The sequence below is a fragment of the Globicephala melas genome, chromosome 2 (genome assembly GCF_963455315.2).
Source record: "Globicephala melas chromosome 2, mGloMel1.2, whole genome shotgun sequence".
In the NCBI taxonomy this organism is placed as follows: domain Eukaryota; kingdom Metazoa; phylum Chordata; class Mammalia; order Artiodactyla; family Delphinidae; genus Globicephala; species Globicephala melas.
The window spans coordinates 145,386,967-145,675,324 of record NC_083315.2 but is presented as its reverse complement, the minus strand read 5'-3'; the positions used below and the strand labels follow the sequence as shown (position 1 = coordinate 145,675,324).

At 46.2% G+C, this 288,358-nt stretch overlaps 2 protein-coding genes and 2 pseudogenes across 9 annotated transcripts in view; 2 read left to right on the top strand and 2 right to left on the bottom strand.

The window, feature by feature from the left end:
- The window catches only part of SLC8A3 (solute carrier family 8 member A3), a 155,770-nt gene extending 42,523 nt beyond the window's left edge, over positions 1 to 113,247 (top strand). Inside the window, exons 2-8 of one of the 6 annotated variants that reach the window (XM_060294957.1) lie at positions 88,507 to 88,613; positions 91,108 to 91,211; positions 96,012 to 96,029; positions 100,042 to 100,166; positions 100,715 to 100,814; positions 102,460 to 102,735; positions 105,281 to 113,247. In XM_060294957.1, the coding sequence (XP_060150940.1) occupies positions 91,193 to 91,211; positions 96,012 to 96,029; positions 100,042 to 100,166; positions 100,715 to 100,814; positions 102,460 to 102,735; positions 105,281 to 105,657 (915 nt within the window). In that variant the 5' untranslated portion in view covers positions 88,507 to 88,613; positions 91,108 to 91,192 and the 3' untranslated portion in view covers positions 105,658 to 113,247. Of the gene's footprint in view, positions 1 to 88,506; positions 88,614 to 91,107; positions 91,212 to 96,011; positions 96,030 to 100,041; positions 100,167 to 100,714; positions 100,815 to 102,459; positions 102,736 to 105,280 lie in introns of those variants that run through there. The other 5 variants (XM_030854466.2, XM_060294956.1, XM_030854467.2 and 2 more) reach the window with 5 other exon arrangements.
- Positions 113,248 to 121,075: 7,828 nt separating this feature from the next.
- SMOC1 (SPARC related modular calcium binding 1) lies at positions 121,076 to 277,842 on the bottom strand. Of its 3 annotated transcripts, none has more exons than XM_030855368.2 (12): positions 277,481 to 277,842; positions 211,533 to 211,698; positions 210,299 to 210,411; positions 176,352 to 176,451; positions 174,198 to 174,245; positions 159,972 to 160,061; positions 157,887 to 157,967; positions 140,508 to 140,700; positions 139,870 to 139,952; positions 138,002 to 138,107; positions 128,194 to 128,438; positions 121,076 to 122,976 (listed from the first exon to the last, which is right to left on the bottom strand). In XM_030855368.2, exons 1-12 carry the CDS (start codon positions 277,745 to 277,747, stop codon positions 122,960 to 122,962), a joined length of 1,509 nt encoding a protein of 502 aa, XP_030711228.1. In that variant the 5' UTR covers positions 277,748 to 277,842; the 3' UTR covers positions 121,076 to 122,959. The 3 variants fall into 3 exon arrangements, with proteins under 3 accessions (XP_030711228.1, XP_030711229.1, XP_030711230.1); XM_030855369.2 differs by having other exon boundaries at positions 121,076 to 122,973; XM_030855370.2 differs by having other exon boundaries at positions 159,972 to 160,028.
- On the top strand, positions 187,320 to 187,987 carry LOC115852055 (coiled-coil domain-containing protein 115 pseudogene; annotated as a pseudogene).
- LOC115852494 (U6 spliceosomal RNA) lies at positions 208,037 to 208,136 on the bottom strand (annotated as a pseudogene).
- Positions 277,843 to 288,358: the final 10,516 nt, after the last annotated feature.

Here is a 288,358-nt window from a genome sequence, read left to right as displayed (position 1 = left end):
GGCATTATATTTCAAAGAACGCTGAAGGGCTGATGCCCCAGTGGCTAGAGCTGGGTGTGAGTTGGCCAAACGAGATGCCTCTTCCTTTCTCTCTTCTGCCTGTGGTGACAGATTGCAACCAACTCCAGCGGGTGGTGGCTTTGAGACACACTCTCAACGTTCCAGAAGACACCTTAACACCGAGTCTCTAATTCTGATGCTGTCGTACAGGCTGTCTTCCAGCTCTACCTTCCTTCCTTAGACTCATCTGCTTTAAAACCGGCTTCGCTGAGCTCTTGTCTTCGTGACTCCTCATTAGTGACATCAGAACCCTTCCCTTCCTACCCTACTAACTGCAACTCATTAGAACTCAGTAGCAACAGCTGTGTGTGCTGGGCAGCAGCAGCTGTGAGGCCAAAAATGGGGCTGGGGATTTGGTGTTGGGCAACAGGGTGGTGCAGTGATTTTCTGGGGCAGGTGAGCTTATTTGTTTCTTTTGTCCCCTTTCTCTCCCTTCCCCACCCACCTCCCCCAACACACACTTTTACTGCACCAAAAGAAAACAGAAAGCAATGATCTGGCAACGTGGCTGTCATGGATACCAAGCCTGCCATCTGCGGGGAACACTTCTGCATCATCAGTCAGCAAAACAGAGCAGAACCCTGTGTTTTGTGGCTGGTGAAGCAGGGCAACCTCTCCACTGAGGGGGCCGGGGCATCTGTTTGCTTCATTAAGAATGAAATAGCAGACCTGATTCCATATTTAGAAATCGCACTTAGGTGCAAGTGTGGCATACGGGCACCAGTCGACACAGCTGGTACCACTGTCTTTTCTCTGCAGTGACTTGTTGAATTTAATAATGGAGATGTACGATATCCAGAGTGATTTGAACTGAAGGTTTAGGGGCTTTGTATAAAATTGATATGTAAGGGGTTTGGAAGGGGATGAGGGCTTCCTCCTGATACTTCTCATTCAGTTTTGGGGCTAAACAACAAGGCATTTACAAAAAGTAAAAGAGAAATTGAAATAGGATGAATCTGGGAATTTCTGTGCCTCATACGTACCACATCTTATATAATAAGAATTATGTGTTTTTTCATTTCACGCCCAGTCAGCAAATATGATTAGTGGGTATGTAGCGAGTTCAGGGCACTGGGCTAAGAGGGGTTACCAGATGTCTTCACTTAACAAAGTCCTGCTGAGCTCCTAAGTTGTGCCAGCACTGTGCCTCGTGCTGCCATGTAAAGAGTAATGTCAGGGAGTGTCAGGCCTCAAGGAGCTGACAGTTTGTCAGGGGACATCAAACAAGTGAGCCAACAGAATGATCTACCATCTTAGAGATAGTCCCCAAATTCATAGAGTTTACACTTTTACAAGGAAAGTAAAACATAAACGTGTGAGCATTCAAAAAACAACCACTGGGTTTCCCTGGTGGAGCAGTGGTTGAGGGTCCGCCTGCCAATGCAGGGGACACGGGTTCGTGCCCCGGTCCGGGAGGATCCCGCGTGCCGTGGAGCGGCTGGGCCTGCACGTCCGGAGCCTGTGCTCCGCGGCAGGAGAGGCCGCAGCAGTGAGAGGCCCGCGTACCGCAAAAAAAAAAAAAAAAAAAACAACCACTGGAGACAGTAACAGAAGAATGCAATTGACAACTGAATTATACAGACTGTAATGACTATAGAAATTCACTGAAAGAGGTCATCATGAGCTGGGGAAAATCCAAGAGACTTCCTTTGGAGGCAAGTTTTGAGCCAAATCTTGAAGGGTCAATTACTTTTGTTTTTTGCTTCCTATAAAAAAAAGTCTTTGTGTCAAATGGAGGTGAATGGAAGGAGAGGTTGTGACAACAGAAGGAAAAAGATTTCTCTAAAGAGTTTGCTGATACCAGGATCTAGCTCTTCGGGTCTGAATGTATTCTTTCAACCAGTGTTGTTTGAATCCATCCTCTGTGCCAAGTGCTGCGTCACACAGTGGGAATACGGGGCGTGAGATTCTAGAACAGCAGTAGCAAAACTGTTATTGAAGCTGTTAGAGCTCAGCTCGGCTCTGGGATCTGGAATCCAAGCACTCTTTTGGGCATGAGTTCAGTTCCTTCCTGTGGATGAGTGGTTCTCAGCCTGGCTTCTTGTTAAGAGTTACCCAGGGAGCTTAAAAAATACCGATGCCTGGGTCCTACCTTCAGAGATTCTGATTTCATTGGGCTCGGGTGGGGCCTGGGCATCAGTATATTTTAAAAGCATCCCAGATGATTCTAATACACAGCTAGGGTTTGAGCCTCTGCTCTAGATTAGCTATCTGCACTCCAGAGGTGCTCCCAGGCCCATATCTCCGTGAGTTAACAGGCTTTTTGTCGCAGCAAATGGAGAGAGTTCTGGCCAAGGCTCTGGAACCAAGCGCACGTGGGTGTAAGACTTGACGCCACCACTTAGTGACCTTAGGCAAGTCACTAAACAGCCTAAGCTTCACAAATTCTTAATTTGTAAAATGGGAACCATGCTAGTTCCTCCTCCTAGGATTATTGTGAGGTTTACATGGAATAATTCCCAGCTCATAAATAAGCACTCACAGAGGTCCCACGGGCTAGACCCTCAACACTTAATGTTTCAAACCACGGGGACTTATGCCACCAAATCAAAAATCTGTGACCGCTGTTCCGAAGTAAAAACCTGTCTCCAACAGCTTGCATTCAGGGGACGTGTGGATTGTAGAGGGAGGAATGAGCCCCACGGGGTGACCTGGGAGTGGCTGGGAACAGGATGAAGCTCAGGAAATGAGTGGCACTTGAATGCCACTCTTAACGATGCTCAACGATGACATAATGAAACGAGGACAGCTAAAACGGGACTAAAACTTTGCTGGTGAAGCAAAGGCAATGAGTTAATTTTGCATCCATTGAGGAACAATTCTAGAACTGTGACTTCTTTGAAGGGAGGAGAAGAATCTAGATTATATTTAATCCAAGTCAATGCATAGGACAGAGTGTTGCCCTCTCGACTTGATGGGAAAAAAGTCAAGTGAGAGAAAACAAAAGGACCCTCCACCGAAATGCTAACAGATAACTGCTTTTGAGTGAGGTCTCCTGGAGTGAAGTTTCCACTCATAAAAGAATGGATTTCTATCTAGTTCAATCATCAGAAGGCAATACTGGACTTAAGTATGATTCCCAAGAGAATATCTAATGTCATTCCTGTGTTTGTCTTTGAGAGAAATCAACCACCCTATGCAAGATTGAGTCCAAGAATGCAGCCTTATACTAATTCTAGCAGAGAACTACTTGACGCCTTATTTTATGCATATCTGTGAATATTTGTATGGAAGCTCAATCATATTTTGAGGAGCCCTGTGGTCAAATAAAGAATCTTTCAGATAAACTAATGATCAGATGCACCACTGCCCTCATCTGCCCCATCCTACTTTTACGCCAATCTGAATGGTCAGTCAGTCCAAGTTTCTGAAGGTTACTAGCTTCTTCTCTGGGCTCTGCAAGAACAGGGTACAACATCTCCTATAGCAAGCCCAGGGTTGAGAGATTGGAAGGCTATCTGATCATGGTAATGTGAATCAGTTGAAATATCACCCTACATATCAGACCTTCTTTGAGTCAGCCCAACCCTGGTGACTAGTGCTTCCGATTTTTCTCTCCTGGCTCATGAGGGGCTGCGTCGATCATTAGGTGCTGAGCTGGACTCTGTGGAGCTGGGTTCTATGGCAGGACTCTTGGCATTGTTGAGGCAGAGGCCATTGGGGCCATTGGGATGGATCTCCAAGCCGCAGGGGTAGCAGCTAGGTGGGCACCTTTTCAGAGCAAAGAATGGATTACAGGGTGAAAGAAGTCACACTGTGAGGTAAGCCAGGGAGTAAGAGAGCTGATCTGAGAAAGGTACCAAGTCCTTGGGGGTATAAAAGGAGGGTATCAGGGATGGGTCTCTACAAGGTAATACCTCTAAAATTACAGCATCTAGCTTCTGGTGGTATATATTAATTGATTTATGACCCATTGAAACTAGGGGGTTTTTTCCTTGTCTCACCCCAAGCCTCATTATTTAAGTCTGAGGAGAGCTTGTTCTGTTGACAAGTACAAGTGGTTAGAAGAGGGACCCATGAACTTTTTTGTCCTGTGGAGGAGGGCCACAGATTGAAACAAACAAATGCTGCATTTATGAACTGCTGCTTCGGAGTGTTGCTTCTGCTACCTTACTTTGAACTCACTGAGTTCTAGAACCAGGGGGTTCACATCTCCAGACTCTCCTTTATTACCTGCATATACTTTGGCAAGTCACCTATCCTATTAGCACGATAGCACAGGGGTTAAGTCTGTGCTTTGGAGACACGTTTCAAGGACTTGAATCTTAAATCTTTCGTTTTCTAGCTACGTGACTTTGAGCAATCTATTTAACCTGTCTGTACCTCTATTTTTCTACCTATAAAATGGGCATACTAGTATCTATCATACAGCTTTTCAGTAAGATCTAAGTGGGATAATACACTTTGAACAGTGTCTATGCATATGGTAAGCTCTTGATAAGTGTTAGCTAAAGCCAACCAACTGACCTACCAATAAGTAAAACCTTGTAGCCAGGGTTGGTGGAAGGAGTCCATAAGACATTCAAAGCACCCTTGTACCGTGCCTGACACAGGATCAGTGCTCAATAAATTAATCGTTCTTATTGTCAGTATTGTCATCATCCTCTTTCTCTTCCATAGGCCTCAGATTTTCCCAGCTTTTTCACAGAGTAATAGTTCAGCCGAAGCATGGATTTAACTGAGCCCCTGCTGTGTGTGTGCCTAGATGCCCTAAAAAAGAGGTGCGGACAGAGAAGTGTGAATTTGGTCCCCTCCCCCACCTTAAGTAGCTTATGGTGTAATTAGGAAGAGATGTAATCAGATGGAAAGGAAATAAGTCATATGCAAAGGAGTTTATAGGAAGTGCCGAGTGCTGCAGGTAAAGGGTTCAGTGAGAAGATCTAACTGATGCTATAAGACATCAAGGGAGAAGGGTGCACCTTAAACTAGGCTTTCAGGAAAAGGGCTGAAAGCAATGTTCATAGCAGCATTATGTACAGTTGCCAAGATGTGGAAGCAACCTAAGGGTCCATCAGCAGATGAGTGGATAAAGAAGATCTATCTATCTATCTATACTACATCTATTATATATATATATATATGTATATATATATATATATATATATATATATAATGGAATACTACTCAGCCATAAAGAAGACTGAGATTTTGCCATTTGCAGAAACATGCATGGACTTGCAGGGCATTATGCTAAGTGAAATAAAATCATGCAGAGAAAGACAAATACTATATTGATATCACCTATAAGGGGAACCTAAAAAATGTAACAAACTAGTGAATATAACAAGAAAGAAGCAGACTCAGATATAGAGAACAAACCAGTCGTTACCAGTGGGGAGAGGGAAGGGGGGAGGGGAAACGTAAGGGTAGGGGGTTAAGAGGTACAAACTATTAGGTACAAATTAAGCTACAAGGATATATTGTACAACACAGGGAATATAGCCAATATTTTATAATAACTGTAAATGGAATATAACCTTTAAAAATTGTGAATCACTATATTGTACACCTATAACTTATATAACATTGTATATCAACTATACTTCAATTCTTTAAAAAAGGGGAAGAAAAGGGCTGAAAGAATTAGTTGTTAATGTACATCTGTATTACCTGCCAGGCCCTATGCAAAAGTGTCCTGATCAAATCCTCACAATATCTTGATGGTAGGTACTATACCCATTTTATAGAGGAGGAAGGTAAGGTTCAGACTCCTTTAGTCATTTCCCCAGAATGCCAAGGTGTGAGGTGGCAGCGCCATGACACAAATCCATTGGGACCTTGCCCCTAATCCATGTTCTAGATCCCCCATAGCATCTGCCTGTGAACAGATCTGGAGCTCAGTCCACAGGGAGGAATCAGGGAGGCAATGTCCTGTGAAAGTTCAGAGAACCGATACCTACTTTTGGCAAATTTTTTTTTTTACCTCCGTAACCCTCAGTTCCTCATCCATTCCATGAGGATTGTATGATCGATCACACCTTACATGGCTGCTGTAAGTATGCAGTGGTATCATGTATGTGTAACTAGTTTATTAGACAGTCTGAACTCAGCACGTGTAACATGGGCCAGTTTCATTTTCCCCCAGTCATGGTCTCCAAAAGCCTTACGTTGAATTGCCCTCCGTCTCTGGGCAGGTACCTTAAGCTCATACCTGACTGATGTCTTGGACAGCATCCACGATTTCCTGGCAACTCCTGTTGTTAAAATTATTCCGTCCATCTTGTTTAAAGCAATCTCAAATCTAACGTGAAGCTCCCTCCCCCAGGTTCGTGACTCGAGGGGGACTTCAAGTGTGATCCACCACAAGATTCCTCCCTCTCCCCTGGTCCTTGGAGTGGTACTGGGGCTGTGTGGTGTGCCGCTGGGAAGCCTCCACCCTGGCCCCCTTCTAGGCTCGAGCTCCTCTCTTGTCTTGAATCAGGGACGGGGAGTAAGAGAAATATCTTGGGTTGTCACTCACTCTTGCTTCTGCCCTCTATTGACATAGAGGCTATTTGAGGACAGAGTTCAGCTTCACTTTAGCCCCAAGTCACCGTGGACTCTCTAAGAGTGGGACAACTATACTTCCCTTAGGTCAGGCCCTTTCCCCAACCCCTCTCGTGTGGCGGCACCCCCTGGCTTGATCCAGCAGCTGCCGGGGCAGCCTCACAGCTCCTCTTGACCTTCTAGCCTTTACACTCTGCTTTGTGGAGGCATGGGAACCTCTAGCCTCCTCTTTCATACCCTCTGAGACCAGAGGGAACTGGAGGAAGAGGAGGGACATTAGGACATTACAGTGGCTCCACTGGTCCAGCAGGCCTCCTGCGGGGCAAGAAGCAGCAGGCGTGAATCTCTGCAACCTCTTGGGATCTCACCCCAGCTCTCTGAAGAACTCTCAGTACTCTGCTTTGCTCATTTTAATGGCAGCACCGAAGAGGGCATGCAGATAGATTATCAGCTGGGAGTGAAATAGCAGTGTCACCTCCCAGAGGCATCTCGAATATTCTGGACACTTTTCTTTGTGCTGCCTTCACTTGGCTTGGTGGGAGTGAGAGAAAGCACTTCTCTCCTTTCCTTCCCAAAAGGAGAGGAAGGAGCCCAAAATCTCCCCATTAGTCAGCAACTCAGGCACCCCCTCCTTTTCTCCTTCTCTGTTTCATAGGCTGGGAAGAGGGCTGCTAGAGTGATAGTAGGGGGACAGGGCGAGCAGAGCCAGTTCAGCGGCCTTTTACAGAGTCCTGAGGAAGGTGTCTGGCCTCAAGTGTTGGCTGCTGTCTTTAAGACTGGGGAGACTTAAGACCTCTTTGCCTCATCTCTGTACTCCAGCTGCCAACACTGGGACAGTGAGTCTGACATCCTGTTAAATATTTAATGCATATTAGCACAGTACCTGGCACCGGGCAGGTGTTTTCTAAGTGAGGGCCAGCGGGAGACCTACTATATTATTTTCCTCTTTGCTTAACCTCCGAGGTAGCTAAGACCATTTGTTTGTCCACACGTAGCCAGATACACAGAGCACTGAGACCATGGTACTCTTTGCTGTGTGTCCTCATCCCACCTGGGAGTCTGGAACACGCTCATTTCACAAATGTTTATTGGAAACTGCTCTATGCAAAGCACTGGACTGGGCCAGAAAGACCATCTTTTCTGAGCTCCACATCGGGGCCAGTTGGCAAGTTGGATAACTTCAAGCATGGAGAGCGAGGGAGGAGATGGTTATTGTAAGTCCCCTGCCTTCCAGGAGCTTACAGCTGGTGCAGTGATGGGAGAGGTTTGAGCCAGAATTCGATCTGCTGGATCTAGATGGGTGGTACAGTGGGCAGAGCTATGGGCTTAGAGCAGAAGGACACCACTGGTTCAAAGAAGGGTCTGTCACATCTAAGCTGCTTTATATGGCTGGTGGAAGCATACATGGTCATTCATCCTTTCTTTCCTTCAGTCGACAAAGATGTCTGAGTCCCTACTATGTGCCAGGCAGTAGTCTAGGTACTGAAGATGCTGCAGTGAACAAAATAGGTAAGATCCCTGCCCCTTGGAACTCACAGTGTAGAGATGAAAGCCTCTTTTTCAGTGGCCTCTCTCTTTATTTGAGAAGGCACAGCCTGGGCTCCTGCAGTCCTGAGGCTGATAGCTCCCTAGAGTCACGTAGGCCCTCAGGAAGTTCTGCCATCCACCTACCCCCTCAAGGGCAGGGGCTGCAACCGCTGGCAGTGTGAGCAGGGCCACCCCCTACCCTGCTGCCTCCCCTCTCCTGAAGGCAAGATCTCGGGGAACATGCCATCCTTTCTCCTTCCTGAAGAGCGCCAGGAAAGGTGTATGAAGGAACTGAGAGGGGTGAGGGACCGAGGCACGGTGTACGTGAATCATTGCCCAGCATGGAGGGTGAGGAGACTTGCTTAAAGGACAGGTCATGCCAAGTCATCCATCCTTCTCCCCCACAGAGGTGAACTGAAGATCCCATTTTCCCCAGAGAGTCAAATTAACAAGGTTCTGGGAGATTTCCAAATTAGCAAAAAAATAAAAAAGTCACCACCAGCTCTCAAATCAGATAGACTGGTGGGTGGTTTCGTCGACTAGCTCGTTGTACTTGGCATCCGACGCTGCAATGGGGCTGAAGGCAAGGAGTTTGTAGTGAAAAGTCATCCACTTCAGTAGATCTAGAGACTGTCACACAGAGTGAAGTAAGACAGAAAGAGAAAAACAAATATCGCATATTAACGCATATATGTGGAACCTAGGAAAATGGTACAGATGAACCAGTTTGCAGAAATTGAGACACAGATGTAGAGAACAAACGTATGGACACCAAGCGGGGAAAGCGGCGGGGGGGTGGGGGGGTGTGATGAATTGGGCGATTGGGATTGACATGTATACACTGATGTGTATAAAATGGATGACTAATAAGAACCTGCTGTATAAAAAAATAAATAAAATTCAAAAAAAAAATCCTGCAAAGTTTTTAGTGGCCTCTCTCCCCTGGAAAAAAATGAATTATTAACGAGGTAAGAAAAAAAAAGTCATACACCTCAGAGCAGGTGGTACAAATCAGCATCATTGTGTTTTCAGAGGCAGGAATCGCAGTCGTGCCTCGATACCAACTACCTCAGTAACCACAAAGATGAATTTTCACAAGTTAGGAGTTAGGAAATTGTCACTCATTTTACAAATTGGTTTACCTCAGGATTCCTTTTAGGTGACCAGCTCCCTCACTGCTTTAAAATATGACTTAATTTCTAAAAATTTGAAATAGAAACAGATTTTCATGATATTCTCAGCACGAGCTGGTAGAAAAAGCTTGAGTTACAGGTCTTGGAGGCCTGGTTTCCATTTTATTTCTGACTCCAACAAAAGCATGCTATTACCTCCATTGATCAGCCCTTCCATGCTTCATGGCAGGTGTTCCTTCCTTCAATAGAGACATAGCAGGATGAGCCTTAAATGTAGTATTCATTTATTCATTCAGAAAATTCACTGAGTGCTTTATGTGTGCTGAGCCCTGTGCAGAATGCCAAGGCTATATTAATGAACAAACTCTTTCGAGACACTGACCGTGAAACTCAGCTTAGAACAGCAGCTCCATTAATGGTCCATGCCCTCACGCGGCTTGTAGTCCAGTGGCAGAATAAAGGAAACAAATGGCTAGAAAAATTAAGCAGTCTTAGGTTGAGATGGGTGCTGTGAAGGAAAGAAGCAGGGCGCTTCACACCTATGTAGATAGGGTGGTCTGGGAAGGTTCCTCTGAAGTGATGACATCTAAAGCGAAACCAAAAAGTTAAGGAGATGCCAATTACATGAAGAGCTGGAGGAACAAAGTTAAATGGAAAAGGCCTTAAAGGCAATAACAGCTGACTGTGTTCTAGAACGTGTGTTCTGGAACATGAAGAAAATGCCTTACCGGAGTACGGGTGAGATGGCATAAAAGGAGTTTAGTGAAGTAGGCAGAAACCTCACCATACAGGTTCTTAGAAGCTATGTGTATTAGCATCTTGGGACTGCTGTAACACAGTACCATAAACCAGATGGCTTCGAGCAGCCAAAATTTCTTGTTTCACAGTGGCAGAGGCTAGCGGTCTAAAATGAAGGTGTCAGCAGAGCCACGATCCCACTGTAGGGGAATCCTTCTTTGCCTCTTTCTAGCTTCTGGTGGGTTGCTGGCAGTCTTTGGCATCCCTTGACTTGCAGCTGCGTCACTCCAACCTCCCTGCATCACCACATGGCATTCTCCCTGTGTGTCTGTGTCTTCACTTGGCCATCTTCTAAGGACACCAATCACATTGGATTCGGGGCCCATCCTACTCCACTGTGACCTCATCTTAGCCTAACTAATTACATCTGCAGCAACCCTACTTCCAAATAAGGTCACATGCAGTGGTACTAAGGGGTTAGGACTACAACACGTAAATTTTAGTGGCACACAATTGAACTCATAACCCCATGGTGAGGAGGTTACCATGATTCTGCATACAAATCCAGAGAGATCTTAAGCAGGTGGATGGCATGATGTGATATATGTTCTAAAGGCTGCTATATAAGGATGGACTGGTGGTGTTTGAAGAAGCGTGGTGAGGATAGAAGTAGATGACTAGTAAATCACTTGTAAAGGGCTGGTCCAGGTGAGAGGTGATGGTGGCATGGATTAAGATGATTGTGGAAGTTGGAGAACTGAGTGGAGTTTAAATACCAAAGGACAGGACGAATGACAAAACGTGTATGGACTGGATGTGGGATGAGGGAAAGGAAGGACTTGGGGATAGTATCCAGTCTTTTACTTTAATTGTGAGGGGATGATGGTACCATTTACCATGGTACCATTTACAGACTTGGAGAAGACCAGATTTGGGGCTGGAAGTGGTTTAGGTGGAGATCAAGGAATGGTAAAAATGCAGGGGATGAAATTAGAAAGCCCACTCTTTTCTAATCACCGCTATCTTGCTTTTGTCTGAAATATCATAAACAAAAAAAATTGTCAGAAAGCTCAGTCCCCTGTGAAAATGAAACATCCCTGGAGAGGAAACACGATCCGTCAGAGGACTTTTCCCAAAAGCAGTTGTTGATTGGGAGATCAGACAAAGCAGCAAACAAGACACCAGAAGAAAGCGTCAGGAAAGGAAGAGCCATGACACTCCAAGGCAAAGTGCCTGGTGTCACAGTTTTTCCTTAGACTGGCTGTAAGTGTGTGCGCTGAATTTACTTCTATCGCACTGCTCAAGCTGGACCAGGACCCAAAAGCAAAGAGCCAAAAGTGCTAGCAAAATGGGATTGGGGAATAACAAGTTCCCTCCACAGGGACCAGCTGGAAGAAAGGAAGATAGAGGGGAATTTTAGGGGTAGGTTGGGGCATGAAGTAAGAGAAGCACAGAAAACAGAAACAGGGCTTGAAGTAAAAAGTGGGCTAAAATCCAGGCTTTTAAAAGAGAACTGTTCCCTGAGCTTGACTCACCATCACCATGGCTTTCTCTTGACTCAGTCATTTCTGATACCCCATCTTCTTCTGCATTCCCAGCAATAGCTCGTCCAAACCCCAGAGTTTTGCTTCTACCAGAGCCGGGTTTTCATCACAGCGTCCACTTAAGCTTGTATCTCCATTACCTTTTTTGTTTGAATTCCTGTCAGATCAGTTGAATGTGGGCATTTGGAATGATCACCATCAAGAGTGGCATTCTGGCTTTGGTACTTGACATAGTGTGACCTCATTGGTCCCTACCAATTGTGTACTGTCACCCTGTCCTGAGTTCTCCCCACTGTGCATGGCTTTTGCCAAAAACGTGCTCAGTGTGAGCTCCTCTCCAGCGTCACTGCACCTTGCTCTGAAGAGGAGAGTATTAGTTGCCTATGCTGGAAGGGGTCCCTGGCCCTCTTGTAGCTTTTTCTAGGAGACAGTGAAGAAAGGAGTGGCCACAGATCTACCATCTTTGGACAGACCACCTCCCAGCTTGGCATCAGGACCACTCATCCAACCTGTTGAGTGGAGGTTATTCTGCCCGAGCTGGGAACACAGAGAGTTTAATCTTCACTTATATCCTATTGTCTCTTTTGTCTTCCTTCAAGACCTCACTTTTTGGCTTAAACAAATGGCAAAGGCTATTCCACTGCAGGTACCAGATGAACCTTGCCTTGGTTTTATTGCCGTGCTAGTGGGGAAGGAGGCTCCCCTTTATGTTGTATAACTTCAGAAGACATCTGTTTGGTTTGGGAGATGGGAGGAGGGGCTGCTTCTGGAGGAAGGAAAGATTTTCATCCTCGTGTTTTCTCGGCTTTTCCTGAGTGTCAACCTTGGCAGTAAGTTAGAAGCAGAAGATAGCAGTCAGTGATAAGCAGAGGGGCCAAGGGTGATACAAGAGGCAGGCAGTGGAGAGAGGTGCATTGCTGGCTGGCCCCAAGAAAGGGATGTGAAGGGCTCATTCTGTTGTGTGGTGAATCCCCAGATGCCTGAGGAAGGACTGTGGTTACCTGAGCTCCTGCCTGCACTGTCTCGTCCCGCCTCCCCTGGGACTGACAAGCAACACACGTTTGCTCACAGAGTCAGGTATTCAGCATCAAAGCAGAGAGCTGAATTTATCCGGTCCATCTAGATGGCCCACTCTGTACACCACATTGCTAGAATCACTGCTTCCAACGGCTGCCCTGAGATGCAGTTGGAGGATAGGACAAAGGGCCTCCTGTTTCCTCCACATTTGCCTCCTGAGCTACTTATAGCAGCAAGGCAAAGCCACCAGAGCCCCACTTGCTTGCCCACACGGCACACATACAAGAGTGTTCCTGTGGCTGGAAGTCTGAACACCTCAGTTCCAGTCTCAGCTCGGCCTCAGTTCCCTGTGTGCTTGGCAAACTCTTTCCTTCATCTGTAAAACGAGTCGGCTCTTCCATAACTGTGTTTTTTGTTGTTTTGTTTTGTTTTAGCACAACCATACTAGGATTTTCACTAATCAACTCAAATAGTATATAAGGCAAGGGGCCGAGCCCCTACGTATTACAGTGAAGCCTGCAGCATTTCCTGAATTTGCTACTTTCTTGGATGGAGGGTTTTCTTAGTTTCTTAGCTTGGTTTCCTCCTTCCCATCCCAATCCAACAAGAAGTGATCACCAAAACAAGGCAAGCTAACTGTTTCATTTTAATTCCTTTCAAGCAAACAAATGCCACGGCAAGAGCCAGGGCATCCAGGTTCTAGCCCCGAATCTGCTGTTAACTGTGTGTGTAACTTCTGTAACCCAGCTGGTCTGGCTCCAGCTCTGCCGTTGCCTGACGAACGGGCAATCTGGATGATTGCTAACTGCTCCTTCCCCCGCCAGGATGAGAATTTGCGCTCTTGGAAACTTTCCCCTGAGGCCTCCTGTCCCTCCTTCTATTTAAAGACAGCCCTTTTTCTATTTTGTAAATAAGTCCGTTTGTATCATTTTTTTTCAGATTCTGCATATAAGCGATGTCATATGATATTTATCTTTCTCTGTTTGACTTACTTCACGTGGTAGGATAATCTCCAGGACCATCCATGTTGCCACAAATGGCATCATTTCATTCTTTTTAATGGCTGAGAAATATTCCATTGTATATATGTACCACAGCCAGGGGGGACGTGTGCGGGGGAAGGATAGATTGGGAACCACAGCCAGGGGGGACATGTTCAGAGGAAGGATAGATTGGGAATTTGGGATTGGCACGTACACACTGCTGTATTTAAACTAGATAACCAACAAGGACCTACTATGTAGCACAGGGAACGCTGCTCAATATTCTGGGAAAAGAATTTGAAGAAGAATAGATACTTGTATATGTATAACTGAATCACTTTGCTGTGTCCCTGAAACTAGCACAACATTGTTAATCAACTGTGTTCCAATATAAAATAAAATTTTTTTAAAAAAGACAGCCCTTGACCACCCCCCTCCTTCCTTCTCTGTGACCTTGTTTCCTCTGCAACCTCATTTCCATTTCTTTGCTTGTTCTCTCACTGTACTTATCACTTCTGAACTGTCACTGTGATCTTTACCTTCGACTGTCCCTGAACTTCAACCTGATTTTCACACAGACACAGTGCCTTCCTAAACTATCACAGGCTTTGTCACATTCGGTAACTGACACATTTCCCAGCATCAAGGGCAATGATCTCGGAAACCCATAATTTCTCCCAGTTTCAGCAAGAAAAATCAGCAGCGCTTGAATTACAATTTGCCATTATGAGGGCCAATGTCTGAATGTGCCTGTCTTTACCTAGCACATCTGTTCTACCTGTCTTTTTTTTTTTTGCGGTACGCGGGCCTCTCACTGTTGTGGCCTCTCCCGTTGTGGAGCACAGGATCCGGACGCGCAGGCTCAGCGGCCATGGCTCACGGGCCCAGCCGCTCCGCGGCATGTGGGATCTTCCCGGACCGGGGCACGAACCCGTATCCCCTGCATCGGCAGGCGGACTCTCACCCACTGCGCCGCCAGGGAAGCCCTACCTGTCTTCTAAAAACCTCTCCTATGACCCTGTGTCATCCTCCAGCTCCACCGATTGAATAAGGTGGTCTCCAGGAGCAGATGGACCCACCCAGGGTAGCCCTGCAGCTAGATTGCTGCCTGGATCCCTATCCCCCTGTGAACCCTGTGGTCTAGCTTTTATTATGTTCACCTTACTGATGAAGAAACGGGCTTGTTATATCCACTCCAGGCCACACAGTTGTATGGAAGCTGAGTGTCTCACTAAGCCCTGGTGGACCCCAAAACATTGCAGAAGCTCCCCCGCCAACATCGTTTCAACTCCTTCCCTCTCCCACCTTCACTTCCCATCCAGACTTCTCAAACATCTCCCTGTCTCTGTGTCCCACTTCCTGCCACTGCTCTGCCCCCTGCAATCTGACTTCTCTGAGGTCATCAGGGCTTCTCTGCTGTGTTTGCCAGGCTGATCACTGGCCTTTGGAAGCTCCTCACTCCCATGTACTCCAGAACAGAGCATCCTCCTAGCTCTTCTCTTTCTGTCTCTGTCTCTTTCACTGGTAGCTTTTTCTCCATCATACATCAATATTGATGTTCCTCAGGGTTTCACTTTGCTTGTCAGTCTACTTGATCTATTCATCCACTCAAGTATTGTCCACAACTTCTGTACTGACGTGACCCAAATCTCCACCTTTAGCCATATATTCCATTGCCTGTGGGACATCTCTCCCTGTGAAGGTCTCACAGAAGTTCATCACAGCTACGATCCCCACAGGACTGCCTCTTCCTCAGTTGGTAGCATCATCCTTCACCTCGTCACTGGAGCTAGAGCAACCTGGGATTCTTGCAAGCCACCCTTGATTTGCTCTGCATCCAATTAAATACCACGTCCTTCTCCCTAACAACTGTTTCTCACAGACATATCTCAGGATGGACTCATCTCCTTTCCATCTACCATCTACCTCTCTATCAAGCCTTCATCATCTCCATCTTTTTATAGTGCAATAGTATAAATGGTCTCTGTGTCTTTTTGCTTCAAATACCCTCATCCCAGTTTTTGCCCATAAACCCCTACCTACCCTATAAAACTCAGATGTAGGTCACCTCCTCTGGGAAGTCTTCACACACACACACACACACACACACACACACACACACACTCCACATACCCCAGGCTGCTTTGGGTATCCTTTCTTAGTTTTCCCTAAACTACTTTGTACAGACCTTCATCCTCCCACCCATACTATGTCAGAACTATCTGTTCATGTGTTTGTCATCCCCATCAGAGTGTGAGGACAATGGCTGATTCACCTACAGTGGCTGACCTGATGCCTGGAACACAGCAGACACTAGGTGAATGTTTAGAGGATCAATGAGTGGGTGCATCAAGTGCAGAGCAAATCTTAAGCTTAGATATCTGGACATAGTTTCCTTTTCCTCTCTCTTCCAAATATTTAGTCTCTCATTCTAATTAACCAAAACACTTGACTGGACCATACAATCTAGAGATGAAGAGTGTTTCAAAACACATTAGGGCATGGGAAAATATGTCACCTGATTTCCGGACTATGCGAGTGACATTTCTGAATTTTAGGTTTTCTCCAGTTCATGTATAAACAGATGAGACACTCCCCGGGATACAACTTTTTCAAAGTGAGATTAGCCCAGGGTCAGAGAATAGTAACAATAGGAGATAACCTTTATATCTAGTGTGGTTACATGTGCCAGGCACTGTTCCAAGCATGTTATATAGTTAATATCATTTGTTTAATCCCCACAACAACCAGATGAGTGAGGTCCCTTTACTCCCCCATTTTGCAGCTGAGGAAACTGAGATACAGAGAGATTATGTAGCTTTCCCAAGGAAACATAACCAGTAAGTGGCACACATAGATATTCAAAAGTTTAAATAGCATTAAGTGTTGATGAGACCAATTCTGCAGGCCACGTTCTCATGGGCCAGTTAGCCTCACTTCATTCAGAACCACATTGTATCTTGAGTGGGAAGAAAGGGAAAGAGAGGGTCAGAATTGCTATTTTTGAGCACCTGTTAAGTGTCAAGAACCGCATCAGGGGTTTTGCAAAGATTGCCTGACTTGTCACAACAGCCTGACAAGGTAGATACTCCTGTTTCACAGATGGAGAAAATGAGACTCAGAAAGACTAAGCAACCTGTGTGAAATTGCCTAGTGAGTGGCAGAGCTGGCCTGGAGTGCAGGCCTGTCTCATTGCATCGACCTTGCTCCACAGTCAGCCCTCAAGGCAGACAGGGCCAATGCATGGGAGCAGAATGGCGACGTGCTACCCAGTACCAGGAAACACAAGTACGAGGAAGTGGTTTCATTGGTCAGGATAGGCTTGAGTGTACTGCGGTAACAAAGAGACCCTGAAATCTCTCTAGCTTAATATAACAGTTTTATTTCTTGTTCACTAGAACACGGAGCCCAGTGTAGAACACACTGCCTGCCTTCATCTCATGGCTACTCCACCAGGAATGGATGGCCTCCAAGAACACCATGGAGGGGTAGAGAGGGAAAGAGATGGGGGGAGGCACACAGGCTCTTAACTTGCCTTGACCTTGACGTGATACATTTCACTTTCAACTATAGTCTTTTGGCCCAAACTGGTCACATGGCCCCATCCAATGGCAAGGGAGGCTGGGAAATTCAGTGGAGGGCGTGGAATTGAGTGAGCGCCAGCTCTGCCGTAGCGCTTCAGTGGCATCTACTTCTTATCCCCAATGGCTGATAAAAGATGTGGAAGGTACGAGCTTGGAGGTCTCCTGGCATGCCTCTCAATCTTTCCAACACAGTTCTCAGGGCTCCTTCCTCCTGTGTAGAAGAGAGACCAGAAAGTTCTCAACAGGACAAGTTAGCCGATGCCTTTTGAACCCTGTGCCCTCTGGCTCTGGGTCTTGTGAAATTCAACTTGATCTTTCTCACTCCCAGGAGAGAAAATGCAGTACTGTGAAACTCACCTCTGAAAGGTACTGCCTTGTCTTCATTGACCGAGAGTCAGGAGAGAGTAGACCTGGAGATGGATCAGGGAAGCTTTGGGAGGGGAGTGGAAGTGAGGATGGGGGACTCCAGCTGCCCTCACTCCACAGCTGAGTCCAGACTCTGCAGCAGAGAGCGATCCTCTTATTATTAAGGCATAGTGCCTCTTTCAAAATAATTTACAGGGCTTCCCTGGTGGCGCAGTGGTTGAGAATCTGCCTGCCAATGCAGGGGACACAGGTTTGAGCCCTGGTCTGGGAAGATCCCCCATGCCGTGGAGCAACTAGGCCCGTGAGCCACAACTACTGAGCCTGCGCATCTGGAGCCTGTGCTCCACAACATGAGAGGCCACAACAGTGAGAGGCCTGCACACCGCCATGAAGAGTGGCCCCCGCTCGCCGCAACTAGAGAAAGCCCTTGCATGGAAACGAAGACCCAACACAGCCAAAAATAAATAAATTAGTTAAAAATAATAATAATAATTTACAGCACACAACGAAACCTGCTGTGTGACATTACAATTTGTCATTAAAACTCCATTCGTCTTGCCAGAGTAAATGAGCCATTTACAGCCAGGGCGCCAAGATGGACTGTTGTTATTTTTTCTCCCTTTGTTTTTATGAATGTTTACAGCTCTTCTCAGACAAGCTCTTAGAGATTCCCAGAGGATGTGCCCTGACATTCAGGTCAATTAGCCAGGCTTGGTGTGGTTTCCTGGATATAGGTAACATCCTTGCAGAGGACTGCAGGAAACCAGATGTGGGTTCCTCCAATGTGGTTGGTGATCCTGAGAAGTATCACTTGTTCTTACATGTGCTAACGCACACACACACACGAGCTCTCACACGTGTATACACAGGACACAAGCAAACACGGGGAACCCAGCATCTCTGTTGTACCTCCATTAAGGGTGAGAACGTGTGGATCAGCAGATGAACTTTAAGTGAGTTATTAAGGAAGGTTAGCAAACCTCATCTGAAATATGTTCATAGATGGGCTCAGAGAGTGACCTGCAGATGTCTTAGGGTGTGAAACTCTTTCCCATGGTCTTGCAGTCCCAGAATCCCAGCCCTAGCTGCTGTTCTTGACAGCAGGTCAAACTCTGACCTAGATGAATCAGGGGGCAGTCAAGTCAACGAGTCCATCAAGTATTCATTGAGGGAGAGAGATGAGGCGCTTCCTTGGGCGGCTGGAGGAGGGGATACTGCTAGTGACTGAGGAAGGAGTTTGTCCAGAGGCCTGAGGGCAACAACTCTGTCTTGTTTATCTTTATACCCCACCCCTCCTCATACGCACAGTACCCTGGCAGGTACATAGAAGATGCTTGATGAAAACCTCTTGCATCTATTGAGATGATCATATGATTTTTATACTTCAATTTGTTAATGTGGTGTATCACTCTGATTGATTTGCAGATATTGAAAAATCCTTGCATCCCTGGGAGAAATCCCGCTTCATCGCGGTGTATGATACTTTTAATGTGTTGTTGGATTTGGTTTGCTAGTATTTTGTTGAGGATTTTTACATCTATGTTTGTCAGTGATTGGCCTGTAATTTTTTGTGTTATCTTTGTTTGGTTTTGGTATCAGGGTGATGCTGGCCTCACAGAATAAGTTCGGAAGTGTTCCCTCCTCTCCAGTTTTTTGGAATAGTTTCAGAATGATAGGTGTTAAGTCTCCTCTAAATGTTTGGTAGAATTCACCTGTGAAGCCCTCTATCTGGTCCTGGACTTTTGTTTGTTGGGAGTTTGTTTGATTCAATTTCAGTACTTGTAATTGGTCTGTTCATATTTTCTATTTCTTCCTGGTTCAGTTCTGGGAGATTGCACCTTTCTAAGAATTTTTCCATTTCTTCTATGCATAAAGGATTTGATTCTGCCCTAAAGGGGTTTCCAGTTTAGTTTCCCAGAAAACACATGCCTTCCTAACTCTGCCTTTGGAAGTCTGGTTTACCTTGCAGTGCCACTGGCCCAAATCCTTTTCTTTAAGTAAGACCACTGAGTCAATACCACCCTCTCTCTTTCTATAACAAAATCCAGCTTACTCGAATACTTAACTGTCTCCTCCACTGGCCCGGGGCATCCTGGGTCAGGGAGCATATCTGATTGATCCTTGAATCTCCCACAATGTCTAGCACAGTAGCTGGAGTAAAATGCTCAATAAATGCATTAAAACATTAATAAAGCTCACTAAATTCTCTGTTTTATGAGTCACAAAATCCAAAACTCTCTAAACTTTTTCTTCTCTTTAAAATAAGCATAATAATATTAATACCCACACAGAATTGCTAGGAGGGTGAGATGATGTGTATAAGCCTCTTAGCACGGTAATATTAGTCACTATGTAATGGTAGCTTCTAGGACAAGTCTTCTCAGCATTACTTACCGCTCCTTTACATCCAGAAATCCAGATCACAGTGGCCAAATTCCAGGACCCCACGTTTTCTGTAGGTTCTTCCCTAGGAGTATAAATAAGGTGATCTGGGTTCACGCTATGCTCTGTTGAACTCTCTTTCCCCACTCACAAGCCCTGAGTGTGGCCTTTCCAAGCTTGATCTGCGAAGGGCTTGAGTGTGGAGGGAATTTATATTTAGATCTACCCCATATAGGAAAATGTGCCTTCCCTAGGTTTGTCTGGCCTAATGCAGTTATAAGTAGGTATTTTGGCCCAGAGCCCAAGCCAATAATGGGAACCACTTCATACGTGCAGCCACCCCCCACTCTCACGACCATCACCTCCTGCTTGTACTCATAACTACAACAGAGGCTAATTAACCTTGTGATAACATTGACAAATGTCAAGGCACCATCGTTTCAGACTCCCCTGGTGTTCTACATGAGCTTTTAAACCAGTAAGGAAGCAAAACTTTTATACGTACACCTATCATGAAAGGCAGGTGGTAAGAGCTAAAATAAAGGTACAAAGTACAGTGGCAGGGTAGGAGAATTTTAACAGCCTGAGGCCTGACCCATTAATCGGGAGAAAGAGAACACATTAAAAGAGGCCACAGTATGGCCACCTTCTCTGGGTTTCTCATGGTTTTGCTTTTGTACTACTTCTTCTAACATATTCTTATCACAGTCTCAATAACCAGCATGTCACCAAATTAACTTTAAAATGCTAAAAGTCACCACTCTGGGACCATGTGTAGGATGGGAGATGACTTCATTAAAGAAGTGAGTCTTAAAGAAGAAATAGGGCTTTGTCAAAGTAATATGGAAGGAAGGACATCTCTGGTCAAGAGAAGGAATTGCAGGGCCTATTGAAGAAACAATGAGTAGTGAAACGTGGCTAGATCAGGTGCAGAGTGAAAGAACTTCAGAGCATGACCACATTGTAGATAGTCTTGACAACAACTGGAGAGTTTGGACAATACTCTATAGAAAGCAAAGCAACCACAGGAGCTCATTTTGAGTAAGAGAATGACATAACAGATCTGTGTTTTAGAAAAGCTAATCTGGCAGCAATATTGAGGATGAATAAGGGGCAGATGGGGAGAATCCAGAAAGAGGGCCACCGATTAAGGAAATATCACAGAAACGCAGGTGAGGGATGATGGCGGGCCTAGGTTATGTCTCTTGAAATAGACAGGAAATGGGTAAGAAGGCACTCTATGATGAGAATCAGTAGACCTGGGGCCTGAGTGGCACTGAGTGGAAGGAAATAAGAGGGCAGGGTCAAAGCTGACGACCTAGTTTAATCTAGCAGAGCAGAATGGATAGAATTGCCTTTAAATAAGATGGAGAATCTAAAAGTGGGGATCAAGTTTGTAAGGTATTTGGGGGCCAGTGATGAGTCCTATTTGGGGCATGTTGGTTTTGAGACAGTAATGGGGCACCCATGGAAAAACTTTTTGGTCCAGTAGAAATATGGACCTGGCATTCAGGATAGTTTCAGAGAGAAGGTCATGAGAATGGAGGTGAGATTGAAGTCATGGGGGTAGATGAGATCACTGAATGGGGAGAATTTAGAATGATAAGAGGCCAAAGGCTAACTCTGCCTTTTCTTTTCATGTACCCTTCGGACCATCAGAGGATCACGATGCTCACACCGCCTCGTGGGTGACCATGGGCAAGTCCCTTCTCTAGAAGGGATCGATTTCCTCATCTGTAAAATCAGGGGTTGGATTAGATGATTCACATTCTGTGAAGCCAAATTTAAAGAGAATGTAGCAAACTGGCTGCTACCAGAGAAGGCCATTCTGAGGCCGAACTGAGCCAAGGAAGTCTAGCACAGGGAAGACAGTTTCTGGTGCTGGTCCCAGGAAGTCGGGACTCAGTTGAACCCATTGCCATCACTGTCAGAAGCCTTCAGCTACCACTGATCACACTCACAAGGAGAGAAACTGTTAGAATTGAGAGTTAACCCCCGGGAGATGACCAGAGAACACTGGTCTGCAAGACCTGTTGATAAAGTGCTATGATGCCTGGGTAGGTTCAGAAAGTCTGCTTGCTCAGTACACAGTGCCCAGGTGTCTGACCTTTACCGAGTGCACACTCACCACGTTCTCTGGATGAACCTGGTCTCGGCACCATCCGGACTGTTTCCAAGGAACAGAACATTTGGTTCTCAATTGTAGGTGTTTGGGATTCACTTTACTTTCTCTCCCCACCCCCATCCTTTCAGCCTCTTTCTAGTCTAAATTGCTTGTAAATTACTTGGGTATGAATTTGGGAGCCATTACTAGGGGAATAGAAGGCAGGGATGATGGGAAGTGTGGAAGATGTTTCTTGCTACTTCCTGCTATGCTCAGCAATTATATGGCATCCTGGGAGCCCCTCCCCATGGCCAGGAATTGGTCATGGCGTGAATAAGGCTGAAAGTAGGGTCAGGATGATACCAGCACTTTAAGGTTAAAAAGACCTAGCTGGAACTGATGGGAAGAATACGGATCTTTCCCTTCCCTGAGTGCTACCTGAACACTTACTGTCAGGGTCCTGTATTTAGTTCTAAATTGTGCGTGTGTGTGTGTGTGTGTGTGTGTGTGTGTGTGTGTGTGAGTGAATTTTCTTTCCTCAGTTATAGTCTAAGGTTCCCAGCACAAGATTTTGTGTTTCTTTGTATTCTCCACACAGTCCCTTGCATCGTTCTAAACAACAATAAGGACTCATTCAAGTCCTGATTTTAGGCAGCTCCAAATTTTCTACATAAGAGGTGGCTTAGAGGCAACAACCTGGTTGCAACAGAGGTTTAGGAACTCTTCTTAAAGCTCATTTTGCATGTGAGAAAGTGTCAATTGTGCATATCTAAGAATGGGTGGGGCTTAATGACCCCTAAATTACCCTTACCATCATCAGTCGATTGATTGGTTGATTGACTGATTTAAGGAGTAATGTTTCCAATGGCTAGAGCAGGCTGTAATAAAAAGAAGACAAAAGAAGAATGTACATTGGAAGAATGTAAATTGGAAGCTTTTCATTTCTTCCAATTCTGGGATCGTCTGATGAAGGCCTTTAGATCCCTCAATGTAAGAGCCAGACTCTGCTGGTAGAGAAACTCTTTAGGAAATAGAAGAGAAAATTGTTAGAACTTAATGCACCTTGGATCTAATGCAGCAAAACACTATTTTCTAACAGGTAAGATGGAGCCCCAGTGAAGTAAAGTGATTTGTTCATGATCACACAGCTATTCAGTAAAATCAGGACTTCTGAGATCCACTGCCCTTCTCTTAAACCAGCGGTTCTTGACCATAGAGTGCTTTAAAAAACTGCTAGTGCTGGATCCTTCCCAGACTAATTAAATCAGAACCCATGGGGATGAGGCCCAGACATCAGCATTTTTTTTAAGTTCCCCAGGGTTGAGAGCCAGTGCTCTATACTATGGGCTTCTGCTTTATTGTAGCTCAAAATGAGTTTAGAAAAAGTTATGGATTGGGCTTCCCTGGTGGCGCAGTGGTTGAGAGTCTGCCTGCCGATGCAGGGGACACGGGTTCGTGCCCCGGTCTGGGAGGATCCCACATGCCACGGAGCGGCTGGGCCCGTGAGCCATGGCCGCTGAGCCTGCGCGTCCGGAGCCTGTGCTCCGCAACGGGAGAGGCCACAATAGTGAGAGGCCCACGTACCACAAAACAAACAAACAAAAAAGCTACGGATCAATATAAAAATATTTACTGAGTATCTACTGAGTGCGAGGCACTGTGTTAAATGGCTATAGAGAAATTCTCCTGGGGAAGAAAAGCAAGATCATGGACTAGATGAGCTTTACACTAATAGAAAAGACAAGTGATCATGAAGTGCCCGCTTCTCCCGCCCCTCCTCCCCATCATTTTGACAATGGAAGATGCAGCTAATTGATTTTGGCACCCTTTATCTCTGACCCGAATATGGCCTCATCAGCCTTTCAGACCTGGGCTCTAGGCAGGCATCACCTTTTGATCTCTCGGCACCTGGGAAGAGACTCATTTACTCTTCTTGGACAGGTCATATATGGCTAGAGCTGAGTGACTAAGTAGAGGAGTAATAAGCATTAAAGCAAGGATTAAAGGTTCAGGAGATAAGGGAAGGGTTTTGACTGTCAGGCAGTGATCTTGAACTTTATTAGTAGGAAATCAAAAGCTATTGCACAAGAGACTATAAATGAGATTAACCTGGTTACCTTGAAGGACAAAGGGGTTGGAGTTAGTGAGTCTAATTGGAAGGCAATTGCATAGTTGAGTCATCAGTATATATAGGAGGCAACAAGGGCCTGAACATTAGGGGTCATTGTGGAAACTGAGAAAAAGGGGCGATAGAAAGACATTGAAAAAGAAGAGTTGACAGGACTTCATGATTGATAAAGTGGTGGAGAAGAGAGTGAGAGAAGTCAGATTCCTGCCAGGTCTGGGCACTGGTTGAGGGAGGAGATGATCATGCCATTACTGAAAAGAGAGAGGCTGGAAGAGTCACTAGATTCAGTGGAGGGATAATCAACGTGGGGTGTCCAGACATTTTACCCTTGGGGAAGCCTGCTCTGAAGTGGCATCAGCATACTGGGTTCAAATTCCTAGTTCCACCATTTATCTACTGACTGAAGTGTACATGGAATAGGTAATGCCTTTTAATGTGCCTCAGTTGTTTCTTCTGTAAAATGGGGGTGATGATATTCATAATCATATCACAGGGTTATTTTGCAGATTAAGTAAGACAAGTGTGGCAGGGCTGTGTAAACAGTAATAAACCCTGAGCAATTGAATAATGATGGATTCTTTTGGCTCATCCACATGGATGTATGCTGGCCCAGAGGGACCAGAGTCTGGGAGGGAGGCCAGGCCCAGAGATGGAGATTTGGAAGTACCCTCTGTGGAAAAGACAATTAGGCAATGTTTAAGACCCATTAAATAGATGTCAAAAAGAGAATAGAGATCACACAGAATGTTGGATAATACCACTTTTTAAAATATTCTATTTTATTTCTATCGTAAGAGAGAAAAAATCACTCCACATGGTCTCCTGCCACCACACACGTTGTTCACATTTTATTGTATTTCTTTCTTCCATGTTCTTTGTGTTTAGCATAAACAATTATTTATAAAGGAGAATAAGAAAAGGAGAGAGTGAATATGACATTAAAAATGGTTGAAATAATTCTAACCATGGAGAATAGTCATAATAAATTTTTTTTTGAGAAGTGGGGATAAAAATCACATACTCTTATAATTGGGAAAACTGTAAAAGTCATTTAATCTAAACTATGTTTGTTGTTGTTGTTAAGTCTTCATCCATTAAATACACATTAGGATCCAGGTCCTTAGCTAAATGGTATTCATGCACTATATCACATAATGTTCCCAGTAATCCTATGAGGCAGATAGTATTACTATCCATTTTACAGATGAGGAAACTGAGACTGAGCCCTAGTATCCTGATCGAGGTCACAGAGCCAGACCTGTCTGGTGTTGGAGGGCATGCTTTTAACTGCTGTGCCAGCAGAGCCCTCCTCACTGTCCTTAGCCTGGTAAAGCTGGAGCTCTTCATAAGGGATGAGTGTGCGACATGGCCCCCGGGGGCGTGTCTGAGTCAGAAACAGCTGGGAGTGGGCTGAGAAATGAGTCTTCTGTGAAACAGAGTAAAAGACAAAACAGGTCAGGAGACAGTAATCGTTGTCAGTCTTTGTGGGAACATGTGGTGTGGGAGTGGGGGCCGTAAAGGTTTCCAGCGTCACTTAGAGGTGACGTGTGGCCACTCACTCTCTCCATTCACACACCTGCCCCCTGCCAAATCTCTGCTGTGGCTCTCTCCTGGCTATCTCTGGCTTCTTTAGACAAGGGATGCCCAGTCATACTGTCCTCATGGGGCAGGGATGTGGCTGTACCAGTGGAGATGAGGAAAGCTCTCCTCCTCAGTGAGTCTGAATCTTTAAACAGAGAACCCTACTCCATCGTCATTTGGAGTGAGCCTTGGGCCATAGCCTCTTTCCTTGCCAGCTGGGCAGTGCTATGAAAAAAGATGCCTTAGGGCTAGAGGCCGGGGAATCACTCCCAGCCCCCTCCGGAATCAGAAGGGCTGACTGGATTGTTTTTCCACAAACAGCCTTCCTGCCTTATTGGAAAGAAAGCCCTCTCCCCAGTTCTGCTCTAAGGCAGCCTCCTGCAGAGCAACCATAGCAGTGCTGAGCTGTTCCCATGGCAACAGAGGAAGGGGCTTTTTGTTTCCTGCAGAAGGTCGAATCCTTTCAAACAGAAGGTTGGCTGTTGACTCTTCCCCACAATCCACACTCCACCCTCTACCCATTTTTGGCTGCATGACTAGTTTTGCAGTTATGGAGTTTTAAACATAATTAAAACAGGTATAACATGTGGAAACTGAGGCTGAAAGGCTTAAGGAGGCAACTAGTCTAGAAGTTTCTCAGCAACTGAATGTTAGAGCTGTGGATGTTAGACCTGATTAGAGCAACACTCACCAGAATCTGCAGGCGTGTCACAAAGAGACTTCAGTTACTTCAAAAGCATCTGCTAAAGAAATCTAGAAGTTTCAAAGCAAGGAATCTAGGTGGCGTTGCAGTGGGAAACACTGACCTGGCCACTCTTTGAGGCATAGAATGGGAGGATTTTTCAAATTTCCCTTCCTTTCCAAGGCCGTGAGTCAAGATGACTGGCATAGAGGACCTGGGCCTGACCTGGGTCACTTCAGGTAAGTGACCTCAGATGAGCTATCTAGTCTCTCTGGACCTTAGTTTCACTTGTAAAATGAGGGCATGTGAGATAACAGGCTCCTTTTGGGTCCAAAATGCAGTGATTTGAGTTGCTGGGAGGGAAAATAAGAGACTTTTCTGAATTGCTGCCATGTATTCTGGAGTGTTCCAGAATGAACACCTTGCTTAGGGTATTTGCCTTTGTAAAGTAGTCCTTACCTCCTTGGTCCTATATTATGCATCAAGGTATACGAGGCCTATAAGTGGCCATGTAGGAAGAGAACACTGCGTGCAGACCGCCTCCATCATGCCTGAGTCCAGGACACGCAAATCCCCTCTAGACTGTGAGCACCTTAAGGCCAGAGACCATATCTTTTTTTTTTTTTTTTTTTTGCGGTACGCGGGCCTCTCACTGTTGTGGCCTCTCCCGTTGCGGAGCACAGGCTCCGGATGCGCAGGCTCAGCGGCCATGGCTCACGGGCCCAGCCGCTCCGCGGCATGTGGGATCCTCCCGGATGCAGTGTCCCCTGCATCGGCAGGTGGACTCTCAACCACTGTGCCACCAGGGAAGCCCAGAGAGACCATAACTTAAAGATCTTTGTCCCTCCAGCACCCAGCACAGTGCTCAATAAATGCCTGTTGAATGGAAGAACTTGTAAAAAGCCCAGATCATTAGAGCTGGAAGGACCCTTTAAGCTCCTTCAGTTCCTCATTTCATAGATGAGGGAACTAAGGTTTAAGACGTTATTTGGCTTGGCCAAGGTTATGCAGCAAGCTAAAGGCGGAGGGAAGACCAGGCCCAGGCTGTCTCAACACCGCACTGCCACCCTTCCTGCAACGTTTCTAATTCTTTTACCATTCTTGCAAGGGATTTTAGGGCCAGGGCTGAAATCGTTTAGAATCCTCTTACCATTCATCAGGAAAGCTATGTCAGCCTCTAGGGAGGACAGAGCTAGCCCGGGCTCTGCCTCTTTGCCCTCTGCTCTTTAATAGCAGGACAATGTAGGCTTTTGAGCATGAGGATTAGTTTAAGTAGGGATGCTGCAAATACATACCTTTCCTACCTTCAAACCCAGAAGTTGTAGCTAAAGGTCATACCAGCTAAACACTCCAATTTTCCCTTTCATTTTCTCAACATACTTCCTACTTTAGTAATAACAGAAATAGCATATTAGTTAGGGTACTTCATGCTAGCTCTCCTAACAACCCCCAGATGTCATTGGGTTCTGCGATAAAAGTTTACTTCTTACTCTTGCAAAGTCTAATGTCCTGGACAGGCAGTTCTCCTCCAAGCCATTACTCGAGGATGCAGGCTGCTTCCACCTTGCAGCTCCACCAGTTTGGGGCTGCAGCGTTGCTCTGGCAAAATCCGATCAACAGAAGAGGGCAAATTTTGTACCTGTTACTTAACCACCGTGGTCCAGCAGCAGCACACATCACTGTACTTGCACTTCCCTGGTGGGCACTCACTCATGTGACCCTACCTAGATGCAAGGGGGACTGAGAAATGTAGCCCCAGTCTGGTCAGCCATGTCCCAGTGACAACTCAACTCTACATTGTGGAAGAGGAGCCCAGATCTGTATTGGTCTCCACCACAAGGAGCTAGCATTTAAGCAACACTAATTATTTGTCAGGCAGTGTGCTAGGTATTATTTCATTTAATCTTCACAACACCCCTACAAGGTTATTATCCCTCAGTGTACAGATGAAAAAACTGCTTGTACTTTTGACAAAATTCAACACCGATTTATGATAAAAACCCTCCAGAAAGTAGGCATAGAGGGAATTTACCTCAACATAATAATGGCCATATATGACAAACCCATAGCCAACATCATTCTCAATGGTGTAAAACTGAAACCATTTCAGCTAAGATCAGGAGCAAGACAAGATTGTCCACTCTCACCACTCTTATTCAACATAGTGTCAGAAGATTTAGCCACAGCAATCAGAGAAGAAAAAGAAATAAAAGAAATCCAAACAGGAAAAGAAAAAGTAAAACTGTCACTGTTTGCAGATGACATACTATACATAGAGAATCCTAAAGATGGTACCAGAAAACTACTAGAGCTAATCAGTGAATTTGGTAAAGTAGCAGGATACAAAAATAATGCACAGAAATCTCTTGCATTCCTATACACTAATGATCAAAAATCTGTAAGAGAAATTAAGGAAACACTCCCATTTACCATTGCAACAAAAAGAATAAAATACCTAGGAATAAACCTACCTAGGGAGACAAAAGACCTGTATGCAGAAAACTATAAGACACTGATGAAAGAAATTAAAGATGATACAAACAGATGGAGAGATATACCATGTTCTTGGATTGGAAGAATCAATATTGTGAAAATGACTATACTACCCAAAGAAAACTACAGATCCAATGCAATCCCTATCAAATTACCAATGGCATTTTTTTACAGAACTAGAACAAAAAATCTTAAAATTTGTATGGAAACACAAAAGACCCCGAATAGCCAATGTGGTCTTGAGGGAAAAAACGGAGCTGGAGGAATCAGGCTCCCTGACTTCAGACTATACTACAAAGCTACAGTAATCAAGACAGTATGGTACTGGCACAAAAACAGAAATATAGATCAATGGAACAGGATAGAAAGTCCAGAGATAAACCCACACACCTATGGTCAACTAATCTATGACAAAGGAGACAAGGATATACAATGGAGAAAAGACAGTCTCTTCAATAAGTGGTGCTGGGAAAACTGGACAGTTACATGTAAAAGAATGAAATTAGAACACTCCCTGACACCACACACAAAAATAAACTCAAAATGGATGAAAGACCTAAATGTAAGGCCAGAAACTATCAAACTCTTAGAGGAAAACATAGGCAGAACACTCCATGACATAAATCACAGCAAGATCCTTTTTGACCCACCTCCTAGAGAAATGGAAATAAAAACAAAAATAAACAAATGGGACCTAATGAAACTTAAAAGCTTTTGCACAGCAAAGGAAACCATAAACAAGACCAAAAGACAACCCTCAGAATGGGAGAAAATATTTGCAAATGAAGCAACTGACAAAGGATTAACTTCCAAAATTTACAAGCAGTTCATGCAACTCAATATCAAAAAAACAAACAACCCAATCCAAAAATGGGCAGAAGACCTAAATAGACATTTCTCCAAAGAAGATATACAGATTGCCAACAAACACATGAAAGACTGCCAAACATCACTAATTATTAGAGAAATGCAAATCAAAAGTGCAATGAGGTATCACCTCACACTGATCAGAATGGCCATCATCAAAAAATCTACAAATAATAAATGCTGGAGTGGGTGTGGAGAAAAGGGAACACTCTTGCACTGCTGGTGGGAATGTGAATTGGTACAGCCACTATGGAGAACAGTATGGAGGTTCCTTAGAAAACTAAAAATAGAACTACCATATGACCCAGCAATCCCACTACTGGGCACATACCCTGAGAAAACCATAATTCAAAAAGAGTCATGTACCACAATGTTCATTGCAGCTCTATTTACAATAGCCAGGACTTGGAAGCAACCTAAGTGTCCATTGACAGATGAATGGATAAAGAAGATGTGGCACATATATACAGTGGAATATTACTCAAGAAACGAAACTGAGTTATTTGTAGTGAGGTGGATGAACCTAGAGCCTGTCATACAGAGTGAAGTAAGTCAGAAAGAGAAAAACAAATACCATATGCTAACACATATATATGAAATCTTAAAAAAAAAAAAAAAGGTTCTGAAGAACCTAAGGGCAGGACAGGAATAAAGACGCAGATGTAGAGAATAGACTTGAGGACACGGGGAGGGGGAAGGGTAAGCTGGGACTAAGTGAGAGAGTGGCATGGACTTATAAATACTACCAAGTGTAAAATAGATAGCTAGTGGGAAGCAGCCGCATAGCACAAGGAGATCAGCTCCGTCCTTTGTGACCACCTAGAGGGGTGGGATAGGGAGGGTGGGGTAGGGAGGGTGGGAGGGAGATGCAAGAGGGAGGAGATATGGGGATATATGTATATATATATGTATAGCTGATTCACTTTGTTATAAAGCAGAAACTAACACACCAATGTAAAGCAATTATACTCCAATAAAGGTGTTAAAAAAAAAAAGTAACTGCTTGTAGAGATGTAACATAACTAATATAAGGTTAAGTAGTTGGTGGCAAATCCAAAATTCAAGCCTTAACTCCAGAGCCCAGGGTCATAACTGCTCCATTACCTCCTCTTGAGACTCTGGGCTGAGAAACTACATCAGCCACTAAATAGCCTATGTAGGCTTCAGCAGTTTACTTTTCCCCTCTGTACCTTGGGTTCATTCTCTGTAAACTGAGAATGTTAAGCTGGATGAGATCTGAGCTAGCATGACAGCTGGGACATTATATGGTTCTTGGGGTGAACAGATCAGATGTGTGTGTCTCAGTGATCTTGGGCTGATATAACAAAATACCATAGGCTCGATGCTTAAACAACAGACATTTATTTTTCACATTTCTGGAGGCTGGGAAGTCCAAGATCAAGGTGCTAACAGATGTGTATCTGGAGACGGTCTGTTTCCCAAGTTGCAGACAGCTATCTTCTCACTATACCCTCACTTGGTAGAGAGAGAAAACTCTGGTGTTTCCTCCTTTTCTTATAAGGGCACTAATCCCATCATGCGGGCTCCACCCTCATGACCTCATATAAACCTGTTTACCAACCTCTCACTTACTAATACCATCACGTTTGGAGTTAGGGCTTCAACATATGAATTTTGAGAGGGGACATAATTCATTCCATTACAATAAGATCCCCATGGTTGCTTGACTATAGCAAGGCCCTTCTAAAGGTTTCCTAATTCCCTTTAGAAACATGAAACATTACAGTGTCCACATAGGGGAAAACAGGTCAAATTATTCCCCTTTCTCTAGTAAAAATAATTAATATACTGAAAAAGGAGTGCTTTTTCCCACAAGGTCTCAGAGTGACTTATGGTTATCCTTGGAAATAGGACTTTTTATCTACTCCTCTTGTCATTAGAGTGAGGGAAAAAACACTACTTCTGCACCCAAAATGCTGATTTCCTGAAATTAAAAGATGTCACATGGGCACAAATCATTCTCAACAAAAAAATACTTGCACTTAAATGCAATTGTGAAACTGCAGGACTTTATTGAGCAGGGTCCTGTAGGACCCCTGCATTGGCATGCTCTTGAAGGGCTCGAGATGGATGAATTATTCAGAATGGCTTCTCCTTAGAGATCTCATATAGTCGTGGAGTGAATTCCAAACTCATTCCAGTTCCAAATATTTAAGGAAAGGACCATCTTTGAATGGCTGTGTACAGCAAAGCTATATTTCACTGTGTATGGAGGAGACCAATTTTATGCTTGTGTGTGTGGTTCTGTTTGTGTACACCTTCATGTGTCTTTTCTACCTCCATCCTCTGATGCTCCCAGCCACAGCATCCTAAGCTTCTGGAGATTCCCAAACTTGGAGGTAGGAGAAGCTCCAAAGGCCTCTTACAATGTCTTTTGAAGGCTTTTTTTGGTGACATGTTGGACAGGTTGTTAAGGAGCAAAGAGATGCCCAACAGGATTTCTATTTTTATGTGGGGATGTATGTGAGGAAGTTGAATGTGGACAGCTCTAAGGCTCCATACTTGTGGAGGATGTGAAGGGAGCATAACTGAGCAGAGGAGAAATTGGGCTGTGATGCCAGTCACACAAAGACCTTGGCGATCCTGGTCCATGGGGAGCTCTGGAGCTCAGAGGGCCCTACAGAGATGTCCTGAATTGGGACAAGGGGTCAGACCAGTCACTGGGTGCAGGCTCCGCATCATGCCCTCAGAGGGGTGTGGTCTTAAATGAGTGAGCTTTCTGTATACAGGTCACTCTAGTGGGGGTTCAGCCACCAACACCCCAGCAGCCAGAGGAGGGAATACCTTGGTCCTGAAGGGGAATCTGGGTGGCACACCTGGGCATCCATTAGAGTTAGGATAGAGAATCCATCTCAAAAACAGGCTAGGGGTTTCTGGGCAGGAATCCCCTGGAAGATGGAGGTCATATTTTATTTTAAAACAAGCTGTGTGTCTGAAGCTATGTGGTGAGACATCTCAATTTGCTGCTGAGGGGAAGTCACCAAACTAAACTGGCTATTCATGTTGAAAAAGCTGAGAATAATCCTTAGATTTTGCTGATGATACCACTCAGGTAAAACTTACCTATTGGTAAGCTTGCGGTATAGTGGTACCATTGCTAAAAATCCCATAAGGAGAATCTAACCCAAGGCATTTTCTTCCTCATGGATTTTTTTTTCAAACTTGTTAATAATAATTTATTTCTCCAAGACTTTCGTATTTTATTTCTCCAAGAGACCTTTTCCCCATAGGAAATATTTCAGTATTTCAAACCCTTCACTTCTCACAAGCAAATGACATCAGAATGTTTCTGAACACTGGCATAGGGACTTCCCCGGCGGTCCAGTGGTTAAGACTTTGCACTTCCACTGCAGTGGGCATGGGTTCAAACCCTGGTCAGGGAACTAAGATCCCACATGCCACACAGCACAGCCAAAACAACAAAATAAAGTAAAACACTGGCATCATAATAATAATGAGTAGAAAATGATATTCTCTTTATGAAACATAAGATTTAAAACTATAAAGAATACTCAATAATTTCTTTCTTCAATTAGATCTATAACCAGCTATTCTAGAATTTGTGTATCAGAACTCAACTGCCTACTTTTTGTTAGCTATCACTTAAAATCAGTTTATATCATTCACTTATTCAGTTTTTCATTCACCAAATATTTATGAGCACCTGCCATGTGCATAGATTTGTTTTTAAAGATGGAAGTTTACCTGGTGCCCCTCTGGGTCTTACATGGAAGTGCTAGCTTTCTCTTTGAAGTGGGGAAGAACCAACCCTGCCGGTAAGCATGACTGGAGTGCCCTTTGGGAAGAGGAAGAGTTAGTGGAAATTATTTGTTTTGAGAGCCACAGATGAAGGCAAACCATGGCTTTTTCTTTTACCTTCCAGTCCCTGTAGATCACAGACTTACCAGTGTACCTGAGAATCAGGGATGAAGTGGGTACTGTGCCTGTCTACCTTAAAGGCCTGGAGCTGTCAGGTAGCACAGCCCCACCGTAGTCACCTGGGTTTTGCTTGGTATGATGATGCGTTCAGTTGAGGGCTTATATAATTGCAGAGGCAATGATGATCTCCAGACCAATTTCAAGTCAAAGCTATTTTTAATGGAATTGCCAAAGGGCCCAGCTGCTCTGCGGCACGTGGGATCTTCCCGGACCGGGGCACGAACCCGTGTCCCCTGCATCGGCAGGCGGACTCTCAACCACTGCGCCACCAGGGAAGCCCTACAGAATGCTTTTGAAAGCTAATACATCTCCCCAAATTTTAGCCTTTGCATTTCTGAACCTGAATTTTCGGGGTGGAAGGGATTGGGGAGTGTAGATTAGATCATAGCAGATGTATGTGAGAGCAGGGTTCACTTTCCTGCACCTACATTTTTCTTTTGAATGCTGTTGCATGTAGTGGGAAGATACTGGGCTGAGAGTCAAGAGACCTGAGTCCATTCCCAGATGAGTTAAAAGCCCTTCATGTGTCCTTGAGCTGGTTACTTCTCCTATCAGTTGCTTCATCTGCAAAACGAGAAGGCTGAACTGAAAAGATTCTCATGTCCCTTCCAACTCTAAAATCCTAGATGATCCACAGACGTCAGCAGTGCTAAAGCCCCAGAGCTGTGAGATGTCATGTGATCCACGAGGGGTTAGATTCTTTCTGCTTAAATTCTTTCCTCCACCCAAGACTTCTCACTTACCTTTATTGATACAACCTTGCCTGTCCTCCTAAGTAGCCAAGGACCCAGGGCTTTATTTTATAAGCTTTCTTGGAGAAGAAGGTAAAAGGCTTCTCTGGGTTCTGAACACCATCTAGGAAGAGCATAATTTGAGTTATTTATTCCAGCGCTGGAAGTTCATGAGGCTTAGTATCAAATCAGAGAAGAAATTTCCACCAACACCTAGCAATGTCAGTAAAAACATAAAAGTCCCCTCTGCCACAGTCAGGTTAGGCTGCTGAATTCTGATTTGACCTTGAACTTGAACTGAACTTAACTGAACAATATAGACAAGTGACCTAATGGAATGCTTTAGCATTCTTTTAGCACAGAGGTGGATTTCTGAACCAATTTTAAGCAATCCTGGCTCAATCTGTGCCTGTTGATTTAGCTGTGGTTGTATTCCTAAGTTTAGTAATTCACCTCATTTTTAATCTCCCTTTCCCTTTAGCAGGATCATTTTCTCTGTCTTAAGGGATTAACATTGAGGTAAGAATGGCTAAATAACCCTTTCTGGAATACAAATGACTTTATAAATAAAGGAATATAAAAGGAAGACATAGGAAGAGTTCTTAGTGCTATTGCAGTTGGCAAACGCTGTAGGCCTCCTCCTGTGTGCACTAGCCAGGCCAGGCCCGGCATTGAGTTCAGTTCTAGACACTCTCTTTCAAGACCATCCCCATGCTCGAGTCTTCACTGGGCACAAAGACCAGTGTACTTAGTTGAATCATGTGTTCCCCAAAATTTCATGTCCGCCTCCCAATGTAACCTTATTTAGAAATAGGGTTTTTGCCGATGTAATAAGATGAGATCATACTGGAGTGGGGTGGTTCCTAATCCAATATGACTTATGTCCTTACAAGAAGAAGAGAACAGACCCAGATACGCAGACAGATGGGGAGAAGCTCAAGTGATGACAGAGGGAGAGATTGGAGTGATGCTTCTGCAAGCCAGGGAAAATCAAGGATTGCTGGCAACCGTCAGAAACTGGGAGGAGCTAAGGAAGTGTCCTTCCCTAGAGCCAACAGAGACAGGGAGCATCAGAGGAGCATGGCCCTGCTGGTACCTTTATTTCACACCTGTAGCCTCTCGAACTGTCAGGCAATACGTTTCTGTTGTTTCAATCCACCCCGTGTGTAGTACTTTATTATGGCAGCCCTAGGAAACTAACGCGACCAGGCTGGAGGGGCGTCTGGGAGCCATAGGAGAACAAATTGTAAGAGCCAGAAACCCCCCAGCCTTGTCCACTGCCCGTTGCCTTCATTCCTGTTTCCAGGCTTTGAGATGGCAGGAAGTTGTGAGACTTGCTGATGGTCTCCCTGTGGGTCCTGCTCTCTTGTCCCATCCAGACCACCATGGCCGCGTAGCCAGCCTTTCTTCCCTCTCTTGCCGGCTGCCTGTCCCATCCCCTCAGTGACCAGTCCAAACCTTTCTTGTGTTTCTCAAGTCTCCAAACCCACCCCACCTGCCTCACCCTCAATGGATGATTTACCCTGAGACAGTGATGAGAACACTCTTCACTTCACGCCTCACCTCAGAACCCCTCTCTGCGTCCTACATCTGAAGGGAGGTGTGTACTTCTTGCTTGCTAAGGAGACTCTCTTCACCTGTGCTCTTTTTTCTTTTTTAGATATTAAAAGTATTAGCATTTTATTTATTCATATATTTTATTTGTAAACACAACGAACACTCTAATTTTTCTCAGATTCGTTGCTTAATGTGTTGAATCATCAAACTTCTGCAAGAACAACTTACTGTTCATGACAAATGCAGGTTTGGGAAAGAGATTCTTTTAAAGTCTGCCCCTGTACAGACTCAAAGCAAATAAAATATGTAAAGTTCAAAATAGGGTATATGTATTTAACATTATATGTAGAAATTTTATGTTCAATATAAAAATATATATATAAATAAATGCTTCAAATGCATATGACAGTCAAGAATCATAAGTTAACCAGTTTGGTTTTCTTTTTTAAAAAAATTAATTTATTTATATTTGGCTGCATTGGGTCTTTCTTGCTGTGCACGGGCTTTACTCTAGTTGTGGCGAGTGGGGGTTACTCTTCATTGCAGTGCGCGGGCTTCTCATTGTGTTGGCTCCTCTTGTTGCAGAGCATGGGCTCTAGGCATGTGGGCTTCAGTAGTTGTGGCTCACAGGCTCTAGAGCACAGGCTCAGTAGTTGTGGCACACAGGCTTAGTTGCTCCGCGGCATGTGGGATCTTCCCCGACCAGGGTTCGAACTTGTGTCCCCTGCATTGGCGGCTGCATTCTTAACCACTGCGCCACCAGGGAAGTCCAGTTTGGTTTTCATGTGGTGCTTTCATATGCCTAGGGTGGAATGATCTTGGGGAAACCACACCCAACTGACCTGTGGAAAATAGCATGCCTAAGCATTTTATAGAACAGAGATGACCTTCTGGGGGTGGATAAAGGGCTCCTGGGATGTTGGGAGAGATCACTGTGTTAGGATAATTAGGGTACACATAGACATAAGTGTATTGGACAGCCAGGGGTCCACAGAGACAGTCAGTATGCCTTTGTACAGTTCCATTCTTTTTTTTTTTTTTTTTAGTTTTTAGTTTATATTGGAGTATCATTGATTAACAGTGTTGTGTTAGTTTCAGGTGTACAGCAAAGTGATTCAGTTATACATATATATGTATTTTTCAAATTCTTTTCCCATTTAGGTTATTACAGAATATTGAGCAGAGTTCCCTGAGCTATACAGTAGTTCCTTGCTGGTTATCTAGTTTGTTTTTTTTGGGGGGGGGGGTGATGTGGACCATTTTAAAAATCTTTATTGAATTTGTTACAATATTGCTTCTGTTTTATGTTTTGGTTTTTTGGCTGCAAGGCACGTGGGATCTTAGATCCCTGACGAGAGATCGAATCCACACCCCCTGCATTGGAAGGCGAAGTCTTAACCACTGGACCGCCAGGGAAGTCCCTGGTTATCTATTTTAAATATAGCAGTGTTGTACAGTTCCATCTTTACAGGTTTTATTGGACTGAGGTTGGGGCTCAAGAGCAGCCAAAACCACGGTAGCAGTGTGAGTCACCTGTGCTCTTGACCCCAGCCCTCTCTGGCAACGTCAGGGTCTGTACTCCAGCATCCAAGCCTAGCTGCTGGTTTCAATCTCTCCCTCTCTGGTGCTCCGCTCCTTCCCCATGCTCAATGCTTTTCTACAAACAGGACTAGGTCTCTCTCTCTTTTTTTTTTTTTTGCAGTACGCGGGCCTCTCACTGTTGTGGCCTCTCCCGTTGCGGAGCACAGGCTCCGGACGCGCAGGCTCAGTGGCCATGGCTCACGGGCCCAGCCGCTCCGCGGCATGTGGGATCTTCCCTGACCGGGGCACGAACCCGTGTCCCCTGCATCGGCAGGCGGACTCTCAACCACTGCGCCACCAGGGAAGCGCCCTAGGTCTCTCTTAATAAAACCAAACCAAACCAACAAACAAATACATTCCTCAGACGACTACTTGATCTTTTCCTTCAAGTTCCTTTATGGAGGTATTAATAGTCACCCCTTCCATTTCATCAAACTCTTGTAGACAGACTCCTGGCCTCACCCTCTAACATGAAGCCACTAGGGACTTTCCAAATCAATAAATCAAATGGTCATCTCTCTGTTAACATTAAAGTCATCTCAACTATTCATTTTTAAAGCATCACACATAGTCTCACACTGAAACAAAATGTTTTGTTTTTGCAGTTTTCCTTTCACACACATATATTTTTATGTGTTAACGTGGTTTGTATGCCCTCTGCAGCATTTCTCACTGTGGCCACTCTCTTCTTGAAGCTCACAACTCACTTGGTCCCTGGTCTCTTCCTACCTCTCCAACTGGTCCTTCTCAGTATTTTTTTCTGGGTCCTCTTCCTCTACCCACTTTCGTTCCTCAGTCTACAAGCTTTCCATGAATAATCTCATTACTCCTATAATTTCAATGGCCACCTGCATGCAAAGGGTTCACAATTTCCTATCCTCAGCCCAGACCTCTCACTGATCTCCAGACCTTTCTTCAACTTCCTGCAAGGCAGCTCTGTCTTGATGTCTCACAGACACCTCATTTTCAACACATCTAAAGCTGAACTCATTAACTTTTCCCAAACGCTGATTTCTGTGCTTTTTCTCTCTGCACATGGCATCTTCATCCACGCCACCACTCTCCTGAGCAGCTGGGAGCTATCTCAGGGCTCCCCCTCTTCCATCTCCACTGCTACCCTACTCCTTCTGTGCCCCCTGCTTCTGTCCATGGTACCACTACTTTCTCTGAAGTCATTACGGAGTCTATCATCTCCAGTTGCTTCTCAAATCTAATCAGTGGTCTAATCCTCTGGGTTGTCCCGCAAAATTTGCTGCTTCTTGTTTTTTTCCCTCCATCCCTAATACCCCCAATGAGGCTCTCATTACATTTCATCTGGACCATTGCAGTGGATTACTGACTAGTCCTCATGACTCAGGTTTCTCCATGAGCCAACGCCAACTTAAATACTGAAAGAAAAAAAATGCCCAAAGTATTGTTTGAGGTCTGAGTTGGAGGGAGCCTGACTCCACCCTACTACAAAAAATTCTTCCGTGGCAGAAGACTTAAGCTGACCTCCAGATACCTGCGCCATGTGGTTTTGTTTATATCTCTCACCACTTACTCTCTTGCTTGGGATTCTCTGGTGCTTTTAAGTCTCTGTGTCCTGGCTCTGAGTGCCACACCCTCCATCGAAATGATTCCGTTCCACCCCACCCTCGCACCGTCAAGCACTACCCATCAAAATCCAGGACACGCTTTAACATCTATCCCAAATCATCATTGCCATCATCATCACCGTCACCTTATGTTTGAATAGGATCTCACAGTTTACAAAATGTCTTCACCTGCGTTTTCTCAATTGAGCCTCACAAAATCCTGATAGCTCAGGAGGGTAAATATTTATTATTCTTTTGACCAGTGTGGAAACAGATCAGAAAAGGTAAATTGCTAGCTAATATGTCACTGTTTGGAGGCTTCTCTTGTCTCGCATCATATTTTTCCTCCTATTAGGATTATTTCTACTCTAATCATACCTTTCATTCTATGTTTTAAATCATTTATGATAGCAAACAGTAGTAAGAATGGTTTACTTTTTTTTTTTTTTTTGCTGTACGCGGGCCTCTCACTGCTGTGGCTTCTCCCGTTGCGGAGCACAGGCTCCGGACACGCAGGCTCAGCGGTCATGGCTCACGGGCCCAGCCGCTCCGCGGCATGTGGGATCTTCCCGGACCGGGGCACGAACCCGTGTCCCCTGCATCGGGAGGCGGACTCTCAACCACTGCGCCACCAGGGCAGCCCAGAATGGTTTACTTTTATATTACACTTGATGGTTTGCAAAATGCTGCTTTCAAATTAAGCATGGTCCTTAATCCTCAAAATATTCATCAGTTAAGAATGATTACCCCCATTTTAACATACAAGTTTGTTACTTGGGCCAGATTTCCTTTTTATAATAGTTGGTACAGGTCCTCATCCGTAGGATGAATGCAGTATTTGTGGATTGCCATGACAGCTTGAAAGTCTAGTACTCAAAAATCTGACCATGGAAGAGCAAGAGGTGACAATATATGTGTCCTCATATTATAAAATTAAAACTGGTCAGTAGACTTTAGAGGAAGGGCATCATGGGCTTGATGTAAAAGCAATTTTATAACACCTGGAGCAGCCTAACACTGAAACTGTCACAAGATGTAGTGAGCTCTTTATCTCTGTGTCAGGCATATTACCGAGGTCATTTCTGCATTGAGAAGAAGGAGGGGAGATGGCCAGGTAGGATAGATTCTTTCTTTCTTTAGTAAGAAATTTTTTTTTTTTCGGTACGCGGGCCTCTCACTGTTGAGCCCTCTCCTGTTGCGGAGCACAGGCTCCGGACACGCAGGCTCAGCGGCCATGGCTCACGGGCCTAGCCGCTCCACGGCATGTGGGATCTTCCCGGACCGGGGGACGAACCCGTGTCCCCTGCATCGGCAGGCGGACTCTCAACCACTGCACCACCAGGGAAGCCCTATTAAGAAATTATTTTAAAAATTGAAGAATAATTGATTTACAATGTTTTTTTAGTTTCTGCTGTACAGCAAAGTGATTCAGTTATATATATATATATGTATATATATACTTTTTCAGTTTCTTCCATTAGAATTTATTGCAAGATATTGAATATAGTTCCCTGTGCTATACAGTAGGACCTTGTTGTTTATCTATTTTATATACAGTACTTTGTATCTGCTAATCCGAAATTCTTAATTTATCCCTCCCCTGCCCCTATCCCCTGTGGTAATCATAAGTTTGCTTTTTATGTCTGTGAGTCTGTTTCTGTTTTGTATATAAGTTCATTTGCATCATTTTTTAGATTCCACATATAAGTGATAAGATAGATTCTTTATATAAAAAATATTTATTAAGAATCATCTATGTGCCAGTAGCTGTGCTTGGTGATGAGGGTGCAGTCGTAATTCAAAACAAAATCCTTTCCCTTGAGGAATTTTCAGCCCACTGGGAAAGACTAGTTTAAGTAATAAATAAATAAATATAAAAATTACAGGGCTTCCCTGGTGGCACAGTGGTTAAGAATCCGCCTGCCAGTGCAGGGGACACGGTTCGATCCCTGGTCCAGGAAGATCCCACATGCCACAGATCAACTAAGCCCGTGTGCCACAACTACTAAGCCTGTGCTCTAGAGCCCGTGAGCCACAACTACTGAGTCCGTGTGCCACAGCTACTAAAGCCCGCGTGCCTAGAGCCCGTGCTCTGCAACAAGAGAAGCCACCGCAATGAGAAGCCCACGCACCTCAATGAAGAGTAGCTCCCACTCACCGCAACTAGAGAAAGTCCACACACAGCAACGAAGACCCAACACAGCCATAAATAAATAAAAATCAAAATAAATAATTTTTTAAAAAATTACAACTTGTGACAGTGCTATAAAGAAAGTAAAAAGTGCTAAGATGAAAATAAGCTAAGATGAAAATAATGTGTATACTTTGTATTGAGAAGACCCCTTGAAAGCAGCATTTAAGGTGCAGAAGTAAAACAGGCACATATTGAGGAAAGAGCAATCCAGGCAGAGGAAGCATCAACCGCAAAGGCCCTGAGGTGGAGAAGAGCCTGGAGAAGAAATGAAAATCAAGGAAGGCCAGTATGGCACGACCACGGTTACGGTACAGAGCTAGACAGGGCCCCACAGGCCACAGTAAGTAAGTAGTTTCGATTTTCTTCTCAATGCACTAGGAAACTGTGGGAAGTTAGAAGGTACTTTTGCATTCTAAAATAATACGATTGCTGTTTAAGAGGTAATTTATCTAAGGATGGCCGCTTCTTCAATAAACTCTCATATACTTGGACTACACCACCAGGAGTGACAGCTGTTCTAATTCAGGGTAGGTCCTCCTGCCAAACACTGTGTGGGACAGGGCTGTGATTCACAAAGGTGACATTTTTCTCTGGGAGGAACTTAGCAATCTGCCTAGGGAAGTACCTGAGTCTCAGAGAAGACGAGTCAGCAAGGGAAGACAATCTGTTGGGATAGAGATTTGTAAGGATGAGAAGAGAAGTGGAGACCCTGAGCCCTTTTCCCTAATCCACAGCCTTCAGTTGGATACACAGAGGAGCCTGTCTTCAGTGTTTTCATTCAATAGCTGGAGAGAACCTGGAAGAGAATCTCAGAAATAACGCAGGTTGCTCATCCAGTTGCTCAATGAATTGTTTTGAGCCTCTATTATGTGCCAGGCTGTACCAGCAACTGTGGATATGACAATAAACTGGACAGGCAAAGCTCTTGCCATCAGAGGGCCTATACAGCAGTGGATACAATGGGGTGGGAAGCAACCCTTTAGGAAGTCATTGTAAGCACATCCAAGAGAAGGAAGGCGAAGGGCAAACACATCCATTCATGCCAAACATCTATCAGAGGCAAGAGAGAAAGGAATTTTAAGACCTGACCTGAATGATAAAAGGAGGTTTTTGGAAAGGAAAATAGAGAGGAAGGACAAGGGAAATTCCCCGGGTGGCAGAATTTGTCTGCTGTACTGCCTCACCCTCTCTCTAATTCTTTTCTACCCCAGTCCCAAGCTTGAAAAGATGGCCAGGAGCTCCTGCTGGAGTCATTTCTTGGTTAAGTAAATGTGCAGAAATGAAGACTTCTGGACTGACTTTGCAGACTTCCCCATGTTTCATCCCTATCGTAGAAAGAAGCTTATATAAAAGGATGCGCTATGGTCCTTTGGACTGCTGTGATAATGTTAGGACCCCACTGAACGGCATTGGTATGAATTAATCTACTGCAATATCTCTACAAATCAAGTTGTGACTTTTGGAAATGTTTCAAGGCACAGGGCAAGCCAAACGTCTCCCCATACTGAGACTGAAAATGTCTTGGGTACCCTTGCTGATAAGATCTGATGTACAGACGCGTGTCTACAAGCACCCAGTGGCTGCTGGCCACATTTATTACAACTCGGGTGTGACATGTGCTATCCTATTCATGGATTCTGATAAAAGTTATCCGTCATGGTAGATGTATAAGGAACCTGGCTTCACTGTGGCTGATTAGTTACCTTATTTCCTATTTCCATACGATTTTTAGTCTGAGAATTGAGCAGAAAGTTGCTCCCGAACGCTCTCCCTTAGTTATGAAGGTGTGGTTATTTGGTTTTCTGTAGTAAGAGACATAAACCAATCACATTAAAGCATATTCTACTGACGTCAGAACAATCGGTCCTAACCAACCTTTCCAGTCTCAGCTCCTACCTATTCTTTGTTACTCTTGCTCCTCCAAACTAAACTACTTGTGGGATCCTGAACTTGTCACCTTTATTCAGTCTGGTCATTTTGCCAGGAAAGCTTCAGGGGAGTTTTCTCTCATCCTTCGTGACCCAACTGAAATCTGTGTCTCTGAAAATTCTTCCTGCCCTGCTGGAGAGCTCCTTTCCTCTGCGTTCCCATAGGTCAGGTCCTGTGTTTAGCATGGGAGATACAAAGTCAAGTAATGTATGTCTGTGCCCTCAAGTCCTCATAACCTGGTGGGGAGGCAAACACCAATAAATACACCATGTGTAAACTTCCTGTAACAAAGACATAAAAAGAGACCCAATTAAATCAAATCAGATGGAACATGGGCCCCAATTCTGAGCTCTTCTGTCATCATGAAATTACCAGTTTGCTCTAGCGATGTCACAATCTCATCTTGGCACTCTTCTGAGTACATTAGCCTCCTTCCTATAGAGGTGATCACCATTCTCATCACAATCAGCAGCAACCTGATAAACATAAAATTATAAAAACAGAGTTAACAATATGTGAACTTTCCAAATCAACAATGTATGGGATGATTCTTCATATTATAAGGATGATTCTTCATTTTCTTTTTTTAAATACATTTATTTATTTTATTTATTTATTTTTGGCTGCGTTGGGTCTTCGTTGCTGCGCGCAGGCTTTCTCTAGTTGCGGCGAGCGGGGGCTACTCTTCGTTGCGGTGCTTGGGATTCTCATTGCGGTGGCCTCTCGTTGCAGAGTATGGGCTCTAGGTGCGTGAGCCTCAATAGTTGTGGCATGCGGGCTCAGTAGTTGTGGCACACAGGCTTACTCGTTCTGTGGTCTGTGGGATCTTCCCGGGCCAGGGATCGAACCAGTGTCCCCTGCACTGGCAGGTGGATTCCCAACCACTGTGCCACCAGGGAAGTCCCTCTTCATTTTCTGAAGGCAGCTCTAAATACCAAGATTCCTGCTACAATAAAACTTACATTCAATTTACAGGTATTGAACATAGTCCATTTTTAAAAGCATATTTATTTCATAAAATAAAATAAAAATGCATGTGAGAGTATTAGCACAAAGGAGTTGCAAAATAAATTTTTAGTCAGATATAAAATAAGACGCACATGCTTTGAGAATGGGAACAGTGATGATCATTGTCATATTCATAACATTGATATATCTCTAATCAACGTGCCTGTTCTTTGTAGTACTTAGAGTTGCAATTATTGGACAGAGTACCAGTTGCTCAAATACCCTGTATTAGAGGTTTTCTTCTTGTACTTAGGTAACCTAATTTTCTTTAAAAATTTGTAGGCATAATTTCTTATCTATCAATTTATCTTCCATGGAAATTAGAAACTCACTGTTCTGTTACATTGTCAATGCCATACTGGCTTAATTATTGTGGCACTTTGGTAAGTAGTGTGAGTTCCCCAACCTTGTTCTTCTTGTTCAAATATTATTCTAGTTCCTTTGTATCTCCATATACATGTTAGAATCAGCTTATTAATTATAAAAAACTAGTTGTGATTATAATTAGAAATGTAGTGTTGAATGTATAGGTCAATTTGGAGAGAGTTGAAATCCATATACTATTGAGGCTTCCAATCCATGAACAATCCATGAACATGATATATCTTTCCATTTGTTTAATCTTTAACTTTTCTCAGGAATGTTTTATAGTGTTCAGTGTAGATGTCTTCCATATAATTCCTTAAATTTATCTCAAAGTATCTTTTTGTTTTTGATGCTAAGTGAATTTTTAAAATATTTTTCAAAATTTCATTTCCAATTGTTTGCTGCTAGTGTACAGAAATGCAGTTGAGTTTTGTATATTAGCCTCTGTCCTATGACCTTGCTAAATTAACTTATTAGCAACTAATCGTTGATTTATGTTTTTCTTAGGGTTTTTAATAAAAACAATCTTGTTATCTACAGTTTTTACTTCTTTCTCTATGCTTGTTATTTCTTTTTTCTTGTTTATTGCACTGGTTAGTGTAATGTTGAATAGGAATGGAAAGAATGGGCATTCTTACTTTGTTCCCAGTCTTCTTCAATATTATATCTGTAACTTTTTCATTGATGCCATTTATTAAATTGAAGAATTTCCTTCTATTTCTGTTCCCTGTTAATTTTTTATTTGTTTTTTACCATGAATGGGTTTTGAATTTTGTCAGTTTTTTTCCTGTGTCTCTTTAGATAATCATATGGTTTTACTTTTAAAGCTGTTAATATGGTTTAATTACATTGATCAATTTTCAAATGTAAATCAGCCTTATATTACTGGCATAAATTGTACTAGGTCCCTTTTATATACTGAAGGATTCAAACTAATAATATTCTGTTAAGAATTTTTGTGCATGTGTCTACTTTCATGATGGAAATTAGTCTGCAGTTTTTTCTTGTAAAGTTTTTGCAAGAGTTTAGGGTATCAAGGTTATGAGGTCTCACAAAATGAGTTGTGAAGTACTCTCTCCTTCTTAATTTTTCTGAAAGAATTTGTGTGGCATTTGAATTATTTCTTCCTTAGATGGTCAGTAGAATATACCAGTGAAACCATTTGGACTTAACAGTTTCCTGTGGGAAACTTTTTGATAAAGAATGCAATTTCTCTAAAATATAGCACTTATATTTTCTGTATCATCTTGTGACAGTTTTGGCGAACTGTGTTTTTCAAGGAATTTTTCCATGTCATCTATGTTGTAAATTTATTACTATAAAATTGTCCATAATAGTCTTTGAATGTCTGTAGGATCTGTAATGTTGTCCCTTCATTTTTTTTCAAGAATGCTTGCTAGAGGTTTATCAGTTTTATGAATCTTTTCAAAGAACTACCTTTTGGTTTTGTTTATTTTCCCTCTTGTTTGTCTATTTTACATTAGACTGATTTCTGTTCTTATCTTTATTATTTTCTTTCTTCTACTTACTTTGGGTTTTAATTTGTTCAATTTTTTCTGGCTTCTTGAGATGGAAGCTAACATTATTGATTTTGAAACTTTCTCCTTTTCTAATATGTGCATTTAAACTTACGTTACCTTTTAAGCACTGCTTTAGCCATGTCTTACAGATTTTGATATTGTGTTTTTATAATCATTAAATTCAAAATATTCTAATTTTCCTTAGGATTTCTTGTTTGACCCATGGGCTATTTAGAAATATGCTGTAATTTCCAACTATTTGGGGTCTTTCAAATATATCTTATTATTGTTGATTTCTAATTTAATTCTGTGGGGTCAGAGTACATACTCTATAAGGTTTTAGCCTTCTGAAATGTATTGAGAATTGGTTTTTGACCTAGCAGATGGTTTATCTTGGTGAACATTTTATGTGCACTTGAAAAGAAAGTATATTCTGTAATTATTGGGTGTAGAATGGGGTGATTGATAATGTTGTTTAGATCATCTATATCGTCACTGAATTTTAATTGTTTCATGAATAACTAAGACAAGGGAGTTAAAAATCTGTATCTATGATTGTGGATTTGACAGTTTCTCTCCTTAGTGTTGTCAGTTTTGTTTTATGTAATTTAAAACTCTTATTAGACACATATATATTTACAATAGCTGTAGCTTCCTGATGAATTGACACTTTTAAAAAATCATTTATGAAATTTTCTTTATCTCAGGTAACATCCCTTGCCTTGTCTTTTCCTGATATTAATATAGCCGCTTCATCTTTCTTATGCTTACTAAGCATAATTTATATTTTTTTCTATTATTTTACTTTCATTCTCTGTCTTTAATATTTAAAGTGCATGTCTTATAGACAGTATGTAGTTTATTGTATCTTGATTATTTTTACTCCTATCTGACAATTTCTTCCTTTTCATTTAATATGTTTACTAGTATAGTTGGATTTAAGTCTACCATTTTGTTATTTGTTGCATCTCCCATCTTCTTTTGTTGTTGTTCCTTAATATTCCATTTTAATTCCTCTATTGGTTTTAAAGCTATAATTCTTTGCATTATTTTTTATTGATTGCTCTAGGGATAACAATATGCATCTTTGACTTATAGTCAACTTAGAGTTAATATTATACTACTTTACATAAAGTAAAGAACTTTGCAGCAATCTATGCCTCTTTACACTCATCCATGCTTTGTGTTATTGTTACCATACATATGATAGCTACATACGTTATATATATATATCCACAGTACAGTGTTATAACTTTTGCTTAAAACCCTCATGTGAGTTATAACAATTTTATGAGTAGAAAAATATATATAGTATTGTGTTCTTACTTACATATTTACCAATTCTACTGTTTTTAATTATTATCCGTAGACCTGTCTCCATTGGTATTATTTCTTTCAGTCTGAAAACTTCCATTGGCATTTCTAGTGCAGGACTGCTGGAAACATATTCTCTGTTTTCATTTCTCTTAAAAGGTGTTTATTTTGCCTTCATTTTTGAAATATATTTTTATTGGACATAGAAATCTAGGTTGTCAGGTTCTTTTTCCCTTTCTCTTGGGTTCCGTTGTCTTCTAGCATCTGTTGTTTATGAAAAGAAGTTATCCATTATTTGTTGCTTCCCTGTATGGAATATGTTCTTTTTCTTTGGCTGCTTTTAAGATTTTTCTCTTTATCTATGGTTATCAACACTTTGAATATGATATGCCTAAGTGTTGTTTTTTTATATTCATCCCACTTGGTGTTCACTGAGCTGCTAGGCTATGTAAGTTAAGTTTTTCAGCAAATTTGGGGAATTTTAAAACATTATTTTATGTTTCTTCTTTCCTATTCTCTCTCCTCTCTTCCTGGCACTCCAGTTACACATAGGTTATACTGCTTGATGTTATCCCACAGGTCACTGAGGTTCTGCTTTCTTTCTTCCTTTCTTTTTCAATTTTTTCCTCTCTGTTCTTCAGATTGGACAATTTATCTTGATCTATCTTAAAGTTAATTTATCTTTTCTTGTCCCATTTCCAATCTGATATTAAGGCCATCCAGATCGATTGATAGAATTTCTATTAGGTTCTTTTTTATAGTTTTCATTTCTCTGCTAAGATTCTTCATTAAGTACATTTTCCTTTAAGTTCTTAAACATATTTGTAATAGCTATTTTAAAGTTCTTGTCAGCTAATTTCAACATCTGGGTTATCTTGAAGTTATTTTCTATTGAGTGATTTTTCTCTTGTCTGTTGGCTACATTTTGCTGTTTCTTTATATGTCTAGTAATAACTCATTGTCTGCTAGACATTGAGATGAAATATTGTAAAAGGTCTCAATAATGTCATCTTCCTTTAAAGGGTATTGAATTTTGTTCAGAAAGTAATTGCATTGCTGTAACTTTTCTTCCTGTCAAGCTTGGTCTTATTCTTTGTAAGGATAAGCCTATTTTTACTTTTAACCAGTTCTAGAGCATAGCCCTTGCACTATGGTATGGTCCTTACTTCTACCAGGCTTATCCTTAATGCCTGAGATGCGCAGTGAGATCTCACTACTCTGATTGGGCTGGAACTGCAGTATTTCCCATCATGGCCTGATCTCTATTTTCATCATTCAGCTCTCATGCCTGCAGAAGGATATCTCTTCTGGGCCTTGTGGAATCTTCTCTGCACTTCTACCGTCCAACCCTGCACCGAAGACCTGCAGGGAACCTCTGTGCAGACTTCTGGCCCTCCCCTATATAGCTTCCTCTTCTCAGAGACTCTACTATGAAGATTTCAGCCATCCCAGCAATCCAGAGCTCTAACATCTGCCTTCTCAGCTCAGCCAAACTACTACTCTCTTTCAGCTCCATCTTCCTGCTCCACAACAAGAAAAAGGAAAGTATCTCCAGGAAGGAAGGCTGGGCAGTTGTGGAGTGATTATGCCTCTTGTTTCATGTGTTTTCTTTCTCTCAAAGATCACAGTTCTGTCCTGTGTGTTATTCAATACCTGAAGACAGTTTCTTCGAATATTTTTTTTTTCAGTTTTATGGTTGTTTTCAATGGGAGGTCATGTCTAGTACCAGTTAACTCTGTCATGACTGGAGACTCAAGTTCAACTTGTATCTTTTTTAAAATACAGATTGGGTCATATCTCTTCCTTCCTGAAACCCTTTGGTAGCGTTCCATTGCTCTTAGGGTATGTTGGTGATCTGTAACATCGCCTTCAAGGCCCTATATGACATGGACTCGGGCGTGCTTCTCTAGTTCCTTATGGTGCCACCTTCCCCCTCATACACTACCCTCTTGTTAGTCTTCTCACCTTCCATGAACTTCTCCCACTGGGGGCTTCTCACATGGTATTCCTTCCACCTTAAAAATGCTCCACTATCTCCTTGCCTCATCCACTGCTACTCATCCTCAAGTTTCAACCAAAATGTAATTTCTTGAGGATGGCCATTCCTCACCCAGCCAGTCTTAGGTTCCATCGCCTGTTGTATGCTTTCGTTTCACCCTGTATTTTTTCCTTCAAAGCACTTACTAAAACTGTAATTATGTGGTTATATTTTTTCATATCCCTCTGCTCCTCTAGAATGCACAATCCAGCAGCACAGAGATCCTATCCCTTTATTTATTCCACATGCCCAGTATTTATTAGTGCCTGGCATCCAGCAGGTAGTTAATATGTACTTGTTGAATAAATGAATCTACCTCTGTCTTTTAGATCTTCTACTCACTTTATCATTGATAATAAATATAATATCTTACATTTGTATAGTCTTTTTTACTTTTCAAAGAGGAATTTCCTGCATAACTCCTCTGAGCCTCACAAAACCCTGTAAGGAAGCTTTGTGCCTATTATCAGGTAAAGATTTTTCAGACACAGAAAAGCTGGATAATGTGTCAAAGCTCATACTACCAGAAGTAGAAACATGGCTAGAACAGTCTCCTGGCATCTAATCGGGAATTCTTTCCTGAGACCCCCTGGCCTCCCATTCTCTTGGCTTCTTTCTACCCTTATAAGGAAACATGTGTACACAGTATAATCCTCTTTTTGAAACAGGTTTCTAGTTTTTCAGAATGGGATCATGTTGACATTTTAGGCTCTTAAAAAATATCAATGAGCACAGAGGAGACTTTACGTGGGTTTACACTCATTTTGCTCCTGTCAGTTCCCACACTGAGCGGTTTCCCCATTTCCATTCTTGGCCCTGTGGGGCTCTTTGCCATCTGGTTACAATTTTAAAATGCTTGGGCCTTTTTGTTGAAGAACTACATCTCAAACATTCTAATGGCTCTTTGTTTTTTTTAAGCTAGTAAACACTGTGCCGAAAATCAGCCATCGGTCTAGAAAGGCTGCAGTCATCTGTGTGCTGTTGTCCCTAAGTAGACGTGAATGTTCTGAGCTCTATCCCCTCCCTCTAGCTCCCTTCTGTAACCAGTGCGGAGATTCACAGGACAACTGGCTGGGAACACCGTCTGAATTTTTGACCACACAAGGGCGTATGGCTGATCCAGGTTTAACCTTGAGATCATCAGCACGACCTTCTCAGCACCACTTTGGCTCAGCAGTTCAGTTATTTATTCCAAAGGATGAATAAATGCAGTGTCAGCGTCTCCTTTATCTGTTTAATCTTTTATAAAAGCTGAAGAGGAGAAAAGGTAGGCCAGAGTAGTTTTGTACTATTAAGGGCTGTCTGATTTCTCACTACATGTTCTTTGCCACTTTTCTGCTGTTCCAGTTCTGATGATGTCGGTTTTAGTAGGTCTTGTGCGTAACGGGACTAACAATCGCACGAGACTTGTATGGTTGTGATTTGGGTGAGCAGCAAATCCTGCCTTTAGGTGTTCATCATCAGAGCCTTTGTCAGACTCCTTGTGGCCCAGAATCCCTGTCTCCATGGAATGCCTTTGAATTCTGGGAATTCTAATTCCTGAACCAATGGTGAGGTGATGTATCTGATGCTTATCCAAACCGAGGGGCGGAATGTTTGCCATTGACATAATTCTGGAAGAGAATCTAGGTCATTATTCTGCCATATTTCAAATGTACTTTTCCATCCTTCCCAGTGGTAGTGCTAACTACCATTTGTAGAGCATTTATGCAGTGAACACCTTGCTAAGCTGCTATCTTCCTTCTCTATGAGATAGATACCTAGCCTAATTTTACAACTGGGAAAACTGAGATGCAAAGAGAGAAAGTAAATTCCATAAATTCATTGAGTTAGTCCATGGAGGCCCTGGGATTTGAACCTCGTTATGTCTGTCTGAGTCCGTAGTCTTTGCTCTTAACTAGGGGTTGGCAAACTATTTCTGTAAAGGGCAGATGGTAAATATCTCAGTCTTTGCAGGGAATATGTGGTCACTGTCACATATTCTTTCCTTCTTTACAACCCTTTATAAAAGCGAAAGCCATTTTGAAATCACAAGCCACACACACACACACACACACACACACCATACACACACACACCCAAAAACGGAGTATGAGCCTGATATGGCCTGGATTTGGCCTGTGGGCTGTAGTTTGCTGACCTCTGCTTTTAATCGGTGCACACACTGTTTCTCAGGATGTGGAAACTCTGTGTTTCCAGTGGAAAACAGTGAGAAAAATGGTGAGTGCCTGGGAGAGGTAGCAGGATTACAGTAGGTGCTATCCCTGCTCTGGTGAGATGAACCAGGGGTCACTTAACCACTGGCCGCTGTGCCTGGAAGGGTTCAGCTTTCCCTCTGCAGTTCTGTCAGGAACCTCATGGCTCCAGAAGGCCGGAGGGAAAGGCCTCCTCGTGGGAGCAGGGAACCTGCAGGGCAGAAATTGTCTTCACATTTGCCTGCCCCTTCTCAACCTTTCCCCTCTGCACCCTCTTGGTTGTAATCAGAGCACAATGAGGAACCCTTGGGTCAATGGCTCTTTATTTCTATGTTTTAATTTATTTCCCTTTTCAGTTGCCAAGCATTTGACTGTTTAAGGGACTCCTGTGGTGAATACTTATCTCCCTCCTGGAAGAAGCGAGATTCCCTTTGCTGAGCTTATACAGTGGGGTTCTTAGGCTGCTGCTGACCAGGACAGCTGACCACCTCTAGGAGGTGAAGTCCCCTTCCAGAAGAGGCTGGAGGGCCAAGAAGCTTCCTGTGACTCCCCACTGCCCCCATCTAACCAACATCTCTGTTTCCTCGCCACACACCTCCCTGCCTGCCCCCTTTCCCTGGCGCAGACACATTCTTCTGCCTGGGAAAAGGAACTGTGTTTCCATGGAAGCCTCATTAACTCTGCATCTTGCTCAGTTTGGGTTTGATCACGGCTGCCAGAAGTATTTTTAGCACATGCAGTTGCGTAATGAGATGGCAGTTGGGGAAGGGAGAGGGGACAGTATGGACAGAGAGAAGATTAAAAAAAAGAGGAAGGAAGGGAAGGAAAACCTCAGGAAGAGGGTCCCACCGAAGGAGGGAAGGATGGAGCACTTTTTGGGTGGTGAGGACCGCTGCTCCTGGCTAGCTCCGTCCTACTGGAAGCCTGTGGACATTTGCCATGACAACTGTCCTGGTCACGTGTCAGGGGAGCCTCTGATCTCCCTTTCCATGAGCTCAGGTGGCCCCAGCCAGGGTGTCACTTAAACCAGGGAATGTGGTGGACTGATGCCGCTGCTCGTGGGTTTCCCTCCCGGGGTGGGGAGGGAGCAGGGAAGGAATAGTAACAAAGCTGAGGGCTGGGGTTCTCAGGGTCTGCGGTTGTAACGGCCACAAGGTGATAGCAGGGGAGAGAGGGTGTCTTAACACATCGGAGGTTTATACCCAGAGACAGGATTTGGGGAGTCAGAAAGGGCATGCCGTGTGATTGTGCCAGAACCTGATACCAAGGCCATCCCCTGGCTGCTGAGGTTCTCGGAACTTTCACGTTGGCCCTTCAGCCGGACTGTGCCCTCACTCTGCCCTTGCATGTGAGAGAGCTCTGGATAACCTGGTTGGTTGTTTGCATTGGAATTTTTGGCGTGTGTGTGTACCATACATGCGCAGGACCATGTATCACACCACATAAAAATATAAAAACCACAGGCAGAGGGAATAACTAACGTTCACTGAGCCCTCCCGGTGGCCACACAGCGTTTTAGGCATTGTATACGTGGTAACTCATTTTCCCCTTCCCTAATTCTATGGACTAGATGCTTACCATCTCCATTCTACAAACAGGGAAACTGAGGCACAGAGAAGTTAAGAAACATACTCAAGGTCACTGAGCTGATTAGCAGTGGAGCCAGGTTTTGTACCCAAGCAGCCTGACTTGAGAATCTGCAGTTTGAAATCAGTAACGTTAGCATAGGCCTGTCATACATTTGAAATGATTTTCTGCACAGAACCATTTATAGTAACTTTGGATTGATGAGCTGAAAGGAGTCTGCAGATGTGTGCTGCTGGGATTTCATTCATCCTTAAAGAGGTGGTGCGGTTCTTTTACCCAAAGGTGTTCTGAGGGTGGTATCCAAATTCATAAAAATCTTTACGATCAAGATTTTCGCGAGCAGACGTAGAGAATGGACATGAGGACACGGGGAGGGGGGAGGGTAAGCTGGGACGAAGTGAGAGAGTTCCACTGACATATATACACTACCGAATGTAAAATAGATAGCTAGTGGGAAGCGGCCGCATAGCACAGGAAGATCAGCTCGGTGCTTTGTGACCACCGAGAGGGGTGGGATAGGGAGGGTGGGAGGGAGACGCAAGAGGGAGGAGATATGGGGATATATGTATCTATGTATACATAGATACATACATAGATCTACGTATCTATGTATACATATAGCTGATTCCGTTTGTTATGCAGCAGAAACTGACACACCATTGTAAAGCAATTATACTCCAATAAAGATGTTAAAAAAAAAAAAAGAAAGATTTTCGCGAGCTTCATTCTGACTCTCCTGCATTGCCATTCTTCCCGCATTTCCGACTGGTTTTTGTTGCCTCATCTCTCTTGAGCCCCGTTGCTCCCCAGTGTTGGTATCGGGGTGCGCTCCCCTTCTTATTCTCAGGCAGAGCAAGTTTCTCTCCTTGTTCAGCCTCGCGGTCCGGCTTCTTCTTCCTCGGGACAGCGTTTCATTTCTCCAGTGGCGTCCCCGAGCGATTGCCCTGAGGCCCTCCTGGAGCCTGGCAAGCCGTTCCCTTCTTTGCCCGTCAGTCTCTCTGATGACCTCTCTTTCAGTCTGCCCCTCTTCAAGGCCTTGGTTTTCTCTGAAGTTACCAGCTTCCCTCCTCAAAACCAAAGTGGAGAGGAAACCAAAATCCTTTCACAGCCCCACTAGCCTCCTCTCTAAATGCTTTCTGTGTTCTGTTTAGGACATGAAAATCCTAGGGCGTGCGTATTGGGGATTTATTTATTATACCGCACAGCTCAATCTTTACAATATCCCTATGAGGCGAGTACCAACGATACTCTCCATTTTACAGGTGAGTAAATCGAGGCGCACAGAGATGGAATAACTTGTTCCAGGTCACACGGCTAGTAAGTTGTTGGACCCGTGATGCAAAAACAGGGCAGTCTGGCTCCAGAGCCTGGGCCCTTAATCAGCATTCTATCTCGCCTCCTACTTGAAAACAGCCAAGTCAAAGTTGGAGATAGATCGACGGCCATCTTCTTGCACAATAAAGCAGAGGCCAGCTGTCTGGAGCTACACTGGCCTGATTGTTCTTTGCCAAGGCCTTGTGTTCAGCGATAGCCTCTGATGTTCAAGGTCTTGCCTGGGTGCTGTGACAGCTGGGCACCAGCAAGAGAAACCAATGACTATGATTTCATCAGTGATGTAGCCCATCTAAGGGCGAGGTCGGAAGAGCACACATGTACAATCCGTGTCACTCTCTTTTGGTTACAAGAAGCAGGAACCCACGAAAGCCAGCTTATATATTTTTTTTAAAAGTTGAATGTATAAGATATAAGGGTATCTTACAGAGTTTGGTTTAGGGCAAACAGGCCTTCTGAGGTGCTGAAAGCAGGAACAGGGATGTTGCCGGTGCCTCCCTGCCTTTTCCTCTGGAACCCAATGGTTTCTTACCTGCTTCTCTCTACATCTTTGCCTCATTTCTCTCCATCTCCTCTGACTGTCTTTTATTGCCTCATCATGCATGTGGAAAAACCTGCATCAGCACTTCCAAGTTCACAGATCCTCATTCAGGGCAGCCGTAGTATCCTTAAAACTCCACATTCCAGGGAGAAAGTTTGGGTCAAGGGCCTGGCTGAAGGGCAGTGAAATGGAGAAAAAGACACGGCTGCCAGGCCCAGGGGCAACAGGGAGGCCGGGCAGGCAGCTGTTGTCGTGGTCCAAGGAGTAGTTTAAAAGGTCAAGGCAGAAGTAAGTCACATCCTTTTCACAGATGGAGAAACTAAGGCACAGAACGAGCCTGGCTGGGGATCCAGATCTCTGGCTTTTGTGTCTCTACTGGATCTACCAGGCGTGGTATCTGATTCTGAGGGGAAGTGAGGTTTCTCTACTTTGTCTCTCCGCCACCAGGGGGTTCTGGGGCCTTCCTAGGATAAATTCAGTTCAGGACCCCCAGGAAAGAAAGCATGCAAAATGAAGTTCTGGAACAACTCAGGCTCTGGAATTGTTACTCACCAGGGTTCTTGACCTCCTTAATCAATAGAAATTGATAAGAGGCCAGACAAGAAATTCAGGCAAGGCTTTATTGGGGCTCTTGCTGCAGCAGTGGGGAGCGAAAACAAGTAACAATTTCCCTTGCTCACTCGTTCCCTGAGGTAGGGAGAGCTGTTTACTTATATGGGCTGAGGGTAGGGGCGGGTCCAGGGGTCGGGCCGGAGGCGTGGCCTAGGTGGTCTGCCCCTCCCTCTGGTGGTGGTGTGTGCAGGGGGCATGCGCAGTACCCTGCTTTTGCTCCCGGCTCTTCAGAAGTGGCAGTTGGGTTTTTGGTTTTTTGTATCTTGTTTTCCATAATTTTCCCCAACTGGCATGCATGCAGTTACTTTTAGTTTCTTAAAGTTTCTTTGTATTTTGTTGCTTGAGGAGACATTCGTCCAGGTGCAAGCACTGCAGCAAAGGGACCCGGGTCCCAGGTCCCAGCCTGTCTCAGAATGAGGACCCCTGGGTCCTGGGACCAGCTCTTCGCTAATCTGTCATGTGGTGCTCTCATGGAGCTGATCCCTAGAACACCTGGATTTAAATAAAGGTCTTCAAAGCTTCTGTTCCTTCTACCACGTAACAAACCCTCATATACCTCACAACAACCCACGGGACGGGTGCTTTCAGACCCATATCCCAGAAGAGCCAGTTGGGGCACTGAGGGTAAGCAGCTAGTTCAAGGTCACACAGCTGAGCCGGGATGTGAGCACAGCCTGTCTGTTTCCCGAGAGCCACTTGCCATACTCCTCCGCTCTCTGCTTCATTTCCTTGTCTGTCAGATGGGAACGATAATGCCCATCTCACTTGGATATTGTAGAGGGAAACACAGACAAAAGAAGAGAAAGTGCTCTGAAAACAAGCAGCCCCTGCAGATGGGAATTATTTTTGTTGCTGTCACTTACCGCCAGCCCCCGGGGCTTCGCCGAGCGCTACCCAGCCCCGGGTTCCTCCCCACCAACAGCAGCGGGGGAGAGCCTGTCTTCACCCTGAGCGGGGCTAACAAAGCAAGCCCCACTCCCCTCCCACCTCCCCAGGCCTGGAAGGAGTGTAGCTCATGCTGTGTTCTCCCTTGTTGCTGGGAGAACGCAAAACCTAGAATTTGGTCTCAGCAGGTTGAAGAGATGAGGACATAGATTTTCCCCTCCAAATTTATTTTTGAAATATTTTCATTTGTAGATTCCCGTTCGCTTGCAAGTTTCTGCCAGAGATGTAGAATATCCCAATACTGGGGATTGTTTAACAATTGAGGGATGGGAAAGCAAACATCGGTTACTGAGCACCTGCTGTACGCTGGGCAACTGTGTGACTGTTGGTTACCTTTGCAATGTAATATGGGCTTCATTCAGCCCCATTTTACAGATGGGACTATGACCCAGCGAGGTTGTGTTCCACAGGCTAGTTCCACAGTGATGGCAGGGCTGGGATTTGAACCCAGGTCTCCAAAGCCTCTGTCTTTCTACCACTGCCTCCCATTGGAGGGGAGGCAGTGGAATAGGTGTCAGAGATGTTCCTTTCCAGTCAAGCAGACTGGGAAGCTGCTGGAAGCTACTTATGCAAAGGTCAGCAAGGAAGGAAACAGAGTCAGAGCTGGATTGGGCCCCCAGGCAGCTTGCCCGTGCCGGCCCACACAGCGTGGCCAGCTGTTATCACCCGGGCCTGGCCAGGCTGGCTGTGTTCTACAGAGGCATCCCGGACATTGCACAAGCCACAAGTCTGTCAGGTTTCACCAAGCTTCAGCCCAACTCGTTAGTTAGGGCAGGTACCTGGGGGCATGTTCCAGGGGATGGAACAGGGAAGCAGGAGACTCAGGATCCGTTTTCATGACCAAAGGCTGAGCTGAGAGGCTTTCTGAGTAGTGACAGAGTGGGAAGTGGCCAGAAGCTTTGTTTGACCATCCAACCAGGAGGAGAGGAAAGAAAGAAAGCAGGTGTTGGATGTGGGAAGGCTCACCTCAGCTCCTTGACGAAGGTGTGTGTGTTGGGCCAGCTCTTGAAGCAGTGACCCTGCCTTTGGCCACGTGTTTATCAGAGCAGCCCTGTCAGCCCTGCAGTGGCCTCTGTGTTTAGAGAAGGGCCCGATATGATGCCCTAGAAAGGATTTGACAACAACAACGAAGTACCACCCTGTGTGTTTTCTCTTCTCATCCTCTCACTAGTCCTGTGAGGTAAGCGGGGCCCAGAGAAGTTAAGTTGCTTTTCCAGAGCCACACAGCTGGTAAACAGTGTCCGTCTCAGCTGTCTTCTCTCCCACATCTGTGCACGGTGCAAATAAAAACCAACCAGGACGCCATATGGAGTATGTACGCATGTTACAGTTCTCCCTCACTGTGTCTTTCAGGAAGAGCTCATTATTCTTGGTTAGACAAGAAATAATCAGATGAGCCAACACTTCTGCAGGAGGGTTGAGCAAATACACAGAACAAACTCAGACCCAAAGAGATGCTCGGAATGTGCATGGAATCACTGCTTCACTCTACAGCGTTGAGGCGTGGCCCTCATACACCTATCACAGTGTGACGTGTGTTCACGCTCTCACCTCGTCCCTGATTCCACATTACAACAAACATGCTTTCAGGCTTCGTTTACAGAGCCTCTAGTGAGTGCCAAGCCCTCAGTCAGCGACTGGGGGCAGAAACATGAAGAAGTCGGTCAGTCTCACTTGAGAGGATTCTTTGTTTGCAAACAGCAGAAACCCGAGTTGCATTTGCTTTGGAGAAAGGCTGCATTGGCTCTTATAAGCAAAGCATGAGAAGGGCAGTCCCAGGGATGACCACAGCCTCAGGATGCTTTCTGTCTTCTCCTTTCATGCCAGATTTCTTCGCCCGGAATGGCTCCCCTCACCGGGCTGGAGACATAGCTGCAAGCAGCCATCAGACTCACAGCTTAAGCTTAAACGTTGGAGGTGACTGTCCCTCTGGTGTCAGACACCACTTACACCATTCACTGTGCCAGGCGGGTAGAATATGTAAGAAGATGGTAGCTCCCGTTTCAACCACATGGTCAGAATTAGAGGAGTAGACATACCCCAAAGCAGGGGCTTGGAGGAAAGACACTCTAGGTGACAAACAATACCCAGGCCCTGACCTGAAGGGCCTTTCAGTCTAGTGGGGATTGTGGGTGTAGACTAGAGCGTCATCAGCTGTAACACAGTCCCGTAAGCTCTACGACACAAGAGCCATGAAAGCCAGAGGAGGGGCATCCATGTGGGTCTGCATTGGGGTGAGAAGGGTCATCTGGAAAGCATTACACGGAGCTGAGGGACACGTGATGACTAGAATCATCTAGGTGTACAAGAGAGGAAGGGCATTCCAGCCAGACACAACCACATTAGCAAAAATCCAGAAGGGTGTGAGCACTTGGGAAAGGCAAGTGACTCAGCATTGCTGGAGGCCAAGGTACGAAAGGGAGGGTGGTAAGGTCCTGATGTCAAGGATAGAAGAATAAAGGTTTCGAACATATTTGTAGAGTTAGGCTCTTACGAACCCTGAAAGGATTTGTTTAGAAGAGGATCAAAGAACAACCTGAAATAGTATATAGGCTGGAAGGTATTGGATAGCAAGTAACGTGGTGAGGAATGTTGGCTTGAAAACCGTATCTGTAACGTGATGGTGTTTTAGAGGATTTTCCTTTGGGAAGAGAGGGGAAAATCTCAAATTGTCTGAGTAATTGATGTTTCCCTATACACATAAAATCTTAGGAAATATGATTATGGGGACGATGGTGAGACAGGCAAAACAGTGCAGTTTGTAATTAGCGGTTACTAAGTTGGCTTATCCTTCAGGTCATGCTTTTAACATGGTTTTCAAAAATTAAAGGTCAGTTACGTTTGTAAAAAACCTTTGAAGGAGGGGGTTAGGCTGCCTTGAGTTAAAAAGGAACGTAGGGGTTGGTGATACAAATGATCTAAAGCACCGAGCTGCCCTTAGGATTCAAGGGGATAGTGTGCAGCTCAGCAATCAGATACGTGCAAAGCAACGTGGAGTGAGGCAAGTAAACACCAGACGTTCGAAAGATTGGAGCTGATGTAGGATTTTCAGGCGCCAGCTTCAAGAAAATGAAGTGAGACCTAAGAAAGGCAAGTAGAAGTCAAGGGAGTGTAAGGTATTAGAGAAAGCGAGGAGCTAGGGCTTTTGTAGGAAGGGAGGGAGGAGTGGCAAAAATTGCAGCTCTTTCTACGCAGAAGCCTCTTCCTCCCGTCTCCTCCCTCTTGCTAAAAAGTGGGTTTGTTTTAGCTGAAATGATTATAGGGCCAATTTTTGTTTAAAAAGAGGAGCTGACTTCCATCATAGAATCAGAGCTCTGCTGCCATAAAATAAAATCTCATAATAGGATAAGTAGAAAACTCGACATCATGCAGAAGGAAAGATGGCAGCCCACTCAGTGCCATGCTGGCTGGGCATGATTGTACACAAGCCATGCCTCTCCTGCTGGGAGTTGTAGCTACTGTCCAGCAGTTCACATTTTCTTTGCAGCTGTTTTCTCTTCATTCTGAGGTTACTGAAATCCATCACCCATCAACAATTGATCTTTAGCCCTTAGTCTAGGAGTTATTAACCCGGAGGAGCCCAGGGACATTTAGGGGATCAGTGACTGGTTTTTCATGGGGTCTCTGAACCCTCTGAAATTACAAACAAAATGTTGTGTGTGAGTGTGTACATTTTTCTGGTAAAAGGCATCTGAATTATCAGAACAGTTCATGACCACCCAAAAGATTAAGAACCATTCCCTAGAATAAAGAGAGTTTTTGCTGCACTTAGAGACTTCCAGATTTGACCAGGGCAGCTCACACAACTGGGATGCAGTTTCACACTTCAAAAGCAGGTCTATTTCCAGCTGTAGAAATTCGTCAAGGACATGTTGTAGTAATTCTATAAGAATCAGAAATTTAGCGTACTGAATATATTTAGAGTAAGGACCACTGTGTACAAATTCTTTCAAAAGACCAAAGATTCTGCCCTTGGCAGGAAAGAACATATCAGATTCATGCAATGCTCTTATATTTATATTTCAACCCTGAAAAATAATTGTGGTTTCACTAAATAAAACCTTTATATTTCAATTAGGAAAATGTTGGCTGATTTTGGCTTCTAGGGGTAAACTGTAGCCCTATGATGTGCCAATGCATTGTACTTTCACTAACAGGACTTTTGTAATTGACAGGTAGGCATAACGCTGTGCCCATATTATGTGATATGTTTAAGGACTCACAAATGTTCACTTGAAATTGAGGAGAATAAAATTCAAAACACAGAATTTCTTATGGAAAATCAACTTAGAGGAGGCAAGAGGAAGAGTAAGCAAGACTGTTTCTGATAAAACTCGGATGAATCAATAGCAGCCAATATGTTGATCAAAGAAATTATATTTGGGGAGAAAACAGTAGAATACAACTGAAAACTAAGCATCATACTGCAAAAAACAGGCAACATAAACCCCAATGGCCTGATTGTGTAATGAGGTAATTAACAGCTGGAGTTCGCAAAATATGCTCAAAAAAAAAAAAAAGAGTAAGAGTAGTTACGAAGAAAGGAAACAAAAGCAGAACAGCAGATCTTCCAAGTCAGAAACAATGGAGATAACTATTCGGAAAATTAAGAAGCCGCACTTAGACCTGAATTATCTGGATAATTGGTAAAGCTTCTTACATGAAGCGGCCTCTGTCCTCTGCTCTTCTCTCTGTAAATTCTGTATTGAAGACATCTTCCATGGAGATGGCTTCAAAGAGGTCCTCTTCGTGTATAAATCGCAAATCTGTATCTCCGGGGCTTTGTCTAGCCGTCATTTCCCAGTCAGCCTGCCCGAATTGAAGGCATCATTTACGTTCACCAAAAACAACTCCTTCTGGAAGTCCCTCTTTCTGTCCATTGCCCCATCATCCCTACCTCCTTCATCAGGTGTGAAACCTTACGTTTATCTTTTAATACTTCGCCGTACCTCCCATTTCTGCATTCACAATGTTTTCCTCATACATCCCTTCATTCGTTCATTCCCTCACTCATTCGTTTGTTCATTTCACAAGCATTTCTGAGCTCCTGCGATGTTCTGGAAACTGTGTTTCCTGCTGGAGATGGTCTTGTGAAAAAGAGATTTCAATTGAGTGTGATAAGTGTCATCACACAGGCAAGCAGAGTACTGTGGGACAGGACAGGAGAGACTTACCAAACCAGTTCAGAGAGGTTGGGAAAAGCTTCTTGGAGAAGGTGATTTCTGAGGTCTGGAGGATGTGTGGGAACTGAGCAAGAAAGAGGGCAAGCAACAGCATTCCAGAAGGGCCATTTACAACATGCTAAGAAGTTTGGAGGACAGTGAAGAACCATTAAAAAGGGAAGGAGGGGGCTTCCCTGGCGACGCAGTGGTTGAGAGTCCGCCTGCCGGTGCAGGGGACACGGGTTCGTGCCCCCGGTCCGGTAGGATCCCACATGCCGCGGAGCGGCTTGGGCCCGTGAGCCATGGCCGCTGAGCCTGCGCATCTGGAGTCTGTGCTCCGCAACGGGAGAGGCCACAGCAGTGAGAGGCCCGCGTACTGCAAAAAAAAAAAAGGGAAGGAGGGGCCTAGTGAGATCGGCAACTTGAACAGACGACCCCAGCTGTGTTGGGAGAACGAAATTGAGTGGGCGTGAAGAGGGGTCAGGGAGATGAGTTAGGAGACTGTTACTGGAATCTGGGCCAGAGGTGATGGAGGCCAATGAATAAGAGTTTTATAATGCCATTTGCAGCACCATAGATGGACCTAGAGATTATCATACTAAGTGAAGTAAGTCAGAGAAAGAGAAAAACCATATGATATCACTTATATATGGAATCTAAAAAAGTATCATACTGGGGCTTCCCTGGTGGCGCAGTGGTTGAGAATCTGCCTGCTAATGCAAGGGACACGGGTTCGAGCCCTGGTCTGGGAGGATCCCACATGCCGCGGAGCAACTGGGCCCGTGAGCCACAACCACTGCGCGTCTGGAGCCTATGCTCCGCAACAAGAGGGGCCGCGATAGTGAGAGGCCCGCACACCGCGATGAAGAGTGGCCCCCGCTCGCCACAACTAGAGAAAGCCCACGCACAGAAACGAAGACCCAACACAGCCAAAAATAAATTAATTAATTTTAAAAATATCATACAAAAGAACTTATTTCCAAAACAGAAAGAGACTCACAGACTTCAAAAACAAACTTATGGTTACCCAAGGGGAAACGTGGGGAGGAGGGATAAATTAGGAGTTTAGGATTAGCATAAACACACTACTATATATCAAATAAATAACCAACAAGGACCTACTGTATAGCACAGGGAACTCTACTCAATATTCTGTAACACACTATACCACAGAATACTACCTATTAGGCACATGTATTGCAACCTCTTGGTGGACCAGAATCCAACTTATACTTTGTCAGTTTCTAGCACAATTGCTTGTATGCTTAGATGCACCCTGAATATTTAGAAGACTGGTTAGTTAACTTCCTACTTGGAAGTTACACGCGTTGCAAAGTTCTGGCCCCTGTGTTTCTTGTATGAAGTAAGAATGACAGACAGTACGTGGAGCTCAAATTCCATGAAGCAAAAGCCTATAAGGGATGGCACTGAATTATTTGTTTCCTTTTAGCTTTTGTAGCAATTGTTTTGAATGTGTTTGCTTTGCCTGAGAGCTGGGATTGTGAATGGCAGTTCAAGGGATTTGTCTGTACATCCAGAAAATGAAATTGAGTACTTGATAGAGAGTAACTGCTCAAGACAGGAAAAAGAGGAGATTGTAAGTGCTCAAAAAAAAATGTTATAGCAGAGCAATAAAAAAAAGAAAATAAATGAGGTCAAGTAGCAAGTGTCTAAACCTGTTGGACACAAACCCCTGTGGCCATTAATGGACAGGGTTTAATATGCCTGCTGGGCCATTGATAGATGTACATCAGTGACCAGTATTCCAGGAAGTTTAAGGAGATGAATGGAAATTGCACAGCAACCCAAGCGCTTTCTTAGGATGGCAGTGCCCCTTCAGAGCACCATCTGCCTATTCTTCATTCTTCACATTAAACTGTCTTCCTTTTCTCATTTTAATGATGGTTATCCTAATAATACTCTAGCCTGGACTTTAGCTGGGACATCTGGAGATAGGAATGATTCTGAATTATTCTTCCGTTTAGGTAATGATTTTAAAAACTTGTTAGATGGCTAGAGATCCTTGGAGAATTTCTGTTTTCTTGAATAATTGTCAAAGATAGTGAGGACTGTGCTTTGGATAATGGTCCCTATGGAAGGTGATGTCATTGGTAACCCCCAGACTCTAGTCAGTGAGGACCTTTGGAACTGCAAGGGGTTCATCTACTCATCCCCCTGACTCTTCCCTCCAGTACTCGTACTTTGGCACTGGCTCTATGTAGTAGGGGGTCTGGTTTATGGAATCCGATTCTCTCAGCAAGAGGTGGACACACGCACGTTCCCAGAGTGAAGGGCTTGGCATGGCTGATCTTAGGCTGAGGGAACTCGAAAAACTTATCCTACTTTCTTGAAACTCCAGAATTTTAGGGGGACACAAACATTCAGTCCATAACAGGGCATAGCGCTAGTACCTGGCTCATTGAGCTGTAATGAGGGTTAAATGAGATGTGTTGAAAGCACTTAGCACAGTGTCTGGCACATAAGGAGCACTCAAGAAATTGATAAATGCTGGTTGAGAGTTACCAGAGAGACCCAAAGGTGACAGTGGATGACAGAGGTCATAATCTCTTCTGTTTCACTGAAAAGCAATTTTTACCATCTCATTTGACAGTCGGTATAGTCTGGTGGTTAAGGGCAAGGACTGTAGGCCTAGAGTACCTCAGTTCAAATTCTAACTGTCGTTTAAGCTGTGTGACATTAGGCAAGTGACTTAACCTCCCTGTGCCTGAGTTTTATTGTCTCTAAAAGGCGATAATAAATAAGAACTCCAAAGTCTTTGAGGTGTTTCCCAGTTTCATAAATCAGACTGAGTTTGAAATGTAAATATCTGCTTATGTGTCTGCCTTCCCCACTGAACTGTGAATTCTTGAAGATCAGAGAAACAGTTTTATTCATCTCCGTGTAGCATAGCATCTTACGATGATGCCTGATGTTTTCGAGGTGTCGACCATAGTACTGAGAACGTTGTAGGGCCTCAGTCAATGTGGGTCGGTGCAGCCGGGGCGGTGGGTAGGTTAAAGGTGAGAGAAGGGCTTCAGGAGCATCATACACACTAAATAGTCATCAACATAAACTGCAAACATTGTTATCCAGGAGAAATCAGATCAGTATTTCACCTTCAGTGTCAACACCGAAAGAGCCTGAGGAGAATACGTAGGAGAGAAAATGATGATTTGCTTGTACATGTTTTAATATTATCATTATTATCACTATAGGGTTTTACATATGTGCTGTGTGTTTTGTTTTGGTGTGCGTGGAAAATGAGATGCCAATCCACTCCCCTTCCCAAGACTACAGCTCAGGAGACATTGCCACAGACATGAATCTGTAAGCTGGGAATTTGGCCATGAGAGTTTCTAGGTCACTAGTTCTCAACATTTGTAATCTGTGTCATGCCAAGCTCCTTGAAGTAAAAAACATCTTACTCATGTTTGTAACTCCTTCAGCCCCTAATGCCTGTCACATACTTTGCCCATAGACACTCAATAACTATTAGAAATGGCATTGAATTTCCGAAGTCCAGGAAGGCACTCATATTTTCCCATCCCTCGTGTATGATACACTTTGTCTATCCTTCTCTTCCCTTCCCTCACACCTTGTAAACGGCACGTGATGATATCCTTGGCATCTTCTTCCTCCATCATTGTACTTGACAGCTCCACTGCCCTGTGTCTCTCGTGTCAAGAATTTCAAGTGCCCTTTGGGAAACAGAATTCTAGAAATCAGGAGACTTAAGGCTCTTCAGACCCTGAAATCCAGATTTTGGTTTTTTTATGTAAATTTATTTATTTTTGGCTGCATTGGGTCTTCGTTGCTGCACGTGGGCTTTCTCTAGTTGCAGTGAACGGGGGCTACTCTTCGTTGTAGTGCACGGGCTTCTCATTGCGGTGGCTTCTCTTGTTGCGGAGCACGGGCTGTAGGCGCGCAGGCTTCAGTAGTTGTGACACGTGGGCTCAGTAGTTGTGGCTCGCAGGCTCTAGAGTGCAGGCTCAGTGGTTCTGGCACACGGGCTTAGTTGCTCTGTGACATGTGGGATCTTCCCGGACCAGGGCTCGAACCTGTGTCCCCTGCATTGGCAGGTGGATTCTTAACCATTGCTCCACCAGGGAAGTCCTGCAATCCAGTTTCATGACCTGAGGCAGGTTCCTAATTTCTCTCCCCGACTCTATTTCTCCGCTTCCTCAGTGAATATTTTCTGAGTCCCCGTGAGGCATTAGCAATTCCAGAAATATTCCGTGTTCTCCTCTCTTAATGCCACGCTCCTGGACACCACTTTCCCTCTAGACACTGAATGCTGGAGAGAAATGGAAAAGTACTTTGAAAGCATGTGTGTGAGAAAAATGCTAAGTGTTCTGTCTGATCACTTCAGTGACAAGTTTGCCTCTTCAGAAACTTGACTAGATAAGAGTGTGAGGGAAAAATGAAAAGGCAGAAGTGTGTTAAGCTTGGCTGAATAATGACCATCAGGGTGAAAAGATAAGCTAACCACCCACCCACCGGATTTCTATCCTCAAGACCCAGAAGGTTGACAACAGCATTGAAACTACTCTTAATGGAGGGTTTGGTTAAAAAAAAATAAATAAAAAAAGCAACTTTATAACCACTTTTGCAAAACGTGATAGGGAAGTTTGTGAAATAGAGAAGATGCCTAAGCATGTGGGATCACACCGCCATCTTGGAAAATAACCACTATGATATGATCTTATTCAGGATCATTTAGTTAAAACATATCCAGTGATTAATGTCACTGTTGGCCGTCAACAATCACAGCAGCAGTGAGTATATATTGAGGAATCTGTGCTAAGCAATTTGCAGGAGGAGGTTTCACTTAATCCTCATGCTGTCCTTTTACAGACAAGAAAATCACCTTTAAACGGGTGATTTCCCCACTGTTATCTGGCTATAAGTGGCAGAGGTGTGATTCAAACTTAGGTCAGTCTAACTGCAAGATCTCTGCTCTTCTTTCCTATATTGTGATATGCCCAGTCCATGGAAATGGACCCTCTTCGTACACTGCTTCCGTTACCTTCAGAATGCCTAAGTGTGGATTGAGTAAAACTCACAGGCTGGGAGGCAGAATAGAGTATTGAAAAGAGGATTGACCTTGTTTCTGAAGATGCGAACCTAACCCAGGCAGTATCATTTACCAGCTGTGTGACCTCAGGCAGATCCTATCTCTGCCCCAGGTCTCAGTAGCCACACCCCTCAAATGTGTGATTATAACTGCATGGACTTCCCTGGGCTGTTGTGAGGCTAAAATAAAATAACTCTCTAAACCGAAATGCCCAATGCAAATACAAAGGGTACGGGCATTCCCTACTTTCAGGTATTAGAAGCTAGTACTAGGCAACTAGGAGCACAGAACATGGTCAGTTGTCTGCTGACTGGCGCTATAATTAATTATGGTTCCTCTTTCTCTTTCTTCTCAAAAACTTTAGATGTTTGCCAGCTGCCTTTCCAATAGGATTCTTTTTTCCTTTGGAAAAGAGGAAATAGACCAAGATGCCCAATAGCTAACCCCATAATTCCATTCTCAACAATGAACAGAATGGGGTCCCTGGTAACTGCCCCGCCCACACCCCCAGTGTGTTTGGCAAACTTTTGAATGGTCCTGTGTGGGAGAGCATTTCATAAACTGTAAAGGGCTATCCAGAGAGAAGAAATCTCAATCAGAGGGCCCCATGCTTGATGGATGGATTCTTGGAGAAAACCATTTACTCTACATGTGGCCAGAATCTGAGGGAGATGCTGGGGAGAGGAGCCAGGTCAGTCTCCAAAATGGAACAGAGGAAACTAGTCATGTCAAATCTGAATTTATGAAAGCTTTAGAACCAGATCAGCCAACTTCCTTTGGACCATGGGCTGGCATCACGAGTTATGGCTAGATCATGTCCCCTTCCTACCCCTGTTCCCCTCTCCCTCCCTACCTATTCTCCATGACCCCAGGACAAGTGATAAGCAGAGCAGGTTATGATCCAATGGAAGTATACAAAGGGAAAAGGGAGGAATGTATTCAAGAATGTTTCTACCCATATTGTAATTGCACAGGAGGTGAATTCAGGCTGCCCATTCTCACCTCCCTCTGTGCCCACAATTCCTTGGCCTCCTTCAATTCTGGTTCAACTTTCTGCTCCTGTATGAACGCTCCATGGTTCAGGGTAGCCTCACTCCGCCAAATGCTGGAGAAGCAGAGGTATACAACATGGCTGTGCCCCATGAGGCTCACAGGACAGTAAGGATGTGAGAAGGCAGAGGTTGTGTAGGTGCTGGGTGCCAAATGGTTGCTACAGAGTGGACATGGGACCAGATTTGAGGAGGGAGAGGCCCTGCAGGCTGAGTCACTGCGGAAGGTTTCTGGAGGAGATGGAACCTCGGCTCTACCTTAGAGGTAGGACTTACATAATAAATGTGGTGCAGTCTTTGGTGTTGGGCTTTTTTAAAATAAATTTTTGTAGAGACAACTTTACAATGCAATCTGCTGAAAGCGCAGGAAACAGCAAGGGAGAAAATTGGGAAAAGAACCCTCTTGGAGATATTCCCTCATTTACCCAATACTGGATCACCCAAAAGCATCAGCTAAGTAGAGTCATCCCCAAAAAAATTAGGAAAAAAATGAAATAATTTGAGATTTAAAAAAAATCTTATCACACTAAATAAATAAAGAAAAAAACAGAAAAGAAAAAAATACAAAAAAAAAAGAAAAAAATCTTATGGGAACATAATTGAACTTCTTATATTTATTTTATGGGTTAGTTTGGGGTTAGAGTACACATAGACCCTAGCATCAGACCACTTACTAGCTAACTAACCTTGTGCAAAATTACCTAACTCCTAACAGTTTCAGTTTCCTCACCCGTAAACTAGAAATGCTAATAGTGTGTACCTCATAGGGCTCTGGGAAGGATTAATGAGTTATTTGTATAAAGCACGGTGTCTGGCCCAGAGGAAGCTGTTACTTATACGGGAGGGGGCATCATAAGGTCTTCAGAATGGAGGAGATCTAAAAATCTTAATCCAACACTGACTGCCCCCTCAACAGCATCATCAGAACCTCCATCCTTTGTCATGTAATTCTCTCAATGCTTCAATGACTGAGCAGTCGAGCATTATTTCCCTGTATATTTCTCCTGACTTTGTGCTTGGCCAATAAATGTATCTTCAGCCCAACTCTTACATACTTCTTTAGGATTTTTCCCCAGATCAACCTCTCTCATGTGCTCTTGAGTACGGTACCCTTCTCCTCTGCCCCACCCAGAACTTCCTTGGGTGGCCTTCTGCTCTGTTAAACACAACGGTGACCCCACCAAGGTCAGACAATGGCTGTGGCCTCATCTGGACCCTGATGACAAATTCATAGGCTAGAACCCAGGGTTCACCAACTGGCTGGAGTCCAGGTGGCCTCAATTGAAATCCCTGCTCTGCCATTTACCAGCTGTGTGACATTGGGCAAGTTGCCAACCTCTCTGTGTCCTTTCCTCATAAAAAGATAATCCTACCTCATCAGGCCATTTTGAGGATCCAGTGATATCACGTATGAGTAACAGCTTTAGGAACACTGGATTGTTCTACATTGCAGGGTTTTTTCATCATCTTGGAGCCTACCATGCCCACATTCAAATCCAGTAGATATATGGAGTTCTTCACATGAATAAAAGAAATTTCTCTTCCTTTCTGCCCTTGTTTGACTTTGGTTTTCCTTATGTACTGCGTCCATGGTGTGTGAGCCTGGGCCATGCTGTGGCTCCCCTGGGTTCTGCTGTTTCTTCCTGCAAACCCTCAGAGCTGAGGACAAGAGTTTCCCCAGGTTCAGCAATAAGAAAGGGGACTTTCTTCTTGGGAAGGAGTCTGGTCTGAGCATCTTCCGAACTCCAACATCACTGATGTCACTCCTCCACCAACCCCATCTGCTGCCTCCTGACTCGATTGATAGAGAAATCATTTGAGGAAGGCTCCAGGAGCTGAGGCTGTGGCTGGGCCAGCGGGGTGAGCAGTTTTCAGCAGGTATTCCTCTTTATCTCCTCTTTTCTTAAGACCTTTCCTAGGCAGAGACTCCTCTCGTCTCCTTGCAGCACCTCCTGATGGAATGCACAGGTAGGGGTCCTGGAGAGCATCAGCTCACCGGGAGAAATCCCCAACCAGAGCCACCGATCTTCGTGGCTAAGCTTCATCTTTCCTTTCGGGCTGTCCTCCCTGCTTCCTTCCTCACCATCACCATAGCAACACAGTGGTGTAAAAACTAAAAGAGCTAAGGCATATAAATATAGTCGGAGTCCCAGCACCTCTAGCACGGAGCCTGAAACGTAGGGGGTGACAGCTAGAAGCATCCGAAGGATAAGCGGCAGCCAGGAGGGAGGATAAGTCAAGGAAGGGGGAGGATAGAAGGGAAGGAAAGGGAACAGCCATCCACTGAGGCTGCTGCCTGTGTCTTCTCATTTGACCCACACCCCCTGATGTGGATGGTATCATCTCCATGTTACTGCTGAAGACACAGAAGCTCAGAGAGGTTAGGAACTTGGCCAAGGTCACACAGCTGTAAGCATTAGAGCTCAGATTTTCACTCATGTCTTTGAGACCCCAAAGTTTATGTGTTTTCCCCACCATACCATATATTAGATGCAGGCGAGAGATTTTGCTGGGGACTCGGGCTTTTTGAGATGATCATATAAATAAGCTGAGGCTAGAGTTCAACTAAGTCAATGGATGAGATTCAGCCTAGTAGGGTGAGGGATAAGGAGAAGAGAGCAAATATATGCCTCCTACCTAAGCAGTCCCTGTGTGTTCCTTGAAGACAGGGGAGAATGAAGAGGGGCGTGTTGGTGAGAGTTTCCCAGGGTGCATGATGATGTGGCGTGGGTGCGGAAGCTGTTCTGATGCCCTAAAAGGAAAGTAAGCCTGTAAAAAAGGGCATGATTAGAAGCCCTAAACCAAAGAATGCTCACTGTGATTTATGCCATCACTCCTCCGTTCATTCAAGAAATATTTTTATGAAGCATCTGACATGTGCTCAGCTCTGGAGATATGGAGACGATTAGAAAAAATACAGCCCCAGCCCTCATAGAGCTTAGGACAGGGGAAAAGACAAATCAGGAAATAATTACACACTTGAGTGATTCTTTACAGCTGTGACATGTATAAGTACAGAACAGAAGTACATCGGCCCCCTCCTGGTATCAGTGTAAGGGAAATACAGATGCTGTTACAAATGAAAGAAATCCACTTAATCAGTCTTCAAGAGGATGTCCGTTTTCAAGGTGAGGCACTAATAACTTAGCTTCAACCATGAGCCCATGTGACCAGTGTACCCTGCAGACCCATTCCCTGCCCTGTCTCTTCATAATGATCATGAGGTCCATCTGACAGCCAGACAGATGAGGCTTTCAAAACCCAGCAACCAAGACCCGGTTGAAATCTGACAGTAAGGCAATGGATTATTTCTTCTTCTTCCAACCCGTGGCATCACTTACATGAAACCAAGTGTGTGTTACTGTAAACAAGGTGAGTCAGGCTGTGCTATTGGCTGCTTAGGGCTGCCAGGGGCAGCATTGGGAAGTGCCTTGAATTAAGCAGGAACGGGAGAGGAGGGAGGAGGCTTTAGAGAGTTGTAAGTTTCTGTGGATCCAAAGCTTTTCCAAACTACCTGCAAGGCAGCAAATATGGGGGATGCTGTATGAATGAGTTAGAATTAGGTAATATAATGTGTGCGGAGCCCTTTAGCTCTTCAGAGTAATGCTGTCTAAATATGGAGGGCTCGCATCAAAGGTAATGATACAGTACTTTATTTATAGCGCTCTGCTACCTACCTGCCAGCTCTTTCCCAGGAATGTGGTACAGATGAATGGGCAAGATCTGGGAAATGTGCTTTGAAACCTTGATTAAAGGCCCTCCGGGCAGATGTAGAATTTCAAATGTATTACATTACTGTCATTGTCGTTGGGTTTTCTTCTATCACCCCGGAGTGTCACCGCCTTCCGTTTCAGGTGAACGACTCCGCCTGACTTGCGCACCCTGAATGTCATCAGAAAGTCAGCAGCCCACAGATGTGCAGTACAAACATGTTTTTTTGTTTGTTTGTTTTTGGCGGTACGCGGGCCTCTCACTGTTATGGCTTCTCCCGTTGTGGAGCTCAGGCTCCGGACGCGCAGGCTCAGCGGCCATGGCTCACGGGCCCAGCCGCTCCGCGGCATGTGGGATCTTCCCGGACCGGGGCACGAACCCGCGTCCCCTGCATCGGCAGGCGGACTCTCAACCACTGCGCCACCAGAGAAGCCCAAACAAACATGCTTTTAACTGAGGGCTCCAGGGCCGTGCAGGGCTGACTCTTGCCCGCTGCTCCTCTCCCTCTGTGAACCCAGGTTCTCCCAAGCTCATTTTATTTCCACCACTAGGACAGGAGGATGCGTATGTCATGCTGGAAATGAGTATTGCCTGCAAACCTGCTGGTTCCGAACAGGGGGGAGAGGTGGCAGTTGGAGGAAGGGCAGATAGATGTGTCAGGAAAGGGAAACAGACTCTCTTCCCCCACCTCACCCAGTTAGGCCAACAGAGAAAGGGAGCACAGCTCAGGAGAAGTCACGGACGTGGGGCCAGGCCGGGAAAGGAGCTCGAGGAATTGGCACTGATTGCAGCCATGAAATCAGTTTCTTGCGTCTCTGGGAACAGAAAAAGGTGTGGATGAGTGGAGACTTGGGGGGCTTATCTGTCAACAGGAGCAGCTAGGATTGGGCTGGAAGGAAGTGAATTCAAATGCTGCCTCCAGCTACTTGACCTCCCATGGAGAACTTCTCCTCCTCCAAGTCAAGAAGCCTTCAGTAGGACAAACTGGTACCATTGCTTCTTCCTAACATTCCCCCGTGGACATCAAACAGGACCCCTCAAGGCCCTTCTCTAACCAATGGGATTAAAATATGCAAATGAACCACCTCTGCAATCACTCTCCCAACTCCTGTCCCAGGAGAGAACCAAGAGCAGGGTTGGATAATAGGGAAGGTTACATTCTGACAGGCATGCGGCTAAAATTGCTGCGGCAAGTGCAGAGGAAAGATGATCCTCGTTTCCAAACAGACTTCCTAAGACAGGCTAAGGTCCATATGCGGTGATAGGAAAGTGAGGAATGATGTTGAGGAAACACAAGCCCTCTCCAGGCATACACACCCCTTTGTAATTCTTCCTCAGGCCAGACCATGGGGTTCAGAAAATGCTCCGCCTGGAGCGAAACCAACACTTGTCAAACTCCCAGTCATCTCACCCTCTTCTGACCCTATCCTGGAAACTAGGGAAGGAATAATCCCTTCACTGGTTGCTCGAGTCGTAACAATAGACCATCATCAAATTAAGCGAAATTTCTGGCTGCTTATCACATGCCAATGACTATACTATGAGTTTTACTTGCATCGCCCCATTTACTCCTCTCAGAACCCCTATGAGGTAGATTTTATTATTGCACCCGTCTTCAGATAAGGAAACCAAAGCTCACAGAGATTAAGCCATTTGCCAAAAGTCCTAAATCTCTTTTTCTCCCATATGTTAACTTTGCTTTATCTTATTTATTTTAATTATATATTTTAAAATTTTTATTAAAGTATAGTCTATTTACAATGTTGTGTTAGTTTCTGGTGTACAGCAAAGTGATTCAAATCTATAGAGACAGAGACATAGACATATGTACAGACATATATACATGTGTATATATGTTCTTTTTCATATTTTTTCCATTATGATTTATTACAGGATATTGAATATAGTTGCCTTTGCTATACAGTAGGACCTTGTTGTTTATCTATTTTATATATAATAGTTTGTATCCACTCATCCCAAACTCCTAATTTATCCCTCCCTTACCACCTTTGTTTTCTATGTCTATGAGTCTGTTTCTGTTTCATAAATAAGTTCATTTGTGTCATATTTTAGATTCTATATATGTGATATCATATGGTATATATCTTTCTCTTTCTGACTGACTTCACTTAGTGTGATAATCTGTAGGTCCATCCATGTTGCTGCAAATGGCATTATTTCATTCCTTTTATGGCTCAGTAATATTCCATTGTGTATATGCACCACATCTTCTTTATCGATTCATCTGTCGATGGACATTTGGATTGCTTCTGTGTCTTGGCTATTGTAAACAGTGCTGCTATAAACATTCGGCTGCATGTATCTTTGAATATTTATTTATTTATTTAGGTTGTGCCAGGTCTTAGTTGCCGCATGCGGACTTCTTAGTTGCGGCATGCATGCAGGATCTAGTCCCTCCACCAGGGATCAAACGCCGGCCCCCTGCATTGGGGGCGAGGAGTCTTACCCACTGGACCACCAGGGAAGTCCCTGCATGTATCTTTTTGAATTATAGTTTTGTCTGGATATATGCCCAGGGATGGGATTGGTGGATCATATGACAACTCTATTTTTAGTTTTTTGAGAAATCTCCGTATTGCTTTCCATAGTGGCTGCACCAATTTACATTCTCACCAACAGTGTAGGATGGTTCCCTTTTCTCCACACCCTCTTCGGCATTTATTGTTTGTAGACTTTTTTAATGATGGCCATTCTTACCAGTGTGAAATGGTACCTCATTGTTGTTTTGATTTGCATTTCTCTGATAATTAGCGATGTTGAGCGTCTTTTCATGTGCGCATTGGCCATCTGTATGTCTTCTGTGGAGAAATGTCTATTTAAGTCTTCTGTCCATTTTTTGATTGGGTTGTTTGTTTTTTGGTTATTGAGTTGTATGAGCTGTTAGTATATTTTGGAAATTAAGCCCTTGTCGGTCCCATCATTTGAAAATATTTTCTCTCAGTCCATAGGTCATCTTTTCATTTTGTTTATAGTTTCCTTTGCTTTGCAAAAGCTTATAAATTTGATTAGGTCCCATTTGTTTATTTTTGCTTTTATTTCTATTGCCTTGGGAGAAAAGTCCTAAAACTCTTAAGGACTGAGTCCAGGTATCTCTGACCCTAGGGCTCATGCTCTTAACCACTAAATGATGGAACAGAAAATTGTTTTCCTGGCATGGGTCTCAGGAAGGAACAATGGAGCATATTAACACTTCACTAAAGTCATGACTGAATTACTGAAGTGACAGCAGAGTCAGGTTCCAGCCAAAGGGGACTCCATTCATGCATGTTTTGAAGGCCAAAGGAGTTTAGATTGGTTTGGGAAGGGAAAGGGGAGCGATTAAAGTGATCTTTTCATAAGTGTAGCCCAATAACAATGCTCTGAAGGGAGTAATATGGGCAGGAATGGAGTCAGGGAGGCCAGCGCCGGTCTGCCCCGGCACTGCTTCCAGTATAATCACTTGTTAAGAGTTAAGTGCAGGCTCTGCAGTCAGTCCCCAGCTCAAATCCTCGCTCCGCCACTCAGTAGTTTTCATTAATCATTCATTCATTCCTTGAACAAATATATATGGGAGGTACCTCCTATGTGCCAGAGACTGTTCAGGCACTGGTAAATGAGACAGTCATGGTTTCTGCTCTCATGGAGCTTATACTCTGCTGGGGAAAACGGACTGTACACAGATAAAACAAATATGTAAAGAAGATAAAAACGAAACAGGGTGATTGGATGGAGAGTAGTTGCAGAGCCAATCGGATTGGGTGAACAAAGAAGTAACAGGTAAACTGAGACATTTAAAAAGGCCCTGGACATTGACATATATACATTACCAAATGTAAAATAGAGAGCTAGTGGGAAGCAGCCGCGTAGCACAGGGAGATCAGCTCGGTGCTTTGTGTCCACCTAGAGGGGTGAGACAGGGAGGGTGGGAGGGAGACGCCAGAGGGAGGGGATTTGGGGATATATGTATATGTATAGATGATTTACTTTGTTATAAAGCAGAAACTAACACACCATTGTAAAGCAATTATACTCCAATAAAGATGTTAAAAATAAAATAGATAACTAATAAGTACCTACTGTATAGCCCAGTGAACTCTACTCAATACTCTGAAATGACCTAAATGGAAAAGAATCTAATAAAGAGTGGATATATGTATAACTGATTCACTTTGCTGTACAGCAGAAACTAACACAACATTGTAAATCAACTATACTCCAATAAAACTTTTTTTTAAATTCAAGCTAAAAACATAATAAAAAATATTAAAAAGGCCCTGGTGAAGGAGGAGGAAAGTCCCAGCCAGAGGAAACAGTGCAAAGGCACTGAAGCAGGAATGAGGTTGATGCATTTGAGAAAATGAAAAGGAGGTGAGCACAGCTTGGGCAGAGTGGATGAAGAGTGGTAGGAGGTAAGCTGGGGGCAAGCCAGGCTGAGCTCTGCAGACCCCTTAAGGTCCTCAGGGTGGTTCTGGAGCCTGCAGCGTCAGTGTCGCCGGAAACTTGTTCGAAATGCAAATTCTCGGGCACTACCGCGAGACCTCTTGAATCGGAAACAATGGGGATGGGGCCCAGCATTCTGTGTTTCATCAAGCCCTCTTGATGATTCTGAGTATGCGGAGGTTTTAGAACTCAGGGCTCCATTATGCAGGTTTAATTTTATTCTAAGTGCACTGGGAACCCACTAAGGGTTTAAGTACAGAGGAGTGGCATGTTACGATTTTCTTTAAAAATTTTTTAAAAGCCCCGTGGTTGTTGAGCAGAGAATGGACTCTAATTTGGCAAGAGGAATGGAAGCAGGGAGCCAGTTTGGGTTAGGTGGCTATTGCAAGGGTCCTGGCCAATGGTGACAGTGGTTTGAGCGGGGTGTGTGGCAGCAGGGAGAGCTGGACCATGCCTGACAAGGGCAGGGGGCAGAAGCTAGGACCACAGAGAACTGGCTGCCACTGTCCAGAGGACGGTTCAAAAGCAGTGTCTTCAGAGAAGACATTCTGCCCTCCCAGTCTCCTCCCTTTTGCCTAAGATTAGGGAGTTCAAAGCAGAGATCAGGCCTGTCTCAAGAGGACAGGGGCTTCCTCTGGTGCATAGACACAGGTGATGGGGGAGCAGTGATGAAGGATGGACTCTGAAAGGCTGAGGAAGTTGGGTGGCTTCCCGAGAGGCCTAAGTGGGTAGTTCCAGAGGGTGAAGTAGGAGCCCTACACATTACACACACACACACACACACACACACACACACACACACACACATTTGAGTGAGACCTGTAGTTTCCAAAAGCAAGGGTTGTGCTTTTTTGCTCATGTCATTATCCACAAAAATCCCAAGAGAGAAATAAGGCCTCCTGTATAGGCACAGAGAGGGTGAATGCCTTAGGAGAAGACAGCAAATAAGAAGCAGCAGCAGAATTCAAACTCCCGTCGTTTGCTTCCAAGCCTAACACCCTCTCCGTTATCCCACAAGGCACCAAATGACCCCTGGAATGAATTAGGATTAGGGTGAGGTGAGTCATGCAAGTACAGGGTGGGTCCTGTCTTTATTTATAATTTTGGTATTTTGTTCATTATGGATTTTTTACATTAATTCTTATTTTTTAAAAATGTTGCAATAAAATATTACTTATCTTGATTACTGAGTTGCCTGGTGGACCCTTAACTTTTGCACCTCTCCCTTGCTTGCCTCATCCCAGTTCTAGCCCTGGATCTGTTACACGATTCTGTATCAGCCTCTTGTATTGACCATTAGCAGCACTTCAGACCTTTAACACAAAGCAAATAGGATTTCCATTCCCCTCACCCTTGGGAAAAGCTCACCTGCAGATTTTAGACTCTATTCCTCGAGAAGTTTGCCTACTATGTTCCTGCCAAGATCACCAGTTAGCAATAGGCTAGGTCCTCACGTTGGAGTGGAGGGTACAGTGCTCAGCACTGCTGCCCTGAGCTGGGGCCAGGACTCAGCCCTGCCGACTCCAACCCTTTGAGAGCCTGGGCCCCACCTTCTTTCTAGGTGGTGCAAAGTAAGAATTTGCTTTTTGGCAGGTAGAAGAAGGGAAGAACCCTGAACTGGAAAACAAGTCATTTAGACATCTCACAGGCAGGGAATTCCCAGGTTGTCCAGTGGTTAGGACTCTGCACTTCCACTGCAGGGGGCACGGGTTCGATCCCTCGTAGGGGAACTGAGATCCTGCATGCTGCACGGCCAAAATAAAATAAAATAAAGTCAACTAGTCTTTTTTTTAAAACAGTCTTATAGGCAGAAATTTCTGACAACCCTTTTGGGACGCACAACGCAATGCACCAAAAATGGTGACAATGGTTGACAGATAACCTGGATGCTCTCCTCTCATCCAGGGCCACTGCATCGCACAGCCCCAGGGCCAGCATTCCTGTGGATATCTACGTGAATGGATGGAATGCTGCAGCTCTGCCTTAGCTTAGTACTGGATTGGTTCAGTCAACAAAACGCTTGTAGAATCAGCTCATCTTCCATGCAGTTAAGTCACTAACTGAAGGAGTTTCTCTACCGAGACCTGGGACAGTCATCTTTCCTGGACTTGCTATTCACTGGGATCTCTAGAAATTATCCACCGGAAGGATGGGCTTTATAAGCGCTCAAGTGCACAGGGATGTGAGGTGGAAGGCGGAGCTTTGACTGGGTTTGACTCAGGTCCTGAGGAGCCAGCTCTTCTCTCTTTCTAATTTTTAGAAGCTTTTTCTTGGACCTGAATTTTCACATCTTTACAGTACAAACTTCTCTCCTTTCTGCTTGGATCAAAATCATTCTGAAAAAATGAGATCCCCAGCAGAGAGAGAAAACAAGACAGTGAGACCCAGTATCTCCAAAGCCATGAATCGGATAACCAGTCACTTGTTCTCTTCGGACCTGGAGCAGACACACTGTTAAAAAAATGATTTTCTAGATTATTCTCACTACCTTTCCAAGAAAGGGATTTATCAATTTCAAGACGCAGAAGTGGTTTATTCCCAGATCATCGGTGGGGTTTTTTTTTTTTTTTTTACTCCCCCTGTTGACTTAGAAGAGGAAGAGGATTGGAGCTGTGAATCGTCCTTCTCTCTCCACCCCACTCTCTTGGGGTGAGGCAGGGCACACTTGGAACCCAAATAGGCCTGTAGGTAATTGAGTCACATATGGAACTGAGACCCACACATGTCCACTGCCACGGGGATTGGAAATTTAATTCCCCTTTGAGGATAACTAAGCAAGGCCCCTACAGAGATTACTTTCAAGAAGGCCAGATTCTCCCTCTAGTGTACAGTGGAACGTTCCTTACCCTCACCCCACCCCATCATAGCCCCACTCATATGCACACACACACAATCAGGAATATGAAGCACTCCCCACCACAGGGCAGCAAAGAGGGGGAGAAATCTTTATTGTGATTTGAAGAGCACTCTTCTCCTAGCAGAGACATTGTAGTTAGACGATGGAGGAACACACTCTTTCCCATGTGTGTGAGCAAGTGCACACAAGAGACTTTTATCTTTGCGTGGTGGCCGTGAGAAATAGTCAAGCTTAGGAGCCTCCTTGAGGTTTGCGGTATACTCAAAGCAAGACGGACTTGAGCTGCCTGAGGAATGTAAGCCGATGCCCTCCACTGAGACACTACATTTCTTAATATTGCCTCCTATGCCACGGAAATGCCATAAAAGCAAAGGTCAGGGGCAAAAGGGTACTTTCTGTAAATGTTCATACCACTGGACTATAAGCTCCATGAGAGTGGGAACAGGCTTTTGATCAATAACGAGTGGGTGGGTGGGTGGATGTATGGATGGACATTACAGAGAGCATCTAATTCCTGGAATGAAGGGTCCAGTCTTTATCCTCTATGAAAAGGTAGAGAGATAAAAATTTGTGATTTCAAATCTTTTCTACCCTGTAGAGCTGCTCTGTGAGGCATGACAGCCTTCAAAAGAAAGGCTGCCTGTTTAGAAGACCTAAGAAATTAAAATGTTTCCTCATTTTGCCCTGAACTTTGGGAAACAGAGAGTGGCCCCTTTGGGATTTTTGGCACCATTTTGCCTCTGACCATACCCTGAAGCCTTAGGTTCATAATCGTACAGTCATTTCAGATGTCCTTTACCCTTTAGCCACAGGTAAGAGGCTCGCTCTTCAGGTGTGGGAAAAGTGGGGATTAGGAGAGCAAAGGAATCGGTCATGAGTTACAGTGCCCAGTGATGAGCCCAGACATTCCCAAACGGACAGAATGCACGTCAAGTCCTCAGATATGTGGGTGCGCACCCCTCGACTTGCCCAGCGGTCGGGTCTTAATTGTCAGTGGAGACAGAATGTTCCTGCATTTTGCCTAGGGGAAGCCATATCCTTGTGGGTTTTCCCTGATCGGCACAGCTAGTCGTAGGTATGGAGAAGTTGCAAGCAGCAGCGGGCTCATCAGAAGGGTCCAGAATAGATGCCAAAGCAGCAAAGGTCATTTGTGCACGCTCCTCCTTACAGACCTAGATATCCTTCCCTCCCACTCTGTACCTCCCTGGCCACTCCCCCAGGTTGCAGAAAGTTCTTCAATGAAATCCATGTCTCTGCCTCCACCTGTCCCATATTCTTGTTGGTTCAGGCACGTGTGTGGCATAATGAATCAGGCAAAAGCCTGCCAAGCAGGACTGCCATGTACAGTGGTGCAGGTTGTGCACTGCATAAAGACCCTTAAGTGGAGGCTGAAAGTCTAGCCAGCACTCTCCACACCAAGCCCAGTGCCCTGACATGCTGCTCTGCAAGCCGGAGGAAGGTGCTCTCTCCTCACCAAGCTGTGTATCTCCAGGGCTGTATCTTTTCTCAGTTTTTCACAAAGGCACCTTAGAGCCTAACAGTGGCCCCGCCATCAGGACGACATAGTCTGATTACAAAATAGACACTGCACGACAGTTCTAAGAGATTATCTGGCTCAGTTCCTGACTTTATAAAATTTTAAAAGCCTTTCATATTAGTTGCCTATTGCTGTGAAACAATGTGTCATAAACTTAGAGATGTAACACAATACCTATCTCACAGTTCTATAGCTCAGAAGTCCAGGCATGGCCATGGCTGAGTTCTCTGCTCAGGGTCTCGCGAGGCTGAAATCAAAATTTGGGTGGCTGGGCTCTTATCTGGAAACTCTGGGGAAGTGTCTGCTTCCAAGCTCATTCAGGGTGTTGGCAGAATCCAATTTCTTTTGGCTTTAGGTCTAAGGGCCCCCATCCTTGCTGTCTGTCATCCAGGGACCACTCTGCTCCTTGAGGCTGCCTACATTCCTCCTCATGTGATGCCCTCCATCTTGAAACCAGAAACAGCACATTGAGTCCTTCTCATGCTTCAAAGGGATTCATGCATGAATCCCTCTGGCTTCCTCTTCTTCAGCCAGAAAAAAAGCTCTCTGCTTTTAAGGACCCCTGTGATTAGGTCAGGCCCACCTGGATAATATCCCTATTTTAAGGTCAACTGTATCGTATAACATAACATATCACATAACATTATGGAGGTGGTATCATATTCACAGGCTCCAGGGATTAGGGCAGAACATCTTCGATGGGACATTTTATTTTATTTATTTTTTCATCGAAGTATAGTTGATTTACAATGTTGTGTAAGATGGGACTTTTTTTTTTTTTTGGTTTTGAACCTATAATAAAAGTAAAAAATGAATGCAGAAGAACACAATGCCAAAAACTTAGTATGAATGTGAATCTCACTAGATGTTCAAATCTGGCATAGTGCAAATTTTGTTCATACTATTTTGCACTTTTACAAACTCAAATCACTTTGGTTCCTATACTTGCTATAAAGTATTGGCAACAAAATTCTTCAGATTCACATCTTTTGGCTACATTGTTTCTAACAGATATAGATTTTTTTTTTTTTTCGGTATGCGGGCCTCTCACTGTTGTGGCCTCTCCCGTTGCGGAGCACAGGCTCCGGACGCGCAGGCTCAACAGCCATGCCTCAAGGGCCCAGCCGCTCTGCGGCATGTGGGATCTTCCCAGACCGGGGCACGAACCCGTGTCCCCTGCGTCGGCAGGCGGACTCTCAACCACTGCGCCACCAGGGAAGCCCCAGATATAGATTTATTTCCAGTTTAAGAGAAAAAATACTTACAGTTTGTGCATGATCAAGTATATTTGAAAGATTCAACAACTGCTTTCCTGTAATAACTTCTGGCTTTTCATAAAATGCAGACATCCTCCTTGAAAAATCTTTTCACATAGCTGATCATTTTCGTTTTCAGAAAATGTATAAGGGGTCATTGCAAAGTTCAGAATGATCCTTTTCTTTTCAACAAAATTCCTCTAAAACAAATTAGCTGCAGTCGACTAAAATTTACCCCAGGATATTTTCCTCAAAATAAAACCAAACCACAACAAGGACCATCATGCAAGTGGAGCCGAGGGCGCAGTCCACAGCCACTGGCAGTGGCTCCACCTAAGAGGGGACATTTTAGAAATTCAATCTACCACAGCCTCGTCACCCACCCACATTCCTTTTAAAAGCCAAATCTTTGAGCCTTTTTCTTCCCCCAAAGGCCTGTTTGAACAAGCTCATTCAGATAGCTACCCATTTTGAGCAAACACTAGCATGTGGTAAAATAATTTGTAAATCGATCAGAACTACCTTTTCTCAACATAACCTCTCTCGAACGTGTTGGCAGAAGCTGACACTGTCAGTGGTCAGCTGGAACTGGCTCCTACCAGTTCATGAGACCTGATTGTTAAGTGTTGAAGATTTTTGCAAGCTGGTTGTTCAAACTATTAGTACCTTAAAATTGACTATAGTGGGAGTATTTACACCATGGAAGGCATCACCCCAAATCAGGGCTCCTTTTTTTTTTTTCCAATGAGCACGTTTACCAGCATACCACTGGGTGTCGACCTTTCTTTACAGGTCATCTTCTTGATCTCCTGTAGCATGCAGAATCCTTTCCACAGCCTTTTTCATGCATGGTCATCACCCTAGCCACCAGGAAAGGGGAGATAACTCCCTTTTAAATCAGTTCATCTCTTTGATGTAATGGTATGTGGTAGAGTTGAATTCTGCCTCCCCTTCCTTTGGACGAACCACTTGTGACAGCCCCAGAACCATTTGGAGTGGGCGCCATCTCCCTCAGGAGACATCTCTCCTCCGGATTCACATATCACATCCCAGTTAGAAGCTCAGTCTTTAGAGCCACACTGTCTGAGTTCAAATTCCAGCTCTGCCGTTCATTTACCTGTGATCTTGGGCTAGTCTCAACTTTTCTGAGCCTCTGGTTCCTCATCTATAAAATGGGGATAAAAACAGTACCTACCTACATGGGTTACAGTGAAGACTAACTAAATGAGGTGATGTATGCACCTTGCCTGACCTGTACCTACCTTATGGGTTTGTTGTGAAGATTGAATTGTTTAATATAACTAAAGTGCCAGAATAGAACAGTGCCTGGCATAAAGGAAGCACTATTAAATATCAGTCAGATAGGGCTTCCGTGGTGGCGCAGTGGTTGAACGTCCGCCTGCCGATGCAGGGGACACGGGTTCGTGCCCTGGTCCGGGAAGATCCCACATGCCGCGGAGCGGCTGGGCCCGTGAGCCATGGCCGCTGAGCCTGCACGTCCGGAGACTGTGCTCCGCAACGGGAGAGGCCACAACAGTGAGAGGCCCGTGTACCACAAAAAAAAAAAAAAAAAAAAAAAAGATATAAATATTAGTCAATTAATTTGAAACATGGTTTCTAGACTCTTCATCATCTTAGTCTCCCTGTTCTGGGTGCGCTCCAATTTCCCTCTCAAAATGTAGTGTCAGAATGGACCTAACTCCAGTCTTTGGCTGAAATGCTACACTTTTGATTCCAGCCCCCCCTCTCCCTGACTGGCAGTTGTTTTTGAGTAGCTGCCTCCTTTTCCCTAAGTTTTTAGTAGAGTCAGAGAGAATTCCCCCAAAAGTGCTGGGCCCTGGACCAGCAGCATAGGAATACCCAGGTTACTTGTTAGAAATGCAGACTCTCAGGCCCCACACCAGACCTGCCTAATCAGAATTTGCATTTTAACAAGATTCCCAGGGAAAACATAGGCACACCAAAGTTTGAGAAGCGCTGTTTTCGGGGACCCTATGCCACACCTATGTTCAAGAGAAAAATCAGCGAAAGCATCCTAAGCCTTCTCATGAGATGTGGAGCTTTTTCCCCAGACCTTGGTCGGGGTCGGGGGAGTGTCAGTGTTGGGTTGTCAGGCTGCGATTGGAGGTGGGAGGGCTTTTTCAGCCCTGGTTCAAAGCCAGAAACTTGACAAAGAAAGAGATGGGGGCTGCTGGCACCAACTAGGGAGATAAAAAGGACTAAAAGAAGAACCCAACACGGATGTGAGCCTTCTGGAAGCTCCCACAGAAAGGCTGACAGTTCTGCTGCCAGCTCCGTCCTGCAGCCCCAGGTCAAGGAAGCTTTGTGAGCATTAGGTGGCCTGGAACACTCGGGATAAATTTAGAAATGATGAAAAGGAACCTTTGTTGATGGGGTGAAGAGTAATTTAGTGGAAATCAGGAGGGAAGAGGTCACCAAGTCAGAGATTCTTTAGAGATTATTTCCAGCAAGGAAGGGCCAAAGGGTTAAGAAGCCAGCTACTCACATCGCAAAGCAGAGGCAGATCCCTTTATTACCTGCCTATGCTGCCTGAGTTTAAATGGGAGAATTCTAGGGTTCTTACTGTGGCCACAGCTTGGGAATGGCAGCCAGAGTTTACCCACCCACTTGTACAAAATAAGCTATAGGAATAATAGGGGACATATGCCAAAATCCCAACTCTGCTGTTTACTAGCTGTGTGACTCTGGGAAAGTTACTTAACCTCTCTGAGCATCTATTTTCTCATCTTTATTTATTTATTTTTTTAAACATCTTTATTGGAGTATAATTGCTTTACAATGGTGTGTTAGTTTCTGTTTCCTCCTATTTAAAGTGGAAGGAATAATACCTAGTTTACGTGGCTGAAGTAAGGATGAAATAAGAAAGTTCTCATGGTGCTGAAGGCAACGTAAATGCATATATTACATTAGATTCCTTCCTTGTGTAAAGTGAAATTCACAAGTCCTGATTTGGAATTGGGTGTCCTCGTAGAAAGGAATGTTCTGAGAGGCCAGCCAGGAAGCCCACAAACGTGTTTCCTAATCCCTTCCAGGTTGCTGGTGGGCGAGCTCCTGGGGGCATCTTTTCCAGGCAGCACAGTTAGGTCTTAGCTGGGAACGCTGCATGCTTTGGAACCTCCTTCCACAGAAGGCTCGGAGGAGAGGCAGGTGCAGGCCTAGAGCCTCTGAAAGCATTACTGGCTCTTAGGAGCAGCTGCTTGGGATGGTCTGACCCCATGACCATTTAGTAACTGGGCAGAAGGAGGAATTGGGAATAGGAGAGATACGGGGCTCAAAAGCCCTAGCCTAAACCCATGAGTTAGATCCCGGCTTGCTGTTGGAGAGAGCTCCTGAAGACTGGACATATAGAGTAGGTTAAGTACGCTGAGGGTGTAGTTCAATGACATTTGGGCTTCTGGCCTCTTTGTGCCACTGAGAATGCTTAGTCATTCCATCAAAGTAGCCTTCAGTATATTTTTTTGTTCCTAATGAGTTACATTTTTACTGTGAAAAGGCAGAGTAGAGTTATTTCATGAAGCTTCAGCTTCGTGATTAATTTCATGAATTTCATATTCATTTCATGAAATTAGAAATTTTGTGAATTTCTAAGGCATTAGAAATTCACCACTAGCAAGTCACTTGGGAAGATATGATTGAGGGCCTCCTCTACACCAGGCACTAGGACTATAGTGGCAAGTAAGAAAGACATGCTCCTGTCCTCAGGGAGCTTACACTGTAATGTGGACAGATAGGCTGTAAACAAGTAAGTTAATAACCTACCCAGCTGACTTTGGGCTGTGATCGGTGCACTGAAGGGAATGAGCTGAGGAAATAACATGATGGAACATGATAGAAGGTGACCCAGGTTGGAGAGGTGGGCATGGTGGGGAGGGAGACCCAAAGAGATAACGTGGCCATGGAAGGCCACACCGAGGAAGGAATGTTTATGAGACAACCAAAAGGACGAGGATAAGCATGGACCACGTGATGAATTAAGTTGGGTTATACAAGATCCTATAGGCAGTGGTAAAGACTTTGTATTTATTCCAATTAATGAGGCGTGATAGGACCTGGATTTTATTTTCAATAGATAACCCTGGTTGTCATTTAGGGAAGGGATTTAAGGAAGAGGGCAGAGTCAGGAGCAGGAAAACCTCTTAGGAGGCTGTTGTGAAGTCCAAGGGAGAGGTAATAGTGCTTTGATCTAGGTCTTGATAGCAGAATGGGCGCATTAAATGTTTTAGGGTCAGAGATGGGTGTCGGGCTGGTGATGGGGAGGGATGAGGGAGAGGAAGGATTTGGGTGATTCTGGGTTTGGATAGATGATGGTATCATCGACTGAAATGGGGGAGAACATGTTTGGAAAGAGAACGCGAGACCTGGCTGGTGACTCTTAATAAATTTAAATGTTCTTGTGGCCTCACGTGTGGCTTGAGCAGAACTGCAAACTTTCTCGGGTTTCTCCGGGCAAGGTAACACCCTAAGCCCAAACAGATGTGGTGCCTTCCGCACGAGCCACCTCAGGGAGGGAGGCTCACACCGCGCCTCCCCCACGCATGAGGCCCTCCAGCTGGGGGTTCCACCTAGCTCACCTAAGTTTCTCTTGCCACTGCTTAATGCCTGGCCTCATTTCCCTGTCTTCAACCAAGTTGTCAGTGGCTTCTCTCCTTCTGTTTATCTGTTCACTAAAAATCAAACAAGCACAAGCCGTGCTGTGTCTGACGTGGGGTGTGTCCAACCCAGAGCTTGTCACTGACAGGGGCACAAAACCAGATTTGGGGAGAATATAAGCGTCTGTCTCCATGCTACCACCTTTAACATGCCAAGCCCCTCTAAGAACCCATTTGGGATCTCCCATCCTGGTTTATCCAATTCTTTCTTGACCTGACATCTATTTCCAGCCTGTACCACCTCTTGGGTCACCAGTTCTATTGCTTGATTTCCTTTTATTCTCTGACTCAGTGACTGGAGATGAAAAGATTTCTTTACATGTTACTCTCAAACCACCAGACTGGGGTCATATTACCCTTAGTAATGATAGTTGCTATTTATTAAATATTTACGAGGACTTGCCAAGTGCTTTGCATGCATTTTCTCAATTAAGAACGCTATGAAGAGGTATTAGTATTCCACTTTACAAATGAGACTTGGCGAGCTTTAGCATGCTGCCTGAGGCCCAGGAGGGGGCTGGGTTTGATCCCAGGTCGCAGTCTCCCAACCCAATGCCATGGCCCTGGAGGAGGGAAGGCCAAAGTATTGTGGCCTTTCAGAGGCGGGACACTCACACGATCTCTGGTGACCAGCCAGGTTTTCCTGTGACTGGGGGTGGGTGTAGCAAGTGAGGAGGGTTTGGAGTCTGTTTCTGAAGCACTGGGGTGGCGGGAGCTGGGTGGGTTAGTAACTGCTCTTACATTCACTTCAGGAGCGACGGACCCACATCTTGTTCTACAGGATCGACAGTGTGGCCGACAGAAGCTCTGTCGACATGCAAAGATCTAACGGTGACTTGGGAAACACGGGAGAGCTGAGAGTTTGTTCCAAGTCAAAATGTAGCAATATTCCTACTTTATACAAAAGAATAAAGGCTGGAGCGGAAGGCCTTGGTCTTCTCAACAAAGGGCAGGCCTCGCTCGGGGCACCCATGTGAGAAAGGGTGCGTGCCCGTGGGCAGCTGAGCAGGGCTTCTGCGTGGCCCCTTCTTTCCCACTGCTGAGGGGAGCCTCAGCTCCATGCCCACCCCCGTCCGGCAGTGTCTCACACCCTCTGGGAGAGACCTTTAAACATCTTGTCCGGGGTCTGATCCGGAAATGTCCCCCTCATCTAGCAAAGGCTGGGAGAAGCTCAGGTCCACCTCTGTTTTTAAAGCTCCTAGTAATACATTTTTCTAAAGTAAAGAAATGCAAAACAGGGTTCCTGGCTTGGTTTATAATTTTCAATGTTTAAATTAACAAAACAACTCCTTTTAACACAAAGAAAAAACATAATGGTGCTAGTCACAAGATCATTGTAGGATTTATGAACTAATCATAATTCAGAGAGCCCTAGAGTTCCCGTGATCCAGCCAGTGTATACCTCTGAGTGCAGAAGCTCATTTGGAGATCAGGTCGGTAGTGTTCGATGCCTGCTGTGAATTACCAGAAGGTGTGACTTGAGCCAAATGGCCCTCCTGGCTTCCCTGTGATAGCCACCACCACAGAGAAAGGGACAGGCTCCAACTGCAGCACCCCACCCCCCACGCTGCCCTTTCTATAAAATAAAACTTTCAAGTCGGTATCAGCTAATTTCAAAAGAAAAATAAAATTGTTTTAAATTCCCCCTTGCCCCAGAAGCAAGAGAGAGTAAGGAAGCAAATACTTTAGGAGAACCTGAATGCCTGAGCCTTTTTACGTATATTATTTCGTAGCTCTCACGACTGCCCTGAAATGGTGTAATTTATGCATTATTCAACCCCTTTGTGTCTCAGGGAAATAATTCGTCCAAGATCACCTAGCATATCCAGGATTAGAACCTAGATCCATTGACTTCAAAGCCTGAGCTCCAGTCTGATCATGCCATAAAGCCACACGAAGCCCAGGAGGAGCCCAGTGGGGCTGGAAGGGGACCTGGGGTGGCCACTCTCCTCCGTGTCCCTATGGTGTTGGGGCAGACTTTGACTTTTCTAGATCTTTTCACTGTTTCTTTCTCTTTCCGTTTCTTATCCTGGCTGGCTGGCCCCCCACTCTGCTCCTTGTTTATGATACTTATTTTTCCATCCACAGCAAAATAATTCACATCAAGGTAATTGATCATGAGGCGCATGAGAAAAACAAGAATTACTTCATTGAGATGATGGGCCCCCCCGTGGTGGATATGAGTTTTCAGAAAGGTGTGGCACCCTGTCCCGCACACTAACGTTAACACTCTCCTCTCCTCTTCTGTTTCCTCCTTTCTCCAATCCGTTTGTCTCCTTCTCTTCCCCTTTCTTCTGCCTCTCTGGTTCACTGCCCCTTGTTTCTTTTCTGTTTCTCTCTTTCCCCCCTCCCTCTCCCTCTATCCTCTCTGCACCCAGCTCTGTCCTAGCACCTGCCAGCCTGTCACATGGTATTGGAAGGGGGATGCTCAAGACCCCATGGCAGTTTTTTGTGGGATGGGGAGATGGATATGGGGAAAAAAACGCAAGGGAGAGAAAGCGAGAGAGAAAAAACACCAGCCACAGCCCTGAGAGTATCATATATGAGGCTCTCTGCTCCTCCTGAGTGGTTTAGGATACAAGGAAGAAAAAGATAGTGCAATCCCAGGCAGAAGGGCAGCCCTGGGAAACTGGCCCAGCTCTCAGCACAGAGATCTGTGGCGCAGCTCTTCTCAGGGCTAAGCTGATAGTCTCTGGATGTTGACAATCAAAGTATTTGTATTGGGGTTCTGTTTGTGGTTCATCCCATTCCCCAAGACAGGCTTTAGGAATCCCTGCTAGCAAGTGTGTTTTTCTCTCCCTGACCTTGACTGAGCTGAAAGTACAGGTTTGAGTTCTAGGTCTAGGTCAAAGGCCTACCTGCTGTCTTCTGTCTTCCCTCTGCAGGGCATCTAGGTGTGAAGGCAGTTAGAAGAGTGGGAGAGAGAATTCTGACCTGAGGTGAGGCTTCCCCAAGAAGTCACAGGACTTCTCAGTCGCAGCTTTTGCCTTTGATTTGAATGGCCCCATACACCCCAGCCTCCAATAGGCAGTCAGAAAATCCTCTTCTGGATGGATCATACTGTGGAAGGGGGAGCTGTCAATCATGCTCCTGCAGACCATGCCCATGGTCACAGAGCAAGCACCCCCTTCCCATCCCACAGCAGAGTCCCTGCAGTGGAAAGACAGGCCAGGCTCATATCCCTTAGACAGCCCTAGAGTACCATATCTAGGGCAAGAGAGAGTCCCAGAAAATGCTTCTCGACAATCAGTGAGCTTTGTCTTTTGTCCAATGAGCAAGGTGTGGAAAGGTGTCCAAAAAGTGCCCAGAAGGTCACACACACACACACACACACACACACACACACCACAAATGCACAAAGCTGAGCCTGTCTTCAGAATGGAACAGGAACATCAGAGGCTCTGATGAGACTTTTTAGGCTATGTTTGTTAGCACTTTTTTGCCCTTTAGAGAGCATTTAGGTCCCAGGCCAAAAAAGAAGGAAAAAAAGAGAGAGAGAGAGAGAGAGAGAAAGGAAAGAAAAAACCCCACAAAAATAAAACAAACAAAACCAAAAAAAAAAAAGCAGAAAATAACAATGAGGGCTCACTATTAGGACCCGTTGACACCACTGTGGTTCCTGAAGGAACAGGAGAAGCCACACAGGGAGACCCAGGCCCACATGGCAACTTTGCCAAAGACAACAGACCTGAGCCAGCCTCAGGCCAGTCTCTGGAAGGAAGTGATTTTCAAGAAAACTTTGCTTCCCCGTATGATTTGGTTTTATTAAAAGACACTGTGCTTTGTTGAGATACCCAGAAATGAACAGAAACCTCCATTATCATGTCCACCAGACCCTTGGTAGTCAACATTTAAGCCAGCCTTGGTACACATCACCGCTATGTGATAGAAGTCCAAAGATGATTTAGAATTGATGACTTACATCATTTTTACCACATTTTTCAGGAGTGCATCAGCTGTAAATATTAAAGGAATACTACATCCTATTGTGGTTAATACATATTTATTTTACTTCCCACCACCGAAGCCCTGTGAGATAAAGAATGAGAAAGATAATAGAATTCTGCCTTCTTTCCTTCCCTTCTCTCTCTCTCTCGCTCTCTCTCTCTGGTTTCCCTACCTCATAAATACTTTCCTTTTAAGATTTTCTTTCTGAGGCCCACATAACAAGTGGGAATAGACACAAGGAAGGGAAAAAAAACCCTAGATAGATACTGTTGACATATTTCCGGTTGTAGAAGAGCCCTGGGTCACCCCCGATGGGCCAGCAGTTCACCTACTGCCCAAAGAAATGCCAATTACCATGTGACACCCAGTGGAATGTGCTGCCCAACTCACTTCCTACTAACCGTCAGCAGGATCGAAAATGACTCCTCCCCACCTTCAGCCCCCTTTTTCCTTCCCATTTCCCTCCTGTCCTTCTGGATCCCTTCCTTTGCCAACTTTTCCTTGCCTCCTGGCTCCCTTTCCCTCTCACCTGTAAGGACAACTATGACCAAGGAGATAAGAAAAGCTAAGACCATTTTTGACACAAGAGCAATTCAATCCACCAAGTCCTGTCAAAAGCCACAATGGCAGCACTGAGCTGCATGTGCCAGGAGTGATGGGGAATGATTTTAAAGGCTGGGCTCCGGGTGACCAACCAATCTACCGACCCAGTCGACACTCTCTCTCTTGTTGTCCCTACAGGAAAACCGTAAGGGTTAAAATAGTAGATGAGGAGGAATACGAAAGGCAAGAGAATTTCTTCATTGTCCTTGGTGAACCGAAATGGATGGAACGTGGACTATCAGGTGTGAGATTCTTAAAAACAAAACAAAACAAAATAAAACAACAAAAAGAAAGAAAAAATTTAAACAAGTTGAAAAGCAACAACAACAAAAAGAAACTATGTTTTTTTCTCCCCCCTTTTCTTTCCTTTTCCTCCTTCCTCCTTTTGACCAATGGACTTGTTTTATTCTTTTCCCTCCTGTATTCTCGCTCTTACCCTGTTTCGGTATCATCTCTGCCTTCTTAGCCATAGCTTATTTCCACGTCCTCCTTTTTCACCTTTTGGACACACTGCAGCCTCAACCCCTCATGACCCTAATGAGTTACTTCTGCCTTGTGCTCCAATTACCTGATTACCAATGTCCCCTGCACTCCCCATCCTCACAGCCCCCTACCATATACATAGAGTCACCTGTAAATGTGCAAACTCCTTGGTGGGTGGGGAGGAGAAGATAAAGAAAGGAATGTAATGCGATGCATGCCTCTGCCCCTTCCCTGCCTTGTTCCCCTTCCACCCCTCACTCTCTAGCCCGGATTGAATGGGGGAGGGTCTGGGATGGGGGCTGGAGCCCGTCTTGCCATGATGCTTTGAGTCTTCTGCTGCATCTCCCAACCTCCGTTGAGTGCTTGGCAGGTTATTCACTTGCAGAGTGGCCCATGGGCCCCTTTGTCCTTCATGGAGGTAAGTGTTTTATCTGGCTATTTCACAGTTGGGTAGAGCAAAACATGGAAAGGTATACCAATTGTCAGAGGCCACGCTTCTGAGAGCTCTCTGAGAGAAAGCTGCCTTCTGAGCTAGTCGTGCAATCTGGAATCCTGAGCTGTTCATCCTTCCCTTGACATCCCACCCCATCCCACTCTACCTCTGTTCTAGCCCAAGGTAGGGTACTTTATTCAGACTGCTTTAGGATAATGCAGTCCCGAAAGCAGAAAATTGAGTCTGCAAAAGGAAAGTAGTTAACTCCAGGTATGGAAATCTCCTTAGCCGGAGGGTCCTGGAAAAGGATTGACATTGGGCAGGCCCAGAGTATGGTCTTACAGGTTTTCCAATGGAAGGGACTCCAGTAGAAGGGCTTGCTTGTTGTTGATCTCTGAGAAACAGGTGTTGGACGGTTCACAGAAGTCTGCCTTGGCTTGACATCTGCAAATGAGCGTATCACCCAGGTCTTGAGATAACCCTCATCCCACACCAGAGACGTGGCCTCCTCTCCTCCTTTCCTCAGGCCCTGCATCTTGGGATACCTGCCTAAGGGACCGATTACATTGCAACCAAGGTAGTAGTAAGGAAAGATTTCTTCCCTTGAAGAAAATGATTAGAAGCTACGACTTTGAAAGTGTTGGAGGAATATATGTGGGTAAGAGTCCTCTTGGGAAATATCAAGAGGAGGTCATTCACACTCCCCTTCAGGAGAGATGTGCTGCTGGAACCTCATGAAGGATAGAACGGTGAGACCTACTTGTTTGTCAAAAAAGGTGATGATTCTGCAGCTACTTCATAGTCACGTGGCAAAGAGCAGCATGAAGCCTTTCACTCAAGGACAAATCTAAGAGATTCGGCGACTATGCTCCCAAAGGCTCATGCCCAGGTCTTCTTCTCAGACACGAATGATTGTTCAGTTCCCCTTGTCTTCTGGAGACTCTCTCTGCAGACCTGACCAGTTCTGTGCCCACACTGGTTTTACACCTGCTGTTGGAGAGGCAGAAGCCCTCTCTGCCTTCCATTATTCATCCTCTTGTTGGCCACCTAAGAAGATGTTGCCATGAGTCTGATTGCCAAAGAGTGCTGGAAGAAAAGAGAAAATCTCCAGTTCCCTTGCTTCCCAGATTGTGTTCCTGCCACCCAGAATATTTTCAGAAATTGTCTCAACACCTGCCCTACTTCATTCTCATCTCCCTTGTGCATTTAATGCACATCTTCATGATTGGATGGACGTAGCAGACACCTAAGGCCATTGTAAACTAGTGTCATCAATTTCCACAGTCCTAGCTACTTATGTGCAAATGAAAGCAGGACAAAGGATCGCACAGGGTAGCTAAAAAGAAGGCAGTCTTCTCCAGGCAAGAAGAATGGGTTGGAGGTCCATCCATGACTTTATTCTACCAGTAAAGAGACTCTTCTTTTCTGCCTCGCCAATAAACCCCATTCAACAGCTGGACAGAGAGTGACCTAAGATAAACCTTGCGGTCTTCAAGAGACTTGGCCAAACATGAATGCCTGTGGCTACTCCTCATTTGAGGACCCCATTTTACTGCATTGGATTTTCTGTCCAAGGAGATGTAAGCAGAGTCCTGGTGGAGCCCAGTCCTGGGGGAGGGAGTAGGTGAGAAAATAAGGATTTTATCGAGCTATCGGTGTGATATGCCTCCAGATCTTCCCAGTGACCAAGATACCAAGATGGAAGGTGCCAATAGGAAAGGTGTCAGTCTTCTGTCAGTTTCTATTGTCTATAGAGTTCATTTTCAGTTTCTTCAGATCTCCTTATATTTTGGCATTAGAGCACAAGTTGAAAGGTCATAAAACTTGATTGTCTAGATTCAGAGTCAAATGAAACCCCATCCTGATTTCCAGAATGTCCTGCTGTTCTCAGAGTGAGAAACTACACAGCGGAAATTGCTTTTCATTATCACTGCTACATGGGAGAGTCTTAGGCATTCAGTACAACATAGTATAGTGTGTGCATGGTCATAATGACAATTGCATTACAAAAAAAAGTAAAGGACTATATTTGAAATAGGAGATTCTATTCTTGGCAAACAAAACAGACTTCAGAGGTGAGATTAAATGCTCTGGACAAGTTGGGGGAGGGAATAAGGGAGGATGAAGAGGAAACACAGTTGCCTTGCAATAGAGGGAGCCCTGGGGTCTAGCAGTGGACAGCTGAGAGCAACTCTGAGCAGCATGGTCAAGGATGTGAGGCCTGGGTCTGGACATTGGAAGCTTCAGGTGGGAAAGGAAAGCTCTCTCCGCCAGGAATGAGGCCTGTTTGCTCCCCCTCTTACCACATCCATGGGCTCACCCTGACGAGCTGCCCAAATGCTTCCAAATACTCAGAGCTATGCTGTTTCCTGCTTGTCCCTGGGTTGTCTGAGCAGGGATAAATGACTCTCACCTGACCCTGGGGATCAATGCAGGGGAAAGTTCAGCTCCAGCTTCTCTCATCAGCAACAGTAGGAAAAACACCCTGGAGATATCATGTCACTCAGAGTTGGTCTACCTGGATCTCACTGACCCATCCGTAACTGCTAAGTGGAAAGTCTCAGATTCGTGTAGACATGACCAGCAAATGGTGCAGGTCAGCTGACTTAAAGCCCTCTCATAGTGCTAAAGATGATCCTGGTGTTGGGAGGGATGTCTGAGTAAAAACCAGGGCAGCAGGGATCTTTCTGGAAGAGCTGCCCCTTGGCCTCCCTGGATACACTAATGTGTTTGGATCTCTAGTTTCCACTGGAACCTGGGGGGCTGGAGGGGTTCTTCTGTCCAGATTCATAGAAGGAGCAGAATGAACAAGCTCTCTTGCTATCTATCTATCTATCTATCTATCATCTCAGTGTAGTAAGGAGATCCACCGATCCATTACCCCTTGGAATTCCATATGGGAGAAACCAGAAAAAGTCAACTGCTGTTCTCCCTGCTTATGGACCATAAAGATTCTGGATCCGTATGTGTTTTCAGTGGCTGTGAATATGGGATTACAGACCTGAGTGGCATTCTTAGAGATTTTTAGAAAAAACAATCTACAGACACTTTCCCCCACCCCCTGCCCCACTCCTTCCTCAGCAATCTCCCTCAGTCGCCAGCTGCACCAGGAGTATGTAACAGGATGTTCCCAGGCTTTTATTTGACAAGAACCAGGGAGTGAGGTGCCGCACTAAGACACCATCAAGGTGAAAATGTGGTATGTTACAAGAATGTTTTAATTTTTGGATCTTGAAATCTAAGAGAGTTTAGCATAAGTGAAAACTCAGGGGCTAGGGATGACCTGTGCTGGGTACATCTTTCACCAAACCATGGTTCCCAGGCCATGCAGGGACCTTGTATTTGTCATCTCCATCTACCAATAGCTTTCAGTATGACAGTCTCCCTGGTCCAGAATATCTGGACTCTGACTTAGCCTGTCCTTTCTGAAACAAAACACCATCCAGAGATGCAGCTCCACAGGATCTATGAAAAATACATTTGCCATAATAGGTGACCAACAGTAAATCTCTAATGAGCACCTACTAATTACAAGGACTTTGCAGTGACTTTGTAGGCACAGGTGATACAAAATGGGAGGAGTCCATGGCCTCCAACCTCCAGGCTATCTCTCTAAAATAACACACTATTCAAGGAAAACATTTTGCAGGATTTACCTTTTCACAAGGTCATTCTTTTAGGGGTACTCAGAGCTGGGTCAGGGTTGCAACCTATACAGTTTTCAAGATAACTGGATTCTCACTCCTTTACAGAATGGATGTGATAACCTGATCCCATAGAAGACCACAAATGACCAACTCTGTCTCTTCTCCACCCGCTTGGTTCCCCCATCCTCATTCCTCTATCCCTGGCCCTCAGAGCTGCAGGGAAGGTGTGGGGAAATTTTGCAGCTGCAGGTCCCTGGTGCTCAGCAGTCTCTCCAGTAGTTCACGCCCCTTGCTGCAGTTGCTGCTGCTGTGCATGCTCCAATTGCTGCCTTTTGCATGTGGCTGCACAGTTCTCATCTACTAAGCTCACTGCTTTCCTTGTGCTACTGCAACCACAAAGCCTGGGGACACTTTTAAGATGGGACCTTAATGCTCTTTCCTTTTCTTTCTTCCTCTGTCTGGTACCCATTTGCAAACAGCGCTCCTGTTGTCTCCAGGTAAGGGGAGTCTTCCCCCCTTTTTCTGCTTCTTGCCAGTGCCATTATTTAGTTTAAGACCAATGTCCTTTGATTTATTTACTAGGAACTGTGGGCCCAACTTAACCTAACAAGCTCTCCTAAGGACTTGGAGATATTTCCCTACCTGAAGTAATTGTGAGGAGGTAGACAATTCCTTGAGCACCATTTTAGTGGATGTGAGTAAAGGCATAGCTGGTCCTCTTTGAGACCAGGAAGAGAATTGAAACTTACCAAAGAAATGGTGGGTCATAGACTTCTCCTGAGCCTTAATTCCTCTGTCATCTCATGCTGTGGGGCAAGAGAGGATGAGAGTCAGAGCTGACTCTCCTAATAGGATCATGATGGGATGAGAAAGAAAATACTTTGATCTTAAGGGGTACAGGGAGAAATAATCAGGAGCTGCTGTGAGAACATGAAAAGCAATTTTTAAGGAATCTGGTATTTTATTGATCCTGAAGATCTTCCATTTCATCACAGCAGAGACCTGAATTTCTAGAACTTTGGTTCATTAGTCATTGATCCTTGAAGTCACATGTGCCGTGAACAACAAGAAGAATTAGAATATTATGGTGGGGTGGGGGTGGGCAATGATCTGATTGTATATAGAAATTCGGGGGAATTTATGTTGGAGATATTCTCATGCAGAGTCTAGAGCCTGTTGTAGGAAACACATCTACTTGGAGAGTATGCTTGCATCAGTGGAATCAAATCATAGACAATGTCCAACTTTGTGAGCAGTTAGGAATGCATTTCCAGCATATCGGCAATACTGTAACTCTTGGTGCAGGCAGAGTGAGCTATACAAGATGTCTCAACATATGTTAAAATAACATTTTATACTTCATTAGTTCTTTGAATGTATAAAAATTTTAAGGTTATTTGAGAGGCAAACCATCTTACAGAATTCATTGGTACTCAGTCACCATAGGCTGGCTGTACACTGAGTTTGAGGAAGGGGCAGTGTACATAGTAAGGACATTTACCTCCTTGGAGTCTCAAACCAAAATAAAAGATATATGTAGGTAAACCCCTACATTTTCCCTTTATGGAAAAAAATTACTCCAGCTTCCCTGGCCTCTTGCTTCCTCTTATATCAATAGGATGACGACTATCTCCAACCCCATATATTCCACTCTTCTCCCAGGGTTTCAATGTCAGAGCATTGGGTGTTCTCCACTTCACTCATCTTCTCGCCCGAGGAGACATTTGGGCTTTTTTGTTCCAATGCTTGCCTCTACCCCTCCACCAGCCACACACATATGCACATACCAAAGGTTGTGATTTAATTTAAGCTTCATTATACTTTTAACACATTGGCACAGATACCAGTAGAAGCTAAAACAGGAAAAGAAGGTGTCATTTCCTAGATCTTTCAATCTGTACACCTGCAGTTTAGGAGCCCTTGGTTAGACTTTAAATTCACTGGAAATCTCAACTCCTTGTTTGGATTTTCCCAGGTGACCAAGCAAACATGATTCACAATGCCTGGTAATGAAAGACGGAGAGAAAATATGTTCAATCTGAACTACATCACCAAGCTCAGGGACCTGGGAGTTAGAGCACTGGCTGCATCGCCCCATTTCCTTCTGAGGATGTCTGTAGAACATTCATGGCAATCTATTCCAGTCTTACCTGGCAAGCTCTTTCCTCTTCCAATATCTGTTTAATCTTCCATCCTATTAATAGTCTCATTCTCTCTTTTTCCCCTTCCTCCTCCTTCTCCTAGACCCAAGAGTTTGTTTAGTCAGTCTGAATATCAAGATATCACCTGTCATTTATTCTCTACACTTGAAATTCAGAGGAGTTACATAAACAAGTGATCAGAATAATTATGGTCTTTTACGTTTGAGACTTATGACTCTCTCAAGAAATTAACTATTTGAATGTAAAGGAATGATAATTACAGAAGTAGAAAAAGGCAGGAATTGATACCAAATCCAGATACTAAATCAGAGTTGATTTAAAGGCATGTGAATCAATCAATTAACAGATATATATATATATATATATATATATATATATATATATAGACAGAGAGCGAGAGAGTACCTCTGTGGGGTACTGTGGGGCTGTGGGAGAGCGAAAGATAGAGGATTGGTTTTTTGTCAAAGAGATTTCTGCAGAGAGCTAGAAGGAAAAACTGACTGTCACCACAGGGGTAGACAGGTCAGTGGCTAGATCAATATCCTGCCAGATGGATATAGTGCTAGATTGATAGCTAGACAAGGGGTTAGACAGGTACATTTATAAGTCACTGGAGAGCTCATTACATCGGTATAAAGTTCTTGTGGCACATGTAAAATATGACAAGGGAGAGTCGGGGAGGGAGGAGTGGAATAATACTGTCACTACTAGGATAGGCATTGCGATATGGTGCCAAAAGCTACAAGTAGAGGAAAAGCGTACCCATGCTTTTAAAGAATCTACGTATACATCTTTTTCCAAAGACTTTTATTCAGAGTGGCTTGCAGTCTGGCTTCTAGGATCACTGACTTCATAGCCAGACTTATATTCAGAATTAACTACTAAGAGGCTCATATGGACTAAATGAAGTCAGGCTGCTAGGGGGTGTCTGCATAGAAATGTACAGGAGGACATTGATCGTTGAGAAATAATTGTTTCCTAAAGTGGTCACCAACACGAAAGGGAGGACAGCACCACGGACAGCTCCCCAGCGTTTTGGGATTGCCTTCTGTGTTTGGTGCCAGAAGCACTGAGTAGAACAGCCAGCTCAGGAATCCTCCGCATACTCTCTTACCAGTTTCATTCAAGACAACTCAGAAATTCTTATAGAAAACAGACTCTCTGCTTGGCTTATCATCTTTCCAGTGAATTCTTTTCCTTGCAACCTCGAGAACTCAAGTCTCACCCCTCCCCATGCTTCACAAATTCCCAAGATAAAAAGAAGAGAAGACCTTCTTGGCCTCTGACCCATTTTGTCCTTGAGATTCTTCAAGGACTAGAGAATTCCCCCCAGGAGATTCACTGTGTGGAATGAAAGCAATTAAAGAGCCAAATAAAAGAATTAATTGCATGTAAGAATGTGGACTCGGCTGGAAAGATGTTTAAACTAGCTCTGAAAGAAACAGGACGCCAAGAGCAATTTTCTAATCAAAGGGGAATAAAAAGACAATCTCTATTCCACTTTAATCTAGAAAACGCGTCTTCATGGTGAAGTGGTCTTAAAATGGACTCACCAGCTGAAGTGCAAAAAATGTCTAACTGTTCAGCATGAGAAGGGACCACCGGTGATTGAGTTAAGATGCTGAGGGGTGACAGGGGATGCCTCAAAAGGAAATAGAGGAAGAGCTTCCTTTTGTTTTGTTTTTGAACAAGTATTTGTGTTTCAGAAGAAATGTGCCTGGTTCCTTAGAAATTCTGGGGATCTTTCATTTGGAAATCATGAAGTTTGGGGGGAAATCTTCCAAGTTTCTCATGGTGAGGATAATAGTCACTAGTATGAAATGTAGATATTCCTGGAAATATCCCTTCTTCCTCCTTTATAGAGGAGAACACTCCCAAGAGTGTTGGAGACAGACGTTAATGGGAACCAGTGGACATTCCCTTTGGGTGAAAATGTGCTTCTGACCCCCAAGAACTCTTATATGAAGTAGTTGACCAGTCATGCCCAACAGTTCAAAATTGTTAAAGGTCAAGAGATTTGGCTTTGGTTCCCAGCTCTTCGATATCTCACCAGATGTCTTGGGACTTCACTTGGTGTTATTTCTCAGAAGATCCTTGGGTCAGATTGCCCACCCAGGTATCAAATCAAAAGAGGAACGTTTAGCCCAGGCCTGCAAGGAACACTCCCATGGTCTGATGATCATAAAGTGTTTAGCACCTTATAGAAAAAGGCACTAAAAAGTACACAAAGTCCTCATCCTCAAGAGCTATTTGCTGTATGCCCACTGCCCATGCCTAATACCCTGAGCTTTAGACTTCCAGGGAATGGCAAATGAGCTAAAGCTAGTCTGATTTTGCTTTGTTGCAGAGGTGACAGACAGGAAGCTGACTGTGGAGGAAGAGGAAGCCAAGAGGATAGCAGAAATGGGAAAGCCAATATTGGGTGAACACCCCAAACTAGAGGTCATCATTGAAGAGTCCTATGAATTCAAGGTCAGGCCATAAGTGAGATGTAATTGAATAATAAAGTAATGAAGTGGGAGGTAGAAGACCTGGAGTCTTGTTCCAATGTCACCACTGAATACGTGAAGTTGAAACTGAACAACTCACTTATCCCAGGCTCAGTTTTCCCATTTGTAAAGTGGAGCAAACAGTGCTGGCCATGTGTATCTTAGGAATATTGTGAGGAAACGTAACATAGCCTATGGAATAAATGAGCTATAAGGCTCCTAAATGTATCATCACTAGTTAATTGTATTTTTAAAACAAATATACTAAAATTCACTACTCCAGGCTAGGTTTACTGACATCATTAGTGTTATTCTCTGTTGTATTGCTCTAAATATCCAATGTCAGCAGTCACAACTGGAGAAAAGGACTATGCCAGAAGATACCCTCTAAGGCCATTCCATGCATAACTTTCAGAACTCACGTGGAGCCCCCTGGAGTACAGGGTAGCTTTCATTCCCATGAAGTACCAGACTCTACAATGGTTCTGAGCATTCTAACCTCATGGTTCCAAGTTTTAATCTTCCTGACAGACTACCGTGGACAAGCTGATCAGGAAGACAAACCTGGCCTTGGTTGTGGGGACCCATTCCTGGAGGGACCAGTTCATGGAGGCCATCACTGTCAGTGCAGGTAAGAGGGTCACCAGATGGGCACAGCCAGCTCCAGGGAAGCAAGAACACAGCCATGTCAACAACTCACCAGTCTCTGGGAGGGCCCTGTGGCCAGTCTTCCCAGCTCTAACCCTAGATGTTTGCCTTTTCACTGAGTCACTTTGGAAGAGAACTATGGGGTAACTAGAAGAGCATGGCTATCTCTGGTTTCAAACCCTGGTTCTACTGTGTGAACTGGGACAAGCTATCCTCTCTGTACTTTGACTTCCTCATCCAAAAAGGGAACTATTGCCACCTTTCTCAGCAAAGAGAGTAGAAAGTGGCACAGTCTGGTACTGAACAGGAACTTAAGAAATTCTCTTTTTCATCATTCCGTCCTCTTATTAATTTGGTTTTCCTTTTCTGATTTAGAGATGTGGGGGTCTGGGGTTTGTAAAAACCTTGCATTGACTGACAAACCCCTGCCCTGGATGATTTCAGACCTCTCCTCGGCAGTGAGTGACAGGTTTCCTCAGTGGGGACCCACAGCACAGGCTAGCATCCCAGAGGCCTGCATGCGGGTTGGCATGGGGATGGGAGGGGTCTTGCCAGCACTCACAGCATTGCCTCTTAGCACCACGGAGGCCTCCTGTACTGCCCCGCACTCCTGGCCTTGTCTCTTTTCATGAAGCTTTGTTGTCATAGCAACCCACGGGGTCACATCCCTGAGGTCCCAGCACCAGAGCCAAAGTACAGCCAGGAAGAGAGGGCCACTGCTGCTGCGTTCGCTGCCCCTCTTTTCCTATCACCTGCTTCAGATACTCCCAGTCCCACCTCTGAGGACCTTTCTTTGCCCCTATAGAGGCAATAAGCGGAATATCAGGCACATAATCTAATACCCTCCTTTTTCAAATGAGGGAACCGAGATTCAGAAACCAAAGATGATTGACCCCAGGTTCCAGATTCTCTTCAGAGCGCAGCTGCAGTTGGAACCCAAGTGTCCCGACTCCTGCTGCAACCGGTTATGTCAAAACATGACAGAGGTTGCCTTTGACGGGGCACCAGCATGTCCTCTCCTCCTGGACTGCTGAATGGGCAACTCTGCCCACATTTCCTGGCAAGGACAAACCAGGCCCATCCCTGCTCCATCCCACGGGATATTTGGAGGATGGCACTGTCTCCCCGGGATGCCCACATGATCTGGAATGAAAGCTGTCCTGCTGGGGATGGAAAATGACCAGAACCACGAGGTTATTGCAGCAGTCACATCAGGAAGATTAGAGGAGCCCCACGGGTGTCCAGTGAAGAGTGGAAACCCAGCTGATTTCACTCTCCTTCACCTAGGCAACCCCGTGCCTGCTCCATCCTCCTCCCTCTCTCCCCCACTGCCCTGTCCCTCTCAGGTTCTCTCATCCTTTCTCTTCATCTCTTCCTCTTCCCTTTCCTACTCCCCTGTCCTCTCTCACCCACTCTCCCTGGGTGCCCTGCATTCAAATTGACCACGGGGGCACCCCAACTCGTTTTCAATTTCCCGCCCGTTTTCTGGTGCCCGTGCCGGCTGCCCAGGAGAGAGCTGGAGTCTCCGTGCAGCCAGTGGTGCTTACGATGTGGGTTGGACTGGACTTTCTCATGAATGGGGATCTGACCCCGCTGTCCTTTCCCGGGCCTGTTTGTCTTGCCTGCAGCAGGGGACGAAGATGAGGATGAGTCAGGTGAGGAGAGGCTGCCCTCCTGCTTTGACTACGTCATGCACTTCCTGACGGTCTTCTGGAAGGTGCTTTTTGCCTGCGTGCCCCCCACAGAGTACTGCCACGGCTGGGCCTGCTTTGTCGTCTCCATTCTCATCATTGGCATGCTCACAGCCATCATCGGGGACCTGGCCTCCCACTTCGGCTGCACCATTGGCCTCAAGGACTCGGTCACGGCTGTTGTCTTTGTGGCGTTCGGCACCTCTGTGCCAGGTGAGAGTGAGGGGTGCTTGCATTTGCGAAGAGGATATTACCTGGTTCAAGTGACCCCTACACACTTGGCCTCATTATCTTCCTTACCATCTCAGATCTGAGCTTAACAGAGCCTCTGCCCCTTAGGTGCACAGAAGTCGGTCAAAGGGGTCACTGCCACATAGCTAACATTTCTTGAGCACTTTTGATGTGCCAGGAAGTGTGTGTGCTAAGCAGCTCACCTGTTTTAGCCCTGTAATGCTCACCCAAACCTTATTCAATAAGGAGTGTTATTATCCTCATCTGTCAAGTGGGGCCCCAGAGGTTAAGTTACCTGCTTAAGTTAAGTGGCCAGTTTCTTAACCTCCACGTCAGATGAATAGGTCACTTCCCTCCGGCTGCAGGTTAGCCTGCTTGAAGATGTGCTGGAGAAATGCCCACCAGCCTCCTCCGCTTAGGACGCCTGTGAGCACAAAGTGTCTCCCAGCAGGACAGGTGAAGGAGCTTCGCAAGCTCTTGTCCTTTCATATGATGAATTACATATTCTTTTTTTTTCTTATAAACACCTAAAGATGAAGAGGAACAAGCATGCCTTTATTTATTCATTAGACAAATGTTTACTGAGCCTGATACAGTCTTGTGTTGGTTGCTGGGACAATAATGGGAAACAAGACAGACGTGCTTCCCTTTCCATGTGGAGTTTATAAATCTCCACGTGCGATTCACCTCTGTGCTCCAGGGCCTCGGGGGACTGGAGCTGTCAGAGGGGATGGGATTCGCCTCTGTGCTCCAGGGCCTCGGGGGACTGGAGCTGTCAGAGGGGATGGGATTCGCCTCTGTGCTCCAGGGCCTCGGGGGACTGGAGCTGTCAGAGGGGATGGGATTCGCCTCTGTGCTCCAGGGCCTCGGGGGACTGGAGCTGTCAGAGGGGATGGGATTCGCCTCTGTGCTCCAGGGCCTCGGGGGACTGGAGCTGTCAGAGGGGATGGGATTCGCCTCTGTGCTCCAGGGCCTCGGGGGACTGGAGCTGTCAGAGGGGATGGCATTCGCCTCTGTGCTCCAGGGCCTCGGGGGACTGGAGCTGTCAGAGGGGATGGCATTCGCCTCTGTGCTCCAGGGCCTCGGGGGACTGGAGCTGTCAGAGGGGATGGCATTCGCCTCTGTGCTCCAGGGCCTCGGGGGACTGGAGCTGTCAGAGGGGATGGGATTCGCCTCTGTGCTCCAGGGCCTCGGGGGACTGGAGCTGTCAGAGGGGATGGGATTCGCCTCTGTGCTCCAGGGCCTCGGGGGACTGGAGCTGTCAGAGGGGATGGCATTCGCCTCTGTGCTCCAGGGCCTCGGGGGACTGGAGCTGTCAGAGGGGATGGCATTCGCCTCTGTGCTCCAGGGCCTCGGGGGACTGGAGCTGTCAGAGGGGATGGCATTCGCCTCTGTGCTCCAGGGCCTCGGGGGACTGGAGCTGTCAGAGGGGATGGCATTTATCTCTGTGCTCCAGGGCCTCGGGGGACTGGAGCTGTCAGAGGGGATGGAGCAGATGTGGGTAAAAGGAACAGATGTGGGAAGAAATTGCAGAGAATCAGAGGTTAAAAAAAATTTTAAAGCAAGGTCATAGGCGAGAAAAGGCAAGAGGTTTTCTCTGGGAGTAAATTGGCAACAAGGAGGCAAGCCAGGATAAGCCGGGCAAGGGAGCGTTTGGGGCACATCCAAGTCCTTGCAATGCGTCCAGAGAACAGCTGGCAGCATGAGGGGCTTGAAGGTTATCCTGTGGGCCACTCAGCTGACGTGTGGCTTTGGCTGAAGCTCCTTGGATGTAGGGTGACGCTATGGAAAGGGCTCTTAACATGAGGGTTTTCAGGTCAAATCTCCTGATAACTTACCTTGAGTAGATTCCTTGAACCTTATTTTTCCTAACTTGTCAGATAAAAGGGTGGCTGGCAATCCTTCCAGTGCTTACAATTCATGCTGACATCTAAAGAGATGTCAAACAGCCTGCAAGGCCCTGTGCTCTGTATATTAACTGCAAAGGCAGAGCCCTGTCTTCCTTGAGTCCACAGCTGCCCTTGTATCTCCCCATCATGGTTCCCCAGCATGTCCTCTGTCCCCATAAATCCAGCACCTAGCGCAATGCTAAGCCCATGGGCTCAATCACAGTCTGTTACGTAAGTAGATGCCCCGTGTGACAGGTGCAATCAGGCACTTAACTGTAAGAAGCTTCCCTGGATGTCAAGGTTCCCTGGGGAGATATTATGGGAAAGCAAACTCCCCTTACTGCAAAAGTAGTCAAAGGAGAACCATAAACCCATTCAGTAAATACCAGGACCAGAAAAAAAAAACCTTGGGAATCTTTCAGACGCAGGCAGATGAGGAACAGGTAGCCCAGAGAAGTAAGGTGACCCATCCAAGGCCTCACAGCTTATTAATGGCAGAGCTGGGGGTAGCCCCCAACCCCCCACCTGTCATTCCCAGACTCAGCCTGATGGCCCCAGCTGCCTTACTGGACATCCTCAAAGGTAGGCCCTCCGCGCCCCAGCCTCCCACCAGCTCTTGTCTGTCTGCCTCTTTTCAGATACGTTTGCCAGCAAAGCAGCCGCTGTCCAGGACGTGTACGCAGATGCCTCCATTGGCAATGTCACGGGCAGCAACGCCGTCAACGTCTTCCTGGGCATCGGCCTGGCCTGGTCCGTGGCCGCCATCTACTGGGCCCTGCAGGGACAGGAGTTCCACGTGTCCGCGGGCACGCTGGCCTTCTCTGTCACCCTCTTCACCATCTTCGCCTTTGTGTGCGTCAGCGTGCTCCTGTACCGCCGGCGGCCCCACCTGGGCGGGGAGCTGGGCGGCCCTCGTGGCTGCAAGCTGGCCACGACTTCGCTGTTTGTGAGCCTGTGGCTTCTCTACATACTCTTCGCCACGCTGGAGGCCTACTGCTACATCAAGGGGTTCTGAGCCGCAGCAGCCCTGGAGAGGCCGCGTCAGGACCCGAGCCCCAGGAACTTCCCCCGCCTAGGCCCTGGCAGTGAACTGAAAGGGCAGAGTCTTAAGCAATCCAACAGAACGGAGGAGATACCCATTTCACAAAGTATTTAATTCAATACAAACCAACAATGGTGACAAATCCAACTCCAGCCCATCTTCCCACGATGTCCCTGACCCATCACATAGTCAGACCCTTTCGCCACCTTCCATACCACCTTCTTCTGATTGTTCCTTTGCTTCTGCTTTCCTCGGGGGCAGGGCTTCTCCTGTCTGTCCAATGTGATACATCCCCATTCTCTCACTCCACTGGCGAGGCTCGAAAGTGAGTCCTATCCACGTGGCTGGCTTGGGGTTCCCTTTTCATTGCCGTCATTATCGTGGTGGCTTTCATTTTCCCATCAGGCTTCGCTCATCATTTGTTTGTTCATCTTGTCTTTTCTCTCTGAGGTTAGTGACAACGGTGCTGTGAAGGAACGCAGGGTCTGAGCCGATGGGTAGAAGCATGAACTTTCAGACACACCCTCTCCCACTTGCACTGGGTAACAGCTGTCTCTTGCTCCATCGAGGTCCTTTCCCCCTTTCCTTTTCATTCTTGAATGGACTGGTGGCATTTGGGTGGCAGTACGTTTGCACACCCAGGCAGCGCGCTAAAGAACTGGGGCTGTGGCTGGAGCACAGCTTTCTATCAAGCTTCTGTCGAAATCCAGTTTAAAACAAGAAGTCATTTTTCTCTTCCCTGCCCGAGCCTTTCAAATTCTGTCTCGTTGTGTCAATGACTATATGTTTACCCTTCTGCAGGAAGACCCCCAAACGGGAGATAGGGGACAAAAATAGGAATGGGATATGATGACATAGGGCAGCTAGGGGAACAGAAGGGCTGTATGCCTTCTAGAACATCTTTGGCTTCATATCTGAGGCAGGAGAGATGCGATGTCCACCTAGTGAGATCTTTAAGGGAAAAGATTATATGTAAAATGTCAGTGCTTCTGAGAAATGTCAGCTTTACCACACCCTCACTTCCTAATGCACCAGACTAAGAGCTCTGACTGTGTCTCTTGATTTAATGCAAAAACTTAGAGTTTTATAAGAAAATGAGGGCCTCCTTCCACCTCTCCTGGACTCTCTGGTCACATTTGAAAGTATTTTCACAAGACAGGAACTGGAATTCCTCATCTCTCCCACATTCCTGCTTGTTTTTAAACCTCTTGAAGCTCTTTTTCCAGGCTGTGGGCTATTTCTTGCCCCAGTAGGAGGAACCTAAGCTGCCGTAACCCCATGGAGCCTGGGTTTATAGAGAGATTGGCGTGCCCTACAGACCTTTTCCCAACAAATTTTGAAAGAACCTGGCTTTAAAACACAAACACACACGCACACACTTACACACGTGCGCGCACACACACACACAAATAACCACACATATGAAATCACCAAAAGACTGCCCACAGACCTTTAGGCTTTCTGCATTGACATAAATACATTTTTTAAGGGAAAAGAAGAAATTAAAAAACACCTGTTTAATTTTAAACACATTTTTTAAGAAAAAATAGCTGAAAAAGAAACAGTGTTCATGTCATAAGCTATGTTGACAGTTGCCAGTGGAAATGTTGGGTTGGTTTAAAAAAAAAAATAAAAGCTATACTTATATCTCTCTAAAGACAGCTTGCTTCTCCCCATGTTGCCTCAGGAAAAGGTCTAGGGGGTCACCTTGGGTTCCTTCTGGAGCTGAAGGGGTTGAGGTGAAAGTGTCTTCTCCTGTTTGTGTCTCCTATTTGTGTCCGTCAGGTCCTCAGATGCCAATGTGCCAGACCCAGGATTTTTAAAGCAAAAAATGCTTCAGGACAATGCGACCTGTCAAAGTCTGGACTTTAAGACGCTGGAGGACGTAAGAGGTGGAGCTGTGATGATTAAAGGGGAAAGAGCGTTTTGTATGAGAAAACCCTGGTAGGGCAAGATTCCAGCTGGACAAACAGCGCCCTGTATTAGTTACCAATAGGCACATTCAGTCATTCATTTATTCATGACTCTTTCAGCAAATGTATTTTGAGCACCCTGTGTGCCCTGAGCTACATTTTGGTGCTACTGTGAAGAGTAAGATAGAGTTCCTGACCTCAAGAAACTCACAGTCCAGAGAGGCCGGTAGAACTCCTTTTAACCAAGACTCTTTTGGTTACAAGAAGAAGAAACCCATTAAGCTAGTTCAAGAAATGAAGGGGGCGGGGGCGATACTGCGGAACCCAAGGCAGGAGCACGGCAGGCCACAGGGGCCTGAAAGCCCTCAGGAAGCAAGGCCACGTTCCACCTCCCCGAAACCGCACGGTGTCCCCCGTCTTTCCTCCTTCTGCCTGTCAGGCCTGTCCACGTCCTCCCCCTCCCAACGTGCTCTTGCTTTGTTTGTCTTGCACGTGGCCGGCACTGCCACCAGCCCTGACACTCTGCCATGACCTCACAGCTCTGTTCCCCACAACGAACTAGAGCGTCCTTTTTAAATCTGAATGCGGGTTCAGTGGAGAAAATGTGGCCAATTTTCCATCCCCAAAGGGCCAGTCCCCAAAGGCAGAACCCTTGTAGAAGGCCGTGTCAAAGGGGTTGGGGTGCCGCGGCCTGATTACTTTGTGTCCTGTGTCCACTCCTGGTCCGAACAACTCAGGTAAGGAGAGGAGGGTGGCGACCACGTTGTATGTACTGTCACCCTTTCCGAAAGCTAAGTGACGGGAAGAAACCTATGAAGCACATGAGCCATCAAGGTGTGAAGAAAAATTACAGTTCTGTGCCATGAGCGGTCAAGGAATGGCATAGACAGGGCATCACAGGGACATGACAGAAAGAAACACTGACTCAGCCTGCAAGAACTGAAGAAGGCTTCACAGAGAATGGAACAGTTAGGCAGGATCTTGAAGGGAGAATAAGTAGTGATTTAACTTGTTGAGGGGGCTTGGTGGTGAAGAACATTCGAGAAGAAACGGCATGCTCGAAGGCACAGGGGTGAATCAGGGGCTGGTGGGGTCATGGGTTAACAAGAGTCGTCACGGCTAGAGGATAGCGTCCCAAAGGACACAAAACAACACCAAAAAAGCAGTCCGGGAGAAGGACTTGGCTGGAAGACTCAATTTTTTGCCAGCCACAAAGTTGATCATGAAAAACGCCCTTCAGCCGATGAAACGGTAGACGCAGAATCAAGAAATCAATTCCTCCCCATCTTTCCCCTTTTGTGGGTCATTTCTGGGTTATCCAGATGTTAGGCTTTGTCAAGAGAGAAGCTGGGATGAACCACAGAGAATGAGGAAGAGGAATCTGAGGACCTGGTACTAGTCGAGATGCCACCCCTGACTCGTTCTGTGGACTTGAGCCAGGCCACCTCCTCTCAGCTTCCTGAACTACAAATAAGGTTTTAATAGATGGCCTCTGAAGCCCATTACTTCTACCTTTAACACTGAGATTCTAGAATATATATACAAGAGCAGGGTGTGTGTGTGTGTGTGTGTGATCAAACTGCCCGTCAACCTCATCAGACAGAGCACAGCAGATGTCCATTTGCAATCCATTGGCTCCACGGCCTGTCTATTGGTGTGAAAAAGACACGGCCAGCCGTGGTGCACATGTCATGTTCAGCATTTTTTTCCTGGCATAGCTGCAGCATTCCCATCCCCTTGATTCATTTATTACTTAGAGCAATGTTAGCTGCTATAATAAAGAAACCCCAGTATGTCAGGGCTGAGCAAAACGAAAAGTGCATTTCTCACTCACGTAATAATCCAGTGAGAATGGTCCCAGTCAGCAGGTGGCTTTCTTCTACACGAGGCAGCAGGCTTGTCAGTGTTTTAAAACAAACATTGTGTGTAAAATTCTGGATTTGGGCTTCTCTGGCCACACTGCGTGGGCTTTCCCTCATGGCAACACTCCAATGGAGCTGATCAGTGGTCACCCCATGTAGACAGGCTTTATGTTCTCGATTCACCAGAGTCCCTACCCAGCCTGCCACTTTCATTCACAGGACCTCCTGGTCCCTGGAGCCATTTATGCATGTGACACCTGCTATGGGGTCAAGGTCTGGGTTTTGCATTTTGGCCTTCCACGTGTTTGGTGCTAACCTCCAGTATTCTGTGAGGTTTGAATCCCAGTTATACCACTTTTACCTTTCGTGGGATTTTTAAACAAGTACTTTAACCTCCCTTAGCCTCAGTTTCTCCAATCCAGACATACGGCTGTTGCAAAGGTTAAATGAACGATTTTTCAAAGCAGTTATCATAGTGCCCTATACCTAGCATGTACTCTGGAAATATTCCTTTCATCTCACATTAATGGTTTGTGGTAAAATCCCTTACAGCTGGTGCTATCAGGGTCTGACATGTTCCAGGGGACTGTCAGTGTTCGGGGTGGGGTGGTGGTGATGGATGGCCTCAGGCCACTTCATCCAACATACCGTCCCTCTATATGTTGGTCCAGGCAGGCTCCACGGAAGTGGAGAGAAGCTCTCCATGGTCTTGCTTCTGTAGCAGGAGCAGGTCTCTAGCTCCTCAGACTGCATGGGGCACAGAGGTTAAGATTTAGAGGGATGGCCAAGGGGCACCAAGACCCCCAGGTCAAGCAAGCCCCTTGGAACATTGGAGAAGTGGGGCAGATACGTCTGGCATCAAAGAAAGAGTGACAAAGAAAGGGACAACAGCCCATATAGAGTCTTTCATGCTAATAGTAAAGTGGGTCACGGTGGTCAGAAATACCTGAGGGCTTGCAGAAGGAGGTGAAGCCTTGGGAGAAGCCACGTAGTCTGGCCAAGGTTATCCTGCAAGTGAGTGGCAGAGCAGGACTTAACTACATAGGTCCACCAGATTTCAAAGTCACTGCTTATTAACTGAATATGCACCTGTTGGGTGTGTAAGACCAGCACTGTTTACTTTCATAGTGTTGAAGAAGAAAGTTAGGAGCATAAATAGGATGACTTGTCTTGGTTTCTCCAGGACTTTCCTGGGTTTAGTACTGGAATTCACATATTTTAGGAAACCCCTCAGTCCTGGGAAACAGGGATGGTTGGTTACCAAAAAATATTACAACTGTCTTACAGAGTAAGACTTAGTACAGAATTGCTACTACTAGTAAATGGTAGTCGCTGCACACACACCTTCTACTATGTCATGCTGTCATCTTTTCCCAAACATTCCATGTCCCATTACTCTCAGCTAGCACTTCAGCTGGATGAAGTGGTGTGAATACCTGGTGTGAAAACTCAAAACTTCATCCCACAGAATTTGAATCCTTGGTGTATTGCTCCAGTTTTTCATTGATCAGTACCCTCAGGAAATGGAGTATGAAAAGGCACCCCCAATGAATCCCGAGGTTCCAAACATAGTCCTTCTTACTCTCCTTGTGTAGCAGCCCAGTTCCCCCCTAAGTAACTGGGATAATCACCCCACCCAGCTCAGTGATCTCTTCTGCCTGTTAGCGTCTTGGCATAAATAATCCGAAATGGCTAGAGAGTATGTTCAGCTTCTAAATCATCAGAACCATAACTGTGTTCCCTGGTGGAGGCATTTCTCCGTTAGGCATTACGACCTCCAGACCTACTGAGCCCAAGGTTGTAGGGGCAAAAAGTAAAATTCTTCAAGAAGATTATTAGGCATAATGATGAGAGGGGTCACCCCACCTCTACTCCTTGATCCTCAGACCTATGCATCCTGTCTAGAAGAAGTCAGCACTGTATACTGGCCCCCAATTTAAAGCATACGCTGCATTCGGTGGGATAGCATCCCAACCTCACAAGGTATTATCTCCTAACTGGTGCTACAATTGAGCCTGCAAGAGGTCATTCCAATATTATGTCAAGACAGCCACATTTGAGTGATAAGAAATGTGCTAAGACCAGTGCCTCTGATGAAAGGCTGTGTTAAAAAGATATCATGGCAATAGATAAGGCACTCTGAGTCCGTGAAAGATGTTAGCAGAAACACTATGGCCAAATCCCTTAAGCTTGTTTTCTATGTCTGTGAGTCTATTTCTGTTTTGTAAATAAGTTCATTTGTATCATTTTTTAAGATTCCACATATAAGTGATAGCGTATGATATTTGTCTTTGTCTGACTTACTGCACTTAGTAGGATAATCTCTAGGTCCATCCACGTTGCTGCAAATGGCATTATTTCATTCTTTTTTATGGCTGAGTAATATTCCATTGTGTATACATACCACATCATCTCTACCCATTCATCTGTCAATGGATACTTAGGTTGCTTCCATGTCTTGGCTATTGTAAATAGTGCTGCTATGAACATAGGGGTTCGTGTGTCTTTTCAAATTATAGTTTTGTCCAGACATATGCCCAGGAGTGGGATCGCTGGATCATACGATAACTCTATCTTCAGTTTTTTAAGGAACCGCCATACTGTTCTCCATAGTGGCTGCACCAATTTAATTCCCACTAACAGGGTAGGAGGGTTCCCTTTTCTCCACACCCTCTCCAGCATTTATTATTCATAGACTTTTTGATGATGGCCATTCTGATCAATGTGAGGTAATACCTCATTGTAATTTTAAAATATCAAACAAGCAAAATCTTTTCACCAACTCAAGGATTTTCATTGACCACTCCCCAGTGACAAATTAAGAAAAGATGCTAAAATAGTGACTGCAATTTTCACTGTATTCCTCCTGAAAGCTCGGGGCATAGCTAGGGTATGATCAGGGTGGTTTAGGAGAATTCAGGAGGAAGCACCAAGAGTCAGACTGGGTGAGCCAAGTTTAGGACAAGACATAATTAGCTATACAAGGAAGACAGGTGAGGACACACATCCCGGGCAGTTTGGCAACGCTGTATGGAGAAGTGATGGAGAGAAGACGGTGGCTTATTTGTGGAGACCTGGGTTCAAGTTCTGCTGTCATATCACCAGCAGAGTGACCCTGGCTATGTCATCTAAGGTGCTGAAGTCTCATGTTTTTCAGTCCATTACATAATTAAGGTACTTTTACCTCCTCTAGAGTTTGGGGGATTAAAATATATAACTGATATAATTTATGCATCTCACTGCCTAGTAGATTTCTCATTATTTATGTTATTATTGATATCATTGCCCCAGGAGAAGGCATGAGAAGTGAAGGCACTGAACAGTGTGGGGCACGGAGTGGTGTAATGTACACGATTGAAGAGTGGACTGAATGTGAAAGCAGCAGGACTTAACTGGACGTACACCAGTGTGTCGTGCCAGCATCACAACAATGAGATGTGCACAATTTTCAGGAGAGTGTGTGTGGGAGGAGTGGTTGAAGATCACAACCAGATCAAGAAATTTAGCTTTGTGGGCTAAACTAAGGCAACTATATTCATCTCCAAATCTATTGTATTAGTCTGCTCAGGCTGCCATAACAAAATAACACAGACTGGGTGGCTTAAACAACAGAAATTTATTTTCTCACAGTTCTGGAAGTTAGAAGTCCATGATCAAGGTGCTGACAGGGTTGGTTTCTGGGGCGGTGTCTCTTCCTGACTTGCAGATGGCCACCTTCTCACTGTGTCTTCAAATGACCTTTTCTCTGGGCACAGAGAGAGATCTCCGGTATCTCTTCCTCTTCTTATGAGGACACCAGTCCTATTGGATCAGGGCCTCACCCTTATGACCTCTTCTAACCTTGATTACCTCCTTAAAGGGCCCATCTCCAAATATAGTCACATTGGAAGTTAGGGCTTCAACGTATGAATTAGTGGATGAGACACAATTCAGTATCCCCCCACTGAGGGACTTTGAGCAGGAGGGTAACATGATCTGATTTGCCTTTTCATTAGCTCAGTCTGAGCTGTCTGCGTTGTGGAGGATGGTTGAGGTGGGGAGTGGATGGAGGGGAGACCAGAGACCATTTACAACTATCGACCACTGAAGGAAGCAGATGGAATGGTGGCAGTGGGGCGGGGGGGGGGGTTGGAAAGGAGGTCCCAGGGGAGAGAGAATTAAGAGGGGGAGTTCACAGGACACGGCAACGGACTGGATGGACAAGGAAGGGAGGACATTGTAGGGAGGAAGCAAGCAGGGCTCTGGGGTCCCAGGCTTGGGGGAGTGGCTGGCTGGTGTGCCTGGCACTGAGGAGAGGTGGGTAGAGATGGCGTGCCCAGTTTTAGTTATATTGAGTTTTCGGGGCTTGTGGGACACCCAAGTGGAAGTGTCCAGGAGCCTGGATTCAGCAGAGACCTGAGCTGAGTCTGGAACAATCTCTCTAGCAGATTTCCAGAGCAGTTGCCATTCTCCTGAGAGTCTATTCTGAAATTACTTAAAATAGCCACACGCTGCCCTGCAGCCCTCCTTAGTCACCAGTGTGAAAACCTCAAACACCAGCAACCCAGCAGAGACACCTCAGACAACTTCTAGTTTGTTTTTCCAGTTTGAGGTGTCTCATTCTTCCCAACCCGTCTTCCTCCACCCCTCCCCCAGGCCTTTCATTCCTCTCACACGTCCCCTCCCCGACCATAGTTTTTCCCTCCCCCCCTCCGAACTCAGCCTATCTTGGCTCTTTTTTTTCTTTTTAACATCTTTATTGGAGTATAATTGCTTTACAATGGTGTGTTAGTTTCTGCTTTATAACAAAGTGAATCAGTTATACACATACATATGTTCCCATATCTCTTCCCTCTTGCGTCTCCCTCCCTCCCACCCTCCCTATCCCACCCCTCTAGGTGGTCACAAAGCACCGAGCTGATCTCCCTGTGCTATGCGGCTGCTTCCCACTAGCTATCTACCTTACGTTTGGTAGTGTGCATATGTCCATGTCTCCCTCTCGCTTTGTCACAGCTTACCCTTCCCCCTCCCCATATCCTCAAGTCCATTCTCTAGTAGGTCTGTGTCTTTATTCCTGTCTTACCCCTAGGTTCTTCATGACATTTTTTTTCTTAAATTCCATATATATTTGTTAGTATACAGTATGTGTCTTTCTCTTTCTGACTTACTTCACTCTGTATGACAGACTCTAGGTCTAGCCACCTCATTACAAATAGCTCAATTTCATTTCTTTTTATGGCTGAGTAATATTCCATTGTATATATGTGCCACATCTTCTTTATCCATTCATCCAATTATGGACACTTAGGTTGTTTCCATCTCTGGGCTATTGTAAATAGAGCTGCAATGAACATTTTGGTACATGACTCTTTTTGAATTATGGTTTTCTCAGGGTATATGCCCAGTAGTGGGGTTGCTGGGTCATATGGTAGTTCTATTTTTAGTTTTTTAAGGAACCTCCATACTGTTCTGCATAGTGGCTGTACCAATTCACATTCCCACTAGCAGTGCAAGAGTGTTCCCTTTTCTCCACACCTTCTCCAGCATTTATTGTTTGTAGATTTTTTGATGATGGCCATTCTGACTGGTGTGAGATGATATCTCATTGTAGTTTTGATTTGCATTTCTCTAATGATTAATGATGTTGAGCATTCTTTCATGTGTTTGTTGGCAGTCTGTATATCTTCTTTGGAGAAATGTCTATTTAGGTCTTCTGCCCATTTTTGGATTGGGTTGTTTGTTCTTTTGTTATTGAGCTGCATGAGCTGCTTATAAATTTTGGAGATTAATCCTTTGTCAGTTGCTTCATTTGCAAATATTTTCTCCCATTCTGAGGGTTGTCTTTTGGTCTTGTTTATGGTTTCCTTTGCTGTGCAAAAGCTTTGAAGTTTCATTAGGTCCCATTTGTTTATTTTTGTTTTTATTTCCATTTCTCTAGGAGGTGGGTCGAAAAGGATCTTGCTGTGATTTATGTCATAGAGTGTCCTGCCTATGTTTTCCTCTAAGAGTTTGATAGTGTCTGGCCTTACATTTAGGTCTCTAATCCATTTTGAGCTTATTTTTGTGTGTGGTGTTAGGGAGTGTTCTAATCTCATACTCTTACATGTAGCTGTCCAGTGTCCCCAGCACCACTTATTGAAGAGGCTGTTTATGAGCCTTGACCTTTCCCCACGGCTCTCTCAGCCGCTCCTGATTTCCTTCTTGCCTCTCTTCCCCCTCCCCCTGCACATCGCTTTACCTCTTGGTCTGTCTGCATTTTCTTTCCTCTCTAAAGCATACACATCTTCTCATAGTTCTTCTTCCTTTGCTGCCAATCACAGCCCCATAATGTGGATCCCCTTCAAGGAGGCTTTCTAACTCCTGTCCCACTCCCTAAAGGTGCATTTGTTTCATCTCCCCATTCTGCACCAGCCCCGCTTCACGCTCTGGACCCTCAGCGTGTCTTCCCATTTGGTGTGCTTCCTCATCCCCTGGAACGCACAAACCTCCTGTAGTGCAGGACCTGTTTAGCTGTGCACAGAAGAGCAAAGAGCCCAGACAGAAAGGATCTGTCTGTGAAAAGTGAAGGGAGTTACCTGAAGCCAAAGGTAGCCCAATGGCTGAACCAGGATGAAAAGCTGACCTTCTGACTCTAAGTCCAGGACCCTGGGAAATTTACAACACCAGGTGCACTAGGGTCTACACAGACCCTGACATCTCACCTCAGCTGGGCTCCTGCTGCCTCCCAGGGGTCCTCCCTACCATCTCCCGCTGACTCCCCACTACTCTCCCTAAGGAGAATGCTGCAAAGCTTTCCCAAACCTCCTGCCTCAAGTCAGTAGACCTCCTCTGGTCACTGAGTTCTGCTGGGTCCTGGTCTCCACCAGGCCATTCCACACCCGGTCAAGGATTTTAAAGGGACCTAGGTTCAATGGGGTCAAATTAAATACTCTGGAGTCAGCTCTGCCCCGCATGGCTCGACCTGGGTCTCAAGGGTGACCCCTCAGAAATCAGAGTTCGCGTCTTTAATGGGGAGGAGGGATGCTTAGAGAAGAGAGTTGCTAAACACTGGGCGGTGGAAAGGATGGGGGACTGAAAAACCTGGGGTTTCTGTTTGCAGCTACATAGCACATGTCTAAAAGTACTCCCCTTAAAAAGCTCCAACTCCTTCCTCTGGGCCAGTATCACAGGGGGTTAAAGAATAACAGAAATGGGCCGCTCATGGGAATTTAGGAGATGTATTTATACAGCACAGAGGTCTGTGGGAGGAGTGGAGGTGAGTGGGTCACCTGGAGTCTTACCTGGTCCTGGGGTTGACGCCCCGAGGGCAAAGTTGTCTAGGACAGCAGGCCCATTAGGGCTCTGAGATGGTGGGAGCCGGAAGGTCCCTGGGCCTGGAGTTGGAGCTACTGGGAGATTCTCTCTGGGATCATCTTCCCTTGAATCTATCACTAAACCCACCATAATAGGACTTTGAGGGGAGAACATTTTCTACTTTCCCGGAATTGGTGATAAGGACCCAAAATGAAGAAAAAAGAGATGCAAAGTATCCCATATCATAAAGAACAACAGCTAGGGCCTGATACCCTCCCCAAAGAGGGCATGATACTTGAAATAGCTTTGTAACTAACCACCCTTCCCCATCCCATTCTATAAAAGAAGGTTGGGGGGAGAGAGCGGAAGGAGATAGACAAGAAACTCTGGGTGGCTTCCTCCCCTCCTTGAAGCTGAAAAATCAGGGAGGCTCTGAGAGAATTGTCCGTGGGGATTTAAGCTGGCTGCTGGCCTGACATCTCCTTTCCCAACTGGGCATCTGTGACGCAGCAGATTTGCTGATCAGTCCCCTCTACCTAGTGAAGCAGGGAGGGGAGAAGAGGGAGAGATACAGAGCCGAGAGAGGAGCCATTGAGGGTCGACCTGCACCCCATCAACTGGTACAGGAAGGATGTGTAAGTCTCCCACGGGTGAATGGACACCCCAGAAGGGAGCCAGGTGCGAGCCATAATTCAGGTACAAAACCCAAGGCAGGGTCCTCGGAGCAAAGTGGACACGGGGTATATTGCTGTAGGGAAGTGTGGAAAAGGTCAAGCCAGAGCTGGACTTCCCACATAAAGGCCCTGTGCAGCGGGGGGCCCTACCCAGACCCGGCGTGGGCTCCATACGAGGACCAGTATTTGAGCATCTGCTACAGAGAGGGCAAGTACCGCTAACCTGAGAAGCTGCTACAATGAATGGAGAGGACCACAACTGTTGTCTGTTAGGAGGCCGCCACGGTGTTCCTTTCCCTCTTCCCTACCGCATCATCTCAGGAGAGCTGCATCAGGATAAAGTGGAGGACGCATTGTCTCAGAGCCTGACCAAAGTCCCACTGCTCTCTCCTCCAAGCCAGTTAACGACTGTGCCAGGGCAAGGAGGGGAGGAGTATCTAAATCAAGCTGGAGATTGAAGCTTTGTCATTGGCTGGAACTGAGCTTGTAAATACCTGAAGTAACCAGGAAGTTATGGGAACTGCCCAAGTTGTCCTAAGGGATCCCCTACACGGAGGAAGGAGGATGTGCAGAGGAGCACAGTGAAAGCGATGACTGCAGAGGGAAAGTTTCACATCTGTACCCCAGGGTACTGCTATTCCCCAACTGCTTTCACCCAGCGTTGCTTGACGCCCCACCAACTTCTCAAGCACTGGGGGCATGGCTAGTTACTCCAGGGCCTCAGTTACCTGAGACTTAGCTCCCAGGTGGGGTGGGGGGAGCTCACAGGAAGGAAGGGGCATTCACCCTCTGCTTTACCAACGACGGGGAGAACGGTAATTACCGTAAATGGGATAGATCTGTCAGAAATAATAGACGTAAAATGCACCATGTAAACTGTGAAAAGCAAGTCTTTTTATTCTTGGACAACGTAAAAATTGCAGATTTTTTCAATATGGAAAACACAAAGATAATCTACATTGTGATAGTCACCAGAGCTGTTCACCAAATATTTCTAATTCTCCTTCTGGCCACTCACCAACTAGAGCTAGATGGGACCATGCGACTTGCTGTAGTCATTGAGATGTGAACAAAGTGACGTCACTTCCAGATGGAAGCTTTAAGAACAAGGGTACAATTTAGCATGTTCCCCCGCCCCCTCCCGCTTTTTTTTTTTTTTTTTTTTGCCTCCGAGAGCATGGAGAATGGAGCCGCCCTCAACCTGGGTCCCTGATGAAGAGCAGCGCCCCCTGCTGACGTATGATGGATATGTTCCAGGAGGGAGAAGAATAGCTTTGTGATTTAAGGGTGCGGGGGATGTATGTTACTGCATCTCATCCTGGTCTCTCCTGATTCTTATGGGTAATTCACCAATGTGCCCATCATCCAGTGAAAACACCACATCCAAGTATTCAGTGCCCCTCCGCCACCAAGCGTGTGGATGAGCAAGGTTGCCCTGGTTGGGTGTGTCACACACAGGATGGTGCACCATTAGCTGTAGTACAAAGCTTTGCTACGAAGACCCCAGGCAAGAGGACCTTCACAGAGCAGCTGAGGGAAGAAGGGAAGCAATGCAGACAGTGGGAGGGATGAGGCTACACCGATGAGGTGTTGGCTGGGGTGACATAGAAGAGTATAAGGGATGAGCCAGACCTGTGTCACACACCTAGCACAGGCATTCATTGGCAGGCATATAACCAAGGTCATGACCCTTCCCTGTATTAATTCAGGAAAGTCACAGAAAGGAGAGTCGTGATCCAGGCCATAGGAATGAGGGCTTGAGTTGGTGGTACTGCATGAAAAAGGTCAAGTTTCACCTGTCACCCCTTGTACAAGTAAAAAAAAAAAAAGTCAAATGGCACAGACCAGAAGATCAGGTTGCCAGGAAGCTCCTCAGCCTCCTTTGTGGGCACACCTGTGGCACTGTGGGTCATTCAGGAACTTGGGAGTAAATGGCCGGATGAGCAGGCTGGCTCTCTCTCTGGGTTTTTTCTACAAGGGCTCTGGTGCTGCCAGCTTCCCATCCCACCCAGATCCCCTGGGGAACCAGGGGTGAGTACCAGCCTGGAAGCCCCTCCTCTCATGGCATCTGAGGGGCCCTGGCAAGATGCCTGGCCCCAGCAGCAGTCACCTCTCTTTTTTTTTTTTCTTTCTTTCTGGTCGTGCTGTGCGGCATTTGGGATCTTAGTTCCCTGACCAGGGGTCAAACCTGCGCCTCCTGCATTGGAACTGCAGAGTCTTAACCACTGGACCGCCAGGGAAGTCCCAAGTCATCTCTTGACAACGTCCCCAGTCTTCCCCTCCCCACAGAGGCCAAGCATGCCTCAGGAGACTTTTGGTGAAGGAAGAAACAGGATGGACCTACCGTTCACTTCTCCTTGACCGCTGCTGGGAATGGCCCTCCTGTCTCTGGAGAAAGCAGAGGAAGGCTGAGTGGGGCTGCAGGCTGGCTCTGCCCCCTTCCCACATCAGCCTGGATCTCTCTGCAGAGGCTAGGTCAACCCCAAGTCTCCCAATGAGATGCTGCATGGGCAAATACCTCCCTTATTTCTCTTCCCCAAATCCCTGAAGCCCATGAGAGACCTCTACAAATTAGTGGTTTTTAGTAAGACTCTAAACTATGCAGAGAAAAAAGTGTACTCACAGCTGAATGCAGCCACCCGGGGTTAAGGAGGGAGAAGGCTGTTGTTCTAGCCCCTCCAGGAAGGCATCTGGGCAGTGGGCAGAGCTCTAGGCCTGGAGAGGAAGATCTTAGGGTGACACCCAGCTCTGCCTTTCCCAGCTGGGTGTAACCCAGCAAGTCACCGAGCTCCCAAGTCTGCGTCCACACCTGTGAAATGGGATTGATGACGCCAGTAGCACTGGGCTGGGGTGAGTATTAAGTATTTCAGGGCCCGTGGACAGAGCAGCTCAGTGTCAGCACTAGAGAAGGGGGACCTATATGACCCCATTCAAAGGCTGACATCCTTTCCCGGGAAAAAGCTGAAGGAGGCTAGGGGAGAATTTCTCAGGGGCGTTATCTTCTGTTCACCTGCAAAGGACAAGGGAACAGAGGTGACAAAAAGAGACTGGTGAGGAAGCCACATCCGGGGACAGCTGCGTGTGGGCAGGGGTGGGATACAAAGGGAAAAGACGCCCCATAACACCAGACACAATCTAGAGCCTCATCTCTGCTGCGATGTCCACGCTGAAGGCCTCCAGCAATGCCAGGCAGGCCAGCAGCCTCGACCTGAATACGTGACCTGAACATGCGTCCCACAAAAGTGGGGCACGGACGGTGTGACCCTCATTGGGGGCCTGCTCCCTGTCTACGGCTGCTTTCCAGCCTGGGGTCTTGTGATAGGATGATGGCCACAACGCCCACTCCCACCAGCCTGAAGCCACAGAATGGGCTACCCCCAGCCCTGCCCCAAAAGCACCACCACCAACATCCCCTACCTTCCTTGTGAGGGCAAGAGGGAGAATTACAAAGAGGGCACCAACACTGCAGGTGAGGGCCCAGGGCATCGACGTCCTAACCGCAAAGTGTGGCGCCACCTATCGGCCACTTTGGGGTTCCTTTCCCATCTAGCACCTCAGACTTCCCAAGGTCAGAGTGGAGGGCACCCGGGCCACAGAAAACAACTAGCCTTTTAAGGAAATGAAACCTTTCCATCAGAGGAAGCCACCCAAAGAAAGAGGCAACAGCCACCAAGATTGACTCATTTTTATTTTTTATAAAACAAGCTACAAATAGTCTCCCTCCCTCCTCACAAAGGAAAACCACAGAACACAGCCTCCACATATGTGTGAGAGAGAAGATGCCCAGGGGAGAGTCTGATGTTCTACAAGGAGGTGCTTCCTCCTGGCCAGAGTAGGGGACTGGGGTCTCCTGGAAAGTCCATCCGGTTCCAGCACGCTGAGCTTTCTGGTCCAAACTAATGGGCTAGGGCTGCCCTTCCACCTTACCGTGCTGGGATGGGGCCTCCAATCGCCCTAACACAACCTCTGGGACTTTCACCCAGACAGCAAGAACCTTCTCCAGTCAGAGGATGGGATACCGGGATGGGGTACGAGATGCAGGAGATGTGGCCAGATTTCCAAAAGCAATCCATAGGGGCACAAGTCCTGGGCTACTACCCAGCCTCCCTCACTGCTGCCACGCCTGCTCATGGAAGGGGTGCTAAGTGGCACGTGTTGCTCTTTGATGACTGTCAGACAGGCATGGTCACCCGGGCAGAAGAAGCTGGCATCTGGCCCGAAGGCGGCCCAGCACATTGGATTCCACACAGTAAAATGTCTGTGGAAAGCTAGGCCTGGATTTCCCCGTAGCTGGGTTATTATCTCTGCACTTCTAGGCGAGGGCAGAAGTGGGAGGCCCAAGATGAGCTTTGCTCTGGAATTGGCCTGAAGCGTGGAAGCCTTTAAGAGCATTTAAGGGAACAGGAAGAACCTCAGTACTGAGTTTTGGGGAAAAAAGGCTGAGTTTCCAACAAGGTGACCAACACAACTCTTCCCTCAGGCTTATGATGACCAGAGGATGGCAAGGGGAGATAGAGGAGAGTGGAAGTAAAAGCCTAGTCTGACCTTGGCCCTGGGAGCCGTCTCGGGAAGCCTCACTCGTGGGTTTGCAGGAGGTGAGAAGCCTCCTGTGGGGACTGCACTCATCAGGGCAGGCCTTCTGTCCTCTTCCCTCCGCTGCTCAGATACTAAACAGCTACTAAATAAAAGGCCCCTCTGTGTGTCTTTTCCTTCTTTGGCTCCCTTCTCATGCTTTACGTGGAGGAGATGCTAAACATGGGTGGAAATGATTCAACTGACCCTAACGCAAATCCTTGGAGGACAATTTGCTCAGTGGGCCACCAGGACACTGTGCACCCACGGGGTCAGGGCCACCTGGGGATCCGGATGGCAGGAACACATGGGCACGGGAGCCCTCCCTTCAGGGGCCCCTCACATTGTCCCACACCCAGCCTCCCTTGAGAGGGTCAACCGCCAAGTGACTTGCCAGCTCTGACAGACACAGCAAGAGGCGGTGCCCTCCTCCCACTAGAAAAGAACTAATGGAGTCTGCGCTCTAACCACAGGGGTTGTTCTCCAAACAGAATCCAAGCGGGCTGGGGATGGAGTTCTGGGTTCCAGAAAGCTGGCCCGTGGGTCCAGAGCCCTCACAGCCCAGAGCAGGAACAGGGAGGGGAATAAACAGACAGCAGTGCCAATGGCTGTACAAAAGAACTATACAATTTACATATATGTTTATATACAGTCTATAAATCTCTTTCTTCTCAGTCCCAACAAGACCCTCACCCCCTCAGAACCCTAAACGTTGTCAGTAGCAGATCCAAAACCTTAACAATAAAAGAGAACAAACAGTCTTTCTTCCCTTTCCTTTTCCCACCGTGGTATTAGATATTGGTGTTTAAAAATGAAACCAAAAAGAAAACACACAAGTAAGAGTTATTAAAAGTGCAAACACGGTGGGCACCACTCATGTTACATGGGATGTGGCTGGGCTGTGGGCAGCGTCCAAGGTCAGGTGTCTGGTGATCCATCCTGCCTCCCTGGTCTCTCCACCTGCCCTTTGGTTTTCTGCTCCTTAGATGAGGCGTCCTACTGAGAAGGGAGGTATAAGTGAGAAGTTAGGGTTGGGTTTACGAGCAATCCAGCTACACATGTCCATCTCCTCACCGGAGGAGGCTTTTCTACCTGCTGTTAAACACGGGGCTGGGTGGGACGCAGGTAACCTGGACTTGCAGACAAGCCCATGTTTCACCAGCCCATCTTTGCCACCACGAGGCATCACAGTGGCAACAAAATGAGGCTGCCATTCCAGAGAACTAGGTTTTGCCCAGTAAACACAGTTGGGGGGCGTGCACTCTGTACAAACCATCCTACTCCCAGATGCCAGCCTTTCAACCTGGGGCTGCGGCGGAAGTGGTAGGTGCTCGTTTATAGGTGGGAATGGTAGGATCCTTGTAGCACTAACTAATCTTTCTCTTGTGTCCTCAGCAAACAAATCGAACATGGGAGTCCAAGTAACTTGGCCAATCCCAACACTCCGCTGCACTACCGAAGCTGCATCAGGGGGCCCATAGAAAGGACCCCAGAAAGAAGGCAACTTACTGAATGGGTTTTTGCCTGATCATTTTCCCTGGGGGAAGATGCCAAAACAGGAACTTAGGATGCTTGAGTGGCCTTGACCCAGAGAACTGGTAGGGCTTCTTCTATACCTGGGCCCCTGGCCCCTCTAGTGCCCAGAATGAAGAGGGCACTTGGGGAAGAGCCAGAGATTGTGTGGCCAGGCTTCCTGTTCTACCCGGGTATACCCCTTGTTAGCCAACACCTTTAAACACAGTCCTTCTTCCCTAAGGCCAGGGCCCCCTCATTAGCGGAGAGGGGCTTTAGTGCTGATGGACATTTGCATAACCTTCTTGGGTCCTGGCTCTCCCAGTCGCAGAAGGTCAGGTGGAAGGAATCTTAGCCATCATCTGGTCCAGCCCCTTCACTTAACAAATCCAGAAACTGATGCTCAGAGCAGCTGAGGAGCTTATCGGAGGTCCAAGGCTTGTTCTGCGAACACCCACTCCACCCCATGGGGTGCTGATCGGTTTTGGAGGCTCTGCAGGGCCTAGGTCTCCTAAGGGAGGAGCGGGGAGCTGCAAGGCAGGCACACCAAGAGCTGGGCCAGCTCCACGTGGGCCCTGGAGGCTGTGTGATTTTGTGCACAGCCCTTAACCCCTCTGGGTCAGACTGTGGAGCAGGAATTAGGACCACAGCTGCGCTGCTTCTGCTGTGCCTCTCACAGGGAGGATCAACTGAATCCACGGAGAAAGGGCTTGGAGGAGTGTAACGTGCTGTGGGGATACACGCCCACCCTCAGCTCAACCGCCCCCAACTGACACTAACATTCCTTAAGACCTGAGAAAAAAGACAGAACACAGGGTGGGGTAGGGTGAGGGGTAGATACCGGTATATCCAATGTCACGGATGAGAAAACAAACTTGGAAAGATAGCGGGACAAGCCGAAGGCAGGCGGGTGGGAGGTGAGCCAGGTTGCCAGGCCCTGAATCCCATCTTTCATCTGCTCCAGCCAGCAGCTGCTTCTCTCAGGGCTGACAGGATCTACACGTACAGAGGACCTCAGATAGTCCCGCCCACCAGGCTGAGACTCAGGAGAGAAAACATACAGCCAGCGGTAACCAGCTCTCACCCTGAAGGCTTACCGCACTAATCCCTTCACCAAAATATCGCTTCATCCTCAGAGCAACTGTATATGGTTCTAATAAAACAATCAAATTATCCCCATTTTATGAGGATGAAACTGAGGCTTGGAGATGGCGTAGCTTTTACGTGGTGAAGCAAACTCAGACCTGTCTGCTTCCAGAATCATGCTCTTAACTACCAAGGAAGGCAGGGGAGAGAAAAGGTCCGAGCCCGGAGCAGGTCCATCCTTGGGCAATTCATCGGGAGAGCTGGCAACTTTTTTCAATGGAAGAACTCGGCTCCAGCCTGCCTGCTTCAGAGGGTAGTGACAGTAATCCTAATGATGGTGCTTTATATGCTGGGAAGGGCCAGTTAAGAAAGACCAGCCCTGAGAATTTAGCTCCCCAGTGAGGAATCCGGTTGGTAAAAACGCCTGTGTTCATGGGGCATTTCCCGAAAATTCAGTCCCTCACACCCAAAGCTACATTCACCCCCAAACTCTGTCCTCCCCACACCCGACTTCTGCCCCCAACTTGGTGTGCAAGCCCCTTTCAGCCCACCAGAGGGCGCTGCACAACACCAGATGACCAACATCTGCTCCATTCCCTACATACCATCTACCCAAGTGGCTTTTCTGCTGCTCCGCAGAGGAGAGGGACCCTGCGAAGCTGCCGGCAGCCTGGGGGTGCGTTACTCTACTACTCCTAATTTCTTCTGTGCATTCACCACTAACCACGTACTGAGCTAAGTCCTTCACAGGCACCAGCTTGTTAAACCACACCGAATCTGTGAGGCAGATGCTATCATCTCCATTTTGCAGATGAGGAAATTGAGGCTCAGAGAGTTTGGGTAGCTTGCTAAAGATTACAGAGCTAGTAAGTGTCAGGCCTGGATGCTTCCTCTGGGTTCTGTGCACCTGGTGCCCCACAAAGCTTCAGAGGACAGCCGGGAGGCCTCCTTGAGCTCGGTGGACCCAAGGTCACCACACTCAGCCTCCCCTTGGCCGCTGTGTGCTGCACGGACCTGAACTACCAGCACAGGAAGGGGGCTGAGGGCAGAGGGGCTACAGAGCTCTGTGATTCCAACCCCACTGAGCCCAGAAGTGCTCCTGGGTGGGCCTGGGGTCTATACTAACACTGGGTAGTCTCTTTCCAATACTGGCCCTCAGGCTGTGCTCTGAGAAATGGGCACAGATTCCAAATCCCAAAGCGTAATGTCACCATACAGGACAATCCCTCTCCTATCCCTTCATCATTTGACAAGGATCTAATGCACTGTTACTGGGCGCCGTGCACCGTGCACTGTGCACTCTGCCTGAGGTTAGAAATTGAGAAGGCACACCCACAGCTACAGGGGAGCTGCAGGGGAGAATCAGGAACGTGAACTGCAAATGCAGTGTGATAAGGCTTCTGACAGCGGCAATAATCTTACGGAGGAGGATAGTAATATTGAACTTCCGCGGAGTTCCTTCAATGTCTCAGGCACTATGACAACTGCTTTGACTCACTGTCCCAGTGAATCAGCACAACAGCCCTATGAGGTGGATATTATGATTATTTCCATCTTCCCGATGAAAACACTGAAACCCGGGATGGCTGAGTAGTTTGTACTTGGGTGAAAGAACGAGTCTGTGGCCGAGGCAGGGTCCCGGGGACTCAGAGTCGTGGGAACACAGAGAGGCATCCTCATCAGACAGGGGTGCCCAGAGTGATGAGGTCACTCACCCAGGGCCACACGCCCCAGAACAAAGGCCAGAACCCAGTGATGGAGCGGGCAGGTCCCGAGACTGGGTATCTCATGGTAACTCAGCCACTTCCCCAGCTACCTCTTGGGTTTACACTGTCAAACGAGGGTTAGAACGAGGAAAAGCCCTCATGTTTCCTCCAAGGCAATCTCAGCATTTCCCAAGCTTCCATTTCAAATAAGTCAGCACCACCCGAATTGGTATCTTCAGCCCAGACCTTTCACTGGTACTACAGACCCTCTAATTCTTTGGGTGCATCCAACTTGACACGTCCAAGCCATCCTCGTCACCTTCCCTGTCCCCCTGCACCTGCTCGGCTCTTCCTCCCACGTTGCCCAGCTCAGTGAATGGACCCACTGTCCAGTTGCCCAAACCAACCTTCATCCCTCTATGCACTCAGTCACCAGGGCCTGCAGGTCTACCTAGTCACCTCTACCCACTACTCTGCATCCCCTACGGGGTTTTTCATAACTCAGGCCTCCATCACCTCCTGTCTGGACAGCCACAGCCTCCTACTGGGGGCTCTGCCTTGCTTATCCCCAATCCATTTCCCACACTGCACCAGAATAATTTTTAAGCAAAACTGATGCTCTTGTGTCTCTGACTGAATCCCTTCAACAGCTTCCCCACCGCCCTTGTAGAGCTGAAACTCTCTCACCTTGCCTCCTACCCCTTCCCCTCCCCTTCCATCTTCAAACACGCATCTCAGTCACACTGACCTCCTTCAGCTCCTCTAGAACTCTCCTCCCTCACCTCTGCAGCTTCACTCTTCATTTGCCTCGGCTCAGAACACTCTTCCCTCCCCTGATCTTTCTACTTGGCCACCTCTTACTCATTGCTCAGGGATTGCTGTAGAGCAGGGGCAGAAAACTTATCTGTAAAGGACTAGCTGGTAAGTATGTTAGCTTTGGTGGTCATGTACAATATACAATAGTCTCGGTTGTATATTCTTCATTTTTGAAAATTACATCCCTTTAAAAATAGAAAAACCACTCAGCTCACAGGCTGTACAGAAACAGGCCGTGGACTAGATTGGGCCCATGGGCCACAGTTGGCTGACCCTTGGTCTAGACATCACCTCCTTCCCAAAGTTTTCCAAGCCCGTCTGCCCCTGAGCGGATGGGGGTGCCCTACGTACGTTCCTACAATACTCTGCACTTGCTCCACTGTGACAGAGATCATTAGGTGTCCACCAGAATTCACGCTCTCCTCCTCTTCTTGGGTTCCCAGCCTTCCTTACTGTGGGGTGTGGTCTAGTGACTGAGTTCAAGCCAGTGAAATAGGAGAGGTGATGTGTGTCACTTCCAGGACTGGCCCGTCAACCCCCCACCACAGGCACTGCTCCAGGCTTTACGCCATCTGGCTGGCTGGGAAGGGAGAAGACCCCCAGGGTGACCCTGGATGCCACATAATAAAGATGGCAGAGTCATTCTCAGCCTGAATCTCAGTGACTGCACACGAAGCAATCCCCACTCCTATTCCTTCCCCTGCATACACCATACACACACACACACCCCTAGGACCTGGAATCGTGGTGAACTACTATACGGGCAAGATGAACTAATACTCACTGTGCTGAGCTGAGCCATTACATGTGTGGCTGTACTTGTCACTGCAGCCTGGCCTCTCCTAATACACCCTCATAGCACTTACCACAAGGTATGTAAGTACTTCAGTATGTGTCTCCTCCATAGACTGTGGAAGGACAGGGACCTTATCCATCCATTCCTCACTATATCAGGCGTCTAGCGTGAAGCATAACACACTCCCAGTAAGTAGCTGAATAAACACACACCTGGGACATCATCTACTGGGGGAGCCCTCGGCCCCCGGGCCCGGGCGGGGCAAGTCCTAGTGGGCCAGGAGCATAGGCGAGCACTCACCTTCTTTGCTGACACCCAGGCAGCCCTTCAGCTCGGCAAGTGAGATGACCTTGTCCTTGTTCAGGTCACAGTAGTCAGTGAAACGCCGGGCGCATTTCTTGGGCTTGGCTTTCTTCTTCACGTAGCGCTTGAAGGGCTTCATTTCCCTCTTGTTAATGTCGTCGCTGCTGTTGCTGTCCAGCTGGCTGAAGTACCAGTGCACCACTCGCTCCTCCAGGGTGTGGCTGGGGTCTGGCTCTGAGAACCTGGGCCACGGGCAGACACCCCCATCCCCAAGCACACCGCTCAGGATCCTGCAGGAGCCACCAGCCCAGCCTCAGTTCCCTCCCACGTGCTCAGATGCCAGGGCTGCCGGCAGCCGGGCAGAAACGGCTTATCCGAGCCCAAGCCCTCCCAGCCCCCATGAGCCTGCAGCCGAATCAAGCCATCCTTTCCAACTTTGAGACGCAAGACTGGACACTTCATTCTTCGGGGGTCCCCAAGTAGGTGAGCCCGTCACCCCCTCCGCCACAGCCAGCAACGTTCTCATACAAGACGGATGCTCAAGACATATCGGCTGGATATAATTCACCTGAGAAACCACAGGGATCCAAACTGTCCTTCTCCCAGCCTGGTGTTGCTGCCACACAAGCTGCCCGTTACACATGAACTTGGCATCCAAATGGACGTGACTATGGGAAAGGGTGCTCAGAGCCTGCACCACCCACCCAGTGCCAGTCCAGGTCCTGGGAGGGCTTCCAAAGCAGGAGGCAGAGCCCCTGGCTTCAAACTGCTGTCTTCGCGAAACAGAGCCAAAAAAGTGAAACCGAGCAGCAACGGGTCAGTGTGAAGTTCCCGTGGGCCGTCCCTATCAGGTATCGAGTGCGGTAAGAATTGAGGAAAGAAGGCAATTGAGATGGACGCAAACAGAGGTTCTACAGCTGGCAAGTCCAGACCTACTAAGCGTGAGTCTGTCCACATAGAGGTTTTAAGACGGAGGCCCAGGGTGGACCCAGGAAGCCACATGTTAACGACAACCCCCAGGGGATTCTGCTAAGAAGCACTGGGCTACAGTAACCAAGAAAGCTTCCCGGTGTCGAGATGCACAGCGGTGACCGCATCTAACACAGCCCACGTATGCGTGGCGACCGTAATGTGACGAGAGCAATGCCTACACATGTAATGTACACAAGGCCCACCCATCAATTTCATTTACTCATGATGCGTCTCTTCTAGAGGGGGTGACTGGGGTCTCTGGCCAGGAGAACAGAGTCACACGAGTCCCATGGTTCCTGCTGCCGGGGCTTGGCACGGAGTGAATGTGGTCAAGGCCCTTTTGTTTAAAGCCCTGGGTAACTTTCCCTTGGTTGGGGGACTAAGGCTGAGGTTGGGAGGTCCACACATTCAAATACTTAGTCTGCAGGGCACTGGGACAGACTACGTGACGACCACGGGTGAGAGGCATGGGCAGAGGGGCTCGCTGTCACACAGGGATCCTACACCAGGGATTCAGTGCCTGCCAGCACACTGTGAAGCTGTACCCGGCAAGAAAAATATTCAAGGCACTTCCCAGTGCCTTGGGGTTCTTCTCTAGGGCTTGCCGAGTTTTCCGGGAGGGAGGGGACCATCCCTGACACCTTCGCTATGAATGAGCCAGCAAACTCCCTCCGCTACCCCAACCCCCAAGTGGCCTCACCATTTAGGGAAAAAGATGTTTCATTACCAAAAAAACGCCAAGCATCCCTGTTGAATGCCCACTCCTAGTTAAGTGGATTGCAGTCTTGGGCAGGTCCCCCTGGGCACCCTGGACCAATTCCAAGAGAGCACAATTAGTGGATCTGCCAGCAGGACCTCATCTTGACAGGTCTGGCGCAGGGAGCACCTGGGGAAGGTGTGAGGGACCGTCTGCTTCTGGCCCTTGGGGAATCTGCTAGGTCTGTCATAGAAACCAGGCTTGGAAGGGCTTTCAAACAGGCATGGCTCAGACTGTTGTCTCTGCCAGTACATGGTTCTTTGGTGGTTTTAAGCTTCCTCTACTTTCACTGCAACATTCACTCTCGAGCCTGCAGGGTATACCAGGCGGGCCCCAGAACATTCTCTATCAGGATGCTCGTGGAGCAGCAGGGAGGGTGGCCAGCTCCCTCGCAGGGCACCCTGCCTGCCCTCGCCTTCTCCTACACGCGAGGGAGGACCCAGCTGCGGGAGGAGAGCCGGGAGGGACCCAGGGGAGACACTCCAGCTATTCCCACCCAGGCTTTCTAAGGCGGCCAGGGGAGGGCCTTCCCCCTCGGCCCCTCCCGTGAGGGGGCCACGAGAACGCCCCCGCGAAGGCAGCTCCTCCTTTAACCTTTAGGCTCAGCATAGCGTAATGTCTACCTAGAGGCTGGAATAATAAAACCTCACTTGCTGAGACGGGAAGGGATGAGGTCATCCCGCCTAGACGCCCAGCCAGGAGAGGCCTGCTGCCTCCAACACGTGTTCCTGGGCTCCCGCCCGCCTGCCCAGTTCTCAGCGACTCTGTCGCTGGAGCTCCCCGCACCTTCCTTTGGGCTAGGCTGCGGCAAGAAGCAGCTCTTCTCCCGCGCTACAGCCTCTAAGCGTTTCCTCTTATGCCAGAGAGTGACTGTCATTTGGGGGCTGCTCCGTTTTTCCTCCCTTCCCTGCCTCCTTGTCTGGAGAACCGTGTTCCTGCCGTCCTCACTCCCAGCAGGAGCTCCCCAGCCCAGAGCGCCCAGGCTTTCTGCCCGCTACCCCCCGTATGTCCCCCATACCCCGCAGCCGAGGACACGTCCCAGGAGACATCCCCCGAGGGCCCTGCAAGCAGTGCCTCTGCCTCCCTGTAGCACTTCCCCAACCGGCAGCCTGCCCTGTGGGCCTGCCTCTCCCCGCCCCCGTCCCCAGCTGGCGTGAGGCACTCTGCTTCTGAAATCCTTTGACTTCCAGAATCCCATGCTACCCCCTCCCCAAACATCAGAGCCAGGCTCCACATGTGTAGCTAGGCAGCGCTAGGGTCCTATTTTGGAAGCCAAGGCTTTGTCTAGGCCAAGCGCCAAGTACATTTAAGGCAAGAATTTCTTAGCGAGGGTGCGGGGCAGTGGGGTGGGATCATGGACCCTCAGAAAACGTAAACAAAGCCATAGCCCCTCTCTCTAAGATGCACATGCCCCCAGAACTCTGCAGATTTTAGGGGTTTAATGGACTCCCTAAACCTCATCCAAGGTCACGGACTCAAGTTAAGAACCCTCATCTAGAGGGAAGGAGACTCCAGCCATGATCCCAGAAGAATAAGTCTGAACCTTCTGGAAGAAGATCGGGTGAGACAAAACACAGTAACTGGGAGGGGCTTGGGGGTAGTTTTCATGCTTCCAGCAAAGCATACGAGAAAAAAGAAAACTACTGAAGGCATCTGGCCCAAAACGCTGAAAATGAGGTTTTGGCTTCACAGCGGCCTCAAGTCCCCAAACTACCATGCTTCACGCAAGAACTAGTTACGCCTGACATCTATCAGGAGTCCTGATTTAGCCAAACCAGTGGTGGGCACGTGTGAAAGAAGACACGAGAAGCCTCTGTTAACTAAGGAGAAGCTAAGGTTTTCCCAGGGGCGTGCTGGATGGGGTGGGGCAAGAGAGCCTCCCTGAGTCTCCAGGAACCTCTCAAGCAGTCTGTGCTGGTGGAGTCCTTTCCATCACAGCTGGACTCCTCACAATTCACCCCTGACCTCAAAGCCACAGCCCACCGAGCCCTCCAGCTCTGACAGCTTTCTAGCAGGATCCTTTAAAAACACTGGCAACTTGCACTCCCAGTTCTAGGGTTACACGGGCATCAGACTCCCGGCTTCTCTCTCACATAGGCTCACAGAACTGGGATCAGAACCGCTGGAATTCAGAGCTGCTCATCAGGCCAGGGCTGGGGACCCTATGTTAGAGAGTGTGACGGTTCTTTAAGATCACTTAACGGCGATGCCCAGGTCCTTGCTACGGGCCTGCCTACAGACACAATTCCACTCCCATTAAAAGGGCTTATTGGGTGAGTAGAGGATCCAGGTTTCCTCGGATATGGTGTGGAGAGACGCAGTGCAAGGCTGGCGTCAGCCCCGCCTCTGGGCTGTTTTGGTGGCCGTCCTGTTGCCTCCCGTCTCCAGTGATGAGGAAAACCACTAGAGCCAGGTCCCTCCCTGGACTTGCCGGGCCCCGCCGAGTCTTCTCCCAAATTAAGAGGCGGCAGGTGCCACCCTTCCCCCGCAGCCCTCTCGGTGTCGCTCCTGCAGCCTCAGCCCGCCGGGCCTCGGCTGCAACGCACAGCTGGAGAGTCAGCCCCTTTTACCACAAGGAAACTGGCGCTGGCCAAGATCTCGGGCCCAATTCCGCTGTCCCAAGCAGTTTTAAACAAGGTGAGGTGGGCTGGCCTGGAGGCACGGGCCAAGCCAAGCAGGCCAACGGAGTGCCATCTGGAGCGGGGTCCGGGCCCTGCCAGCTGTGCGGGTGGGGAGAGTTGGGAAACGCCAAGTCAGCCGCATTCCAGCCTCCTCCTTGTGAGAACATCAACAAGTCACCGCACTGGGCAGGAAGGAGGAAGCCTCAGACCCACGGTCTCTTCTTGCAGGGCCACGGGAGGGGCAGCGAGGCTCACGCGGCCCCGCCCAGCTCCTCTCAACGTTGACTTTTCCTAGGGTGGAGTGGAGAAAGGAGAGGGTTCCCCTGCGCTAGAAGGCTCTGCCAGCTAGGATCTCAGAACTCCCCCTTTGGGACTGATAAATGCTGATGGGGAGGCTGACGTAGCCAGTGGGGTGAGGGGCCGGGGGCGGAACTCTGCCTTCTGGAGCGGGAAGGATGAAGAGCATAATTCAGGGCTTCCCTGGTGGCGCAGTGGTTGAGGGTCCGCCTGCCGATGCAGGGGACGCGGGTTCGTACCCCGGTCCAGGAGGATCCCACGTGCTGCAGAGCGGCTGGGCCCCTGAGCCATGGCCGCTGGGCCTGCGCGTCCGGAGCCTGTGCTCCGCAACGGGAGAGGCCACAGCAGTGAGAGGCCCACGTACCGCAAAAAAAAAAAAAAAAAAGAGCATAATTCAATGATCTAGCAACCTTCACTGAGAACAGCTCTCATCTAATGATACCTGCAGGCCACCCCCTCCCAGGCACTAGCCACAGATGTTTCCATGGATACCCCATTCTACTTTGCCTATTTTTAGATTTGGGCAGCAATGCTTTCCCCCTAAATCAGGCTAGAAGACCAGAAAAGGAAGTAGATATCTCCCTCTTCCACTCCCTACATCCAGCAAGTCTTCAAATCCTATTGATTTCATTACTAAAGCTTCAGTAAATCATCCCATCTGCCACAGCTTTAGTCCACATTCTCACCACCGTTCCCTCTGGTGTGGGCTGTAACCTTCCTGCCCCATTTAGCTCCCCTCCCCCCGTCTGGCTTCCGTAGGAATGCCCATCTAGTCACATGCCTCCCTGTGGCCCTCTCTGGCGCAAATCACAAGACCCAGCATGATCTGGGCTCTGCCCAGCCCTACAGCCTCATCTCCCACCTGTCCACAGCCTGCCTCCCAAGCTTAAACCTTACTCCTCACAATTCCTTCCACAGACCCTACCTCGTTCGTACCTCGCTACCCCTAGGGTCCCTCTGCTGGGATACCCTTATTCCTGGTCCATCTAGGTCGTGGCATTTTCTCACTCGTAAGTGAAGATGTGGCTTAAATGTCACCTCCTGTGGAAAGCCTTCTCTCACACGCCCTCCCTCCCCTGAGTCCCTGCAGGACTTCATCTGCCTCTGTTGTCACATTGGCTTTACAGCGCACTCACGTGATTACATAGCTCTTCTCCCAGGAGCTCCTCCAGCCCGGAACCATGCCCTCATCCCTGTATGTCCCCAGAACCCAGCACAGAGCTTACGCCACGGGTAAGATGTAAGAGTTTGTACAAAGCTAAAATCTCCAAGCCTGACAGGTGGTGGTTTGGGGGGAAGACACCCTCTTTTCTGCTCAGCCCAAACATCCTCCCGGTCCCTTCTTCTCACTGTCCCCAAATAGGACTGTTTCCCGCTGGCCCCAGCTGGTGTCCAGCTTTAACTGCCACACCCTGAGAGGACGCAGGAGGGATCAGCTGTGGCTTCTTTGACCTTGCGCTTGCAACCTCAATTCTACCTGAATTCACAGCCAAGGCCCAAACCCAGGGACCCTGGATTCCATAATTCTCTTCGCCAGCCCTGCTCCAGATGTGCTGCCCTGTGCCTTGGCTCTCCCACTGTAGAAGGCTGCCTGACCAGGGGCTGTCCACAGGGTGCCCAAGTCCCTTGGTCCCAGCCAGGGCGCCGTAAGGCCCTGGTGACAAAGAAGCATTACAGTGAACTTCAGGGCTAGATCTGGCCTCATAATTAGTCTTGAAGTCGTTGCTGGAGCCTCTGACGTGTGCCAAGAAAAAGAGGCCTTATTGAGACATCCCTCTCTGTATCTAACAGGGATCCATCCATCTATCCACCCATCCTTCTGGCTATTTATTCATTTAACAAATATTTACTGAGCACCTACTGTGTGCCAGGCACTATCCTGAGTTCTAGGAATACAGCAGGGAAGAAGGCAGAAAACGCTCCTTCCCTCGTTGAGTTCAATTTTCATTGGGTAGCGGAGACAGATACAAATAAACAAACCAGCAAAACATCAGATAGGGATAAGCACTAGGCTGAGAATTAAAAAGCGGTGTTGTGGGCTTCCCTGGTGGCGCAGTGGTTTAGAGTCCGCCTGCCAATGCAGGGGACACGGGTTCGTGCCCCGGTCTGGGAAGATCCCACATGCCGCGGAGCGGCTGGGCCCGTGAGCCATGGCCGCTGAGCCTGCGCATCCGGAGCCTGTGCTCCGCAACGGGAGAGGCCACAGCAGTGAGAGGCCTGCGTACCGCAAAAAAAAAAAAAAAGTGGTGTTGTGATAGAGGGTGACAGGGCTGCTCCTTTAGTTTGGATGGTCATTGAGAAGATGATATTTAAATGGAGCAGTGGGGCCAGTCACGGGAGGATGGGAGACTCACATTCCAGGCTGAAGGAGCACCTGGCATGGAGGCCCTGGGGCAGGCAAGAGCTTGGCCTGTTTGAGGACCTGAGAAGGACCAGTGGCTGGGACATAATGACAGGAGGGAGCAGCATATGAGAGAAGGGTGAGCGCCAGCAAGACCATCCTGCACGGCCAGTTCGTGGTCAGAGTTCGGGCTTTTTGCTTTTTCAAAATATATTAGGGAGACCTGAGAGGGATTTAAACTCAGTAAAACCGGTAACCCTGGCCAGCCACCTCCCTGCATAACTGATTCTTTCTCCTTCTCTCTGCAGGCCCACTCCCACTTCCTTGATTTCTAAACTATTTCTTGATACATCTTGTCTGTCTTTTGATTACAAGTCTACCCTCCAGGTAACACAATTACCAAATGCAGTTCAAACCTTTCATTCTCATCAAAACCAAACATGGTCAGGCTCACATGAGCTTGAAATGAAAAACATGTTTAGGAAAGAATTTTTTTTTAAATTTCTCCCAACATTATATCATACCTAAAAGAGGTTTTTGGAAACCACAGCCACAAAAACTCCCTTCCCTAATGACACACTGGGATTAAAAGCATTTACGAACTTCTTAGTTTTTATTTTCTGTAAAAATGCCTTCAGCCTGCTATCTGAGGGTCAAGTGTCCATCCGAACTTGCCCTGGCAGCGGGCCCACCTGTGATTTTGGCCTCCCGGCCCAGGACCTAGCTGGGTTTGGTCCTTTCCCTGGCACTGAAGGCTGCCTGGATCCGAGGCCAGGCCGGGCTCAAGGGCTGCGCTCCCGCAGAAGCAAATGGGATGGAGGGAGAAGTCCTGTCTCCTTAGAACCCAAGTAGAAGCACCAGGCAGGCTCCCTGAGCAGTGGGTCAGAGCCAGCAGCCCTAGGGATTTGTGGGTGGAAAGCACCCAGACCTGAAATTGTTAAGGCCATGCCCCTTTCTCGTTTTTTTTTTCCCTCTCTTCTAAAAACCATAAATAGCTCATACCCATTTCTGCATGAAACAACAGGTATGTTTTCACATTCCAAGCATAAATAACAAAAAGGCATATAATACTGAATATGCCTTTTCATAATTTCCTCTCCCTCTTCCTGGAGGTTCGGACACAGCCCTCTCGATTTTAGACTTCCAGTTGCTGAGCACCATGGGCTGCCTCTGGGCAGTTCTCATCTGCCGACCTGTCAGACCCTGTCTCCATCTTTTCAGACTTATTGCTGTGCTCCTCCCAGGGGAGGCCTGGACCCTTCCACAGGGTGAGCAAAACAGAGCAGGGCCAGAAACCAGCCTCAGAGCTCACGGGACCATGGGGGTTGCTGAGAGCAAGCTCCCTGGACAAGCAGTTTCCTAGAGTGGCAACCCACAAGGCGGCCACTGCACTCACTGTGATGTGACATAAAAGTGGGTTTTCAAGATTGCTGCCCTTGTCTGCCTTGGGACACAGAACCACTGACAGCTGTGTTGGGAGTCCTGGTGCCCACCCCAGATACACGCCCTGCTGTTGTGCTGATGCAGTCACGCTGGGGCCCTTCCACCAGCCTGGGGGCCTGGGCCTGTCTCGTGGTGGCACTCCTTGCCCTCTGGGGAGATGCGGAGGAACTAGCGCTCCCTCCTTGGTGAGCCACGTAAGCTGAGAGTCAGGCTGCCCATCCCTGCCAAGCACATGGTACTTCCCGTTGCTAAGGAGCCAGAACTCTCCCTACGCCAGCCGTGCCTCCCGCTCTGGCTTCATAATGGGAAGCACATCTCACAGGCCCTTTGGGACCTGCATCCTCTGTGTCATCTACCACCACTGTCATCTCCTCCACCCCCTCCTCCATCCACCCCAGCTCAGCCATACTGAACTTCGGACGTGCACTTTCCTGGGGTCACAATGTTCTTTCCTTTTTCCTGGAATGGTTTCCCTTCTTTTACTAGCTGAGTCCTACCTATCCTTCAAAACTCAGTATCACCTCCTCCGGGAAGCCTTCTCTGACTCCTCCAGACTAAATTAGCAAACGTTTCTCTGTTCTTTCACCTCGGTTCTAGCACTTACCACACAGTTTGTATCTTTCTACAGCCTAGTATCCCCATTAGGCTGCATTCTTTGAAGGCAGAGACATGCCTCGCATCCTTGGATTCCCAATCCTTAGCCCAGTGCTTGGCGTGCCATGCACGTTCAATAGTTCTGAGCAGAGGACAGATGAATGCATGCGTGCTCCGATCAACTGACCCAATGGGTCCAAATTAGTGAGCGCCGGCGATGCTGGTCGCTGGGGAGCGTGTACCTTTCGGCCTCGGGTCAGGACTGCCTCGGTCAGCATATCAGCTCCTGAACTAAGCTGGACTTGGCTCTGGCAGTGTCCAATCCCACTGCCCAGAGTCCCTTGGGATTCTCAGGAAGCCAAACTGGCACGCGGCTCCTGCCTTCTCAGAAAAGAAGAAAACCACCAAATGCTCTGGACTCCCTCCCTGCCATCCCTGTTCCCATCGTATGCCCATCCCCCTTCCTGCCATTCTGGACTCACTCCAATGCATCCATTTCTGAGACTGAAGCGCTGGAAGTCTCCAGACACTCCCGGACTTGCCTATAATCAGGTAACTACAAGCTAGAGAAAAGCAACTCCCAAAGACTAGAAAGGGGAGAGGGGTGGCGAGATTTTGGGTGGAAGGTGAGACAAAGTCACAGCTACGCGGTTTCAGGAAGAGGATCAACTTCCAGCTCTTGTTCTACCCACCCCTCCCCACTCTCCCAGGGACCCGCAGCATCTGAAAAGTCAGGGGCCCCGTGGTCCCACTGGGCCTGAGTCCCGCTCGCATTCTCACCTCCCACCTCCAGTGGGTGCTGCTGAGTTAATGGCCTGCACCATATCAGTGGTGAGAGCATCCAGTAGGCTGGTGATAAATTCCATTTTCTTCCCTTCTGGACAGCCTGAAAGACAAAGTGAGACTTGAAGGCAGATGCCAGGTAAATGATCAAGTAAACAGCTTCCTCAACTACCACTGTTTCCTCAACCTCTCCAAGTCCTTCCTGTCCAGCTAAATCCACTTTGGGAATTGTCCACAGCTCAGATGATTCTCGTAAACCTCCATAGTTCCTCTACCCACAGCCCGCAAGGGACCAATCGACCAAACAGATAATAATGCTCTCCATGTTCTTCCATTCCTCAAATCTTTTGCTGAGTATCAACTCAGGCACTATGCTAAATGTTAGGGATATTATACACACGGTTCTTCCCCTCGTAAAGTTCATAGTCTACTGGGGAACTCAAGCTAGTTCTGGTACAGGAGGACGGAGCGACTCTAGCAGCAAGGACCAGGTGCTGAAGGGGCACAAGGAATGCAGAGAACTCCAAGGTCAAAGTTGCCTCAAGTAGATCTACCTGTTTACCTATCCAAGAACCTCCTCCTTTTCTCACATCTCTCCTCAACCAGCTTAGATTATAATTATCAACCCTCCCTTATAAGTACTCTCAAACCCTTTGTCTCTCTATTCCGCACTGTGTGATTCCAGCAAAACCCCAAGCGTGGATGAACCTTCTCACCGATATGCCTTCTCCAAGTCTACACCCCCATAGTTGAATAGTGCTAGCGCAAACACCACCACGCACTGGAGAGACGGTTTTCCTGCAAATTCATGACTACCAGCCCCAAATGGGCCCTCAACACTGCCTACGATCCTCCTCTCCGCAGCAAGTATTTCATTCTCTGCTCTCTGCAAATCCCCTAGGTCTCCGGTTAAATGCTACGTTCTCAGAGAAACCACAGATTCTTCCTGTCCTTCTCCCAGCACCTCACTCTTTCCCTTCAGAGTACCTGTCACCACCTTTTATCTCTGTTTGGATTCATTTATTTGTATACTGTCTCCCCCACTAGACAAGCTTCACTTCGGTTTTGATCATTAGACGAACCCAGCGCCTGGCACATAGGGGAATCTCAAGGGACATTTGTTGAAGAGATGGCTAGAAGGAGGGACCCTGGTCTCTACGACTCCATTCTCATGACAGAGTGACCTACAAACCTCACCTGGGAACCCCTAGACTTTCAGGAGCCTCTGTTTTCAGTCCTCCTTCGGAGTCCTGATGGGGAATAGTAGGCCCAGCTCCCACCAGCACTGACCTGCATCTGTGCTGATTAAGACTACAGTGTTCTGGGCCATCAATATTTAGTACTCTTATTGTAACTCACTGGTAGAGAACACTATAAATAAGACAAACCCAGCCCAGCAGCCATTTAGAGGTGAGCCCTGCCTGTGAGCCTTGTGTCATACCCCAGTGACAGTTCTGGGCCACCAGGAATCATTGCCCCTCAGGACAGCCTTTCCCTGTGAGCTGTCTTCTCTTTGCAGCCCTGGGGAAAAGGGTCCACAGCCCCCAGATCATTTTCCCAGTCACCCTTAGAGAAAGAACTGTAGAGCTTTTAAGGGTACGATTTTAACCCAGTGACTACATTTTAAAGATAAAAAGGTAAAAGCAAGGAGGAGAAACAGTGTGCTCAAGAGCACAGGACTAATTAGGAACACATCCCAGACTGGATGCAGATCCCATGGCTCCTGCGACGCCCCTGCCCAGTGTCCCCGCTCCACCTTACGGATGGGGAAGCAGACCCAGAGGAGGGCGCTGCTTCTGCATGATGAGGGGCTGGAGGAACAGGAAGAGGTGAAGGCACCAGCAAGGGGTAGTGTCGTCTCCTACCTGGCAGCTCCCTGTCCTTGAAGGGGTCGTCCACCTCCGCACTCTTGGCCCTGGCGTCGCTCTCACAACTGGGCATCACGTAGCTAAGAAGAGAGAGATGCAGGGGGTGAGGAGGGGCTGGAAACTGAGCTGATTTCAGCTCCTACTCCCAGCAATGATCTGTGTGGTCTCGAAGCCTAGATCTCCCAGAGCTGGCAGCAGAATATCTCCTGGACTGTCCAGCAGCTACAAGGCAATCCCAGCGTCAGTGTTCCCACAGAGACATGTTCAGGCATGTCATCTTAGTCAGTCTAGTAGAGCGCTGTTACCTTATGTCTGCACACAGGATCTTTTTGATCCATAGAACCTAGTGACTCAGGCAGGGCAATCACCTTCTCACTGGTGAACTGAGGTTCAGAGAGGTTACCTACTTTCCCAAGGTTGCCCAGCTAGGAAAGGCCAGACCTGTGACCAGAATCCAGGATATTGGGACCTCATCTGCCCACAAGCAGAGATGCTGCTCCCCTAGTGCCTCGACGCCCACCAGGACAGGACAATAAAGCCAGGAGATGTGAGGTGACAGCGTAACAGGAAGCTGGCTCTCCTACCCCAGGCTTCACCTGAGGGGTGAGGGGCAGGACGGGCTCTGGGGGACTTACCGTGTGGAGGTCCCAGGCAGCGGACGCCCCGTGTCCACCAGCACACACCAGCAGTAGCCAGTGGATTGGTGGCACTGCACTGGCTTATAGAGCCCCCCGGGGGCACACTCGGGGATGACAATGCCCTCGCGGGGATTCTGCCGGGCCTCTTCCAGGGCGCTCTGTCTCTCCTGGTCACAAGAGTGAACTTTCTCTGCAAGAGAAGACACAGCCTGTGGTGATTCCCACTCCTGTGCCTTCCCTGCCAGGACCTGGCCTGGCCCTAGGGAACTGATCCTGGCTGGTGAATCACCAAGGGGAGCTGTGTCTCCCACATCAGCCCTTAGTAAGGGGCTGGAGGCCCAGAACCTCCCTGCGGCCCCCTAGAGGCGGGGGCAGGAGCTGGCTGCCCTGCTAGCTGACAGCTGATGCAGGAACGCCCGTGTGTGTGGACACTCTCCCAAGCCCAGACGCAGCAGGACAGGGCCAGGCCACTGTCCTCAGGGCAGGGAGATGCTCTGGTGCTCGGCACCCAAGGGGAGCAGAAACAAGGCCCAAACCCACTCCTTTCCAGGCCTCCAACAGGGCTGAACGGAGCTGAGCTGATTACACAACACTGCTTCCATCCAGTGCGAGAGAGAAACAGGCCCGCGGGAAGGTGTCTGTACTCAGCGGCCTCACGAACTATGTCAACGTCTCTGAACAGCCAAACCTGGTTTCTCCAGAGTCAGGCCCAGGCTGAGGCAGTGCACGGTGTCCTGTGCCAGGCCTGGGGGCCTCAGACCCACACGACTCCTGACCAGTCAACCTGCCTGACTTCCCTTTCTTGTTTTTTTGTTGATTCTGTGGGGATTTTTTTTTCTTTTTTCTTTTTAGCTATTAAAAATAAATAGCATTAAAATAAATAAATAAATAAATAGCATTAGGTTCCTTTTCTTGTTATAAAGAAAAATTTGAAAAAACCCTAATCCCACCAAAGTTAAACACTACTTGCCCTGGACCTCTTCTTTTCCATGTACACATACATAAATACATATGCACACATCTACTGTTTTTTGTTTTTTGTTTTTTTTTTTTCCGGCACGCGGGCCTCTCACTGTTGCGGCCTCTCCTGTTGCGGAGCACAGGCTCCGGACGCGCAGGCTCAGCGGCCGTGGCTCACGGGCCCAGCCGCTCCATGGCACGTGGGATCTTCCCAGACCGGGGCACAAACCCGCATCCCCTGCATCGGCAGGCGGACTCTCAACCACTGCGCCACCAGGGAAGCCCACTGGGGGTTTTTTAACAATAAAAGGGACCACATCATATACCTGTACTATCACTTTTTTGATCTACTTATTTATCTCTTTATTTATTTACTTTATTATCACTTTATTTCTTTCATGAACAATATTCCGCAACTTTCCCCTTGAAGAAGATGACAGGAATCGTCTTGGGTATCCCATGATATTTTCACAGTGTTTTACAAAAATACCATTCCGAGAGCCAGGAATTTGGTATCAGCAATGTGGAGATTCATCCTCCTCACTGAACAACAGCACAAATGATGAAAATACAGAAGCTCAACTCTGAAGGAGCCAAACCCTTTGAAATAATGACTCTGGTAATGATACACATATGAACCGGACAGATGTTGAAGCAGACTGTAGGTGCACACAGAGACGCACGGCAGCTCCATGCTGTCTTAGAGGGAAGTCAGATGATGGGAAATGCTTTTTGTCTCACTCTGAGGAAAAATGCTGAAAAAATTCTCATTGCAGGGTGAGGGAATATTCCCTTAAGCGCATAAAAATATCTGAGAGTCAGGGGACAGGTATGAATAGTACATTTGCTATTAAAATATAACACTGATCTGGAAAATGAAAAAAGAAAAGAACTATTGTTTTCATAACGCAAACACAGTGAAACTAAACAGAATCTCCTTAGCTAGAGGAACAGCAGTTTAAAACAGTTGACAGGCACTAGACTCGAGATTCTGAGCCCAATTATAACTACCACCAGAACTGCCCCTAAGAGGCAGCTTAGGAAAGAGACATAAACTGATTGGAAGAGGGGGGTCCATGGGGAGACCTGGCCTGAAGACCCAGAATTTTGAGTTCGGCCCCTGGCTGGAATGGAGCCTGGCACCTTCCAGGGGATTACGCAAGAGTTTTTCAATAGCTCTCCCAACCCCAAGTTGGTAACTTTCTTTTCCTACCTCATAGTTCATGCCACAGAAAAAGTGACAGAGGAGAAAAACCAAAGGAGAACAGCTTTTTACCGGCACCGCGTTCGTGTAACAACGTCTGACAGAGGCTTTAAATTAAGATCTTCCAGGCCAACATTCTAAAGCCATAAATCAGTTAGAAAGCGAGATGCGAACAGAGGTGGAGAAAGCTTCCCCAGGGACAGAGCAAATGATGGACCTGACTTCACAGCATTGGGGATCCTGAAACTGCGGGCATGTGGAGACCAGCCAGCCGAGGAGAGGTGGGAACCTGTGGTTTGGGGACTGTCGACAGATTTCTGGAAGTCCTTGAAGGCTGTTCTGAAAGGTTTGTAGCCCGCTTCCATAGAGGTTGCACGGAGTTCCACGGAGGATACTACAAACCATACAAACGGTGACGCTCGATAATTTGGAAAGACTGGGGGTTAGCGTGGAATTCGAGAGAAGGTGAAATCCAGGGTTTCTTGTCTTTATCTGCTTGCTTATTACTTTATGACGATCCCTGCAAGTTCAAGTGCTCCTCTAAGAGAGAGACAGGAAAGGTTTATAATCACAGCGCCAACTGTTTGTGAAGAAAACACAGAGAGTTTGTCTTCCGACAGAGACAAAAATCTCCCCTAAGAGCCTCTTTATGCTACTAATAGTCAAAGCAAATATTCATGGAGGAGCAGGAGCCAGGCAGGCGACAGACTAGGGGCTTTACTTGCCGAATCTCTTTGTCCGTGTGAAGTAGGCACCGTTATTATGCCCATTTTGTAGACAAGGAAGCTGAGTCGTGGAGGGATTCATGAATTTTCCCAAGTTCACTCACCCCGGAGACAGGAGGGCTGGGGCCCCAGTCAAGGGCTTCTGACGGTCAAGCCTGTCTTGCTGAACTCTAGACAGAGGTTACTGTCTCTAATTATTTGCTTTCGGGGAAAAATACATTTATTTTTATGGCGTGAAGATCCGCCAGGCCAGTCGCTTTGTAGACGCCCCAGATCTGCTGCATTTGAAAGCAGATGTGTAAAAACATGTACTTATCCATGTGAAACAGCACTGCTTCTTCTGAACCAACGACTTTCTCAGCCTAAGCACACTCCAAACCTGGTACCCTCGTATTTTTCCCTCTTTGCCTCGGAACTGCAACACCTAAGGCCAGGTTTGTAACTCACCCACCATTTACAGACAGTCACATGAATAATAATGGCTAACAGCTACCTGAGCATTTATGGTGTGCCCAGCTCTGTACTGGGCACTTCCACTAGCTCACTTCAAACTCATCACAGGCCTCTAAGAAAAGTGTTATTATTATCCTCACTGAGCAGACTGGCTGTGTGATTTCCTCAAGGTCAACAACTAGGAAGTGGCAGAGCCTGGATTCCAGCCCAGGCAGTCTGCTCCCAGGCCATGGTCTTTACCTCTCTTTAATATCAGCTCTCACTGCCATGTGCTAACCTGATTTTTAATCTAACCTATGTTTTTCTTTTACTTGGTGTGGTAGATCGTTACAAAATGGTACCAGTGAATTGCACCTCCCTGTATTCAGGGTAAACCCCTCCCTGCTGACTCTGATTTGCTTTGACCAATGGAAAGACGGGGGTGACAGTGTGTGGTTTCCAGACCTCGGCCTGAAGAGGCCTTATAGCTTCCACTTTCCCTTTCTTGGAATCCACCCTGAGACCACCACATAAGAAAGTCAGTCCAGCCTCCAGGAGGATGAAAGGCCACATGGAAGAAAACCAGAGCGGCTCAGCCCACTGCCAGCACCAACTTCCGGGCGTGTGCGTGAAGTCATCTTGGACACCCCAGCCCAGCTGACCCTCCAGCTGGACAAGTCCAGGAGTCAGTGCAGGTAGAATCAGTCAAGGAACCACCCAGCCAATCCACAGACACATTAGAAAGAATAAATTATTCTTGTTGTGAGCCACTATATTTCTGGGTGGTCTGTTACGCAGCAATAGATAACCGAGACACTCAGACTTGCTCAACTCTTTATCAATTTACCCCGTAAGTATTTCTGCAGCCCTCTCAGACCCTTCAGCCAATCAATCAATCAATCGACCAATTATTCCTTCAGTGCTTCTCCAGACCTCATGCGAATACTAATCGGTACATACCAGGGGGCATAAGCTTATTCTGTATCTGAGGACCCAGAAGCCAGCCCCATCCTTAGGGCCACTGTCACCCTCTGCCCTTCTCAGTCACCTCCCAAATGAATCTTAAAATTCACAACTATCAGATTTTCCAGATACCGAGAAGGCACCTTCCAGAATGCAAGCCAGGGGATCTATTTCAAGGGCCTCTTCATGACCACTGGTTCAGAGAGGAAGCTCCTCAGAAGTGGATACTCACTGTTCTAAAACATTCAGCCTCTGCTCAGGGAAGTTCAGGGGAAGATGACAAGATTAGAAGGTCTGGCCTGATAACTGTGAGAATGGCCCGGGACCATCTGTAAATACTTGGAAGACATACACAGCGGGGGGACAGGGAAATATCAGGGCTGCCCAGGGCGACACGGGAATACCTAGCCACACATTCTTACACACCCATGCACACCCAGCCCCTCTAATCCTGTTCCCAGAACCAGTGAGAGCCGGTTCACTCCCCACCTGGCAGTGGATGGTTTAAATCTCACTCACCAATCTCTGACTGCCCGAGAGAAGAAACACAACAGAAAAGTAGCCTGTGGAAGGAATGAGAACGTGGTCCAGCCCTTGCCACCGGAAAGCACACAGCCCTCTATCCCAACAATCACACGGCAGCCGAGCAAAGCAGGGCTAAGTCCGGGTGGGAGTGGGCAGGGAGGGGGACCGGGGAGAGGGAGACCGGGCTGAGCCAGACAACACAAACCCTGTGTGCAGGCCCAGGGCCCGGGTTCTCAGGTGTCCAGCCAAGACAGGAGGAGCGTGGAGGACAGCCCCGTCTGCTACGGCCAGCCCCTGCCTCTGTGCCCTCAGTGACCTGTGGTAATTAGGAGCAAAGGAGAGCGTGGACAACCTCAACCCTCAGCTAATCCCCAATTTTGATTTTAGCCCACAGTTTATCCTTTGTTTCTGGAACTTTTTCTACTTTATCATCTGTTTCTTTTTTCTTCTTCACTTAAGAAAAAAAAATGTCCAACAAACATAAACATTAAAAGATTTGAGTTTCAGGTCCTTGGACTGGTCTTTCTTTCTGGCTGCGGCCTTCCAGAGGAGGAGCTGCTGCAGGAAGGAGCAGACAAAAAAGCTGGGATGCTGGGTAACCCAACACCTGAGTGAGCAGGTCCTGGTGAGCCAGTCATATCTTGAACTCTTGGGAGAAAGAGCAGCGGAACCTTATGGTGATGGAGGCCAGGGGAGACGGGAGGAGAGAAAAGGCAGTAGTCAGAGAGGATCACTAGCAGTCAGGGTTCTCCAGAGAAACTGAACCAACAGAAAAAAATAGATAGATGATAGATAGATAGATAGATGATAGATAGATAGATAGATGGTAGATAGATTTAAAAAATATATATATGGGTATGGATGTATACGGAGAGAGAGAGAGGGCTTCCCTGGTGGCGCAGTGGTTGAGAGTCCGCCTGCCGATGCAGGGGACACGGGTTCGTGCCCCTGTCCGGGAAGATCCAGCTGCGGAGTGGCTGGGCCCGTGAGCCGTGGCTGCTGAGCCTGAGCGTCCGGAGCCTGTGCTCCGCAACGGGAGAGGCCACAACAGTGAGAGGCCCGCGTAGAGCAAAAAAAAAAAAAAAGAGAGAGAGCGAGAGATTTATTTTAAGGAATTGGCTCCAGGCTGGCAAGCTGGAAATTCAGGTAAGAGTGATGGGGCAGTCTCAAGTCCAAAATCAACAGGTCAAGCCAGCAGGCTAGAAACTCAGGCAGGATTTCTATGTTACAGTCTGGAGGCAGAATTCCTTCTTCAAGAAATCTCAGGTTTTGCTCTTAAGGCCTTCAGCTGATTGGATGTGGCCCACCCACATCACAGAGGGTCATCTGCTTTACTTCAAGTCAATTGATTATAAATGTTAATCACATCTAAAATAATACCTTTGCAGCAACGTCTACACTAGTGTTTGACCAAACTGGCTACTGTGGCCCAGCCAAGTTGGCCCCTAAAATTAACCATCACTAGGTCCCTATGAAAAATGAGACCAAGAAAAAAGCCCAATCTTACAGAAAACCATACACAGAGAAGCTGAGAAGAGTCATAGGTCATAGAGACATGAATTGGGAAGATGCCTTGATGAATGATGCCATCTTCCCAGAGAAAGAACCAGAGGCTCTTCTCTGAGTGGCGGCTCAGTTGCTAATTAAGGGCAGCTTCTCGGGCTGCCCTGACTAAGCATTGCCTATACTACAGACAAGGGAAGTGGGATGCTGACAGGGCTGAGGGCAATGTCCTGAGAGAGGATGGTACTCCTGGCGTCTCAGATCTAACGTGGGATCCTGAGTAACAGAGGAGATAAGGCCAATAGAGAGGATGCAGAGGGGGTCAGGGGCCTTCCTGGCCCCAGGCTCTCACACAGGCTGGTACTGGGTGTACACTGGTACCATGGCAGGCTCTGGAGAGGTCAGAAAAGTTTTGTCAGACGTAGCAAGAAGAAAGAGCTAACCACAAGATCTTAACTTACCCTCATTCCGGGCCTCCTCCATCCCCAAAGCTTTCCCTGGGGGGTCCCACCTAGAGCAAAGCCTCTCTCTGCTGAGTCTGTTCCCCTCCTGGACCCCTCACCCTTAGCACCAGGACTTAACAAGACTGCAAGCTATCGCGTACTTCCTGATCCTTCCCCACACCCATCCCTGACCTGCGGCGCCTCACTCATAGGAGAACCACAGGGTCTTGGGTATAAAGGATCCACAGAGTATTTAGCCCAAGAACCCCTCTATTGCTGAATCTCTGCTGTTCCATCTCGAGCCACAGGATTCTGTTCTAGCCTCTGACACTTCAGGGTGGGACCACCCACCTCTGAGTCAAGGCCAAGTCATGAGGGATGAGACCACAGAGGCCAGAAAAAGAAAATGTGTCCCTTTGACTCATCCTGGGAAATGCCACATTCAATCCTCAGACCATCCGGCACTAGATTTTCTTAAGGGAAAAATCAATACACAGTTACCCGCCTGAAAAACAAGAGGAGCTTATCTGTGTTTCGTTGCAAAAGGAATCATCCCACTGGGCCAAGAATATTAAGGGAAACACTAGCGTTGTGTCGGCTACAGTTACCCTGAAGCCCCTTCAAATACCTCACACCCACTTAGCCTCTTATCAAAAATGAATGAAATGCTGAAGGATAACCCAAAATAACAAGGCTTCTGTTAAAAACAACTTTTCCTGAATCACAACATGAAATTCCAGAGGCGTAAGAAATCACACGGCTCCTGCCTCGGGAGCCTCTGGGTCGGCGTGAGCGGCGTGCGCTGTCGGGACAGTTGCAGAGAATCTGGCCGAAGAGGAGACTGCAGGAGCAAAAGGAGGGACCAGGGGGACCCAGCCTGAAGGCACTGACTCCCCTCTTTTTGAGGGCTTGGCCCAGGGACTGGACACGTGGTCTCCAAGGAGGAGATGCTGCAGAGTGCATGATCTTGGGGAGTGATTCACAGGACATCACTGAACAGCCCTTTCTGTTCATTTGGCCACACGGGGTTCAGCACCCATCCCCTGGAACACTGCTTTTCTGCCCTCCCGTCATGTCTGGCACCAAGCGGCCACTTGGCCATCACCAATCCCCAAGTCTCAGAGTCCTCCAGGGACTCTGAGAAAACCCTGAAGAGGAGGGGACCTCAAAGAACCATTCCTCAGGGCTCCCTTTGGAACAGACAATGGTCAAGAAAACAGAGGTCCTGTCAGGGCAGGGAAGAGGCAGACTCCCTGATAAACAGAACAAAGTCAGTCCTTGAACTTGTGCTCAGGTGTGCATCAAGTAGGGGCGGAGGGAGTGAGAACAGAAACAGAATATGCACAAATTTACAATGTCACCTCTTCCACCGGAATGGGTTTCTCCATTTAATTTAATCTGAAGGCCCTTTTCCCCATAGAGTAGGCAGGCAAATGATGTGAAAAAGATGACATCATCACCCAATCTTAACCTACAAAGGGACCTTGGACCACATGTCTGGAGAAGGGCACCCCTTCTGATGAACTCACTTGCCAAGTGAAGAGATGCTGTTCAGCTCTGGTCATGGGAGAAATGAGGATGGTGTGAAAGCTCAGTCAGATGGCTGTTCCCAAACACCAGGGGGAACTCCAGCGGTCAGAGGGAAGAGCTTCTAGGAACAGGAGTCAGGGTGAGATGGGGATACCTGGGCTTCCTCGCCAAGGCTGAGAACAAGAGTAAGCGCCTAGCACTCCTGCCCCTGCACACTCCAGCCCAGGCCTGGCACGTGGGAGTTTCTGTCACTGCTCACGGAAGTCAACAACGATCAGAATAGAGGCAGAAGAGCTCGGTGATCAAGAGCGCGGGCTTGGGGCCAGATGGATCAGCCTCCACCACTTGTTAGCTCTGTTTACTTTAGCTCTCAAGTCCCTGTAAAGGTAGGGTAACCACAGCACAGGCCTCACAGGGCCATTGTGAGGATGAAACACAATAGTATATGTAAAGCATTGAACCCAGGGCCACAGGTAGTTGATAAGTGGTAGGTTATTAGCTGGTCTAGGGTAGCAGTGTCCTCAGTCAATGTACAGCAAACCCGGCCTTCCTGACCCATCCCCGTGAATGACCAGTCTCTCAGGTGGACTGCAGGGATGACCTGCTCTAGGTACAGGCAATGAGGGGCACACTATCTTTAGTTTACCTAAAAAAATAATAACATAACTAAGAACCAGTCTACTTTCAAAGATCACTATGTCAGCAACTCAAAACAATGTCTGTGAGAGAACATCCCTCCCCTCTGGGGTGGACCGCGCCTCCGCCCCTGTCTTTGACACACCACTGCCTGATGGTCAGCTCCTTCCTTAGATGCTCCTTCTGTTTCTTTCCTTGGCCCCCTTAGCACCAAGTAGAGGCCTTGGCACACGAGAGCTATTGATGGGCCTGTGGCCCTGGGCAAGGTCCTTGCTAGTCCAGGCTCCTTTTCCTCATTTAAAATGAAGTGGTGGCACATATGGTCACCTCACCTTTGACAAAGGACGCAAGAATATACGATGGAGAAAAGACAGCCTCTTCAATAAGTAGTGCTGGGAAAACTGGACAGCTACATGTAAAAGAATGAAATTAGAACAATTCCTAACACCATACACAAAAATAAACTCAAAATGGATTAAAGACCTAAATGTAAGGTCAGACACCATAAAACTCTTAGAGGAAAACATAGGAAGAACACTCTATGACATAAATCACAGCAAGATCCTTTTTGACCCACCTTGTAGAGAAATGGAAATAAAAACAAAAATAAACAAATGGGACCTAATGAAACTTAAAAGCTTTTGCACAGCAAAGGAAAGCATAAACTAGACGAAAAGACAACCCTCAGAATGGGAGAAAATATTTGCAAATGAATCAACAGACAAAGGATTAATCTCCAAAATATACAAGCAGCTCATGCAGCTCAATATTAAAAAAACAGACAACCCAAACCAAAAATGGGCAGAAGATCTAAATAGACATTTCTCCAAAGAAGATATACAGATTGCCAACAAACACATGAAAGAATGCTCAACATCACTAATCATTAGAGAAATGCAAATCGAAACTACAATGAGGTATCACCTCACACCGGTCAGAATGGCCAGCATCAAAAAATCTACAAACAATAAATGCTGGAGAGGGTGTGGAGAAAAGGGAACCCTCTTGCACTGTTGATGGCAATGTAAATTGATACAGCCACTATGGAGAACAGTATGGAGGTTCCTTAAAAAAACTAAAAATAGAACTACCATACGACCCAGCAATCCCACTACTGGGCATATACCCTGAGAAAACCATAATTCAAAAAGAGTCATGTACCACAATGTTCATTGCAGCACTATTTACAATAGCCAGGACATGGAAGCAACCTAAGTGTCCATCGACAGATGAATGGATAAAGAAGATGGGGCACATATATACAATGGAATATTACTCAGCCATAAAAGGAAACGAAATTGAGTTATTTGTAGTGATGTGGATGGACCTAGAATCAGTCATAGAGAGTGAAGTAAGCCAGAAAGAGAAAAACAAATACCGTATGCTAACACATATATATGGAATCTAAAAAAAAAGAAAAAATGTTCTGACGAACCCAGGGGCAGGACAGGAATAAAGACGCAGACGTAGAGAATGGACTTGAGGACACGGGGAGGGGGAAGGGTAAGCTGGGACGAAGCGAGAGAGTGGCGTGGACATATAAAATAGATAGCTAGTGGGAAGCAGCCGCATAGCACAGGGAGATCAGCTCGGTGCTTTGTGGCCAATTAGAGGGGTGGGATAGGGAGGGTAGGAGGGAGACGCAAGAGGGAGGGGATATGGGGATATATGTATACGTATAGCTGATTCACTTTGTTATGCAGCAGAAACTAACACACCATTGTAAAGCAATTACACTCCAATAAAGATGTAAAAAATAAAATGTAAAAATAAGATGTAAAGAATAAAAAATAAAATGAAGCGGTGGTACTAGAGGCTACGGTTCCCATAGCCCAGAGCTTCCCCACGGCTCAGAGGGGGATCCAGCTCAGCCTCCCCCACCCCAGGGGAGCCCAAGCACCAGCAAGTGGCTGAGTGAGGCGCAAGGCTGCTGGGGGCCTTCAGATTCGCCCCCATGCCTGGCACCCCTCTCCACGGTCATACTGTGTCCAGCCGTCTGTGGCTCAGAGGCTCCCCCCAGAACAAAACTAACAACGCCTGCCCCATGTCCCCGAAGCACCCACTCACAGGAACGTTTGCAGGGGGCTCTGTAAATAGGGCACAGTGTTGGGATGAATTGTAGTGGGTGAGGGGGTGTAAGGGACAATTACAAACCAACCAGCCTGTCTAAATAATTTCTCCCTGGGGCACCTAAAATGGCCATGCACTGTTCACTGTTGTCTGAAGCAGTGACCTCGTCCTTCCCACACAGACAGAAATGGAGAAGTGGAGGAAAACAAGGTATTTCTTCTAGGATGGATTGTCCCAATATAGTATATAGGCATTTTTTTTCAAACTTTTCCCCCAAAGCATCACTGACTCACATCCACTCAAATTTTAGAAAAGGCTCCACCTCTACTGACTCATGCCATTAAGTGAGCTCATATGACCCTTCCACCAAAAAGAATACGAAACGCTTCAGAGTGGTTTCGCAGGGACAAGTACTGAGAAGTGGCAAGCTGGCGTCTTTCTAGTTTTTCTCAGTAACTTTGTTGACCTTGACCTGATAAGCTCTGTCCTTTAAGGACAAGAGCTAGCAAATAAAAATTCAGGCGAGAAGGAAGGAGGGGTCACGGGCCAAGGCGGGGAGATGGAAGAGATATATTTTAATGTGTCAAATAAAGTATCATAACTTCACACTTCATCCCCCAAACAATAATGTTGCACATGTGAGTGTGTTAGTAAGATATATACCCTGTTTACTTCCAAAGCCATTTTACAAATAAACACAGAATGAGGACCCTCGGACCAAAGCAGCGATAGTAGTTGCCTTCTAGCAAAGTGGCAGAAGCCGATTACAATACCTCGGCAGGGCCTTCAGTTAGGTCTTTTTAGCAGCAGAGGCCAAAGGAGAACATTGGGATGTGGTGGGTTTGCCCTTAACGCCACAAAGCATACATACTCAATAAAATCTTTGCTGGTGGAGCAAGTTCCAGACCCCCCCAGCCACCACTGCACCTCTGTGTTCCAAGCAGACAACATGGGGTGCAGGAGCAAGGCCACAGGGAAAACTAATTTTAAAACCAGGTTAAGATGGACTGTGGAGCCAGGCTCTCTGAGGCCTCCAGACGTGTTTCAGCTCCTCCTGGCAAAGGGAGAACTTGAGAAAGGCCTTTGTTGCCAGGGAGAAAGCCATAGGGATGGCCACCCATGCCTGTCCCCGACTCTATTCTACTGGCCCTGGTGGACCAAGACACCTGCATAAGATAGATGGGCAGACGTCCAGAAGGCCAGTGATAGACATAAACACCAAGGATCTGTTTTTATACAGGTATTTTAAATGCACACGAGCCCAGCCCCATCCGCGGCGGCTAACGTTCGTGGATGACTCGTTCTTCCTTCCAGCCACGTTGTGTGTGAGGTTCCAGGTGGCTGTGAGGTATTTGCTTACAACAGCTACCGCTGGTTTCCCTGAGAACTGTTTATTTTTCCAGGCCTAAGGTTATTACATCACCCCGCGGTTTCTGGGCAGGCCAAGAGCACTGGTTTGGGGGGTGGGGGATCCAGCCAGGAGGTGCTGTTGCCTCTGTGACCCCAAATCCCAGTCCTAGCAGCAGCCAATCCAGCAGGAGCTTCCAGGTGAGGGAGGAGCATACAAAATGTGACCAATGGGCCCAGAAAGCAGGCCTAGAAGAGCACCGATCCGAGCCTGGCAGGTCAGGACAGGAGCCTGTAAACAGCTTCCTTGTGATGTAGATGGTGAGAGAGGCAAACACTCTCACTTACCAGGGGGACAGGGGTCACTGTCATGGCAGAACTTATAAGAAATGCATTTCCACCTTGTGTCCCCGCTGATGGCTTGTTTGCAGGGAGCAGAGTTACCACCAGCCGCTGCATTCACAGATCTACAGAAGGAGGGTCTGCTGGGCAAGGAGGTAAGGAAGGAAAGCCGTTGTGCTTTTGGATTTAACCCACAGGGCCAGGTTCTAGGGCTTCTTGGAGTCCCAGATCAGATTGTGAAGGAAGTGAACTAGAAAAGATGGAGAGAAAGGAAACAAAGAAATGCGGGGGAAGAAGGGAAGTCCAGTGACCTCAGGGTGGCCACAGGAGGGAACCAGGCGGAGACAGAGGCAAGGGGCCTTCGTACATGCCTTGAGGGCATGGTTTGCGATAAGAAAAGAGTGAAGGCTCACGCGACCACATTTCCTGGGAGATGGCCTTTTCCCAGAGGAGAAAGCACAGAGTTTTGTCATACAGAAAGAGAGAAAAAACAAGACTTCTATCAATCACAGCTGTGGGAAGGTGCCGGCATGTAGTAAAATCCAAAGCAGTAAGATACGGATGAAGGATGAGATGAAGCCTAATTATTGTCATTTCCTTAATCTCTTTACTCTCTTCTCTAAGATGTATTATAGATGATTACAATGTTTTGAAATTCTAGTTATATTGAGAAATGCCTTCGTCACTAGCCCCTGATACCAAAAACTCAGCAAGAGTTCCTGTTTTCTTATAAAAGCAGAACAGAGTCTCTGGCCAGCTTGCATAGGAGAAGATGCTGTCTCTCAAATTCTAGGATGTTCGCCGCCAGGTGTGCTGTCTGCCAGGTTGCAAGAAGAAGTCCTGGTACAATGGAGGCGAGAATCAAACAGAAGTCCAACAGGCAAACCTGCTGCCGCTGACCCTGCCACATACTCAGAAGGAGACACTGACCATGATGAACACATGACAAAGCCTTAAAAACGAGGGCCAAAACCTCCAGGAGGAGGGAAGGAGACAGGATAAGTCTGCAGGCATGTGTGTCATGTTATTGCAACACTTCAGCTGCCCAGTGGAACCTTTCCAACATCAACAGTCCCCAGGCCAGAAGACAAACCTGGCGTCACAGGGTCTGAGTGTGAAAGAAGGATGTTTGGGGTGTAAAAGAAACTGGGATGCCTTTTTGCCTCTGAGAGAGAGAAAGCTGAGAAGAAGAGCTCTCACTCAGTTGGCTCTCAGAGTCCCACTCCAACCTCCCCAGAGGCAAGGGCAGAAGCTCTCCTGGACCCAGAATCTTTCATTAAACTCTAATGGGAAAGTGTCCCAGGGGCCTGACTCAGAGGCTCTAGTCCATACCAGAACCAGCCGCCCGGACCCAAGTTAACATACAAGTCTACTGACTTCTCATCAGACCAAGTGAGATCATGTGAAAAGTGGCTAGCACAATACATCAGGATATTCCATTGAGTTTGTTTTCAATAATTCACGTACACCTACTATGTGCCAGGCATTTGAGATACATTAAATTCTCAGAAAAATTCTGCAAGGCATTAATGATTTTAACTAATAAGGAAATCAAAGCTCGGGGTAGTTAATTAACTTTCTCAAGGTAACCCAGCCTCTCAGTGGGGAGCAAGCATCAGAAGCCAGGTCTATAGGTTTGCCTGATACCAAAGCCCAGGCTTCTACCATTATGTGGTTGATCTCATCTACGTACAAAAGATTCCCTACCCCCCACCTATGAAGGCCAAGCCTCAGGATGCTTCCTGGGCAACCCACTTGTGAGAGCACACACAGGACAGGATGTTAAAGCTCACGTGAGAGCAGAGAGTGCAACGTGAGCTGCCTAAAGAGTTTTGCGCTGATGCAGGCTTCCCCAGGCATGTCAGGAAACATCTCAGGAGGCACAGTCCCTACTTCTAGGAAAGGGGCCCCAAAACCTGAGAAAGACACACACCCCTACACACGCTCCCACCCAAATGCTTCTACTTCAACCTTATATAACGGGGCCAGCAAACTTCTTTTCTGTAAAGGATCAGATCATATCTTAGGCTTTACAGGCCAGACGGTCTCTGTCACAACTCTTCAACTCAATGGTCGCAGCACGGAAACAGCCATAGACAGTAGGTAAAGAAATGGACATGGCTGTGTTCCAAGACAACTTTGTTTGCAAAATCAGGCAAGCGGCCATTTGCCAACCTCTGTTACATGCCTATGTGACACAGTGTCCCTCACACCTAATTACATCAAAAAGGTTGACAGGCACTCAGTCAGTTTTACCACCTGATCATGATGGAGAGTGTCCCTAGTTTATTAGAAAATGCCTATGGTATCGACCTCTGATAATGATTGCTGGTCTCAGTTACTCCCAGGGAACCTTTAGCTCTCCTCCAACTATCCTGTCCTATATGCTAAACTTACAGACATAACTGGGGCAAACCAGGAAAAAATAAAGGTGGCTGGGTGCCTCTCACAAAAGGAAGGGGATTGTACCTGCCTGGAAACCATTTTTCAATATGATCCCATACTCATGCAATTGGAAACTACACAGGGGAAGAATGAGTGGGAAGGGGAAGGACTTGAGCGGAAGAAACATCACCAAACTTGACACTGCCTCTTTACTATACACAGAGAATGCAGCCCAAGAAGATAGGCGCTCTATTCCCAAAGATAAATCATTTTCTCCAGCCCCACCACTTACTAGCTGTGACCCAGGACAAGTTACTTCCTCTCTCTCATCCTTTGACTCTTCATCTGTAACATGGGGATAATAACAATACTTATAGGGTTATGGTGACACTCAAATGAGATAACACATAACTGATACGGACTAGCTATGATGACACTGATGATTCTGACTTTACTGATGATGATCTTTTCTCCTCATCCTTCTCCAAAGCAAACACGTTGAGCTAGATTCGCTAATAGATATAACAGACAGGCAGTAAAGCCCTTGCCTTCACAGAGTATAACTTGGGTAGAGAAATTAACCACTGGTAGGCGGAAAAAAATCATGGAAGCAGTTGCTAAATGTCAAACGAATGCTTCAGGCAAAAGGTGCTGTGTAATTTCAGAGAGAGCTCTCCTTCTTCTCTACCCCTTGGTCACCGTATGAGAATTGAGCCTCCTACTGGGGCTCTGCAGACCTGCTGGGGGCTCAGGGAATGCGGGGACCTTTTGCAGATACCACCTCCAGATACCACAGGCACCAAAACCACTTCTCTTTGACTTATCATATTTGCCTAACAGTGAAGGGGGAGTGGAGGAAGGATCTAAGAAGCTTCCTAATAGAAGTTTTTGCTTAAGGTAACAATCACAAATGCTTTTTCGATTGAAGAATTCTCACTAGAAGAAGTATCGTTAACAGTCCCATTTTCCCTACCAATGATGATGATAATAATAAATACAATTGTACCTACAATTTATCATGCACATACTATTTATCACTTAGCCAGACATTGGTTAAGTACCATACAGACTAACTCAGTTAATCTTTACTCACCGTCCTTTAAGGGAGAGATTATGATCCTGGCTGAGAACTGAGGCTCTGTGGGCGTGGCCGGGGCAGGGGTGGGGCAGGCATTTAACTTGACTGGGTCACTTACCAAGTGTTGGAGCCAGAACGAGAACCCCTGTTTGCTGATTCCAAAGCCTGTGTTTTAACCATGGCACTGTTCTGTCAAAGACTCTGGCCCACGGGACGTCACATGGGCTCCTTCCCACCCCAGCATCCCACACCTCCTCCAGCTTCTATCAAGCAGGGAACCAGACACATGCCGAGGTACTCAGCAGAAAAAATCACCCAGGGCTATGTGACTTCACCTCATGGTCTAAACCTTTCCGTGCACTCCAGTCCCCATGACCTTTAGGACAAAGCTGGCATACTATATCGATAAACCAAAAGGGGGGCAAGGACAGCACACTCGTTCATTAATGGTCATGCAACACCCTGCCTGCCAGGGGAAAGGGATGTATCTTTAGTTTACAGTCCTTGCTGTCTATCAGGAAACGATGATATGGCTAAATTCAACAACCAGGCGTAAATATGCCAAGTAGCGTTTCTCACAACAAAGTCTGAGGCTGAAAGAAGGATGATCCCCACCCCGGACAGAGATACAGATTGGATCTGTTAATACATTTTCCTGTCGATGGACATCTGGTCTTTTTTGATGGTAAATGAACTTTATCAACTTTGGTCTTCACTGATGGTAAATGAACTCTAATCTGACCACTCTTCAGAAATTACCACCTTTCTACAAGGGTTCACCCAGTACCAAAACCTGAACACTCACAAGACCCTCAAAAGATCAAACCAGGAAAGGTAAGATTGGAGGCAGCTATTTAGAGCCTTAAAAACACATAGATCCAAGGCTCTTAAGGTTTGAAGTCCAACTTCTCTATGCCCAGCCATTCTTCTTTCAAATTCTTCTGCATGGCATATAGAAAGTCAATTAAAATATTAAAACATACCATCAAACTTTTTTTTAGCTAAAAGGATCAGCTACTCATGAAAGACGATCCCTAAACTATTAATTGAAGACAAAGTTGGAAGGGAATAATCCCATCTCATCTCCGCATTTTACAGCTGTGGAAAAAACTGAAGGCCAGACTTGTTAAATGACTTGCCCAAGCCCACACAGTGACAGTCACGAAGCAACCATACAGCACCCGTGGACAGATCAAGTACATATCAATACATAATCCAAGGCAGATTATTTACCTGAATTTCTTACATTGGTATTGTTCAGTTTGGAGTCCTTGATTACCAAGTGCTTAATCCAGAGAGTAGGAGCTGTGATTTCTGAAAAAAGAAGGAGAGAGAAAATAATGTCTGGGCAAAGAGAGTATGTAACTTGAAGTGTAACCCTCAGACTTTTTAACAGCTTTTCTAAAAGCCTGAGGCATCAAGGCTTGAGCCATCTCCCTCATCCCATATCCACTTTGTCCCAACACCCTCTTGCTTCCTTTCTATGGAAGATCATCTCCCCATCAGCTCATAGGAGCCAACCAGGGCCTCCTGTGCTGGGAAGCCGAGTGGTCAGAGTCCAGAGGCACTGAGCCACTCCATCCAGGAATAAAAATATTATCCCAGGAGGTGAGGAACACACGCCAAGCCAAGCCTTTCTCAGCTGCTTCCCTGGAAGAAGATTTAAAGGGGGTAAATCAACAAACGAATGCCAAAGAAACCACAGAGACCATTTTAGAGGAAACAGCTGAGCCGCAGCAGGTTTTAACTTGCTGAGATTCTGCTTCACGTGGGGAAGAAAGTAATGGGTCTAATGTGTGCTTCAATCCCCTTTCTAATAGTTTCTCATCGAACAGAGGCTGAATTCCTCCATCCAGAGAGTTCCAGCGTGCCTCCAGGCTCTCCAGGGGTGGGGTCACCCAGTGGACAGGTGCCATGGAAGTCTGAGGATGACCCTGAACACACTGTAGAGTGACGAGATCTTCCATGAGTGTGTTGGGAAGGTCTTCCAAGCTGACATGGTCTCCATTCCACTCCCCCCTCCCCAGTCAATCCTCCAGGGTCCCAGACTTACCAATGATCTAGGACATTTGTGGATCACAGAAACATTTTAGCTTCTAGGCATGAACACACACATATGTTCCACTCCATGACAAGTTGCAAAGGATATTTCACGTTTCTATCTAAAGCTGAGCCTGGGCTAGAGACATCCTTAGCCACAGAACCAACCAGTGGCATCATTTCTTTTTATTCCACTGTCCAGTCTTAGAATCCAAGCCTGGATATATTCGGCTGAAAGCTGCTGAAAGGTTGCCATATATTGCACTGAGCTCCACATCTCATTGTCAGACTTTCTAGAAACCGCACTCTGCCGAGTTTCCTGCCCCTCCTCATGGGAGCCTGGAGTACTTAGCAAAGTACACTGAAGAATGTAGGCCCTGAGCAGCTCAAACTCAAATCAAAGCCAGTCTTCCGCACCCAAGCTCCTCCTGTCCGTTCCTCATACCTCCAGAGATACCCAACCTCTATTTTGCCACCAACCACCACTATTTCTCTTGACCTAGAATTTCTCCTCTCCCAAATGTCTCGACTCAACTCTCAAGGTCCCTACAACTCAGCCAGACCAGCTCCAGACACCAGTCTCTTTCCTGCTACTTTCCCCACTATATCCCATCTCCACCATAGTCTCTGCTTTGCCCACGCCAGTGCCCCTGCCTGGAACACCCTGATTCCTCTCCCACGTTTTCAAAATCCAGCTCACGTTCCCTCTCTTCACAGAATCTTTTCCCACACCACTGTGATCTCTTTCTTCCATACGTGTCTATCACAGAAAACAAACAAACAACTGAGACCATAGAGTTCCATACAGAAAGTTCTCCTATAGTTGCCGATCTCTTGAGAGCAAGGGCTTCCATCTCGTCTACTTCTCCTTTGTCCCCCAGAGGCCTCCCACAATGCTGGGCACAGAGCACTACAGGAACTTGTTAAGTGCTGATTCATTTAGAAAAGGGATGCTGCCGGCCTGTCTTTCTCAGCCCCGGCTCCTTGGTCTTGGCAGTCCGCGGGGTCCATCCAGGCTCTGTTATTATTGGACGTTAGAGCCAGGCAGGAAGCCTGGCAAGAAGAGAGGGCCTTTCCAGAAGTGGAGGGTGTACTAGTTCCTGGGAGGGTTTGCATTTTTTTTAAAGGTTAAAACAACCTGGCTTAAACTGGGAAAAATTCAAATTAAAAAAGAAAAAAACAATAATAGTAAAGCTTAAACAAACAACCGAAGGAAAGACCTCCCCAAATCCGAAAACGGGTGGGAGAATTCGAATCTGAAGTAATACAAGAGCTTACCGTCTCCATCGAACACCGGCTGGGTCTCCATCGTGGGTGTCGGCTTAGACCCGTCATCTGAATTGAGGGTTAAAAAGAATCGAAAAGAGACTACCATTATTGAGGTAAATACTATCTACTCTCCAGCACTATTGAATGGTTGGGGTTTGCACATGGCCCGGCCAAGTCCCAGTGAACAGACCAAAGAGAAGGAAAAGAAAGAAGAAAAGAACAAGAAGGAAAAGAGAATCACAGACAGACACCAACAGTAAGACAATCCAGGTGTGTGCTTGCCATTCCAGGGAAGGGACCCAAGTTGTCATGGCTCTGGAGGGCCCCTTCTCATAACTCTGTACCAGCGTGACTCCGTCAGCCCTTGCTCTTTCCTCGGGAGAGCTGGGAGGGCTATCTTCACCAGCAGCCCTGAGTTTTGGCCAGAAGTGTTAGGAGATGTTGGCACACTTGTGGCATCAAATTCTGATATCCCCAGCTCCTTCCTGCCCTCTTGCGAAAGGTACCAGCCGGTACCTTTTTAGTGGCCTTCACTGAAGAGCTTAAGGAAGACAAGACAACATGGCGCCATTTCCTCCCAAAGTCCCGGCTGTTTCTCCATCCTCATCTAAAAGCAAAGTGAAGGTAAGAAGGACGTTTCTCTCTCCAGCATGCTGAACTACGAAGAATGGGGAATCCTTAGAACACTTTGAACTCTTGAAACAGCATGCACCCCAATTCCCAAGCAGAGGTGGGGGCAAACAAAATGGGAGAAAACATGAGTAATTGCACCCTGGGTTTGCTTTGAAATTTCTAACACAGATGATAGGAGCAGGGAGTTCTCAGTAACAAAGTTCTAATACTTATGGTCCTAGTAGTGTTGGCAGCTCTCTCTGTAGACCAAAAACCTCTACTGATCAGAGTAAGTTCAGACTTTATTTACCTTTCAGGACTCTGAATTATGTTCATCAAGATCCCAAAAGCTTAATTTTGAACAGTGTTTCTCAACTTTTTTTTTTTATTGCCCATCTAAAGAGTATTTTTAGACTTTTTCTCCTAATTAATTTCCTAGTGAAATGTTAATAACGAAGATACATTTCATACCTGTTTGTGTACTGTATGTATATCTGTGCTTTATATGGAAAAAGAGCAAGTGCTCTCTTGTGCCCTAAGAACCAATTTCCACCTCCTTGGTGAAAGCTGGGAGCAGGCATCTTTACCTGTGTTGAGAACGCATACTTCCGAGATTTTTCTGTTTTCTCCCTTGGGAGGGGGAGGGAAGACGAGCACCGTGGTCTCGGACACCGTGGTTCCACAATCCCTTCTTCCCAAGACCCCCAGAGATCTTTTAGGACTGAACGCTCTATTCTCCAAGCATTAACTATGGAGAATGCAAGTTCTCATATAGCCTGCAACGCCAGTCAGATCATCGATAATGACAGCCTTCACCATTTGGAGCTCCCAGAACTCTCGGCAGAGTTCCCTGCATCTTATCATGGGAGAGAGAAAGAACAGAGTCCTGATCCCTTTCTTACGCCAACACCCCACCTCTGGGATCTTAAGATTCAATAGCTATGGAGACCCTAACCCTCGCTTGAGGCTGAGGCCAGCAACCTGGCAGTTGTGTGACACCTGACCCTGCTATAATTCTCATGTGCCAATGTAAGACCCAACTCCCGCAGCGGCCAGGGTGATCCTGACCTATCCGACAATCACCCGCAGACGTGAGACGTGGCAGGAGGAGAGGAGTAATGAGGCTGAATATCTTATTTGCCTCAAACTGGGATCCAGAAGAGCCATCTTTTGATGCCAAACTGTGTACGTTTGATCTGGAAGTCATTGAGGGAGAAGAAACACAGAGCAGAGCCACACAGTGTCATTTTTAAAAATGGCATCACTTCCCTGACTCTATTAACACCTCTTTCCATTGAATTCAGTGAACCACTGAATGAAGTTTTTTCGCAGCTGCAATGCACATTTGGTTGCTGCTGCCGGATGCAGAGTTCACAGTCTAAATAGACCTGCACAGTGTGCTCAGCCCCTCCACACAGGGTGGCTTCATGTCAGGAGTCTTAAAGGGAACAAAGGGAAAGTGAGAAATCAAACATTCTCAGAGGGACGGCGATGACAAGCCAAGTGAAAAATGGCTTATGAGATATTTTAATATTCAATTAAGATCCCCCCGTACTCCAAGAGCTGTATCTCCCTCTGGAGCAGGACGACAGAAAATACTCCGTTTACTTCTCCCATCATCCACACGAGAGTCTGGGACTGCCCATCTGGTCCAGCAATCAGTAAAGAAATCTGCTGCTCAAGGAGAGGAAGGAGGGTTTCCAGTCTCCCCGGGGAAGTCGAGGACCTCCACAATTGCCCAGATGCAGGCCCAGAAGCCCACATAGCATGAAGCCACGTGCAGGGAGTGAATCTTCCTGCAGGGTAGGGTCACCGAGGGTGAAGACATACAGCTGCACTGCCGCCATGGAGGCCCTAGCTGGAAATCTTTATGAAGTGAGAAGAGACAAAGTGCCCTGCTGCCAGGAGAGCCACCTGTGAAATCCAGCAAGCCCCAAGGATGGGCAGCCAAGCCAAAGCCAATAGGACCCTCTGACCATCATCTCCGGGCACCTGGGCGCCTGGCATCCAACCCAGCAAACAAGCGCATCCTTCTACCAAACACAGGTCCAAGGCCTGGGTCCAAGGTCCACATCAGGCCTGCTTCCTGGCAAGCCCTGGGGCAACACCAGGACCTACACTGGGCCCGGGGGAGAGAGAAAAGCTTCCGCATGTGCCCCTGGCCTCCCGGTCTCCAGTGGGGTCACAGTGCAGATACCGGCTTTGCAACCAACTAAGTTGGGTAACCTGAACCTCTCACTTTTCTTCTCTGGGCAGTGATATCCTCTTCTAAAAGTGAAGGATGGCTGCACTCCTAGCCTCAGGACACTGGGTAGCTGTAAAAGACTCTAAAGGCCTCTTAAAGAAGGTATTAAATCATCGAGTGTTAAATCATCTTATCCAACTGCTTGCTTTTAAAACTGGATTTGTAGAATTAAAATTCTATAAAGTTTTAAAAATAAAAAGTAAAGTAAACCTTACAGCTCAATAAGAAGACAAACAGCCTGATTTTAAAACGGGTAAAATATTTTAATAGACATTTCAAAGACGCACGGACAGCTAATAAATACATGAAAAGATGCTCAATATCATTAGTTGTTAGGAAACCACAAATTAAAACCACAGTGAGATACCACCACATACCTACTAGAATGGCTAAAATTTTTTAAATAGACACTATCAGGAGACAAGGATGTGGAGAAACTCAAACCCTCATTCCTTGCTGATGGGAATGTAAAACTGGGTAGCCATGATGGAAAAGAGTCTGGCAAATTCTTTAAAAAGTTAAACATAAACTTACCATTCAATCCAGAAATTCCACTCCTGGGACTCTATCTAAGAAAAATAAAGACATATCCACCCAAAGACATGTATACAAATACTGATAGCAGCATGATTCGTAATACCCTTGAACTGGAAATAATCCAGATGTTCGTCTACTGGTGAAGAGATAACCAAATTGTGATATACCCATACAATGGAATATTACTTAGCAATTAAAAGGAATGAATTACTGATATGCGTAATAATATAGCTGAACTGCAAAAACATTTTACTAAATGAAAGAAGCCATGTGCAAATACTACATATTGTTTGATTCCATTCATATGAAATGCCTAGTAAAGATAAATCTATAGAGAAAGAAAGCAGACAACATGGTTGCCTGGAGGAGGGAGTGGGGTTTAACTATAAATGGGTACAAGGTTTCTTTGGGGGTGATGGAAACGTTCTCTGGTAATGACCGCACGTCTCTATAACGGTACCAAATTCATTAACTTGTACATTTACAATGGGTAAATTTTATGGTATGTGATTATACCTTAATAAAGTTTTTTAAAACAAAGCGGGGATGGAGTACCAAAGTCATCACAGGTAAATCGTCAGGTGGCAGTAGCTAGATTATCTGAGCAATCTTTAATTTGGGGGGAGACTCTCCTGTATATCTTAAAGAAAACTATATCTGAATCTCAATTTACATGAGTGCATATGATGATTTCATGTGTGTGTATATTTAATCTTGGTGATTCTTTTAGACCTCAAATAGTAAGACTTTCTTTCTCTTTGATACCATAATACTCTTTCAGACCGAGAAGAACATAGAATACTGAAAAAACCCGATTCAAAGATGACCATTTCTTTTACAGGGAGAAAAAAGTAAATTAGGAAACATTAAAAAAAAAAAAGGCAAATCTGAGAGAATTTCTCAAGGATGATGTCAAGATCAACAATAATAAGTGTTACCACATTTTGCAACACTCAGAGTTTCTGGCAGGTGGCTTTCTTCATCTATTCTCACCACCGGCCAGGGCAGAGGAAGTCACCAGGCAGATAAAAAGAGATTGAGTTTCAGCGCAAGAAAGTGATTTGCTCAAGGCTCCAGAGGCAGTGAGCAAGCGGCGCTGGAAACCACCCAGGCCCAGAGCGGGGCATCTGGCCGCACGAGATCCCCCAGCCCCCAACCACGCCTCTCCTTGCAGGTGCAGCCCCAGAAAGCCGCAGCCCCCGCACGGGCTCTTCGAGCCTATCCAGACAGTGGGTTTGTGTGACAGCACAATTCTTTGCCCTGCGAGAAGGCCTGGCCCACGCACAGACAGCTGGAAGTCACTTCGACCCCTGATGACACCGTTCAAAGCCTCCTCTGTTTGGCTTTTTGATTCCTGATTGACATTCGCTGGCGAGTGGAGATAAATGCGGGGCTGAGGACAATGTTGACCGGCTCTGACTATTCTCAGGGAAAGACTTTTCAGAATAACAAACAAAACAAAACAAAACCCCCAAAACATTGGTGTGCTTATGGGACTGAATAGAGCCCAAGAGGTCCAAGGAAGCAGGGCCGGGCCTTTCAAGGGGCTGGCAAGTCCATTGAGGAGTTAATTGTTTGGGTGTACAATGAGTTTATTCTGACCACATACAAAGAGCTTTCTCTTCCAGGTCCTTCAAAAGCAAATGTGTCAAAGGGGCCAGAGGAGGAATCTGTATTAATGGCATCTCTTGGGGTCTCTGAGACTGAGGAACATTGGAGAATGACAGAAAAAGAAAACACCACCCCCGTCCTGAGACTCGGAAGGTCTCTCAATGATCCCAAGTCCCCTTTAATTCTTGGGCTCTGCCCAAACCATGTCCATCACCGGCCACCCGCCCTCTGGTATTCATTTAGGCTGCCATTGGCCGTCTTTTACCAAGACATGGAGATACGCTTCAGCCTGGTAGAAGTGCTGGAAGGTTCTTGCTTTTGAAGGGACCACATTTATGCCAGAGCCACATTCCCCTCAGTATGCGACTCAGGGACCCAGTGTGAAAGTCAAGATGACTTATTCTGGGCCTCACAGGGAGACAGTGGTGCCTGTTTGCAAAAATGTCCCTTAAGAACCTGGCCTGAATCATACCAGGAGGAGGATGGAATGTTAGTTAACCTCAACCTTTCCTGAGATGCATGTCCCATGACCAGCGAGGCTCAGAAATATACTGTGAGCTGTCTTGATCCTGACCTTGGAGAACACAAGTTATCTGGGTACTTCGGGTCCTTTCCAGAGCAAGAGATGAATCTTTTACATTCCATCTACCCACTTGCACACTCCTTCCCGAAAAAAGCTTAAAGCTGTCTTTTTGCAAGCAGTTGCCCACACCGTCAAGCTCCACATTTTCTTGTGTAAGAATGGAAACAAGAGGCTGGTGAAAAAGGTAGACCAGAGATGGAAGAAGGGGGCGTGGTGACAAAGCGGAGAAGTAGGGGAGAGGTGGCACTGGCAGCAGCAGACTTGGTTCAGGGCTGGGTTCACCCAGAGACGGGGCTAATTTTTTAAAAACTCTTTATTTTGAAATGATTATACAAATGATTTTGCAACAGGTAGTTGCAAACAAAGAGGCCCCATGTACCCTTCACCCAGTGTCCCCCAGTGATACGGATAACATCATAATAGTATAATATCAGAATCAGGAAATTGATATTGGTATAATCCAGGGACCTTATGCACGTTCCACCAGTTTTTGGATGTACTTATTTGTCTGTGGGTGGGTGGGTGGGTGGTGTGTCGTTCTATGCAATTCTATCCATGTGCAGATTCATGCAACCACCACCACCATCAAAATATAGAACTAGCCCATCACTACAAAGATCTCCCAAGTGCTACCCTTTTATAATCACACTTCCTCTCCTCCACCCCGTCTTTCACCCCTGGCAACCACTAATCCTTTCTCCATCTCTATAATTTTGTCATTTCTGCAATGTTATATAAATGGAATCATGCAGTATACAACCTTTGGAGGTCGGACTTTTTCACTTTGCATAATGCCCTTGAAATCCACCCAGTTGTTGCTGCATGTGTCAATGGTGTGTTCCTTTTCATTACTGAGTAGTATTCCATGGTATGGACGCACCTCAGTTTGTGTCACCCATTGAAGGACATTTGGGTTGTTTCCACCCTTGGCCATTACAGATAAAGCTGCTGTGACTATCTGTGTACAGGTTTTTGTGTGGACATAAGTTTTCATTTCTCTGGAATAAATGCTCAGGAGTGCAATTGCTAGAGTATATGGTAAGCATATGTTTTGTTGTTTAGTTTTCTAAGAAACTTCCAAAGTATTTTTCAGAGTGGCTGTATCAAATTACATTCTTACCAACAATGTATGAAAGAACCAGTTCGTCTGCAGCCTCATTAACATTTGGTATTGTCATTATTTTTATTTTAGCTCTTCTAATAGGTGTGTAGTGATATCTTATCATGGTCTTAATTTGCACTTAAAAAATTTTTTTGTTGAAGTATAGTGATTTACAATATCATGTAAGTTTCAGGTGTACAGCACAATTAAGTTTTTTATATATGTATATATGTGTGTGTGTGTATATATATATATATATATATATATATTCTTTCTCAGATTCTTTTCCCTTATAGGTTATTATATCATATTGGGTATAGTTCCCTGTGCTATATAGTAGGCCCTTGTTGGTTAATTTGCACTTTCTTATAGCTAATGATGTTGAACACCTTTTTGTGTATTTATTTGCCCTCTGCATATGTGCTTTGGTGAGATGCCTATTCATTTATTTTGCCCATGTTTAAATTAAATTGTTTTTCAACTGTTAAGTTTTTTAGCATTCTCTGTATCTTCTACACACGTCCTATGTCGGAGAGGTGGTTTGTAACTATTTTCTCCCAGTCTGTAGTTTTTTAATTCTCTTAGCAAGATCTTTTCAAGAGCAAGTTTTTAATTTTGATTAAGTCCAATTTATCAATTTTTAAAATTTTTGGATCACGTGTTTGATGTTTTCAGACACCAAACCTCAAGGTTCACCTAGCTGTAGGTTCTGAAGATTTTCTCCTATGTTTTCTTCTAAAAGTTTTAATAGCTTTAGATTTTACATTTAAGTCCAAGATCCACTTTGAGTTGGTTTGTGTATAAGGTGTGGGATTTAGGGAAGGTCTCGGGGAGTTGTTTTTGTTTTTGTCTGTGGAAGCCCAATTGCTACAGCACCATTTGTTGAAAGGACTAGCCTTCCTCCGCTGAATTTCTTTTGCACCTTTGTCAAAAATCTGTTTGCCATGCTTGTGTAGGCCTACTTCTGGGTTCTCTTTTCTGTTCCGTTGATCTCTAGGTCAATAGGACAGTGAAAATACTCTGTATGATACTATAATGGTGGATATCACTACACATGTGTCCGTTCCCACAGAGTGTACAACACCCAGAGTGAATCCTAATATAAACTGTGAACTTTGGGTTATAAGGATGTGTCAATTTAGGTTGATCAGTTGTAACAAATGTACTCACTCTGGGGGCGGATATTGATGGTGAGGGAGGCTGCACATGTGTGGCAGCAGGGGGTATATGGAAAATTTCTGTACCTTCTTCTTAAATTTAAAACTAAGTCATTAAAAAACAAAAAGAAATAAAATAAACATTGAAAAAGCTGTGGAGTCACCACATCTGTTCAGATGATCAAACGGAAGCATGGACTGAAAATTCATAAAGGGTCATGAAGGGAATAAAACACTAAAGATCTCTTGGTTTAAAAAAAATCACATAGAGTGATTCCTCCCACTTTCTTTTTCTTTTTGAAAATTGTTTTAGCTCCTCTAGTTCCATTGCCTTTCCACATCAATTTTAGAATAAACAGCCCTTGAAACTCATGGCTTTCTTTCAACGGGTGCAACAGGACCGAAGAGTGACAATTCCTCGGCCTTGACCACAGGAGCTACGTGGCACTTAGAGCTGGAGAAGTAGTTCGGATGTGGCCGTGAGGCCTGTCCACCCACAGGCTGCAATCGCCGGCTCCCTCCAGCTTGCTGGGCCACAGCTGGAAGTGAACTCATTCATCCAAGGAACAGTGAGCAAATGGACATACTCTCAGTGGCCTGCCAAGCTCTGGGCTGTCTCACCTGGACTTTGGGGGCACCACAAAGGTACCAGGCATAGGAATCAAGAACTTGTCGGTGGGCCATGCTCATCCCAGGCAACCTCCTCCAAGGGTCTTTCCTTAGAGGCTCTGGCCGTGGGAGCTGCCGACCAGGGCGTTTGCAGGCGCCACCTGCCTTCCCTCCCCTGCTTCCAAGCATCCCAGCATCTAGAGGTCTGTGCCCCTCTGGGAGGCCTCACCTCCACCCGAAGACACCCTCTACAAGAAGAGGCTAAGAACCATTAGAATGTGAGCTCCACGGGGCGAGGGCTCTTATCGTTTCACTTGTCACTGGATCCTCAGTAACTACCAAAGCTGGCACTTAGTAAGGTCTCAATGAAAATGTGTTGAATGAAAGAATAAAAGAGCCAAGTACGAAAACACTAATGGTTACTAACAACGCCAGGGACTCATTAGAATCCATGGCTAGAAGGCTTTTCCAGATCACTAAACCCCATCTCCTCTCTAGTCCTTGGAAATCAGGATACGGCAAGGATCCACACTCTTCATTTAGCATCCTCCATGCATAAACTTTCTTTTGGAGACCACAGAATAGGGGCTGAGATGGAGGGCGGGGGATGCGTAGACGGAGCCCTGCTGGGGCAGTAATTAAGCGTGGGTAGAGGGAGATATGGTACATGCATGAACACTCAAGCACCCTCGCGCACACTCCTTCTACAACCCATCTCTTCAAAGCTGATATCGTGATAAGCCAGGCTTGGTCCAGGGTGGCTCAGACGCCAGAAAGCAGCAGTAACGTGCATGCAGAGAGGAAAAGAGCCACCTCTCGTGGGCCTGGAGCTGCTTAGGCACAGTTTGTAGTAGGCACGTAGCAGAATGAATGCTTCTCCACAGGGAATTCCCATGTGAGCCGAGGCCAACCCACAGAGGTCATTAGCTGCCCAGCTCCATTCAAATCCAGCCCAGAAGCAGCCGCACAGCACAGGGAGATCAGCTCGGTGCTTTGTGACCACCTAGAGGGGTGGGATAGGGAGGGTGGGAGGGAGGAAGACGCAAGAGGGAAGAGATATGGGGATCTATGTATATGTATAGCTGATTCACTTTGTTATACAGCAGAAACCAACACAGCATTGTAAAGCAATTATATCCAATAAAGATGTCAAATATATATATATATATTTTTAAAAAAAACAAAGAAAATAAATCCAGCCGAGGCTGGTAGGTAATGGACTTGAGCTATCTGATGGCAAGGCTGACAGATCAGTTACGGATCCAGCCTCCCCCTCTGTGCTGGGGGAAGAGAAAAAAGAGGTAGCTGGGAAGAGGGTAAATTCACGTGAACAGGGGTGACGCTCCACGTGTAGAATGCTCTGAGATTGCCAGGCTTGCACACCTCAGCCAGGCTTGAGGCAATGAGGTAAACCTCCTGCAGGTGTGCTTAACCACCATGAGGGTGGAGGCTAGAGGCTGCTTGGTCCCCTTCATCTGGGAGACCCGCCATCCACCATCCCTGCCCTAAGCACCTCCCTCAGCCCTGAGTGAGAGTGCCGCTAGCTCCGTCCCTTGGGTGACAAAGGTCTCCAAGTTGGCACCAACCTGTAGACCAGACGTCAGGAGAGATTCTAAAAACTGAGACCCAGAGAGGGACCCTGGAGAAATAACTGTGACTCACTCTTGACTCGGAACACAGACTACGGAGTAGCCAGTGGGGGACTAAAAGAAGTTTCAGCAAATTAAAGGTAGGCTGGATTTTGGAAGTTTCGCTTCTCTCCAAGATTGGTTTGACAAACACAGAAGCCCATGCAGAAAGTGTAAGCAGTTTGCTATTGTTTTTATTCTTCACTCATTTTCCTTACACTGCTCACTCCCAGACCTCTAAGAAGCAGGAAAAGAGAAAATTGCAGAAAACTCCCAATAACCCTAAATTTTCATTTGCCACCTATCGAAGCATCACCCTGGGATCTATAAGGTCCTGGGCGCTCGGGAGAAAAAGTTCCCAGAGAGCTGCCAGAAATCATTGCCCAAGCGCTCTCCCGCTATTCTCCCATTTAATCATTCTTCACCCGCCCCACCAACACCCCACTGGAGGCTGAGAACTTCCCTTCCACACCTCATAAGTAATGAAGCTCAGGACCAGCCCCTGACTTTGTATTTGGTTATCCTGGAAACCCCCCAACTCACCCACACTTGTTAGCATCAAGACCCCTAAAAGAGGCACCTCAGGAAAATCCACAAGCCTTGGGGGGCCAGGAAAAGCTTCTCAGGGTAAAACCACCATCTCTAAACATATTTTGCTTCCCATCCACTTTCCTGCTTCAATGGAAACCCAAAATTCCTTTCTGTCTCTCAACTTCTGCAGCTTTCGACTGTTTTAGCAGCAGATCGTCAGAGCTCAAGGGGCTGCTGGGGGTCCTTTCCTCTCTTCTGATATTCCTCTGTAGCATCAATAAAACACATGTGGATGCACGTGTGCCCTCCACCCCCCAAAACACACACATACTCCTTCCATCTCTCTCCAAGGGCGAGGATCGACGGAGAAGGGAGGGGCAGCAGGATGGGAGTGCCCCAGATCAATGGATATTTGAAACTCAAACACATGGCCCGGGACCTACCCTGCATGTGTTAATTACCACACATGTGCCCATAAAGGAGTCTGTGAAACACAAGGGGCCCAAAGAACAGAGCGAGGCAAGGACATTCCAAGGGATTAAGTAAATAGTCTGAAGTTCTGACCCTCCTCCCCTCCCGGAGCACATGCATCTGGGTAAGATAACCGGACCTCCCTCCCTCCGTCCCCCACTTCTCCCCTCAGGCCCACACCTGTGGACCCAGGATCAGGAGCGACCCAGACCTCCTTGCGAGCCAGACGGCTGTGACCTGCTACCGCCTGGCCTCTCTCCCTCTCCCCTGCCTCCCGCTATCTCCCTGGGCCTCTTCCCCCAGCCTCCTCCCGCTCTGCCTTTCTCCTTTTTCTCCTCCTCTCCTTTGGAGGACTGATTCCTGGCTGGCAACCAGACCCTCCATCGCACAATACGCCTTTTCATTCCAACCCGGTGGAGAGAACTGATCCCTCCAAGCCCCATCCGTGGAGCATGTTCAAAAGGCAAGAGGGTGGGGAAAGAAGGAGCTGGGTCCGTTCCTCCCCCCCCCACCAACCCCCCAACACACACACCCAGACCCCCGGCCTCGCCCCCGTTCTGGCCATCCTCCGGGCCTAGCATCCTTCTGGGCAGGTCTTGGGCTGCAAGCTCCAGCTCCAGGGAGATGCCTTCTAGGAGACCCCACATGTGGGCATGAGCTCAGACAACGGCCCTTTGTGTCCTCCCACCTGCTGCCCTCCGGAGCACATTCCATTCTTAAGCGGCAGCTGAAAAAGGGACCTCGGCGGGGCTGACACAAGATATTATAAATGCCCTCTCGCACCCTGGTCCCATTCAAACCCCAGCTTCCTGGACAGGTGTGGCTTCAGGTGGCCCTTCCTACAGGTGGCCCGAACCTGCTTTTCACTGCACTGCCCATGGCAGACAAACAGAAGAGATTCAACACCTCTGTGGACCCTCTGAAGTAGAAGGAAAGAGAGGCCACTGGGCGGAAGTCAAGTGTCCAGGGGCGAGTCAGCCCTAGCATCTCCCCCACCCCTCTGCCAGCCCTTTGCACCAAAAAGGAAGCCTCCACACAACCATCTAGGAGGGAGGAACCCCCCAGGGTAAGGGAGCAAAGAGCTAGAAACTGCTGGAAACTTATCCCCCTGACACGCGGCTTCAGACTCTACCCCCCTGTTCCCTGCATCATCCTTGGAGGAATTGGATTCCCCCGCCTTCTTCTTCCAACTGGATCAGCAAGAGCCCGCCGTGACCACAGGTCTGGTTCTTACTGTTATCCACAGGGTACAAAGCCACAACCAACTGGAAAGGACAAGCGGGGAAGTACTTCTCTGTGCAGTTGAAGAACCAAAACCCTCTGGTTGGCCCTTCTTGCTGCAGGTGCCTCATTCAGCATCGTGCACTCCGTTCCCTTTGGTGGGGAAAGTCTGGGTGGTCCGTTTTGCATGATTGCTCTTTTTTTTCCCTACCACCAGGACCTCATGCCCAGGAATAAAGGCTATGCTCCTGAAGACTTCAGTTGCAACAAGCAAAACTGAAGGCAGCTCCCTTTTCCAACCCCAATACATTACAGGCAGACACGCCACTCACAGTGTTGATGATTTCAGATCTTTGCAGAAAGAAACGTTCATCCCCTCTCCTCCTTTCCCTCCTAGGAGGGAACTACCAACACTTGAGGCTGTCTCCCCCTGTGCTTGGAAGAACCTGGAAAGGTGCTTGCTCCCTTCTTTCACCCACTTACTCGTTCCTGCTCGCTGGAAGGGGAGCAGCCCGTAGGGTCGCTTGGTCCGTGGTTTCTAGTGGGTGGTGGTATCACCAAGCTCCACTTCCATGTCTTCTTGGAGGGACAGCATGCAGCGACAGCATGTTCTCCAGACTCTCGGCTCCTGCATTCAGGCAGTGGGACTCTGCCTCCTGTTCTGGTCCCCAAGGAATAAGCACTTGGGGCAAGGTCCAAGGCTTGGCCTTGGTCTCCCTGTGACCGCGGTGGAGGATAAGCCTGTACATCCCACACTGATCCTTGCGTGCCCAACTCTCCACATGGGTTCTTACGAGCCTGAAGTGCCCAAGGCCCAGATTCAGGTGGGAGGGCTCAAACTCAGTCGACACCTCCGGTCTGAGTTTCACCCGAGGACACAAAATGGGGCTTCTGAAGTGCTTGCCTGTACAATAAAACTGATACCTGTTTTCCATGCAACTACCAGTGTGTATGCCGTCCTAGAAGTAAGAAGCGGTGAAGCCTAGTGTCAGCACACTGGAAAGTATGGTCAGCACATCCCAAGGACCTATTCCTCATGTCGGCTGGTCCACTAAACAGCGCTCAGACAGATGCCCTAGTCGGGCCAGCTGCACAATTTGTAGGGCCCAGTGCCAAGTGAAAATGCAAAGCCTTTTGTTCAAAAAGCAGGGAAAAAGGTGCCACAAAAGACACTAAGATATCAAGCCTTATCCTCTCTTCCACAGTCTCTCTCCTGACTTGTCACGATGTTTCTTAATTTGCTATTTAGCATTGTTCTAGGTAATGAAAAATGAAAATTCTAAGCGTACTATGGAAGCCCTGTAGCCTGCATCACAAGAGCCCTCTGCCAATGAGGCTGCAGCAGGTAGGCATAGTACACGTGTCTCTTCTGCTCACACACACACTTCTTTGTCCCACTGGACTATACTTACAAAACCCAAGTTCAAAGGAAAATAATTAAGAATTTCAAGATAACAGCTGCATAAGTCACCTGCCCATGAAGCATCTAGTCTTAGTGCAAAGAATCTGGATGTGCTGGGACAATTATCAAGGAAAATCAAGGAGGAGAAAATGTTCAGATGGGTTTCCAAAATAAAAGAGTCAGGGCAGACTTGGGCATCCCTGCCTTCGTTGTGCTTTTCTGTTTAATGCTGGCTACACTGGTAGCTTATTGACTGAACTTCCCAGGAACCAAGAGTCTCAGGGTCCCTGCCAGCTCTGTGCACTGCACTTGCTCACCTCTCTCAGAAATTCTGGGAGCTTGGTCCCCACCGCCGTACGAGCCTTACTTACCTCCGGGCTTCTGGGAGGAAACACAGAATAAGAATGGGAATTTTCTGCAGGGCACTTTTAGCTTTCACCCCAGGCTCCTTCCATCTTGTCTAAGAATGCCTGCTTGGACTGGCTTTAGAAGCAAACATTCAGATAAAGCGTGAAACTCCACTCACCTTTCCTTCCTGAGTTACCCTGGCTCACGGGCTTATCGGTGACTGAACCTTGGGTGAGAGGGGAAACAAAAACACAGACATTCAGAATGCGTCGCGATTGGTTTCTTTCAAAGAGTTGGTAAAGCCTGATGTTATGAGCATGTGGTTATGTATATATATATATTGTATACACATCTAGGAACATTATATACAAAGTGAGTACATACACACATGCGACTGGCGTTTGTTTAACATCAGTGTCACCGATATCACAGCACTGTTGAGATGAACAATTATTTCCAGGCTCCCTGGCAATAGTCTTGACCAGATTTTTACAAAATTCCACAACCACATAACTCCTTTGTTGAACATTCCACGGACTGCCCCTCACCTCCACTTCCCACCAACTCCATGTTCTGAGCCCTATCCAGCCAGGGGGGCCAACTGCAAAGAAAACCCCTCTCGCTGCAAACGCAATGACTGACATCCCTTGCTGGTTAGGGCAGGAAATCGGCGATTTTCCATCTGCATTAAGTAGAAAATTGTTGGCCCAATTGTAATGAATGGGCCAAAATAGTCTGAGGCATGGAAGCAATTTTCTAGATGCAGCGTGTTCCTCAAGGAGGGGGCAGTCTGGGGGGTTGGCCAAACGCTTTGCCCTGCACGTGCTCGGATGCCCTGTGCCGCCATCCGACGGTCCTGACCCTGTTGCACCTGCCTTTCCCATGACACCCAACCCCGCACATGCAGGGCACAGCCAGCCGAGGCACGCCAGGGCATCTGTGGAAGTCCCCGCGACAAAAGAGGAGAAACACATCGCAATCAGTATCCAACCCCTTCTCCGTATACTAGCTTTGTGCGAATTCAATTATATTTCCCTGCATGACTTGTTTCTAGCACGTTTGTTTGCTTTAAATGAAACTTTCCAGGTCATTTGCAAGGAGGCCTCGTTCCTCCCCCTCCCCACACCAAGCTCAATTAAGGTTTCCAGTTTCCATGTAAACCACAAATAAAGTAAACTTTCCTTTTTGGCCTGCACATTTTGGTTTCCTAATGTAGACACTTACTGCCCTTTCCACTCACTTTTCCCCTTATATAGCAGGGCTGGTTGAAAAATGAATAAATTTGGGGAAAAAAGGAAAACGTTAGGACAGCAGGACTGCCTTTGGAATTTCCCAGAGGTTTTAGAATAATGTTTTATACTTTGCTTGCACTTAAAAATTAAAAATAAGTAAATAAATAAAATCTCATATACACAGATTACAGAGAAATAGGAAGCAGCTGGTGGATGGGATAGGCTTTTTTTTGTTAACGTGGGCTGAGCTGCATAGTGAATTAAGGGAGTGTCTTGAAGTCCCTTCCCATCTGAATGGAAGTGGGAAGTGGGAAGCTTGCCTAAATCCGTAATGCACAATCCCACAAAACTAAGAACAAAATTTCTCTACGCCTATAAAGTTGGAAATAAAAAGGACTTAATTTTTCCTATGGACTCACCCAGAGGGTTGTTACAAAGCAGTGGTTCCCTAACTTGTCTCATCATGAGAACCACCTGAGAAGCTTCCTAAACATGTGGACTCTAAGTCTCCATGACCACTGGATCCGAACACAGAAGGAGAAGCCTCCACACCTGGGTTCTTTTTGAATTCCCTAGGCACTGCTGATGACAGCCAGATTTGAGGGCCGCGGTTATGAATGTTTTCCATCACCATACGTTACATTGTTCAGGGGTTGCAAACATATGGCAACGTAGACCACCACTCTCCTCTCCTGCACCCGTGAAAGACATCCCTAATTGGTTGTCACAGCCTTTGATGTTGAACTCCAACACAGTCTTGAAATTTATCTCAATAAAGTGTGCACCCAGGGCCACTACCAACCAAGAGCACACAAGGTACAAACTTATATGCCATGCTCTCTAGAGGTTATGGCCAATGCTTGAGAAAAGAGCATTGAACCAGAAACTTAAACTCAAAATAAATACATACACACAGACATACACTGACCCTATCACCCAGCTGACAACAGAGCAAGCATGTTTGGGTAGACTCCTCCCTGACCTGGAAGAGGGCTCATGACCACCACCAATCTTTCAAAAGTGCACCCACAAGATTCAGGAGACCATCCAAGGGGTCCCTCTCCCACCCATTTCTTTCTTCCCGCCCTTCCCTACGGTACCTGAACATACAGGAGTTTTATTCTGCACAGAAGAGCCACTGATGGGCTTCCCATCTGGGGTGACACACCAGCAGTACCCCGTGTAAGTGTGGCACTGCACCTGTTCGGGGAAGTGGGAAAGGGAAAAGAACCGTAAGTCTTGGGTCACAGTATCCACAATCACCTCCCACCTCCTTCAAAGCATCCCCAGCATAGCGGAGAACTCCTTCTACCTCTCACCCAGCATCCCTCCCCCGAGTGTCCCTAGAAGGCTGGCCAGACAACATTGATTACATTTTCTGTGTGACCCCCCAGGAGCAACCATAGCAATTTACTGTTTCCTTACGACATTTAATGCTTAATCTCTTATACCGTACTCAGATACGTCCGCTGCGTATTCCATCCATTTGTAAAAAATTGATTGGTGAACTAATTTGGCAAGTACAAGTTGGAATGTCACCACTGTAGGTTGATATGACCCTTCTTTAAGAAGCAGAGACAAGGGAAAAGCTTTTCTTCTTTTTCTAGCTTTTCCCAGCATCCGTTCCTACAGTCAGCCTGCCTATTGATCACATGGCTTTCTTGAGAAAAGGGCACATGTGATGGGGTTAAGGTGAAAACAAGGCCACTTGTGCCTGCAGATTCTAGTTCTAGATGCCCTGCTGCACCACTGTGTGATCTTCCTCAAGTCTCCGTGATCAGGTCCACGCTGTCTGGGAACAGTAAATAAGAATGAAGCTTGTGGCTTCATTCGGAGTAACTCTCCTTTCTCTCTCAATAGCTGTCATTCTGTCCACGTCCTCCACCCCACCCCACCATCCTTTTCCCACCCACTTTCTACACAAATCAGGGCATCATCCCCCTGCGTAAAACCCCTCGATGACTGGCCATTGTACTCAGGATGGAGATGATGCCGATTTGCACGAGCTTGAGGGCGCCCATGATCTGCCCCCTGCCTATCCCCACAGCCTCATTCTACTCCCAGGTCTCCACACCCACCATTCCAGCCACAAGCTGGAATGAGCCTCTGAGGCTCACAAACACATCCTAGTGTCTCATGATTCTGAACTTTTGTTTGCTCCAACTGGTCAATCTGCCCAGAATACCATTCCCCAACCCATCCCAGCACACTCCCAAACCCTCTGTCTTCCCACCCCATTCATGATGCACCTTCTCCTTGAGGTGCCCCCAGCCTCCCCACCTCCTCTCCCTCCTTCCTCCGACCCTCCACACACCCTGGTTCCCCAAATTCAGAGCCCTTATTACAATGAGCTTAACTGCTGATCTGTCTAGTCTATCTCCCCCATTAGACTGTGACCTCCCTAAGGCAAGGGACTGAACACTGGCTATTTCTATATTCCAAGCATCTAGCGCAATGCCTGACGTTTATTGTAGGCATTTGATGAGTTGAATAAATGCATGAATGACCATATTTCCTAAATTCTTGGTCTCCATCCATTCTAAAAATATAACAACAATTTAAACAGCCCTGCCACATTAAATGTAGACCTCAATTACAAGATGTGTGCCAATTGTGCAGGCATTAAATTGTGCGGAAAAGGTGCCTCTTGGGATCAAGGACACATTAGAATTGAGGATAGACAATAACAGCATACAAACCAAGTGGTGAGGGATACAAGGGGTACAGGGGTAAAGGAGAGATTTGACAGCCTGGGTAAAATCCAGAAGTCATCAGCAAAACAGAAAAGCTACAGAAAAGGCTTCTGCTCTCGTGTGGGTACCAAACATCGCAGCTTCCCCCAAAACTAGTTGCTTCATTGAGACCTACCCATAGAAATCAGGATAGGAACAAGATGTAGGGCATCTTGTTCCTACCAGTAAAAACTGAGTGTTTTTATTTACCTCTACTGTCCATGCAGGGAAACTGTAGTCAATGCCTTTACCCCAGGACCATGTTTCACTCCTGCTTCCTCTCGCGGAGACAATCCCTAACCCCGTGGCCATGGTTCCTACCCCAGATTCTCACCCAAGGTCAATGTCCTAAGGCAGGTTAGTGCTACCTTCTGAGGAAGCCTAAGGGTGGAGTGGAAAGAAACCCAGACAGACCTGGGTTTGAATCCTGATCCAGCCAGTTACGAGCTGCCATGTTACTTGGCTCTCTGAGCCCCATCTATAAAATGGGGATAACAGCGCCAAGCCTGAAGGGCTCTGACAATGAAAACAGTGTGAGTCCAGTGCCTGGCACGGGCCGGTGGCCGGATGCAGGATGGCTGCGGCAATGATTGCTCTCGGCTGTGTCAGAAACACCCGGCAAGCCGGCCTCCTAGCGGGCCAGAGCTCCCCTGGGAACCCCCAGAGGTTCAGGTGGGAAGTACTGCTGGAAACTTGGAGTTCACCCCTTCAGATTCTGTCCAGCCCACAGGGGATGGCTCTGAGGGAGGACTCCTTGCCAGTGGCAGCATTTTAATGGGGCCTGGCTTGCTGCTTCTTCCTCCTTGGCCAATAATCACCTCTGGGGAAGCCTGTCTCTGGGGCCAGGTGGCCACGCCGACTCACCCCCGGGCCCCTTGGCTCCCACGGCCAAGGCCAGCCTCCCTTTCCGTGAGGATGGTACCCCACCCAAGTCCAGCTCCGAGGCTGCACGGAGCGCCCCTCCTCCTGGGCCTGCAGAGTCCCAGCCGAGGCTGCTGGGGACAGAGCACATGCCTGCAGAAGAGACTGAGACCAAAGCTTTGTTTTGGCGGATTTAATCTGACCTCGCAGCTCAGAAGGTCCCAAGGGCCACATGCTCACTGAGAGCGCCCACTGCATCCGTATGGGCTCGGGGCCACTGCCTCCCAGCCCCCAGCCAGGCCCACAGGCCCAAACATGGGCCCTTTCTCCCCAGGGCCCTCGGCATTTTCCTCAGGCCAGGCTGCAAGGAACAGACTCCAGATTACAAAATCCTCAGGCTGAAAGCTGCTTCCAAGTCCTTCAGCATTTTATAACCGGAATTGAATGAGGAATTGTTGCCATGTTCCTCTGAGGCTTGGAATCCACCGTTATGGGCACACCTGCCCCAGGTGTGCTGCAGGAGAAGGAACAACAGTGAACAAAAGAAGACCCAGAGGAGGTAGGCAGGGTCTCTGCCTGCAGGAAGTGCTGGGAGTGCCCAGCAAGGTCACTTCCCTTTGCTGAAGGAGCGCTGAGTGAATGGACCCATGGTTCTCAATTGAGAGGTTGTTTGTAAGTTGTCTTGGGGAGTTTCCAAGATGTCTTCTTGAAGAAAAGGAAGTTACAAGGAGACGGAAAGCAATGGTCACGGAGTCAGACTGCAGCCCACCTTCCTTAACTGACCAGCTCTGCCACTTCATTTTAACTGAACCACTGAACTTTCCAGCCCTCTGCAGCTTTGGAAAGGTTCGCAGTCAAACCGAGCTTCAGCCTGTCCATGACTATTTAAAAAGGGGGAGATAATAATACCTCCCTCACTCAGTTGCTGGGAGGATTAAACTACATAATGTAAATAAAGCACTCAGTTCACATGGTAAGTGCCCAGTTAAACTTAGCTATTTATTTTTATTATAATTATGTTATTTTTTAGCCAACTCTCTGTACACTCAAAAAAAGCACAGATTCTCTGGTAGAAACTAAAGAACATTCTATTCTGACCAGCCCCAAGGGAAGGGGTGATCTGAAATCAGCAAAAAGTGTGAACAAGTTTGAGTAAAGGAAGGGGAAGCTTGTTTTCATATAGAAATAGTTCTGTTACTGTCAGATGAGAGAAGTCAGGTTTCTTGCAGAAAAGCAATCAGGATGTAAATTCTATGGAATCGATGGTTTATATATACGTGATCAAGAGGTAAATCCTACCTAGTTTCACCTTCTCCCTTGCAAATGTATTTATTCTTTTAAATTAGTAAGTAATCCCCTTTGCTCTATCTCTGTCCTGCAGCCCACACACCAGCCTCAAATTAATCAACTCTCAGACTTAATCTATGGGCCAAGAGGAGCTGACAAGGCAACTGACTATTTCTAGTGTCTAGCATCTAGTGCAGTGTTCAAATCTCAGGGGTGTTCTAGCCACAAAGGTACAGATACAAACCATGGCATTTGTGCCTACCCCACTCTGGAATATTCTGGGAAGGCTAAAAGGTAAATTGATGGGTCTTCCTTAAGAGACAAAAAGTGTTTTTACATCAACCTAAGTGAGGTTACTCTCTGGTTGTACTGTAACTACGCTGTGCATATATATCTGGTACTCCTAAAGGTGCTTTAAAAACAGTGTGTTCTTAGGTAGGTAAATTTCATCTCTGACTCATATACTTAAATATTTTGGGCAAGAAGCCCTTTGCAAAAACAGCCCAGCGGTGTACTTCAGGTCAACCTTTCTGTCCAAATTAAGGCAAATCTGAAATTATTTTAAGCCTGTTACATTAGGTCAACTTGTAGACACCTGGAAGAACGTGGGAGGCTAGCACTCCCAGTGAGTGCAGTTGAGTGACTGATGAGCAGAGGAGAACAGAGCGAACACCAGCTCACAGGGCAAAGCCAATGGGGCTTTGGAGGAAAAAGGGAGACAATGGACCATGTACAGAGACAAGGATCACTCAGGTGCCACGCCCCAAATGGAAAACAACACCTTCTACATTTACAATGACTTTCCAATCACCACCATGATAGACACATTATCTCTTTTGGGTCTCAAGGTCACCCAGTGTGCAAATCTTTCCTAGGAGAGGTACAGGGAGCAGAGGTTACTTGTTCAAATGTTACAGCTAGTTCATAACAGCACAGGAATTCAGATACCGATCTCCAAGCTCTCATAAAATTTCAGAATTGACAGAGCTGGAAAAAGCCTTAGGGATCACCAGTCTCATCCAAATGCTTTACAAATGAGGAAACTGAGACCCAGAGACAAGAGAGGTAGCATCATGGCCAGAACCTAGTCCTGGCAGACAGAAGTACCCCCCAGACCTGGAAGGGAGATGAAGAAAGGCCTGGGTCCCAGTGCTGGTGTCTGAGCGAACTGTCTTTGTGCCCTGTAATTCTCTGGCAGATGGAACTCTCTTGGGGGAGAGGGAGAGGAGGTAAGATAAATATTCAAATCAAGAGTCTTTTGCTCCAGTTTGAGTGAGAGGCCATATCTGGAGTAGTTCGGACAATAGCATGCGGGCCTCTGCTGTGCCCCCCGGCCAGCCTGCTTTCTTCTGGCTGTTCTTGGGGGGCTTCTCAGACAGGGGTCGGATCTTGCATCCTAAAGTAGCTTCTTTGTTGTTGGACTTTTGCTGGTTTTCCTACCAGCTTCCCTAGGAGAACGGTCTCCCTTGCGTGTGCCCACTTCCTTCCCTTCTGGAATGTGAAGCTGCTCTTCCTCCACCTTTATGTCTGTCACTTTGATACAGTGATGAATACAGTTGGTGTCCTATTGGGTGTGACTGGGAATTATTGGAGATGAAAGGGTTCTCTACCGAAATAACTTTGGAATATTGGGTCAAATAAAATTAAAAGATTTCTTGACTGCAGAACTTCTCAGAGCCTTAAATCAGTTCATGATTCAGCTCTGAGAGGAAGATATCATTTGCAGCAATCCATAACTCAATTAACTGTGGGACTCTCCCTTAACTTTGTGTGGGTGAAACTGAATCCCCCTAACACTGAGTTTATTATTTTTAACCTCTCTATCTAAAGCGTTATTCCCTTTCTTGTCCCACCCTTGTTCCCCTCAGGATTGAGGAGTATCAAAGAAAAGGGGGAAACCAAGCAGGACCCTGTGGGGCCCTTCCAGGTACCAAAGCCCCATTTCTTATTTGTAGAAAACTACACTAAACTAAAGGCTTTAGTCTCCTAGGCCTTCCCTGAGTTCCAAAGAGCAGACTCAAGCAGTTACTAATTAGGGAAGTGAGAGAGTACAGAAATAAGGGAAAAGCAGTCAGGCAAGAAAAGTAATGATAGCTTAAACAATACTTCAGTGATAGTAAAACAGAGTCCTAGTTCCTCCTCAAGGGATATACATAACAATCTGACACAAGTCTTTGAGTTGTTCTGCAGAGGATGGTGACTACAAGCTGAATAGAAGCATGTGGACCCCAGACTGGTTGGAACCAGAAAGTTGCTGATTAAGATTCTGAAACATCACCCTGTTACCTCACCACCAACCAATGAGAAGAAAGTCCATGAGCTGCAAGCCTCACCCCAAATGTTGCCTTTAAAAACCCTTCCTTGAAAGCTGTCAGGGAGTTCAGATCTTTTGAGCGTGAGCTGCCCATTCTCTTTCCTTGGCACCCTGCAATAAATGCTCTACTTTCCTTCACCATAACCTGGTGTCAGTGGATTGGCTTTGCTGCACATGGGTGAGGGCAAATGGACCCAAGTTTGGTTTGGTAACACAGGGAGCATTCCATGGTAGTACTAGTGTTTTCTGAAACACGATTTTTTTCAAAAAAAAAAAAAGAAAGAAAAAGAAAACAAAAAGCAGTATAATGAAGTGCAGGGCCTTGCTATATTTCTCTGCTTTTCCCAGTCATACTTTCTCACTATCCAGGTATCAGGCTTTCATTTAGTTTACTCTTTTTTGAAACAATTTTCCTCTGGCAAATCCCCACCTCCTTTTCTGTAATGCTTTCTCATGCCCTATCTATTAAGAAATCCATCCTGAATTGCCTTAGACCTTCATTGACAACTGGGATCCCCTCCAAGGCACCTCTACCCTGCGGCTACATCACTCCATTCCCACCCCTTTTCTCTGCACTTCTTTTGTAAAATAGAAAAATGTGAACCATATGCAAAGGGACAGGCTTGATTCAGCATTCTTCTAGCAACTACCAAACTTGTAATGAAATGACTACTATCATGTACCGGAACATCTCCTAGTGGGAAAAAGTTAAACTAAAAACAGAAGGCATGTGGCTATTTCTCTAACTCTCCTTGGCAGTGGGAGTATGAGACCTTTTTTTTTTTTTTTTTTTTTATAATCTTCCAGTTGCTCCAAATCGGTTAGTAGGTTTTTTGGATTAAGCTAATGCACAGTGATAGTTAAGCATCTTGCAGTAGATCCACCCAGTAACTTTGTTTCAGGGCAGTATTTTTAGCAGGCACATTTTCCTTTTGTCTGCATACTCTATAGGACCTCTAAGAAATTGTTTTTCCATGGGTGCCATGTACCCTGGCTGGATGACTGAGTCCCTGGGCCATCTGAGGTTGCCACTCATCCCCCTAGAACCTCTCTCTCCATCAGAACCTGCAGGAGAACATTGTTTATTGCATTCACAGTAAGATTTACCTGGAGGGCTTATGAAAACAGATTCCTGGGCCCCACCCACAGAATTTCTGGATTCATTAGTTCTGGGGTCATCTGGGTGACATGCATTTCTAAGAAGTCCCCAAGGGATGCTGCTGCTGGTTCGGGGACCACACTCCAAGAACCAGTGTTTTAAAAGACACTTCGTCACTCTATCCTTTCTGGCATTTATCATGAACTACTCAAGAAACAAATACTTTTCTAGGTGGGAATTTGGGAGCAAGGGGCCTTGGGACAATACTTCTCTCCAAAGTTTTTCTGTTCCCGTTGTTCTGATGACATGTGGTCTTTTAATTCATGGGTCTAGTGATTCGTGGCATTAAATCTTCTGGATGATTTCACACATGGAAGAAAGTTTGATTGCAGTGAGACGAGCAGGGGAGACAGGAGGGATGGTGTAATCCTTTTGGTCTGGCTAGCATGAGCTGTTTCTCCCTCTGTTTAGAAGAGGTTATCCCACAAACTTCCCCCTCATCTTTAGTCAGGTCTGGATGAGAAGCAACAGGATGCAGAAGAAAAAAAACATGGCTTTGGAGTCAAAATTAGCTGGGTTTAAATACCATCTCTGTGTAACTTTGGCAAAGTCACTTAACCTCTCTGAGCCTATTTATGAAATAAGGCTAATGGTGCCTACCTTGAAGGTTACTGAGAAGACAAAATGAGACAAGATATACAAAGCATCTAAAATAGTGTCATGTGTAGAGTATGTACTCAGCACAAGCAGATTTCATCCCTTTCCCCTTCCGTTTTACAGAGAGGATGTAGGTTGTAACTTAAAAGCACTGCTATTCCTGCTGGCTGTAGACACTGTCTCCTGCTCTATGCCAAGTCTAGGGAGGACTGTCTGCTGGGGAATGAGGGATTTTCCTTTTAGAGTATTTGCCTCGTCCTCCAGATTTTAATGGAGAAGATGCAAGGAAGGAAGATAATCCCTCAATTTCAAATCCTCCTAAATGTGGGAGTCCTTGTTGACTATGTTTTTTATGAGTCGATGGTGTAATGTGGTTGCCAACGTGATATTAGTCAAGCAGTAGTGTGTTTAGAACAAGAGATAATCCCATTCTTCCCCCAAGCTATTTATGACCACATCTGAAATACTGTGTCCAGTTTGGGGAAGGACACTCTATAAGGGGCACCTTAGCAAACTGAATTAAGAGGAAAGAGGCCAGGAGGAAAGAGAGACATAAAACCCTGTGATATGGGAATGAGCGATAGAACTAAAGATCTTTGCCAGGGTGAAAAGAAATATTTGTTGGCTATAAGACAGGATTTCACAAGGACATAATGGTGCCTGTCTTCAGATCTTTCTGTGGAAGTGTGATTTCTATGGAATCTGTAAGTTCCTTAGCTAGAATGGGGGTCAGCTGTTGGAAATTACAACTTTCAAGTCAATGTACGGAAGGAATTTCCAACTAAATTGTCCCAAAATGCATTATGTTGTCATTGGTGGTAATAAGTTTCCTGTCTTTGGTGGCAATCAAGCAGAAGATAGATGACTGCTTGGTGAGAGATTGTCCCTGGATGTGGTGGGTCAGGGAGAGGAAGGAGATGAACCAGATACATCTGAGGTCCCCTGTGACCCAAAAGTTCTGTGATTTTACGACTGTGCCCTAAGTTGAACTTTCGCTGGTTAAGAGTAAGGTGGAAATTTATGAACTGGTACCTAATTGTCAGTGTTAGGACCATTTTTCCAAATACATGATGAAAAACATTTTTTGTATTTTCCAAAAAGTGCGAACACCATCCCCTCCACCACACACATAAAAGTATTTTTTAAAATCTTAGTGTTAGGGCTTCAGAGACACAAAAAACTTTACTTTCTTGACTTCTGCCCTCCGATTTGGTGCCTAAAATGGCCCAGGTTTTGTAAACAGCAAATATGACACCTCTTGTTCATTCACTTCTATTTCCATTTCAGGGGGAAGATATCAAATACGTTTTTACTTTTTAAAAATATCCAATGGGGGTACCCTCAAGATGGCGGAGGAGTAAGATGTGAAGATCACCTTCCTCCTCACAAATACTTCAGAAATACATCTACACGTGGAACAACTCCTACAGAACACCTACTGAACGCTGGCAGAAGACCTCAGACTTCCCAAAAGGCAAGAAACTCCCCCACGTACCTGTGTAGGGCAAAAGAAAAAAGAATAAACAGAGACAGAAGAATAGGGACGGGACCTGCACCTCTGGGAGGGAGCTGTGAAGGAGGAAAGGTTTCCACACACTAGGAAGCCCCTTCGCGGGTGGAGACTGCGGGTGGCAAAGGCGGGGAGCCTCGGAGCCGCGGAGGAGAGCACAGCAACAGGGGTGTGGAGGGCAAAGCGGAGAGATTCACGCACAGAGGATCGGTGCCGACCAGCACTCACCAGCCCGAGAAGCTTGTCTGCTCAGCCGCCGGGACAGGTCGGGGCTGGGAGCTGAGGCTCGGGCTTCGGTCGGATCCCAGGGAGAGGACTGAGGTTGGCAGCGTGAACACAGCCTGAAGGGGGCTAGTGCACACAGCTAGCTGGGAGGGAGTCCAGGAAAAAGTCTGGAACTGCCTAAGAGGCAAGAGACCCTTGTTTTGCGGTGCGCGAGGAGAGGGGATTCAGAGCACCACCTAAAAAGCTCCAGAGACGAGGGCAAGCTGTGGCTATCAGCAAAGACCCCAGAGACGGGCATGAAATGCTAAGGCTGCTGCTGCAGCCACCAAGAAACGGCAGCTTCCTTTTTCTTCAGTATAGTTTTTAGCGCTTGTTATTATTGGTGGACTGGTTTTTTGGTTTAATTGTTTTCTTCTTTCTTTTTTTTTGTATTACTTTTTAATTTTTAATAATAATTTTTTATTTGAATAACTATTTTATTTATGTATTTATTTTTTCTTTCTTTTTCTTTTTCTCCCTTTTCTTCTGAGCCGTGTGGCTGACAGGGCCTTGGTGCTCCGGCTGGGTGTCAGGCCTGAGCCTCTGAGGTGGGAGAGCCGAGATCAGGACATTGGTCCACCAGAGACCTCCCAGCTCCATGTAATATCAAATGGCAAAAGCTTTCCCAGAGATCTCCATCTCAACACTAAGACCCAGCTTGACTCAACAACCAGCAGGCAATAGTGCTGGACACCTTATGCCAAACAACTAGCAAGACAGGAACACAACCCCACCCATTAGCAGAGAGGCTGCCTAAAATCATAGTAAGTTCACAGACACCCCAAAACACACCACTGGACTCGGTCCTGCCCACCAGAAAGACAAGATCCAGCCTCATCCACCAGAACACAGGCAGCAGTCCCCTCCACCAGGAAGCCTACACAACCCACTGAAACAACCTTAGCCACTGGGGACAGACACCAAAAACAACGGGAACCACGAACGTGCAGCCTGTGAAAAGGAGACCCCAAACACAGTAAGTTAAACAAAATACAAAGACAGAAACACACAGCAGATGAAGGAGCAAGGTAAAACCCATCAGACCAAACAAATGAGGGGGAAATAGGCAGTCTACCTGAAAAAGAATTCAGAGTAATGATAGTCAAGATGATCCAAAATCTTGGAAATAGAATGGAGAAAAAACAAGAAACGTTTAATAAGGACCTAGAAGAACTAAAGAGGAAACAAAAAATGATGAACAACACAATAAATGAAATTAAAAATTCTCTAGAAGGAATTAATGGAAGAATAACTGAGGCAGAAGAACAGATAAGTGACCTGGAAGATAAAATAGTGGAAGTAACTACCACAGAGCAGAATAAAGAAAAAAGAATGAAAAGAGGAATGTGTGCAGAGCCCACGGTGGCGCGGTATCTGCGAGCCGAGCTGGACTCGCTTCTCCTGCAGCTGCTCAGGGACCTGGAGGAACTGGAGGCAAAGCGGGTGGCACTGAATGCCCGGGTGGAGGGCTGGCTCTCACTCTCCAAAGCTCGCTGCACCATGGGTGCCAAGTCGGTAAGGCCTCTGCAGTATGCCTCCCACATGGAGCCCCAGGTCCACGTCTGCACCAGCAAGGCCCAGGACGGACTCCAGAGGTTCTGAATGTGAGAGCCGGCACCCAGACTCCAGAGGACGTGGGACCCCACAAGGCAGTTCTGCACAGGCGCAAGGGCCTCACGAGGACCCCAGAGCCAGACTGCTCCCCAGCTCCCCAGGACCCTCTGAACTGGTTTAGAATCCTGGCTCCTCACAGTCTACAGCAAGCTCAAGCCAGCTTCTGGGAGGGTCTGCAGCTGGCTGCAGACATGGCCAGCCTTCAGATCCGCATCGACTGGGGTCGAAGCCAGCTCCAGGGGCTGCAGGAGAAACTCAAGCAGTGGAGCCCGGGGCTCCCTGACCTGCCACCACAGAAGCAAGGCAGTGAGCACAGCTGTTCTTTGATGTGGCTGCATTATCTCAGGCCTTCTTCCTTCACAGATTGCCCCCCACCCCAGCTGTTCCTCCCTCCTTAATACTTCTCTGGTCTGCATGTTTCCAACTTTGTTAGGTGGGGAAGTTTGAAGAGGCAAAGTGAGTAATGTTGAAAGTCACTACTATGAAACCACTTCTAGAGTTGTGTTGTCTCAGGACGTATTCATGTCAGGAAGGCACAAACCTGTTAGGTTAGTTCATATCACTGAACAACTGTAACAACCTGATGCATAAATCAGCTGCGGTTTTTCATTAAAGGATGAAATATTGCACAGCTAGTGGCAGGGAAGGACAAGAGGTAGGTGCTTCAGTTTCACTACATCCTTACAAGTAATTTTGATGGAGGAAAAAACCATACACAGATAACAGATCAGGACAGAATGATAACTCATCGATAAAACACACACACACACCTGAGTAGATGGGCAGCACTTGGCAGGTTTTAAGCCAGAAAGTAAAAAGGATCGGACCTAGATTTTCAAGGGAAATCTTTCAAGAGACCATTCAGGTTTATAAAACCTGCCATTATCTTTCCAAGAGTGAGTCTTCTAATTTGTTGAAGGGCCAGGAACTCTGTGGCAATTCATTTTCCTACTGGCTTCTTGATAATTTTAGCAGTTTCTAGGAGCTAATTGTTACATTTGGTGGATGTTAGTTTTCTGTTCATAATACGAGATGTAAATTGTTTTTCCCAGTTTGTCTTTTAACTTTGCTTATGGTGGTTTAAAAATAAAAACCAAACTTTTTATTATAAAATAAAATAAATAAAACACATTATATTAAATGGCAAAAAACAACAACAAAAAAGAATGAAAAGAATTGAGGACAGTCTCAGAGACCTCTAGGACAGCATTAAACACACCAACATTCGAATTATAGGGGTACCAGAAGAAGAAGAGAAAGAGAAAGGGACTGAGAAAATATTTGAAGAGATTATAGTTGAAAACTTGCCTAATATGGGAAAGGAAATGGTCAATCAAGTCTAGGAAGCGCAGAGAGTCCCATACAGGATAAATCCAAGGAGAAACAAACCAAGACACATATTAATCAAACTATCAAAAATTAAATACAAAGAAAAAATATTAAAAGCAGCAAGGGAAAAACAACAAATAACACACAAGGGAATTCCCATAAGGTTAACAGCTGATCTTTCAGCAGAAACTCTACAAGCCAAAAGGCAGTGACAGGAAATATTTAAAGTGATGAAAGGGAAAAACCTACAACCAAGATTACACTACCCAGTAAGAACCTCATTCAGATTCGACAGAGAAATTAAAACATTTACAGACAAGCGAAAGCTAAGAAAATTCAGCACCACCAAACCAGCTTTACAACAAATGCTAAAGAAACTTCTCTAGGCAGGAAACACAAGAGAAGGAAAAGACCTACAATAACAATCCCAAAACAATTAGCAAAATGGTAATAGGAACATACATATCGATAACTACCTTGAATGTAAGTGGATTAAATGCTCCAACCAAAAGACATAGACTGGCTGAATGGATACAAAAACAAGACCCGTATGTATGCTGTCTACAAGAGACCCACCTCACACCTCAGGACACATACAAACTGAAAGTGAGGGGATGGAAAAAGATATTCCATGCAAATGGAAATCAAAATAATGCTGGTGTAGCAATTCTCATATCAGACAAAATGGACTTTAAAACAAAGACTATTACAAGAGATAAAGAAGAACACTACATAATGATCAATGGATCAATCCAAGAAGAAGATATAACAATTGTAAATATTAATGCACCCAACATAGGAGCACCTCAATACATAAGGCAAATACTAACAGCCATAAAAGGGGAAATCGACAGTAACACAATCATAGTAGGGGACTTTAACACCACACTTTCACCAATGGACAGATCATCCAAAATGAAAATAAATAAGGAAACACAAGCTTTAAATGATACATTAAACAAGATAGACTTAATTGATATTTATAGGACATTCCATCCAAAAACAACAGAATACACTTTCTTCTCAAGTGCTCATTCTTGGAACATTCTCCAGGAACATTCTCAAGTGCTCATTCATGGAACATTCTCCAGGATAGATCATATCCTGGGTCACAAATCAAGCCTTGGTAAATTTAAGAAAATTGAAATCGTATCAAGTATCTTTTCTGACCACAATGCTATGAGACTAGATGTTGCTATGAGACTAGATATCAATTACAGGAAAAAATCTGTAAAAAAATACAAACACATGGAGACTAAACAATACACTACTAAATAACCAAGAGATCACTGAAGAAATCAAAGAGGAAATCAAAAAATACCTACAAACAAATGAGAATGAAAACACGATGATCCAAAACTTATGGGATGCAAAAAGAGCAGTTCTAAGAGGGAAGTTTATAGCAATACAATCATACCTTAAGAAACAAGAAACATCTCAAATAAACAACCTACCCTTACACCTAAAGCAATTAGAGAAAGAAGAACAAAGAAACCCCAAAGTTAGCAGAAGGAAAGAAATCATAAAGATCAGATCAGAAATAAATGAAAAACAAGTGAAGGAAACGATAGCAAAGATCACTAAAACTAAAAGCTGGCTCTTTGAAAAGATACAAAAAATTGATAAACCATTAGCCAGACTCATCAAGAGAAAAAGGGAGACGACTCAAATCAATAGAATTAGAAATGAAAAAGGAGAAGTAACAACTGACACTGCAGAAATACAAAGGATCATGAGAGATTACTACAAGCAACAATATGCCAATAAAATGGACAACCAGGAAGGAATGGACAAATCCTTAGAAATGCACAACCTTCCAAGATTGAACCAGGAAGAAATAGAAAATATGAACACACCAATCACAAGCACTGAAATTGAAACTGTGATTAAAAATCCTCCAACAAACAGAAGTCCAGGACCAGATGGCTTCACAGGTGAATTCTATCAAACATCTAGAGAAGAGCTAACACCTATCCTTCTCAAACTCTTCCAAAATAGAGCAGAGGGAGGAACACCCCCAAACTCATTCGATGAGGCCACCATCACCCTGATGCCAAAAGCAGACAAAGATGTCACAATGAAAGAAAACTACAGGCCAATATCACTGGTGAACATAGATGCAAAAATCCTCAACAAAATACTAGCAAACAGAATCCAACAGCACATTAAAAGGATCATACACCATGATCAAGTGGGGTTTATCCCAGGAATGCAGGGATTCTGCAATATATGCAAATCAATCAATGTGATATGCCATATTAACAAATTGAAGGATAAAAACCATATGATCATCTCAATAGATGCAGAGAAAGCTTTCAACAAAATTCAACACCCATTTATGATAAAAACCTTCCAGAAAGTAGGCATAGAGGGAACTTACCTCAACATAATAAAGGCCATATATGACAAACCCACAGCCAACATCATACTCAATGCTGAAAAACTGAAGCCATTTCCACTAAGATCAGGAACAAGACAAGGTTGCCCACTCTCACTACTATTATTCAACATAGTGTTGGAGGTTTTAGCCACAGCAATCAGAGAAGAAAAAGAAATAAAACGAATCCAAATCAGAAAAGAAAAAGTAAAGCTGTCACTGTTTGCAGATGACATGATACTATACACAGAGAATCCTAAAGATGTTACCAGACAACTACTACAGCTAATGAATGAATTTGGTAAAGTAGCAGGATACAAAATTAATGCACAGAAATTTCTTGCATTCCTATACACTAATTATGAAAAATCTGAAAGTGAAATTAAGGAAACACTCCCATTTACCACTGCAACAAAAAGAATAAAATACCTAGGAATAAACCTACCTAAGAAGACAAAAGACCTGTATGCAGAAAATTATAAGACACTGATGAAAGAAATTAAAGATGATACAAACAGATGGAGAGATATACCATGTTCTTGGGCTGAAAGAATGAACATTGTGAAAATGACTATACTACCCAAAGCAATCTACAAATTCAATGCAATCCCTATCAAACTACCAATGGCATATTTCACAGAACTAGAATAAAAAATGTCACAATTTGTATGGAAACACAAAAGACCCCAAATAGCCAAAGCAATACTGAGAAAGAAAAATGGAGCTAGAGGAATCATGCTCCCTGACTTCAGATTATACTACAAAGCTAAAGTAATCAAGACAGTATGGTACTTGGCACAAAAACAGAAATATATATCAATGGAAGAGGACAGAACGCCCAGATATAAACCCACACACATATAGTCACCTTATCTTTGATAAAGGAGGCAAGAATATACAATGGAGAAAAGACAGCCTCTTCAATAAGTGGTGCTGGGAAAGTTGGACAGCTACATGTAAAAGAATGAAATTAGAACACTCCCTAACACCATACACAAAAATAAACTCAAAATGGATTAAAGACCTAAATGTAAGGCCAGACACCATAAAACTCTTAGAGGAAAACATAGGCAGAATACTCTATGATATAAATCACAGCAAGATCCTTTTTGACCCACCTCCTAGAGAAATGGAAATAAAAACAAAAATAAACAAATGGGACCTAATGAAACTTAAAAGCTTTTGCACAGCAAAGGAAACCATAAACAAGACGAAAAGACAGCCTTCAGAATGGGAGAAAATATTTGCAAATGAAGCAACTGACAATGGATAAATCTCCAAAATTTACAAGCAGCTCATGCAGCTCAATATCACAAAAACAAACAACCCAATCCAAAAATGGGCAGAAGACCTAAATAGACATTTCTCCAAAGAAGATATACAGATTGCCAACAAACACATGAAAGAATGCTCAACACCATTAATCATTAGAGAAACGCAAACAAACCTACAGTGAGATATCATTTCACACAAGTCAGAATGGTCAACATCAAAAAATCTAGAAACAATAAATGCTGGAGAGGGTGTGGAGAAAAGGGAACCCTCTTCCACTGTTGGTGAGATTGTAAATTGATACAGCCACTATGGAGAACAGTATGGAGCTTCCTTAAAAAACTACAAATAGAACTACCATACGACACAGGAATCCCACTACTGGGCATACACCCTGAGAAAACCATAATTCAAAAAGAGTCATGTACCACAATGCTCATTGCAGCTCTATTTACAATAGCCAGGACATGGAAGCAACCTAAGTGTCCATCGACAGATGAATGGATAAAGAACACGCGGCACATATATACAATGGAATATTACCCAGCCATAAAAAGAAACAAAATAGAGTTATTTGTAGTGAGGTGGAAGGATCTAGAGTCTGTCATACAGAGTGAAGTAAGTCAGAAAGAGAAAAACAAATACCGTATGCTAACACGTATATATGGAATCTTAAAAAAAAAAAAAAAGGTCATGAAGAACCTAGGAGCAAGATGGGAATAATGACACAGAGCTACTAGAGAATGGACTTGAGGACGCGGGGAATGGGAAGAGTAAGGTGGGAAGAAGTCAGAGAGTGGTATAGATATATATATACTACCAAATATAAAATAGATAGCTAGTGGGAAGCAACCGCATAGCACAGGGAGATCAGCTCTGTGCTTTGTGACCACCTAGAGGTGTGGGATGGGTAGGATTGGAGTGAGGGAGATGCAAGAGGGAAGAGATATGGGGATACATGTATATGTAAAACTGATTCACTTTGCTATAAAGCAGAAACTAACACACCATTATAAAGCAATTATACTCCAATAAAGATGTTAAAAAAAAAAAAGAGGGCTTCCCTGGTGGCGCAGTGGTTGAGAGTCCGCCTACCGATGCAGGGGACACGGGTTCGTGCCCTGGACCAGGAAGATCCCACATGCCACGGAGCGGCTGGGCCCGTGAGCCATGGCCGCTGAGCCTGCGCATCTGGAGCCTGTGCTCCGCAACGGGAGAGGCCACAGCAATGAGAGGCCCGCGTACCGCAAAAAAAAAATGGAAAAGAAAAGAAAGTATTAATGGGAACATACATATCAATAACTACCTTAAATGTAAATGGATTAGATGCTCCAGCCAAAAGACATAGACTGGCTGAAGGGATACAAAAACAAGGCCCATGTATATGCTCTCTACAAGAGATCCACTTTAGACCTAGGGACACATACAAACTGAAAGTGAGGGGATGGAAAAAGATATTCCATGCAAATGGAAATCAAAATAATGCTGGTGTACCAATTCTCATATCAGACAAAATGGACTTTAAAACAAAGACTATTACAAGAGACAGAGAAGGACACTACATAATTATCAAGGGATCAATCCAAGAAGAAGATATAACAATTGTAAATAATTATGCCCCCAACAAAGGAGCACTGCAATACATAAGGCAAATGCTAACAGCCATAAAAGGGGAAACTGACAGTAATACAATCATAGTAGGGGACTTTAACACCCCACTTTCACCAATGGGCAGATCCTCCAAAATGAAAATAAATAAGGAAACACAAGCTTTAGGTGATACATTGAACAAGATGGACTTAACTGATATTTATAGGACATTCCATCCCAAAACAACAGGACACACTTTCTTTTTAAGTGCTCATGGAACATTCTTCAGGATATACCATATCCTGGGTCACAAATCAAGCCTTGATAAATTTAAGAAAATTGAAATCGTATCAAGTATCTTTTCCAACTACAACTCTATGAGACTAGATATCAATTACAGGAATAAAACTTTAAAAAATACAAACACGTGGAGGCTAAATAATACATTACTAAATAACCAAGAGATCACTGAAGAAATCAAAGAGGAAATCAAAAAATACCTAGAAACAAATGACAATGAAAAGACGATGACCCAAAACCTATGGGATGCAACACAAGTAGTTCTACGAGGTAAGTTTATAGCAATACAATCCTTCCTTATGAAACAAGAAACATCTCAAATAAACAACCTAACCTTACACCTAAAGCAATTAGAGAAAGAAGAACAAAAAAAACCCAAAGGTAGCAGAAGGAAAGAAACCATAAAGATCAGATCAGAAATAAATGGAGGGCTTCCCTGGTAGCACAGTGGTTGAGAGTCCACCTGCCGATGTGGGGGAAGTGGTTTCGTGCCCCGGTCTGGGGGGATTCCACGTGCCGCGGAGCGGCTGGGCCAGTGGGCTATGGCTGCTGAGCCTGCGCGTCCGGAGCCTGTGCTCGACAATGGGAGGGGCCATGGCAGTGAGAGGCCCGCGTACCACACACACACACACACACAAAAAAACAGAAATAAATGGAAAAGAAATGCAGGAAATGATAGCAAAGATCAATAAAACTAAAAGTTGGTTCTTTGAGTAGATAAACAAAATTGATAGACCATTAGCCAGACTCATCAAGAAAAAAAGGGAGAAGACTCAAATCAATAGAATTAGAAATGAAAAAGGAGAAGTAACAACTGACACTGCAGAAATACAAAGGATCATAAGAGATTATACTATAAGCAACTATATGCCAATAAAATGGACAACCTGGAGGAGATGGACAAATTCTTAAAAAAGCACAACCTTCTGAGACTGAACCAGGAAGAAATAGAAAATATAAACAGACCAATCACAAGCACTGAAATTGAAACTATGATTAAAAATCTTCCAACAAACAAAAGCCCAGGACCAGATGGCTTCACAAGCGACTTCTATCAAACATTTAGAGAAGAGCTAACACCTATCCTTGTCAAACTCTTCCAAAATACAGCAGAGGGGTTAACACTCCCAAATTCATTCTATGAGGCCATCATCACCCTGATACCAAAAGCAGACAAAGATGTCAGAAAAAAAGAGAACTACAGGCCATTATCACTGATGAACATCAATGCAAAATCCTCAAGAAAATACTAGCAAACAGAATCCAACAGCACATTAAAAGGATCATACACCATGATCTAGTGGGGTTTATCCCAGGAATGCAGGGATTCTGCAATATATGCAAATCAATCAGTGTGATACACCATATTAACAAATTGAACGATAAAAACCATATGATCATCTCAATAGATGCAAAAAATGTTTTTGACAAAATTCAACACCCATTTATGATAAAATCCCTCCAGAAGTGGGCATAAAGGGAACTTACTTCAACATAATAAAGGCCATATATGACAAACCCACAGCCAACATCATTCTCAATGGTGAAAAACTGAAACCATTTCCACTAAGATCAGGAACAAGACAAGGTTACCCACTCTCACCACTATTATTCAACACAGTTTTGGAAGTTTTATCCACAGCATTTACAGATGAAAAAGAAATAAAATGAATCCAAACCAGAAGAAGAGGTAAACTGTCACTGTTTGCAGATGACATGATACTATACATAAAGATGCCACCAGAAAACTACTAGAGCTAATGAATGAATTTGGTAAAGTAGTAGCAGGATACAAAATTAATGCACAGAAATCTCTTGCATTCCTATACACTAATGAAAAATCTGAAAGAGAAATTAAGGAAACACTCCCATTTACCATTGCAACAAAAAGAATAAATTACCTAGGAATAAACCTACCTAAGGAGACAAAAACCTGTATGCAGAAAATTATAAGACACTGATGAAAGAAATTAAAGATGATACAAACAGATGGAGAGATATACCATGTTCTTGGGTTGAAAGAATGAACATTGTGAAAACGACTATACTACCCAAAGCAAACTACAGATTCAATGCAATCCCTATCAAACTACCAATGGCATTTTTCACAGAACTGGAACAAAAAATTTCACAATTTGTATGGAAACACAAAAGACCCCGAATAGCCAAAGCAATCTTGAGAAAGAAAAACGGAGCTGGAGGAATCATGCTCCCTGACTTCAGATTATATTACAAAGCTACAGTAATCAAGACAGTATGGTACTGGCACAAAAACAGAAATATATATAAATGGAAGAGGATAGAGAGCCCAGATATAAACCCACACACATATGGTCACCTTACCTTTGATAAAGGGGGCAAGAATATACAATGGAGAAAAGACAGCCTCTTCGATAAGTGGTGCTGGGAAAGCTGGACAGCTACATGTAAAATAATGAAGTTAGAACACTCCCTAACACCATACACAAAAATAAACTCAAAATGGATTAAAGACCTAAATGTAAGGCCAGACACCATAAAACTCTTAGAGGAAAACATAGGAAGAACACTCTATGATATAAATCACAGCAAGATCCTTTTTGACCCACCTCCTAGAGAAATGGAAATAAAAATAAACAAATGGGACCTAATGACACTTAAAAGCTTTTGCACAGCAAAGGAAACCATAAACAAGACGAAAGGACAACCCTCAGAATGGGAGAAAATATTTGCAAACGAAGCAACTGACAAAGGATAAGGCTCCAAAATTTACAAGCAGCTCATGCAGCTGAATATCAAAAAAACAAACAACCCAATCCAAAAATGGGTAGAAGACCTAAATAGACATTTCTCCAAAGAAGATATACAGATTGCCAACAAACACATGAAAGAATGCTCAACATCATTAATCATTAGAGAAATGCAAACAAACCTACAATGAGATATCATTTCACACCAGTCAGAATGGCCATCATCAAAAAAATCTACAAATAATAAATGCTGGAGAGGATGTGGAGAAAACGGAACACTCTTGCACTGCTGGTGGGAATGTAAATTGATACAGCCACTATGGAGAACAGTATGGAGCTTCCTTAGAAAACTACAAATAGAACTACCATACGACCCAGCATTCCCACTACTGGGCATATACACTGAGAAAACCATAATTCAAAAAGAGTCATGTACCAAAATCTTCATTGCAGCTCTATTTACAATAGCCCGGAGATGGAAAGAACCTAAGTGTCCATCATCGGATGAATGGATAAAGAAGATGTGGCACATATATACAATGGAATGTTACTCGGCCATAAAAAGAAATGAAATTGAGTTATTTGTAGTGAGGTGAATAGACCTAGAGTCTGTCATACAGAGTGAAGTAAGTCAGAAGGAGAAACACAAATACCATATGCTAATACATATATATGGAATCTAAGAAAAAAAATGTCATGAAGAACCTAGGGGTAAGACAGGAATAAAGACACAGACCTACTAGACAATGGACTTGAGGATATGGGGAGGGGGAAGGGTAAGCTGTGACAAAGTGAGAGAGTGGCATGGACATATATACACTACCAAACGTAAAATAGATAGCTAGTGGGAAGCAGCCGCATAGCACAGGGAGATCAGCTCGGTGCTTTGTGTCCACCTGGAGGGGTGGGATAGGGAGGGTGGGAGGGAGACGCAAGAGGGAGGAGACATGGGGATACGTGTATATGTATAGCTGATTCACTTTGTTATACAGCAGAAACTAACACGCCATTGTAAAGCAATTATACTCCAACAAAGATGTTAAAAATATATCCAATTAAAAAGTCCCTCTTGTGTAGGAGCTTTGTTCACATCAGAACTGTGACAATCTGGCCAGTGGTGGGACAAAAGTGGCCTACAGGAGTGGGGGCTCTTTCTTGTTTCCCATATCTGACTTCACTTTTAGTTAAAATTTTCTGCCTTCATACCTCCCTTCCATGTTCCTTTTACTTTTCCCTACTTTGACAGGGAAAAAAAAAATTCTGATCCTGTTCATTTTTGAGAAGAGTTTAGTTGACTGACCTGCAGGGTCACCTCCTAGCGTGTCATATGCATCCATAGCGGAGTGGCACTAGCCCTGAATGTGTGTGTATTCATGGCTCTGCCTGAAAAGGTTCCTGAATAAGTGTTTGCTGTGGGCCTACTATGTGCCTAACCACCGGATTGAACATTAGTCTCATAACATAAACTCTAAAAAGTGTGGAGGTTATTCCCAGAGGTCATCAGTTTAACCCCCTTGCCCCACAGCAGCCCTGCTGGATGCCCATTCAGTCCTGCCTGCCCTCTTCCTGGGATGGAAAGTTAAGTTCTGTTTGAGTAAAATAGTCCATCTATGGTTTCCTCCTTTTGAAAATAGTTTCGTAGTTTGAGTCAGAATCTGAGTCATCAAATATTTTACTCAGTGAGCCTGGGTTGGCTCTGTGGGACTGTTCAAGAAAAAGCTATTGTCATCCACAAAGTTTGAAACAACTCTCATGCAGCCCTGTGGTCACCTCTTTCCCATTCACCATTTGGTTCTTCTTATCTTGAAACCAACCTCTGTCTCCTTTGAATATTCCTCATGTGACATAATTTCCTAACCTTCTCACCTTAGTTATCCTCCTGGATATGCTCCAGTTTGGCAATATCATTATGAAAGTTGGCAATCTCCTTTATGGCAGTCTCCTTTAAGAGGCAGTACAGAGTAGTGGTTAGGACCAAGAACCCTGGTGCCAGGCTGCTTGGGTTTGAATCCTGACTCTGCCACTTGCAAGCTGCATGACCCCGGGCAAGCTACTCAACTTCTCTGTGGCTCAGATTCCTTAGCTATAAAATAAGAATATAATAGTGTCTACTCATAGGTCATAGTGAGGATGGAATAAGTTAATGTGTGTCAGCCACTTATAAAACACCTTTGCACATAGTAAGTGCTATACAGGTGGTGGTGTTATTATCTGAAAAAGAAAAGAACAGCAGAGAGGGTGACTGAAACATCCTTCACTGAGTCTCCCCTTTTCCATAAGCAGCAGGAAGGCCAGAGAAGCAGGCCTCCATCCTTCCCTCCCTCCCTCCCAAGTACAACCCTCTGCAGAAGAGCAGCTGCAGATACCACCCAGAGCTTGCTCCTTTCAGTTCCACAATAGACTGTAGGGACAGACTCACCAGAGGCTATGCAGAGGTCCGGTGCTCAGCTGGGAGCACCCAGACCCTGCAACTTGCTCCAAAGCAAATGATGCCAGCCAATCTGAGAGAAGATGCTCAGTGGCCATAGGCCATTGGAGCAGTGGTTGGGGTAGGCAAGTCACCACAGAACACAATGGATACAGTGTTGGAGCTCCATCCACCCTCATCTTGCCCTCCTCTGCACCTGTGGGTGACCCAGGGGGTGCCAGTTCTCTCACTGAAAAGTTGACAGTGGTGGCTCTCACCACGTGTGAGAGATCAGATGAGTCACTTACGAGACAAGTCCTTCCTGCACGTGGAGGCATCAGGCCCTGTCCCTGCCCTCATTTACAAAATTAAACATTTACTTTCATATGACCCCCTGTGGGTACAAGGATTTGTTCTTGGGTGATGAAAATATTCTGTCATTAGACAGTGGTGATGGTTACACAACTCTGTAAATACACTAAAAACCACTGAATCATACATTTAAAGGGATAAATTTTACGGCACGTGAATTCTATCTTAATAGAGTTGCTATTTTAAATAACAAAACCAGGTGGCCAGCCCACAGGCCACCGTTTGCCGACCTCTGGAAGAGTCCAACTAGCTCTCCCATTTTACGGTTGAGCAAAATGAGACCAAAGAGGAAGAAAACTAACACTTGCTGAACAGCAAGTATGTGCTGTGTTATGGGCATTTGCATGTAAATTATCATACGCAACATCTGGTTGTTTGGAACAAAAGCAATTCAATGAAAAACACATGTAAAACAAGTAGTAAGATGCCCTGGGCACAGTAGATGTTCAAATTGTCCTTTAACAGAAAAGGACAAAGAAAAGCAACAGCTGACCCAACAGTGGGTCTCTTGGCCATTATGCCATCTGTACATAAAGGATGGACTTAAATATTTAACAGTGTGACTCCTTTGAAAAAAGAAAAAAAAAAGTTGGCACAGTCCACTAAGACATATAGAACTGGCTGTGTTTGGAGACATCCAAAGGAACTGGTTATGGCTGGAGAAGCTCAGAACATTCCAGCTACGGATGCAGCCAGGCTCTTAGTACTTTACCTAGAGAGCCCTCTGCACTGTCTGAAGAGACATCCACACTATTGCTCTAGGTAAGATAGTTCCACATGACAAAAAGACGTAGCCCTTGGACTCATCAAAGATGGGACAAATCCTTTCCCCTAAGACGATGCTCAGCGCTCCAGCCTACCAACGTTTCATCAGCTGAGGTCAGCAAAGGTTCACTATTGATGAAAAACATCCCTACCTTCAGTACTTGCTGAGAACCTGGAAGAGGGAGACCCAGATGGTAAACCCAGGTGTTTCCAAGGCAAGCTAGTCACACAACTCAGCCCGCGGGGGTGATTTCAGGACGTGCAATTCTGTACTATGGGGGTGGGGAGAGGAGGTGCGAAAAAGGAACCTCAAGACCTGCTTCACAGCTCAGGCACCAGTACTTAGGAAACAAGCTGCAGTTCCCCAGGTTTTAGAAAATGCAACAGTAAGAGCTATAAAAATGCTGACGAGGGGGACCCACTGTCTTTGCCAAAAAACCACAGAACTTTCTCTTTGCACTTCCAACTTCTGAACAAAGCATCATCAAGAAGAAAATACAGCTCCCCAGATCCCTATGGCAAAAAAAAAAAAAACGACCTCGGGAAATGAAGAAGCATATATACACGTGTGTTGGTGTGGGGAAGAGTGATTAGAATGAGGAAAACTGTGTTTCCATACAAATTGTGAAATTTTTTGTTCTAGTTCTGTGAAAAATGCCAGTGGTAGTTTGACAGGGATTGCATTGAATCTGTAGATTGCTTTGGGTAGTAGAGTCATTTTCACAATGTTGATTCTTCCAACCCAAGAACATGGCATATCTCTCCATCTATTTGTATCATCTTTAATTTCTTTCATCAGTGTCTTATAATTTTCTGCATACAGGTCTTTTGTCTCCTTAGGTAGGTTTATTCCTAGATATTTTATTCTTTTTGTTGCAATAGTAAATGGGAGTGTTTTCTTGATTTCACTTTCAGATTTTTCATCATTAGGGTATAGAAATGCCAGAGATTTCTGTGCATTAATTTTGTATCCTGCTACTTTACCAAATTCATTGATTAGCTCTAGTAGTTTTCTAGTAGCATCTTTAGGATTCTCTATGTATGGTATCATGTCATCTGCAAACAGTGACAGCTTTACTTCTTCATTTCCGATTTGGATTCCTTTTATTTCCTTTTCTTCTCTGATTGCTGTGGCTAAAAATTCCAAAACTATGTTGAATAAGATTGGTGAGAGTGGGCAATCTTGTCTTGTTCCTGATCTTAGTGGAAATGGTTTCAGTTTTTCACCATTGAGAACGATGTTGGCTGTGGGCCTGTCATATATGGCTTTTATTATGTTGAGGAAAGTTCCCTCTATGCCTACTTTCTGAAGGGTTTTTATCATAAATGGGTGTTGAATTTTGTTGAAAGCTTTCTCTGCATCTATTGAGATGATCAGACCCCAAATAGCCAAAGCAATCTTGAGAATGAAAAACGGAGCTGGAGGAATCATGCTCCCTGACTTTAGACTATACTACAAAGCTACAGTAATCAAGACAGTATGGTACTGGCACAAAAACAGAAATATAGATCAATGGAACAGGATAGAAAGCCCAGAGATAAACCCACGCACACATGGTCACCTTATCTTTGATAAAGGAGGCAGGAATGTACAGTGGAGAAAGGACAGCCTCTTCAGTAAGTGGTGCTGGGAACACTGGACAGTTACATGTAAAAGTATGAGATTAGATCACTCCCTAACACCATACACAAAAATAAGCTCAAAATGGATTAATGACCTAAATGTAAGGCCAGAAACTATCAAACTCTTAGAGGAAAACATAGGCAGAACACTCTATGACATAAATCACAGCAAGATCCTTTTGGACCCACCTCCTACAGAAATGGAAATAAAAACAAAAATAAACAAATGGGACCTAATGAAACTTCAAAACTTTTGCACAGCAAAGGAAACCATAAACAAGACCAAAAGACAACCCTCAGAATGGGAGAAAATATTTGCAAATGAAGCAACTGACAAAGGATTAATCTCCAAAATTTATAAGCAGCTCATGCAGCTCAATATCAAAAAAACAACCCAATCCAAAAATGGGCAGAAGACCTAAATAGACATTTCTCCAAAGAAGATATACAGACTGCCAACAAACACATGAAAGAATGCTCAACATCATTAATCATTAGAGAAATGCAAATCAAACCTACAATGAGATATCATCTCACACCAGTCAGAATGGCCATCGTCAAAAAATCTAGAAACAATAAATGCTGGAGAGGGTGTGGAGAAAAGGGAACACTCTTGCAGTGCTGGTGGGAATGTGAATTGGTACAGCCACTATGGAGAACAGTATGGAGGTTCCTTAAAATACTACAAATAGAACTACCATATGACCCAGCAATTCCACTACTGGGCATATACCCTGAGAAAACCATAATTCAAAAAGAGTCATGTACCAAAATCTTCATTGCAGCTCTATTTACAATAATAGCCCAGAGATGGAAACAACCTAAGTGTCCATCATCGGATGAATGGATAAAGAAGATGTGGCGCATATATACAATGGAATATTACTCAGCCATAAAAAGAAACGAAATTGAGCTATTTGTAATGAGGTGGATAGACCTAGAGTCTGTCATACAGAGTGAAGTAAGTCAGAAAGAGAAAGACAAATACCATATGTTAACACATCTATATCGAAAGAAAAAAATAAATGTCATGAAGAACCTAGGGGTAAGACGGGAATAAAGACACAGACCTACTAGAGAATGGACTTGAGGATACAGGGAGGGGGAAGGGTAAGCTGTGACAAAGCGAGAGAGAGGCATGGACATATATACACTACCAAACGTAAGGTAGATAGCTAGTGGGAAGCAGCCGCATAGCACAGGGAAATCAGCTCGTTGCTTTGTGACCGCCTGGAGGAGTGGGATAGGGAGGGTGGGAGGGAGGGAGACGCAAGAGGGAAGAGATATGGAAACATATGTATATGTATAAATGATTCACTTTGTTATAAAGCAGAAACTAACATACCACTGTAAAGCAATTATACTCCAATAAAGATGTTTAAAAAAAAAAAAAAGAATGAGGAAAAATGGGGAAAGCGTGGGTGCCAAACAGAGCTATATCAAGAAAGGCTGTTTCTGGAACATGGGGCTCAAAGTGGGAAACATAGTACATTTTTTCATGTAGCAGTGACATTATGAATGGTGTTTTATATTGTACAGTATTATTAGAACTACAATCCATCTACACAAAAAAATTAAAATGGACTGGGAATGTATTTGGTAACAACCGCTAATCGACCACATTATTGCTCAACACTAGAAGGCAATTTGGGAGTATGTATCAAATGCCTTAAAAAGTGCATGTCCTTTTGACCCCCTATTCAACTTCCATAAATTTAATCCCCAAATTTCCAGAATTCATGGTACATTCATACAATGGAATATAATGCAGCCATTAAAAAAAATGAGGTCGAGTTATGTGTAATTAACCTGGAAATAAGTCCACAATATAATTAGTATAAGAAAGCATTAGAAAGCGATATACGACATTTTATCATTTTTGTCCTAAATAATGATAAGTACACAAAGAAAAAAAAAACTAGTGGGTTATAGACTTAATGGTTACTACTTCAAAGAGATGAAATCACTGACTATACCTTTCTACCTACGTACATCTGTATTGTCGGAATTTTTTTTACAAAGTGTATATAGCTTTTCTATTTAGAAAAAACTGAAAATATTTCTCTTTTGATTATTTGATTAAGTCTCTAATATACATATATACACACACTATGTAAAATAAGCATCCACAACACGTCACTCTACTAGCTGCAAAGTATGGCTATGCCGTAACTTGTTTAAGCGCTTCTCTACTGTGGATACTTAGATTGCTTCCAAATTTTTGCAACTATAAGCAGAACTTAGATGGAAATCCTTGTGGCTAAACATTTGCACGTATCTTTAATTATTTCTTTAGAATATATTCCTAGAAGTGAAATTTCAGGCTCAAGATGTGGGCACAATTAAGGACTTTTGATCCATATTGCAAAATTATCTCATAAGATGTCAGTGCCAATTTACCTTTTCAAGTACAGTGTGGAGGTAGCCTTTTCCCTTCACCCAGGCCTGAATATTACTATCTCTTTTCCAAGTGTGAACAATTTGGTAAGCAAAATGACACATCGTTATTTTTATTTGTATTTCTTTAATTACTAAGGAAAATATCATTCATAGTCACTTATTGTCTATTTGTTATTATTGTGTGACCTGCTTATTGATATCTCTTGCCCAATTTTCTACTAGGATCTTTTTCTTCCTGGTTTGTAAGAGTTTTTTGTCTAATATTAGCCTTTTGTCATTAAGGCTAAAATACGTCATTTGCCTTTTTGCTTTGTTTAAGGCATTTTTTATGTTCAGAAATTTTTAATTTGTATATATTTTCTCAGCAATAAAATCACTCAGAATTCCAAATTACTGATCTGTAAGTGGGCATTTGAAATATACCCCGTTGTACATTTAGGGTCTTGTATACTAACTAGCTACTTCAACATGTTCTCATATCTTTTCTGCATGTAAGCTCCTTGAAGGCACAGACCGTGACATTTCTTGACTCCACCATAGCCAACTAGCTCACAACCCAGAACGTAGCAGAGCTCCAAAATGTCTGAGATGAAAAAATATTGTGTCTGGGACCTGCTTTGAAGCAATCCAGTGTGGGGTGGGAGATGAAAATAGGGTAAAGATGAAACAGAATCAGCCACATGTTAATCATTGTTGAATCTGGGTGACAGGTAGGTACATGGAGTTCATTATACTATTATTTCTACTTTTTTGTATGTTTGAAAATTTCCATAAGCAAAAGGAGTTTTTTTTTTAATGTCTGCTTGATTGATTGGTCAACAGCATCAGAGAGGGGACTTCTGGAATAACAATGGTAATGAAAATGAATTACATATGCATCAAGGACACTTCTGTAGCATAAAAAAGTCAAGAGCACAGGCCTTGAAATTAGGCACAAATCCTTAGTGACCTTGAACATGTTATTCAACCCCTCTGAAACTCAGTTTTCCAGTATAAATAAGGGTATTAATAACTACCTCAAAAGGTCCTAGTAAAGATTAATGGGTGTAAAACTCAGTGCCTGGTACCAAATAGCACTCGATAAAGAGTTGCCATCATTATTATTCAGTGCTGCATAAGCTTGACAAGCTCTAGCCAACATCCTGGTGGTGGTGATCCCATACCCTTCACTGCTGAAATTGCTACTACGGCTCTGACTTCAGTTCAGCATATTGGGCAGCAGAAAACAGCTTGGCAGAGGACTCGGTAGACCAGATGTCAGGAGTTACATTCCTGATACCCAGAAGGGAAAACAGATAGGACCACACCAAAGGACAAAAGCAGTAGCTCCCAACCTTACTCAACAGGTCAGCAAAAAGCCTTAACTCCACATTCCAGTGACACAACCAAGAACAGGAGTGATGAAGCCCTTACAACAGCAGGTCATTCACAACTTGGACCGAACCCTGGCATCACCTGGGAGCTTGAAATAATAACCATGTCTGGGTGCCTCTCCCAGAATTTGACTTAATGGTCTGAGATGTGGACTAGATATCAAGGTTTTTAAAAACCTAATGTAATGTTTACCACTCTGCTGTGTGAGTTGGGCTGGGGGGTATCGAGGGAAGCGGTCAAGGGGAAACAAATTAGAGAACAGAGACCATTGCATCCCACATGAACCCCATTAAAGGCAACCCAGTCATGTGGTCCCAAGCTGTGTCCCGTGCCAGACAAACCCAGTCCCATTAGGGTCCTCTCACTCCCTCCATAAACTTCAAGAGCATGTTACTGAGTAATAATTCACAGGACTAAAATATGTTATTAACACCAGGATGCATGCATGTCAATATTCTAAACAATATTAAAACAATGTATCTGCTCTCTGGGTTTTGGTCTTAAAAAAGAAACAAAAACAAAGAAGTCCAGCTAAGAGACAGTGGAGGCTGGAGGAGGGAGAAAAGCATTTTTTTTCTCCTAGCCTTTTGGCAGCCTGTCAGTACAACTGAAGCACACTCAAAGAGGCAGACTCATTTTGTGAAGTTATTGCAGTGTCTTTGATCAAGGGGAAAGGCACATCCATTTCAATCCCTGTAACGAGGACTGACCAGCTGTCTGGCTTCCTGGCTGCCCACCGGGGTGATCCAGCCTCAAGCCTGCAGACACATGGCAGTGCTTAGCGTGTCAAACAAATGAGGGGGCTCTTGACTGTCTATCCACCCTTTGCTGCACTTCAGGGGCCCCCTCACTTAGCAATTCTGCCTGGACTAATCTGGAAGTTCCCCTCCCCAGCAAACACCACCTGGTCCAGCCTGGCCTCACCGAAACAAAAGCTGGCCAGCGGCTGTCTGTCACGAGGCAGCAAACACTTCAGAACCAAGGGGGCAGGGGTCAACCGTTCTCATAAGTAACACACTCAGAATTACAGAGGTCTAGAGAAAGGGGGAAGAAAGGATTCCGCCTCCTCCTTATTACCCCCGTCTCAGCCCCAAACTCAACTGTGAGGGGTTTGATTTTCTCCCGCATACATGAATTCTCAGCACAAAGATCACCTGCACTCTTTTCACTAGAAAAAATGATAAAGAATTGTTGGGGGGGAAGGTTCGACAAAAGACTTTCTTTTCCTTAGGGGACATCATCTGTAACATCTTGGGAAGATTTGAGCAGTAGAACCAGAGTAGAGATGGGGATAATGATGATGATAATGAGAGCTATTCATATAGCATTTATGTGTTCCAAAGATTTTACATGTGTTAACTCATTTAATCCTCATCACAACCCTATGAGGTAAGCTACGGTAATACTCAATAATAGTAATAATAATAGTAACATGTAACACATATAATATAATAATAATTATTACCACATAGGACGATAATGGAGATCACAGTCTCCATTTTTCACATAAGGGTACTGTGACCCAGGGAAGTTCAGCGACGCGCCTGAGGTGGTGCGTGCATGCATGCCCAGGCCATCTAGCTCCAGGAGCAGTGTGCTAACTACCGCACTACACTGCCTTCCTCCAGTCTCCACCTCAGAGCCTCCTTTGTTTTTTTTTTTAATAGGCATTTTTATTTCTATAGAAAAGAAACAAAACAGTATAATATTCAAGTTAAAGGAGAGAACTTGATTAAACCTCTCAGAATGGAATTTTAGTACATATTTGTTTTTTATATAGATATGAATTTTAATATTTTTATACATTTCATCTAAAATTTTGCACCATACGTTTATTTTATTTATTATGATAGCTACACATTAAAGAGTCACATTTCTGGGAGAATTTTGAGACGGGGTGGAGTCACGATAAAACATGGGACGCTTCACGAATTTGCGTGTCACCCCTGGCCATGCTCGTCTTCTCTGTATCGTTCCGATTTTAGTACACGTGCTGCCGAAGCGAGCACTCAGAGCCTCCTTTAAAGCTGCCAGTTCAGAGAACAGCAAGAGTATTGAGGGCTTTGGAGCTGGAGGGATCTGAGTTGGACTCCCAGCTCCCTGGCCACTCTGCGACCCGCTGTGATTGCATCTTCTGTAAATGAGGACGCTAACACCTACCTGGCAGGCTTGTGGTGAGACTTAAGTGAGAAAATGAATAAAAGCACCTCTCACAGGGCGGGCAGCCAAGGTCAGCTTAACCCTGTGGTTCTCGATCCTGGCTGAACACTTTTTTTTTTTCTTTTTTAAAACTCTACTTTATTGGTTGTCTTTTAATTTTATTTATGGATTATTATTTTTAAACATCTTTAGTGGAGCATAATTGCTTTACAATGGTGTGTTAGTTTCTGCTTTATAACAAAGTGAATCAGTTATACATATACATATGTTTTCATATCCCTTCCCTCTTGCGTCTCCCTCCCTCCCACCCTCCCTATCCCACCCCTCCAGGTGGTCACAAAGCACCAAGCTGATCTCCCTGTGCTATGCGGCTGCTTCCCACTAGCTATCTACCTTACGTTTGGTAGTGTATATATGTCCATGCCACTCTCTCACTTTGTGCCAGCTTACACCTTCCCCCTCCCCATATCCTCAAGTCCATTCTCCAGTAGGTCTGTGTCTTTATTCCCATCCTGCCCCTAGGTTCTTCATGACTGTTTTTTTAGATTCCATATATATGTGTTAGCATGCGGTATTTGTTTTTCTCTTTCTGACTTACTTCACTCTGTATGACAGACTCTAGGTCCATCCACCTCACTACAAATAACTCAGTTTCGTTTCTTTTTATGGCTAACTGGCTGAACACTTGAATCAGCGGGGAAACTTTAAAAAATACGGAGTCCCGACCTCACCACCCCTCCCATTTCCACTTCCACCTGCCCTCCGTCTGAAATCAGCAATCCCCTGGGCCCAGCCCTGAAATGAAACCTGAAACCCAGTGGACCAGAGGCCAGCCTACGGCCTTTGCCCCAAGACTCAGGATTACTGGGAAGCTGTGTAAGTCCTGAGGCCTCTGTTTCCAGCCCTCAGGTGGTAGTCCCCGGACGCTACTCCACTCCACAGAGGGAGTCTGGGCACCAGGCCCGTCCCAAGCAAGTGCTGACCCACCCTTGTCCAGTGGTCCTCCCCACTTTCTTAGAGCCACCTCTGCCCCTAGACTGTGTCCCCACCTGCAGCCTGAAAGCTTTACCACCCCTTGTCCCATGCTGCCCGTGTTTCAGTCTGTGCCAACTTCAACATAGCCAGCATTACTTTTACACAAGCTCTAGCCAGCAGATCATACAGGATCAGAGGTAGGACTGCCTGAAAGGAAATTTTAGAATCTGAGTGTATGCACACACGAGTGTACATGCACGCACATGCAGACACCACACACACACACACACAGATACCACATACCACACATCACACGCATATACCACACACACATACACAGGCACTCACATACACAGACAACCCCGCCCACACACGGAAACCACACAATACAGACACACATGCACAGATACCACACACATACACCGCACACAGACACACACACACAGACAACCCTCACACACACGCAGAAACCACACAACACATGCACACAATATCACACACCACACAACATACACCATACGCACACACAGATACACACACACACACACACAGACACACAGATACCACACACCCACACATGCACTCACACTCCACAACCCCCAGACACTTTACGCTCAAAGGGAGCAGAGCTTTGTTAGAGGTTTGGGGGTGGGAAGGAGGGGCATATAAAACGGGTAGTAATAAACAGTGAAGGGAATACGGGGGTTGCCCATGGAAACTGGCGAGGATAAGAAAAAATAATCAGCCTACATTTGACAGAAGAGAAAAATGAAGACGGCCAGCAGGGAGGATGGGGACCAAGCAATGCCAGTTTCCTGGCTCGTACCTGCATGAGCCTTTCAGGACCCACTGCCAGCTGGCAAGGGGTGGCATGGGGCCCAGGAGGGGGAGGCCGGCCCCAGAAAGCAACATGGAGGGTGTCAGAGAGTCCTCAGCTGTTTCCAGAAAGCGAGGCTCTCAGGGCCCTCCTGCTCCCAGGCCCTTCCCCCCAGCCTCAGCCCAGGACCCAGGCCTGAGAGACGTGGCCAAGGCCTACCTGGGTAAAGGAGCCATCCTCGCTGCACTCCGGGACAAACACCGCCTCCTGGGGCTTCTTGGCTTGCTCGAGGGCCTGAGCCCGCTCCAGGCGACACTTGCTCTGGCCAGCGTCTAAAAGAGGGAGGAGTGCATTTGAGATTCGCTTGGATCCCACACAGGAGCCATGGACAAAGCAGCTGCTGGTTCTAGAAATGCTGGGGGAAAAGCCGTGCAGGGGGCCCACACACAGCCAGCTGGCTGTTCCAAGGGCACAAGGGCAGGGGCTGGTGAGTGCCACGTGGCCTCACCTTCCTCTTAGTGGTACTCAGAAAAGTTGGGTGGGGGGTGGTCATATTTATACGAAGGTCTGTTTATTCTTTTTCTCCCAAGTATCCCCAGGCCCTCCTAGGGAAAAAAATGTTCTGCTTCTATTATTTTTCACTGGGTTTATTCAAAAACACGCAAGCCCAAGGAGTCTCAAAGATGTTTTGTAGTTCAAGAACTGCAAGCACTTTCTTTGGGAAATCAGAATTCGAGAGCAGCTGGCTTAGCCTCCCACAATTCCTATAATAGCTCTGACCAGTCCAGGGGTCACAAACTCACATACCTACAGGGCGTAGGAAAGTGATATAAATTAGAGAAGGGGCTGGGCGTGTGAAGAACGGCATTCAGCTTGGCAATACCATAGGGAGTGCTGAGGACTGTGGCAAACTGGAAAACGGGAGGACGTAGCTACTACTCAGCTCCAGCCACATGTTTGCCTTGAAGGAGGGAACTCAGTAACATCACCAGAGCTTCCAATTTTTTATGGGAAGAACAAAAATCCAGACTTTTAGGTTGAATTTCCCAACTTTTAAATGCTGTCTCAAATGTTTTAAATATTTTTAAACATGTGAGCTGACCAAACAAAATACATCTGTTGGCCAACAATGTGGAATCCCTATTTAGGAGCCAGCCACAATGTCTTGCCATTTTAAGCACCTCTACAAAAAAAATAATAATAATAAAAAATAAAAGCACTAGCCAAATAGCACATCTCTCTAAGCCCTGGTGGCGGTGTTTAAAAGCCAGAAAAGTACTCATCCTTCACTGGGCCAGTCCTCCTTCCCACATTGCCCGGTGGAAAGGACATGGGGAGAGGTTGGCAAGTGAAATGGATATAGACTCATTCTGAGCTCTCCCTATGGGGAGTGCCCCATGCAGGGAGCATGGTGCTCAGGTATCTCTCCTCTGCTGGGCACGTGCACACTCACCTTTGCATCTACCTCGATGTACCACACCCAGGGTTGGGTCTCGGCACTTGGCTCGCTGGTACTCACACATGGACTCGTAGGACCTGCCGTCAGAGGCACAGATAGGTTTGGGTTGAGTCCTGGAGCAGTGGAGGTTGCACTGAGGGTCACGGTCACTTATGAGAAACTAGGTTGGAAAAAAAGTGAAAGGGTACAGAGGTTACTTTTGCAAGAAAAGTAAGGATGAGTCCATGACTTACAATACTCGTTTGCCCTTGGGAAGCAAGTCCAGAATAAACCGAAAGTTATTAAGCCCTAGAAGTGGTAGGAAACTAAGCAGCCACAAACGCTAACCAAGGAAGGCATCCTGTGCTCAGTAATTCACATACAGGATCTCATTAATCCTCACAACCCTATGGAATAGGAAATACCTACTTTGTAGATAAGGAAACGGAAGGCTAGGGAGAGGTAACTTGCCGGGTTTTACACAGCTCTAAGTGGTGAATTTGAACCTAGATTGGTCAGAGGTCAAATCCAAGCTTTCACCATTGGGACAGCTGGTCTCCTGGTCCATGCTGATGGTCTCTGCACTTGGCTCTATTTGGGTACCTCCCCAAACCAGGAACTCACTAGCAATCTCTACTTTCCATCTCTGGAAAGTTTTATTGATTAGAAAGTAGTACTGAGCCCCCAGATCTATCACCTTTCCATTCTGCCCACTGCTCTCTGGCAGAATACAAGTTAAGCAATTTTCTATGAGAAAGGAATTTCCTGATTTAATATATCATCATCATCAGATTGTGAAATGCGGAGTTAAACAGTTTTCTTTACTGCAGAACTTCCCAGACGCCTTTGGTACATTCGTACGCATTATGAATCTCCAAGAGGTAGAGCAGATTAAAGATACCAAAGATATCAAGATACCAAGATACCAAAGATACTGCAAAGTATTTGCTACTCTTCCTGTTGAGCTGTGGAGTCTAATTCCCCTCCTTTGAATCTGCGCCAGCCTCAGTAACTTGCTTGACCAATAAAATGCTGTGGCAGTGATGTTCTGGGACTTTTGAGCAAGGTTACATGAAGCCTTGCAGTTTCTTCCCGGGCCTCTTGCAACACTCACTCTGGGGGAAACCAGCCACCACGTAAGAAGCCCAACAACACTGAGACTGCCATGCTAGGAGGAAGCCCAAGCTAACATGAGGCGAAACCAAGTGGAGAGAGAAATGCCCAACCAACACGGGCACAGAGACATGTGAGTGAGGAAGCCTTCAGATGAGTCTAACCTCAGCAATCATCTGACTGCAACTAACAGAGATGAAAACGAGTAACTGCTTGAGAGACCCTGAGCAAGACCCGCCCAGCTGAGCCCAGTCAACTCGCCAGAACCGTGAGAGTTAATAAGTTGTTGTTTTAAGCCATTAAGTTAAAAAAATTTTTTTCTATTGAAGTACAGTTGATTTATAATGTTTCAGGCGTACAGCAAGGCATTAAGTTTCGAGTGGTTTGTTACACAGCAATAGATAACCAGATCAAGAGCATATGTGATTATGTATCTCCCAAACTTATTTGACCATGAACCCCTTTCCCAGTGAAGCCCTGTTAACAACTGCAGAATACAGCTGGAAAACAATAACTGGACAATACAATCCACAACTCACCCCTGCACAGGATCAACTTCCCTCAGGCTGCCCCTGCTTAAAACCCTTGAGTGGTGCCCCTCTGTCCCTGGGGACCTTCACATGGTCTCCTGGCCTGGCAGATCTGACACTGGGGCCCCTTCTCTGGCCTCAGCTCTTCCTGTTCTGTCCCCACCTTGCTCCCTGCTGGTCGGGCACACTGGCCAACTTTCCAGTTCCCAAATGGGCTACATTTGCTCCTACCCCTGGGCCTTTAGACACACTGTTCCTTCTCCCTTTCCTCCCACCCCTGCTCAGATTTGGGTTCATCTGGGAGGTTCTCCCTGACTCTCACAGGTGAGGACAGGTCCCCCTCTAATAACCTCTCACCCACCCCACACTTTTCCTTCAGGGCTCATAACATAGTTTGATGATGAATTGATTTTGTGATTTGATTAGCAATGGAATCCCCCACTCTGAGCTCCAAGAAGACAAGGATTCTGTCTCTTCTGTCCGTGAATACATCTCCAGCATCCAGCACAATGCTGCAGTACTTGATTATTTGTGGGATGAACGCATCCCTGAAGCAGCCTTTCCCACACAGCATTTACCTCCAAACCAGCTGGTGTGACGTGACAGGCCTGGTGTCCCAGGCTCCTGCCATCCCCGGGGATCACTGGGCCACTCCCCTACCCCACCCCCCATCTCCCTTTCTAAGCTTTTCCCCTCCCTCTCACATTACATGGTGGGCAGAGGTGGGCCACAGCTTCTTGCCCTAGCTCCACTTCAGAACGTAAGTTATCTCCGAGGCTGAGAGGTGAGTCTCTTCTCTCTCCATCCCCAACCCAGGCCCCTCTGCCACTACAGCCCTCTAAGCCTCCGACCCACTGGGCACCAGGGAAAACTTGGGACCCAAAGGTCCAGCTGAATGATGCAGGCTTGGAAGCCCTGGCTGTGGGCACCTGGATGCGCACAGGACCCAGGTGGCTGCAACCAGCAAAGCTGGACTAGAAGTCTCTCTTCTTCCCTCAGACTCATTCCTCATCTGTCTGCAGCCTAGAAATGCAGCCAGACCTGGCTCTGTAGTTCTGCCTGGTGAGCAGCAGGCGCCGGCCAGAGGCTGGGATCAGTGTTCTCACACTCTGGCTTGCAGGCCAACCAGTAGCCTCAAAGCTGTCCAAGAACAGATCAAGACACTGCTGTCACGCTACTCTCTCCTGGTCCGTGGAAGTCAGGGCTACTTACATGAAGTCAGACCCTGCTTTTAAGACCTATTTGTTAGTTATTTTGCCATGTCAATCCCCAGGAGCCAGGGAACAGCATGCCCTTTGTTCTCACGATCACACAAGGAGAGAAATACCCGTATCTTCTAACACCTGGGAAAATCAAGGAACTCATCCTTGGTCACAGAGGGATCTGGTTGCCAGACCTTAAGTCTGAAGAGTGATAATAATAAGTGCTGATAATCATATGTCACTTACGATACGTTAACTAATTTAACCTTCCCAATAGCCCTAGGAGGCAGGGTACGCTAAGTGTGCGTCAGTGCTGAACTTGACACCCAGGGCCTGGCTCCAGAGCCACGCTCCTAACCACTACACTGAACTGCCTTGAATTATCACAGAGTAACACTGCAAACAGAAACTCTGACCCAATTGCAAAATTGGATTCAGTTTGGGATTAGCAGATACGAACTACTATATAAAAAGCAAAAAAACAAGGTCCTACTGTATAGCACAGGGAACTATATTCAATATCTTGTAATAAACTCTAATGGAAAAACAACAAACAAACAAACAACTGGATTCCCAAGTCAAAAACTGTTTACCAAGAGCCTACTCCATGTGAGACACCAACTGCTGAAGATCAGATAAGACAGCCCTGCCCTCCAGGCACTTTAAACCTACCGTGAGAAGCTCCTCATACAGCTTTGTTTACCTGCAAAAAAGAGGAATTGTGGAAGACACGGTTTCTTTTCAAACTCAAAGAGGTTGCCCTGTTGTCTCTTCACAGCTCATGGGAGAGGGGAGCTGCAGGCATCCCTGTGGTGTTGAAGAACAGGCCATAAATTTGGTTTGGAAATGGTCTGCCCTGGGCCAACAGAGATGCCATGGCAGCTCTGCCGGAGACCAGCTTCATAACTAGGGGAACACTGCGTGGAGACAGACAGGTTAAAGGCAGCTTCAGAAGAAGCCCCACCTGTCTCCACACATGGAGATCCTTCCAGCTTCAGAAGAGCTCCCAAAAGGGTCCATCTAGAAATGACTGGCCCCCAAGGCCAAGGGAAAAAGTTCTGAAACAGTCCAGGACCGTTGCTAAAGACCATCTCCAATCATCTGTGGTGACTAATTTGTATCTATTTTAGGAACCAAAAAAGACAATGAGTTCTATAAAATGGAGGTTTGTTTTTTTTTATTGAGGTATAGTTGATTTACCATTTTGAATAAGCTTCTGGTGTACAATCAGTGATACACAATTTTTCAAGATTATACTCCATTTATAGTTATCACAAAATATTGTCTATATTCCCTGTGCTGTACAATACAGCCTTATTTATAAGGCTGTATTGTGCAGCTTATTCATTTTATACATAGCTGTCTTTACCTCTTAATCCTTTACCCCTATCTTACCCCTCTCCCCTTCCCTCTCCCCACTGGCAACCACTAGTTTGTTCTCTATATCTGTGAGTCTGTTTCTTTTCTGTTATATTCACTAGTCTGTTGTATTTTTTAGATTCCACATATAAGTGATGTCATACAGTATTTGTCTTTCTCTGCCTGACTTATTTCACTAAGTGTAATACCCTCCAAGTCCATCCATGCTGTTGCAAGTGGCAACGTCTCATTCTTTTTTATGGCTGAGTAGTATTCCATTATATATATGTATATATGTATATATATGTACATATATATATACACCACATCTTCTTTGTCCATTAATGACTATGCCCTAATACGTTCACCCAAACCTCCAGGGACCCTAAGGCATTACTTGGGTCCACAAACACTGCTTGTTCAGCCATCCACTGATCCACTTTTATACTTAACAAGCAAGCACTACGATGCCCCCTGCATGCAAGGCATGGGAAGCAGAACACAGCCAGCATAGTCCTGCCCTCAACGAGCTTGCACTCTAGGGTGGAGAGAACAAGCAACCTGACATCGATCATGCAGCAAGGGAACAGGATACCACAGGACCAAGAGAAGATTTCATTCTTGGGACTCAGCAATGCTACAAAGCCACAGAGTCCAAAAGAACTTTCTGCAGTGATGGACATGTTCTATATCTGTGCCATCCAGTGTGGAAGCCACAAGCCACGTGTGGCTATGAAGCACTAAATCGTAGCTAATGCAACTGAAGGACTAAATCTTTGGTTGCATTTAGTTAACTTAACTTTGCATAGCCATATGTGGCTAGTGGCTGCCAGATTGACGAGCACAGCTATTGTGGGGAGGGGCGGGGGGGTGGGGAGAGAATGGCTCACCCTCACTGGAGTTTCTCCTAGTTGAGCCAAGCTACGACAGACTGGACCAAGAAGCAGATCCTGCGATAATATCTGCATTTGGAAACTGGACATGAAATCATGAATTCGTTATTATGGGTTTCAACAGCAGAACATCCCAGGAGTTCAACACAGTCCACCTGCAGTCACAAAGACAGAGTTTTCTTCTCTTCTGGAGACAAGAGGGACAGGCTGCAAGTACCCAGGACCTCCCATGACTGGGTCATTTCTCTCGGCCCACAGACAAAGCTTGAAGGGTCTGAGTCACCCTGCTGGAACTGAACCCCCGGGCCACAGAAGTCTGTTGTGGGCTCAAGAGCAATCAGAGTTGGTGGAAAGTTTTGGTGCTGGGCAGAGGCAAGCTGTCTCCCCGACGAGGCAGACGCTAAACCATTTCCCTCTGGGGAGGAAATAGTATTTTCATAAAAATCCTCACATCCCTTCCCTTCCTTCTTCCTCACCAAAAGACAACAAAAACAAAATAATTATGTTAAGTATGATTGTGTAATACAGAAACCAAACGAAAGGGGCCGGGACAATTGTGCATTTGCAAACGGTTCCTATTCCCTCCCTCTCTCCTTGGGGAGTGAGCGATTCCAAAGCAAACACACAGCATTTTGTGTTCTGCTCGCATCTGTAAAGGAGGACAAGCACTTGAAATACATAAAAACAATCCATCCTTCCTACCGGAAAAGGGAGCTGCCGATGGGGGCTGTGTCCACCAGAGAAGAGGTGGGGGTAAATGAAAGCAATGTTAGACCTACAGTCCCTTCTGTCTGAAATGCGCACACGTTGATCCTTGCCCTCAGGTTCCAGAAGAGCAGAATGTAAACCCTGCCACAGCTTTTGCTCAGGGAGACCACTCCAGTACCACAAGCTGTGTTAGGTTTGACAGACTGCCAAGTTTCCATGACAATAGAGGGAACAACAGAGGCAGCCTAAGGTTCCATCTGGGAGGAGATGTTCAATTCTTTATAATAGGGAGTTGGTTTCACAGCCTTAACTTCCACCTGTACCATGCTGATTTCACCAGCATCTAAAATTCTAAAAAGGCATCTTGCTGGAAACATGCCTATATCTATATTTTTCCCAGGTATAGAAGAGGGGGCAGGAACTGTACTCTACAACCAGGGCAATGGTTTGGAAGTGTGAGGTCCACAAGTTGGAGGAGCAAGTGGCATTCCCTTTATGATATCAGACTAAAAATCACAGGCCAAACTCAAATAATTTGAGGGGTTTTTTTAAATAAATTCATTCATAACACAGCTTCGGCTACTCACTTTTAACTTTTTTGTTTCACTCATCAATTGCTGGAAAACAAACCACCCCCATACTCAGTGGCTTCAAACTATTCATCGTTTCTCCCAATTCTCTGGGTTGGCTGGGCTCAGCTGGGAGGTTCTTCTGATCCACATGGTTTCAGCTGAGATAACAACCAGGCTGCATTCATCTGGGAGCATGGCTGGGGCCTGGAGCATACACTGTGACTTCAGGCACTGGTGCCTAGTTGGAGTGCCTGAAGTGGCAGGGAGCCTGGCTGGGCCTCTCTCTCCAGCAGGTTTTCTTCTTTTATCCACGATGACTTCTTTCAATCCTAAATCTCATGTATAGATGTTTGACTTTTTGCCACCAAACTTTCTCCCAAGTTCCAATTCCACACCGCCACTGAAGTCATCATCCTAAGAAGCAAATGCTTTCATGTTTTAAACACTACTGTTAACTTCCTTGGAGCTCCTGCTGCCTTGTGTTCATATGCCTATCAAAACCCTTGATATACTTCATTATCATTTATGTAGGTACATGTCTAGAAAAGACTGTGTCTTATTCTTCTTTATGTACACAGGGCCTAACCCAGTGCCTGATCCAATGCAGTTGTTCAATACATGTTTGAAGAATGAATGGGTGAATATCAAACCTTACCTAAAAGATATCCTTTTTCTATCACTTACTATAAAAAGAGATACTCTTTGTCCAACCACCACCAAAAGCTTAACACTCTCAAATGCATAGAATAATGGAAGCTGTTGGGTCCCTTTTTTTTTTCTTTTAAGAAAAATCTATCAGATAAAGAAAGCCATACATTAACCATTGGATTTTCCCCTTGAATTTAAGGAAAGGAAAAAAACATCCCTGAGTCACCGAAGAGAATGTAGCTGAGTGGCTGAGACAGTATCCATATACCCACAGTATCATCATAAGATATCATCAGTAATTGTCCCTAGAATTCATTCCCAGTGAAACTGGCCTTAGCCTGAGAATTTTCCTCACAAAGCCTTGGAAGGCTTTCCACCACCCTGCAGATAAGTCATGTCACCCATAAGTCTGGCAGTCATCTGAGATGCCCAAGGTTGCTAAGCCTGAAGTGAGTTATGTTAAGGCAGGAAACTCTGACAATTTAACAGCCAATGTGATTAGCACTCTGGTTTTTCTGAGCTACCACATGCATGTACTTGAGTAAGAACAACAGCCAGATTCATTTATTAATCATATTTTTGACACCCTGAATTAATTTTTTCCATAGTGATTCTATGTTATAAATAATGGTGAGTGTCCCAACCCAATCTGCTAATGTCTACTTGGAAGGAAGAGAAGGAGGAGCCCTACCCCGTGTGCCTGCTGAGTAGGTAACGGGCACGGTCAAGGCCCCCAGTGCCAGCCCCCCGAACTGGGTGGAAATCCTTGGCCCCCTCGTGCTGTTCCTTCCTGCCTCGGGATTTGGCACGTGTGGGCCCTTTTCCCTGGACTGTGCTTCCACCTCATAAACTCCTATTCATCCTTCAGTCTCAGTGCAGATGCCGCTTCCTCAGGGCATTTGACTTCTCTGCTAAGTCAGGACCCTGTGATAAGCCTCCACACACCCTGCACTTTCCACTGTGGCCTGGGTCACGATTGTAATTAAATAACCAACTATTTAATTATATGTTCCTTGCCCCTCCTCCCCACTAAGCTGAAAGCTCCTTGCAGGCAGGAACCACAATCTGCTGGGTGTCACCCTGCTGGATCCCCAGTGCCCAGCAGGGGCCTCGCCCAATAGATGCAATAAATATCTATTGAGTGAATGAATGAAGAGTAAACTGAGGCTTGGCCAGGTTGAGCTAGTAAGTGGTAGACCACGCCTCTCAGTCTGACTCAGTGGCCCAGATTCTTTCTGCTACACCTCACTGCCTCCTTCAAGGCAGGACGGCGAGCGCTGAGCCCCGGAGGGTGGAGCTGGGGGCTGTCTGTTGTTAGTTCTGGCATCAGTGGCTGGGGTCTTGGCGGCGGCCCCTCTGGTGGACAGCAGAGGAGGAGGACTCGGCAAGCAAAGGGAGCTTTCCACAAGGAGGGATTTTTTTTTCCCCGTTATGTTTGTAAGTCCAAGTCCAGCTCAAGTTTTTAGACCTCAGGCACTAAATAGCATTTCTGGGAGGTACGTCTGCTCTTGAAAGGGGGAATAGCAGTGCCTGGAACAAAAAGTCGAGAACCAGGGGCTTCCCTGGTGGTGCAGTGGTTGAGAGTCCGCCTGCTGATGCAGGGGACACGGGTTCGTGCCCCGGTCCGGGAAGATCCCACATGCCACGGAGCAGCTGTGCCCGTGAGCCATGGCCACTGAGCCTGCGCGTCCGGAGCCTGTGCTCCGGACGGGAGAGGCCACAGCAGTGAGAGGCCCGCGTACCGCAAAAAAAAAAAAAAAAAAAAAAAAAAAGTCGATAACCATGTTCCAGACGTCTAGCTGCATGCAGCTCGGCCGCTCACTCTCCAATCAGGCACTGTCCGCCTCCCGTCACCGGATTCACCATCCTCACAACCAGACTTTGGTCTTTTTCTCCAAGGACCGTGTCTTTGGGAACAAGGAGCCGTTTCACATGAGAACATCACTCACCCACCCTCTATCTAATCCATCATCTGCCCTGAAAATCCACATCCCCATTTCTGCCAGCTCGCTCTCACCCTTCCCTGACCCCAGAGCCACGGCATTTACACAGGTGCAAAGGAGGGCCTCGATCAGGGCCGGCCTCAGAGTGGGGCTCCCGGAGATGGAGGAGGGGAGATAAGGGAGGTCAAAGGGAAGGGGAGGTCTGCAGTATCAGCGGCGTCTGCTCTTCTTCTCCACACCTCCACGAGCGAGGCCTGACAACAGCACGCCCGATTAAAGGGCTTTTCACGCTGCTGAGGGAAAGCAGACGTCCCCCTCCAGCTGTTTGGCAGCTGGAACCACTTCTGTTGCTTTAGCCAGGAGAGGCCTGACCCCTGTCACCCCAGCCCCACCCCCTCCCCAAGGGAGGAATTTCGTGGTCACCCCAGCCTGTCCACCCAGTTTCCCTCCTCCACTGCGCCCCCCACAGTACAGGAATGATGGAGCAGGACCCAGGGGACAAGGCTGTCTTACATCAGGTGCCGTTGTGGGAGAGGGGTGGGGGAGGGTCAGTGGGTTTGACATAGCAGCTGGGACCCTGGATGGAAAGAGGCACTAACAAGGCTGCAAAGGTAAAGCTTCTAACTCACACAGACCCTGTCCACACCCCCAAACCATGCCCCATGCCAGCCTATTAGAAAGGCGGGCACAGATCAAGTGTGGGTTAGGGCCCAGGTCATCAGATTTCCAAAATATGAAGCATTCTTCCAAGTGAAAGGAGCCAGACTCAAAAAGCTACATACTGTCTGGGTCCATTTACGTGACAATCTGGAAAAGGCAAAACTATACGGATAGAAATCAGATCTGTGATTGCCGGGGATTGGAGGTAGGGGGAGAAGTATGAGAGAATGGGAGAGGTGGCAGTAGTCTCTATCTTGAGTATGATGGTGGTGATGGAACTACAAAAATTTGTTAAAAACCATCAAAGTGTACACCTTAAAAAGGTGAAGTGGGGCTTCCCTGGTGGCGCAGTGGTTGAGAGTCCACCTGCCGATGCAGGGGACACGGGTTCGTGCCCCGGTCCGGGAAGATCCCACACGCCGTGGAGTGGCTGGGTCTGTGAGCCATGGCCGCTGAGCCTGCGCCTCCGGAGCCTGTGCTCCGCAACGGGAGAGGCCACAACAGTGAGAGGCCCGCGTACCGCAAAAAAAAAAAAAAAAAAAAAAAAGGTGAAGTGTACTGCGTATAAATCCTATCTCAATAAACAAAAAAGAGAAAAGCACAAAACTAAAGAAAAACATCAGACCTCCCATAGGTACACAAAGAGGTTTCTGGAGATTTCTCCTCCCACCCCCTTCAATGACCAGGCATCAGGCTAGGTGCATTGGGGGTTATGAAAATAAACAAGAACAAAGGCCCTGCCCCCAAAAGTGGATCCGGTTGCCAAGACGGACATGTGTACAGCTAACTCCATCAGGACATCATTTTCAAAACCAGCAACCAGGAATCAAAGCCTAAGTCACAAACAGACAAAAGGATAGACTATTTGAAAATGGGATGCCAGGAAGTCCAAGATGTAAGATGGCTAACTCTTTAAGAGAGAGAGGAGAGGAGAGGAGAGGAAGGAAAAAGAGGCATCCATTCAGCAAAGAATAACTGAGCACCTATGCTGAGTGTTGGGGACAGAGCAGCTGGCCCCATGTTCTGAGGGGTCAGAGCAAGAGGTTAATGCAGACTGCAAGGATGCAGGAGGATTTCTCAGAAAAGGGGCCGTGACTGGGTGGTAAAGGATTTCAACAAGCAGGAAGGGTTGTTAAGGGCATTCTAAGCAACAGCAACAGGTACACAAAAGTAAAGAAGCAAATTCGAAAGATAGTTTTGAAATGACCATTTATGGAAGACATAAGGCTTTAGGGCCAGGTTTGGGGTGAGATCATGGAGGGTCTTAAAACTCCCATTTGCCTTTTGTTTCCTTAAAGAATTGGAAGCCAGTGAAAAAAGTAAAAGACAAGATCAGACGTGAGCTTTAGAAACCTCTGGCAGGGATGTGAAAGACAACAGAGAGACTGATTAGGGGGTTACTATAGCTGAACATAAAGGCAGGAGGAATTTCGAGAAGAGGGGGCATACATGAGCCAAGGAAGTGGCTGCGTGAGACAACTGGGTGAGATAAAAGCACCAAGAACCAAATAGCTGTCTGTGGGGAGTGGGATTGCGGCCCGGTGGAGAGGCTCTGTGTTCTCCATCACAGCCCGGAGGGACTTCCGCGAGGCTAGGAAGGGAAAGGTCGGGGCAGGGGGATGCCACAAGCACGCGTGTCGGCAAGGAAGAAGGAGACACAGCGAACAGGTAGAGATGAAAATATTTCTTTGAACGAGCGGAATCCCTTAGCTTAAAAACCGTTTAGGTTTTAGCCCTCCTCGATCACCGACAGGGCGACAAGCCTTCTGATCAGAGGCACAAAGCATTTATTTTTGTTTCCCGCTTGCAAGACCCCAGTCACTAAATTCTAGCCAATGGAACTCAGGAAGCGAGGGCATAGAGAAAGTCACTGGCCCATCCCCCCACCCCGCATCCCTCAAACTCTGCCACCAGTGTAAATAAAAACACCTTGCTCTCCAAATCAAATAAACAGAGTGCTCTCCAGGACCCAGATTTTTTTTTTTCAGTTCTCTCAGCCCATTAGCCCCGGAAAAAAATAAAGGTTACATTGATGATATTAACAAGGAACAACAAAGTGGTCTTGTACTCAGGGTACATCCAAGAGATGGTGGATTACAAGAGAACTCAGACTTGGTATGCAAAGCAAAGAGGACAGCGAAGGTGTTCTTAAGTACCTGTTTTGCTCTAAGTGCCAATTCATCTCAATGACACACACGTCTGGCAGTCAGCGTTTGCTAAATTAGCACTATCTCTCTACCTGGCAAGAGCAATTTATTCCACCAAGGCTAGTGGTTCCTTACAAGGTTATCCTTGGACACTCCCACAGGCTCTGCCCGGGGACATGCTTCAAGTTTCCAGCGGGTATTAGTAAGAACGGAACTATCTCACACATCACTGAGCATCCTGGCTAGTGGCGATGGGGCCCAGACACGACTCCTGCACATCCTGGCCCTGCCCCACCATCCTCAGTCCCACCCTCACTAGTAGCATTTTATGCCTTGTGATGTGTGACATTTGGTTTATAACCACGGGAATGAGTAAGGAGACTGGTCAGGATTGGGGGTAATGACTATGGTGAGAGATGACTGGGCTTGGTCCTGACCCAGCTGGGTGCTGGGCAGTGACTGAGACCCTCTGGCTGGAAGGACAAGGTCCACAAACAGAACTGTTTTCACAGGAGGCTTGGTGAGATTCTGGGAAAAGTAGGAGATGCAGAATCTGAAAAGGCTGTGTTCAAGAGGTTCCAGGTCACTTTGAGAGATTCTAGGCATACACAGAGCTATTTCAGGGCCTAGGTGACAAAGAGACACGGAAATGAGGCAGGACCTTTCCCCATCTCTGCCTGAAACCCAGCCCTGCTCTGGCAACTGAACCAACAGCTCTGGCAGCTGCCGGAGATAGTTCCACTGGCACAGACTCGGGCCTTCTCATTATGGGCACTGCCAGCAATGAGGTTCCTCTGGGCAAAGGGTAAAATTATGACTAGTTTGTGGAAATATGTAAAGCACCCCAAAGAAGGGACTGAGAGGAATTGCCGTTTGAGTAGATGAGGGTCTTGTAGTCATTGCAATTTGGGAGTAAAGGTCAATGTGTCACCATTTTGTCCTCAACAGACAGAAGAGACCTGGAAATACCAGTTCGAAGAAAGACGCTAGAAGGAGTGCAGGCCCACTTAGCAGGCTGCCGAAGCCAAAACAAGCAGCCTGAACTTAAGGAGAATTTGCAAAGGCCAGCTGAGCATCCAGAAATCCAGTTTCCAAAATGGCAACACTGGATATGGTTGTCAGGCTCCCAGGCTGGTCAACAAAATGCCTCAGTACCTCATTATGTGGCTAAAATAAAGCGACTAACACGCTGCCCAGAACAGACGGGTGGGAGTCGGGTAGTCCCCCAAATGAAAGGGCTGGGCAGCTGAACCTGTTCGTGAGCTAAGACCTGAGTGTGTCCACTGTACGGACACACGCACATGTGTGTGCACACACTCGCACACTTACTAAGAGCCCTTAGCAAGTAATCTTTTGCGGGGCGCAATTACCACCTCTGGTTCGAGAGTGCAGAGTGAAGAACATTAGGGGAGAAAGCTGCTAGCTAAGTTACGTGCAAAAACAATGACTCTGGAAGTCCTTGTTTTCCTCTCCTTGTGGATTTGCTCTGTGCTGTCAGCTGTAAGTCCTTCAACACCACCAAATGTTCCCCATAGGAGGGGAATGGACACTGTTTACTGAACCCCACAGCACCCAGAGAGATCACGATCAGACACTCCTGCACCCAGAGAGGTCACGATCAGACACTCCTGGTCACCTCCCCCTGACAATGGGTGAGTTGTGCAGGTGAGATCCCCAACCAGCATGCTTCCTGTCCACACCCCTCACACCGAGAGCCCGCAGCATCCTGTGTGGTGGAGAGGCCCCAAAGCCCCCTTTGGGACTGAACCCCTTAACCTGAAAAACAGACCCTCATCTTGGCCGCGTTCCCTTCCTCATCTTGATAGAGGGCCACCTTTAGCCCTCACCATCCGCCACTTGGGATTCTTGATGCTGCTGCTGTTAGTTTTCTGCCCTTAGAAGATATTTGTCCACTTGCCTATTCTGCAGTGAGTCCTCCAGCCTTTTCCACTTACTGCTCCCCTTATCACCACAGAAGGGCCCCAAAGAGCCTCACCACAGCCCACCCAAGATAAAAGGCTTCCACACAAAGTATAAACATAACGGGAAGGAGAGGCAGGAGTATTACACCCTCCCAGCCCCTGGGAATTATTCCATGGCTCCACGATAACTAAATGGAGAAACTGGTATACTTTCAATGTCACGGGATTATCGCGGAGGAAAATGTCATTTTAATGCCCATTTCGCTTGGGCCAGATACGATGGCATACACACACAGGCGCATCTTCGTCTCTACTTACACAGTGGAGCAATTTATATTGACAAGGGAGATAACAGAGGAAGAAACGTTTTATCCACAGCACTTGAGGAAATCCACTCCCTTACAGCACTAAGCCCTGGGGATGAGAGCTGAGCAAGTACAGACTAAAACAAACAGAAGAGGAAATCCCAGTCTTGCTATGTCATCGAATTATGTCGGGGCTGTGTGTGCTTAACCTGTGTGTTTCCTTTTATTGCTCTTTCCACTGTCATCTTGAGATCCTGCTGCAGTATGCTGGCCTCCAGATCACCAAACACCAAACGCACAAGCATAGACACACACACCCCATGCCTTTAAAGTCACTCACAGACAAAAGAGAAGAAAGAGGTGGGCCCATGTGGGACTGCCATGTGCCACGTTAAACCCGATGCTGTCACATTGTCTCGGGCTGAAAATCCCCACTGCGTAGCTCAGACAAGGATTAATTACTGCTGTCCAGAGCCCGGCCTCACATCTTACTTCACACAAGTCTGAGGCTGTTCTGGGCAGGAGAGAAATCCTGCCCAAACTGGGCCAAGGAAAAGTCAATAAAACCATGTCAAATTCTACAGGCAGGGATGGTCTTGAGTGGAAACCCAGAACAAGCCCATTCCTGAGAGAGAGAGACCGAAAGAATGGTTCTTCCGTTTTCCAACCCTTTTAGGTCTCGGGCACAGAGAAAGTCTTTCTTTTAAGGATAAAAACTTGTATTTGACTTGTGAGGACCTTTTTCTTTTAGTCCAGACATTTATAACCCTTAAGTTCAGATCTCCCTCAAATGTTGGATGAGGTGACCTGATTGAGAGGACATCTACCTTTGCACTTAGCAGATCCCATCAGGTAAGCAATCCTGTGGAAACGAGGCAGCAAGGGGCAGGCTAGATTTACTCAGCAGAGCCTGCAGGGCCCACAGAGTAAGCCCGTCCACTCCCAGGGAATGGGACTCCTCCTTTGTGCTGTGAGGTACAGTGCCCACAAAGACTGCGCACTAAAGACTGTTAATCCAGGCCCCAAGGGCGGTCTCAAGGCCAAGGAAATGCTCACAATATAAAGTGAAATAAAACCAAAGTAGAATATCAAACATATATGTGTGTGTGCAGATGGATAATACTAGAGAGACAGATAAACGTGCATGTATATATACACACATACATGCATATACATAATACATGCATGTACACAAGTGTACTTAGGTATATCTTCCTTCCACTCCAGAGAGACAGAGAGAAAGAGAGAGGACAAAAGATAGAAGGAAATACACCAAAATGTTAACAGTGGCTATCTCCGAATGCTGGGAATATAGATGTGTTTGATCGGTATTTTCCTTTTCACTTTTCTTTATTTTCCAAGGTTCCTACAATATGCTTGCTTCAAGGGAGTTTGAAAGGGAAGCACACACAAAACTCCACTGACCCAGGCCTGCCTCTTAAGCAAAGTTGCCTTCAAAACTCTAGCCCAAGCTCTGGTGTCACCTCAGGATCATCAAAGCCTGAGAGCCAGAGGTCCACCCAGGCCAGGCACTGGGAGAAACTTGCCCTAGCTGGGAGTGGGAGGGCAGGGTGCCTTCCTCTGGGCTTCTTTATCTCCTGGCGTCTGATCAGATTTCCTGTTCTGCGCCACACACACAGCTCTCGTAAAGAAGACACAGAACAACTCAGCATCCTTTCCACGGGGTGTCATGCTGGGCCGGATGATCCCAGAGCAGCATCCCTCCAGGCAACAGCCTTGTCACCACGGCATCTCCTGCTTCAGCTCAGGTGGCCCAGCCAGTCTCCAGCCTTCCCGACTGAAGGAACTCTGAATCTCACCCATCGGCATGAACTCTAATCTTCCGGTCCAAAGCGATGCAGTGACAGGGTTTGCCAGCAGCCTTCAGCAGCCTTCCAAAGGCACACATGTAGCTGGCATCAACCATCACACTGCAGGGTGATGACGGGTGGTGAGTATGCTGTCATCTGTGGGGATGGGGGAGGAGTGAAAATCCATGGCTAAAAATGAGGCCTTGGGGGGACAAGCAGCTGTGGCTTCAGGTATGGGAGGGAAAGGGAGGGCCATCTCCTCTCCCATCATTCCTGCAAGATGCCTTTTAGAACAAAAATGTCCTTGCATTTCCTTCCTTGCAAAGTGAATCAAAACTTGCAAAGTAGTTCTGTATCCTGGCTCCACAAATTGCCGCATTCATTCATGGGATAAATATTTACTAACCTTTCTATGGACCCGGCTTGGTGCTGGGCACTGGGCGCAGTGAGGGCCACAGTGACACGGTCCCTGCCCTCGAGGGCTGTGCTGAGTCTCTACAACCCTCCTGCTCACAGTTCACACACAGATAATGTTCTTCTAGATCCTAGGTACCCCCAAGCCCTACAGAGTCGAGACCCAGGCACAGGTTTCAGAGTCGGAATAAGCCAAAGTAGGACATGCCACCCATACGTAACAGACTCCTCGGGGAAGGCTCTTCTTGGGCTGAACCCTAACACGGCTGATCCCACACACAGAAGACAGTGCCATTCCTGAGCTTATCCAGAGAAACAGATCGGGCCTAAAGAGAGCCCAGAAAACTGGCTGTTAGAGGGACTCATGAGGCCCCCAGACCAAGTCCTGACGTTGCTCAGGGTCAGACAGTGTCAAGATCCGGGGGGGACTGCCTCCCAGCCTGGCCTCCAAAAAGACAGGGCTAAGGTAACGTGCTGGAGCACTTGAGGAAACTGTTCTTCGTAGGGAAAGCAGAAAAAGACAATTTCCCAACTGCCCCTTTTTACCTGAATAGAGTGTGTCCTCCCAAGTCTTAACGCATTTAAAAAACATTTCTGAAGAAGATGCTTAAAGTCGAAGCATCTTTACTTTAAATAGATTCTCCATGCCAGATCTAAATCTGTTGGGGTCTCAGTATCCACCAGAAAACTGCCTAAAAACCCTATATTTTAGTGTGGAAGTTCCAAAAAAGAAGACTATATTTATCTAACCTAGGCTATAAAACACCTAATTGCACAGCTAAAATTTCAAAGCACTCTAAGGGAAAGTTGGAGGGGATGGGGCCATAACAGAAATAACTTGCAGGGAAAAAGAGAGAGGGGGTTCTCATTTGTTGTATTGACTTCTGTGTGCGAGGCACAGTGCAAGGCATCTTGTGTAAATTATTTTCAGTGACCCTGACAACCCAAGAGATAATACTTTGCATCCTACTTGGCAGGTGAGGAAACTGAGGCTCGGAGAAGTTAAGCAACTGCTCAAGGTTACACAGTCAGAATCCAAGCCCACAGCTATGACTCCATAATATCACAGCCAGCAAGGACCAGAGAACCGTTTGAGGACCCACAAGAGTTACCTGATCTAACCTTGGTCTACATAAATGCTCAGCAGTCCGAAAAATGCAATCTGACGTGGCTATGTCCTCACACAAAGCTGAGTAAAGAAGACGTAGACTTCTAATACCCTGTCATCACAGTCTCACTGCGTCCCACCCACCCCCTTATAAAAGGATGGGACAGGAGGGCAGTGAGGAAGAGTAGGACTAAACAAAGACTCTGGATCCTTCACAGGCTGCAACAGCTGGTCCCCAGAGGCACTTTTCCCAGTACCCCACACTTCCCACCCCTGTGGTCTAGCTCAGCCCCATCTTCCCAGCTCCTCCAGCTGGATTGGGGGCTGCTCTGTCTCTCTCGGGGAGCTGCTCTCTGACACAGTCAGGTGAAAATAACGGGGGTAAAGTTCAGAGTCAATGCCATTCTATTTCTGATGTGGGGAAAGGGGGTTGTCCTTCTTTATGAGTCGGGGGGAAGATGGATGACAAACTAACTCAATACCCCAACTGTCAGGCAGCTGTGACATTTGTAATAGCAACCAGATCTGAGCCTTTCACAGGACACAGCAAAGAAGGTTCTATTTGGAAAGTGCTCTGTACCTGGCAGAAAATGCAGGTGTTAAAGGCAGAGACTTTGAGTCCCGGGATCCAGTCCCTGGACTGTGGACTTCAGTCAAGATACTCGATGAGTCTCAGTTTCCTCAACTGTTAAGACTGGAAATGTAGCAGTTCTATCAAAAGTAGAACTGAGAATAAAAGAGTAGGTTGGTAGGCTTCCCTGGTGGCACAGTGGTTGAGAGTCCGCCTGCCGATGCAGGGGACACGGGTTCGTGCCCCGGTCCGGGAAGATCCCACATGCCGTGGAGCGGCTGGGCCCGTGAGCCACGGCCGCTGAGCCTGAGCATCCGGAGCCTGTGCTCCGCAACGGGAGAGGCCACAACAGTGCGAGGCCTGTGTACCGCAAAAAAAAAAAAGTAGGTTGGTATCTTAAAAGTTCTTGATAAATCTTAGCTACTACTATATTATTACTTCTATTATCAACTAAATCAGGGTTGTTCAAACTGCATTCTGAGTTTCACATGTTCTCACTAAAGACCCTTGGGGACTGTTCGGCAAACAAAGGTAAACTTTGGATATTTTGTGAAATTGCCCATTTTCTTTGTATTTTCCATTTGTGTGAGTGCATTTCTTTCTAATTTTATAGTACAGTGATTTTCAACTCACAGCTGTATCATCCAGAACCATGGCAAAAAGAAGTAGAAAATATTTAAGTTCCAAAAAGTTTCAAGTTAAAGAACAGTGCCACAATTACTAACTATAATCAAAATGTCTTTATGGAGAGGGCAACAATGAATATTTTTCAATGGGAGAATAATATTACTACAAACCCACAATTGCCATCTGACTCCCACAATAAGTAAATACTACTCCTCCAAACACTCTATCTAGACCTCATTCTTTCCAGTAAGGGTCACTGGCTTGAAGAGTACGATAAAAACTTAAACATTCATGTTGCAACAAAACTGTACGTTTTTTGCTTGCGCAGAGGGTACAGCTTTGTGGCAACATGAATGTCAGAGAAGCATCTCACTTCTAAAGTCTCGCTTTGTACATCGTAATATGTGTGTCCCCCTATACACACTAAAATATGGTTTGACTTAATGTAAGAGTGCCATGTATTCAAGAAGTCTCGGAACTGCTGCCCTAGGCTGGTCTGGTCTTATGTGGCTCATCTCACAATCGCTCAGAACGCCTTGTGGGGTGAACAGAAGGTGACAGTAGGAGAACCAATATCCCCATCTCCCCAAATCTTTCAGCCCCGCCTGACAGAGCACCTTTGCCCCCTCCCTCCATCCTCCCCATCCCAGCTCCTGCGGTCACCAGGAGACAACCGACATGGCCCTGCCAGCCAGCATCTCTCATCTTCAGGCCCAGGGGTTCCCAAAGCAGAAGGGTCAGTCCCCAGACCTACAGAACGGCCCTTGAATGAACAGAGCAGCAGAGGCCCACTGGACGCACCTAATCTGGCCGTTGCGAGCAGGGAAAAAGGGCTGCACCCATGTGAACAATGCTACTATAACCCAAATGGGTACCGAAAGGCTCCTCTGGTTCCCACTCCCCCTTTCCTCCTGACTCCTTTGTTTCTCCGTCTCCCACTCCCTTCCCTCAGTGCCCCCCAGCCCACCCGTGGGGAGACAGGGGAGCACGGGGTTGGGGACCGGGGGAGCAGGCAGTAGTCTGAAAGTGTGCTCCAAAAGCAGCCCGAACAGCAGAGGAAGGTCACCCCTGGGGCACAGCCTGTTCTAGCTTGGCAGGCATGCATTCTACTGCAAAATACGTCACACCTACTCCTCAAATAGGCCCTTTGAGAGGCTCTGACTGTCGAGGAGCTAAACCCATGGTTCCACACATCTCTGGCAAACCAAAGCCCTCCCACTTCCCTGATGGCCAACTTGAGTTTGGGGAAATGCGGGGATAGTGGTGAAGAGTGGTGTTTCCATTCCTTTGAGCATGCCAGCACCTTCCAACGGCTGCACACCTGGCTGCTGGCTGATGAAGAGCTCACGTTTCAGGGGAGAGGATGGCAAAGCCACTGTTTGGTTGGGGACGCCCAGAACATGCAAATGGCTCTGAGGCTTTGGCCCTGGCCAGGTTTTGTCCCCCACCGGCCTCCTCTCCCCTTCTCTCCCCACCCCTTGAATCCAATTCACTTACGGCCACACCAAGGCTGGGTAACAAGAGGGAAAAGCCAAGAAAGCCCTGAGCCGATGACAAGAAGCGGGCAGTGAAGAGGCAGAGAGCCTCTGTAAACAGGAGGCTTACGACCGGACATGGCCGTGTTCTTCTTCATCCCCTTTTGTTGCTGCCACTACTGCCCCCACATACCCTGACGGCATTTCGCAGGAGAATTTTCTCTTATTTTTCGTAAACGTTATAAGACCTAGTACTGCTACAGCCTTCCCCAGTCATCGTTTCGAAACATCTGAAACATCTAACTGCCATCTAGAAAGCCTTCCTTAAGTCTAATCTAAATCCCTCACAGGACTTCCCTTGGTGGCGCAGTGGTTAAGACGCTGTGCTCCTGACGCGGGGGGCCTGGGTTCGATCCCTGGTCAGGGAAGTAGATTCCGCATGCATGCTGCAACTAAGAAGCCTGCGGTTGCACCTAAGACCTGGCGCGACCAAATAGATAAATAAATTTAAAAAAAACAAATATTAAAAATAAATAAGTAAATCCCTCACACTGCAGTTTAAGCTTTTTAAACTGCAATATTTCTTATTGGTTAATATTTCTTATTGATTAATCCAACAAGTATTTCTCGAGTACGCCCTTAGAGGCCTGACCCAGGGCCACCCCAGGCTACAAGAGAACCTGATCTGGCTCCTCCCTTCCAGAAGCCAGTGCTCTGGTTGAGGAGAAAAGATGGACAAACAGGAAGGCACCAGACCCTGCCTGCCTCATCCCCTAACTGCCAAGACCAGTGATGGCAGGCAGGCTACAGGGTGAGGAGAAGTACAAGCTGGGCAGCTGAGGGGACTCTGCACACAGAGCAGAGGACGTGGGCACCTCCTTGGAGGGCAGATGTGATCTGTGCTCACGGCTGAGAGAAGGAAGGCAGAGCACCTTGAGCAAAAGGACCAGGCATGTGCAGGGGACAGAGGAGACACCAAAGCGGCTGCAGCAGAATGTCTGTGTGAGGACGGGGCGGGCTCCCTCGGTCCTACGGGCCGGAAGGAACCCTGGGAGGCTTGGGCAGGAAAGTCACTTCATAAAAATGGTATTTTCAGCTAGCCATTCTGGCCATTGTGGGTAGAAGAGACTTAAGGGGAAAGAGAATAAATGCAAAATGGACCGTTAAGAGGCACTGGCAGAAAACCAGACCCGAGGTGCTGACAGGGATCTGGGCTACCCAGTGGCAAGGGGGATGGAAAGAAAGAATCAGTTAGGGAGACGGTGTAGAGCAAGATTCTGGAAATGGCTATCACCATCTGCTGCTTCCAGCCCACTTCAGTAAATGCGATGCAACTGGGTCACCTCCTGCCTTCCCCGCTCCAGGCCAAGAGCTGCTTCAGGCGCTGGAGGATGTGTAAGCTTGTCAGGAGCAAGCTTCACAAGTGCCCTCTCTCCAGCCAGGCTCCTCTTGGAACGGTCCCTCCAGGGCCACCCGGGCAAAAAGGAAAAAAGCATACATTGGAAAAGAAGATTCTCTCGAAATAAAAAAATCAAACTATTATTATAAAGGAATTTACCAAGAACTGCTATATTTCCCCCATCCCATTTGCTGGAAGTCAACAAGAGCATCTAGCACTTTGTGTTCATATCAAAAAAGTCAGATCAGGGCTTCCCTGGTGGCGCAGTGGTTGAGAGTCCGCCTGCCGATGGGGACACGGGTTCATGCCCCGGTCCGGGAAGATCCCACATGCTGCAGAGCGGCTGGGCCCGTCAGCCATGGCCGCTGAGCCTGCGCGTCCGGAGCCTGTGCTCTGCAACGGGAGAGGCCACAACAGTGAGAGGCCAGCGTATCGCAAAAAAAAACCCCAAAAACAAAAACAAAAACAAAAATAAGCCAGATCAGAGCATCCTAACGCAAAGCAAAGAAAAAAAAGAAAAGAAACAAAAAAAAAACCCTAACCCCCTCCCCCAAACCGCAGAACGGTAACTCCAGAGTTACCGTTCCAAAGCCCAACCCCGGAGGCCAGCAACTCCGGCCCTTGACTCATTCTCTAGTGTCCTGGGGGACCCTCGTCAGACCTCAGGCCCTCCAAACGCTAGCCCGGGGACCCAGCTGCTGGCTCCCACCCTGAAGTCTTTGGAAGTGGCTGGGTGGTGTTACTCTGCACCCTGTCGGCCACCAAAGGGAAAAAGACACCTTCCCCAAAGCCGCAGTTTGGTTCAGGCAATTTAATGTCCCACAAAAGACGACTGGGTATCCCCTGACCCTCGCCCCAAGGACACATCCGTCTGCTCTCAGAAATGTCCTCGGTACAAGGCCAGTGCGACACGCGCTTCTTGAGTGAGGCGGCCCAGCAGCTGCCTCTCGGGACCCACTGGAGACTTGCAGAGGTGGGAAGGGTTCCGCCAGGGGTGTCGGTCGCCAGGGGCCAAGGGGAGGTGGGAGGGAGAAGATAGAACAGAGCCAGGAACGATCCAGAAGCAAGGGCAGCAGAAGCATGTGTGGATGTCGCAGCCCAGTCTCTAAGGTGGACTTGGGAGTCGGGGTCCTCTCTCAGGGCCTGCGACATCCCCTGGCCACCCACCCCACGCCCACCGACCTCCTTAGAGGAGGATCACTGTGGGTGCGGAGCTGAGTGGGCCCTTGTCAAGTTCTGCACCAGACCCTGGTCGAACCTCCAAAAGACAGACTGTGTCCAGCTCGGTCCAGATACCTCAAAGAGGTTTCCTTGTAAAAAGACTTTTCTCCTCCTTCACCCGCCCAACACCCCTGGGCCTGTCACCTTCCGTGTCCACACTGAGAAACAAGCCCCACAGAGTCTAGCCAAATTCCCAATTAGTACTACTAAGAAGTCCCACCTGTGTTTAATCCAGACCCAAGAAGCTCTTGATTGGCTTGTAGTTTCCCCTGGAGACCACTTCTCTCAGCCCTCCCTCTCTGGGAGCTCAGGTTCCTAAAGAAGGCTCCAAGATTCAGTACCCTGTGTCCCAGACTTAACTCTCAAATGGCTTCCAGAACATCTCTCTAAAACACTCACCCCAATATCCCAGAAGGCACTCCGTTTCTCAGGCATTTCTGTGGCCAGTGCAGCACAATATTTAAGAGCATGGCCTTTAGAATCAGGCAGAGCAGAATTTCAAAACCCAGCTCCACCACTCACTTGCTGTGTGACCTTGGCACAGTCACTTAACCTCTCTGATCCTCAGCTGCTTCATCTGTAAAATAAGAATAACACCCTTCCATGGATTTGTCACAAGGACCTGTGAAATGATGCGTATAAAGCACTCAGCACATGCCTGGCACACTGTAGACACTTGATAAACAGTAGCTATGTCTATTAGGACCACCCCACTGCCCTCAGACCAAAACAGGACCGGGGAGGCATAGGGAGTAGGGAATGGAAAAGAAAGACTGCAGCACATGGGTGGCTCCAGCTGGCTCCTTCCTCTTCCTCTGCTAAGGGTCAGCATAGAGCCTCCAGAAACCTCAGATGTGGCGGATGCTGGCCCCAAAAAGGCCTCTTCCTGTGATCATTGAGAACCTGTCTCTCCTGAAGAGGCTCCTGTCCCTGAAAGAGGTCTTCCTGAGAGATCCAGACCCTCCAGAGAGTTGTTGCTCCAGTGTAGAGGGACTTCCAGAGGATGCTTCCCTGTCCAGAAACGCTTCTGTCCTCGTCAAGTATCCCAGCACTCACACCATCTACCACTTGTTGGTTCAAGAGCTATGTTTCCTGACTCGCTCTTGGAGAGTTTATGATGAAGGTGGAAAACAAGAATAAATGCAAGCATAGGATGCATCTATATGCGTGGTTTAACTATTTGGGCTCTGAATATATGTAATGTAAATCACTCTACCCAGATGCACACATGAATTGGGCAAAATGAATTAATCTAGATTTTCCTCCCAAGGTGTTACGTGAGGCAGGTTCTTATTTCACTTGCACTCTGAAATAAAGGTCCCAGGAAGCAGAAAAAGGGCCCACCAAGGAGCACCACAAAGTAGGGCACATAGAAAACCCAAGACCCAGCCAGACTACGTGCACCAAAGATCAGAAGGATCCAGAGCTGGAGCCGCCCTGGAGTTTGTCAATCCAGCTACAAAGCTGTCTGGCCTGGGCTGGACCCTCACCCCTGGCTGGCTCTGGCTCTGGCCTCAAACACACTGAGCCTGCAGAAACAAACAGGGGATTACCCTGACCCAGGCTATGAGGAGACTGCAGTCTTGCTTTCTGAAAAAGTTGCAGCTTGCCAAGAAAAATCATCTCTGATACAGACGAGGAACATCTCGAAAAGAATCAGCGCTGCACACGGGCACGATAAAGCCTGCTTCCCGGAGAGGAGGCCTATTCGAGGTCAACCTGACCTCCTGCTTCCCGACCTGGGTGCCAGCCACAGACATTCCTCCAGGCCTGGCCCTGGGTAAGTCTCTTCTCCCATCTGGGTCTCGGGTCTAAAGCCTCCTGCATTTACTCAAGGCATCTCTCCTCTCTGGCAGGAATCCCACTGCACCAGGCCCGGCAGCCCTCCTTGACTTCATTGCCCGGTTCCCGGTCACCTTCTCTTCCCCACACTCACCCCTGCCTCTGTTTAATCCCCTTCTCGTTTCATCAAGGGCTCTCTCTTAACCTCATGTTACAGGACAGAAAGGAACTCTGCTCCACTCCCCCTGGCCGAGGTGGCTTGGAGCTCCTGCTGGCTGAGCAGTCCTGCCAACTGCTTGGTTCAGCTGCGAGCAAGAAGGACCAGGCCCTTCCAGCCTCCGTCCAGAAAACCAGAGCAATGGCTGTAGAAGCAGCCTGGCCCTGAGCAATCCTGCACCTCCCCTGAGGTTCCCTGGCACGGGGAAGAGGTTTCCGCTTACCACCTTACTGAGTCCAGCTCCTTATCCTGCCGGCCCCCTCTCACTCTCAAGTGATTGCAGAGCCCTTCCTGCCTGGCGTTTATCAGGCCCAGCACACACACGGCACATGCTCAGCTGTCAATGACCTCCAAGACCAAACCCAAGGCCTGGACCCTGCGAGGCCTCCTTGGATATGTAATACCAAAGCAACCGGAAGTTGGCCAGCACTTGCCAAAGCACGTCCTGCACGTACTACCTCAACTGGCTGTGTGAAATACAGGCGTGGGTTCAATCCCTAGCTCTGGTCTGTGGCCTTGGACGTGGTGTTTAAGGTACCTGTGCCGTAGTCCACATCTGTAAAATGCACGTGATAATAGAACCACCACATCAGGATACTTCTTAAGCGAAATAAAATGCGAGTGAAGACGTGTAAAATCATGCCTGGCGTCAGACAGCTCTCAGTAAATGTTCACCATTGTTCTTGTCACCACCATAACCACCTTTAGGCTCTCACAGCAACCTGGCAGAGATTAACGGAGGTTCAGAGAGGTCAAGCAACTTCCTCAAGGTCACCACGGAAAGAAGGGCTAGAACAGAGCTTTCAGTGAGGTCTTCTTCCTCCAACGTATTTCCCACCATTCAACATCCAGGAATGCTTGACGCCTATGCGCCATTCTGCTCAAGGAGCTACAATAGTTAGCAAGGCAAACGTGGTCCCCGACTACGCCCCCTGGAGGAGCAGAACGTGTGAAGAGAGCAAGCTGGTTTGGGGGCAGCTGGACAGGCTTGGTCAGAGGTGCTGGCTGTGGGACAGAGCGGGGCTCAGCTGCCTCAAAAGAAAAAGCCATCTGTCCTCGGCAGAGCCTCTAGGATTGGAGGTCACGAGAGAGAGATACAGCAAGAGAAGGACTCCAAATCTCTCCTGCATCCGCTGCCCGGCCACTGGAGCCCTATTTTTTCCACTTCCCCTTCCCCATGCTCTCAGAGGAAAAAGGACCTTTCCTGCCCCAGGGCCTGACCCGCAGCTCGAAGCAGGGAGGCTGGCTCAGTCCTCCCTGAGCCCCTGGCACAAAATCCAATACTGAAATCCAACCTAGTCTGCAGGGGCTTGACTGGTCCTAGGACCGAGGCCTCTTCTTCTGGAACTTCTCCTCAGAACACAATTCAGAGGCCTGGCCGGCTTAGCTTCATTACGACCCTAAGGCTCTCCCATCAGAAAAGTCCTGTTTCTTGCTCTTCAAACAAAGCTGGCATTTGGAGAACGTAGTTCATGTGTGTTTGTTCTCTGGACGTGCGACTTCCAGACGTTGTCAGGGTTTTGGTAATACCAAGTCGGGAGATGGGAAAAAAATTCAAAAAGGCTGTGATGTTAACCACCTCCTAGGCCTCAGTGCCAGAGGGTCCCTGAGACAAGCCCCTTTGAGCCATCCCTGGGGAGGTGTGTCTTCACTTGGGAGGAGCCAGGACACCCTTTCTGTGTGTGCTCAGATTCTTTCCAGATCCATCTGTCTTTCCTGGTGGTCTGAGGTATAAGCAGGAAACTGGGTTGCGTTCCCTTCTCTGCTTATTTTGATAAGAAGAAAGCTGGAAAAAGAACAACTTCTAACCTACAATGAGCTTTCTGGATAGAGCTGCCTGACCTTAAATGGGCCCCTGGAGATAGATTCCCAGAGAGCTCGCAGCCCTCATGTCTCTTGGTTCACTCCTCCCAGTGTTCAGTCATTCCGTCAACACATACTTGAACCTAGTGTGTGCCCGGCACTGTTGTTAGTGCTGAGGATACGGTGGTGGGCAGGCCCCTGCTCTCGTGGGCTTCACATCTTACGGGGCTGAGACAGACAGACACGTACACTAAGCAGTGGACATACTCTTTCAGCCAGGAATTTGTTCTCTGCAGAAAATAAAACAGCTGATGGTACAGCAAGTGACTGGGTCACATGGTCAAGGCAAGACTGGAGGGTGGATGACATTTGAGCACAGACTTACATGTCAAGAATGTGCTGCCCGCACAAAATCCGGGGAAGACCAGGGCTCCTCCCCTCAAGAGCCTCCCAGGCTAGTAGAGGAGAAAAGATGCACAAACACAAGAGACACATCCCACCTTACCTACCTTACCATATCCTAGCTGATGCAGGAGGTGGGAGATGGTGGGGGAGGGGAGAGGGGGGCAACAGTCAGATTATGTAGGACTCAACACAGCCCAGGTTGAGGAGTTTGAATTTCATCCCAAGTGCCGTAGAAAGGCATTGAAAGGTTTTACACAAGGAGATGATGTGATTTGATAAACTTTTTTTTAAAAGATTCACCCCTAATAAGAAAACAAAGCAATCCAATTAAAAAGTAGACCAGGGCTTCCCTGGTGGCACAGTGGTTGGGAGTCCGCCTGCCGATGCAGGGGACACGGGTTCGTGCCCCGGTCCGGGAAGATCCCACATGCCGCGGAGCGGCTGGGCCCGTGAGCCATGGCCGCTGAGCCTGCGCGTCCGGAGCCTGTGCTCCGCAACGGGAGAGGCCACAACAGTGAGAGGCCCGCGTACCGCAAAAGAAAAAAAAAAAAAAAAAAAAAGTAGACCAAAGACCTTAACAGACATCTCACCAAAGAAGATATACAGATGGCAAATAAGTACATGAAAAGATGCAAATTAAAACGACAATGAGATACCACTACGTGCCATTAGAATGGCCAAAACTTGGAACGCTGACATCAAATGCTGGTGAGGATGTGGAGCAACAGGAACTCTTGCCGGCTGCTGGTGAGAATGCAAAATGGTACAGTTACTTTGGAAGACACTCTGGTGATTTCTAACAAAACTAAGTATATTCTTACTATACAATACAGCAATCATGATCCTTGGTATTTACCCACAGGAGATGAAAACTTATGTCCACACAAAAACCTGCACATGAATGTTTGTAGCAGCTGTATTCATCATTGCCCAAACTTGGAAACAGTAGGTGAATGGATAAATAAACTGTGGTACATCCAGAGAATGGAATATTATTCACCATTAAAGAGAAATGAGGTATCATAAAAAGACATGGAAGAAACATAAATGCATGTTACTAAGCAAAAGAAGCCGATCTGAAAAGGCCACACACTGTATGATTCCAACTATAGGACATTCTGGAAAAGGCAAAACGATGGAGACAGAAAAAGGATCAGTGGTTGCCAGGAGTTGCAGGACAGGGATGAATGGGCAGAGGACAGAGGATTTTTGGGGCAGTGAAAATACTTCGTATCAAAATATGATAATGGACACATGTCATTAAACATTTGTCCAAACCCAAAGTACAACACCAAGAGTGAACCTTGATATAAACAACAGACCTTGGGTAGTAATGATGCGTCAATGTCCACTCATCAATTGTAATAAATGTCTCACTCTGGTGGGGGAAACTGATAATAGGGGAGGCTGTGCATACGTCAGGGCAGGGAGTATATGGGAAATCTCGGTATCTTCCTTTTAATTTTGCTCAAAATCTAAAACTGCTCTAAAAAATAGTCTTTAAAAAAATTTTAAAAAGATTCACCCCAGCTGCTATGTGAAGAAGGATAAGAAGCAAGGGGATCAATAGCGAGGTTATCGGGCTTCCCTGGTGGTGCAGTGGCTGAGAGTCCGCCTGCCGATGCAGGGGACGCAGGTTCGTGCCCCGGTCCGGGAAGATCCCACATGCCGCGGAGCGGCTGGGCCCGTGAGCCATGGCCACTGAGCCTGCGTGTCCGGAGCCTGTGCTCCGCAGCGGGAGAGGCCACAGCAGTGAGAGGCCCGTGTACCGCAAAAAAAAAAAATAAAAATAGTGAGGTTATTGAGGGTATCCAGGCCCAAGAGATGGGGATATCAGTTCAGAGCAGGATGGTGTAAGTGGAGAGAGCAAGAAGTCATTGCAGATGGGATGCAGTGCAACAGGATTTGCTGATGAACCAGATGTGGGTGGTTAAGAAAAAACCCATCCAGTAGTTCAGGCCAAAGCCAGATATCTCCTGGCACCATATCAGTTTTTCCCTGCTTTATTGAAGTATTATTGACAAAAGTTGTATATATTTAAGGTATACTACATGATGTTTTGGAAAAGATATATATTGTGGAATGATTACTACAATCAAGGTAATTAACACATCCATCACCTCACGTAGTTACCTTTTTTGTGTGGTGAGAACACTTAAGATCTACTCTCCCAACAGCTTTCAAGTGTGCAGCACATTATTATTAACTATAGTCACCATACTGTACAGTAGATCCCTAGAATTTATTCCTCCTATAACTGGAAGTTTGTACCCTTTGATCAACATCTCCCCACCTTCCCCACCCTCCCCCAACCCCACCACCACTCTTCTCTCTGTTCCTATGAGTTTGACTTTCTCAGATTCCACGTGTAAGGGAGTGGCACCACGTCCTTGCTTAGCCTCTTCCCCGCCCTATCCTGCTTCCCTCACTCCCTTTCCTCAGAGAGCATGTTCTCAATAAATCCTGCGCCAGAATCCCTGTCTCAGGCTCTGTCTGAAACCAGGGAACACAACTAAGACAAGGCCTAAACAAAGACGTCCCATAGGAGTCTGGGGGTGAGGGCTAGAGATGGAAACTTGAGAGTCATCAGGGCACAGATGTAAAGCCATGGGCTTCGATGAGATCATCGGGGGAAAGAATATAGCTGGAGACAGAGGGTCCAGGACCAAGGCCTGGGGCAACCCCACACCGAGAAGGGGCAGAGTGGGAGGAGGCAGCCACGGAGACTGACAAGGAAAACCCAGCGAGATCACAGGAGAGCCAGCAAGTCTCTCGCTCCTTCTAGTACACACTAAGTCCCCATACGCTTCCACCACACCCACCATCTGCACCCAGGTTTCAGAACCAAGGAGAGGAAACTACATTTCCGTGGAAATAGAATTGCTGTGTTCACTCAAACATTTATTGAATCCCACAGTGAGCCAGGCAGTGAGCCAGTGTGGCGGGTGTAAAGACTACAGACCCTGGGCTTCCCTGGTGGCGCAGTGGTGGAGAGTCTGCCTGCTGATGCATGGGACGCGGGTTCGTACCCCAGTCCGCGAGGATCCCACGTGCCGCGGAGCGGCTGGGCCCGTGAGCCATGGCCGCTGAGCCTGCGCGTCCAGAGCCTGTGCTACGCAACGGGAGAGGCCACAACAGTGAGAGGTCTGCATACCGCAAAAACAAAACAAAACAAAAGACTACAGACCCTGCCCCGGGAGCTCACCTAGGGGAGGAGAGAGCCAGCAGGTAAGCGAGGTTCAGTGTGACAACTGAGGGGATGCAGAAAGTCATGGGTCAAGTTCTGTTGGCTTTCAGTTATCTCATCTGCTCATTCCACTCCCCTCCTCTTCTCAGAGGTACCCTCTCCTCCACACACCAAAAACAGAGTGAGCCCTCTATGCCCATGAGCTGAAACAATGTCGAGCAGTGCTTCTCAACCTTTAAGGGATATGCATCACCTGGGAGCTAATAAACATGCAGATTCTCATTGAGTGGGTCTGGAGGGGACCCAGAATGCTGCATTTCTAATAAGCCTCTAGGGGATGACAGTGATGCTGGCTGGGGACCACACTTTGAGCATCAAGGGTGCAGAGAACACATTCCACCCAACAGCAAGGGTCCAAGGCAACAGCAGGAGGTCAACCTGAGCCATGATTTCCCCCAGAAAAGCCTGTTCCTGCAGCAGGCAGGGCTCAGCTAACCCCGGGCCCTACTCCAGCATTTCCAGCAACAGCACGTACAGTGCCTGAGCACATGGTGATGTGCAGAACCTTGACAGCCTGAAGCATGATAAGAAGAGTAGAAGAAGCAGGTAGCCACATCCACCTCTGTCTATCGAGTTCGCTGACTTTATGCCAGGCCCGTGCGAAGGACATGAAGTGCCTTTTTCAGTCTATTTGTACAGCTTGTCGTATTTGCACTTATATCTTACGAACGAAAAAGCTGCAGAGGTTAAATTACTCATCCAGGACAGCACAGCCGGTACAAAGGGAGTCCCACCCGGAAGCCTGCACTCTGCGTCCTGACATCTGATGAGCTAATGGAGTCGCTCTGCGCTGGGCACTGCCTGATTCTGCAACAGAGCACTGGGTCCCGGGAGGGAGGGGGTCGGGCAGATAGGAGCAGTATGCCTGGTGGGGCATCCCATGACCACGACCAGCCCAATTCACCAGGCGCACTTCAGGGATCCTGGGGTAGAGAGGAGGCCTTCTTCCCTCGGCCCCCGTTTTTCCCCATTCTGATGCCTAGCCTGATGTTTCTGGTTTTCACCACAAAGTACTGGAGGCTTCAAGACTGACGGAGCGTTTTATAAAAGGAAAGAAACACATGAGAAGCATTGGTTCACTTTCCAGCTAGACGACGCAGTGAGACCACCCAAGTTAGGGCCCCAGCCCAGCCCCTGGGAATGCTCTTTCGTTGGAAACAGAAAACTAATAAGATTCTCCTGGGATTTATGTCAGCCGTCTCCCTTCCCAGAATACAAAGCCCTGCAAAGACATGGGATTTCATTCACCCACCTCGCAGACAAGTCCAGAGAGGGGGAGGGTTTTGGCACTGTCACCAGGATGGGAGCCCCAGAGGACAGCGGGTGGAGCGTGTTCACCTCTGAGGCCCCGGGACCCAGAGCCCAGAGACCCGGAACATGACGCATCAGGGGTGTGCAATAAACGTTTGTTGAATGAATTGATGTCTCCTTCTGCTCTACTGGGAAACTTGGCCCAGAACAGAGAAGAACGCATCGCTCTAAATTTTGCGGTGAGTAAGTGGAAATGGAAAACAGGGCAGGCTGTGAGCTTCGTGACCTGGGAAAGTCCAGGCACACTGCGTGAGATGCGAGGGGCTGTTCAGGCCGCTCCTTCTCCCCCCAAGCCTGCAAGATCTCACCCACGATGGAGTGACCAAGGCAGAAGGCTGTGGCGCTGCGGGCCGCAGAGTCAAGCTCACTCCCCTCCCTGCCCCTGGCCTCCCCAAGCTGTGACTCAGGCTGGAAGCAGAGCTCAGGAGGCATCTGGCCAGCCCTGCGGCAGGAAGCTGGTGTGAAAGGGGTAGCTCAGGGCCCATTCCCGGCAACGAAGTGTGGGCTCTCAGCCCCTAGGAATTGTCTCAAAGGACCTAGGGTGTGTCGAACACCCTAAGGAACCCAGTGTTAAAAAGCACAGAGCAGGGCTCCCCATCTGCACGGTGACTGTGAACTGGTTTAAAGGGTGGGTGGAATTGCAACAGGCCACCTCCAGCCTCCAAACCTTTCCCCGTGCCTGCCCTTGGCCTAGAGCGCTCCCCTCCCCTCCCCTCACTGAGCAAGTCCACCCCCCGCTCCAGACCTCACCTGGAGCAGCGCATCCTCAAGGAAGCCCTCCTGCCCCTCTGACGCTCCAGATAGGGTCAAAGCTCTGGGGCCAAGCAGCTCTCCTCTGTAGCTCTCACCACACGCAAGTTGTATTTTGTTTCTGTGATTATTCTATTGCATCCCTGACTTAGACAGCAACTCCACGACTGAGGGCCACGTCTGTTTCGCCATCATCGTTGCATCCCCACCTGGGGCTGAGCCTGGCACAGAGCAGAAGCGAATGTGCTGGACGAACGTTAGAATAAGGTTGGAAGGACAGAGCAATGGCGTTTGGGGTGGAGCAAATAGTTTGATACAGCAGGAAGAGGCCATGATGCATGAGCATCTGAGTTACGACTCTAAGACCCAGTTGTGGCAACAGCTGTCAATCATTGGTTCAATCAATGAACCAATGTTTAACACGGGGGCCGCAGGCTCCCAGGGAAGGACCCCCCTTCTCATCGGCACCTGCCTAATTTGCATATTGGTAAAACCTATAGCCAGGTGGGTGTCAAGGACAGAGCCGGCCTGGGCACTAATCTCATCAGCACATTAGGGTTCATTCATTCACAAAGAGTCAATCACAGCAAAGCCCTGGAGACACCAGTCATGAAAGGAGTTTCCCACAACAGAATATCAGGGCTCTGGGCCTCGCTCTGATGCGATCCTTCAGAATGAATCCATTCTACAGCCACAGCGTTGGCAGCCACTACGGAGAGAGGAAGCCCACCCACACCGCCCAGGAGACGGTGGGTACGGCAGGCACCCACGCTGGTCTTAAGGTATGATGTTTGCTTCTTACCTCCACTCCAGGAGTGTGTGTGTGTGTGTGTGTGTGTGTGTCTGTGTGTGTGTGTCTGTGTGTTGTCTTAATAGGACAGTTGAGTCCAGATGGTTGTGTTAATTCTATATTGGCTAATCCTCCAAATTTATGTTGAATAATTATATAATAAAAACACACTTTTTGACAAATCTACTTCTGGCAGGTTTCCACTGATTTCCTCAAAGCCAGGAGACGGCATGAAGTAGAACTCCCTGTGGGTCTTAGGTCCATCCGAGCCCAACTTCAGTCTGACAATGGTGGGTTAAGAGCATGAAATCTGAAGTTGCCATAAGAGCTTGAAGGCCAGTTTCACATTCACAAGCCAAGTGCTCTTGGGTTTAGGTCAAGTTTAAGAGCCCAGTTTCCTCTGTATGTCCATCATAGGTCTGTGAGGATACTGCATGTGCCCGGCACCTTCTAGGTCTCCGTAAGTATTAGCAGTAATAACTGCTGTGGTTGAAATAATAATCATCATCATTTTTGAAAGTACATAACGCAAAGCTTTCAGGGTATGTGTGGGGAACAGTGACTCCCCCCGTGGGCTGGAACACAAGCTGGACAAGGGACGTGAAATGCTGGGAGGCAGAGTCCAACATGGGAGGAAGGGGCTGGGAGGGCCACACCAGGGGGCTGGGTGTCACTCTTCAGCCCGTAGGAACACATGGGTTTCTGAGCGTCCACTCTGCCCCAGGATGGGAGAGAGTTGCTTAGTCCAGTTCTTCCCATGGGCCTGACCTGGCTGTACCAGGCAGCAACAGGGTTTCCCAATGGGAAGCCGGCTCCATGAGAAAAAAGATTCTACCCCCTTCTATAAAAATAGCCCTAAGTCGGCACTGCTCCACCCCAAGGGTGTGGCCCCCAGAGGCAGCAGCAAAGAAAACATACAGCTTAAACCCTAGAGAAGCAGGAATCAAAGGCACCACAATCACCACCCCCTTGATATCCACGTTAATGGAAAGAGGACGCGTCCTCATCCCTGTATCATTTGCCTGGGTGTGTTTGGTGCCCTGAGAATTACGCAAAACACCACAAAATGCTACATGTCGGAAGGGACAGAGAAACTTTGTTCTCAATATCCCACGGTCTTTGCCAGCTGGGCAGCTATGAAAAGTGTTACCTCTCAGAATAATAATAGTAATAATAAGAAAAACAAACATTTTGTATTGCGAGGCATCGTTCTAGGTATTTAATGTGTTAATTCATTTAACTCTCAAAACAGTTCTGTGGGACACGTATTTTTTTACAGAACTTAAAGTTGAAGAAACTGAGGCACAGAGAAGTTCTGTTCGCTGGCCAAGGTCATCAGCTGGTAAGTGATGGAGCCAGGAATGGAATCCAACCAGTCTGACGCTAGGGTTCATGGTCAAAACCACATCCTACAGGCATGAAGGAAGGTGAGGTAAGGTTTTGTCCTTTAAAGAGGACACTTCATGTTGTCTCTCCTTCTGACTTCCATTGTGTTCATTCAACATCTAACATTCATTAACTGAGCGTCTACTGTGTGCTTAGACTTTGGAATTGTCCCTAAAAGCCCTTTGGAAAAGACATCCAAGTTCACTGGCCTACTGCACTTTGCTCAGAGGATTTTGTTCATGTAGAAACCAGAAAAACAGTGTTTGCCGTTTTAAAAAAGAGGGTTAAGAAAGAGAGTAAGTCAGAAGAGTACAGCTGTGTTAAGCATTCTTTAAACGGGCTGATGTGTTGCAGTCCAAATGTTAACACACAGAAGACTGCAAGCGTGCTGTCTCATGCTGTACACGAGGCTTTTGCACAACGTTCAGTCACAGAACTTCTCCCAGGTTATTGCTGTGCGATATTTAGATGCTTCCTAAATGTGTCATTCATTGATTAAGAAACTATGGGTCTGTGTTTTGTTTTCATTCAGGCTGCACATGTCTGTTCACGTGAAATTGTAGAAACAAGTAAAGGTCACTCCATCAGCACATGTGCACTAGGTCAAATGCGCAGGCACATGTACTCAGCAAGTATTCTCCTCAAAGCGTTTGGGTCAATTGCTTGAGAACCCACGAATGTGTAACTTAACACGTCATAATAACAGCCCGCTGTTGACAGTTTGAGACTCTATTATAAACCTGGATACTTCTTCCCTGGCTGACGTATGGGGGGAGGGGGGAGAATGAACAGCTGTTAAATGCTACTAGTAATTTGAAATAAAAAGTATCTTACTATCCTTCCTTCATACTTCTGGGTCAGTTTAACTCAAAAGCATTCTGCTACTGCAATGTAAATCCAAATCTTCTCAACACTTTACAAAAAGACAACAAGAACAAGATAAAAATCAGATAACTTCGAACCAATCAAATATCACTGATATCTGTCCTGCAGATTGAAGTTCCTTCCAAAATTTTTGGAAGAAGAATTATCTTGCTTTTTAAAAGTTTGAAGGTCACTGCCCTATGATAATGCAGTTTAAGTCTGAGAAGTGAAACCATTCGTTCCACATGCTGCCAGCATGTTCTAGATCTCAGGCACTGTTCTAGGCACTGGGTCCCTGCCCTCATTGGGCTTTCATTCTAGTGGAAGGACATAGCTAATAAACAAGTAAATCTCTAATCTAACACGTATGGAGGTTGCTAGGGAGAAAAACAAAGCCAGACACAGGATGTCAGTTCTTAGCCACAGGTTGGTCAGGGAAGAAGCTCTGAGAAGGTGACACATGAGCAGAGGCCCGAAGAAACTGAATGAGCGAGCCCTGCGGTTTTCTGGGAGGAGACCATTTCACACAGAGGGCATGGCAAGTGCAAAGGCCCTGAGGAGGGAGTGTACCTGGAGTACTCAGGGAGCAGCACGGAGGCCGTAGCAGCTGGAGCAAAGGGGCAGCACCAGGAGGTCAGATCAGAGAGGCAGCAGAGAGCAAATCCCACGGGGCTTTGGAAGCCGCTGTAAGATGGGAAGATGGGAAGCAGAGCAGTGACTGAGCCGATTCTGGTCACAGAAGGTTCACTCTGCTGCTGTGTTGACAGTGAAGAGGGGCAAAGGCTGAAGAAAGGAGACCACATGGCAGCTATCGCAGTCATCCTGTTAAGAGTAATAGGCGTGCACCGGGGTAAAGTGGCAGAGGAGGTAAGAAGTGGGTGGATTCTGGACACACTTTAGAGTCAATAAAATCTGCTGACGGATATTGGGGGGTGAGAGAAAGAGAAAGATCAAGGATGACTCCAATGGTTTTGTCACAAGTGTGAAGATGGCTTTGTCACTGATTGAGTTTGGAAGAGGACAGGGTAAATGGGTTTGTTTGGTGGGGTGGTGGGAAAAATCTGGAATTTGGTTTTGGTCACTATTAGTTTCAGATACCTGTTAGACATCCACGTGGAGATTCGTTGAGTAGGACGTGGGTGTATGGCTATATCCAGACTAGAGACATAGGTTTGAGATCGCTCTGCATACGGATGCTGTTTAAACTATCCAATTAGATGAGATCGGCAAAGGAACGAGTACAGATACAGAGGCGTTCCAAGGACCGAGCCCTGAGGAGCTCCAGTACTCAGAGGCGGAACCAGGGGATGAGGAAGAGCTGGAGATGAGACGGATGGGGAACATCCGGGAAGGTAAGATGAGAACTGAGTGTATCATGAAGGAGGCAGAGAACAGGTGTGTCAAGTGCTGCTGAAAGCCCAGTAAGATGGGGACTGAACCGACCGTGGAATTAGCCAGCCTGGAGGTCAATGTGACATTGACAAGTCTCAAAGAAGAGGTGAAGAGGGAAGCTTGATAGGTGTGAGTTCAAAATGAAGACAGAGGCAAGGACTTGGGGAAAGTGTGAATAGACAACGCTTCCAGAGAGTTTTGCTGTCAAGGGCAGCAGAGAAACAGGGTAGTAGCAAGAAGGACACATGGGAGAAATTATAGCAGGGTGGACATGGAGGAAATGGTCCGGTAGAGAGGGGGAGAAATAGTGATATAGAACACAGGGAGGCAAACGCTAAAATATTGTCCTCATAAGTACAGGGAGATGAGATCTAGTGCCAGAGCGGAGGGCCTGCCTGGGAGAGATGCAAGGGCAGTTCATCCGCCGTGATGGGAGGACAGATGGAGCCTCTGGGGATGGGCATGGCCTCTAGGTCTGGAGATGTAGGAATGGCAGACTGCAGAGGTTCTTTTCTCTTGCCTATATTTTCTCAGTGAAAGAAGAAGCAAGGCCATGACCTGAGGATGAGGAGGGAGGTGGATGTGCTGGAGGCTGAGGGGAGAATGTGTGGACTAGTCTTCTAGAACAAAGGGAGATTGAATGGGCTAGAGACACAGAACAGGACTGCCAGGTAGCCCTTGGGATAAATGGGAACAAATTTCAGTGAGAACAGAAGGGTCTCATCAGTGAGCATCAGTGTCCAGTGAGCATTCCAGTTGGAAACAGGGTAAGACTTACAGATGGACCAAGACATTCTAGTCACTGGGCCCCTCAAGAGGGAGCCTTGTCTTATGACAGCAGCTACTTCACCAGACCCAGGCAGCCCTGTTTTGTTTTTTCTTCCTTCTTCCTTTGGTGCCTCCCACTTCTGACTGCCTGTTTAGGAGCATTTCACATCTGTCAACGCATAGAAGAGGCAAGGAACAGCAAGGCTGACTACCCTGAAGGCGTCGTAGTTTTTGCAGAGGTCAGCAAACTCCTCCGGGGGACACATCTGGTCCAGCTCCCTGTTTTTGTGAATGCAAAGCTGTATTGACTTTATAACACAGCCACACCCACTCTTTGACTTATTGTCTGTAGCTGCTCTCACACTACAATTAGCAGAGTTGAGTAGCAGAGACCCTGTGGCCCGCAAGCCTAAAATAGTTACTATCTGGTCCTTTACCCAAAAGTTTGCCTACCTCTGATTTAGAGCAATTGTTTGCAAACTTTACCATGCATCAGAACCTCTTCTGGGACTTGTTAAAAACAGATTACTGGGGGATTTCCCTGGTGGCGCAGTGGTTAAGAATGCACCTGCCAGGGCAGGGGACACAGGTTCGAGCCCTGGTCCGGAAGATCCCACATGCCGCAGAGCAACTAAGCCCGTGAGCCACAACTACTGAAGCTGTGTGCCTAGAGCCCGTGCTCCGCAACAAGAGAAGCCACTGCAATGAGAAGCCCACACACCGCAATGAAGAGTAGCCCCTGCTCGCCACGACTAGAGAAAGCCTGTGTGCAGCAACGAAGACCCAACGCACCCAAAAATAAATAAATAATTAAATCTTTTAAAAAAAACAACAGATTACTGGGCCCAGCACTGAGAGTATCTGATTCAATAGGTCTGGGGTGGGGCCCAAGTTTACATTTCTCACAAGGTCCCAGGTGATACTGGTGCTGCTGGTTCAGGGACCACACTTTGGGAACCACTGGTTGAGAAAAAACCCTGAATATGTCCACATTGGTCTACTGTGCTCATCTCATGAAGATCTTATTCATGACTCTGTAGTAAACTTGAGCTTTTCTGTTCTAACTTTAGGTTCAAATGTAAAAACAGTTATTCGAGAAAAAGACACACAACTCTTTTTTTTTTTAAATTCTCTTAACAGGGAAGGGATAAGTCAAGGAGAAAAAGCTGAAAGAGCCTTTTCCCATTCCTACTCTTCTGCCTAGAAGGTAAGGCTATAGCCAGAACTCTAGAAACCGTCTTGTGACCTTGCGAAAGGAAGCCACAGTGTAAGGATGATGGTATAGAAAGATAGAAGAACCTGGGTCCCTAATGATGTCGAACCACCAAACATCTGGAGTTCCTTTATGTGAGTGAATAAATCCAGATATAAACAAGCCTTGACAATAGTTGAGTCTCTGTTAATTGCAGCCAGACACCACTCCTAAACACTAGAGGCTCAGGGTATATCAAAATATAAAGATATACTGAAACAAGGTTACCAAAATTGTATTACATTTTAAATATATACACTTGACAAATGAATGGGCTTTTTCCACACATAAAATGCAATTTACTATAATTGTGCTGTTTACCTCTTTCAATCCTGAAAATTGTAACCTCATTTGGAAGCAATATCCAAAACATTTAAATAGAAATGCAAGTTAAAACCACAGTGAGACGCCACATACCTACTAGAATGCTGAAAACAAATACAAATAAATAAAAAATCATGACAATACCAAGTGCTGACGAGGACACAGAGCAACTAGAACCCTCATACACTGATGATGGGAATACGAAATGGTGCAGCCACTCTGGAAAAATGTTTGACAGCTTCTCGTAAAGTAAGATATACACTTACCCTATGACCCAGCAATCCCACTCTTAGAAGTGAAAACTCATGTGCATACAAAAACCTGTACGTGGATGCTTCTAGCAGCTTTGTTCAAAATGGCCCAAAACTGGAAACAACCCAAATGTCCTTCAAGTAGTGAGTGGATAAACAAACCGTGATATATACTCAGCAACAAAAAGGAACAAACTATTGATACATGTAATAACATGGATGAATCTCAAATGCACTATAATAATACATGAAAGAAGCCAGGCTCAAAAACCACATCATTCCATTTACAGGATATTCTGGAAAAGGCAAAACTACAGGGACAGAAAACAGATCAGCGGTTGTCAAAGGTTAAAGGAGGATGGGTCGATTAAAAGGAGCAACATGAGAGAATTCTGGGGGCTGGTAGCACTGCTCTGTATCTGTATTGTGGTGGTTACACAACTCTGTGCATTTGCCAAAAAGTCATAGAACTGTACACCAAAAAGCGTTTCATTTACTCTATGTAAATTTTAAAATAAATTTTAAAAAAATTTAAATGAATGCCCTTCAGGAAAATAGGTCTGGGCATGGCTTTCCTGGGATGTTCTCCTTAGCTCCAGCCTCAACGTCCACCCCAATCTATTCTATCCCCAGTCCCCACCCCAGACACCGTCTGGACGTCCCCTCCCCCGCATCTAATACAGTGGTAGGCAGAGAGGATTCTCTGCCAAATCCTGGACACATTTTAACACCAGCCACTAACTGGCACCCCTGAAACTCAGAACAATAGCCATATTGTATGCGGCCCCATACAAGCCACTGCATAAACATTAGCAACAAGTTCCATGGTGACTCCCTGCTACTGGCCTTTGCAGCTGCCCAACTGCCAGGACTTGAGGATCTGCCCAGGGTAACGTGGAGTCTGGATACAGTTCAATATGTCAGTTAAATCTATAGCTCATAACGGTCTCAATCCTTGGAAACCCCCTGGTAATAATATAGACAACAGACCCACTCCCACTGGAGTCCCCCAGCTTCAGGCTTCCTAACAGTTTTCCTTGATGACCTCCCAGAGGACACCATACCCTAAAACTCTGAATGTCCAGGGTTAATCCGTGAGAGTCAAGCCATGGAAAATCCATCAGCTAAGGAGGGATTCCGACCAGGGGCACACTTGACTAGACACCTCCTCTGTATAAACACAGTGTGTCTCTCTTAACCTTATGCAGCTACTAAGCCTGGTTTACTAAAAATTGAGTATCCGAGACTTATTGCAATAGGGGTACTTTTGTCAACCCAAAAAAAAAACCCTTCGAACATAAATCATTTATGGCGCCCTCCACATTAGCTGGCATGAAATAAACAGAGCCTGTCTTGTGGGCAAAAGTGCCAGAGTAGCTCGCCAGCTTCAGGCCTCCTGCCTGGCCATCATAAACTCCACCCTACATGCTTGAAATACAGTCAAAACCTTCACAGAAAGATTTCTTCCCAACTGTTTCTTTCCACCCACCTATGCTTGGTAACCTGAAGCCCGCTCTGATGTGCTATGAAGGCAGAGTCGTGTGTTGGAAAACACAAGGACTTGGTAATAGACAGACTTGGATTCAAGTCCAGTCTCTTCCTAGGGCCAGAGCACTTTTCTCAAACCTTAGCTTGTGCACTTATCAGTGGGGATAACTGGTCCCCTCTGCAGGACTGTTGACAGAAATAAATGAGAGTCTATGTAAAACATCTAACATAGACTTGACTCATAAAACGTGCTCATCACACTTAAGAATCCTTTCCCCCAGGTAATTGCCTCTATCTGGAATTAACCCACGTCAACCTGAAAACATCGCTAACACAGAAAGCAGAGGCAAATGATCAGAGGCCAGGAGGAAACCATCTGCTCCAAGCCAGGGAACCCAGTTCAAAGGGGTAACTGATATGTGAGGGAAGAAAAAGAAACTTGGTCTCCAGTTGTGTCCCCTTTTTTTTTAAATTGAAGTATAGTTGACTTACAATGTTGTGTTAATTACTACTGTACAGCAAAGTGACTCAGTTATACATATATATACATTCTTTTCCATATTCTTTTCCATTATGGTTTATCACAGGATATTGAATATAGTTCCCTGTGCTATACAGTAGGACCTTGTTGTTTATCCATTCTATATATACCAGTTTGCATCTGCTAAGCCCAGACTCCCAATCCATCCCTCTCCCACCCCCATCCCCTTTGGTAACCACAAGTCTATTCTCTACATCCGTGATTATGTGTCTGTTTCATAGATAGGTTCATTTTAGATTCCACATATAAGTGATATAATATGGTATTTGCCTTTCTCTTTCTGACTTACTTAACTTAGTATGATAATCTCTATTTGCATCCATGTTGCTGCAAATGGCATTATTTCGTTCTTTTTTATGGTTGAGTAGTATTCCATTGTATATATGTACCACATCTTCTTTATCCATTCATCTGTCGATGGACACTTAGGTTGTCTCCATGTCCTGGCTATTGTAACTCATGCTGCTATGAACATAAGGGTGCATGTATCTCTTTGAATTATAGTTTTGTCTGGATATACGCCCAGGAGTGGGATTTCTAGATCATATGGCAACTCTATTTTTAGTTTTCTGAGACACCTCCATACTGTTTTCCACAGTGGTTGCACCAACTTACATTCCCACCAACAGTGTTGGAGGGTTCCCTTTTCTCCACACCCTCTCCAGCATTTGTTTTTAATGATGTCCATCCTTACCAGCGTGAGGTGGTACCTCATTGTAGTTTTGATTTGCATTTCTCTAATAATTAGTGATGTGTCACCTTGACTAATAATCACGTGGGTCCCTTCCTAGGGAGTGTTAGACCAATAAACCTCTGGTCTCTCGATTCCCCCATCCTCATTCACACCCAGGTGGAATTCTTTTTGGCCCAAGAATCAATGAAAAACAAATTAAATGGCCAAGGTCCATGAGAACACAGATTTTTAAATGTATTTTAACTGCTCCTACCTCCTAGGGTACTCTTGGAAAATGCCCTGACATTTTCTGGAAACCTTTTACACAGCATAACTTAAAACCCAAAATTGTTTTCCAATGGAAAATAGCTCTTCACAAAAATAAGAGAATGAACATTCATGAAAGATACAGTCACAATTTTGAAAAACTTACACAAACCCTCACCAGAAATCATGTTACCCCAATGCTACACTCTGAAATGAAAGCTGTCTTTCTCCCCAGGCACACTTTCCACCACCTAGACACAGCAATGGGAATTTCCTAAGTTGGAATTCAATGTAACAGTCTATAAAATCAATGTGAAGTCCAACAGAGACATGCATTTGCTTAGAGAAGTTTCCAACAAATAGAGAAGGGCATGACCCAATCCCTGCTATCAGATGGAGTTTATTACCTGTTCAGATCATAAGGTAATGTTTCACACACTAGTTAAATTACGCAGCATACAGAGTAAACACGCACTATGCTTCAGACTTACAAGAAACTCACACACTTAGGATGCAATGCTGGTTGGTACCGTTACCAATAGGTGGTTATTCAGCACCCGATACAATGTTGAGCCTGGAAATACAGAAACTGAAGACAGGTCTCTTGTCTTCTGAGTTCTTTTGATGTAGTTGGGAATGGGGTTCCTGCCCTCAAGGAGCCCACAGTCTAGTGAGGCAAAAAGACAAATTACAGCAAACAAACCAATCCATCACCATCGAGGGCTTCAGCAGAGGTGAGTGTATAAAGTGCTGGGGGACAGAGAGGTAGAAGAGAGGGGCACTTCAAAGAAACAGTCTGCAGAGTTGGATTCTCCCAAATAAAATTCTCCCACAAAATCCACACACACACACACACACACACACACACCCCAATACCTCAGATGAACAGGAGGAAAGGGGGAAGGAAAGAGAAAGAAAACCGAAAAACCACTCCCCTGCACCGTTTCAAGCCCAGCCCGCCCCAAGTCCTAACTGTACCTGAGGAGGTTACTGCAATAGACGAAAATGGTCCCCTCTTCCAGCCCCCAACTCTAACAGGAAGAATGTCGGAGGGCACTGGAAGGCCAGCGTGCCACCCGCAGAACCCAAGGCACCGTCAGAGTTAGAGAAGCAGCCAAGATACACATATTTTTCAAAGAACCGGGAGAAAGGCCAGATGAGACAGAGGGCAGAAAGGATGCTGAGGCCCAGGCCCTCCCAGTCTGGCTAGCAAACTCTCAGGGGTCTAGCTGTGTTCTTTCCTTCTCTGCATCTAAACACAGCCTGTCCTGTGGCCAGTCTGTCCTGGTTCCCACCATCCTCTGAGCAGCAGCCAGCAAGAAGGTGTAACATGGCTTCATGCGAGGGGACAAAACGTCAGGAAAGGCGACAGCCAGCCCTTACCTTCCTGCCTGTAGATAACTGTGCAATCCTATCGGTCAACATTCACATTGGCAATGAACAGACATGCAGCTTCAGTGGCGGCTCCATTTCTATTAACTGTTTATACTCAAGAACTGCAACTTCCTTTTAAACAAGGAAAACGAAAATCTCCATGACCCCCCCACTCAGAGGAAACTATCAACATTTTAATGTGTATTCTTTTTCTGTGCATGTTTATCATGTACAAAATGGGACTCTACAATACTATATACAATGGATGGACCTCCATTTTTTCCCACACTAAATCCATTGTGAACTTATCCATGTCAAAAACAAAGCACCATTTTTATAGATTGTGCCACAGGTCTATGCCACAACTTATCTACTTTCTATTTAGGTTCGTTTTTAACTCTTCTCTTCTGTTTCTGTCTTATCCACCCTCATTTTTACTGACTGTCACTGAATTAGTGGCACATTGTCCTTACCAGCAGATTCTGTGTCTGGTGAGGACCCAACTCCTGCCTCCTAGATGGCATCTTCTCACTATGTTCCCACATAGCAGAAGGGGCAAGAGAGCTCACTGGGGTCTCTTTTATCAGGGCACTAATCCCATTCATGAGGGCTCCACCCTCATGACCTAATCACTTCCCAAAGGCCACCCCGCCTCCTAATACCATCACATTGAGGGGTTAGGATTTCAACATATGAATGTGGGGGGGGGGGGGAACACAAACATTCAATCCATAACACTCTAAAACTCAGTAACTTAAAGCAACAATTTTGCCATGCTCACAGATTCTGTGGGTCAGGAATCCAGAAACGGCACAGTGGGGATAGTTTTTCTCTGTTCCATGAAGGACTCAAAGAGTTGTTGAGTGGTCTCCCCTCAGGTGCATGTGCTGGAGAAATCTGTCCTTTTGGAGACAGTGGCACTTATCATTCAGATGATAAGTTTCCTGACACGAGCAAGAAATGCATTCCACCAACAAGTGAGTTCATGCACACACCCAACAAGTGAAGATCTAGATGGAGAGAGCTGATTTCACTGCCTCGACGGCAGAGGTGGGAAGAAGTTCCACAAAGGTTCATTTCTTGTAAAGCTTAGTTTATGACATAACTACATCAGTCAGAACTGTTGCAAATCAGTCTCTGTTGAAAATGACAACAACTAACATCAAACTGACTTAAGCCAAAAAAGTGTATGTGCTATTTATTGATGTATAACAAACCACTCCAAGATTTAGTGGCTTGAAATAATTTATGATTCTGTGGGCTGACTGGAATCTTCCTCTGCTAGTTTCACTCATGCAGTTGTATTCAGCTGGCATGCCCATTAGGCTGGAAGGTCCAAGCTGGCCTTCCTGACATGGTGGGCAATTGGTACCAGCAGTTGGCTGGAGCACTCCTGTTCTCCTGCACATGGCCGCTCATGTAAGAAAGACTGACTTTCTTACATGGTGGCCTCAGGGCAAAAGTCCAAGAGGGTGAAGGCAGAAGCTGCAAGGTCCCTTGAGGCCCAGTCTCCAGAGCTCACACAGGGTTGCTCTCAACACATTCTATGAGTCAAGGCAAGACACAGGCCAGCCCAGATTCAAGAGGTGGGGTCATAGGCTCCACCTCTTAATGGAAGGAGCCCCAAAAATCTGTGGCCATGCTTTAGCCACCACGGAAAGTTATTGGCACATATAAATGGGAGAAACAGGGGAGCTTTAAGCCTAGCTGTATCCAGATGCTCACAACATATTATCAGAAATCTGTCTCTTTCCTCTCTCAGGTTTGTTTTGCTCTGTGCTGGCTTTATTCTCCGGCAAGCTGTTCATTCGTCAGGACCAAGTGACCACCAACCACTCTAGGCCTACATCCTCACAGTGTCCCAGCCCAACCAAGAGTTTCTCTTCCCCAACAGTTGCAACAAAAAGTCCCAGAATTGAATTCATGGGCCCAGCTTGGGTCTCGTGACCATCCCTGACCCGAGAGAGAGCACACACTCATTGACCAAGCCCAGGTCACACCCGCACCCAGCAACTGGGAGGGGGGATCAGTGCACTTCGATGATGGGGACTGAGAGTAAGGGAGAGGTTTCTCCCAGAAGAAGGTAGAGATTCTATTACCAGGAAAGAGCGAGTAGATATTAAGCAGACCAAAACCTCAGATGTTTACTACAATAGGCTTCTCAGTAGGTCACAGGGCAGAGTCCCCACAGAATGCAGTGAATGGCTCTCTCCCAATGCATCATGCAACTAGGCCAGCTGAAAAGTGCCCGTTTCCCAGTGGGGTAGTATGTGAACCACTGAATGACTTGTTGCACATCTGAAAAACAAAGACGTCAGACAAAGCCTTTGGCGCCATGCACTTGCACAATTCTTCCATCTAGCAAAAGATGTCCTTTCTTGGGCATTTGTCACATTGCTCCCAAAGATGCCCCTCCCTAGTAGGAAGCAGAATGCTTTGTCTTTTAACTCAGTGGTTTTTCTGGATCAGATGCAAACACAATCTCCCCTTTGCCTCCCACGGTCCCATCAAGGGCCAACTCATGAATGAATAAATGAATGAGAGAATGAATCAAAATACCCCTCCCTAACTACAGCTGTGCTCAGATCCAAAGCCCTCGGGTACAGGGAGCAAAGATGGTCATGGAGAAATCCAGCCAGTCTGTCTCTCTGGAAGCTCTTGGACTCTGCTGTACTAATCTACCCTGGAGCTCTCATCTTCTCATCTTCATGGACTTCTCCTGAGTACGGGACAAGGAACTGGAAAAAGCAATCTTCGTTTTAAATTTTATCATGTGGTAAGGCAGTTGCATGTGGCCCTTAAGACTTGTCTTCCACGGAATGGGACACTAACCTTTTAGAACTGCTGCCCAGATAAGATTCTCAAGTTCATGCCAGTACAGGAATGGCTCCAAACCCCAAAACAAGATGCTCCTCTACCCTCAAACATGAACATAACACTTGGAAGTGTAGAGGCCAGAGACTTCAAGAAGCTCCCTTCCTTCCAGGGAGTTTGTCTTGATATATGTAAGTAACTACTGGCAAGAGCAAATGGAATTTACATTTGTTTATGTTCTTTTAAGTCACAGGTTGCCTAGGCCATGGATTCCAGTCCATTTATTCCTTTCTAAAATTTTAGCCTAAAGAAGCCTCAAACTAGAGTAGGCATGAGAATCACCTGTGGTACTTTTTAGAAATGCAGATTCCTGGACCCTGCAGCATCTCAGGTGAGCTACAGACTATACTTTAGGAAATATACTCTTTAAGAACTGCACATCTACAGGATGTAACAAGATTCTTATCTGCTGGGTCTCAGCTCCTCAGAACTGGCAAAATTAAACGCTCCATGAGTTGGACCAAGCTATTGGGGTTATATGGTCATGAGCCCAACCAGCCTTGGTTAGGACAGGTATGGGCAAGCAATCTACACTGTGATGCACAACCGACTTGCTTTAGCTCTGGGGAATACCTGGTTATCAGGTTTTTCACACGTAATACAAGGGGAGAGCCTTTGGGTGTTGGGGACAGGCAAGAATATGTCCCAGGATCTCACAACAAACATCAGAGAAAAATCCCTTCATGCTTCCGGCAGGAGGAGAAGCAGCCTTTTTGAAAGAGCCAGAGCATTCTGTTCATGCTGTGAACGAGGCCGGCCCTCCAGAGAAACTATTTTACCAGGGCCTAACTCATTGGGGTTTTTATCAGAGCCTAACCAACCTGGGGGAAGAGAAATACCCAATTCCAGCCCCTCCTAGCCATCCTACCCACCTAAGGAGAGGAACACACTGAGAAGCACTTGTGAAGTTCACAGTCCAGAGGCCCAGGCTCACTAAAAGACTGAGCCCTAATCATAGGACTGTAGAACACTTCCCTGGCCCCTGCACCTCACCACCATACCACTAAAGGTCTATTTATTTACAATCATTTCTACCCAGTACATCAGGTCTGACTTTCAATTAAAAATTACAAGGCTTACTGAAACGGAAAAAGCATAATTTGAAGAGACAGAGCAACCACTGGAACCAGACTCAGATATGGCAGAGATGTTCGAATTATCAGATCAGGAACTTTTTAAAAACTATGATTAGTATGCTAAGGGCTCTAATGGAAGAAGCAGACAATATGCAAGAATAGATGGGTCATGTAAGGAGAGAAATGGAACTTCTAAGAAAGAATCCCAAAGAAATGCTAGAGATAAACACTGTAACAGAAATTAAGAACACCTTTGATGGGATTATTAATGGACCGGACACAACTGAGGAAAGAATCTCTGAGCTTGAGGATATAGCAATAGAAATTTCAAACAGAAAACTGAAAAGCAAAGAAAAAAAAGACTAAAAAAAAAAAAAAGAACATAATATCCAAGAATTATTGGACAACTACAAAAGGCATAACATGCATGTAATGGGAATATCAGAAGGAGAAAAAAGACAGAACAGAAGAAATATTTGAAGAAACAAAAATTGAGAATTTTCCCCAAATAAACATCAGACACCAAACCACAGGTCTAGGAAGCTCAGAGGACACCAAGCAAGATAAAATCCCAAAAAATACACCTAAGCATTTCATATTCAGAGTGCAGAAAATCAAAGATAAAGAAAAAAATCTTCTAAAAAGCCAGAAGAAATAAACACCTCACCTATAAAAAAGCGAAGATAACAATTACATTGGGGTTCTCCTAAGAAACCATCCAAGTGAGAAGACAGTGAAATGAAATATTTAAAGTGTTGAGAGGAAAAAAAAAATCAACCTAGAATTCTGTATCCTACAAAATTATCCTTCAAAAATGAAGAAGAAGTAGACTTTCTCAGACAAAAACTGAGGGAATTTGTTGCCTTATAAGAAATGATAAAAGAAGGTCTTCAGAGAGAAAGAAGATTACTTAAGTCAGAAACTTGGATCTACATAAAGAAAGGAGTAGCATTAAAGAAGTAATAAAAATTTTTATTTTTCTTATTCTTGTTTGATCTAACAGATAACAATTTGTTCAAAATAATAATAGCAACAATGTATTCGATGATGATAGCTTATGTATAAGTGAAATGAATGACAGCAATGATACAAGGGACAGGAGGGAGGAATTAGGAATACTTTGTTATTACGTAAGGTACTTGCACCACCCATGAAGCAGTATGGTGTTATTTGAAAGTGGACTTGAATTAGTTGTAAACGTATATTGCAAATTCTAGTGCACGTACAAAAAAAGTTAAAAAAAAAATATATATATATACACATATACAGACAGAGAGAGAGAGTTGTTATTCTAAGAAAGGAGAGAAAATGAAATCATGTAAAATGCTCAATTAAAAACACAAGAGCAGAAAAAAGTGGAAGACGAAAATAGGAACAAAGAACATGAACAACAAATAGAAAACAGTAGCAAATATGGGAGATATGAATTCAAAGATATCAATAATCACTTTAAATGTCAATGGTGTAAATACAGCAATTAAAAGTATTTAGATGGAAAAAAGTGCGTGTGGTTGGCACAAGCCGCCTTATCTGGAGATAGCCCTCCAGGAAGTCATGCTAATAGCAAGGATTTTTGTTTCTGAAATGCTCTAAAAGCAGCCTGGAGATCCGATGCAGGCCCACCCACAGGCTCTGATGGGACTGGCTTTCCAACTCCAGGTAAGGGAAAGCTAGGCATCCAGTGAGCGGAGGAGGAGGCCTAGAAAAACCAGGCGCTGCTCCTCTAGCTCCATGGAATTTGCCTGGGGACCAGATCTGGGCACGTACTGGGCAGTCACTGGGCAGCCTGACCCTTATGACCCTGAGCTCAGAAATAATGAGGAGGGCCTTCTGGTCACCTCTTACCAGCAACCTACCATGCCAGGAAAGAAAGAAAATGAAAGAAGACTTCAGGAAGGAGACAGTGTACAGTTGTCTGGAGAAGACATGGCCACATGGCCTATGGAGGAAGACCTCACCAAAGAGCATCTTTCCTCCACACGTTTCCATGAGGGGGTCCTCCTGACCTCATGGTAAAGGCATAAGAGGAGGGAGATATTTGATTTATTGCACACAAAAAAACTAGCTTTGTTTTAAACAAAAGGAAACAGAACCACAAATTAGACATCTTCCACATATTGATGAGCTTTTGAGCTTTAATTCCAAGGGGGAAAACTATAGGAAAAAAAGTTTGGTTCTCATAGGAGTCATCTTTCTTGTTACCTCTGTTCTTTTTATGAATAGTTAACATTTACTGAGCCTCCTGCCATTACTTCATTTAAGCTCCACAATGACCCAATGAGGTACATAATATCTTCAAATTACAGATAAGGAAGCTGAAGCTTAGAGGTTAGTTAATTTGCCCAAGGACACAACAGCTAGAAAGCAGCAGAGCCAGCAGAAAGTAGCTTAATCTTAGGTCTCTCTGGCCCCCAAACCACTACTCTGCACCGACTCTGGATGGGCAAGAAAGCCTCAGATGGTAGCAGCTCAGACTTCTCCCGTCACCCAACAGTGAGACGGAAGGTGCATTTCATTCTCCAGGTAAATGCAGCTTTAATGAAAGAAGAGATACAAACTGCGAATCAGCAAGAGATGTGGGCCCAGTCTTTTTCTAAGCCTCTCTCTTGACGGGAGAAGAAAGTACAATAACACACCACTAGGAGAGGGCACGTGATCCTCAAAGCAAAGGAAAAGATGAGAAGGATGGAAATGATGCACCTTGTCCTCTGTGTAGCTCCTGACTTCAGGCTGCCTGGGCCAGTGCAGATGTGAATCTGCCCCAAGAGGCAGGGAAAAACCATCCACAGAGGAGAGCCCTGGACATTTTCAGACTCTCTTCAACAAACATAAAGGGTTTCCACTTCAACCCTCAAATTGCGTATTGATTTGAAAAGGTCTCCCAGGAAAATATTGTGCCAACCAAAAAACACATTCCCTGTGCTCCAGACCACTTGCCATTTAATTTGGGCACGTCTGCACTGATTGCATTGCTATTGACAAGCATGGAGAGTCTTACGCCAAGATCTACCTTCGCTTCAAACTGTATCTATCGCGGGTTACTTGTTCTATTTGCTCAGCTGCACATTTCTTAACTGAAACCTTCAGAATTTGCAGAAACCGGAATCCATGTCTTTTAGGGACTGAGAAACCAGAACCCTACGAAATGGAAGGTATAATAACATGGATGGTGAAGATTCTGCATGTCCTGAGTTTTTTGGCCACATGTTCCAACCACTGTACATTGGTGAATTGGCCAAAGGCAACTCAGAAATATAATCTTCTCCTAAAATTCAGGCTATTTCCTCCCCTTGGCCAGATTTTTGCCACTTTCCCAAGTTCTCCAGGACATCTTTGAATGGAAAAGTCAGGGACAGAGCAATGGAGAGTGGAGACCTGGGTTCTGGCTCCGGCTCTGCCCCCAGTTAGCTGTGTGGACTCAGGACAGTCCTTACCTAATGTAAAATGAAGGACCCCTGAGATTCCTTCCAATTATGGGACTATGTGGTCATGTTCTCTTCATGTTGGGGGCCCTCTGGAATCATCTTCATTCGGCCAATTCTACTCTGAAAGTATCCAAACTTTTCCTACGTTCGCTTTTTCTTATCAGCTCCTAACCTTGGGATGTCTGCACTGGTGGTCACCTTGGAGGTCACTTATTCTTCCTGTAATGATGAGGGAACTGGTCACACAGTAACAGGAGATCTCCCTCTCTGGGCTCTGACCATGAATGTCTGCACACTTCTCACCACACGTCCCACCCACCACTCTGCTGGGCTACGAATGTGACAGATCCCCAGATGGATACTGTGCTTGTTGCCCAGCATCCTTTCCACTCTTCCACCTTATACAGCCATGTGGTCAGGAGGAGGTAGGAAAAATAACCTGACTGCCAGCTCCAGAAATAGGTATCTTCTTTCCTACCCTGCACAGAGATCAGTCTAAGGAATCTAGGCCTACGTCACTCACAGCATGGCACTCTCCTGGCCAAAGGGGTTGGTTAAAAATGGGCGTTTGATTCAACTTAGATCAATAAGCTAAGAGCCAAAGTTTTCTGAGAGTATCTAGGAAAGGGTGACTGGAAGCCAATTCTCTCTTCCCTCCCCTAGAAAGTGTGATGTTTAGCTATGAAGCGTGGAACCACTGCAGCAATTCTGCCACCAGGAAAAGCTAGGCTTCAGATTAAACAGACACCACAAAAAGGCGGAGGGAAGAGACATAAATGCTCTGAGTGTTTGATAACACCGTTAAGTCACCAAATCCAACCAATCCTGAAACCTACTTTGTATCTGTACCTTCTATTACTTGAGCCAATGAATCCCCTTCATTGGATAAGCCAGTTCAAAACATGGTATCTGTTTCTTACAAGATAAATTCCCAACTAATGTGTACGTACCAAAGATCACACACACACTGATCTACAGTTACACTTCAAAGGCCTCCCGATTAGCACCAGAGAGTAAAACCAGCTCCCTCATGCTCTTAACTATTTCCACCAGAAACCAAGGCGACTCCCTTCCTAGGCCACCAACCAAGAATTCAGGCAGAGTTTCCCTCACAGTGCTGGGGTCACGTGCAGCCTCCCCACTGGGAGGCCAATGCTGAGAAGGGAACATTGGCCCCCAGGCCCCCTTCCTCTGTACCCCTCCATGCCAACACAGAGACCGAAAGACAGCAATGCCACACAAAAGGTAGAAGTGCTTTTCAGTATCACCTATTACTTGTTTAAAAATCAGTGACAGGGCTTCCCTGGTGGCGCAGTGGTTGAGAGTCCGCCTGCTGATGCAGGGGACACAGGTTCGTGTCCCGGTCCGGGAAGATCCCACATGCCGCGGAGCGGCTGGGCCCGTGAGCCATGGCGGCTAAGCCTGCGCGTCCGGAGCCTGTGCTCCGCAACGGGAGAGGCCACAACAGTGAGAGGCCCGCGCACCGCAAAAAAAAAAAAAAAAAAAAATCAGTGACAACAGCTAACAAATTAATGGGTCCCAAAATGACCATCGCTGGGTGCTAATATCACAAATGTTATGTGCCTCCTGATGGAAGTACACACCAACTGCCATGAAACATACTTGCCCGAAAAAATATAAAACCTACATCTGCTCAAGCCTCTGGATCTCACTATCATTTTCCAGGAAATATAAAGGATACAGGAACATGTTACACAACTCTATGGAAATGTAGTCAGCCAAAGCTAGTGTGGAAAACCCTAGAACACCTGTTTATTCAACAAATAAATTACAAAGTGAAAAGGAGGTGGAGAGGAAACTCGTGGATTAAAAGAGGATTAAGATACAGAGAAGCCAATACGTGGACCTTAATTGGATCTTGATCTGAGACATAATCAGGGAGATTTGACTGTTGATTGAATTCTACATTGTAATCCCTATATTAAGGGATGGTTGTTAATATTCTTTGGTTGTGATGTGGTTTTGTGGTTAGGTGTTTTTTAATGTCTTTTCTTTTAGAGATATATATGAAAATATTTATGGATGATAAGATATAATGTCTGAACTTGCTTCAAAACAATATGATCAGAGGACTAGAGGATGGGTGGAAGAATCGAGCTGTTGTTGGAGCTGTGTGAGGGTTCCATAAGAATTCACTAATGCTAGTCTCTGCTTTTTTGTATATATTTGGAAGTTTTCATAACAAAGAAATGTTTTTTTTAATGAAGGGAAAGGACCCAAAGATGAAGGAGAGTCTAAGCTCTTTGCCAAAGTCCTAGTGTCATTTCCAAGAAAGCCTGTTTACTCAAAGTAACACTTTCTATATAAATTTCCCCAAGTAATTACCTTGACAGAATACTTCTGGTTGACACATCTTCTTTCCAAATGTTATTGAGAATTTCTGAAACACAGGACAAGCACTCCTCCCACAGGGTTACATTAAGAAGTTTAATTCACAGAAAATACTATATAAATTCATATCAAACATTAAATCAGTGTTTGACCTGTGTAGTGTATTTGTTGCTGCTTGTGCAATCTGAGCCTTCATAAACTTATTCACCTTAATTTCCATAACCTTAGCAGGGAGAGACCTTTCTCATCCTGACACCAAAGACAGAAACCATAAGGACAGATTAGTTACGCAAAGATGTAAAATTCAGAAGATTGAAACCAGTGTCTTTTCATAATGAAAGGCATTTGCCAGACATGACAGCAAAACAGATTAATATCTAGTATTTAAAAAAACAAAAAATCTCTTCCCAAGTCAGTCTGTGAGGTGAAAAAAAAAAAAACTACCACTCCTGTTTGAAAAATCAGCAAAAATTCAGGACAGATGATTCCCGGAAGAAAAGGAACTAATGTAGGACTGCCAGATACAATATAGGATACCCAGTTAAATGTGAATTTCTGATAAGTAACAAATAATTTGGGCCATACTTATTCTAAAACACTACTTGTTGTTTATCTAAATTCCAATTTACGCAATTTACAATTTAGGCAATCCTACTTTTCATCTGCCAACTCTGGCAACCCTAACTAATGGCCAATAAATTTGAGAAAATGATCAACCTCAGCTCTAATTATCAAGGGAGAGCAAATACAGCAAAAAGAGCAGAGGTCCCACCAGGCAGGGGTGGAAGAAGGACACTGCACCTGCACCCACCTGGCCCACCTGGAGCTCAGGGGAGGAGGCATGACCTTAGGGCCTCACGAGGGCAGGAGGGAGGTAGCCAGCACTTGAGGCAATGGGGTCACAAGTTTGGTTGAATGGCCCTGAGCATTGTCTTCAGGGGAAAGAAAAAATATGATCAGAGGCTTGGAGCAGACGACCCCGTGCAGAAGCAACACTTTTATTATTTGCTCTTAAAACTTTGTTGTGATCTATCCAAATGCATTTTTATCTTTCATGGAAAATGTTATGATGTATTATGTAATACATACAAAAAGGAATTCAAATATCTGTGCACTCACCTTCCATTTTAAAAACCTAAAACATTCCAACCGATGTTCCTCTCCCTCCTGCCCTCGCACCCTAGGTAACCACTATAACCTGAACTTCAGAGTTACCATCGCCCTCAATTTTCAGAATTTTTTTTTTTTTTTTTTTTTTTGCGGTACGCGGGCGTCTCACTACTTGTGGCCTCTCCCATTGCGGAGCACAGGCTCCGGACGCGCAGGCTCAGCGGCCATGGCTCACGGGCCCAGCCGCTCCGCGGCATGTGGGATCTTCCCGGACCGGGGCACGAACCCGTGTCCCCTGCATCGGCAGGCGGACTCTCAACCACTGCGCCACCAGGGAAGCCCCTTCATACATTTTTTACATATGTTTGCACCCCTAAATAAAATACGTATAGTTGTCACATGCTTTCATCCTTCATATAAATAGCAGCATAACATATGTATTCTACAATTTGCCTTTTTTCACCCCGCATTTTGATTATGAAATTGATCCATAATAATGAGTGGTGCTTTATATTAGTCAGTTTCAGCACCGTGTAATATTCCATTATTTGAATATACCAAAATTTCTATTTCTCATCTCCTGTTGACGGACAGTTAGCTGGTTTACAATGTTTGCTACTACCAAAAATTGCTGCTGTGAACATCCTTAAACATGTCTCTTAGTATACATGTCAGTGCGTTACTCTAGGGTATATGCTGGAGTGGAATTACAAGCTCAAAGAGTGTGTGCAACTTCAACTGTAATTCTACAAAGTGATTGGACTCATTTATATTCCCACCAGCATCAATAAATGCATTTTTTACAGTTACATCCTGCTGAGGTTAATTGAAAACTCTCCTTTAAAGCAAACTGAGTTCAAAGCATGCAGAAATTGAGTCGGAGGCCTGGTACTAATAGTTACTAACCCTAAAAATCAACCCAACACGAACACGAGCTGGCTGTGTCTTATGTAGATGGGGATTGGGCTGGATTGAGACAGCTTTGGGGATTTCTTTAAATCATGCATGTTTTAATCTTCATTATTTTCCTCTAAGATTAAAATATGCTCATTGTAAACAAAATTATTTTAATTACTAAGACGCATCTTATAGAAATGGAATATCCCCCGATGAACACCATTAACAGCATGACATATAATCCACACAATTTTTCTATATATAAGCCAACTTTTTTTAATTTTATTTTATTTATTTTTTTATACAGCAGGTTCTTATTAGTCATCAATTTTTTTATTCAAACAGAAAGTCACAAAAATTATAATCATCCTCATCAGTTCACTCAGTCCCATGTAATTAATTTTTTTTATCTTGATCTTTTGTTAGCACTTTTATAAATTCATCAGTTTTCCATTAGAGTTCTGAAAATGCTTATTCATTCAGTTCAGCAGTATAGTCAGTTACCAGAAACATGTACTTGTCAGAGTCTTTTCCATGAGTTCCTTGAAGATGAAACCCTTTTATAGGAACATTTTTGCAAAAGCATCAGAGTACACCCAGAACTGTCTGTAAATGACAAAAGACTTAAACATGACCACGGTTAAAGATTTGATGAAAGTTCATAATAATGCAATTGACAAGAAATTTAGTTATTTCTGAGATATACATTTTAAAATAATAACTAGAATTATGACTTATAACATTATACCAGAACATAGAAGATTTTTAGGAATTTCATGTAATGTCTGAAACATTTATATTAACATATTTCCATACAAATAACCCAAAGAAAGTTTAGTATTAGTTTTTTTTTTAATTTAATTTTATTTATTTTTTTATACAGCAGGTTCTTATTAGTCATCAATTTTATACACATCGGTGTATACATGTCAATCCCAATCGCCCAACTCATCACACCACCACCTTCAACCCCACACCACTTCCCCGCCTTTGTGTCCATACGTTTGTTCTCTACATCTGTGTCTCAATTTCTGCACTGCAAACCAGTTCATCTGTATCATTTTTCTAGGTTCCACATATATGCGTTAATATACAATATTTGTTTTCCTCTTTCTGACTTACTTCACTCTGTATGACAGTCTCTAGATCCATCCACGTCTCAACAAATGACCCAATTTCGTTCCTTTTTATGGCTAATATCCCATTGTATATACGTACCACATCTTCTTTATCCATTCGTCTGGTGATGGGCATTTAGGTTGCTTCCATGACCTGGCTATTGTAAATAGTGCTGCAATGAACATTGCGGTGCATGTGTCTTTTTGAATTATGGTTTTCTCTGAGTATATGCCCAGTAGTGCGATTGCTGGATCATATGGTAATTCTATTTTTATTTTTTTAAGGAACCTCCATACGGTTCTCCATAGTGGCTGTATCAATTTACATTCCCACCAACAGTGCAAGCAGGTTCCCTTTTCTCCACACCCTCTCCAGCATTTGTTGTTTGTAGATTTTCTGATGATGCCCATTCTAACTGGTGTGAGGTGATACCTCATTGTAGTTTTGATTTGCATTTCTCTAATAATTAGTGATGTTGAGCAGCTTTTCATGTGTTTCTTGGCCATCTGTATGTCTTCTTTGGAGAAATGTCTATTTAGGTCTTCTGCCCAGTTTTCGATTGGGTTGGGTTTTTTTTGTTTTCTTTTTTTGTTTTTTTTTTTGTTTTTTTTTTGTTTTTTTTTTTTTGTTTTTTTTTTTTTTGCGGTACGCGGGCCTCTCACCGCTGTGGCCTCTCCCGTTGCGGAGCACAGGCTCCGGACGCACAGGCTCAGCGGCCATGGCTCACGGGCCCAGCCGCCCCGCGGCACGTGGGATCCTCCCGAACCGGGGCACGAACCCGTGTCCCCTGCATCGGCAGGCGGACTCCCAACCACTGCGCCACCAGGGAAGCCCTGTTTTTTTTTTTTTTTTTTTATATTGAGCTGCATGGGCTGTTTATATATTTTGGAGATTAATCCTTTGTCCATTGATTCATTTGCAAATATTTTCTCCCATTCTGAGGGTTGTCTTTTTGTCTTGTTTATGGTTTCCTTTGCTGTGCAAAATCTTTTAAGTTTCATTAGGTCCCATTTGTTTATTTTTGTGTTTATTACCATTACTCTAGGAAGTGGATCAAAAAAGATCTTGCTGTGATTTATGTCAAAGAGTGTTCTTCCTATGTTTTCCTCTAAGAGTTTTATAGTGTCTGGTCTTACATTTAGGTCTCTAATCCATTTTGAGTTTATTTTTGTGTATGGCGTTAGGGAGTGTTCTAATTTCATTCTTTTACATGTAGCTGTCCAGTTTTCCCAGCACCACTTATTGAAGAGACTGTCTTTTCTCCATTGTATATCCTTGCCGCCTTTGTCATAGATTTGTTGACCATAGGTGCATGGGTTTATCTCTGGGCTTTCTATCTTGTTCCATTGATTTATGTTTCTGGTTCTGTGCCAGTACCATATTGTCTTGATTACTGTAGCTTTGTAGTATAGTCTGAAGTCAAGGAGTCTGATTCCTCCAGCTCCATTTTTTTTCCCTCAAGACTGCTTTGGCTATTCGGGGTCTTTTGTGTCTTCATACAAATTTTAAGATTTTTTTGGTCTAGTTCCATAAAAAATCATAAGCCAACTTTTTTTTTTTTGCACAAAGGGGATTATGTATTTTGGGTTGCATTTTACTTCTTTTTACTGTGTAATATTTCTTTACAAGGAAAGAAATAATCTACATTTACCAAAAATTCTGTTATTCAATAAATATTTACTAAGCACCTGTTCTTGAACAGGATGGAGTCTATAAAGAAAATTAAGCCACACCACCATTGCAAGACTCCCAGGCTAAAACGAAAGAAACTCATAGATGAAGGTCATAATAATGGCTCCCACTTATCAAGCACCCTCTATGAGCCAGGCACTGTATCAGACCCTTAATGAATGTGGTAGGCAAAATAATGGCCCCCCGAATGATGCCCATGTCCTAATCCTAGTAGTGCTACAGTATATGGCAAGGAGGAATTAAGGTTGCTAATCAGCTGAGCTTAAAATAAGGAGAACAGTCTGGGCTCTCCTGGTAGCCCAGGGGTCAGAAATCACAAGGTCCTTAAGTGGAGAAGAGAGAAGCGGAAGAGTCAGAACCAGAGAGATGGAAGCATGAAAGACTTGACCAGCTATTGCTGGCTTTGAAGGTGAACAGGGGCTACAAGCCAAGGCATGCAGGCAGTTTCTAGAAGCTGGAAAAGGCACGAAAATGGATTCTCCCCTGAAGCCTCCAGAAGGGAACTCAGCTCTGCTGATTATTTAACCCAGTGAGATCTGTCTTAGACTTCAGACCTCCAAAAATTTGTGTTGCTTAAGCCACTAGGTTCGTGCTACGTGTTACAACAGGAATAGGAAGCTAAGACTTCCCATTTCATCCTCCTCCACCCTGGAACACAGATGCTATGCCTTCCATTGGACAAACTAGGGAACCGAAGACCCAACAGGTTAAGTTATTAGCCCAGGCTCACAGTGGCAGAGACAGACTCAAACTTGGATCTGTCTACCTCCAAAGCCTGTGCTGAGGCTGCCCCACTACCCTCCCTCTACGGTCAGCTAGAACACAGGGCAGATGGGGACACGCACTACCCTAGGGGTAAGTAAGCAAAGCACAGTGGGTGAGAGAACCCTTCCTGGGGCGAGGCTGGGAGGACTGCGTGGAGGCTTTTGAATGATGAGCGGGATTCGGACAGACAGAGATGAGGAGGGAAGGAGAGGTCAGGAAATGCAATGCAGTTCAGTGCAACCAAAGTCTGGGGCACATGAGGGTGGGGATATACAGTGAGAGGCTGGGCACCTCAGTGAGAGACCGACACTGTCCAGTATGACAGCCACTAGCTACACGTGGCTATTAACATTTACCCTTAATTGAAATCAAATTAAGTTCAAAAGTCAGTTCCTCAGTTTTACTTACCACATTTAAAATTCAATAGCAAAAAACCCCACAAAAACAAACAAACAAACCCACAAAAAACCCTTCAATAGCCACATGTGTCTAATATTGGACAGTGCAGATGTAGAACATTTCCATCCTAGCAAAAAGGTCTATCGGACAGCACCACTGACGAAGGGGAGTCGTTGAAGTCATTGTTTTTGAGCCAGTCAGGGGCACTGTGCACCTGAAAGCAGGCTCAATGTCCTTTTATAACACTGCCCACCTCACCCTCTTACTTGTTACTGCTTTTGTGTCCTCTCCCCTGGGCCTTTGCAGAATTTTCGAGAAGAGATGCATGATAAACATGCCCCCAAAATATTTTTAACTCCCAGCGCTGTCTTAGAGGCGTTATCTAGTCCTAAAAATGAACCATTCTGGGAAGTGGGTCCAGTTTTTCTCCACTGCCAATACTTGAAAACAAACAAACAAAACATTTGGCCCTTATCTAACGGAATCAGATCAATGCTGCAGTGAGAAATGGTTTTTAGGGGAAGGGACACAGTCGCTCACATTTGCAGAGTATTTGTCCGGTTTCAAAGCACCTGACACATTATCTCCCAGAACCTGGCTCCATCCCGGTCCTCCGTGATGGTGGCAGGGGCTCTTCTGAGGCTCCAGCTCTTCTGAGTGGCCTTTCCTGCTTTGTAGAGGCTGCCCTGCTTTGGCTCCAGAAAAAGGAGGCCGACATCAATCAAGGCAACGGCTGGGAAGTGCATAGAGCTCCACACCTAATGTGCTTAGATGTCTGCCAAAGGTAAGCTTAATTTGTGATCTAGCGATTGAGTTTAGAATGACGTCAGGTGCAGAAGGAAATCCAATTAATTGCTATACTGACCTATGTCGCTTTGGCGTCTCTGTGAGGCCGTTGGTGGAGATCCAGTTCTCCTATCCCCTCAGTGACTCAGGGCTCCTGCACGGCACATATGTACAATGCTAACCCTGTTTGGCATGCCTCACAAGCAGCTCCGATCGATTTCCCATCCGCAGCTTAACCCTTGTCCTCTCCCAAACTGCTCCGTGGTGACAAGCTCAGGAGGAAGGGGCCCTCCACATGGACATACCCACCCCCCAGCAATGCCAGGAACTTGGCTGCTTAAACAATAGATCTCTATGTGGTCGGGAGAGAAAGGGTGCCCTGTACCTGCTAAGCGGGGCCATGCTCCCCTCCCCAGCCTCTGCCAAGGCAGGCGAGGGAGGAGGTTGGAACGAAGGCAGCGATCAGCCCGAAACACGCCTCCCTCACCCCCGCTGGCAAATAAGGCTTCTGGCCCAAGCGTCAGCTGGTGAACTTTTCTACTCTGCAGGGCTGGGGACTCAGATGTACAGGGCTGATCCCCCTGAGCAAGGGAGAGAGAAGACTGCCTACCGCGGGCTCAGCTTTACAAATGAGCTCATCGGCCAGCTGATGTAGATATTTACGCCGGAGCCTGGGCCGGCTCTGGGTATAACCCAGCGGTCCCCAAGCTTTTTGGGACCAGGGACCGGTTTCGTGGAAGACAATTTTTCCACGGACGGATGGGGGGCGGGGATGGGTCAGGCGGTAAGGCGAGCGACGTGGAGCAATGGGGAGTGGCAGATAAGCGTCACTCGCTCACTCGCCGCTCACCTCCTGCTGTGCGGCCAGGTTCCTAACAGGCCACGGACCCCTACCAGTCCTCCTCCGCCCGGAGTTGGGGCCCCTGGTCTAACCAGCCAAGAATTCAAAGAAAAACCAATCATCGCTCCCCAACGTGGTATTTTCTAAGATGCACATCTGGAAAGGGGGAGGAGGGAGCAGAGGAGGCAAGAAAGGAGTCTCTACAAAGGGAATTTGTGTTTGCCTGACCTCAGGTGCAAAGAATGGAATTAAACATAATCTTTGGCTCGTGACACACTCAACATTGGTCTAAGCAGGAGCCACTCTTATTTTTTATTAAATAAGCTATTGATTTTTACCAATGGACAAATACTTCCAAACTCACGCCCCCCAAAAAAAGAAGATAAAGTATTGATACTAACTTACACTAACCATATGATTTTCCTGGCCAATCCAACCCTCTGCTTCACCCTAACCTCCCCCGATCCTGTGTACCTTGTTTTTCTTTTCATATAGTTTTCTTGCAGCTATATGTATTCCTAAAAGTGTTTTTATTTAATTTTAGCTATTTATAAATTTATAAAAGATGTCACGCTGCATCTTTCAGTGCATTTCTTTTACTTAATATCATATTACCCAGATGCGTCCATATTTTTGCATGTCACTGTTCTTCATTTGTTTTGACTGACTATAATTCTCCATTGTGTGAATACATCACAATTTATTATCTACCCTCCTACTGATGGGTATTTGAGCTCTTTCCAGGCTTGTGATAGTGTGAACACGGTTGCATATGTCTCCTTCTGGACATGAGTTTCTCTTGGGCATATACACCTAGGAGTGGAATCCCTGGGCTGTAAGAAATGTGAATGTTCGGGGAATTTCCTGACGGTCCAGTGGTTAAGACTCCGTGCTTTCTCTGCCAAGAGCTCAGGTTCGACCCCTGGTCGGGGAACTAAGATCCCACAAGCCAAGAGGGGCGGCCAAAAAAAAAAAAAGTGAATGTTCAACTTTAGGAGATAATGAGATAATATCAAAGTGTTTTCCATTTGATTGAATTTCCTAGAGTTTCTAAGATGATTGTCTCCTCTTCCTGTCTTCCTCAGTTTTATTTCTTTAAATTTCACATGTCAGCTCTATCAAAATATTTAAATGAAATTCTTGGTCTAACACCTTGAGTAGCCCCTCAGCTAAAACCCCCATGTGGAAAAAAAAAGCTTTCTATCCTGAACACAGACAATAAGAAAGGCATCTCTGCAGACACAAGGACACACCCTGGTCCAGACACTGAGACAGGTTAGTCAAATAGGAGGGAACTGTCTACAAGCTGCTTCACAGTTGGCAAACGCAAGATTTTTTAAAAAGGGTTTAGGTGGAGTCAAAGCCTGTTCCCCCATCCAAGTCCGCTTGCTCAGTCTCTCCTCCTCCACCCCTCCACATGCTTATTTTTAAACAAGGAACAAAAGCCTAAAATGGAAAAAAAATAATAGTTTGTTAAGTAACCAATTTCACATTTAAATGAGAGCAGGGAGTCCAGCATGGACATCACAGTACAGTCGAATTCATTTCAATAAATATTTACAGAACGCTTTGCAGTGTGACCAGCACACTGACAAATAACATCTCTATTCTGCCCTCAAGAGGTTGTGAGCTTGTTCACTTAACAAGACAGAATTATGCATGGAGTGCCGAAGGGGCAAGTTAGAGCTGAGAAGATGAAGATGCTGGTCTGATCTCAAGATGCTCACTGTAGAAGAATTAGCAAAAGCTGGAAGACAAGTGAAAGAGATACCGAAGTTGTACGAAGGTGAGAGTGATTGATTCTAACCAAAATGGTTTTTTGCAGGAAAGTTCCCACAGAGTGATGCTAGAACTAGGTTTTAAAGGATGAATCAAGTATGTGAGAGGAGAGAGGACAGTTAAAGAATATAGCTAAAACAATTAAGAAATAAAATTTCTTAGACTTCTTGACCTTTTCTCTTATTTCTCAAACTTTTTTTTTTTTTTTTTTTTTTTTATGGTACGCGGGCCTCTCACTGTTGTGGCCTCTCCCGTTGCGGAGCACAGGCTCCGGACACGCTTTCCTGCCTCCAGTCCTGCACCAGGAAGGTGGAACCTGTGAATCACTGTTAAACATGCATTATCTGCATTTATTTGTTCATTTCACAAGTGCCAGGCCCTGTCCTGAGCTCTGGGGATACACCGATGGACAAGACGGGCACGATTCCTGCCCTCACCCAGCTCCCAGTCTGCCGGGCAGACAGAGGTTTAGACAAAGACAGGCATTAGTCAGACTCCATCAGCCTGGCAGAGCCCCTCCCCCATTCAATCCTCCCCAGAAAGATTTTCACTAAAGTGTGCAGGATTAAAGAAATGGCTGCCTCCTCCGTAATTAAAAGGCTCCTGGCCAGCATCCCAGGTAGCCACGCGGCTGCTCGGAGCTGAGAGGCCAAGAAATCAGGTGCTTCCTACATAATAGCCTCCAATCTGACACTTGATAGCTGCTGGTTTCCAGAGTCAAACAAATGTCAGGCATTTTATGAAGGCAGGAAACAAATAAAGGGGCAAGGATTGGGGTCTAGGCCTCGGGGGAGCTCAATTAGTGAGCCAGATAAAGTTAAACCGAAAGGGCATGCTGTCGGTTTCCTAGAAAGCCAGCTGGAAAAGATGCCAATCCTTAAGCCTCTGTCACTCAAAAGATTAGCAGAAGAGACCCAGGGATGCCCAAGGGAATACTGCAACAGCCAGATGTTTCTGCTCCTCCTGTGACACTGCCATTCACAACCAGGGCCACATTTCTGAGGCCACCAAGAAGACAGAGAAGAGAACTGCAGTCTTCTGGAATAGGTTGAAACTCAAAGACATCACCCTTTAGTGATACAGACACCCAAAATTATCAGTAATGCTTTCTTACAGACTCGCCTGATGCCCATTTAACAGGAACGGCATGACTAGTCGGATGAACACTCCCCGCAGCTTCTGGGTGGTATGGAAAGCACACGACCTGCACATCCGTATAAACTGGGATTTGGCTCCCACTGCTGTGGCTGCACCATGAGTGTTTCAAGCAAGGCTTTTAGCCTCCCTAAGTCTCACTTGCAAAATGACACTAAAAAGACCCATCTTCTTGTTCTTATAAACATAAGTGATCATGGAAAGTGCCCGGCTCAAGAACTCATAAGTGGTGGCTTTCAATGGGGCCTATACATGCATCCAGGTAACCACACACTCAAGACGGTAGCTTCCTCTCGGTGCTTTCTAAGTGTGTGTGTGTGTGTGTGTGAAAGAGAGAGGAAAGGAGAGAGAGAGAGGAAATGCAAGCTGGGACACACAAGCCTATTTACAGTTCCTGTTTGTGTTCCACCATTTCTGTCAAATTAATGAACTAAAGAAGCTGGAGGGAAAACGAACCAATGTCTCTATTTTCCCCTGAAGTCCCTAGCTTTCCCCTAAGAGCTGCTTCCCCCAGATTCAGGAGGCAAGGAAGGAGAGCCATATGGCTTGAGACGCTAGACCCGCCCGGCAGCAAATGAGCCCCCCGCCATTTGTCTCCGGGCCTCTCATGTGGGCGGGCATCCAGATTTCAGTTGGGGTGCTCTGGTCTGCGTCTCTTGTCTTGACTGTTCCTAATTATTGAAGGGAACGCCATGGCTCTCCTGACCTCAGAGCTTAAGAGCTGTGAGTCCTAATATCAAACCAAGCAGCTTCATTTAAAAGGCATGCTCATCTGCATTCATAAAAGTCACTCCTGGAGCCCTGACTTGCCCCAGCTTCGGGAACGCCTGCTGTCGAGGATTTATGACACGCCCTGGATCTAATCGGCCGCACTTTAACTGCTGCTGTTGCACATCTGGTCATAAAAGCAAGGGCCGGCCCAACACGGGGACAAACACTTTTCTTTCCTAAGTGGCTGCAAATCTGATCTCACAGTGATAGCCGGGCTCGGATGTAATCAGCCAGCACCTGGGCGGTCATTACGGCTCATCAAGCTTTGCAAGGCTTTTCCCACACACATGACAGCTATAAAGATGACTCTCGTGGTAGCAAGAGCTATGAATAAAGAACCTGCAGTCAGAACAGGTGGCAACAGGCTAGGCCGAACAATACCCAGGAAAGCGTGAGTTGGTTCAGGAGCCCACCTGTTCACAAAGATCCCAGCTACTTCCACATGGACTCTCCCACTGCCTGGCGGAGGCAAGCAGCTATCTCCATAGACAACTGCCCTGACATACGTTACTCCTCGGCCAGAGATTGTCTGGATAAATTTGATCAAATGAACACCTAAGTGGTTTAAGAGGACACTCTTCAAGCCAGTGGAATCCTTCATTAGACCGATTGGGCGCATGGGAGCAATAACCTAGCCCAGCAATGCACACAATGCTGTCGGTTCCGGGAGGTTTTAGAATGCCTTGAACAGCCTGTCCTGTGCACAGAATTGGCACGTTTCACATCGTTCAGGAACTCCAATCAGACCAAGGTTCAACAAGTAGTTCAACCTCCCGCGCCCGAACGCAGGGGAAGAGACCCTTGAACACTGCCAGCTCCTCTCCACCAGCTCTCCCCAGCCTCCACCTCTACCCCTCCTCCGCCGCTGTGCCTAGCGGGAGGGAGCATTAAAATTATCTGCTGCGGGTTTTACGAGCAGCGATCGCTTTTTAAAACAGCAACAACACAAGGTCCTTGTGTGGCTCTCGGGTAACCTAAAACCCTGGAGGCAGAGCTGCCCCCCACCGCCGCCTGCCAAGAGCACCAGCGCTCCGGGACCGCGAGCAGCATGAGGCACCTCGGAGGCGGAAGGCACCTCTAAGGGTCTTGGAGCAAAAGGCCCTGGGAGAAGAAACTGGGAGAGAGAACGCACCAGTGACAGCGGGGGAGGAGGGCAGGAGGGAGCGGGCAGAATCGGTGCTGCAAGAAAGAATGGGTGGGTGGGGGGCGGGGGGAACAATGGGAGAAATTTTTATTTCAGCAACTTCGCCGAGAAGCCCACGGGGGACTGGGTAGTAGGTGAGGAGGGGGACGAGGTCTGACGCCTCCCTTCCCCCTCTCCGCCACCTCCCCCCACCACACCACCAGGAGGAGGGTCAGCGACCTGGGTCTCCTTCCGCAGGTGGGCGCGCGGCTGGGGGCTCACTTACCCTGGGGCCCGTGGTGCGGTGGCCGCGAGCCGGGGACAGCTGCACCAGCACGAGCAGCAAGTGGGGCGCGAGCAGGCGGGCGCAGCGCGCGGGCAGCATGGTGCCAGACGGGCCGGGCAGCCGTCTGCGGACAGGGGTGGCGGGCTCCACGGGGCGCACGGCCGCGCCGGCCTTCCTGCCTTCCTTCCCCCGGGGGGGCCCTGGCGACGGCGGGCCGCGGCGGTGCGGCGCGGGCTCGCGGAGGCTGCGGTCGGAGCGCGCGCTCATGAACCGCCCCGGAGGGGAGCTGAGCGCGAGCGTGTGCTCTGCGTGTGGTGCTCTCCGCTCGGCCGGGCCGCGGCGGCAGCAGGTTGGACGCCAGAGCTGAGCCATGGGAATTCCCGTTATAAACCCCCGGGAGGGGTGGGGCGGAGCCCGACGGCCCTGACTGACGGGCAGAGAGGCCCGTGGCAGCCGCCCCTCTGGCAGGTGAAAGCCAATGGGAAAGAGGAAAGAGGGGCGGCTCGCGGTCGTCCCCACTGAGGAACGACTCTCGGTGGCTTGGCCGAAGTGGGCTCCAGGAGAGAGCGGGATAAAGAGGAACTTCCTCTTGGCCCTTGGGTCTGGTGAAGCCTCCGAGAGCTCCAGCAGCCTGAACCTACCAGAATGCCCGCCCGGCTAATGATAACACCTTAAGCATGTACAGTTTTCTGCACGAGTACGTGACTCGTCAGCCGGATGAAATAGGCAGGGAAAACACTTCTCGCCTCGTTTTTTCAGATGAGGGTACTAGGGCGCAAAGGGGTTCAGAAATCTGCCTCCTGGCTGCATCAACACCAAGAACAACTGGGAAGTCGCCAGGTCATCTGCACAGAGCGCTGGCTGTGACCGGGGTTGGGCGTGGGGATTAGGCGCATTCGCTGCTTGCAAACAAGATTCCAGCGGGTGACACACTTAAGTCCTACAGCGGCTGCCCCGGGAGCAGAGTCGAGAAGAGAGAGAAAGCACGTGCTGGGCATCTCCTTGCTGGGGAGGGCCGCTGTGGGTATGGGATGATGCCGACCCGTGGCCCTGTGGTGGATCTGGGATTAGAACCCAAGCGTCCTGGCTCCCTGCCTGGAACTGGAGGGCCAACAGGCAGCCTCTCTGTGGCCTAGGAGCCCTGGGAGGAGAGGTTAGAGGGGAGCTGGTTTGCTGGTGGGGGGAGAGAGAGGAAAAAGCATTGGTAGGAGGGGTAGTCTGTGGGTGCAAAGACCCCAGAGATGGGTCAGAGGAGGGAGGGAGACCTCTCCTGAGTGCCCGTAGGATGTTGAAAGGCTCTGCCCAGGGCAGTCCCCAGGGGTTCATCTTGGGAATGGTCACAGACACATCACACCAGCTTCTCAACGGAACCAGGTGGTCCGCTGCATTCAACCCAAGAGAACCATGGTTTACCTTCTTATGTGGAATACAGCCCTTAGTGTTTATTTTCATTGCTATGGACCACTCACTTCAAGGGGAGGGATACTTTTCTCCGGCCAGCCTGGAAGCAGTGGCAGAATTTAACTCCTCTCCCCGTGGGCTTGAGAGGTCCAGACAAAGGTTAACTCCTTTCCCTTACTGCTGCTCTCCTGGATTGTATAAACAAGCTTCTCCCCCAACTCCTGCACTCACTTTTGCCCACTCCCGTTGTCTGCCATCCAGCCTCCACCAGGCAGCTAGGCATCCTTCTAAAAAGCAGACCTGAATCACCACACTCTGCTTCAAAGGCTTCAACCTTCCCCAGCGCCCTCAGATCAGAAAGCCCTGACTGGATGCTGAAACAATAACAAAGTACTGGTTGTTCTCCAAACAAAAATGAAGAACTGCTCTAAGAGAATCGCCTGTCTTCCTCTGCTGGGAAATAGTGCAACAGTCTGACATGCTCTCTGGAGCCAGTCAGGATGGGTTCAAATCCTGGGTCTGCCACCTAGTGGTGTAACCTTGCATCAGTCACTTTACTTAATCTGGGGTCCAGTTTTCCTGTCTGTAAAATGGGGATAAAAATAGTGTCCACCTTATGAGGTGTTCTCAGGATTGAAGGAGATGGAGTATATAAAGCCATTAGAATGACTAAGTTATAAATATCACCATCTGGCATATGAAGAGGGCAGGACAAATGCCTCATCTCATTTTATCCTCAGAACGATCCTGTGAAGTAGACAGAGAGATCCAACTTGACAGGTAAGTAAACGGATACTCCATGCGATTGGGACTTGCCTGGCCTCATTTGGCTGGTAAATGACAGGGAAGATTCAAGCCCAGATTTTCAGAGTCTAATTCTTCCTCCATCATCTGATAATTGCAATCGCAAATGCTGTAGGGTTCAACAGTTCCTGTGTGCTTACTGGGAATTTTTTCAGTGGCCTGCAAGGGAGCTGAGATTCTTAGCGTCACTGAGCTTCAGGGAAAAGCAAGGGTCAGCCCTTCCAGCAAGGGTCAGCCCTTCCTGGAAACAGCCCTTATGATCTGGCATCCTGGGAATTTGCCCAGCTGGACTTGTCCATTTCGCCTGTGCCTTGTGAAGCACTTACATCAATTTCCCTGTGTCCGCCTAAGTGCTCCTCCACCAGGGTCTTGGAGGGATGAAAATGTCACTATCAGGCTCAGCAGTCTGACGGGCTTGTCCTGATTCTACCACATGGCCACATGCACCCCCATCAAAGTGGTCAACTCCTTTCTGTTGCTGGAATTATTGAGACATCTATTGGAGTAAGTAAATGCTTGAGATGCCGCCCCCCCAGCATCTGGCAGCGCAAAGCACCGAGGGAAAAGACACTGCAATAGTCCTTTCCATCCACAACACCAGAGGCTGCTCTCCAGCCAGAAAGCTTATTTCCAAGTAGTCGCTGGTCCAAAAGTCTATATTATTCTGGATTTCAACCATGTAGCCTAGTTTAAAATATGAGTAACTGCTTTCCAGTTACTTTGCTCAGCAAGTATTTTCTTTCCCTCTGGTTGGCATGCGAGGCCTGCCGTAACCATGGCCATCATTCAAATGATGCATTTTCTTCTCCCAACTCCTCCCAAGCCCGGAGAAGGTTAGAAATTCCAGAGAACTACTAGTCCCAAAGAGTGTCTCTCTGCCAGGCTCAATCGTCTGATCCAAGCAAAAAAGTGAAATTGACAAGTTCCTTCTTTCCCTGGAGGCCAAGCTTATGGTCCAAAAATAAATCTAGCTCTCCTGGCATCTGGTCTGTCCAGTTTCAGCCATGCTCCTTGTCCTGTGGGACTTCTGTTTGCAAGGGGATATTTCAGTGAAGAAAAATAATACTTTATATCCCATACTGAGGTCTGAGGGCCTCAAATATTTAGTACTAGCTAGGAACGCCCATTTCAATATATGTTTTTGTATAGTCCAGGAGTCTTTTTTTTTTTTTTTTTTTTTTGCGGTACGCGGGCCTCTCACTGCTGTGGCCTCTCCTGATGCGGAGCACAGGCTCCGGACGCGCAGGCTCAGCGGCCATGGCTCACGGGCCCAGCCGCTCCGCGGCATGTGGGATCTTCCTGGACCGGGGCACGAACCCGTGTCCCCTGCATCTGCAGGCGGACTCTCAGCCACTGTGCCACCAGGGAAGCCCCACTCCAGGAGTCTTGTCTCATATTCAGAGTCGAATCTTTCTATTCATTTTAACAAGCATTTTGATGAATCTCCTTCTGTGCCCAGCACAATGCTCATTATTATGAGATCTTCGGATGTACACCCTGCCCTCTGAGAGGTTATAATCTAATTTAAGACACAGCAAACAGATACCTGGAGACCGTATTTAAGAACAAAGACTGCAGTGTGTTTTGGGGACTCAGAGAGCAGGGACCCACTATAAACCTAATGGGCAGGGAAGGTTTCAGGAAGGTAGGTCTTTAATAGTGCTTTGCAAAAAAGTGCTTCTATAATATAAACATACCTTGATTCATACTTGCTTCACCTGTGACACCACTACGGACAGAGAAAGGTGAGTGATGTCTAAAGTTCAGGACTCTTTTCAAGTATACTACTGAGCTCAGAAGCCTGGGACATCAAGAATCCTGGGGTCTGTTTCTGAATTTAGGACAACTTGCTGTAACACCAACATTGGGCTGAGGTAGTTATTATTAGTCCCATTATGCAGGTGAGATTGACCCACAGAAGTTAATCTTACCAAGGTCAGTCCTTACACTTTAAATATACATGACAACTGATACACAAACAAAAGTAAATATGTGAGGTGATGGATGTGTTAATTAACTCGTTGGGGGGAATCCTTTCATAATGTATACATATTATATTGTACACTTTAAATATCTTACAATTTTGTCAGTTATACCTCAATAAAGCTGAAAATATATATATATATATACATGACAAAAATAATTAGAATGACAAACAATTTAGAAGATTATTTATCTCTTTTGCACACAAACTCCCTTCAAAGTCTAGGATAGCGCTCCCTAACCTAGGCTCCTTCTAGTATCAGTCTGTCATTCTTAATAAGCAGCTTCTCCCTCATAGTCCAAGATGGCTGCTCAAGCTCTATCCATCACATCTGTTTTCCGGCCCGCAGGGAGGAAAAAGGGGAAAAGAATAGCATGCCCCTCTCTTTAAGGATAACTCCCAGCAGTCACATTTCACTGTATCTCATTGGTTAGAACTTAGTGACATGACCACATCTAGCTACAAATAAGGCTAAAAAAATTGTATTCTTGGGCTTCCCTGGTGGCGCAGTGGTTGAGGGTCCGCCTGCCAATGCAGGGGACACAGGTTCGTGCCCAGGTCCGGGAAGATCCCACATAGCGCGGAGCGGCTGGGCCCGTGAGCCGTGGCCACTGGGCCTGTGCGTCCGGAGCCTGTGCTCCGCAACGGGAGAGGCCACAACAGTGAGAGGCCCGCGTACCGCCAAAAAAAAAAAAAAAATTGTATTCTTAATTCAAGGTGGCCACATGTATCCAGCTGAAAATCCGGGTTTATGTTACCAAGGAAGGAGAAAATCCTGGGGCCATCTGGCAGTAGGGGCCATCCTTGTTAACATAACATCATCAACATCATGATCATCATTAACATATCTTGAGCTGCCAAGCGAAGGAACCATGGACAATGCAATGCAGTCCAGAGTGTTTAGTTGTGGCTTTCCTCTAGCTCTGCACATCTAGCTCCCTCATGCTCAAAACATTAATAACCTTAGGGCCAGACATGCAGACTCTTGATGCCACAAAAATTTACTTCTGGTATTTCCCTCTCTTAGGCACCTTCAAGTGGGAGGATCTGAGAACATACTTGGATGAAGCTCAAGCCACGTAGTGCCAGGGTGGCAAGAAAGAAGCCCCCTGAAGAGACCAGCAGTCAATTAGGACCATCGGGAATAATGCTATCTTTGTGAAAATATTCTTGGCTGTATTCTTCTGTTTCTGTTTCTTTCCCTCCCTCATCCACCTATAGGGAAATCTCTCTTTTCACCTGGCTACTTTTCTGTGACCTGGTTTCAAAATTACTAATACAGCAGTAACACAAAGACTTTAACACACACTCTTGCATTTACTCTACAAGGTAGGTACCATCATTTCCCCCATTTTGTTAATGAAGAAACGGAAACTTGGGGAGGTTACATAACTCAGCCAGAAACAAATAGCAGAATCGGAACTTGAGCCCAATCCACCTTATTCCATCAAGAGCTGAATTTTTTGCTAAGCACTTTCCCTACATGATCTCATCCCTCAGGCTCAGCATATGAAGTCAGTATTATTAGTCCCATTGTGCAGATGAAGGACTGAGGCTTAACCACGTAGATTACTTTACCAAGGGTAGTCTTGAAATTTGGCTTGCACATCAAAAGTTTTGGCATCCTAGGGCTTCCCTGGTGGCACAGTGGTTGAGAGTCCGCCTGCCGATGCAGGGGACGCGGGTTCGTGCCCCGGTCCGGGAAGATCCCACATGCCGCGGAGCGGCTGGGCCCGTGAGCCATGGCCACTGAGCCTGCGCATCCGGAGCCTGTGCTCCGCAATGGGAAAGGACACAACAGTGAGAGGCCCGCGTACCGCAAAAAAAAAAAAAAAAAAAAAAGGCACCTAACTCAGTCTGGAGAGTCAACTTTCCTGAGGTTGTGATGTTTAAGTTTAGATTTAAAAGATGTATGGTTTAAGCTGTACAAAGATTGGGGGAGGGGAGCATTCTGGGCATAGCAAACAGCATGAGCAAAGGCACGGAGGCAAGAGAAAACATAGCAGTAAATTTTCAACTAGGTCACTCTTATCCCTTTAACTCTCAGTATCCCAGAAAAGATAGTTACCACCACTTACCATCTGAGTCTGATGGACTCATTTTACGTTTTATATTTTTAAGTCATTTTACAAATAATTTACAGAGGTAGGAATAAAGGGATAGTGTATTAGCTATCTATTGCTATGTAACAACTTACCCCCGAAACTTAGTTTAAAACAACAAACATTATCTCATAGTTTCTATGGGTCAGGAGTCTGGGAGGGACTCAGCTGGGTAGTTCTGGCTCAGGGTCTCTGAGGTCACAGCCAGGGCCAGCGTCATAAGCGTGCAAGCTGTGCAGTCATAAAAAGTTCCACATTTAGGGCTTCCCTTGTGGCGCAGTGGTTGAGAGTCCGCCTGCCGATGCAGGGGACACGGGTTCGTGCCCCGGTCTGGGAGGATCCCACATGCCGCGGAGCGGCTAGGCCCGTGAGCCATGGCCACTGAGCCTGCGCGTCCGGAGCCTGTGCTCCGCAGCGGGAGAGGCCACAGCAGTGAGAGGCCCGCGTACGGCCAAAAAAAAAAAGGTTCCACATTTAGCTTAATATTCTGTGGTTGCTGAATTTATAATAAGTTTTTAACAAGGAACTCCCATTTTCATTTTACACTGGACCCCATCAATTATGTAGCTGGTTCTTGTTTCAGTTAACCTAGCAGCCAGTGTTACAGTCATCTAAGGCTGGAAGACCCACCTCCAAGTTCACTCCCACAGTTGTTAGCAGGCCTCAGTTCCTCACTGGCTATTGGCATGATACCTCCATTTTTCTCCACATGGGTCCTCACAAGATAGCTGGCTTCTCCCCAGAGCAAGAGAGAGAGCCCAAGATGGAAGCCACAGGCTTTGATAACCTAATCTCCAGAGTGCCGTACCATCACTTCTGCCATATTCTATTGGTCACACAGGCCAACCTGGTACAATGTGGAAGGGACTTTAGGGGCGTAAATACCAGGAGGCGGGGCTCAGTGGGAGCCGTCTTGGAGACTGATGACCACAGATAGTGAAAAACAACTCTGTCAGAACTGTTAACAAGAATTTAAATATAATAAACCCAAAATTGTATTCCATATATTCCTAGTTTTGAAGGTAACATACCTGAAATAGACAACAAATTTTGACTGAAACCATCAAATGTCACGAGCCTGGAACATATTCATCTTGGAAATACTGATTCCAGATTTCAAATGTATCTCTAATTGGTCTAGCTTATCATTCCTTATGGTTCTTCTGTCTGCATTTGCATCATCAAAACAGTACTTTTGAAAGTTTTGGTGGCTCATAATTTTGTTGAAGAGAGTATGGCCATCTTCTTTGCTCCATAATTGCAAAACATTTTCATTTCCAGGTTCAGAAACATAATTTAAAATCTTCAATCCAATTAATATTTTCATTCCTACATCATCTGTTTATTCTTTGCATAGACACCTGCCTTCAACATTTGTCCATTTAAAAAAACACTACAAGTAAATCTTGGTGCACAAAAATCTAGAAGATTAATGAATATCATCATACGTCTTTTTTGCAAAATAGGAAGGTTCAGGCTCTTGTCATAAAATATTGTGTAATTAAGTCTATCTTATTGAGTGAATAAATGGATGAAAGTACCATATTTCCTTTTTGTCCTTAAAATATATTCTTAATTCACTGATAATTGAGTTTGAGAAAAATCATCTAGGATATTATCATCTAAAGATTCAGAGGCTAAGATTTCTCTTACATAATCAATTTCACTATCATTTGCTTATATTCTAGAACGCTACTGTCTCTTTGCGTTCATCTTTTGATTTATGTAATAATTTTGAAGCCTCTTCCTCTATCAATTTTTTTCTTGTTGCCTGTATAAGTAGAAAATGAAAAGTCAGAATTTTCAGTTGTTTCCAATGAAAGGTAAGTGCAGACCACAAAGATGGTGTCTCCAGTCTTTTATATCTTCTTGGAAGATGACGTAATACTTTAGGCAGTGAATTAAGAAACCTGAAGGATGATAAAATACTGATGATTTATGACACTATTGCACTATTCTTCTAGGTAATTCCATCATTCTTCAGTTTTCATATTATTTGTAGTCTTTTTCAGCATAGTTGGGAATAACTGATGAGTAATGGTAAGATAAGTCCTAGCATGATAAAATAGCAAAATGTTTCACAACATAAGAAAAAATAAGATCACTAAGATCTCATAATGTATCTTACATTTATAAAAGAGTTCCCATGTACCCATATCATAATTGCAAGATAGAATGAGTTTTATTCTATCTTTTTTTTTTTTTTTTTTTTGCGGTACGCAGGCCTCTCACCGCTGCGGCCTCTCCCATTGCGGAGCACAGGCTCCGGACGCGCAGGCTCAGCGGCCATGGCTCACGGGCCCAGCCGCTCCACGGCATGTGGGATCTTCCCGGATCAGGGCACGAACCCGTGTCCCCTGCATCGGCAGGCGGAGTCTCAACCACTGCGCCACCAGGGAAGCCCTATTCTATCTTTTAAAAATAAGTTAATTTTATCTTTGTGCTTTGGAAGATATCTTTAAAAGAATAAAAGTCAAGAAAAGATACTTACAAGAAATGCTTTATAAAAGATACAAGTGCTTTAAGAAAATCAACAAAATTGGATCCAGTGGAACCTGGATGGTATTAATATAACTAACCCAGTAGATTTGGGAGAAGTGGCACCAGTGACAGGACCTGAAGCAGATACTATTCATGTCCGACCCACATCCCCTTGACTTCTGCCTGAGGGTTTCCTTTGGCTATAGGTACCAGCTCATCCTTTGTAGAGAGCAGCTGGAAGTGTCTGGAAGATAATAGCCACCCACCCACCCCCCAGGTGCAACCCTCAACCAATGCGGAACCAGAATTAGTGGGTAAATTCCCCAACTTCCTCACCCCCCCAGCAAGGTGTGTCCTTCTGAGGTGTGTCCCACGGTCTCTCAGTGGGCCCCCAACAGGATTAAGCCCTAGTTGCCCACAGCAGCAGCCCTCTCATTAATGAACCATTAACTGTCCTTTTTCCTTTCCCTGTTGTACTTCCCCACTGCCTTACTGAGCTCCCTTGGATCACCTCCACATAAACTACTTGCACTGAAATTCCTTGTTTTAGAATCTGCCATTGGGGGGAAGCAAAAAAGAATATGCCATTTGGAGACTCTAAACCAAAACACAAGTTGAAACCGCATCACGCTAAAGCAGCTGCAGCTCCAGACATCAATCGTAGGGCTCTTCTTGCTCTACCTGGAGGCCTCGCACAGAACACAGCAGAGTGGGCTGATGCCAGCAAGCCAGAGAGGAGACTAGTTAATGACGGTAGGCTGCAGTTTAGGAGAAAGAATGCTTTTAGAGGTCTTTAGAATAAGGAGCTGTCTAAAACCATCAGAAATGCTTTCTCCGTTTAACAGAAAGTTGGAATGGGCTCCCGGGGTGGCAGAGGGACAGTCTGATCTCATTTAAGAAACTGCCTAGGGCAGTGGAATAGTCCTGAGGGTGGAGACGGAGGACTTGGATTCCAATCCAGGCCCCTCGGAGTTCAATTTCCATCTCTACCAAAGAGGGATCGTAAAGTCTGCACAGAGCTGCTGGGAGTAATAAATAAAATCGTGCACTGTGGTAGAATGCTCTGTGGTTTTCGTCTTCTTTAGCAAGGTAATTTGCCAGCTAGCTTGGGGTGCAGGCACCCACCTCAAAATAGATAGCCTTGTTTCCAAAGAGTCACTCCAGTCCCCTTTAGTCATGTAAATGAAGGGTCAGTAGGCATCGTGTCCTGGGAAAAAGAGAAGAGCAAGCCCTTTTTCGTGCTATAAGCAGCTTTGCTCCTTTAGAGGAATTTGGCCACTGGAGAGGTAGAGGGACCCTGGTTCTGTGTCTGGGCAGTGACAGGGCTGGGGCCTTTCTGACTCACAAATCTCCTGGAGCTGTTCCCACCCTGGGGTGGCTGTGTGAGAGAACCAGGACAGGCAGAGAGCTGGGCCCCAGGGCTCAGGTCTTAGGGGAGGCCCAGTGGCTTGTGTGTGGCTAGGGGCGGGGAGAAGGCAGCAGCCCGTCTCAGCACCTGCACCAGCAGCAAGATCAGAAGAGAAGTCAGCCTCCATCCTCACCTAGACCATCTTCTCTCCTCTTCCACAAGTCAGCTGGCCTCTTCCTCCCACTGAGGTTGGCCGTGATGATGTAGCTAAAGTGACAAAACTGTCCAACAACAGGAAGAAATAAATATAAATCTAGTGGGTTTTTTCCACTTTACATGTATATGCATTCTAATGACTTTTACGATATACCAAGCAATTTACAAACATCTCATTTCATCTTCATGACAACATTACTATCCCTGATATAATTCCCATGTTTCAGAGGAGGGAACTGAAACTCAGAGAGGCTGAGACATTTTCCTGTGGTTACACAGCTACAGTGGCAGAGTTGTTTTCAACCTGAACATGTCTGACCCCAAAGCCCATGCTCATCGCCACTAGCCTGTGTTGGAAGAACTGGAAAAGCAGATGGAGCTTTTCCTATGAGGCAGTCGAACAGCCCGGCTGGCGCCAGAGACAGGAGCCATGTAGTCTCCATGGGACCTAGGTTCAAAGCTAATGGTGCAATCTGGGAGTGATGGCCTCTGTACACTCAGGAAGGGTCTAGAAAAGTAGGGCAACACCAACCATAGCCACC

Bases quoted from the DNA above. Each gene is read 5' to 3' on its own strand.
- SMOC1 (XM_030855368.2), bottom strand. From the start codon at position 277,747: ATGAGCGCGCGCTCCGACCGCAGCCTCCGCGAGCCCGCGCCGCACCGC. The intron at 210,412-211,532 runs GTGAGTGTGCAC...TCCCTCTTTTAG, and splicing joins ACATCGAGGTAGATGCAAAG to ACGCTGGCCAGAGCAAGTGT. The intron at 140,701-157,886 runs GTAAATAATCTG...CTTCTCTTGCAG, and splicing joins TACCAATGTAAGAAATTCAG to AGAAAGTTCACTCTTGTGAC.